At 42.7% G+C, this 210180-nt stretch overlaps 5 protein-coding genes across 6 annotated transcripts; all 5 read right to left on the bottom strand.

Moving 5' to 3' along the window:
• Positions 1-28712: 28712 nt before the first annotated feature.
• LOC115646520 (OX-2 membrane glycoprotein-like) lies at positions 28713-46612 on the bottom strand. Of its 2 annotated transcripts, XR_003999050.1 has the most exons (5): positions 46499-46612; positions 41871-42209; positions 36729-37028; positions 33264-33387; positions 28713-29524 (listed from the first exon to the last, which is right to left on the bottom strand). XR_003999050.1 is itself a non-coding variant. In XM_030552445.1 (4 exons), the coding sequence occupies exons 1-4, from the start codon at positions 46578-46580 to the stop codon at positions 29409-29411; spliced, it is 837 nt and encodes a 278-aa protein (XP_030408305.1). In that variant the 5' UTR covers positions 46581-46612; the 3' UTR covers positions 28713-29408. The 2 variants fall into 2 exon arrangements, 1 of the variants encoding a protein (XP_030408305.1); XM_030552445.1 differs by lacking the exon at positions 33264-33387.
• A 10809-nt stretch (positions 46613-57421) lies between these two features.
• On the bottom strand, positions 57422-71175 carry LOC115646528 (OX-2 membrane glycoprotein-like). The gene is made up of 5 exons (XM_030552463.1): positions 71106-71175; positions 69238-69573; positions 61399-61704; positions 60712-60857; positions 57422-57761 (listed from the first exon to the last, which is right to left on the bottom strand). The coding sequence occupies exons 1-5, from the start codon at positions 71152-71154 to the stop codon at positions 57657-57659; spliced, it is 942 nt and encodes a 313-aa protein (XP_030408323.1). The 5' UTR covers positions 71155-71175; the 3' UTR covers positions 57422-57656.
• A 25408-nt stretch (positions 71176-96583) lies between these two features.
• C1H3orf52 (chromosome 1 C3orf52 homolog) lies at positions 96584-118105 on the bottom strand. Its single transcript, XM_030582027.1, has 8 exons — positions 116755-118105; positions 116200-116247; positions 114608-114949; positions 106549-106675; positions 105385-105515; positions 101498-101568; positions 99290-99489; positions 96584-97949 (listed from the first exon to the last, which is right to left on the bottom strand). Coding segments are annotated over exons 3-8 (657 nt in total). The 5' UTR covers positions 114734-114949; positions 116200-116247; positions 116755-118105; the 3' UTR covers positions 96584-97947.
• A 142-nt stretch (positions 118106-118247) lies between these two features.
• On the bottom strand, positions 118248-209943 carry TMPRSS7 (transmembrane serine protease 7). Its single transcript, XM_030548553.1, has 33 exons — positions 209867-209943; positions 201457-201524; positions 199214-199407; positions 198018-198056; positions 195401-195629; positions 191424-191554; positions 189080-189192; positions 185164-185270; positions 176449-176585; positions 175385-175492; positions 173480-173590; positions 172283-172399; positions 161315-161492; positions 160139-160407; positions 159348-159484; positions 157019-157180; positions 150936-151104; positions 150181-150305; positions 149091-149158; positions 147748-147944; positions 147612-147650; positions 145202-145421; positions 142326-142468; positions 139711-139808; positions 137330-137442; positions 136201-136334; positions 134525-134629; positions 134053-134160; positions 130133-130252; positions 125640-125823; positions 123918-124090; positions 121104-121240; positions 118248-119726 (listed from the first exon to the last, which is right to left on the bottom strand). The coding sequence occupies exons 2-33, from the start codon at positions 201522-201524 to the stop codon at positions 119568-119570; spliced, it is 4392 nt and encodes a 1463-aa protein (XP_030404413.1). The 5' UTR covers positions 209867-209943; the 3' UTR covers positions 118248-119567.
• On the bottom strand, positions 119641-151449 carry LOC115660476 (suppressor of tumorigenicity 14 protein-like). Its single transcript, XM_030581950.1, has 17 exons — positions 151295-151449; positions 150936-151104; positions 150181-150305; positions 149091-149158; positions 147748-147944; positions 147612-147650; positions 145202-145421; positions 142326-142468; positions 139711-139808; positions 137330-137442; positions 136201-136334; positions 134525-134629; positions 134053-134160; positions 130133-130252; positions 125640-125823; positions 123983-124090; positions 119641-121240 (listed from the first exon to the last, which is right to left on the bottom strand). The coding sequence occupies exons 1-17, from the start codon at positions 151376-151378 to the stop codon at positions 121210-121212; spliced, it is 2046 nt and encodes a 681-aa protein (XP_030437810.1). The 5' UTR covers positions 151379-151449; the 3' UTR covers positions 119641-121209.
• Positions 209944-210180: the final 237 nt, after the last annotated feature.

Here is a 210180-nt window from a genome sequence, read left to right on the forward strand (position 1 = left end):
ATACAGTAGTTAAGTGTATATATACACAGTACATGAAAAGATGGGAGTTGCCTTACCAAGCTGGGGGTCAGTGCTAATGAGACAATTCAATTAAAGTGGAAGTTGGCTATTCTCAACAGTAGAATACCAAGGGAGGAAAAAATCACTTTTGTAGTGGTAACGAGGCCAATGTAATCAGGGTGGCCCATTTCAAACAGTTGACAAGAAGGTGTGAGTAACAGTAGGGGAGAAATTAGTATTTGCAGTAACTCAACACATTTTTCCTCCCTTGGTATTCTACTGTTGAGAATAGCCCACTTCCACTTTAATTGAATTGAAGAGGAGGGGAACGCAGATGAGGAGATCAACAAGAAGTGGGACAAAGTAACAGCAATTTATAAACAGAGCAGTGAAGCCTATTTAAACTACAGGCAGAAGAAAAGGAAGGAGTGGATTACACCCAGCACATGGAACGCCATAGAAACCAGACAAGTCCAGAAGAAAAACATTTTAGACACAAAATCCCAGGAGCTAAAGGACAAATATCACAAGAAGTTACAACAGGAGGTCAAACACATTGTGAGAGTAGACAAACAGCATTATATTGATAATCTAGCAACATAAGCAGAGGATGCAGCTTCTCGTGGTGAACAAGGAATGGTCTACAAAATGACGCGGCTTATCAGTGGTAAATGGCAGACACCAATAAACAAGAACACTAGGACCAAAGAAGGCCATCTACTAACAACCAAAGAACAACAAGAAATGTGCTGGACAGAGCATTTCAAAGAATTGCTGAACAGGGAGCCACCTAAAGAGGAAGCAAATATCCAGGAGATGATCTTGATATCAACACAGATACCCCAACTAAGGAAGAGATTATTCAAACCATCAAATTAGTAAAAAATGGGAAAGCTCCTGGCAAGGATAACTTGAATGCAGAATTGTTCAAGGTAATTCCCAAATTAGCAGCATCTGTTCTGGCCCCTCTATTTACATCAGTCTGGGAAAGGGAAAAAGTGCCAGATGAGTGGACCAATGGGGTCATAAGCACCAACTCTGTGGGTGCTCTGGGGTTGGAGCACTCACGGGGAAAAATTAGTGGGTGCTCTGCACCCTCTGGCAGCCAAGCTCCCTGCCCCACCCTCACCTCACCTCCTCCCCTGAGTGCGCCGCGTCCCAGCTCCTCTATCTACCTCGCAGCACTTGCCGCCAAACAAGCTCTGGGAGAGTGGAGAGGAGCAGGAATGTGGCATGCTCAGGGGAGGAGGCGGGGAAGAGGCGGGGCCAGGGCAGGGATTTGGGAAAGGAGTCGAATAGGGTCAGAGAGGGAGGTAAATAGGGTCAGGAAGGGAATGGAGACTTTGGGGAAGGGGTTGGAATGGGGGCTGGAGGAGGTGAGGCAGGGAGGGATAGGCAGTAGAAACAAAAATGAAACCGTTCAAGCAGCATTTTCCAGAAGTCTTGAGGTCTTTCTGAGTGTAGCCTTCATTGATTTGAGATCTATCTCACCATTCTCTCACTAGAAGGGAAAACCTATAATGGCAGCAGGCCGTAAAAGAGACCCAGTTTGGGAATAAGAACCACTCAACAAATATATGTTTGCTGATGATGTTTTAAAGAAAGTCACATCAGTGAACTGATAGAAGTCACTTAAGCACTTGGATTAGAGACTGCTAAAGTGATAATCTCACTTTTAATAGCCATAGTTTCTTCTGCCAATGTGGAAAGCATATTTTCTTCCTTTGGACTAATTCATTCCAAATTGAGAAACAGTTTGGAACCTGAAAAAGATGGAAAGCTTGTTTTTCTTTTCCAGATTATGTACAAACAGGAAAATGAAGGTGAAGATGACTGAGTTAGCTGCAGAAGCCAATATTTTAAATTTCTTGTGTTGACCTGGCTGACATAACTTAATTTAAAGAAAATTGACTATTTTATTTAAAAACAATGTTAACAAAAACAAACCTGATTTTAAAAAACTTAAATGTTTAACTAAATTAAAAAAAAATATGCTTGTTTTGTTAAAATATTTTTGTTTGCTGTTGAAGAAAAAATCCAGAATACATAGCATTGTTGTTTTAGTTAAATAAAACAATTTAAATGTCTGCCTTGTGATGTTATCCTCCTAAAACAGCATGGCAAGAAAATCCTCCAAATATTAATGATTAACCTGGTGAATTGAAGATAGTTCACCTTCCACTGACTTCATAAATATCTGCTTCAATTACCTTTGGTAAATGAAATAACCAAACAAACATTCATTTTCTGATATAGCTGTAAAACTAATCTGAAAAGTTTTCAAAATAAATCACTTTACAAATGTATAGTGTGTACCTTCTAAAATGAAACCTATATCTAGCTCTGAATTGTGAAGAATATGTTTTAAGGTTATAACAACCAAACAAGAATGCACTTTAATGTAGAAATCAATGATTAAATTGAGTATTCCTGACTAGTGATTTAAATCAAATCCATTCTTCCAGAAAACTACAGGAGCAGTTTTTGGCAAAGGGGACCCTGTCAGCAAGGCTGCACTAGAACCATTTCAACAAGTAGCAGAGGGCCTGAAGGCAGCAGGAAGGCACAGGGTCTCCATGGGTGGGCAAACCCTGTTTCCCCAGAAAATTAATTTGTGGGAACTCCAATAAGGGAAACGGCACCAACCTTTGTTCCCCATCATGGCCTCTTACAATTTTTTCCACATGAGAGGGTAGAATATGTCATTAACATCAGCATAGCTAAATTTTGTACCTAGCATAATTGTAAGTCACACCTACTTTAAGAACCTTGCCAAGTGAAGGTTGATTGGATTGGGTGGACGAAAGGAAAGACGCAACAAGCAGACATGTATCTTGATCAAATTTCTATTTTATTTCCTTGCTGGCCCCAGATATATTCTTCATACATACTCAATATTTTCAAGTTTCTTTACATATTCTCAATGTTCTATATTTTGACAAAATGGGATGGGTTTCTTAATAGGCACCACTGTCAACTATTTCGGTGACAGCCCACATCTAAAGTGAGTATTTGTCTAAAAGATTGTTTCAAATATTCATTTCTTAGCTTACAAGCTCTTTGGGGCTTTTATACAATTCCTAGCACAACACAGATCTAGGCCTCATTGGAACCTCTGAGGCATTACCACAATGTGAATTAATAGCAGTAATTTCCCCTATATGCTATTCACAGTAATGAAACTCTCAAGTGTCTGGTTTCTTCTACCAGAAGACACTGTACCATATGTTGGTATACTCCTTGGGGCACAATGAAGTCCTGGTCCATGACTAGGGTTTCTAGGCACTTCAGTAATACAAATAAATAAAATAAAATAATAATAATAATAATAATTAATAATACAAGGAAGGTTTAAAACTTACTTTGTACAGAAATGCATATTTCTTTTTCCATCGTATTATGAAGAAAGGAATGGATGAGGCCCTGTTGTACTGCCTCATTTTCCCATATCATCCCACGGAGAGCAATGGATGATGCATTCAACCTTGTGTACCTGAAATGCACTTTCTCCTGTGGGGTTCCAGGATTTTGATTCCATATAACTTGCTGTAGGTGGCTATGCTGTGTATTAAAAGATCCTTTGACCTTCTGACAGGTTACCTGTAAAACTTCAAAAGGAAGCATATAGTTACATTTCAGGGTCACATCTTCACCTAGGTGTGACATTACACCCCATATTCTTCACAGAAATATGGCTATGATATCAATATGGCCTAAGATACATTTTATGCAGGATGGGTCTTGTAAGGTATCATTGGAAAGGTTATGATTTACTGAATGAGATTATCCAATTTGTATGCATGTATTATTGCTGTATCTAAAGTTAGGAATACAGACAATTACAACTGTGTGTGAGACACACACCAGACAACTGGCCATCACAGCCTTGATGGGCCAGTAGGAAGAAACAATAAGACTGTGAAGATACTAATCTCTCTCCTTCCTCAGGTAGCTGTGACACTACTAAGTCAGGCGATAAAATCATCTGATACAAAATACCACTTTGGACACTGATGGTACTTTTCCTCTGTAGGGGGATGGGGAATCAAATAAATGTTTCTCACTTTAGGTAAATTCTTTTCAAGTCTGGGGAGGGGATTAATCTGGGCTCTCCTCCATTGCCTACCCAAGAAGAAAGACTGCTGAAAGTACCTGAAGGGACAAAGGAACCAACCTGAGGGGAAAGGCAGGGTTGAGTCCAGACTGAGACAGAGGTCCAGTCTGTAAGAAAAAATAACTGGAACTCTAAGCTACAGAAACTCTGCAACTTGCCTGAAATAACATGTAGGGTGAGAAATTACTTCTTGAAACCAGTCTCTTAAAGATCTTAAGCTTAGTATAAGTGTTTTGTTTTATTTGGTCAGCAATCTGCTTTGTTCTGTTTGCTATCCTTTATGATCACTTAAAATCTGCCTCTTTAGTCAATAACATTTATTTTGTTTATTATTAAACCCAGTTTGTGCAATTTTTAACGTGGGGGGGGGCAAGAAGTTGTGCATCCCTCTCTTCACATTGAGGAGAAGGCAAATTTTTACGAGCTTGCACTGGGCAAATCTTTCTATACAGTGCAAGACAGTATAATTTTGGGTTTATTCTCCAAAGGGGGTGTGCACACCAGTGCTGGGTGAATCCTCTCACACAGAGCTGACTTCAATCTGTGTCTGCAGCTGGGTGTGGCCCTACCTGTTTGTGTGTGCTTCAAGAGGCCGGAAAGCCTAATTCAGCAAAACAGGGAGAGGGAATCCAGGCTTGTGGAACAGGAGGGGCTCAGTGAAACCCCAGTACATCAGGTGGCATCCAAAAAGCAGGGTCCAACCCATCACACTAGGAGCGCTGAAACCTGGAACCAAACCCAGGAGAAGGATCACATTGAGAGAGAATGAAATGTCCAGGCAGGAAACCTCTACAAAAGCTCTGGAATGCCAGGCCATAATTGTGTGTTTTTTACACAATCCCAGGACCAAGAACTCCATAGTGTGAATGTGTTGCACAGCATAGACATCTCTAGGTGCCTAGGCCATGCATGTGTTACACCATGAACTGTCTTACACAGTTCCTGGTGGTGTGATGAATGGGTAATGGGGGGAGGAGGGGAAGAGAAATATTAATACAGCCCAAGGTCATAAGGTTGCACCCATAGGTTCCTGACAATGCTATGTCAGATCCTTGATTTATGCAAGTAATAGATGGAGATGAAGCTGGTAAATAGTCTTCTAGAACTCACAGCTTTTCAGTATATTCCTTGTCTTGTTTTCTGTCAGTGTTCCAGACATCCGCACTTGCCAATGAGAAAGGAGTAAGCTGCAAAAACTCTATATAGACACTGGGTGGTAACAGATATCACAGAGAAGTTCACAGAGGAGCACTCTAGCTAGAAATAAGCCCAGTGGCTTATGAAATGAAAATTCTTATCTGAAATCCCCTCTTGCATGAAATAATTACATAGAGGCAAGGTCAGGCCAACTTCTTTGCCAAATGGAAGCAGCCTCATGAACTTTTGCCTCCGAATTAAAGTTATTGGGGGCCCTAAGTGCACCCATGACATAAGGTCAATGGTGGTTCCCCTATAGCCTTGCCCCACGCGCGTAGCCACAGTATGAGGGGCCCCTCTCCTCCCACAGAGGTAGCGACAGCAGCATAGGGCACCAAGTTCCACATCAAGAAGCAGCAGCAGAAACCCCCTCTCCACAGAGAGAATCAGGGGTGGCAGCAGGGGAGTCCCAGTCTTTACCCCCGCATCTGGGGTGCATCTGCTTGGCTGAGCCACGCCTGCTGTACAGAGTCCATGACTGGCATGGTGTTAAGGAAGTGTCCCAGTGCAGTGTGTCTTGGAGTTGACACCTCATAGGGAATTATGGGTCAGTTCACAGGTCTTGGAGTTCTCATTTCCAGTTTTCTGTAAACTCAGATTTATATCCCTGATTCTTCTTTGGCTAAACAGTAGTGATCCATGTGACAGTTTGCGGAATATGGCCACAGCCAGTTATGAAATCCATTTGGTTTTATGAACTGTTTGTACTGATAACCATCAGCATGGATTAGAACCCCATTTTGTAGTAGGAATGACTGTGTCTGGGCAACTGAAACAGGGCCATCAAAAGTGCACTGTTTTATCCCCATTGCAACTGACAGACTCATTGACTTTTAATGACTCTTTTCCCACTAATCCCACAGGGGGGTTGGAGCATGGAAAACCCTCAGTGGAAGCAAAGACACAGAAAAAGTGTCAGAGGGAGCCTGCTTTTAAAAATAAACTGTGAGCAAGCAAGACTGCTAGTCCATCATAAGAAACAGAAGACACATCTGAAGGAATGGAGAGGCTCTGCTTCCCCCCCTAAAGACACTGACCAACCCTCCCAATGACTGTTGGAAATGTCAAGAGGGCAGGGAAAGTGTAAAATCACGTGCAGGCATTTATTGTTTTGCCTTGATCTACAACTCTGTGCTGTTGACGAGTATAGTTCCTTTTCAGAGCTTATGTTCCTTATTTTACCTGCCATGTATTCCAGTCACTACTTCTTGGTTGGTCTCTGGAGGGGGCTCAGCTGCTCCTGACTGACCCTCCTTAGTTTGTTCTCAGTCAGCCCAGTTCCTGAACTTTCCTCTACAATTAAACCAGTTAGTCCTTCACTTTATGGGCTTGCAATCTCCTGTCTGGTTTCTTGGAGGCAGCCTGGTGCAGAGCTGCCATACCCCTTTGCTATCTCCAGCTTTTCTGCCTCCCTTTCCTTCTCTGTACTCTCCCCTTTCTAGCAGGCCTTGTTTCCTCTATTGGCTGCAGCTGTGGGTGCCTGCCTCCATAACTGGCAGCTGCATGGGGCTGTGATCAAGCTGCTTGCTTGTAAACAGGAGAAACTCTCCTCTCCCTCTGTCTATGCTCAGTATAGCATTTGTAAGCCCCATTACTGTCCCCAAAGAATTAAACTGTAAATCAGAGCACCCAGAGGGGTGGAGTGTGGGAGAGTGAACAAAATGACTAAGGAGATTTGGGAGGATCATCACTGGTTTCAGGGATTAAGGCCACATCCCAAGGAAGGGGGCCAGGTAGCGAGTTCTGCACCCAGGAGCAGACTTTGGAAATGCAGAGGTAGAACCACTGACTGGATGCTGCCCAGAGTCAGCTGGCTTGATAGCACATGGGATCCAGAGGATGGTGACAACTAATGCAGTCTAGTGGCCTCCCAGCAGTAGACTCAGTCAGGGCTGTGAAACTACCTAATGGAGAAACTATGCTGACTGTTCCTTGTTTCCTTTTGCTTGCATGTGGCCAAGATTACCTTCTCTTTAAAAGAAGAACAACAAATGACCCTAGTTACTTTTAAAAACAGATAAAACAAGAAAGAGACAGCAGCATGTCACAACACCAATGGCCAGGGATGCGTGGATCAGAGAGTGAGAACCGCTGGGTTAGAACGTTCAGACCGTGATACAACAGCGATGGTTCTGCAGCCAAACAAGCTGTAGGGAGACTGGTGTGTGGCTGTTCCCAGTGCAGAATTGATGTCTGCAGCTCCTCGAAGCTCCCTCCTTCTGTCAATCTCTCTCTCACTTCCCTTCCTCCAAAGGAAGGAATGCTGCTAATGAAAGAAGCTGAGAGAGGCACAGAGCAGTGAAGGAAGCAGAGAGAGGAACTGAATGATCATGTGTGTCCATTCACTCAGACCACAGTTATGAAAGAAATCTCAGATGTCAACTTTCTTCCTTACCCTACCTTAGTTAATGTTATTTTAAACAAAACCTCAAAGAAGTCACAGACCCAAAGAACAATTCAAGTAAGTTCAGTTTCCCAAAAGAGCACTTAGACTAGGGGTCAGTAACCTATGGCACATGAGCCAATTTAATGGCATGCTGCTGCCTGCTGGAGCAGCGTGCCATTCAAAATCCTGCCCAGCCTGGCCCAGCCCAGCCCAGCCCACTCTTCCCCTCCCCCGCAGGGGCCAGGGGCCAAAAGCATAGGTGTGTGCACGGGGTGTGCCCAGGCACACCCTGCCAAATGGCCCCATTCTTCCAGCATGGGGTCTGCGCTCCTGGAGTGTCTGGCCACGTGCAGCAAGCTGCTGGCCACTCCCCTGCCTGCCGCCACATGCGCAGCGCTCTGAAGGCTGGAGCTGCCTGCTCCTGCAGGGCAGCATGTCTGGCTCTGAACGAATCAGAACATGCTGCTAGGAGCCTAATGGTAAGAAGTCCAGGGCTAGGGGGGGTTGGATAAAGGTTGGGCGCAGTCAGAGGACAGGGAGAAGGGTGGGTTGGATGGGGGATGGGATCCCGGGCTGGGTGGTTAGGGGTGGGGGTCTCTGTAGGGTGCAGTCAGGGAGCAGGGGAGATTGGATGGGGCGTGGGAGTCTGCAGAGAAGCAGCAGGGGCAGGGCCTTGGGGAAGATGGAATAGGGGCACACACCCCCAGTCCTCTGCCCTGAGCCCCACACACCCCCAGGCCCTTGCCCTGAGCCCTGTACCCCCCCATACACACCCAGCCATCTGCTTGACTCCTTCACCCCACCACATGACCCCAGCCCTGGCTCTGGCACCCCCACACATACCCAGTCCCCCTCGCCCTGACATCTGAACCCCCCTCACATGCCTCCAGTGCTCTGCCTTGACTCTTGCACCCCCTACATGCCCAGTCCCCACCCCCCGCCACATGGCCAGCTCCACAAATGGGAGCTCCTGCACCACATCCCCCCCCACATTCCCACCTGCATGCCTCACACCAAATGGGAGCTGCCCAGGTAAGTGCCCCCACCCAAACCTTCTGCCCTAACCCTGAGCCCCCTCCCTCATTCTAGCTCCTGGCCAGACCCTTCACCCCCTGCCCTGTGCTCAGTGCACTCCCACCCTCAGCTCCACTGCCGGTCTGGAGTTCCATCTGCCAGCTCCTGCCAGCCGGGATCCCGGCTACTGGACATGCTCACCCCACTGCCAGTCTGGGGTCCTGGCCCTGCCCACAGACAGTGGGTACCTACCTTCTCCTTGGTTCTGGCCCATTCTCTCCCTCTCTCTTCACTGAGCTGAGGGTGGCAGGACTCCAGGGGAGGGTGGAAGGTGAGGGAGGGTCTGGCAGCTTTGAAAAAGATTAAATGTCATATTTTGGCTCAAGTAATCATTCAATCCCAGAATCTGCTGAGGAAGAGGAAGAGAATGGGCCAGAACCAGGGAGAAGGTAGGTACCCACTGTATGTGGGCAGGGCTGGGACCCCAGACCGGCAGCAGGCTGAGCATGTCCAGCAGCTGGGATCCTGGTTGGCAGGAGCCGGTGGATGGAACCCCTGAGTGGCTGTGGGCTGAGCCGCTCAGCCCACTGCCAGTCAGGGGTTATGGCTGTCGGCCTTGCACAGCCCGCTGCCAGTCTGGGGTCCCAGCCGCCGGCCCTGCACAGCCTTCTGCCCGTCTGGGGTTCTGGCTGCTGGACCCTTGCCAGCCGGGGTCCCAGCCGCAGGCCCTGTTCAGCTCGGTGCCGGCCTAGGTGAACAGAATCCCAGACCAGCAGTGGGCTGACCAGGCCGATGGCATAAGTTCAACATTTTAACTTAATTTTAAATGAAGCTTCTTAAACATTTTGAAAATACATTTTACAATACAACACTAGTGTAACCCTTCTGCCCCTCTGAGTTGGCAGCAACAAGGGCCGGGTTCAGTATCCAGGGGTTCCGTTTCAATAACCCAATGCCAAACCAGCTCAAACCCCCACCCAGTGACCTGGGAAAATCTTACACACACTCCTAGGCGCCTCAAAGAGGCAATGCTTCCCCTCTCGCAAGCACAGAGTCTCGGTGTAGCAGAAAAGGTTTAATACATGAGATAAACAACAAACACTAAATTGGGAAAAACACCTCAACTAGAGTTCATAGACCAAACCGTGAGCAAAGACCCACCCCAGGAAATTGGGCTGTGTCCTCTTTCCTGGGCTCTTGAGTCCAGCAACCCCCAAATCACCCACAGTCCCAAAAGTCCCACAATCCCCAAAGTCTCTGTCCTGGGTCAGTGCAGCCCCAAAGTTCGAGAGTCTATCTGCAGAGGTCCCCCCCCCACACCCTGGGTAGAAAGGGGCACCTTACATGGTCCAGGGCCAACTGCCCTGCCTCTCCGTGGGTTCTGCTCCCACCTTTTCCACAAACTGCTGCGCTTTACCAGCCGCTCCACTCTGCTCCTCCAGCCGTCCTTACAAACTGCTCCGCTCCACCAGCTGCTCTGCTCCACCAGCTGTCCTGTGAGCTGCTCCAGTTGTCCCTGCAAACTTCTCGGCTGTGCTCGCTCTGTGGGCTGCTCCACCTGTCTCACAGCTACTCTGCTCTGCCAGCCGCTCTGCTCCACCAGCCATCCCCACAAACTGCTCCACTCCGCCAGCGGCTCTGTTCCACAGTATAGCTTTGGGCTCCCCACTAGTTAGCACAGTACTCAGTGCTCTCAGCTCAGTAATTTCAGCTCATAGTAGGGGAGCCCCAGTGCTAGTGCACCATTAGCCCAAAGTGAGTTCAGCTCAGTAACCTGTATTTAGATTCTTAAGGGAATAAAAAATCAACTCTAACATTCCACAGTGTAGAGAGAAAGGGCCAGAACTGGTGCATCTGGCTCCACACAGCAACTGCACCACCAGGCACAGATACCTGTCCCCAGCCTCTCTCAATTCTCTGGGTTTTGGAACCCATGTCCCTTGTCTAGCAAGTACCACCCAACTGAGGGTGAGTCATTTGTCACCAAGCAGTCCCACAGCTCGGCAGTCTGGGATAGGGTAGGCGTGCCTATGCAAATACACTCTCTGAAATTCTTTCCACCAGATGTCAGTGTAGAGCTTATCCTGAATCTGCTTACACTAGTTTAGTTATATAATATATAGACTTGTAGAGAGAGACCTTCTAAAAACATTAAAATTGTATTACCGCCACGTGAAACCTTAAATTAAAGTGAAATAATGAAGACTTGGCACACCACTTCTGAAAAGTTGCTGACCCCTGGTTTAGACCCAGCTGGGTCTGAATCACTCAGCAAAATGGATCCTGCATCTGGACTACTGCATAGGAGGAAAAGGGCATCTCCAGTCTCCTATCAATGGAGCCTGGAAATGGAGTCGAGAGGAGAAGCCAGCAAAGTCCAGAGCAGACCTGCTTTAGGCTCCAAAATTAAGTCAAGTGTCTTGAAGGAGATCTCTTTGGATTGAGTCCCTATGAACCCAATATTGATCCCTTGGTGCCTATTTTCCCAGACAACTAGCCATTAACCAGGGAGGAGAGCAGGGCCACCCAGAAGATTCAGGGGGCCTGGGGTCTTTGACGGCAGGGGTCACCCGCCGCCGAATTGCTGCCGAAGACCCGGCACTTCTGCGGTGGGTCCTGGGGCGGAAGGACCCCCCACCGCCGAATTGCCGTTGAAGACCCGGCACTTCTGCAGTGGGTCCTGGGGTGGAAGGACCCCTCGCCACCGAATTGCCGCCAAAGTCCTGGCACTTTGTGGGTCCCAGGGTGGAAGGACCGCCCGACGCGGGTCTTCAGGGCACTTCGGCAGTGGGTCCTGCAGCAGAAGGACTCTCTGCTGTCGAATTGCAGCTGAAGACTTGGAGCTGAAGAAGCTCCTGGGGCCCGGGTCCCACGAGAGCTTTCCGGGGCCCCCGGAGTGAGTGAAGGACCCCGCTCCAGAGCCTCCGAAAAACTCTCGTGGGGGCCCCTGTGGGGCCTGGGGCAAATTGCCCCACTTGCCCCCCTCCTTTGGGCAGCCCTGGAGGACAGTAGATTTTATTTTTTCCACTATTACCAGCCCTTTGCTCTCTGTGACAATCTCACTGCATCTACCCTAGAGCTACACAGTACATGGCCCTGTCATCCCTAATGAGGGACTGGAATGAGATCCTGAGTCATTAGTTAAAAGTTTTTTTAAAAAAACAAAACAACACTATAAAGTGGAGCAGTTTTCAATAATCAAGATCATTTTCCTTATTTTTTGCCATTTGTTTTTTGTATTTCACTCAGCTTGGACATGAGAATAGACTGGTCTGTTTCACATCTAATTATTTTGACTTTCTGGAGCTCATCCCCTAACCAAAGGCTACAATATTTGAGTTAATATGTTGGGGCTGCAAACACAGCAGGGAACTGTTCATGTATTGAAAAAACATATAATTAGGTACATAGAGATTTCCAGATTGGATCAGACCTGAGGGTCCATGTATACCATCTCTGACAGTGACTAGCAGGGCTGACTTTAGGAAGTGCGGGGCCCAATTCAAACAGTTTCGATGGGGCCCCGGCAAGGATGACTAAAACAAAAAAACACTTAAAAAAAACCCTTTCATTTCTTCCATGTATTATTTACTTTCTATGACTATATAAATAATAACAAAATTATATATTACATACATTGCATCATATATTAATTAGCTGATTTGCACTTTCATATTAGGAAAATAATTTGTTTTGATAGTTGTACAACTGATTTTCTTCACTAAAGATTATTTTATTAAAATTTATAAAATATTTCCTTATTAATATAAAATTGACCCCTCCTTCCCACCCCAGCGCCGCCCGGCCCCGTTGGAAACAAACTCTCCTTCCCCAGCTCCGCCGCGTCGAAACAAGGTTGGGGGGGGGTGGCGTGAAGAAACTGCACACATGGGGTGACTAGATCACAGCAGTAAAATAGGACCTACCCCCTCCCTGCTCAGCCCCAACATCACACCCCTCTTCACCCCTTAGCCCCCTGCTGGCTTGCTGCATCCCTCCTAGTTAGTCCCCCACCCACCACTCGCCTCCTTTCACCTTCTCCCTCCCCTGCCAGAAACCCCCATGCCCGCCCCTAGAACTTCTGCTAGCTCACTGCTTGCCTCTTTGCCCACCCACCACTTGCCCCCTCACCTTCCCCCCCCCAAGTATAAAGCCTCATTCAAAGACCCAGGGGTCACTATATTACTGCACACAGCAGTCAGTCTGCAGTTGTAGATAAATCTCTGCATTATGCATTTTTGTATAACTTTTATATGACTTTGTATTGAACCTTGGTAATATGTTATAGCAGGCCTCAAAGGTAGCGTAATTAAGGTAAAAGAAAAATGTCTTTTTGCTAGGAGTAGAATAAGATCTTCCCCCCACTTTGTAATCAATTGCTCTGTTGAATGAATGAGGTGTGAATTAGGAAGGTGTGGAAGGCAGCACCTCCAGACAACTGCAACCCTTGAAGAGGGTCTGGGAGCCAAACCAAGGAGAGCTTTGCCCAGACTGAGTGGGACAGAGTTTGGGTGCTGGGTGCAGGCTTCGGGCTGGGGCACGGGGTGGGGTGCAGGAAGGGTGGAGGGGTGCAGGCTCTGGGAGGGAGTGCGGAGGGGTGGGTGCAGGCTCTGGGACAGAGTTTGGAGGCCGGACAGGGGGTGGTGGGTGCTTCGGAGGGGAGGGGACTGCCATCACATGTGGCTTCCTTCCTCCTCTGCTGTCCCTCACCATAGCCTCAGTGGGGAATGGGGCTGCCCCTTGCCTAGTGTTTGCAGGAGTGGTGGCTGGGGGGAAACCCAGTCAAACTCTGGTTTTACTCTTTCATTGATGGGTCACTTTAACCCCTTACACACCCTTTCCCGCCTCTCTCACCCCCCTTTTCTACTGGGCTTGTTTGATCTTTTCGGCGGAGCCAGATGAAAACCACAAACCCCAGTGAGAGCAACAGGCTGGAGGACTAGACTGAACCCACCACCCAGCCTAGTCCATCCCAGAGCCCAGGACTGAGGGCAAATGTTCCCACACCCCCAGGCTACCTGTTTCCACTCCTGGTCACACAATAGCAGGTGTACTCCTACCTCTCTGGCCACACAATAGCAGATCTTAAGGTGGCTATACTGCAGCAAAAAAAAACCCAACAACTTCAGGACCAGACTGCAAAGAGAAACTGCTGAGCTTCAGTTCATCTGCAAATTTGACACCATCAGCTCAGGATTAAACAAAGACTGTGAATGGCTTGCCAACTGCAAACCAGTTTCTCCTCCCTTGGTTTTCACACCTCAACTGCTAGTACAAGGCCTCATCCTCCCTGATTGAACTAACCTCGTTATCTCTAGCTTGCTTCTTGCTTGCATATATATACCTGCCCCTGGAAATTTCCACTACACACATCCGACAAAGTGGGTATTCACCCACGAAAGCTCATGCTCCAAAATGTCTGTTAGTCCATAAGGTGCCACAGGACTCTTTGCTGCTTTTACAGATCCAGACTAACACGGCTACCCCTCTGATATTTGTAACCTCAGTTAGAGTTGGCTTATGCCTGGAAGCAGGAGAGTTTATATCCATTTCACACTTTACAAAGGTACCAAACTGAAGTGTCTAACGATTTTCTCATTATCGATATAAATGTCCTGCTCTTCTGTAACCCCACCAAACACTTGAACTCAGTGACATTTTGTGACACTGTATCCCACAAGTTGATTTTGCACTGTGTGAAAAACGGTTTCCTTTTATCAGTGTTCAAACTGCAGCGTTTCATTTTTATTGGCTGTCTCTTTGTTTTTGAATTAGGAGGGGACAAAAAAATAGCACTGGATTGCTGTACTATTCACTATTCCCTACACCACTGATCATCTCTTGTATTTGTCTCATCTCCAAGTGAAAAGTCCCAGTCTTTTCACTCTCCAGATATGGAAGGTTTTTCCATTTTCTCATTAATCATTTTCTTTGTATCTAAACCTCCTCTCTTTCTGCAGTAAATATTTTTTAAAAATAATGGAAATATTTGTATTTCTCTTCAACTGTGCAAAAGCTGCCTCCCCTCACCCTTTTTAAAGTGAGTGAGTAATGGCAAGGCTTTTTTCTTACAGTTACTCAGGCAGAACATGCAGAGTTCAAGGACACAAATGTTTGGGAAGGCGTTAACTATTGACTCCAGTTGTATTTGTATCTCAGAGGACACATATTTCCTGCCAGAACTCTCTAGTATCATCTCATTAGCTAAACACATCAGGAAATCTGAACTGTAAGTGCTGGGAAATTTAAAATGCATTTACTTTTTCTTATTAAAAAGTGAGAATATAGACAATTAGCAGCAGCTAAGATGAAAAATCAAGAATTCTGAACTGTGAGCCCTCTATCTCCACCTCATTACCCCTTCCTCTCTTCTTGTCTGACAGGACTCTCCATGTCCATTCTCTCCTCCCCACTCCCCTTGTTTTATGTCCCTTATTCTCAGCTCTTGCTTGGGCTGAATCACCCTCATGCATCTGGTAACAAGTGTGAGGATACCAAGAAAATCCTACTCATCTGTGACTAGAGCTCCAAGGAAGGAGAATCCCCAGAGCTGACATAGTCAAAATTCAGGCCACCAAACTCTCTGCAAACACATCATGGAGAAGGTTTATTCCTTTCTTAACCTGTAGGCAAAGTTTCTCTTTTCATGAGAAAAATTTGAGCTTTAGCATCTTTTTCACATTCCTTAGTGACCAATCAGAAGACATTTAACACTAACACTGACCTCCAGTTCCACTCCTACAAGATTACCAGTGTTTATCCAGTCAGAGACATACTCCCACCCCCCCTCATCATCGCCTGCTTTGATCTGCTGTAATTGTAGCCAATAGCTGTTAGCAGGCTCTGTCACTAAAGAAGGAATGGAATGGAATTATCAATCATTAATCAGCTGCACCAGCCTGGGACCTTCACTAGAAAAAACTATCTACAAAATGTCAGTCACCCCGCTCACCACCACCTGTTTCCAAACACATCTATAGACACTTGTTCTGCCAACACCCCTCTGGCCCTCCCACGAGTAGATTCAGCCCTTCCCTACTCTTCTTTGAGGTGATTTGATCCCCAGATGGCCCAGTACAATGCAATCTATTATTTACTGGGATTTCACACTTGTTTATAGTGTGAATCACTTCATGAAATGATTGTCTTTTGGATACCTTCTCCCAACCAACATGAATGCCTTCACCATTGCAGACATTCCTGTGGCAACTATGCCTAATGGCCAAATTTTGCACTGTTTCAGCTGTGGCATTTAGTGTAAAATGGTTCGAGCTGTCCAGAAATTTTCCAGCAAAATGACTTTAATGGAAAATGCAGTTTCTGTAAAATTAGAATTTTTTCCATGGGAAAATGTAAGTGTTCTCATAAATACTGATTTTCCATCAGGAAAAACAAAATATTTCAGTTTCATGCACTTACCTGAAACATTTTCTTCCAAATCAGTTCAGTATTAAACAGTCTCCTGTTGTTTCTCCTCTGCTCACCTGCTCCTTCCCCACTGTAATCTAATAGTGAGGCAGTAAGAAGGGCAGCAGAGAAGAAACATAATTGCTTAGCTAAGCATAGAGCTGTCTCCAAAGAGACCTCTTGCAGTTAGTCAGCTGTCTGTTACAGCTATCCCCCTATTCCATTTTGTTTCTTACAGCTGTCCCTATACTCCATTTTGTTTTTGTTCTCCTTCTGTGGCCGCTCCTCCCTGGCTGTTAAGTTGTTTACCAGGGACACTGCCCTTCTCAAAGGGAGGGCCCCTTAAGTTGTTAACAAGAGCCATTGCCCTTCTCAAAGGGATGGCCACTTGTGCTGCATGCTAAGTGGGATCACTGCCCTGTTCAAAGGGTTGGTCCTGTTATCACCTTGTTAAACCTGGGCTTGGTGTAGGGTAGGCAATGTCCAGAGCTGCAAGACCTAATGTGTTTTTAAGATCCTGGGCATGAGTCATAGGCCTCATGTGCTTTTGAGTCCTGAGGTGTGAACTCACACCTATTGTTCAGGACTCTGCCCAGGCACGTCTCTGTGCTCATCTGCAGTTTTCCCCATGTCTCCTCCCCTGTGACAGAGGGAGCCTATCAGGATTACTGGCGGGAAACTGCCTGAGTCTGCCTTTAAAAACAGGCATTTTTAAACCCCCCACCCGAATGAATTGCTGCCTGAGAGATCTCCTGATTATCGAGACCGTACCAAGCCCTCCTTGCTTCTTCTGATGTTGTTGCTGCTTCTGCCTTTGCTGCTACCTTGGGGACTGGTAAGAATCCCTCTGTGAAACTTTCTATACATTTATTTTATTATTTTAGCTTCTGGCTCTGTTTCCCCAGTACACAGACTCAAGCTAAACCTTGGTCTGTGTCTTAAAACCTCTCTTAAACTCAACGGCGCTTTGCCGCTAAAAATAAGTTTGTGCCGCTGCTAAGCTCTGCTCCTGTGGGCTTTGCTTTGGGGCTCACTGCTTTCAGCCATATCCACTGCTGCAGCCACCATCTCTTGGCTTCCTTGGGGGGCTGCCTTGGGAGCTGTATCCTGGGCACATACTACTCTGCGCTCTATGACTTCCCCATAGCATAAGGTGCACCATAGGTTTTGCTTTTTAGTTTAATAAGTCATAGTTTGTTAAGATTGTAGCGCTTGTAAGTTTCACCTGCCTTGCTATAGTTGCTGTTTTGTTGCTCGGTATAGTTGCTTGTTATAGTTTGCTTAGAATTGTGATATTTGTTGTTTTGCCTATTCGTTGGTTAAGATAGATTTAAAAAAGCCATTGCCTGGTCATATTCTGTACCTGTTTTGTTACTTTGTATAAGCTGCTTGTCATTTTATATAAATTTGATTAAGTTAGACTATAGATAAGGTTTTTGCTGTTTGAATTCGTCTTCCCGCTGTCCCAATATCTCCCTGAACTTTCCCGTGTCTGTTTTTCCCCGCTCCAATCTCGCCCTCTGTGTACTTCCCCGTGTCTCCCTGTTGTAACCCCTTGCTGCTTCTCCCCCTGTGTAACCTCCCAAACCCTTTGCCGCTTCTCTCCCTTTTTTTTGGGGTGTCCCTCCAGCCCTTCCTTACACCTCTCTACTGCCTCTCCCTGTATTCCCTGTGTTCTTGCTCCCGCTTCTCCACTGCCCCTTCCCTACTGAAGATTGCCATCACACTGCTCCGTTTGTCTTCACCCCGCTGCTCCGCAACTTCCCTGAAGTGCTCTCCGCTGCTGCAACCTGTTTCTTCCCTCAGCCGTCTCCCCCATTCTCCACGTGCCTTCCCATCGCTTGCACGTTCAGCGCCCTCCCCTCTTGCTGCTCCCAGACTCCCCTTAAGTGCGCTCCAGCTGCTCTTGTCTCCCGTACGTCCATCCTGCAGGCTCCTGAAGACTGCTGCTCTGGGCTTCACCCTGCAGGGCTTCAGAGTCTCTCGCTGCTTGCAGCTGCACTCTCCTCTCATCAGTTGCCACTGATCATTCACTCCCCTCCCCACTCCTGTTTCTTGACTCAGCCTTTAGGTACTCTTTTGGAGATTATCTGCTATTACAACCTCACAAATTAAGTCATTAATTTTCTTCTATGCTGTTACATTGCATAATTTCACTTATCACCCATATTGTATCATTGCACTGTGATTCACATCTTACTTCTGGTTATAACACCCCATTGGTCGCCTACACTTTTCTGATATACTTTGTATTTGCATTGATGCCACTTTGTTACATTGTGTATATATAGCTATTAACCTCTTAAGACATTCTGTCTGAGATTGTTGACCATTTCATATAGAAGCTACCATTTTACTTTGCATTTCTTTTTGGTACATTTTGCATTCCACACTGTATCTAGAGTTGTTCCTATATAAAGTTGAGTTGCTTATTGACTGTACTGTATCCCATTGTGCTGAACCCCACTTACTGTGCCCCACTGTTAGAACTCCCTACACTGTTCAATAAGACCCCCCCATCATTGTCTGTTGTAAACACCATATACACCCCATCCCATCGTATTTCATTGTTAAATTCCCACCACTTCCCTTTTCCTTTAATAAAGAAATTAATTGGCACCCCACCTGTGTGGTAATTGCTCCCCAAGATCCCATATACCTGCGGGCAGGGACATCAGCGTCAGCAGCAGCAGCAGCTCATTCCTTCAGTCCAGATTGAGTGCACGAGCATTGCAGGACTGTGTGAGCAGGTGCATGCCATTTGGCAGCCCTAAATGCACGAACCCTTGTTCTACAAATCCAACTGTCAGCTTTCTCCGCTCTAGCTCAGAAAACATGCAGTGCTGGAAATCCAGCCCTTCTATGAGGTTCCTGGAGCCTCCCTTCCGTGCTTTTCCTCCATCCAGGGCTGGCGCTTCCATTGAGGCAAACTAGGCAATCACCTAGAGCGCCAGGATTTTCGGGGGGCAGTATTTTGCTGGGTGGGGGCAGCAGGCGGCTTCGGTGGACCTGCCACAGTCGTGCCTGCGGAGGGTCCGTTGGTCCCATGCGGTTCGGTGCATCTCCCGCAGTCACGGCTGCGGCAGCTCCACCGGAGCTGTGGACGAACGGACCATCCGCTGAAACGGCTGCAGCAGCTCCACCGGAACCGCGGGAGCGGCGCGCGGGGCGGTGAAATGGCCGTGCGCCTAGGGCGCGAAAAACTCTAGTGCCGGTCCTGCCACCATCCCATCTCTTAGGCCTTGTCTACACTACTGGGGTGAGTTGACCTAAGTTATGCAACTCCAGTTATGTGAATAATGTAGCTGGCATTGAAGTAGCTTAGGTCGACTTACTGCAGTGTCTACACTGCGCTGTATCGAAGGGAGACACTCCTCCATAGATTTACCTTACACTTTCTCGATCCGGTGGAGTACCAGAGTTGATGGGAGAGCGATCTGCGGTCGATTTAGCGAGTATTCACTAGACCTGCTAAAATCAACCTCCGGTATATTGATTGCTGCAGCGTCGAGCTCTGGTAAGTGTAGACATGGCCTTAGTATGGGCCTTACCTGGTGTTATCTAACACTTAGGGCACGTTTACACTGGCAAAGTTACAGTGGCGGCAGTTATAGTGCCGCTCAGAAAGCGCTGAAGGGAAACCGCTGTTGTGTGTTTATACTGTCAGCTGCCTGCGCAATAGCGTGTTCACACTTGCGGCACTTGCAGCTGTATTTGGAGTGGTGCATTCTGAGCAGCTGTTCCACAGAGCATCTCTTTCTCTTCTGCTGCTAAGACTTGTGGGAAGGCAGAGTGGGTGGTGGGGCATCCTGGGTCCTGTCCCAATGACCCATGATGCATTGCACCCCAGCAATTCCTGTGTTTCTGTCTGCATTTGACGCCATCTTTCAATGGTTTATGTACTGAGCACCTTACGTCTTTGGGCTGCAGGAATGGATCCCAAACTGTAGACCAGTATGCTGCTCGTTCTGACCAACACATCATGAGTGGCAGCGGAGTTATTCCTTAAACTCCAAAGGCAAAAGGACTGTGATATTGATCTTGCCATGTGTAATAGCTGCGACATGAGATTGCTTGTAGCATTCACGGAGGTGTTGACCAAGTGGAACACTACTTTTGGGTTCAGGAAACAAAGCACTGAATGGTGGGATCACATCGTCATGCCTGTATGAGATGACGAGCCGCAGGGCTGACGGGTGACGGGGAAGCTGGTACAAATTACCGGGGCCCGCCAGTCCAGAAGGGGGCCCGGGGCCCGGCTTCCCTGGCTTTCCCCCACCCCTTGTCAGCCCTGTTTAGCTGGTCTGCCCTTGCTGGGGGCCCGAAAAAAAATTTTCACTGGGGCCCGAACCCGCTCTTGGCTGATGAGCCGCGGCTACAGAACTTTCAGAAGAGGAAAGCCACATTCATGGGACTATGTGATGAGCTTGCCCCAGCCCTACAGCGCAAGGACACGTGAATGTGAGCTGCCCTTTCATTGGAGAAGCGTGTGGTGATTGCACTGTGGAAGCTGACTACTCCAGACTGCTACTGATCGGTCGCTAACCAGTTCGGAGTGGGAAAGTTGACCATTGGACTCATGTTGATGGAAGTGTGCAGGGCCATTAATCACATCCTGCTCTGAAAGACCATGACTCTGGGCAACGTGTGACATTGTGGATGGCTTTGCACAAATAGGCTTCTCTAACTGCGGAGGGGCGATAGATGGCACGCATATTCCAATTCTGGCACCAGACCACGTAGCCACTGAGTACATTAATCGCAAGGGGTATTTCTCAATGGATCACCATGGACATGTCACAGACATTAACACAGGCTGGTCCGGAAAGGTGCATGACACATGCATCTTTCGGAACACTGGCCTGTTCAAGAAGCTGCAAGCAGGGACTTTCTTCCCAGACCAGAAGATCACCATAGGGGAAGCTGAAATGCCCATTGTGCTCCTGGGAGACCCCCGCCTACCCGTTAATGTTGTGCTTATGAAGCCATACAACCGGCAACTTGACAGCAGCAAGGAGTGGTTCAACAACAGGCTGAGCAAGTGCAGAATGACTGTTAAGTGTGCTTTTGGCCCCTTAAAAGCCTGCTAGCGATGCCTCTATGGGAAGCTGGACCTGGCTGATGACAATATTCCTATGCTTATAGCCATGTGCTGTATGCTCCATAATATTTGTGAAGGGAAGGGTGAAAGCTTCACTCAGCGCTGGACCGCAGAGGCTCAGTGCCTGGAGGATGAGTTTGAACAGCCAGAGACCAGGGCAATTAGAGGGGCACAGTGTGGGGCCATAAGGGTCAGGGATGCCTTGAGGCAGCAATTTGAAGCTGAAAGCCACTAGTATTTGTTGTTATGCTCAGGACTGCAGTGCTTGTAATGCTAGGAGGTGATTGGTGCAAATAATGTAATAAGAGGATTTAACATAACTGTATGTTGCTTTGCAGGGCTCTTTTTGCTTTCAATTAATAGAATAAAGATTGCTTTCACACCAATACAATTCTCGTATTAAAAGACAACAACTGGAGGAGAGAGTCAAATACATCAGCAGGGAGGGGGCTGGGGGAAGGGAAGGTCCCAGGAGGAGGAGGGGTCCCGGCATGGTTAAAGATTTGTGTATGTCCTGGGATCATATCCAGCCTTCTCCTTTGGAGTACAATGCAGCAGATGCTGTACTTCAGCAGGGCCGAACTGCAGAGGGATGGATGTTGAGTGCAATAGGAGTCAGCAGTGCTGGACTGTGAGGCGGGAGGAGTGGAATGCTGCAGGTAGAGACTGACGCCAGGAGGTTGATAAGAGTGGAGGGGAGGGCAGGAGTGGAGCTGCTCTGTTTGAAGAGTTAGTATCACCTGGATCATGTCTGCTTGGTGCTCCATAACGTTTAAAAGCCGCTCCCTGGTTTCATTCTGGCGTGCCGCATTCTCCTTTCAGTCCCTCTTCTTGCTGTTCCGCCACTCCTTCAGTTCCTGTTTCTTGGTGACGAAGTGCATCATAACATCATGCAGAAAGTCCCCCTTAGTTCTTCTTGGCCACTTCCTAATTTTGTGCAGCCGTTCAGCTGCCGATAACAAAAGGGGAGGCTGGGCTCCCAGGATCATCTCCGTGAAGTTTAAATGCAACATTTTACAGAAGCAGTATTGTTTGCAACACAGAGAACACTGATTTAGTGATTTAAAACACAGCCAGTACTCTCACACCTGTCACTAACTGGCTGACGCCAGGCAAGCACATAAGAGCGGAAAGACCCCCAAAATGGTGAGTAGCCACAGGGGCAGGGGAAATCACTCTTCCCAGACCCTGCTGCACTTGGCTCTTGGGGAGATCCAGCACTGTAGGAAGGGGACCTGATAATCATTCCTGTCCCAGCACTTTCCACAGGATGGGATCATTATGGAAGATATCTTGCTGCTGAGGGTGAGCAAGGAATCAAGGGAGGGTCTTCTCCAAGCCTGCAGCTTCTTCCCTGGCCACTATACAGCTCGCCTGTGTGCAGCAATGGTCCCCCCCCGTGTTGGCACAGTGGCGTGGGTAAGTTACCATTAATGGGGCAGAAACAAAGCAGCTCTGCTGAAGAACCTGTGGCAGCGGATTGCCCAGTATCTCCACGAGAATTTCCTGGAGACCTCGGAGGGAGATTCCTGCAAAGTGAGGGAGTCAATCCACTCAGACGAGCATGCAGTGGGAGACGAGCCTGCTTTCTGCAACCCTCCTGCTCCCAACAACTCACTTCAGCAATTCCAAAAATCAGATCCACTTACCAGGGGCCTCCTCTCCTGTTTGTGTTTCGCCAATCTCCGACAGCTGTGACTGCCTAGGCTCCTCTGGGATAGGAAAGAGCAGCTGGCTACATGCATCTCTGGCCTCTGAGTCATTCTCTGCCTCTGGGTCCCGGTCCCCCTCCCCCTCCACATCCTCGTCCAAGATTTCCTTCTCCTGGCTCGCTCCACTCTCGATTGGCACGTGAGCCAAAAAAGTAGCCACGGGGGCCTTCGCAGTGGAGGTGGGCTAGCCGCCAATTATTGTGTCCAGCTCTTTGTAGAACTAGCAGCACGTGGGCGCAGCACTGGAGTGGCAGTTTGCCTCTCACGCCTTGTGGTAGATGTTCCGCAGCTCCTTCACTTTGACCCTGCACTAAAGGATGTCCCGGTCATAGCCTCTTTCTGTCATGCATTGTGAAATCTGTTCGTAGGTCTCATAATTCCTATACTGGAGCGCAGCTGGGACTGACAGCCTCCTCTCCCCCAATGCTGTTGAGGTCCAGCAGCTCAGCATTGCTCCAAGCGGGGGATCACCCGGTGTATGGAGCAGGCATGGCCACCTGGAAAAATGCACTGAGACCACTGCACGCGTCACCGAGCAAACAGGAAGGGGACTTCCAAATTTCCAAAGTCACCTGAGGGCAGGGCAGTAGAGTTCAAATCGATGACCAGAGAGGCAAGAACAGGCATTGTGGGACACCCTCCCAGAGGCCAATCGCAGTGCTGTAATCGCCATGATCTCTATGCTGGCACCACAGCACTGTAGCCCTGGCACAGAAAGCGCTATGCCTCTAGTCGGGGTGTTTTTGTGTTATTTTAAAGTGCTACAACTGCACAGTTTCTGCGCACTAAGTGGCTTGTCAGCGTGTACACCTCGAGAGTTACATTGAAAAGCTGCTTTACTGCACAGAACCTTGCCAGTGTAGACAGTGCCTAACATGAGGCAAATTCAGGGCCAATTCCAAGTGCCCCAGAGGGAGTAAACCTAACAGGTAATGATCAAGTGATCTCTCCCCTGCCATCCTTCTCCACCCTCTGATAAACAGAGGCTAAGGACACCATTTGTTACCAGGAGTTCTCAAACTGGGGATCGGGACCCCTCAGGAGGGTCACAAGGTTATTACTGGGGGTTGCGAACTGTCAACCTCCATCTCAAATCCCACTTTGCCTCCAGCATTTATAATAGTGTTAAATATATAAAAAAGTGTTTTCAATGTATGGTGGGGGTCGCACTCAGAGGTTTGCTATGTGAAAGGGGTCATCAGGACAAAAATGTTTGAGAACCACTGAATTAACCCCTCTGAAGCCTCAGGGAATGCAGGAGGTGGGAGGGGTCTCCCTTGGTAGGGTCGGGAAGGAGGTAGGTGGTGTCGGATATTGCTCTTCTCATGTGATTCCTCCCCCAGTGGCTAATTTTAAATGAATTTACTCTCCCCTGACATGAATCTCCCTATGGCACTGAAATTAAATATAGACTATAATTTGGCATTTGAGAAGTGAAATGGATGGCAGCCCTAATGGAAAAGCTAACAGCTTGGCTCTTCAGCAAGCCTCAAACTGCTGAATGAGCTTTAGGGTAGGGAAGGCTGTGTCTCCCAAACAGCCTGGCCCTGCCCCCTATCTGACCCCCCCCACTTCCTGCACCCCAACTGCCTGCCCCCCCCCACTTCCTGCCCCCCAACTGCTGCCCCCCTCAGAATCCCCAACCTATCCTGCTCCTTGTCCCTTCACCATCCCCAGGAACCCCACCTCCCACCACCACCCCAGGACCCCAGCCCTGTTCCCTGTCTCCTGACTGCCCCAACCTCTATTGTCCCCCACTGAGTCCTGACAGACCCCAGAACACCCACAATCCAACCCCCTATTCCCTGTCTCCTGGCCCCCCACCCACCTCTGCCCCCTCCCTATCCCCTGACTGTTCCCAGGACTTCCTGATCCTTATCTAACCCATCTCCCCCAGCGCCCCGGTCACCCAGAGCCTCAGCGTGTCGTATCCAGCAGTGTCCCTGAACAGCTGCAGCGTGGCTCCAGCGGGCCTCTGAGCTCCGCCCCGCTCAGAGCCACGTGGTAAAGGGTGGGGCTAGGAGCTCAGGCCCCGCCGGAGCCACGCTGCAGCTGTTCAGGGACACTGCTGGATCCGCTGAGGCTCCAGGAGATGGGTGGAGGTGGGGTTTGGCTGGGGCGGGAGCCTCACCCATTCTCTTGGGGGCTCTTGCAGAGCCCGGGGTAAATTGCCCCACTTGCCCCCCTCTAGGCGGCCCTGTCAGCAGTCCATTATGCCACAACAATTGCCACAACAATTTTGCTCCTGCCTCTCACTGAAAATAGTTCCAGTCAGACCTTTTCTGCTGGTTGGTAGGGAGAGTGTCTGGGTCTCCTCAGGTGCCTGCGAAAGCCACCTCTATTCCTTTCAAGTTTCTCTACCCTTTTACCTTGTATCAGGGACACCATGCCCCTGCTCTCACTCATTTCCCAGATCTCTCTGAGCAGGGGAGATCAGCTGGGCCCACTCCAAACTGTAGGCTTCTTTAGAAAATCTCCTCAAAGATTTTCATTGCCTCTAGTTTTCCCCTCTCTAATGGTGCAGGCTCCCTCTTAGAGGAAGTTCCACCCAATGCTACCATCAGATGCCTGCTCACTAGCCCAAACCAATAAGCTAGGCGGCAGATAACTAGTCACACCGTAGGCAGATTGAACCCAGCTCCTATGCTGTGCTGCATTTCCCTGTCAGCAGTTCACTCCTGTTCTTGTTAAGATGTTTTCCCTTCAGCTAGTAAGTGCTTTTGCACATTTTCTTTTTAAGACAGACACTACCATACATTTCTTACATTATCTCTGCCTTCCTGAAGAGTGATTTGGAGTGTGTTCTTACTGGGTATGGAGCATGTTCAGCAACAGAATTCTCTCAGCCTCTGAGAAGATATGATTTTGCTTTTTAAGTACAGATAGTTTATCTCCAGTTTATTTTTATACTGATTATATTCCATTTCTGGTTAAATATTATATTGGTGGCATTTGTGAAATTGTCCTTGTTTTTTCTATATAAACTTGACACTGTTCCAAATAAGACCAATCTAGATAGTGAAATATATAATCAGACTGTTCCATACTTAAGAATGAAGCAGATTTTTCTCTTTTCTTTTTTCCTATTTTTTCCCCATGTACACCTTGAATCGGTTACTTTTAAATGATGAATGAATGAATACTTTGCCATGGATACGTTGAGTGAATACTTTTACATGATGTCTCTGCTCAAAATGGCAGAATGTGAGTGGTGTTAACAATCATATGAACAGACAAAATAATTTCTTATTTGCCAAGCAAGAGTGTTGCTCTGACATGGTTACAAGAGACATCTCTCTGGTTAAAGGCACAGGGAACTGAAACACAGTTGGATCAGAGAAATTGATACTTCCTTTTCCTACTGACAGAACAATAGCAATACCAAATTTTAGTGCACAAATTATTAACGGTAAATTGTAAAAGGAACCACAAGATAAGGAGGGAAGGTACATAATTCCAGAGGGGTGAACTCAGCACCCACATAATACTGAACGTGTTTCCCCCAAATAAGGGCGCATTTCCCTTTGCAGAAAGAAATATTTGTTTTCTGCACCTATTTTGTGTTTTCATGTATAGTTGGAAAGTTTAATGCCACTAGACAGAATCTGCTAAAGAATATCCTTTGACAAGGAGAATGAGGAAATCCCAAAGCTTAGGATGCTAGCTTGGGACTTTAGACACATGGGTTCAATAACCCACCCCTCCACAGACTTCCTGTGTGACCTCAGTCAAGGGCCTCTGTGTCTCAGTTCCCCATCAGTACAATGAGGATAACAGCACTTCCCTACCTCATAGGGAGGATACATACACTGAAAATTGTGAGCTGAACAGTTACAACTGTAATGGGGTCCTATCAGGGGCCAAGGCACACCCTCTTTTGGCCCGGGTATGGACCCACTGCCCCCATCTGGGGTTATGCCCTTTGCTCATTTCTTAATAATTACTTCATAGACTGCTTTCACCATTCAACCAATTCTGTGGTTGGGTATTTATTTATTTTATCAAGCCCATTCCACTGCACCATGATCTTCAGGCCTTTGATCATCTTTTCCTGAGTGCACATCTCAGTCCCTCCCTCTCACTTCCCAGTCTGCCCAAATTAATATCCTCCCCTTCTGGGATAATTATGGTCATTTAAAGTTCAGATAACTGCCCTGCCTGGGCCCACCTTCTTTTCTGAAGGGATTTTAGGTAATCATCAATGTTCTTTACCCCGCCATTTCTTGGGGCTCACAACTAGTTTGAGTTCCTGTCTCTGCCCAGGCCGTCTTTTCCCAGAAAGGTTTTGCACAGCAATGCTGCATAGAAGCCCTTCTCCAACTTCCCTTTCCATCCTACTCTGAGCTGCATTGCTGTCACATCTCCCTCCTCTTTCTAAAAGTCCCTCCTTAGTTTCAAAGTCAAGTGAACCCAGCCTCTCACCAGGCCCCCAGCTGGGAGCCCCTGCTTGTTCATTAAGAAGGCTGGACTCCCTTTCTTTGAAGGGGCCAGCCACCCTGTGACAGGGCCATATAAGTACCTAAGATATACAGATGCATACGATATTATGGATTAGGGGCTACTTGATGTCTAGAGAGAAAACAATACTACTAGCAATGGGTTCCCTTTTTCTCAGCCAAGCACTTCATATTCTAGGCTGGATTATTCCTTGATGCCTTTAGAGAGACAGCTACGTTAACTAGTGTTTCTCCCTTAAATCTCGCCCTGATAGATGTTGGTATCCAGCTGTAATACCTACAGAACACCATAGATTAAATCTCTCAGTGCATAAATGATTTGCTTATTCAGCAGTTGTTGTGACAACAAACCATTCTGGATTCTTAGGAAGAAAGACTTTCTACTGAATAACAATACTGGTGAAATGAAACATCAGACCAATTTTTATGGGATGCTGCTAAAGCCCTATTGCGTGTGAAGTTATTTTAAATTGCTTCTTAAGACAAAAAATGCTTAGATTGTAGAATTGGAAAGATGAGTAAGATCTTCACAGTTAAACCATATGAACTCTGGTGTTAGTAAAACATTATTGATATTGACTAATCTAAGCAAGACACTCAATGTGATCCAAAATGAAAGAACACTATCACTTCAAACTCTGTAAGAGCAAATTTTTTATTCTCTGGTAGTAAAATGGATGCTGTTATCTAAGTAGCCCTGTAAACATGTACAAAGAAACATCACTGAAATTAAAGCAGAGGACAAAATTTACAAGGATTTGGGGAGAATTAAAAAACTGCATTTTACAATTTCTCTACATTGTATTCATCTGACATAATAAGTACTAAAATGGTATCTCTGCTTTTCTATCCAATGTTAGTCCAATCTATCTAGAACTCCCGCTATTTGCTCCAAATGAAATCTTCTCTGCATTCCTCTCCACTCATCTAACAAGGGCTATCTCTTTTTCTTTTCTCTTAATCTGGCCACAGCTTCTCTACTTTGGGAAATAAAGAGGACAGGCTGGGAGAGGTGTTCCAGTTGTGTCTGAACTCATTGAGACAGGATTTTTTTTTTAAATGACGTCAATATAGCAATAATGAAACCACATTAAATTTTTCATTCTGCCTGAGGTAGCAGGAACCAAGTAAACTGAAGATTAAAGAGTGTAAAAGAGGAGATAATTAATTTTAAATGTAAATTTCCATGAGACGAGCATCACAGCTAGAGATGGGTTAAACTTTTCAACTGAAACTTTTTTTTTTCTTTTTTTTGTCAAAAATAAAGATTCAGTGACACCAAAAGTTTTGGTGAATTTGCATCAATTTTGTTGAATTGTTTTCACTGGAGAAAAAAAGTTAAAAAATGGTTTCTGAAAACTGAAATATTCTGATGTCTCCATTTGAAAAAACTTCTTGTTTCAAAATTTACTTTAAATGTGATTTAAAAAATTAAATGTTGAAGTGCTCAGCCAAAATATTTCGTTAGAACCAAAAATGAAACATAACTTAGCTTTGCTGAAAAATTGTCAGTTCAGCTCAAATAATTGTTTTTTCAATTTTTTGGAATTGCTAGCAAACCGAGAAATCCATTATTCACACAGCTCTAGCTGCAGCTATTCCTTGGGTGGGGAAGGGGGTGGTTGGTGAGAAGTAAAGGCATGTGACCTTGTTTTGTTCACCTGCACATTTTCTGTCTCAAAGTCTCACGTCAAATGGACTCTCTGAAAGAGACACATACCTTTTACATACCATAAATGGAGGGGAGGGGGAAATTAAGCCACCATCTCTTTCCCCTCCCACCTTTTTAAGCTCTTTTTGTGTCAAAGTCATGTTATAAATCGCTCCTCTCTCCAAGCTACTGCAAAATGCTTTGAAAAAATTCTTCTTTGGGACTGGTTTGAATGCTGAGTTAGTGATGTTGGTTTCTCTGCTTTTTTTCATTTGCAGCAGTGAAAGTTTACCTTCTCTCTAATTTTTAAAAACTGAGTCATCAATCTCTTCAATCCCTTCCACAAATGAATGATTCAGATTGCCTTCCTCATTCTCTTCTTTTTCTTCTGGAAACATTGCTCTGGGTACCAGTGTTTTTCTTTGACTCTCCTTTGATTTTGAAAATGGGGTTCTCTTGCGCTGAAAACTTCCAGGGGTTTGCCACTGTAAGAGCAAGTAATACAGTTATGTGGTACTCAAGGTAAAGGTTTAAATTATCAGGGAGGGAAAAGCAATAGGGGAAAACACTAGCATAAGGATCAACTGAATAAAACTCCTAGAAGCCAGTACCAGAAGTTAGAACTAACATATTAAAAAGGCAATGGGTATAAACAAGTCAGATTAACGAACAAATCAGTAGACTGGTGGTGCTTAAAAGACGAGAGTTTTATAACTGCATGACTGGATGCCACTAATGAGATTATTCTCCTTCACATCCATGTGACCAAAAGGGCAGAACAGACAGTTTTGGGGGAAAGCATCTGTTGATGCTGCTTTTTGAAGAATCTAAACTCTGCACTGACTCAATCCATCACTTTCCTCTACTCCTGGTTCCTTTCCCCAGCTCAGTCCATTTTTAAAGTAAAATATTGGAAAGCAACTTACTTCAAGTGTCAGAAAATTCTTTCAGGAATCACTACTTCTCAAACAACTGATTTCCTGGCTACTGATTCATAGATTCCAAGGTGAGAAGGAACCACTGTGATCAGCTAATCTCACCTCCTGTAGAACACAGGCCATAGAATTCCTCCAAAGTAATTCCTAGATCATATCTTTTAGAAAAACATTTCATCTTGATCAGAAAATTGTCAGTGAAGGAGTTTCCATCATATCTCTTGGTAAATTGTTCCATTGGTTATTTATCCTCTCTATTAAAAATGCACGTTATTTCCAGCCAGAATTTGTCTAGCTTCAACTTTCAGCAATTGGAACTTGTTACAACTTTCTCTGCTAGACTGAAAAGTCCATTATCAAATATTTGGTCCCCATGTAGGGACTTGGATTGTGATCAAGTCATCCTTTACCTTTCTCTTTGTTAAACTAAATAGATTGAATTTCTCAAATTTATCACTGTAGCCCATGTTTTCCAATCCTTTAATCATTTTTGTGGCTCTTCTCTGAATCCTCAATAATTTTTCAACATCCTTCTTCAGCTGTGGGGACCTAGAACTGGACATACTATTCCAGCAGGGGTCGCACCAGTGCTAAATACAGAGGTGATATAACCTCCCTCCTCTTACTCAACATAGGAGCAACATGGGCCAATGAACTAGGAGTTGTGAGACTGGGCCTCTATCAGCAGCACTGCCACTGACTCACTCTGAGACCATGAGCAAGTCAATTCAATGCACTCTACCTCAGTTTTTCATACTTCCAAAGAGGGGTAATAATGTGTCCCTTTGGCAGTGTACAGAGAGCACCCTGAGAATACTCCCAGCAGGTTTCCCTGAGAGGGCAGGCTAGGGTGGGATGAACGATAATCAGAGCTCACCGTACTACATCTAGTCACTGACTTCCAGGATAGACTCCATGTTTCCCAAAATGTAGGAAATGAAAAAGTGACTTGAAGCCACTTCTCCCACTATTTCTGACACAAATACAGAAGCAGAGTAACTGAGAATGGGGCTTCATTCTGTCTCTGCCATTCTCTCTCCCTCCACCTCTGCCCCTTCCTTGCACACATTTTCCTGAAAAAAACCCCCTCAATTATTCTTCTTTTGAAGTAAATTGAGACAGACCCATGATTCTGGGGTTGCAGGAACAGAATTTCCAGCAGCCCATGTACTAGATAGCCACTGCACTAGGAGTCAGCAGATCAGGATTCTACTGCCAGCAAGGCCAACACCTTGTCAGCTGACTCTGAGCAAGGCATTTAACATCCCTCTGCCTCAGTAGTCCCAAGTGTAAAATGGAGGCAATGTTTACTCACCTATATATAACACTTGGAGAGCTATGGGTGAGAAGCACTATGTACACGGTAAATGGTTATTAAGGCAGGTTCTGGGACTACAAAGGTGATAAAAGCAGTGCTTCATTTGTGCCAGGGCTGAATCCTGGCACCTCATGGCTTGTGACTTCAGAGCCTCGGCACCGGTGGGTTTGCCACATCAGTTATGAAATAAATTTGCTTGAGCTCTGGCACCTCTTTCATTGCAAATTAAGCACTGGATAAAAGGGAAGAGCAAAGCCAAACCAGAAGCACTTTATGGTTTTGTGCTGTACCATCCCTTTTTGACCTGGTCCATGGATTGACCACCTTTGGCATACAGCTCACCAGGGTAAGCCTCCTGGCAGGCTGGGCTGGTTTGTTTACCTGCGGTGTCTGCAGGTTTGGCTGATCGTGGCTCCCCCGTCCTCATTTCGCCGCTCCAGGCCAACGGGGGCTGCAGGAAGCGGCGCGGGCCGAGGGATGTGCTGGCCGCCCTTCCTGCATCCCCCATTGGCTTGGAGCGGCAAACTGTGGCCAGTGGGAGCCATGATGGGCCAAACCTGTGGATAAACAAACCAGCCTGGCCTGGCCCGCCAGGGTAAGCACCCTGGCGAGTCACATGCCAAAGTTTGCCAATCCCAACCTAGCGTGAACTTTCATTGTCTTTAAAAGAAAGGCTTCCTTTCCTGTTCATTTTCACACTGAAATCTCATCACTATCCTGCCTTCCCTCTTCCATATTGTTGCTGGAGGTGCTCAGCGAGTTCTTTGAGGGGCCTGAATGCTGATGTCACCTTAGGTGTCAGCATGAGCTTTGATTCTCCTTCCTCTCAACTGAGCTGGAGAGGGCTGATTCTTAAGGAAGCACAGAGGAATAGGAGAGAGAGCTGAACATCAGGTTAGAGCTTCTTAGAGCACCAATATTCAGATCCTCCAAATATCTTGCCAGAGTCCTGCACAAAAGATGGGAAGTGAAGGCTTGAGAGTCTCTAAAGCAGGGGTCGGCAACCTATGGCACACGTACCAAAGACGGCCTGCAAGCCAATTTTTAATGGCATGCTGCTGCCTGCTGGTCTGGGGTCCCAGCTGCCGGTCCTGCTCAGCCTGTTGCCAGTCTGGGATTCTGGCTGCTGGACTCTTGCCAGCTGGGGTCCCAGCTGCAGGCCCCCCTCAGCCTGCTGCCAGTCTGGGGTTCTGCCTGACAGCCCCACACAGGCCGCTGCCAGCCTAGGTGAATGGAACCCCAGACCAGCAGTAGGCTGAGCAGGCCGGCAGTGTAAGATGAACATTTTAATTTATTTTCAAATTAAGCTTCTTAAACATTTTGAAAACCTTGTTCATTTTACTATACAACAATAGTTTAGCTTTATAATACATAGACTTATAAAGAGAGACCTTCTAAAAAACATTAAAATGTATGACCGCCACGCAAAACCTTAAATTAAAGTGAATAAATGAAGACTCAGCACACCACTTCTGAAAGGTTGCTGTCCCTGCTCTAAAGTGAAGAGCACGTGGAACATGTTTCTAAACACTCTGAGGCTATCTTTATATTTCATAAAGGAGCAGTACTTTATTTTTGTTTTGTCTTGTCTCTTTCAAAGTCTTTAGTGTCTATCTGGACAGATAAGGAAGTCAATTAGCCTGCAAAAGAGAGTCAATGTAATGTTTAAGTGTCTCTTTTAAAGGGGATATCCAATGTCTGTATTGTAGCTGTGTCAGCAGTGCTTAATTTGTAATGGAAGAGGTGCTGGGGCTCAAGCAATTTTTTCACTTTCATAACTGATGTAGCAACCCCAGAGGTACTGGGGCTGTGAACTGCTGAGCCTAGAGGTGCCGGTGCTCAGCCCTGGCAAGCTCTGGCACAAATTAAGCACTGTGTGGCAGACCTCAACTCCCTAGCATTGGACATTGCTAGGTTGTTTGCCTCATATAAGACATGAATGTGAACTGCCTGTATACGATTTTCTGTTACCTCATTTTGATAGGAAACACTCTGGTGGCTCTCAGGTGTTGACTGGTGCTGGTGTCTGTCTCCTCCATCTTGGTTCAAATTCTTTTTCTCTGCACGAGTGCAGGGTGTACTGCTACTCATTGGTCTGTGATGTAAATATTGAATATTTATACAGTGCCCAACAGTGTGCTAGAAATTTTACAGAAATATGGTCCCTGCACTAAAAGAATTCAATGTCTATTTAGATAAGAGGAGACAAGCAACAGTGACTATAATGGGCTAAGACCATGGGAGGGGAGACAGACTGCAAAAGAAAGGTCCTGAGCTGATTAACATTTATGTTGTTCTGCTAGATAGGAGAGTTCTCCTTTCATTTCAAGTGCTATGATGAACTGGAATGGGCTTGCATAAGTCCCCTTGTAACAGATCTGGCCTTCGGGCCCTGTAAGGGGGAATCTCAGTTTCATTTTTTAATAAGTAAGTTTCTTTTCCTGTGTAGCTAGATATGACACAGAAATCAATGTGAGCCAATGATGAGGCTGAAATGGAAGAAGCAGCTGGACTCCTCTTCTGCAATGAGAGACCGGGGAGCAGTAAATTTTTGAGAGCGGTGAAAACAAAACCTGCTCTGTCTGAAAGGACTAAGGCCGGGTCCGCTTGTTAAAAATGTTCAGACACCTCTGAGGCTGGTACTGAGCTGAATGTTGCTCACTCAGGAAGTAGCAATGGTGCAGGGTGCCTCCATTGTTGTGTGGTGAAACTGGGTGGTCAGAGAGGAAGTGTCAATAGCAATTCTGAAGCCATTGCAGCCCACCATTCTCCCCACTGGTACCCACTTGCTCATGCTCAGCCTGGAACTGGAAGAACTTTGAAACCTATCTCCCCATCCCCACCAGCAAGGGAAAGTGTGTGGAACTGATACAGAGGGACGGAGGTGGAGAGTATTTTACCTGGGGAATATTTAATGCATCACTAACTGAGACGAACATTTTGGAAGCAGACCCTTGTTAACATTAGGGCAGCACATTACTAGGTAGAGGTGTTTTTAAAGATGAAGGACAAGATTTATATTCCCAGCTTGCCACGTGTAAGATTTATACAGTAATCAGTCTGCTGCACATGGAGTCATGATTGCATTCCATGGAGTTCTGAATGTTCATCCAGAAATATAATAATTCCCCCACCTATGCAAAAATCCTAGAAAATAGATGTCCCTCACAGCATATCCCAAAGATCAATAGAAAGCCCTTACAGGAATCCAGGGAAAGGGATATTGTATATGCAGGTCTCAAAACTTGTCAACACTTTGGATACCTACTACAGATTTCCTGCCAGCCCCCAAAACTGACATAGCACTGTCTATGTAGGGAGTTAGGTCTTTATAATTAGATCACTCACAGGGTGTGGGTATAGGTCTGTTGTGTAGACCTGGCCTAAGTCTCATTTAAAAGGCACCTAGAAGCCTAAACTCATTGACTGTTAATGGGATATTGGCTCCGAAGTGCCTAAAGCTCCTCAATCAGTTAGGCTTTGCAATATTGAGTGTAATAACATGTAAATACTTTTAAAAATCTGGGACAGACGTCAAGGGTTTTTTTCAAGATCTGAAGAAATTCAAGTGACACATGCTTCTTTTTAGGCTGCATTATAGATTGAGAATATCATCTCTGAAAGAAAATCAGAAAGGAAAGGATGTGTCTCTGTGTGTGCACTGAAGTTTGTTAAGTATAAATTTTATGTGGAAGCTTTACACTGTAACATGGTGTTAAGCTATGGAGCAGGAAAGAGGAATATAATAGAGTTCTGTAAAATAATTTACTAGAAATAAGTAAGTTGAATTATCATTTCCCTGTGATTTTCTTGATGATGATGGTGACACTTATGGCATTCAGAGTAAAAGAAATTATGAAAAGCACTTGCCAGATATATATTTCACTCTCCTCATCAGATGCTGAAATGCAAATTAGCAAACACCAAATGTCATACAGAACCTAAATGGATGTCAAAGCCTTTCTTATGTTTCCTGTCTAGATACTGGGAACCAGGATTCAGTGAGTTCTAAACTCAGTTCTAAACTAAGTGTAGAAACTGGACATGTTGGTTAACCTCTCTTGGTATGTGTTTTTTTAACTATAAAATGGGGATATTCATTAGAGCAGGTCAATTATTCATGATGAATAAATAATCTGATCATAAAACTTTTCTTCTGTTTCTGAATTGTTCACAAACCATTGCTGATCTCTGGTCATGTCTTCCTTATTCACAGAACAGTGTACCAGAGTTTATTTGAAGAGATGGGGTATATGTGAGCCATTGACTTCCATTATCAGCTCTTCTGAAATGTGATTGGTCATCTGGGTTACACAGTTCTGTTTCTGCTCTCTGATTGGATGGAAGATTTTGTGAACAGAAGAATAAGGATTGATGAATAGCCAATAAAGAATAGTGAGTAACCTTGTGCCATACAAATACAGATCTTTGTTCATTCTTAAAATAGGTATGAATAATGTTTTTGCATTATTCAGCTAATTCTGGTAATACATATTTCACAGATGTATTTTGAGGATTAGTTAGCTGTGAAATGCTTTGAAAGTGCTAAGTAGCAATTCATTATTAAAAATTACTATTAGTCAAGAGAGAGTCCCATGAAAACTCATTTATACTGCTATTGCCTGTTAGACCTACTTGAAAAACAGAAAAAAACAGGTTGCAAGATTAAAAATTTCAAAGGTTTCTCATTTCAGAGCTTAGAATGCAGCCTCTTACATCAAAGATTCAACAATGTGGGTTTTCAATATATACTTTTAATTTTATCAAAACCATTATTAATTTTTTTAGAAGTTGTCAATAAATGAAAAATAATGAAAATGAATATTCAAAAAATCAATTATGTTGAAACTGATAACAAATGAAAGATTTTGATGTTTACAATACTTTTTGTAAAAAAAAGTTCATTTCTAAAAAATGGCCACTTTGGTGATCTTTTCTATAAGAAATAAGGTAATTTGTGAGAAGAAATCCAAAGAAATCCTCAGTACAGGACATCCTTTAATCTAAAGCTCCAGAAACAGCTCTAGGATTGAAATACCAGGAAAAGCTTGGTCTTCTGAATATCTAAGCGTATGTCTACATAGCAAGGGAAGGCCTGATTTTAGCATGGGTAACAATAGCAACTAATCAAATCACTGTGCTTATCAAAGCACTAGGTGGAGCTGCGTCTAGTAACTCAAGTGCACTAACTTGAGCCCACTGTTGCAGTGAAGAGAAGTCCTCATATGAAGCCACTGAAGAAAAGCAGCGTCCACAGGGCAAATCTATGGCCAGGCAAGATTTAACCACAAACTTTATTTACTGTGATTATACATTAAGATTTTCTTTTCATTCACTGGAAGAGAACCAACCTTCTTTGGACAACTATTCTTTTGTTTGGTACAGCTTTTCTCCGCTCCCTAGACAATAATATACCAACACCAAGATCTAACCTACCTTCATATTCTTCTAGTGGGTCAATTATCTCCTCTTTCCTTCCCATAGGGTGATTTATTACACAAGTCAAAGCCTGGAAGTTCTTCGATCTCAGGAGCCTCACAGAGACGATGCATGTGCTTGTCACGGTTACTGTGCCATTTGCATTCTTAACTCCATGTATCTGAGGCTGGCCAATCAGGATGCCCTCAGGCTTCCATGTGATTTCTGGGGCAGGTTTTGCTGTAGCTGAGCAGACTGCAGTCAGGACCCCTGGGGTGCTAGTGTTTGAATGGAGTTCAGTTCTTACTGGAGAAATTGCTAGGAGAAAAAGTAGAGTGCAACGGAAATTACAATATTCCTTACACAGTGACCAAAAAGCTAAGACATGTTCAAAGTTTTTAATGGAGAAAACTAGACTATTCCTGATATGTTCAATATGTTCCTTCATAATAATAGATTTTAATGTTTTATTATTATATTTTAACTGTTTTCTAGGAGGTTTACGCAGAAGGCATAGGGTTGGAAATTAAAGAAAACTGGGCCAGGTGGTTCCTTCTTCACAGCTCCACAGGAAACTCCCTGCACATTCGTGTGTCCTGTTCTTCTGATGGAAAAAATGTGCTGATAAACACTTATGAGGCACCATCTTCCTGTCCCTAAATCCAAGGAGATCCCTTCATTGAATTGAGGATCCACACATGGGGAAGGAACAAGTCAAGAGTAGGCCTGGAGACACATTCTTTTACATCAGTCTAGGAGAAAATCTACTCAGAAATTGCTGTATTAACTTTTAAGTGGAAATTCTCCATATCATGGGAGCCCTCTTTGGGAGTTGCATACAAGAACCATGGCCAGAAGGAAAAGTCCTGTCAATTCAGCTCCATAAAGCAGATCAGTGGTATACCTGGTACATTCACAGGGCCTCTACTCTGATAGCCCATGGACCCAGCAGAACCCATAGTATCCACATGGTTTTAGGGCATCAGCAATACTTGAGGAAGAACTAACTTGTTCTATAGGAATATGTGGCAATAGCACCTCCTCAGCTGAAAACTGCTGAGGAAACATCACAAGAGAAACCTTGTAAAGCTTTCCTTCACCTAAGACCTCCTGTGGATTTGATCACAAGGCTTGGGGGAGGGGCTTGTTCTGCTATATAACCATGAGCATAGCTAAGCTTTGACTCTACAATGGCTGAAACGAACATCATCTTTGAGAACCTTGTGTTACACAAGGAGGAGGGGGATGTTAGGGGACAAACTGACTCAGATTTGGACTGGCTTCTTCTACCGATCTAACAGCTGAATATTGCTGTATGTTAGAACATCTTACACTGTTTCATCTCATGTCTCTGCTGATCCTGTGTCTGTGTATTTATACATTCACAGACTTTTGTATTAGCAGGTTAACTGCTAGCAATCCCTATATTTAGGTTGTGTAATTTTGTTCTTTATAAAAGAATGAAATGTTTTTAGATGCTCTAAAACCTTCCTGGTTTGCAGCAACCCTTTGAAATCCAGCAGGGGAGAAGTCCTCAGGTTGGAGAGTGTCTTTTCTTTGTCCCATGAAATTCCATTCAGGTTTAGCTGAGTTCTCAATGGTTAAATATCACCATTCCCTTTCTCTTGCTTGCCAAATTAATAATCAAATACATGAACACTGAACACCAGGCTCATACCACTACCAAAGTAGCACCAAGCTAGAAATGGCTGTGAGAACAGCTATAGCCAGAAGTGTCTTTGAACATCGGGACTGGACAGACCCCCTCAAACATGGCCAGAATCTCATCTCTCCCAGACTTGCTGCCCCAGCATGGAAGAAAAGTGCCTGTCTCCTGGGGAGAGGGAAGAAAGAAACCTGGGCAGGGCCAGTTTCCACCCTTTGGACCTAGCACATAGTACCAATGGTCCATTCCCCCTCTGGAACACCAGCCTTCTCCTGCTGCCAATTAATGAAGTTAGTGCTGTGGTGGTAGCAGTCCGGTGCAACAGCAAAGGCTCATTGATCCAACCTTATTGATGATACGTAATAGGTACTTGTTAAAGGTAAACCCAAGATAATTTGTTTTAACCTTGTCCTTTATTAAACAGTAAAATACACTAAAAGACTACATTGTAAGAAAGTTATATAACTGTATTAGTATCCTCTTGGCATTATACATGAAACAGCTTTTAATTACATGATCACATACTGTTCCTAGACTACCCTGGCCTCCTTCAGTTCAGTGCATAAAGGAGAAAAAGAGGGTAGAATTAAGGTTGTTTGATGATCTTAAACATGGAATTTTCTAACTTTTGAGTGCTTGACTTAATAACATTCTTTTAACACAGAACAAGTACAACTCCCCCCTAACTAAACCTCTACCAACTAGTTATAGGTACCACAAAGACCATTTCCATGTTTAGAAATAGTTCTTGTGGAAGAGTTTGTATACTCAACTTTATGTTAATGAATTCAAAATGATGAAATTTATACTATGCAGTATTGTTGTAGTCATGTCAGTCCCATGATAATAGAGACAAGGTGGGTAAATATCTTTTATTGGGCCAATTTCTGTTGATGAGAGAGACAAACTTTTGAGCTCACACAGAGCTCTTGTTCAGGTCTGGGAAAAGTACTCAGTGTCACAGCTAAATACAAGTGTGACATACTATTTCTTGGGGAAGCATTTGGTAATCTCCATATTTCTCATCTGTATATAATTGTGATCTTGCATATAAATCAGGCCTTGTGAGGTATCGGGGGAAACTTTATGATCTACTGAAAGTAATTTTTCTATCCATATATGTATATCATTAATCCATATGAAGTTATGAGAATTGTGTTGTATGGTTGTCACTAAAACATGCTATAAATGGGGGGAATCAGCCAGATATTGGCTCCCCAGAGGCAACAGCAAGGAAAGTAATCAATTCTCGGGCAGGGTGTGAAACAACCCATCAACAGCCATTGTCCAGCAAGGGAGCTACAATTCAATGACTCATCTACATGAGGCCGCACCAGGGGAATTGCTCAACCTTGCCTGCAGACTCAGCAATGCCCACCAGACATGCCTGGACTTCTGTTCTACAAGCACATGGGACTGAGGTATAAAACAGAACACAGGGGAACACACTTGTCCTTTCTCCTGCCCTCACCTATGCTGAAAGCAACAAGGACATTGAGAAGGCTTAGAGTATGGCTACATTTGGAATTTCAAAGCGCTGCCCCGTCAGCGCTTTGAAGTATGAGTGTAGTCGGAGCGGCAGTGCTGGGAGAGAGCTCTCCCAGCGCTGCATGTAAACCACATCCCTTATGGGTGTAGTGTGCAGCGCTGGGAGTGCCTTATGGGTGTAGTGTGCCGCCCTGATTACACTGACGCTTTACAGCGCTGTAACTTGCAGCGCTCGGGGGGGTGTTTTTCACACCCCTGAGCGCGAAAGTTGCAGCGCTGTAAAGTGTGAGTGTAGCCATGGCCTTAGTTAAGACTCCAACAGAGAAGACTGCCCCAGGTTTCAAGGATGAAAGCGGTGTACTATAAACTGCAATATCCTGTGGGGTGAGAAAAACTGCTCAAGCTAGATCAGTGGTTCTCAAGCTTTTTTTTTTTTTTTTGCAAACCACTTGAAAATTGTTGATGATCTTTCAAAATGTTGTTTGTACCATTAGATAGCCATTGTAAAGCACTTTGGATAAAAGTGCTATATAAAAAAAACTTAATAATAAACTTTTTTGTTCTACAAATAATAGCAAACAACACATATTTTAATATCAGTAGTCTTACCTTTCAAATGCGATGGATGTGCCCTCTGTCCCCTGCTATGGCAGCCCCCAAGCTGGAACTGGCATGCAGAGGGGGGTCTCTTTCTCTCTCCCCCACCTGCATGGCTTTACTAATTAGGTGGGTGGCCCTTCATTTTCTTGTGTGCGGCTGCCCAGATGTGCACCTTAGGGGGAACTATCTACAGAACACTTGAATGGAGCTCGTGACCACTGGTGATCAACGGACCACAGTTTGAGAACCTGAGGTAGATGATGTCCAGTCTAATAGGGTTGACAGTTTAGGCTGAGTGCTAGCGTTTTAATTTATATTGGTAACTAATTCTGACTTTTTGCCTATCATTTATAATCACTTAAACTCTTTATGGTCAAAAAATTTGTTTTCCTGTTTATCTTTACCAGTGAGTATGTATAAACTGTTTGGTAATCTACTCAGGTTTGCAAAGGCTGGTGTATATCTACTTTCCATTGATGAAGTGTTGAACCAATTAATACATTTGCACTTCCCATCTTGAGCAGTTCAAAATGGTATATTCCTGAGGTACAGTGCTGGGAGCTGGGGGGATTTGGCTGGTGCCTTTCTTTGTGTGTGAGTTATGAGTGGCTCTGGGAGCATTCATGCAATCTAGCTGGCTTTGGGGCTCCTCATGTGATAGTGCTGAGTGATAACAGCACCTGGAGGGGCTTGCTGCTTGTCACTAGCAAGGCATTGTGAGATACAGCCCAGGCTGGAGAGAGTTAAGGGAGACAGCGATTTCACAGTCTAAGGCTGCACCTCGGAGAACCCATCAAGACAAGGTTGAATAGATAGTTTAACATAATTTTGCTAGATACTGAAAACCACGGTCTTAATAAAGCGTTTATGGCTTATTTCTAAGGCCCTACTTAATTGCTGATATTGTGGAAATTGCAGATCCCGATATTATGCTTTTACCATAATTATGACAGTAGGAGCCTCTGCTGTCTGTGCAGGGCACAGCACAGCTCCTGCTGTTAGCTTTTCTAAATTACTGTAAATAATATGGGTGCAGTATTACTATTCTGTGATTTTTCATGTCTTATCTGAAACTCAGTTGCAATTATTTGACAAGCATCCTGTGACTTAAGTATGGCCTTAATTAATATAATCTGTAACCCACTGTGACTACAAGGATGTTAATGGGATACTGCACCTTGAATGCTCCCTTAGACTTAGAATAGGTGCTAACTACTTATGCTAAACAATCTGTTCAACCTTCTATTTAGCTGTGATACTCCCACACCTGAAGATGAGCCCTGTGGAGCTCCAAAGCTTGTCTCTTTCACCAACAGAAATTGGTCCAATAGAAAATTACAGGGACATTCTGGATCCAATCCACTAGAGGATGCTGCATCATTAGAGAAAAAGGGTTTAAAACTCACAATGTACAATGAGGCAAGTTTCTCTGCTGAAGGAGCCATGTGGAAATGCGTTGAAGATGCACTTATAACAGGTTTCAACCTCCAATATCACACCACGAAAAGTGATGGATGATGCTTTCAGACTTGTATCATTGAAAGAAACTCTCTTATTGAAAGGCCCTATGGATTTAGTTCCATGTGCCTTGCTGTAGGTAGCTATGTTTTTGAATGAAGAGCCTTCCAACTTCTGCCAGGTGACTTGTAAAACATCGAAAGAGGGTATAAAGTTACATTTCAGGGTCACATCTTCACCTAAGGCTGCTGCAGGAACTCTCTCACATCTCACTGCTTCACTGGCACCTGGAAACAGAGCCACATCAAGGATCACATTAAACAAGAGACTGCAATGTCCACGGAGGAAATCTCTGTGACAGCCCTGGGACACCACATTGTACGTGTGTGTATTTTACATAGTCCCCAGACCACACTGTGGATGTGATATGGAGCTCAGATGCTAACAGCTTCCTAGGTCTTCTGTGCGAGAGACACACTACAAGTGTTACACACTGTCCTTGTCAGTAATAATTAACACAGCATGGGGTTTTTCAGACTAAGTTGAAAGCTGATTATAGGCAGCCTAGAAAAGGAAATTCTATATATGATCCTTGTTTTGCCCAAGAAATACATGGAGAAATAGGTCCTGTGAACAGCCTGCGGAAATGTCCCACTCCTCTGCCTCTTTTCGGTCTGGAGAATCAGTCACAAAACAGCAAGTTGCAATGACTTCACACAGCCGCAAGATGGCAGCAGGTATCGCAGAACTGAGAGGAAGTTCACCAAGTAGCCCTTATTTAGCCAGCTATAAGCCCAGAGGATACAAAATGAAAATTCTTCACTGAAATCCCCCCCTGGATGTGAAGTGATAAAATAAAACACAGATTTAGGCAGTGATCTTTGCCCAGCGAGAGCAGCCTCATGCACTTGTTGAGCTCTGTTTTAGCATCATAGTAGTAGTCCCAGATTTAAGGGGTCTAAAACCTTTTCCTACTGTGGGCCAGATCTTACAGACATCGACTCACAGACACCTCCCCTTCCATTCCTTAGCATGTAGGGTGACCAGATGTCCCGATTTTACAGGGACAGTCCCGATATTTGGGGCTTTGTCTTTTGTAGGCATCTATTTCCCCTTCCCCCCCCTCCCGTCCGAATTTTTCACGCTTGCTGTCCGGTCACCCTGTTAGCATGTGAATTAGCCTCCATCAAATTTGTCATTACACCATTGGCCTGCATCAGCTACAGTAATTCCTGGAGAAGGAAGAGCAGGGGATGATTAGGGAGAGTTTTTGACTGTCTAAGGAGAAGCTTATCACCCAGTCTCTTTTCTCTTCACTCCCTCTCCCCATTGGTCTGATCCCAGTTTCCCTTCTACTTGTCTATCACCTAGTCCTCGCTTTATCCCATCCAGTCCCTTTCTCCTCGGGGACATTGCTCTCCCACTAGCAGCGCCTGCCTCTTCCCCTCCCAGCTGAGAAACTTATGTTGACTCATTTGTTTCCTCCAGGTTTTAGAGGTGTGAAGCCCCCCCACTTTTTTATTATTGTTTAAATAAAGATGATGCTTCTAGAAGCAGCTGGAAACAAGACAGACAACACAGAACCATGTGCCAGACCAAGGCTCTACTGTGGTGTAGCCAGGTTCTACCAGCAGGGGGAGCAAACACATTAAGAAAAGGCAGAGGAGCAGCGAAGGAAAAGAGAGAGAGAAAAACCCAAGTCTTGCCGTGGAAGACCCGGAGCAGCTGGAGTGAGTGTATAAATTAAAAACGTGCCGCTTTTGGGAATGTGCTCAATGGGGATCAGCTGCTCCCCCTGCTCCCCCCTACATACACTTTTGTCTGCGGAGTATGAGAGCTGCTGGGTTAGTGTGTTCAAACAGGAGTGTGACACTTCTGCCGCCTAAAGAGACCTAAACCATTCTTGGTGTGTGGCTGCTCTGGGGGCTGAGGGAGAATAATTGTTCCCTGGAGCTGTCTCCTTCTCTCAGCTTTCCTCAATTGTACACAACTACCGGAAAAATAGGTGAAAGGGGAGAGAGAGCAGTTAGGGAAGCATAAAGAGAGGAACTGAATGGCCAAAAAAATACTACATGCTGAAACACCCAGGGCATAGATAAAAACAACAAGGAGTCCTTGTGGCACCTTAGAGACTAACAAATTTATTTGGGCATAAGCTTTCATGGGCTAGAACCCACTTAATCAGATGCATGGTATTGATGAGACTGATCCAACCGGCATGTTAGCAATACTTCCTCCACTCACATCATCAGAAGAGGCTTGTGACATGTATCTCAACTGTCCACCTTTCTTCCCTCTCCTCTCTTGGTTGATTAATATCATCTAAAACAAAACCCCAAAGGTGTCACAGACCCAAGGAGCAACTTGGGTGAGCTGAGTTTTCCAAAAGAGCACTTAGACCTGACTTGCATTTAATTTGCCACCAAAACTGGAGGTAGAACATGGGAGAAAAGGGCATCTCCTGTCACTTATTACTGGAGCCTGGAAAGATGAAGACAGGATAGTGCAGAGAAGCGAGCTGCCAGCTCACAAGCATCTTAGGGCCCAGGTCGGGGTGGTGGTATCTCTCTGGATTTATTCTTCTATTTCTCTCTTTTACTGCAGGGACCATCTGTCAGGTGATCTCAGATTCTTCCTCTGGCACCTCCCCCACTCTCTCATTAACCAAGGAGGAGAGTGGACTTTGATTTTTGCTGTGAATGCGAAGGCACTCTGCTCTCTCTGTGAATATCACTGCTCCTAGTCCTCATTCAGGTGATGTGTTTAGTAGCTGCTGTAATCCTAAGAATGAGGGACTGGTATAGGATCTTGAGTCACTGAAGGAATACTTGGTTAATAAAATGATTTTTAAGACCAAATTTCTAACACCACTTTAGATTAACAACATGGACCACAGTTTAAAAGAAATCAAATACACTTGCTCCTGTTTGCTTTTTGACTTTCATTCACCTTGGACACGAAAATAGAATAGTCTGTCCATTTCTGTTCTAATCAGTTTAACTTTCTGGCTTTCAAGCACAAACCAAAGGCTGCAATGTTTGGATTATTATGTAGGGTTGCAAATGCAGAACGGGACTATCCATTTTGGTAACATCTAAATTCCATTGGGAACATAGGGATCAGGGCCGGCGCTTCCATTTAGGTGACCTAGGCGGTCACCTAGGGCACCAGGATTTGGGAGGGCAGCAGACTGCTCCGGTGGACCTCCCACAGGAGTGTCTGCGGAGGGTCGGCTGGTCCCGCGGCTCCGGTGGAGCATCCACAGGCATGCCTGCGGCAGGTCCACCGGAGCTGCGGGACCGCGGACTGTCTGCAGGCACACCTGCGGGAGGTCCACCGGAGCCACAGGACCGGCGAGCTGGCCCTGCACCTAGGGCGCCAAAAACCCTGGTGCCGCTCCTGATAGGGATTGCTATACCAGAACAGATCAATGGCCCACCTTGACCAGTATCCCATCTCTGACTGTGATGAGTAGCAGGGGCCGGAACCCCCCTGGTGAGAATTTATAGAATAACCTCTCTATAGTAGCATTTCTTTGTAACTTCTGTTGGAAGTTAGCTAATGCCTTAAAGTGGGAAAACTTATATCCATTTCACATTTAAATATATCCTAAGCAAATAACTGTGGATGTTCTCATTATCAAGCTAACTGTCCAATTCTGGTTGGATCCTGCCAAGCTCATGACCTCATTATGCTGTAGCAATGAGTTCTACAATCTTATTGTGCATTCTGGGGAAAAGTGTATCCTTTTGTCAGCTTTCAGTTTGGTGCTTTTCCCTTTTATTTAATGTCCCCCTTTTGTATAATGAGAAAAAAAAGGAGGAGTACTTGATTTCTGTAGTATTCATTATTCTCCAAACCATTATTGTGGCCACTCTTAACTGTCTGCCCCAATCTTTTTATTCTCTCTAAATATTGAAGTTTTTTCCAGCTTTTCCTGTAAATATTTTTATTGGCCATTTCTGAACTGCCTCCTTTTTCTGTAAAATATATATATCACATAAATAATGTGCATTAGTCTTGAGTTTTGTTAAAAAGTTGGGGGCAAGATGAACTGATAGTGTCTTTAATCACCTTCACCGCTAATTTCTCATGGCTTTCTCAGGTAGAACTCATGTGAGTAAGCATATGGGGATCTGGGAGACCCTAGTTTGGGAGGGAATTTGATATTGACTGTTGCATTGTTTGTGGAGAGGGGCATGCTTCTTCCCTCCCAGAACTCTCTGAGTCTATCCTATTAGTTAAAGTGATCAGGACATTTTTCTCTAATTGCTGGGAAATTTAATTTTTTTAAAAATATTTATTATAAGTGAGAATATATAAAATTATTAGATACAGTAAAAAGGAAAAATTTCCTCTCACCACCCTGCCAAAACATTCTATTACTAACGCTTGCTAATATTATTAGTAACAATTTAGAATTGTCTGACAAGACAGTCCATCTGTCCATTCTCCCACTACCACTCCCTATTCTTTATGTTGTATGTTGTCAGCCCTATTTAGGACTGAATCGTCCAGCGATTGCTGCCATGCAACTGGTATACAAAACAGGAGGATAAAGGGAAACTCCACTCACCTGTAAATGGAGCTCTAAGCGGGCAGAGTATCCAGAGCACAATGAGCCAAAGTTCAGCCCACCAAACCCTCTGCAAACACATCTTGGAAAAGGTTTATTTTATTCTCATGGAATTTTTTTTCCTTTTCCCTCTTCATCTGCAAGAAGAGCTTCTTTTTCAACGAGATGACTTGAATGTGGCGCCTTTTTCTTGCATATGACTCATCATCTCGCTTGATTGGCCACAGCTCAAAACGGCTCACATTCCACTGTGAGATTACCTGTTTGGATCCATTTGCATGCGCTCTCTCTCTTCCCACTCCTCATCTCCTATTTGCAGCTGCTGTAATTGTGCTGACACCAGAGTGCTGGTCTGGCACCAGCCAGTGGAATGGGAATGTCAATCATTAACCAACTGCCCCAGCTCTGGGCTTTCACTAGAGCAAATACACCGTCTACAGAATAGAGTGCTCACTTCCTTTCCCCTCTCTTCACTTCCCTAAATCACCTACAGAAACCCCTTTTGCAGACACACCCTAAACCAATCAGCCTTTACCTACACATCCTCAGCGGGCGATTTGCTCCTCAGGTTACACAGGCTGATGCAATTGCTTACTTACCTAGTGCTCAAAGTGATACAGCACTGGGAGAGTCTGTGGATCCCCCTCTTAATGCAACTTCTTATGCCAGGGGTTCTCAAACTGGGGGGGTCTCGACTCCTCAGGGGGTCACGGGGTTATTACGGAGGGTCATGAGCTGTCAGCCTCCACCCTAAACCCTGCTTTGCCTCCAGCATTTATAATGGTGTTAAATATATAAAAAAGTGTTTTTAATTTATATGGGGGAGGGGTCGCACTCAGTGGCTTGCTGTGTGAAAGGGATCACCAGTACAAAAGTTTGAGAACCACTGTCTTATGCATACAACTCTTCACATCCCTGTGTGATCCACTTCACTACTGTCCAGCATCCCTCTGAGCACTACAGTCATATTTGCTTCACAGAAATGCCTGAGGAGGTAGGCTAGGTTAAAAATCCAGCTCTTCACAATTCATGAGGTTCCTGGATCCACTTTCTCTGGCTTTCCCATTACCTCAGTCCTCAAAACCTTCTCCATAGCACAGACTTCCCCTCTTCAGCTGCTTCCCCTTACACACCTCAGAAACTTCCCCAAATAGTCCCTACTTCTCTCTTGCAATGCTAAAAACATGTACACACAAAGCTCCCCGTTTCGGTCTCTGCTCTGAAATCTCCCCTCTGCTCTCTATACTTTTCCTTTCCACTGTCCAGAGCCTCCAAAACAGATAGCCCCTGCTCCTGCTCCTCCTGATTCTCTGCCTCCCACAGGTAAGAACCCTTCCCTCCCCCACCTTCGTCTGCCCAGAGATGTGAACCGTTTTATGACTGCACGACTGAGTGCCTCTACTTAGATAAATTCTCCTTCAGATGCACACAACACAAAGACAGGAATCATCATGGGGACTCAGGGGGATATGTTCTATTTTCTGCTGAACTTTGTAGAATCTAAACTCTACATTGATTCAAGTCAGACCCTTTTTCTGCTTGTCCTGCTGCCTTCCTATCCCAGCCCCCGTTCCTTCCACATTAAGATTATTCTAAAACAAACTCACTTCTCCTTGAGCCACACCTGCTTCATAGTGTCACCATAAATCACAACTGCTCCAACCTGGATGCAGCTATGGGAGAGTGCTGAACTAGGAAACTAAAGACATTGTTGCTTTTGCCAGCTCTGTCACTGAATCAGCATGTGTCCTTAGCCAGGCCACTTCACCGCTCTGTGGCTCAGTTTTCCCAGCTGTAAAATGGGGGAGATAATGCTTACCTATCTATGTAAAATGCTTCGAGCTGCACAGATGGAAAGTACTATGTCAGTCCTAAGATTATTTTAACAGGTTCTGGGTATATACAAGCTTAGCAAGGAGAGCAGTAGAGACAACAGGAGCTTTGGGGTTTTGCTGTTTCTCAAGTATCAATGATAGGTTCAAATTTTATTCAGCTTATTTGGGGTGGGGGGAGTGTGAGAACTAGCGTATTTCCCACCCTTGCTTTTTGCAGGTAAATTCTTTGAAAGACCAGTTCAGTGATGGCAGGTGAGGCTGTAACCTGAACTTCATTTCTCCCTCCCCACAATGAGGGATGGGCAAACCTGGGTGATTTTTAAGGCTCAGGGAGGGGAGAACTGAGGAATTGTGGTAGACTCTCAATTTGGAGGCAGGAGGCGGAAGAAAGATTCCAATCTAGTGACAGCTTCACATAGCATCATGCTTCAGGTCCTCCTAAGGTCCTGCCCAATTCTTCAGCAGAGACAAAGTGAGGACTGATATTTTGAATTGTAAAAAAGCAAAATGAGGAGGAAATACTTTAAGCATGTGAGGCTGTCATGTCAGATAGGAGCCTTTTTTCTTTTCTTTGCTGTTCATTTTTAAAGCTGTTTGTGAATTTATTCTCAGATAAGAAAAGGAAATTTAAAAATTAAATGGCAAGTAGCTAACTGAAGAAAGGCATGCAGTGTCTGTATCACAGCTGGGATCAGACATTAACAGGTCAAGCACCACCATTTTGAGACATCAACAAGTCAAGCACCGGGTCTGGCAATGCTTCACTCACTGAAACCATCAATGTAAATCATATCTGTCATTACCTTCTTTTCAGAGGAAACATTGGGTCACTGGTGAATCCCACTGCTCTTTCCTTCTTCCTCATTCTTGGTTCAGATGCTTTTTCTCTGCAGGACAGGGCCGGCTCCAGGCACCAGCAGAGGAAGCACATATCTGGGGCAGCACATGCTAAGGGGCGGCACTCCGTCCATCCTTGCGGCCCTGCTGCAGGATTACTGGGCACGTTGCTACCCTGCGGCTCGATGACATTATTTACTTATGCAGCCCTACAAGGGTAGCAGGTGCTTCACAGACAAAGACCCAGTCCCTGCCCAAAGTGTTGCAAACTAAGTTTTAGACATAGTGAGACAAGTGGGAATAAGGGAGAGGGAGACAGGTTATAAAAGAAAAGTCATGCAACCAGTAAGATTTGTTATGTTCACATGGTGATTCTGACATACAACAGAGCTTTGTGCCTATATGAATAAATCTCAACCTTCATTTTTTTTAAATTAAATTTCTAATCATTTGTAGGATCTGGGCTTGTTAGGAGACTGTAAGTGGGGTCTGTTCTGTTTCTGTACCTTAAAAGGAAAGTCCATCTGAGTTCTGATTCCTACTGGAAGCTGGTTTAAAATACATTTAAGGAAGTACTTCTGACAACACAGCATCAACCTGTGGTACTCATGGACATGGGTTGTTGTGAAAGCTGTAACTGGGTTCTAAAAGAATTAGATAAGTTCATGGAGGATAGGTCTATCAGTGGCTATGAGCCAAGATGGTCAGGGACAGAACCCCGTGCTCCAGGTATCCCTAAGCCTCCACCTACCAGAGTCTAGAACTGGATGGCAGGGGATGGATTGATCAAAATTGCCTTCTTCTGTTCATTTCCTCCAAAGCATCTGGTACTGGCCACTGTCAGAGCCAGGCTAGATGCACCCATTGGTTTGAACCAGGATGGCTGTTCTTATGTAATGAAACATAAGTTTAGATGAGACTACATATGCATGTAGGCTATTTGTTATTTTGAAATAGTTTTTTCTAATTATTTTTTCCAGACACTATATAAAAATACTTTGTTTTAAGGGGGCTGTTGGTGACCATCATTGGTCACAGGTTCCCCAAAGGAAGAAAAGCAGGTCCTCAAAACCCAGTTGAATGTGCTGGGTGAGAAGCACTTGGTTTATATGAGAGTAGCTTGACCTAGACCTTTGTCTAAGACATGGACAACAGCAAGATCATACCCCAAGACAGGTGAGGGCGAAAGACCCAAGACCTGAGCCGGGTGCACTCAGAGAGACAAGAGATGAGCAACTAGTCCTATAAGCACGACAGAAAATGAGAATCAGCACAACATGAGGGAAAACTCTATTGCCAAAGTAACAGGCCCAGTGGAGAACCTTCTGGAATTTACATCTAAACTGCCTGTTCCTAAACCCTAATTCACTCTTTGGAATTGTGACAGACACCTCAGTCTGTGCAGTGAGAAGTAAGCAAGTTGTAATGACTCTATGGAGACACGAGATGGCAGCACATATGACAGTGCTCAGTGCTGTGGAAGAGGCTCACAAAGAGGTGCTCAGAAGCTGCAATAAGCCTAGAGGCCACAAAATGAAAATTCTTCCCAAAAAGCCCATCCTGGACATCAAGCAGTGAATTAAGAGGTAAAGTTAGAAAGGGATCTTCAGACAATGGGAGCTATCTCAAGCACCTTTGAGCTCTACGTTGGGTTTGCAAAAGCAGATCAAGACTACTTGGTTCTACAACTTTTTCCTAACAGTATTGCCAACCTCAAGTATTTAAGAAGTCAGTCACAAGAATGGCTAAAAATCAGATTTTTAATTTGCTTTCTTGGGTTTGAGCTGTCCGGGTGCATTCAAGTTAAATTTTTGAAACTTTTCTCCACAACAGCAAAGGCTGCAAAATAATAATAAAAAGACTTTCATGCAATCACATGGATCTGGGAACCGGGGCTTTAAGAAACACACCAGATATAGCAAGACTCAAGGTAAAATTTGAGCTGGAGTTCTTCGTAGAGGGACTGTCACCTCGTTTCCTATTCCTGATCACAAGAATCACCTTCTGTCCCATATATCACTCCCCACCCCCATTTTCCATGTGACAGCTTCTTATTTGGTAAAGGAATAAGGTGTGGGAGGAAGGGGAGTATTTAGGTAACTTTAGCTGTCTAAGTTCTGAAAAGTGCTTTGCATCTCCTCCTCCCCCTGGCCTGGTCCCTTCCCCCCTTCTGATCATGTGAATTCACCGCCTTGCCAGTTAGTGTCTTTTCCTACTTTCCCTTGCACCAGCTGCACAGTCCTGTTCTCCCTACAGCATTTCCTTCCCTGCCAAGGCATTCCCTTTCAAATGGCAGTGCCCTTCTATGTATCAGTGATCTCTACTGGAGAAAGTTGTGCTAACTTATCCATGTTTCCTTCCATCTTTAACAGAGGCCCAAATCCCCACCCTTCTACCCCTCTTAATCTTTTGTTAAAAACTGCCTAGATGCTGTGAGAACAAACCAGAGTATGAGAACCACTCATAGAACTCTCAGATTCTCAGACTGTGACCGGAAAGTTAGAACTCTCAGACAGACAGTCATGCATCTGCAGCCTAAAAGAGACTCTTCCTTTGGCACCTTTCCCTTGTTAAGGAGGACTCATTAACCAGGTTGAAGCTGTCCGCAGTATATCCAAGAATCTCTTTCTTAATCCTTGCTCTGGTCAGATCAGCAGTTATTGGAACCACAGGTAATGCTGGATTACACTGCCTCTTCCCATCATCCCCAATGAGGGACTGGGATTTTAATTCATTGAAGGGACACTGGTTAAAAATCATATTTTTAAATACAGTTCTTTAAAGGTGCTGGCATCTAGGGGTATGACTACATGGGGATACAAAAACAAACAAACAAAAAAAAACAAAAAAAACCCCAACACTTGCATCTGGCCTGGCTCAGCTGTCGTCTGGGCTGCCTGATGAAAAATTGCTGTATTGATGTTTGGTCTCAGGCTAGAGCCAGAGCTCTGGGACCCTGCAGGGGTGGAGCGTACCAGAGCTAGGGCTCCAGCCTGAGACCAAATGTCTACACAGCAATTTTTAGCCCTGCAGCCTGAGCCCGAGTCAGCTAACCTCGCCTAGCTGTGGCTGTGTGTAGATGTACCCTTAGATTATTACAATGGAATGGATTTTGAAAAATCTCTTGCTTTCCACCATTTATGTAATTTGCTTTTTGCATGTCACTTACCTCAAATCACAAAAATAGTTTGGACTGTATCACTTCTGTTTCCAGTGAGTTTTACTTTCCAGCACTCATGCACTAGCCAAAAGTTGCAAAATTTGCAAGGGACTGTTCCTTAAAACCAAAAACTCCTTAGGAATATAAGTAATGCAATTCCAGCTCAGTCATTAATCATTGTCATCAGTAGAATGACAGAGGCCAGCATCAGATACTTACATGTTAGATTCAAGAAACCCCAAGTGGTTACTTATTTAATTATCTGCCTATAATGGAGGTTTCTTCCTTATGCCCTCCGTTAGATATTGGCTTGTACCCTGACAGAGGAAGGTTTGTATCCATTTCAGTGCTATGTGCAGGAATTTGAATGTAACCACTTTTGGAGGGGCATGTTAGAGCAGTGACCAGGGCAGAAATAATATATTTTTTTTAAGATTAATATTGCTTCCTGCCCACCCTTGGCCACACCCCTGCATTTCACACATTTAAAAAAATATTATATAACTACAGACATTCTAGTTATTCTCATAGACACCCCATCCTTTGAATTCTGCCAAAGTCTTGGTCTTCCTGAAATCTCACGCCAGTAAAATTCTGCCAGCACATTGTGTGTGGTTCTTTTTATCAGTTTTAAATTAGCTGCCTTTCAATTTTATTGCATGGCCTCTTGCTCTTGAATTATGAGAGAGTAAACTGGAACACCTGCTTTACCCTCTCTGTACCAATTTATGGGAGCACCTGATTTGCCTTTTGTTCCATTAAATATTTTATCTATCAACTTGTCTTATTTGTCTCCTCTCTCACCTGTCCCATTCATTGCCAAGTCCAAACCTTCTCTACTTCTGAAAAAGAATAAAAACGGGAAATATTTCCAGTCATCTTAACTTTTATAGAAGCTTTTATGATAAAGAATACTAATTTATGAGTCAAAGAAACCAGTCCTGACTCTCTAGTGGACTGCACAGTTCAGTTCTCAGTCCTTATTCAAGCAGAGCTCTAATGGAGAGCAGGGACTTCAGGATAGGACTCTATCCTCTCCAGCCCATCCAACTTTTTCTGCCCATCAGAACTTGGACTTTTTTTCTTATTATCTCAACTCTGCAGAAAATATGAGCTGTAAGTGCTGGGAAGTTTTGGATAAATTAGTTTTCTTTTCTCAAATTCTTTAGAATTATGACTGGTGAAAAATGAAAAATTCCCCAATTGTGAGAGTTTTCCAGCTGTGTCTGTTTGGTTTCCTTTCCCAAGCAACTGCCAAGCTGCGATATTACTAACCCTAAATGATACTAAGAAAGGATTGTGTGACAACACTATATTTATTCATTCTCTCCTCCCCACGCTTTCATTTCAAATTATTTGTTTGCAGCTCTAGTGTGGACTGAATCATTCAGAACATGTATCCGAGAAACAAAATTGAGGCGAAACAAAGATTACACTCACCTGTTACTGGTGCCCAAAGCAAGGGGAGATTCCAGAGCCCACAGAGCCCAGTTTCAGTCCCCACACCAACATCTTGGTGGCTTTTTCTCACTTACTATTTTTTTGTTTCCCTTCTGGATATGCATTTTCAATAAGCAGCACATAGAATTTGGTGCTTTTTACAAAAGTTTCACTAATTACCAATCTGAAGTGACTTCTTGTACAAATTGACTTTAGAACCACTTGCAGAACTGATTTTTCAATTCGGTGGCTAAACCAAAATTAATAATAAAAATTCAGATCCACTCAAAAATGAAAAAAACCCAAAAATCTATTTTCTGGCCAAAAAAAAAAAAAGAGGGTGGGAACAATTATTTTGGGATTTTGGGTTGAACAAAACATTTTGTTTGAGGTGTTTTTCAAAAATTTAAGTGAAATTTTAAAAAGTCAAAATGTTTCCTTTAGAAAAATGTCAAAATGAAATGTTTCATTTTTTTTCACTTTTCTTTTCCAATCCCAGATTTTGTAAATTTGGCATGAATTCACAAAATGCTTCAGTTATCCTCAAGATACATTTTTTGGCAAGAAAAAAAAGTTTACTCAGGAAAATTTTGTCCAATTCTAGTTGACTTGAACAGTGGATAATAAATGCTGCCTGTACCCTGTATTCTATCTGTCTTCTTACTCCGCTCTCCCTCACTTAAATTCTGCTTTGCAATAGTTGTAATTTTAGGCTTTACCAGAACACTGGGCATCATTAAGGATTGAGAGGAATGTGGCTCCAAATCTTTAATTAAATACACTGGTCATTGGTTTTACCACAGCAAATTGACAGTCCACACAGCATTGCACTTGCCCCTCCCACCAATCCAAAAACCCATCCAAACCCAGCTCGACATGGCCTTGTCCAGAATCTCCTCTTCCAACCATCAGCCCTGCATATCATCTCCCAAAGAGTGTCACAAAATTGTAAACAAAAGACTGCATCAGGTTGGGCTAAGTGCCACCAGATGTGCTACTCTAGGAAGTCTCAACTTTGTTCATAGTGTAGATCCCCTTCATAAAAGAGCAATTGCCTCTTGGACACCTCCCATGCCAGCCTCTCATGATCCCCTTTTCAATGTTAAATACCACTCTGGCAGCTGTAGAAACACTTGCTCCATAGACCCAACTGACAGTTTTCTCCTCCTTTGCTCAGAAGATGTGCTCAGTATTCATAAAGTTCCTTGAGCTCCAACCTTCCTGCCTCCCTCAATTTAACCATCTTCCCTCTCAGCCCCAGCTTTTCCATCTTCCTCTTTCCATCTGCCTCCCAGAAACCTGCTGCCCCATACTGACCTTACTCCCCTGTACCCTTGTTCAGGGGGAGGGATAGCTCAGTGGTTTGAGCATTGGCCTGTGTCATAGTATCTTTCCCCAATCTGAACCTTAGAGTCCAAAAGTTGGGGTACCAGCATGAATTCCTCTAAGCTCAATTACCAGCTTAGAACCTGTAGCGCTGCCACCAATCAGGAATTCCAGTGCCTGATACACTCTGGTCCCCCCAAAACCTTCCCTGGGGAACCCCAAGACCCAGACCTTCTGGATCTTAACACAAGGAAAGTAAACTCTTTCCCTCTCCAGTGCCTTTCCTAGGCTTCCCTCCCTGGGTTACCCTGGAAGATCACTGTGATTCAAACCCCTTGAATCTTAAAACAGGGAGGAATGTTCCTTCTCTCCTCCCTCATCCAGAGGCAATACAGATTCAAGCTCCGTGAACCTAAAACAAAGGGATTCCACTCCTCTCCTCTCCCCTCCCTTCCCTTTCTTCCCTGTTAAGTACAAACTCAATTCCCTTGAGCCTTAACAAGGGGAAAAAAATCAGACAGGTCTTAAAAGCAAAACTTTTAATAAAAAAGAAAGAAAAAAGGTAAAAAAGTTCTCTGTAATTTAGATGATAAAAGTTACAGGGTCTGTCAGCTTATAGAAATTGGAGAAAAAAAGCCTCCTCCAGCAGAAATACAATTTAAAATACTTCCAGCCAAATACCCATTAAAACTCTACCAGCCAGATACACATTTGCAAATAAAGAAAACCAATTAAAAAGACTATAAACGCCTGTTCCTTACTAGATACTCACTATTCTGAATATATAAGAGACTGTAGCAGGGAGATTGGCAAGAAACCTGGTAGCAGGTCTAGTCTCTTCCAGGACCCAGAGAGAACAAAACCAAACCCCAAAAATACAAACAAAGGCTTCCCTCCACCTAGGTTTGAAAGTATCTTGTTTCCTGATTGGTCCTCTGGTCAGGTGTTGGGTTCCCTGTTTTTTAACCCTTTACAGGTAAAAGAGACATTAACCCTTAATGATCTGTTTATGACAGCCTGCTAAACCCAGGGTTGTGAGTTCAGTCCTTAAGGGGGCCATTTGGGTATTGGTCCTGCTTTGAGCTGGGGGTTGTACTAGATGATCTCTTGAGGTCCCTTCCAACCCTAATGATCTATGATTCTATGAACCCTCCATACCCAGAAGGGGGCCTCAGCCCCTCCACCACACAAAAATGCTCTCTAAGTTATTCCCTTCTGCTACCCACAACTGCCACAACAGACACCCTTCAGCCTCTGCCTCCTGAGCTCCCCGTTCCTCTCCCTCCCAATAGTCATGACTCCCACACAGAGCACCTGCAGCTGCTGCCCAGAGTGATCTCTTTACATCCTCTTTTGACTTCCCTCCTCTGTGTTCTGCTGACATGCTGGCTAGCATTAAGCACCAGACCTTTCTTTTCCCGTGTTCCCTTGCTTCAAGATAAATGTCTATGAGGGATGGTCTAGACAGTATTTGGACCTGTCATGAGGGCAGGGGACTGGACTTGATGACCTCTCGAGGTCCTTTCCAGTCCTAGAATCTATGAATCTATGGGGAAAATAGGCCCAGCCATGGCTTTGTTCCTTCCCCACTCTCCGGTCCCCCCCACCTTTGTCCTGTCCCCATAGTGAACACTGGGTGAATGGCCTCCTCTCCCTGCTGGGCTAAGTATCCTTTTATCGCCTATCCCGAATGCCCTACTCCAAATTCCTTCCTGTAACTGTGATGCAAGGGAGTCAGGGCATGTAGAGAAACCAATTGTGGTCAGAGCAGAACACTGCAAAAAGAAGGGAAGTTAGTTGCAGGGAATGGAGAAGGGATGAGGGGAGGAAAAGCCCCAATATCCTGTTAGTGCCAGTTAATAGATTTCCCGTGACGGACGGTTCATGGCTTAAGGCCTGCTCCTGGCTCCAGTCCTTTAAGGTGGCTACTGGCCCTTTTGCAGCCTCTGGGTTTCTCTCTTTAGGTTCAAGTCCCCATGTCTTACAGAAGCTTATTATAGGGGTCATTCTAGTGGTTGCTGCTCTGCTGGCTCCTCTCAGTGTTCTTTCTCTATCACTGTATTTGCAGCACCTCTCAGAGGATAACCCACTGCAAAGTTAATTCATGCTTTATCTATTCCCTCTTGCAGATAATTCACAACTCCCAGCATCATAAAATCCAGCACCGCCCTCCATGCCTCGAAGAAACAGCCTTGGGGCTCGTGGTATTAGAAGCAACAACAAAAAGACCCATAATACATAGACGTCAGAAAATACAAAACGGCATTTTATTGTGCAAATCTACAAAACTATAATTTAACAATCTCACATAAATACCTACTGCATTCTATATACAACTACCCTTATTGGCTCATTTATTCAAACATAAATAGATGTTACAAAATATTTTGTGGGGTTTTGGTTGTTTTTTTTTGTATAAAACATGGCAAGTTGCACGTAATGTGATTCATGCGGCAGTCTGAGATGTTACAAGTACAGCTAGACATCAGTTTCACACATCCAAATCCAGCACTGTTTTCATTTCACCATTGTTAGGCAAAGTTCTTCCAACACTAGGTGTTCATCTGTCCAAGAGGGCTTTTAAGGGAGGAAGCTTGTCAGGGCCTTGTTTATCATTTTTTGTGCACTGTCCATGCCTCATGTCCTTGGTGCATATGGGAAGAACCTGGAAGAAGAGAAAAACATGGCTTTTTAAAAAAAATGTGAATGATTTTAGTGCTGGAGCAAGGCGCAAGGCTGACTGTCTTGTGTGCTGATGGACTGCTTCTGCCTGTACCAGAGACGGAGGACAAGGTTCTCTTGCATGGCTCCACCAATGGGACTCCAGAGATTAGAGCAGTTCAGCCTCCACAAATGATCTTTAATCTTAGCCTCTTTGCACAGTGCTGCTTTCTCTACAATGTTGTGCTGTTGCTAAAAGTATTTTCCAGCAGTGGTTCCCCTGATCTTGTACTGAAAACTGTTTAAGGACCATACTGTAAATCAAACTAAACCATTTCCATTTTTGTTTCTCAAAACACTACTTCCACCAAGATCGGCATCATAGACGGGTGGAAACGGATGGAGTCAGATCTGGATGATCTCTGGAAAGTCACTTAACTTTTTCTGTGCCTCAATTTCCCTACCTGAAATTGGAATTAATGATATTCATCCCTCTTTTCAAAATGCTTAGATATAAAAATGAATGGTAATAGGCAAGAACTAAGTAACAGTGTAAGGCATGCACAAAAGGAAGTGCTATGATTTTCCATTGATAGTGAAATTTGCACAGTGGTTGAATTTTTGGACCTCCCTTCCCATACCTCTCTCTGCCACATGCACACAAATAGATAGGGTAATTTCTAGGTCTTCCCTACCCTGGCTTCTGTAGAGGGGCAGCTATTTTAATCTGAGCCCTATTTCCTGCAGATCTCTGAGTCATCTTCTGCTCTGCATTACAGGTGTATGTGGGAAGTTTATGGTTTCAAGAGTTCTAAAACATTTATTGCCTGAATATAAAATGGTTCAAAGTATTAGAAATATGTGGCCATAGAAACACAGTTTCAGTTGTTGTTTTACTCCATGTTAGGACAAGCCATGGACACAGAGCCCTGTAAAGGAGCAGAAAGGCTTAAGCCACGTGGCTTACTGTTATTAGGCTATTTAATCAAGTTGTTCAGCCATGTTAAACTGTTTTTGAGTCATTTTAGTTTAAGCCCTGTTCCCTACAGACCCCCGAGTCTCCCTCTGCTCTGTATTACAGGTGCCTGTACTATCAGGATCAGAAGAACCCTGTGCCTTTGAAGAATGAAGCTTGAGTCTGGCTGTGTTAAAGCAGCATTCAGGGCCGTCCTTAGGATTTATGGGGCCCTACGCAGTATTATTAAACTGGTGCCCCTATGCCGGATGGCAGCCCAAGCTCACAGCCTGGTGGGGAAGGGGGAGGAGGGACTTGACAGCAAAGGATAATGAGATGCCCGGCCTGCCTCATGGTGGCAGAGAGTCACAGTTCCCCGCAGAGAATTCCATGCCCTCTCCCTCATGCAGAATGACATGAAGAAAGTACCTAATTAAAAGCACTAAAATTTGGGAATAAAAAATGTCAGTCACAGGTTTTTTGATATGCCCTGAAGTTTGTCAGAGATTTATTTGCAAAAACTTCATAGTAAGGGTGAGTCAGCTGTCCTGCTGAATACAACATTACATATAATGGAATACATGATGCAGCTCTTCTCTGTTTTACATTTTCTTAATCAGTATTTGTAAACTGAATTTATATTTTAAATGTATTCAAATCTTAAGCCAGCATTCCAGATTACTACATATTTAACTCACTGAAACAAAGACATTCTTTTAAATTAATCAAAGAGGTTTAGTGTGTTCATAACAATGTTCATTGCTTTTAGAAAAAGGGAACAGTAATTTACTTTGTGTGATCTCCATAACAAGAGACATGGTTATGAAATTTCACCAACTTTAAAAAAATATGTTTCCAAAGATTTTAGGTATAACAAGGATTTTGTCTTACTAAGGTACTGATTTTGCTGGAGAGTTCTTTTAAAACTAGTTCGTCGGATAGTCAGAAGTAAAGAAAGGGAAACTCTTTGTCCAGCTATCTGGAAGGGAAGGACTGTTGTCCCTTTAAGGGCTCTCTTTAGTGGGGAGTGAGGGGAGAGGTGGTGAAGGGATGGACAGAAAGGACACAGGAAGTCTTGGAAGCACTTTTTTTTTTTAACTATAGTAATTAAAATGTGTATTTTAGATAAGGGAGGTCTTTTGAAGGATTTATTTAAAAAACTGTATGTCTGAAGATCCACACCTTTAAGGCTAAAGATGATTGTGCATCTAAAACTCTATGCAAGCATTTTTTAGAAATGTGATTTTATAATCTTCACCAGCTCACTAATGAAATATTTTTAAAGCAAATTTTAAACTAAGGTCCTGTAGACTGACATGTCTGTGTAATATTACATTAATGCACAACTGTTTTTGTCAGTAAAGTCAGAAACTGACAGTATAAAAATTTATTTGGGCATAAGCTTTCGTGGACATCTGATGAAATGGGTTCTAGTCCACAAAAGCTTATGCCCAAATAATTTGTTAGTCTTTGAGGTGACACAAGGACTCCCTTGTTTTTGCTGATACATACTAACAGGACTACCACTCTGAAACCTGTCAGTATATACCTTGGGGTTGGCAAATGCCTGTTAAATGGCTTTATTACCCCTTGAATGTCTCTTTAACAGTTTCAATGTTGTGCTAATAGGTCTGGCAGGCTGGAGGTTTTTTCACTTTTAACTACTAGATTCCCTCCCAAGGAAGACTCACCAGGCTAGAGCAGCCATCTGTGGGAGCCTGCAGGAAGGGTCAGAACAGGGATAGGAAAACAAGAGGGTGGACACTAAGACCCAGTGGTGCCCCACATTTTCAGGTGCCCTACGCAGCTGCCTATGTTGCCTATGCCTAAGGACGGCCCTGGCAGCATTGTCATATTCTCAAACAAGATTAAACAGGAATCACAAAACACTAAGAAGCCAGTTTGACAATTGTTTAAAGTCTGGGTCCAGTGTGTAGCAGCTATGGATGTATTTATGAGCACAGACTAGCCCCTGGAGAGGTATTTTGGGAAGACTCACCCAACATAGGTCAGCTTTGTTTCTATCCATTTGGTGGTGTCGCTTCCAGCAGATGAACAAGATACAGAAGCAGATGCACAAGAGCCCCAAGGGAATCAAAGCAACCAATACGTAGATTGTTACAGTGTCGACTGCTGCTGATTGGCCTGTAGGGAAATCAGCAAGCCTTTAATATGGGCTGCCTCTGAATAACTATCTATCTGTCAGATACTCTTTCACCAGTCTCCAAGGCAAAGAAGGAAAAGGAAAGGCTATGGGTACAGGGGTCTGACAGAGAAGGGAGAGGGGCCATATGCAGCAGCATATATGAGGGGCATTTCCTAACAAAATTCCTTTCACCTGGGCCTCATGCACTGTTTATATACACAACAGTTTGTGCCTAAGGTTTTTGTGGGGGCCATTTTATTTCTGTGGCCTGGTGTTAGGTAAGCATCAGCACCAATCACTCTTCTCTCTCTCCCAGGTGTACCAGACCCACCTCCCAACTTCTCTCAGCTGACTCAAAGGTCCTTGTCCTCTCTCCGTCCTGCACCAAGAGCTCCATCCGTCTCTTCCACCTTTTCTGGGGGCACTTCCCTTTCCTCTGCCCTGGGCTCCCCTCTTTTGAACTGCCTCTTTCTCTTCTCCCTCCTGTATCAGAGGACACAGCTTCCTTTTTCCTCTTCCCCACACCAAGCTCACACTCACCCTGGACCTGCCCATCCTTGGACAGAGTCAGCGTCACGTTTAGGAGTGGATGTTGGATCACACAGCCAGCTAGGTTCTCCCAGTGAATTCTGGAGGGGACGTGTGTGAAATTGCTGATAACAGTCACAGTCTGGTCTGAGTGATTGATGAGATACTGTCCTGGCTCCTCCTGAAGGTGATGGGACAAGTTCCAGCTGATCATTGGAGCTGGTTTCCCTGTTACTGAGCAGCTTATTTCCAGCACCTTCTCCTCACCATTTTCTGGACTGGACACAAGCTTGGCCTCCAGGCTGGGCTCCGATATTGCTGTTAAGCACAAGAAGGAAAACCCATTATTAACACTTGCAGCTCTCTCGCTATGGTAGCTTAGTGAGCATGCTTGGGCAAAGAGGAACTTGGTGCCTGTGTCTGCTGTTGACTGAAGAGAACAAGCACGGCATTTGGTTTTACTGCTCAGTGCTGTCTATCGTCTCAACCTGACAGAGCCCAGCATGAGACACATGGACTTTCAAAATGTCAGATAACAATGCCAAAATGAAGTAGCCTTGAAGGCACAGGGTCTGCGCTATGCCATAGCTTTTAAACAATCCCTTAGAGAAACCCCTTCAGTGCCCCAGACTCCCTGGGAGATCCCACTCTTTCTTAAGGGTATCCCACACAGTCTCAATGGCTCCAAGACTGAGGGTTGGTCCACACAAGGAAAGTTAGGTCAGTCCAACTCCATTGCTCCAGTGTGTGAAAAATTCACACCTCTGAGAGACATAATTAAACTAAGCTAAGCCCCAGTGTAGATAGCCTTTCAGAGTGGCGGATTTACTACAGAAAGGAAAACCCCTTTCCGTCACTGTATTCTGTGTACACTACAGCTCTATAGCTGCGTTGCTCCAGCTGTGCCACTGTGTGGTTTCTAGTGTAGACATAGCCTGAGCCTCTGGGCTCCAGCACGCCTGTTTCACACTGTGAGCTCTGCTTCACAAGTCCAATTGAGATAGTCTCTGAAGAGGAGTCTTTTTGCCCTCTTCTGAGATCAATGCACCTCAGCTTGTATTTGCAGTGATCTCAGGCAGCCTTTCCAAAACAGAGTAGGGTTTGTTAGCCAGCTGGAACACAGCGTTACCAGGTCTGTCTCTGTCTCTCTGTCTCACAGGTAAGAGTTTCTATCCACATTTTTTCCTGTATCCTCAACTAATATGGGCTGGTTTCAGCCTGTCCTTTAATGACCCATTCAGACCACCCCAGACAGTTAGGTGTTAGAGTTAGAGTTGATAAAAAGCAGCAGGTGCTGTCCAGGGGAAGAAAGAAATCAAATGTAGCTCTAAAACTAGTGACCATCTCCACTCAGTCAGATTTCTATTTATTTTCTGTTTAATTTTTTAAGGGGAATTACTGCTAGATGAAAGATTCTGAAGCTCTCAGCCCTGCAGCTGAAGTTCTCTGTTTATACAGAAGTAGTGCAAGCTTCCCTACACAGATAACTTCCAATCAATGTATGATAACATTTACTGCATATTTATGTGGTCGTGTATGTGGAGCTGATCAGTGTATGTTATTAATGTGCACGTACATTTTTTTCCCCATTTCTTTTACATGACATTTAGGGTGTGTTTATATTTAGAGATTATTATTATTAAGGACAAGATTTACAAAAATGGGTTCCTGAAGTTAGGTGGCTAAATATGGATTTAGAAACCTAAGTGGCTTGGTTTTCACCAGCACTGAGTGAGCATGCAGCAGCTCCCACTAACTTCAACAGGAGCTGATGAGTGCTCAGCACTTGGAAAAACCAATTCACTTATTCCGATTCCCCCGTCCTGCCAAGACTTATGCGGGCACATAACTTCACACGTGAATAGTGCCACAACGTTCAGTGTGACCACTCATGTAAGTGATGCATCTGTGCAGGGTTAGAGCCTAAATATGGGATTAGGAGCCCAAATGTAGGCACTTATTTTTGAAAATCTTGACCAGAGTATTATGTAATTGCAGCTACAGCAGCTCTAATTTAATTTGAATCAGAGCTAAGAGTTTTGCTGTGATGAATGAGTATATTATGTGGGCAATGCAACTTTTTTGCTGTGATGAACTATTCATTACCTAACTTCGAAGTGCTGTGCTTGAGAGTGACGTGATCAATAACTTCATTGGTACAGTTGCTAATGATGACAATTTTTAAACAAACATTTTTATTTTTGGAAATTCCCAGGTTCATGAGTGCTTTATAAACCATTGCTTTCTCTTGCACAGGTAAATGACGATATTATTCTTAAAAAATCATATCCATGGAACAGACAAGAAATTAACTTAAAGGAAAAAGTGTGGGATCAGCCAAGATTATACTGGCTCCTGCCAATACCCGTCCCATTCAATATGCACCTGATAAGACTGGATGAATTTTCCAAGCCATAGTGGTAGGAGGGCAAAACTAGGACATCATGTGGCAATCTTAATAATGGAAAGGCTACAGCCACTCCATATTGAGTTAGAGACAGAGACATTCTGGAACGGAACACTAAGCTGATCCTATTTTTTAATCTTATGTCTCTATCCCTACAATGAATTTCACGTAAATTAGATTCTATGACATGAGTAGTTTTTCCAAGTCGTACTTAATTTATTTACTGTGGTTGTGCTTGCTCATGAGACTTCACCATCAGCTTCTCACTTCCCCGCATCACTGATCAAGAGAGGGACCGTCACATTACCCAACTGATAGTGCTGATAAATTACAATAGCGTTTTTCTTAAAACTGCAGTGTCAGAGCCAATGGGGATTTCAGCTGGAACTTCTCAAAGTCTCCCATGTAAGTCTGGAAATCGAAGGGCTCAGTCTCACAAAGAGCATTCTGTTTCGGTTCACAAATAACTCTTTGAACTTCTTCTTTTTTTCACAGGGTACATAAAAATAACAGCTTTCAACTACCTCCGCCCACTGCATCGGCTTCAAATACTGGATTGTGACATCCAGAAACAGTGAAGCAAAACCTACACAGATCACATGGGCCAATGTTTCCTGCAGTGTTCCACTGGGAGGGCTTTAGTGGAGCATCAGCAAAGACTCATTTACAAGAATGTATAATAATACACAGCACTTATATGGCACCTCCCATTTCAAATCATTTTGCCAAGTCAGGTAGGTGTGACTGTCTTCAGCTCACAGAGCAGTCACTGAGGCACAGAGCTTGCCTAAAGTCACATACATCTACACAGCAGCAAAATAAGGTTGCAGCAAGTTTCAGAGCCTCAGGTTGTGGACTCAGACTCGCGTTACGGCGCTACAAATAGCTGCCTAGACATTATGGCTCAGGCTGGAGCTCAAGCTCTGGTGCCCCAGGAAGGGGAAGAGAAGTCTGCATGGTCAGTTTTAGTGCCGTAGCGCGAACTTGAGTCTGTAGAGCCAGGCTCGGAGACTTGCCGGCACAGATATGAGTAAATGGTAGGTAAATAGAACTATTATCCCAAATCTCATTTCCTTCCAATTCTGACTAGACCATCCTCTGTCTACCCATATTAGACCAAAGAGCGATCATCACAGAAGACCTATACAGCTGATCTCACCAAGTCCCTGCCTAATTACCTCTCCAACTCCAATATACAGAGGATGAAAAATGTTTCATTCATCTTTACTAACACTTGATAACTTTGGTTCTATTTAACTTTTGTGTCTGTTATTAAATAATAAATAGGACACTTAGATATAAAGAATACGATCTACTCTAAGGGCTTGTCCCTGATCCCACTGAAGTCCCTGAAAGTTTTGCAACTGACTTCAAATGAGAGGAGGACTGGGTCTTATTTAAGGCCTTACAATTGTATGTAGCAGCTGTAGACATGAATTGGGAGTGCCTCTGCCATTGACTCACTGCATGGCCTTTAGCAAGTAACTCAATTTCTTTGCGCCTCACTTTCTCCATCTATGAAATAGGGATAGTACTTATCTGCCGTTCTTTGAGATCTTAATTTATGTGTAAGCTATTTATAGCATATCTAAATACATGTGAACAAATTCCTAAACGATTCTGTAAACTGGCCAATCTTGATTCTCCCTAAACTAGCCACTAGTTAACAATTGTTTCTCTCCCTCAGATTTAATCTTCAGCAACTTCTATTTACTCTTCTTTAGTACTATTTTGTAGATCTTTAATTCTGAAGGAGTTTATGTAATAAAAAACATGTTGGAGAGGATGCTCAGAGGTTTTCTAAACTAAACTGGTGTCTCCTACACACTACCTTTTCCACAAGGTTTCTCCCTTCTGTTTTAGCATCGCAGCTTTGAAATTCCCACCTGAAAACCTATCCATTCCCCCGTATCTATGCTTCCTGCATGTATGGTATACACCACCTGATTTGACTTCACTTCCCTTAAACAGGTAGAAAGAAATTACGGTGGCAACACGGGAAATAATGCATATATGAAATATAGAGGTAATCACTAGAAGGTAAACTCCCTTGTAATCTCCACCAACCCCTCCAGGGCAAGTAAACTGACAATTTCAGTGCAAGCTGGGATCCATAAATTGATTTGCACCTTGCTGTGAGTGACTGAGGGTTTCAGAAAGCCTTTGGGTCTATTCTCATATCATGTCTCTAGAGAGTAGGAATACTCTGCCTGCCCCCCCACAGACCTTATAAAACATGTTAACCTCCAAAATACTTGCAATGAAAATAAATACATAAATCAGGGCTTTAAGTAGTTTTGAGACAGAGGCAAATGAATTATGCAAAATGAGGTGCCAGTGCTGGGGACACTCAGCACAGACTAAAGATTTGTAATCTATTTGGACAGAGAGCGCAAAATAATTTTTGAGCATAGCGCTGGATATGAAACAAGGGGAAAAGATCTTAGGATATGATTTGGAATCCATCCAAGTGCTAAATCTTATTTTATATATTTCAGAAAAGGTATGTTTGCCTTATGTATTAAACAGTGATAAGATTCTTGTGTGTATGATCCATCAATAACTAACATCCCTGATAAGGAGACGACTTACAGTCCTAGTCAAGCACCTAGAAAGTTTAAACATTTAAAACAAACCATTTCCTGGCCTGTTCCTGGCTGGAATTATTAAATGTTCTTGTAAACCGCCCGGACAATAGCCAGTATTTGCCAGCCCTAGTTCAGTGGCCCTATGAACATAACTAGAGTCTTTTCCAACATCTTTTTTAATGCAGTCACCTTCTGGTTTAGCCTCAAACCCGTCTTCCTTCACAGGGTGGGCAAGTGAGTGATATAGAATAAGATTTACTCTGTGAGGGTGAATTCCCACCAACCAGGATAACACAATCTCTACTTCTATTTTTTAAATTAGAAGTTGTTATCTCACCCTACAGGGAGGGATAGCTCAGTGGTTTGAGCATTGGCTTGCTAAACCCAGGGTTGGAGTCCAGTCCTTGAGGGGACCATCATAGGGATCTGGGGCAAAAATCTGTCTTGGGATTGGTCCTGCTTTGAGCAGGGGGTTGGACTAGATGACTTCCTGAGGTCCCTTCCAACCCTGCTATTCTAGGATTCGATATCTAAGTAGTTTATAAACTCTATTGGATACTAAAAGCTCCTCAGAAATGCAGCTCTCTCTGTAGCAGATGATGGTAACCATAAGGTTTACATACAGGAGTGAGAGAAGAGAAAGAATTTTGGCCACTGGTATCAGGACAAATCCCTGCTCTTATCAAGAACGCCTTGGGATCTTAACACCCACATAGATCAGTCAGGACCTGGGCTTGTACAGTTTCATCTGAAAGACCCACATGCAGTAAACCATACAGAATTCAGTCCATTCACTGGAGAACAAAGAGTCAAGTTAATGTATTTCGGATCTGATTCAGCAGTTCCACCCATCAAAGCCATCATTTACATGGGAGCAGAATTCCCCTTTTCTGTACTTGAATGCAACCTCTGGCCCTCAGACTGTGTCTCTCAGGGCCGGCTCCAGGCACCAGCTAAAGAAGCAGGTGCTCGGGGCGGCCAGTATAAAGGGGCAGAACTCTGCCCACTATTGTGGCGGCACGTCCAGGTCTTCAGCGGCAAGTCCCTCAGTCCTTCTCTTCCTCGAAGTGCCAAAGTGCCGCCAAAGAGGAAGTGAGGGAGTGAAGGACCCACCACTGAACTGCTGCTGAAGAGTGGAGCAGTGCGATTGTGCTGCCCCGGCCTTTTTTTTTTTGGCTGCGTGGGGCAGCAGAAAACCTGGAGCCGGCCCTAGTGTCTCTCCCACATTTGCTGGAATGTATCCTCTGACTAAGTTCTCAGTACAAAAACCTTAGCTTTTAGTTAATGTGGGGAAAAGGAAATGTGGGATTCCAGTAAGAATGAGACATGTGATTATCCCCAAACTATAATTAACATTTGGCACCCACGTAATGAAGAGATCTCTAGTCACTTCCTGATATAAAAGTTTTCTCAGTTACACAATCATAAAATTAAGATTTTAAAGGGATATTAACTCTCATGGTTCACAAACCAACCACTAAGTGCTTGTGGGGAGGTTTCTCCTAACCCAAACTCATATTATGATGTAATTGTTACATATATGGATTTTATACCTTCTTCTGAAGCATCTGCTCCCAGCTACCATGGAAGGGCTATTGGTCTCATTCCATATGGCAGGACTTACCATTATCCATTTTAACTAGCATTGTTTAATTTATTTATAACAACCCTTCACCATTTATATAAAAGTAGTAGTATAATGTTAAAAATAAAGACATCTTGCTCATATGAGACCAAACAACAACATTCAGCCAGTAGATTTTTGTTCAAAAGTAGAACATAACCACCAGATAATGCTCAGAAACTGCAAACACTAATGCTTGCCAATTAGAGAAGTGAACAATGGTGAGGTTTCACTATATACATTATGACCTAAACCACAGAAACAAATGCTCCCGAGAACACGTGCATTAACAGAAAATAAATACTTTTCAAAAGGAGAAGTTTGCTAACTGGCAGATCAGAGCAACATAGAATATAGGGTTGAGTGTTCTGGAGACTTTGGAGAAAATCTCCCCTAGTTTGAATGGTAAGAGAAAAGACTTGCATGGGCAGGGTCTCCATTCCTGAGTTTACAGGATAAATAGAAAAGATATTTGTGCACAATTAATGGTATCCTGTTGCAAACAATCCAGTAATTTTTAAAAGCACATCTCCCTCCCTACTACCTAAAACATTAAAATTGGTTCCTTCCCATAATTTGTCTCTTTGGGTTCAGGAATTAATCATGGGTCCACTTGTTTCCTTCCCACCAGAAAGATGAAAGCCTTTCTTCCCAGCCCCTTCTACTCCTCCACACTTTTTCTTCCTTTAGTTTTCCAGAGAGTTTCAGTAAAAAAAAAAAAAAAAACCTTTACAAATCTATATCTTTTGTTTTGACTGTCTAAACAAAACCTGTTTTTTCAGTTCAAAATGACTGTGTCAAAATTTCCTTTTGTTTTAGTAAAAGCAATCAAATACATTTTAAAATGGTCAAATTTTAAACAAAACATTTACATGTTGTCAAAACTAAACCTTTTGTTTGACCCCAAATGAACTGTTGTTTTTACTTTACAATTTGCTAAAATAAATAAATAAATAAATATTTTTTGGTTTAACTCCAAATGTTTTGGTTTGGGGTTTGTTTGTTTTTTTAATTGCCAGTGAATTGAAAAAAATCCACTATTCACACAGCTCTGCTCACCACTGCTTCCCTATCAGAGGTAAAAACCAATGAGGAAGGGAAAATTAGGTCACTTTCCCACCGAGAAAGAAAGAGATTAACCAACCAGTGCTGCCACTAAAGACAATCACAAACAATGAACAGCTGGAGTTTCTGAAAGGTCAAAGCCCAGCCTTATGATGATGAAGTCTTACCGTAAACCTTGAGGCATGTCCTGCCTGTAATGGATCCCATGGGAAATGTGTTGAAAATACATCTGTAACAGCCTTCGTCCTGCAGAGTGACTGCATGAACAGTAATGGCAGAGACCGTCAGCTCGCTCTGGGTGAAGTTCACACGGCTGCTATAGTTACCCAGGATTCTGTGGCCATTAATCCTGCTGTAGGTTGCTATGTTGCCTTTGCCTTCTCCATTCTCCTTCTGCCAGGTGACTTGCAGCACTTCATGATCCATGACAAGCTGGCAGTGGAAAGTAACCTTTTCTCCAGTCTTGGATGATTGGACCTTCCTATGAACTACCTGCAGTGAGCCTGTGGGCAGACCGGACACATAATTTTGAGATTCCCTTCCATCCACTCATGGCACATACTAAACAGAGATTTCATTATTTACTAAGGCAACACCCCTCTGCAACTTCTGAGTGAGAATACTTAGCATGCTTTGCCTTCAGACCTTCCATAAAGACAGTCTCTGTGAATCACACTGGGACATTAAACTTCACCATGACGCATAAAGCAACTCTCCCAGCCCATTCAATCCTTGGCCTGTCTGCTAAAGTTTCCAGCAAGAAAGCCAGTTCAGATCAAAAGAACAAGGGCAATTACATTGTTTGTGATGAGGACATTTGTCTGCTTGATCTGTACCAAAGACTCACACAACACTTACTCTTAAGCTAATGAGCAGCTCCACTATATTAATGATTTCTGGACCCTATGGACATCTGTCCAATTGGAAGGTTATTAATGAAGTCCAAGCCCCACGCCTTGCCCTTAACACATACTTTGACATCCCCCACATACACATCTATCAGAGACCAGAAAGGTTAGGTCAAGTCAGACTGATGTTTAGAGTGAATGCTTCAATTATAACTTATTTTCCAACCACAGTACATGGACCACTAGCCACTTGCAGAGCCCTTTCTGATGGCTCATAGAATAAAATGTTCTGAGAATCAATATTGGTGACTTATCAGCTAGAAGGGAACATGCCCATGAAAACCTCTCTCTCTAAGCCAGAGAATCATGAGATTGAAGCTCTCCATGAAAATTATTGTCCTTCTTCTCTTTAAATGAAATGCCATTAAGGCGACAAGTGAGAGATTTCCAGTCTTAATCTTTCACTCAACATCAATTTTCTCACACAGCCAACGTTAACATTACTTGGTTGGTTTACAACAGTATGTGGACTGTACACCAACATGTGAAGAAAGATGCCAGCAATGACAGGCACAGCATTGAAAATAGTGTTTTATACATTAACTGTGGCTTCAGCATGAGATACTACGTATAGCGTTCTTGAAGAGGTAGAAGGTTGTCCCACAATACGATGTGGCTATATTTCCTTCACACAGGGTGGTATGGCAAGGATCGAGTAGCCTGTATGTCAGTCATTACAGATGACCCCATCCTGACCAGAAGGAATCCATTTACACTCCATAACCAAAAATCTCTGTCATAATGTAAGCTGAAAGCAAGTCACAGCTTAGGCAGCTCATTTGCTTTATTGTAGTTTGTAAATAAATATGTACACAAGCCTATGGATACATTCCTTTTAAATCAAACTAGAGACGCTATCCATAAATTAGAAACATGAATAATACAGTGGCAGTAGAGAAAGCATTATCAAGCTCATTTCAGCTTCTATCAAGGTCACGTCACCAAGCACAATACAAATGTGTCTGGCCAGAAGTGTTATATCATTGATGGTGTTAATCAAGGGGTGGCAAATGAGGAGCAAGGGCTTCTGCAAAGATCTTATAAGAGCTGCACATCACCAGGTTAGCAGGATGTTTGGTCAACAAAGTTTCACATACAATTTTAGGCAAAGAATAGAAAAAATTTACCTGCTGCCATTGCCCAGATCCAAGAAAAGAAAATGCATGTGAACATCATCTCAGCTGTGAGATCAACCAGATGAGCAGGCAACAGAAGGCATTCAGTTCTGAACTTCCCTTTTTATACTCCCTTTAGGGACATGCCAGACGTCATCTACTGTAAGTTATATAATTAGGCTCTGCCCCTCCATGATACCAATACATTGCCTTCTGCAGAGAGCTGTGAGAAATTCCCACTGAAACCTGGATATATTGATGACTACTGCTGCTTTGTAATTCAGAAAAACAAGTATTGGCAGCTAATATGGATGATCTTTCATCTGCACTCATGGAAATTTAAAGGTAAATGCAGTTGTATATCTGTGTTCATCTGGCTACAAATAAAGGAGAACCAAAAGATGGGATGTTGAGAAAGGGAAAGGTTAGATGTCACATGAGCAGATGCATGTTGGGGGGATCTAATTTTCAATCTGCCGGTTGATAACAAGGAATATTATTCTGAAAGTCTCCAACACAGTCCCAACACTCCATAATTCTACATGAGTGTCTACAGGTGAGAAACATGGGCTGGAACAGCCGAGCGTAGTGTCTATCTTGAAGGATAGATATGGACAGAGCAGAGTGAGAGTTAAAAAGACAAAAGAGAGGGTTTGTTGGAAATCAGGATTAAGGTGAATGGGAATAGCAGGGGTGTTGCAGGAAGTATTTATTGGGTTAAGATGATTTAGGCCCCCCACTGCAGAAGCTCTCACCCCCACATCTGTCCATTTTCTGCCCAGCAAACAATCCTGTCTCTGCAGCCTCTGGTTCGGGTTTGTCCCCCAGCCTCACCTCTGCTCCTCCCAGGCTCTTCAGCTCCCCAGCCCCAACCTACCAGGCCTGGGTGATGCAGCAGGGTCCCTCACTCCCCTTTAAAGGCTGGGTGTTACAAGGTGGGAGGAGCGGAGGCGCCATCCCATCCCTGTTGCTCATGGGGGAGGGAGGCAGAGGAGCTGTTCTGCTCCCCTCACCCCATGAGAATGGTGTCAGGTTGCTGAGGAGAGGAAGAGAGCTCTGCCTGTAGCTGCTGATTGGTTACTTTGGCCCAGGAAGCTGGGAAGTAGGGCAAGCAGCCATTCAGAGGGGGCTTGCTCCCTAGCATGGCTCAAATTCTCATAGGGTCTGGAGTGTCTCATGGCATTGTCAGATGGCCTCTAGCCCCCGCCAAAATCCAGTCACTCAAAATCATCATGAGAGTTGGCAACACTATCTAAGAGAACTGGTGAATACTGAACACTGGTGTAATATTCCAAATACTGTTTATAACATTTTCTGTGTACATTATATTTGTTTACTACATAATTGTATGGTACTGCTACTGCTTCTTTGCATTTGTCAACTACTGGCACCTATTTATCAGGGTTTTATATACAATAGCCCTGAAGTTTAATTCTGTGTAATACTTTCTGAAAAGTCCTGAAGACAGAATACTAGACTTTCAGAAAAGCTCAGGGTCAGATTTTCAAAAGAGCTCTGCTCCCAGCAAGGAACCTAAAGAAAAAGGCCAGAATTTCCTAAGTACTCATATAACAGCTTTCAACATAACGTGATGGACGCCAAACTCTTGACAATGTGATATAGATTGTGGGCAGAGCTAGGTGAATTTTTTTGTCCAAAACATTTTCTTGGTTGAAAAATGCAATTTTGGGTCAACCAAAATATTTTGCAAATTTGTGTCAAATTGATTGATTAATTTTGGTTGAAAAATAAAATTAAATTTAAAAAATCAGAAAAAAATCAAAATGTTTCATTTTCACATTTTCAAAAAGAAAATGCCACTTTTTGTTCAGGATTTTTATTGCAATTTTGTAAAAATATTAAAAACTCAAAAGCCAAACAAAGTTATCAGTTTCAAGTCATACAAAAATATTACATTTTTTGGTTCACACGGCTATAATTGTGGGTACCAAGCCCTTTTGACAATTCTGGCCATAGTTCTTATTCTAATTTTTAATGGTTCAGTACACACATAAAAGATAGTTAAAACTTAGAGAGGCAGCATGGTCTAGTAGACTAACCACATGGCTGGAAGCTAGGTACTTCCAAATTTTAATTCAAGGCCTGCCACTGATTTTTCTGATGGTGTTAAACAAACATGTCTCTTATTCTTTCTGTGCCTCAATTTCCTCATCTGTGCAACAAGAGTAATACAAACCCATATATTAGAGTTCTCTTCATATGGTTAGTTTCCTCCATTATTCTCACTGTCAATTGTCTTTAAACAGATAATTATTTGTATTAATTTGTTGATAATGCAAATTCTTCAGTAGCTTAAGTCAGCAAATCTCAGCCTGTAGATTGCAAACAAACAGCCTGAAGTGAAGGTTCACTCAGTTACTCTTTATTCAGAATTTTTGCTTCTTAAACGTCAATTGATTACCTGAATCCCATAGTGTTGTTTTGGTTTCCTGACTAGATGACCTTTTATGAAGCGTTATGGCACACACACAAAAATGTTTTTTTTTTATTAAGCAAATCTTAGATGCAGGCCTGAAATTTATGGTCCTTGTATGAATATTCAAAACAATCCTTGAGTTGCACAAATATTTGTGAAAGGCAAACAAACACAGCAGTCCTGAATCAAAATATTATTCCAAATTCTTAAAAAGGTTCATTAAAACAACTTTTCCTGTTGTTCTCTCAGCTCTCTGAGGATTAATTCATTAATGCTCTAAGAATGTAAAGGGTTAAGTATTAGTATTACTATATGATTAAAAAAAACATTTTTATTGTGGGTTTGAATAGACTGCTTGTTTTATGAATACCTGAACATGCTCTCTAGGGTGCCTTTGTAAGACAAACGTTATCACACTGCTCAAGTAATCTGGCCTAGATTTAAGAAGAAACCTTATTCTCAATATTTCATTGCCATTTTAAATAAAACCTGAATCACTTCACGCCTTCATACTTCTTTTTAAATAAAGAGATCCTAACAGTGTGGGCTTTTTTTTTTTTTTTTTTTTTTTAAAAACACATTTTCAGTGTCCCACTCTGCTGCTTGATTCCTGTAGGAAGCTGTTCTTCCTGTGCAGTGTTTCTGGCCCAACCAAAAATATTAAGTACTTGAAATTTAAGAAAGACTGTGCTGGAAATCTCACAATGACAATTTTCCAGATGCTAGGAATTCAGATAGCTTTAGCTGCAGAATGAAACATTGGGTACTGATCCCAAGTGACAGGAAAAACTTGTAGTTCTGAACAGGAGAATTCTGTAGTTTACAAAATATCAAACTTGTAATTTTTCAAGGAGTCAGAATTTCTCATACCTGCATTAAGCCAGCACAGCTCCACTGAAGTCAAAGAATCTGCATGCACTTATATCAGGTCTGGCCTTAGCTCCCACATTTTTCACTAATGGGATACAGCTCTGTAGAGAGAAAAGCCCAGATTCATTTCAGGCTTAGCTAACACACTTTCTTCAGTTAATAGTGTTAAACAATTATAATATTTAACTGACACTTCTCCAGCTGAATTGCACCATCCAGTGTTCAAAACAGGAACTTCATTTTATTATGTGTTAAAACTCTGCCGAGGTCATCGTTAAGAAATTGAATTGCTATTTGAAGGAAGCAGAGGTGCTAGAACCTGGCTTGAAGTAGTAATAACAACCCAAATACATAGCTTCCGCCTTCAGCACCTCACAACATTTTATTCACCCAGAGTAAAACTTTTATGGGAGAATAAAAATAACCACTGTGGCAGACCCAAACCAGTGGGGTACAGGTGTCTGGTCCTCCCTGCAGCCTAAGGGGGGGTCCACAGGTCTGTAATACCAAATGAAGCTGCACTTGCAGGCGGAACAAGAGGATGTGATGGAGGACGGGGTCCTTGCAGCCCAATGGGAGAGGGCTGATGACAGAGATAGGCCGCCCCAGGGCAGAAAGGGCAGGTAGCAGGGTGGCATTGGGCAGGAAGGGAGGGACGGAGGTCAGGATCAAGTGGACTCCCAGGTCTTCCAACGGCTCCAGAGGGACAAACATGCCCACCACTGCCAGGGCCGTCTCTACCACCTCCTGGGCGGCGGCCTCCAATGCCAGGAAGAAGACCACTCTCCCGTACATTTTGGAGGCCACCATGATGGCCCTGGGCCCCCACCACCCTCGCCAATGCCCGCACGTAGGTCTCCACGTGGGGCGAGGCGGACACCAGGAGGCAACAGACGCCATGCTTCATGGTCAAGGGGGGGAAGGGGCCCCGGCCGCTATAGATGGTAGCGGAAGCTGTGGTCGGAGGAGCAGCAGTAGGCAGGGGGGGCTCGGGGAGAGACACACGCAGAGCTGGTGGAGGGAGCAGCGGGGAGGGATGCCGTGGCGGGTAGCGGGGCTGCGGCAGTGGGGGTAGTCCCCGCCATGGAGGGCTTAGTCTTTTTAGCGGGGCCCTTACCCTTCTTCCCATCCTGACCTTTCCCACCAGCTGGGAGGGGCTCCCCTGGAATCGGAAGGGGCGAGGGACGTGGCAGAAGCAGAGGTCTCCCCGGTACTCGCCTCTGCTGGTGCCTCAGTGGGGGCTGTGGCAGGTGGACCAGCAGCGGCTGTCGAGGTAGAGGCTCAGGGAATGGACTGGTGGGCAGGTGGAGGAGGGGCGGTGGGAGCATCACGAAGGGTCTCCCCCTGCGTCCCCTGCCATAATGAGAGCGGGGAGGGGGACAAACAAACAGTGAGGGAAGGAGAGGGGAGGGAGAGGAGGCGACCACCCCTCCCTGCGAGGCTGCAGGCAGGGGAGGAGAGCGCCAGAAGGGGAGGGCTAAAGGGGCATGGGGAGCAACTCAAAGGCCTAGGGGCGGGAGGGTGTCAGGTCACCGACTCAGAGGGCAATTCTGGCTCCTCTAGCTGCACTAGGGTATCAGGGGGGATAATCGCATAGGGAGGTGCAGTGAACAAGGGCAAACACAAATGGGGGAAGGGCACAAGCACATAGGAGGGGGCATGGGCGCACGAGGGGAGGGGCCAATCAGGGCTATGAGATCGTAGGGTGTGGGGGGGGGGGAAGGTCGAGCTAGGAACGGGGCAGAGAGACCACGGGGCTAGATGCAGGGCTAGGGCAGGACAATCAGGGCCGCAGAGGGAAATGGGTGGGGCGGATAAATGTGGCAAAGGAAAGGGGATCAGTCCAGGGGGCGAGGGTGCGCTCATGGGCACTTGTGCAAAAAGTCAATGGTTGGCAGCTGCTGCTGCAGGCCCAAATGGTGGAAGTGGGCGTGGTGAGCCAGGCAAGCAGCTCAGTTCCTGAGGCAGGAGGTCAAAGCAGAAGGAAAACAGCCAGTGAGGGTGGTGGAGGCGAAGGGGAACATGGATGGACTGGGGGGCAGGCTCCACGCCACACCTCCAGTGTCCCAACAGACACAGTCCAAACCCCCACCACAAGAGCACAGTTCAAAAAATACTCAGTCCAGAAAAGCCTACTCCACAGTGGTCTTCACGCAGTCTCCCAGCAGCAGACAGTCCTCTTCTCCTTCTTCTCTGTCTTCTCCTTGGGGCACCAAAAGCTCCTCAGCAACAGCCACAGTTGCCCCAGCAGCCCCAGGTGGTGGTGGTCTGGTGTCCAGGCAGGAGGGACCCTGCTCAGAAGATGGTGGTGGAGATGGTGGTGTCCTCAGTAACAAGGGCTGGAGCTGGGGTCCTCATTCCCCTCCTCTGAGGAGCAGGTCAACAGCCCCCCACCTCAAGGGGCTGTAGGTGGAGTAACAGCAGCAACCGAGGGAGGGGGGCAGTCTACTACCCAGCCATCAATCAGATAGCGGAGAAAGGAGGTGGATGGTGGTGTCTAGCCCAGCCGGGGGAGCAGCTGGAGCAGTAGCAGCAGCGAGGGCCCAGGGAACAGCAGCAAGGGCCCAGGGAACAGCAGGAACAGGAACAGGAACAGCAGCAGCCCTCTCCCTCCTTTCCTCTACAGCAGAGGAATAGAAGGGGGATACACTACTGGCCACTAAAGAAGCAAGTGTCTGTTCCCTGAGTGACCAGAGCAGGGGCTGCACTAGAGTAATCAGGAACCTGCTAGGACCAATTAAGGCAGACAGGCTGATTAGAACACCTGCAGCCAATCAAGGCAGGCTAATCAGGGCACCTGGGTTTAAAAAGGAGCTCACTCTAGTCAGGGTGGGAGGAGCCAGAGGAGAGGAAGTGTGTTAGGAGTTGGGAGCAAGAGGCACAAGGAGCTGAGAGTGAGATCTGCTGGAGGACTAAGTAGTACAAGCATTATCAGACACCAGGAGGAAGATCCTGTGGTGAGGATAAAGAAGGTGTTTGGAGGAGGCCATGGGGAAGTAACCCAGAGAGTTGTAGCTGTCATGCAGCTGTTACAAGAGGCACTATAAACAGCTGCAGTCCACAGGGCCCTGGGCTGAAACCTGTAGTAGAGGGTGGGCCCAGGTTCCCACCCAAACCTCCCAATTCCTGATCAGACACAGGAGAAGTTGACCCAGACTGTGGGGAAGATCACTGAAGTGAGCAAATCTGCCAAATAAGTGCAGGACCCACCAAGGTAGAGGAGGAACTTTGTCACACCACTCAACGTCATGGTAAAGGATAGATATTGTAGCTGGACTGTTTTTGTGTTTTTTATTACAAAACTGATTTACTGTATTCCTTATACTGGTACAAAAGAGCCTATATTCCTGAATTCACTGAAATACTGTGGTAATAACTAGGCAAAGGCAAAGCTGTAAGAGTTTGACAGGGGCCACTATGTGAGAAACAACATGTTGACTCTTATTGGTATCCTAATTTACTATGCAGTTTAAACATTCTAATCCTTTTAATAATGACCTAGATTCTCTCTCCAGTTCAAGGAAACTCCACAGAAGACTTCTGACTTACTCTCACCCAGTCATGGAACAGTAACCATGCTGGGGGATTCATGTGAACCATCCCATCTAAGCAATCCAGGCCATGAATGAAACTGCTGAAAAATATTGCCGAATGAATACCTTCAAGGGAAAAATCACAATCTGTTCTCCAAACAAATAGCCACATTCAAATACATTATAGGCTCAGTTCTTGCACCCGAATAGCATAGACATGTTTCATGAAGCAAGGAGTTATGTAATGCATTACTGGGTTTTCATTGCCTTGTTTCAAACAAGGATTGTTTAATTGCAAGGATCTGGAGGGAATGGAGGGGTGGGTGCCTGTAGAACCATGTCATGTTACCAGGGGGTGTGAACTGTGACAACCCTCTGTCACAGTAGGCTACAATTTACAGCCTTAATTAACAGGTGTTAACACACAGTTAGTTTTTATTTACATTACACTTGCTAAGAGAAGTTGCTTAGCATCTCTCACAGCGCAACATGTCCACCTGTAAAGCCACAAGCGTGCACCCTGCAGCTTGTGCTGTGAAATCATCTCTAGACAAAGTCAGTTCTTTGGTTAACCACTGCCTGCTAGTAAGACCTGCATTTCAGCTGACCTTGCTGCAGTGCTTCGTGCCTATTGCATCACCACTGGTGTCTTATCAGCATCCCATCCCCCTATCAATATATCTATATTATAATGGCTTATCTAAGAAGCACCGGATCCCTGAATTCTCCCCTCTAACAGATTTTTCTTTCAGGTTCCTCCATTCTTTAGAGGTCTCATTCTAACTCCATTGGCTCTGAGCAGACAAAGAAAAGCAACAAGAGTTTTTGTGCTGCTGTCCTAATGGAATCATAAAGAGAAAGCAAAAATGAAATCTATCTGAGATTCAGTATTGATGTTGGGGGGGTTTGTTCTTTTTTTTTTTAATTTAAATTAACTTTTGTTGCTCTGTTTCTAAGAAAAACTGAGTAACCAGAGACTGTGGTTTCTGTCTGTTTGGTAAGGAAACCCAGCAGTGATGTTTTACTTTCACATCCCTGTAACAACTCAGCTTCTCCTCCTTTGAGGTAGAGGCCATGAGCAACAAACTGGCTTCTCTTTCACTCCTGTATCTCAGGAAGTGACAGCAGTCATCCCTCCCTTCTGTCTTCCTGTCCACAGCTTCACTTGTCAAGAGAGATTATCTGCAGTGGAGATTTGGTATGTTGAATTTGCGTGCACATGCAGAGGGTGTCAGATAGCGATTTCACCTGCCTGTTAGGTTTTTGATTTACAAAACTCCAGGTAAAAAATACAACTAAAACTGGAATCAAAAAGAAGAAACTACTTGCTTTCCAGAGCTGCTGAGATTCTTGGAAAGGATGGGGAACTGCTTACCAAAAATGAGGTAGGTTCAATATCCATTTATGTTCAAAGATTGGCATAGGAAACTGAGGAAAAGAGTTAAAACTGATAGATATTTTGTGAAACTTAGGAACTAAAGAGGGACAAATGGTATCCAAGACCGAACCTGTAGATCACTTAAAGGGGCCATCAGAAATCTGTTGGTTAACTGAGGTGAACTGCTAATCAAGACCAAGTAAAATTGTATTCAATATCTTTAAAGACAGGAAATTACCTTATTATAATAATAATATTTAGCTCTTATATAAAGCTCTTCATCCATAGCTCTCAAAGCATTTACTGACTTGGTAAGTATCACCCTCATTTTACAGATGGGGGGAAAATGAGGCACAGTTCAAGTGACTGGCCTGGGGTCATACAGGTCAGTTGCAGAGCCAGGAAAAGAAGTCAGACTAGATGATCACAATGGTCCCTTCAAACCTGAAAAATCTATGAAAACCCAGATCGAGTCTCAGTCCTGTCTCCTATCCCTAGCATGCATTCCTTAAGGACAGTGTCTTATGCAGTTATACTGCATAGTAAAGGATGAGCTCTGCAAACAGAAGAAAATGTTACACTGGCTGTTTAAGATTCTTGGGATCCCCTGAGTTTATCAAGTCAGAGAAGTAACCTATTTAAAATCACCTTGTTTCTCATAGTAGATGTATGACTAGCACCAACAAGCTGCAGGGCCAGTTCTGCCAGGGAGGGAATGGGGAATAATGGGTTCTAAAAAGTTTGATGCCAGTTTAGAGCCAAAATTCTCAGCTGATGTCACAAAGAGGTGGGGGAGGGTCTTAGATGTTCCTCTTCTAGCTCTGGCAGATGAACTCGTGGGATATTTCTAGAGTTTATTACATCCCAATGTGCCACTGTTCCATAGTATATCTGTAGCTATGGTACCAAGAAAACTGTGAGGCTATTCCTCACAGTACTTATAGAGATACAGATTCCATTCAATAAAAGTAGAAATAGTCACCTATGACATTCTGGGGTGCAATCCAGACCAGTGAGGGACTATTTCAACCCTGCCCACAACCTGCAGTGCTTCATAATCCAGTAGCTGCCACCTGGGCTGCTGATAGACAGCCAAGTGGCATGTAGGCCACACGCTATATACCGCCACCACCCTGGTTCAGCAACTCTGACCCCAGCAGCCAGTTACCAAACACCAGCCATTATCTGGCTTCCAATAGTCTTGGTTACTACTTGCAGGGTGACCCCAACACACTCCCTGTCCCAATTTTCCTCTTGGAATGCGTGTTCTGCAATGTCCGACCCTCTCCAGGGCAGTTCAGATACATTAGGTTCATTGCCCCTCTAAGGGGATCAACATACAACAGTCTGCTACTCACACCATTTGGTTTAAAGACAACACTTGATTCGCTTTAATTAAAGAATAAAACAAAATCTCTCTTTATAATGATCTTAAGTGAGTACAAGTGTTAAAGTCAGAAATGGTTACAAGAGACGAAACCCACCTTCTAAAGTGTTAAAGATAAAACACTTCTTAACCTTCACAAACTCAACTTGGTTCAAGGTAACATTCTTTCCATTGCTGAGCAAGTTTCAGGGCAGGATTTGCTCCCATAGTCTGTGTCTTTTGTCTTCTTAGGTGGAAAAGAGAGAGATGGACAGGGAGATATAACATGGAGTGGTTTTGCCCCCTCACTTTTATAGTTCTGTCACCCTTTAAAATGCATTTTCCTGAGGGTTACCCCTTAGCTAAAGGTCTTTCCAGCATAGAGACGTGGTGGGGGGGGGTCTCATCATGAATGAGGTTTCATGCTGTTTGGTAAAATGCAGTTTTGCCTTGTCTCCCTCTTGCTGTTTCAAGGACCTTGTTTGCCACTTGTATGTAAATTGAGGTACACACATTCCTTTTCTTAAGACCTGCTTGACCAGTCCTACCTAACTGGGGCTTCATAGATTTGAACATGTGCTACCAACATTACTCAAAGGGAATTCATAACATTACATATAATGTTGCTACACACATTTCATCAGATTATTGATCAGTGAGGTATTAGTTTTCAAATGATGCTTCACAAGACATTATTACAATGGTGTGTACAGTGTCAATCTAGCAGTGCAGTTGATCACCCAAAAACACTGGGATTATAACTTTTGGAGACAGTGGAATCTTCTTTATGGAAGTAATTTTTTTTAACTCAGCAAAGAGAGGTTTGCCCTATGAGAACTGCGCTCTGCAGACTATACTGGATTGAGGGCAGTTTAGGACTTCCATTGTACTTGGCAATAAACTGCATTACACTAATCTGGTCTTGCTAGCCACTGTCCACAATTTGCGTTACCTGAATTTAGCCATTTACCAGGGTCACAGGCTGGGATATGCCAGTTTCTAAATGTTAGAAGTCGTTTCTCAGACATGAACTTCCTCAAAGCCATTCCCATTTACTACAATGGCTATTATCTTTGTAGCCAGGCTTCTTGTTCTTTCTTTTTATACACCGCACATAAGGTGGCAGTTGCTGTCAGAAAACAAGATGTAGGGGGCAGATGTGCGGTTTCCTCTGTGATGCATATATGGGCATGAACTGACAGAAGCAGTTTTTAAGAGGAAAAAGGCTTTGCATGGTGGTTTTTTACCTGTGGTTTTAGAAGATCAAAAATAGATTACTTCAGAATGCTCTGATGGCCCAGGGTCAGCTTATGCCTTAGGAAAGCCAAATGAGCCCCTTTGTTGTTGCTATCAAAATCTACAAGCCAAAATTCAACCTTTTGGACAAAGCACTTGGTTACTACTCTGACTAATGAGAGGACTGGAACAAACGATAACCTTACTACACCTGTCTAACTCCAGTATTAAAAACAAGATAAAATTTCTAAAAGCACAGTTTTCAAAAATGACCGAGGCACTTAAACTGAAACCCTACTGACTTTCAATGCTTACTTAGGTGCACAAGCAGCAAAGAATCCTGTGACACCTTATAGACTAACAGACGTTTTGGAGCATGAGCATCTGACGAAGTGGGTATTCACCCACGAAAGCTCATGCTCCAAAACGTCTGTTAGTCTATAAGGTGCCACAGGATTCTTTGCTGCTTTTACAGATCCAGACTAACATGGCTACCCCTCTGATACTTAGGTGCATAAGTGCTTAAATCACTTTTGAAAATGGACCTTAGGCCCTCAAATATTTTACACACATGCTTTCAAACAGCATTCAATTAGAAAAATGTGGGCAAACCTAATGCCAATGCAGACATTTGCACTGTCTAATGATACAGACAATGAATCTATCCATTTAAGTCAGTCCCTCGTGAGGTGTGAAGAAGAGGATCCAGCAGAGAAGCAGTTAAATCCCAAATGCAGCTCTGCATCTCAGTTCACGCCTTCTTCGTTCACTGTACCAGTCACCTCTTCTTGTGCAGAAGTGCTGGATGAAGGAAATATAGGAAGGACATTAGATCTATGTGCTCTCTGTTGCCCATTACAGATTGTATTGATTGATTTCATAGCACAATTTACAACAGTTATTACCACCTGACCTGACTCAGCTTGACTGTCAAGGCTGGTCAGGTTGTTTTCACATGGCAGGAAGAATCCTGATTCTGATCATTTTTGTCTGTCTTAACCTCCTGCATGCTGACAAATCCACATCTATTTGATCCATCACAACTTCCCTCATCACCATAAGGGACTAGAGTGACAACTCGCAACCATGAGAAGGTCTGATCACAGGTTACACAAGTCTTGAATAAGCATGTTAATACTCCTTATTATGGGAAAGATCTAGAGCTTTGCTGGAATTCATCCTACTTGGCAGGAGGTTGCCTGGTTGCATGTATTTCATGGTCATCAAAAGGAATCAAAGCAGAACAAAAGCTCCTCTGTTCTGAGAGCACAAATAGGTGCCATTTGGGCTAGAGAATTATCTCAATAACTGTATTAGGATTAGGGTTTGTGTGTCTTTACAGGTTGTCAGCCTGTGGACATGAACAGTCATGCACTCCTGGCAAGGTCTGATACTCCTTCCAGTACATCATCAAGTCTATACTGACCTCACTAAACACCTAGTGTGCTTCTATACAGCAAAGAAAAACCCACAGCTGGCCTGTGCCAGCCAACTCTGGTTTGTGGACTTGAGCTGAGGGACTGTTTCATTGCTGTATAGACCCTGCAGGGTCCTAGAGTCTGAGCTCCAGCCCAAGCCCTGTAGCCTACACAGCAATGAAGCAGCCCATGCCAGAGGCAGTTAACACTGACCAGCTATGGGCGCCTAGTTGCTGTGCAGACATACCTTTGTGTCCTGTCCCAATATTCATTAAGCATTGTGTAATTTTCTGGAAGGAGTCTGTGGAGCTGCCTCTATGTTTCCTGTTCCAAAGTGCTGGCCAGGAGCAAAGAGAATACATTTTCAAGACCTTGGGAAAGTTGATCTCAGAGAAAATGAAAAATGCTAGGTGGGTAACTCCATAATGAACTCCACTATCCTGAAACTTTTAATCATCATTAACCAGAAGAGCAGCTGACACACCAAGGCCTTTTTAAAAAATTATGGTCAATAGGTCTGTACCATGCAGCAGCAGGCTAAATGTCCCACACAGCTGCATCCCTACCCATCAATGTGCTGTCACCCTGAACAAGGAAGCCTCCATTTAGGAATGAAAGGGGCATTTATTCAAGACCATTCAGTCCTTGGCATCACTGCTGTGATGACTGAAGCGGGTGTCAATCAGTACCAAGTGTAGCAGTGGTTTTTGAGATGTACGTCGGCTAAGAACTACAATGAGATCAAGAACTCATTTCACCCAAGCCACACAAGTTAGCAGAGTAACATTCTCTTCGGTACCAACAAATGCTGGAAGCAGGGAAATGGTAACCTAGAGCTTGAAGATTTCACATCCTGTTATTAATCCACTGGCCCATCTCAGCTCTCCACTATTATGCTTCTTGACCCTATTTTTCCGCTTTTCATTCTCCCTTCACCCCATATTTGGCCTTTTGTCCTCATCAGGATGATTTTTAAGCTGTACATTTCTATTTTTGACTCAGCCACTTCCTGCATCTGTAACAGTCTCTGGGAGGCTTGTAGGACAGAGCACTAGTCCTACAAGCAGCTTCTTTACACCAAATTTAAAACAGCTTTGGGGGAAGATTTCAAAGATGTTTAGGTGCCTAAAAATGCAGGTCTCTGTTGTAATGCTATTAATTAGGACTAATAATAATTAGCACTTGGATTTATACAGTGCTTGAGAATGATATCAAGAGGGATGGTACACTTCCCTTTACACCTCTCCAGCCTCCTCCCATTTCAGGGCTACAACCAGCCCTTATAGCACCTTTTGCATTTCTCCCGCATCCTCAGTTTAAATGCTTGCTGCCGCCACCAACTTTCTAGAGCTATTTCTCACTAGTCAGAACTTGGAGAAGATTACCTGCAGGAGCCCAGAGCTGTATGTCCTTGCTGCAAATCTCCAGGGAGTTCTGGACTTAACTAACACAGAGTTGCTACCAGGTTGGGGATAAGCCCCCAGGTTTCAGCAACCATGAAATGTGATTGGAATCTGCCATCTCCTAATTTCTTTCTCTGTCCACTTGCCGCTATAGGCAGGCATGATTGGCTCTCAGCTCCTTCTGTTGTGGCCATTCAACACTACCACCATGGGGGCCAGGATTAGTGCCCGTTTCCTTCTTGTCAGGCCCACCATAGACAAGGAGCCATGGCTTGTGCCTTCTCTCCTCTCTTCCTATCAGTTCCATGTGTCAGGAGGTATGCTCATGGAGCAAGGGCAAGACAGGAAAAAAAAAAGCACGAGAGGGGAGAAGATAGGTTGAAGTGGGTTATCTTGGGGAGAAGAGAACAGGTCCTCCCCACAGGTTGCATGTATCTGGCTGGAGAAAGTAAATGCTGTGGGGAACCATCAGCTAGAACTGCATGAAAAAAGGGAATCTATTTCTGGGAGAAGTCCTATGTCTCTCTCTCACCAGAACCAGGCCTCTGTGTTCTGCCTCATTTCCTCAGAACTTATGTGTGGGGATGGGCGGGGGCAGTGTGCCCCAACACTCTCCCTTAGCATCCTTCAAGAAAAGCTTTTGTCACCTTCTGTGGCAAAGCGAAATTGTCAACAACCTTCCAAGCAGGCAGCCAGAGAGACATTTTAATTTTCCCCACTGGAAAATGTATTTTTTTTTAAGCAAGACAAATTCTCACAGAAGTTGTCAAAAGTCTATCCAACAACATTTTTGACCACCTCTCTCATCACTAAAAAGCAGGACCATCCCTACCCATACGCAAGGTACGCAGCTGTGTAGGGAACCAGGAAATTTGGGGCACCACATTTCCTGGTGCCCAGCGCAGCTGCGTAATGCTCCAGCCCTTGCCCTGCCTCTTCCCCATGGCCCTCACTCCTGCTCCACCCCAGCTCCACTTCTTTCCATCCCTGCCCCATCCCAGCCCCACCCTCACTCCACCCCTTCCCCAAAGCCCCCCGCCCCTGCTCTGCCCCCACTCCCCTGAGGGCTGCTGCAGGGATGGGGCCTGCACTCAGCGCAGTAAATAGAGCAACCTGGCCCAACCTGCTCTGCTCTGCCAGTGAGTGCTGGGGGGCAGTTCTCCCCCTGCCCCTCAAGGCTGGGAGCAGATCAGAGTGGGCTGGGGAGGTATAGGGCACCAAAATGTCTAGGGAAGGCCCTGCTACCAAGCTTAACATGCCTCCCTTTATTTCTATTTTCCAGCCGAGAATCATGTGCCTACCTCAGGAGGAGGAGACGCCCACGCCAGCACGGTAAGCAAAATGTGGCTGTGGCTCCAGTCGATTTCCCTTCTCAGGCAGGGCCAACCATTCCTAATGGTACTGACACTGGAAGAAGCATTTAGCCATTTGCAATGTAGCGCCTTTGTCAACATGGTATCCCAGAAGTCTCATAATTAACAATGACACATAGGAGAAACCTCTCAGGCATTTAAAATCCCAGTCAAGCTAGAGGTCCATTCACAAGCACTCAACACAGATGGGGAATATATTCCCCCTTTGCCACATCCTATAGACCAATTGTCAGACTCACACTAAGGAAACAGTAACAACATGCAGGATATTCAGGGCTGTTTTCATGTTGACTTTTGTTGTAGAATTTGTTCTTGTCTTGAAACACCTCATATCAAATGCTGAATAGTGCTCACAGCCTACAACTGCCAGCTTCACACCAGGCCCACAGTTTAACTGGCAGTTATGCTCTCATCCTAGTTCTGAGAGATAAAGTAGCATAGCCTGAATTTATCTGGAATTGCACGGGTATGCAAAATGAGTCTAATTTATGAAGCACATGTAGCACAAACAGTTAGCAACAGAGGATAACATGAAGCTGGAAGAGTGCCGGCTCTATCATAAATCCTCCCCAGTCACCTTGATTTTTCAGTTACCCTTGGTGTGGTATGCTCGTGGAATGCAAGTTAAATTACTTTGTTCCTGTTCAGAGTATCTGCCATTTACAACAATGGTGGCTTCGGCCCATTTGCACTAACAGTTACACTCTAGCCTTGAAATGCCATTGCAGGAAGGGAGCATCAATTTTATGGGAATTTACTGTGAACTTAGGGAAGTCACCTTATAGGAGAGGTGGAATTTTAAGGCCTCCAAGACCACACACAATAATCAAGGAAAAATTTCAGATTGCCAGGTATCATGAAAGAGAGGGTGTTTACTGCATTAGGTCATGTATGTAGTAGTGTTCTTGTGCACCTATATGGGCATGCCCACTTACACTGTCTATACCAACAAGTACAGCACCATGCTTGTGCTTTTGGAAATGCGGTCAGGCCCTTTTATCAGCTCACGAATGTAAATGATATTAATATTACTGTAAATACAGATGAATGTTTTGGCACTTTAAGTACATGCCTGAGCATATGCATGTCAGCGTGTGAACACATTTAGAACTGTGCAAGTATTTTAGAACAACAGGACAAAGTTCACAGTGTTGATGACTTGTGGTGTTATGAAAACTTCATATTTAAGTTGGGTTAACTTTTAAGGGCTCTATGACAAAGTTCCTCCTCTACCTTGACGGGTCCTGTGCTTACTGGTGGATTTGCTCACCTCATAGATTTACCCTGTGGGTCGCGAAACAGCCCAGAGACCTTCCCTTCTGGTAGAAGCCACAGTCCAGGTCAATTCCTCCTGTGTCTGATCAGGAGTTGGGAGGTTTGCGGGGAACCCAGGCCCGCCCTCTACACCGGGTTCCAGCCCAGGGCCCTGTGGACTGCAGCTGTCTAGAGTGCCTCCTGGTACAGTTGCACGACAGCTACAACTCCCTGGGGTACTTCCCCATGACCTCCCCCCAACACCTCACCACCAGACCTTCCTCCTGATGTCTGAATGTTTCTACTTCTCAGTCCTCCAGCAGTATGCCTACTCACTCTCAGCTTCTGAACAAGAGGCATGCAAGTTCCTCACACACTTCCTCTCCTCTGGCTCCCCTTTGGCCTGATTGGAGTGAGCCCTTGTATAGCATCAGAGGGGCCTTAGAGTCAGGTGCTTCACAGCCTCACCTGACTCTTAACAGGTTAATTAGAGTCAGGTGTTCTCATTAGCCTGGAGCAGCCCCTGCTCTGGTCACTCAGGGAACAGAAAACTGCTTATCCAGGGGCCAGTATATCTCCTTTTGACAATTCTGCTGTTCCCAACTGGCCTGGGTCTATCACAGCACCTAAGTTAAATTTCAGATCCTGAAAAGAAATACATGGTTAAAGATGCAATTAAAAAAAGAGCTTTGGATGAGATTCCCTGAATTTTAGGTTTGGACAAAAGTCTCATGGTCAAAACTTCTAAGAAGCAAAATCACTTGAGGATTCATGGACTATCAGGTCTCTGAGTAACATTTTTCATAACTGAAATGCAGAAAAGGGGAAGAACTGTCTAGTGGCAACAGGGCCGGTGCAAGGATGTTTCGCTCCCTAGGTGAAACTTCCACCTTGCTCCCCCGTTCCCCTGCCCTGAAGCACCACCCCACTCCCCCATGGCAGCTCCCCCCCTCCACCCTGAGATGCCCCCTCCCACCCCAGCTCACTCCTGCGCCAGGCATGAGCACGAGCATGAGCACCCCATCACTGCTTCACTTCTCTCACCTCCCAGACTTTTGGCACTGCAAGCCTGGGAGGCGGGAGAAGTGAAGCAGCTCACCCTGCCCCATCTCCTCCCCGAGCATGCCGTCACCGCTTCACTTCTCCTGCCTCCCAGGCTTGTGGTACCAATCAGCTTAGGCACCACAAGCTTGGGAGGTGGCAGAAATGAAGCAGCCACGGTGTGCTTGGGGAGGAGGTGGCACAGGGGTGATCTGAGGAAGGGAGTTCCCCTGCGTGCTGCCCCCACCCCCTTACTTGCTGCAGGCTGCCCTCCCCGCGCTTCCCTGCCCCAGCTCCCTCCGTCTAAATGCCGGCGGTGACCGGGGCAGCCGAAGATCTGGCTACTGTGATCACTGCCGAAAAAAATGGTGCCCCCCAAATCCCAGCGCCCTAGGCAACCGCCTAGGTCACCTAAATGGTTGCACCGACCCTGAGTGGCTAGAACGTGAGTCAGATCATCTGAGTTGCAGCTCAGACTATGCTACCATTTCCCTCTGACACATAGTGAGGTTACATGACTTACCTGAAATCTATTACATTTTCTTTTAAAGAGGCATGATCTTTCCCCACCAAAAATGCACTGGAATACTTACTGCTTTTCTTAGACTAGTTGCTGAGGGCAGAAATTATGTCTTCACTTAATTCTGTGCAGTGGCAATCCCAATTTGGTGCTCAGCAAGTAAGTACTAATAGTAATATCACTGAAGTGTTTGAGAACTTTTGATGGAAGGTGCTGCTAAAGTGCAAAATATTAGTATTGATAAAACACCGTGAAACCAAATTTCAAAGGGAGAAGATATCCACATTTAGGCTCCAAAGTGAGTACAGTATTAGGAGATCAGAGAGAAAACATTAGCCTGTCCTACCAAAGATTTAGCAAGCCATTCAAAGATGCGCGCTAGAGCCTAACTACCTCCTTTCAGTGCCTTAATACTATATTGACTTATACTAGACTTGATGTATATTTTAGGTGCCCAAAACTGAAAGTTTGGCTTTCCAAGTTTACAGAAAGAGCAAATAGTTCTAGCAAGCCTAAGAACAAGAAACAAACCACATGTACTGAAGTATAAGTCAGTTGATAAGGACGATGTTGACAATTCTCCATTTCTACATTAACAATTTGAACCGAAACAGTCAACAAGATGAACTCTGCATGCAGTCCATCAAGCCACTGTGCAGAACAGCTAACATACTCACTGCCATGTAGAACATCCCATACACCACCATGTTTAGATCCATATTTACTACACAAACACAGGCAGGATAAAACTATATAGTCAAAAGGAACAATCTTGTGTTACTGAGGATGACAAGATTCTGCAGTTGATATTGCATAGAGTCACTGAGTTAGGAAAGGACAGAGGATACTCATCTCTACCACGGGCAGCCTCTGAGCCTGCCCAGTCAAAACAAAAGGAAAAGTATCAAAAGGCACAGAGCTGTGTTTTATAATGCAGTGAGAGGAGTCTGAAGTCCACACTAAGCTCAGAAAAAGGTAACTAAAACTGCTTATACATGTGGATTTTATTCAGCCATCTGTGACGAGTTCCTATTCTCTTTTCACGGTCAGTTTCACACTGATTGGTAGTTTTCCAGGGATTGTGTTGATGAAGCAAGGTCTGTATCTGTGAGAGTCTTGGTATAGAACAGAGTTCTCCTTGTCCCTTTGATAGCCAGTCTCTCACACTTTTGTCTCTCCAGCCTCCATGATGTGTCTGTGCCAAAGGCTTGAAATTTACATGTTTTGCTTTTCTCTCTCCAGCACAGGCCCACAGAGGTGCCCCAGCTGCTGCCAAGGTAATGAAAGCTTTTCTGCAGTTTTAAGACAATGCTTTGGAGCTGGAAAGCTTTTGATTAAACCTTCAAGTATCAGAATAAAGTATGAATCTTTGAGTGGCTCGCTAAATCCTTCCCTAATACCCAAAGTGAGAGAAAAGAGGAGTAAATAGACCAGATCTGGGGGGTCTTTAGATTCTGGTCATGGGGAAGGATGAGTTGAAGTTGGACCCTTCAGTCGGTAAGGACCTGCAGATGAGAAGAAAACAGCTGGATTAAAGCACACAGGTCCATCTCACATTATTGTGCATTTTACAGACCAGAATTTAGGGAATCATCTTTACTGAGCATGTCCAATCCGGTCAGACAGTGACATTACAAAAAAAGTAGTTTTAAGTCTTAACCCAATATGTACTACTAATTATTTGCATTGCAGTCTTATATGGGAGCCCCCATCGTGGACCAAAACTCTGCTATGGTAAGTATTGTACAAACACAAAGATGGTCCGCTGCTGTGTCCAATATTGTATAAAACCTAGGAAAGTTTTCAGGGATTGTGTTCTATTCATCAGTTCATACCTGTTGATAGAGAACATGGAGGATGACCCCTTGAAGACATTAGCGTACTGGAGAACAGACTACCATTCTATCTCTATAATATAGAGGGTGGTTACAGAAAGCACCTAACTGAGTAAGACCTACTTAAGTACAGTTCTAGTCATACAAATGACTAGAAATGGCACAACAGAGGTCCATGTTTAGTGCTGCTTAATGATTTCAGATTTTGTTTGCAACTAAATACTTTAACGCGGAATTCCCAGCCCTAAATACTTTTACCCCCTCACATATCCCCCCGGGATAAGTTAAATCTCTTTCAGCTATTATCTATTTACACGCACACAGAATAGACAGAAGAGGAGCAAGTGATACTTCTACCTACACCTTTTGTTCTCCTATTAGTGGCTTTTCCTGCTTCTGTTCACTCTTCTGGTCCTTTAGCCTCGTTATGTTAATTTTGATAGAATTAATGGGCCCAAAGAGTCAACAGTACTAACGTGACCCTGTTGCTGTACATCACTAAACAGTTAAACAGGTTTGGGGTTCCAAGCACAGAGACCTCTGCCTGCTTACTCCCATGACCACCATACTATTAAAAACCTTAATCTTTTATTTAAGATACAAACTGTTTTTCTGCAATACGAAGTATTAAATAAGGCTTTCATGTTAATAGCCCTTGTTCCCTTTCCCTTTACGTGTATAGAGCTTTTAGAAGGAAAAATCCCCTGCCTGACAGGCTCTTAGATGGAATTAAAGTGGGAAAACAACTCCTTTTGGGGAGAAAAGAGAGGAAGTTAATTGAGATGGGCTGAAGCTGTTGCTGTTAAAGTCCGATACTTTAAGGCACACAAGATGAATGCACCAAAAAATAAAAGGGAGAAAAAAGAGCAGCAAAGAGAAAAATGCTGCTTTTGTCTTGCGTGCTGACTCTTACTTTCATTCTCACTACTCGAGCAAACATAGGCCCCATAGGCCGACTCCAAGATCTGGAAAACTCATACCAGCAATGGTCTGTTTAGAGCATTACTTTTAGCTCTCTGTCATAGGCTTACAGAAATGTTCCACAGTATGCAGTCATGGCCAGCTCATCCAGACTTATCAAACAGACGGCAAAAGGAGAGAGTAGAAAAGAGAAGAAACAAGGTGGGGAAGGAAAAGGACACATGAGGGAAGGGAGGACAGCAGAAACCAAAGTCTCACATTCCAGGTAGTGTCTAGGATTTAGCCAGAGCCAATTCATGTGGCAGTGTCATCTGGGTCCCTGCCTCAATCTGGTCAGGACAACAAAGATCTGGGGGTCTCAGGAAATGGTGGGGATTGTAGTCGTTATGGTGAAGTTTGCTCCTTCCTGTCCTCCCAGTCCACCAACTTGATTCTTCCCCTGAAATCCTTTTATTAAGAATCCTGAAGGGAGTGATGGAAGGAATACCCATCTCTTCATTATTTTGTCTACTAGCTAGGTCCAATTTCTGATACACCAACATGGTTTCCAGTCCGACGCTCCTCTTGTTTACCAGATTTGATCTCTCTCCAGTCCTTGGGTGGCATCAAGAGACCTTTTGGCTTGGATTAAGTCAGTCTTAATCCTTGACTTTTGCTGAATTGTACAGGCAGTTCTGTGTTACAGGCACAGCTAGACTCTTGTTATCTTGAATAACTTCTAGCACAGGCCTCTGCACAGCAGCCTGCAAGCTGCACCAATTTTGGCTTCCCTGTACTCAGAAGGTCAAACCCAGAGGTGATGTGTAAAGGAGTCAAGTATATGATAAATGCTAGTAAATGGGTGCATCTCTCTTGAATTATTCTAAATGGCTCCTAGACTAAGCATAAGTTATGCTAATGTATATATTGATTGTGGGGAAGACAGAGATGGTGTAAGTAACACCAGTTTAGACTGTGTTCACCTCTGAATTTATTCCTGCATATGCATAAGCAGTATTTGAATAGTCTTCCAAGCACAACTGAAGCACAATTTAGATCTTTACCAATGCACAGCAACACTGCACAACTACTTAGGGCAGGAATGAAAAAATAACACTATATCCAGTTAAAAATGGAGGAACAACTACAAGGGTAAGAACTTAAATGCCTGAGTTGGAATTTGGACACGGCGTATGGGGATGTGTGGGTAACTGTCCTACTGTCCCCCAAAACAAGGCAGGAAACTTTAATGACCCTGAATATCAGATCTGCAATTTTATATTCCATTAGATAACAGCAACATATAATTATGCATGCTTATGCATGATAAACTGCAGTTTACACAATACTAAAGTGATTGCAGATATGTCCACAACGGTGAATATTGTCGTCAGCCACGTGGTACTGGTCTAGCAACAGTGCTATCACATGAGTCTCACTCACTGTATAGTCTTCAGTTTCAGTGCAGGGCAGGGCAAGAGATTTTTAATACTGCTCTCTCTTCTCATTATCAGGATAATCTTGAAGAAACAGACTTGACTCATCCTAATGAGATATGCTACGCCACCATTAATCATAGCCTTAAAGAAAAACCCGCCATGATAAACAGCAACCATGAAACTGAATATGCCTTCATCAGCATGCCTGCCAAGAAAGTGACTTTCACCAGTCACCAGGACAATGAATACGATTATGTCCTGATACGTTAGAAAACCTGCACCTTTCTTTACTACACCAAAGGACCCCGCATATTCTAAGCAACTAGGATGCTATCTTCCAAACCATTTTCCCAGTAACATCAACACTTACAATCAACCCAGGGGCATCCCTTTAACATGTACAGCCTATACTTTAGGGTAGGTCTGCCATCTATGGTTCAAGTGACTCATTTTACCATAAAAGATTTAACACAATTAAATTTACACAACTTGATGCTGGGACTAGTTGGGTAACAAAGCAACACGAATCAACAGTATCTGCAAGATGGTATAGTAGTTTAGGAGCTTCATTATTCGAAGCTGCTAAGGCTTTCAGTTCTCTCTGCAGAGTTTTAAATAAGTGCACAAATTATTTTAGAATGGGACTAGTGAAATTTTCCAGTGACCCATGTGTAGGTGAAAATTTCAGTGACTCTGGTAAAATCTCACTGGAATGCTTGTTTACTTAAATTATAAATCAAAGACTTAGAGTGCCCTTGCACTGGCTGATCTTGATGTAGAATGGTGTGGGGACAGAGCCATGGTGGTTAATCTGACCATTTGTACAGTGGTTTTACAACCTGTGACCCAGATCTCAGAGAAGTCTTAATGAAGTTGCATTTGAATGAAGAAATAAAATTGCATTGCTGAGGATTCATGTGCAAATAATGCTATAGCTGTTCATGCTCTTTGCCATCACCTAAAAGTGGATGAAGCCTACCAGGGAACCTAATGTTGCCTTGAAATGCACATGTGCTATTCCCGTTATTTCCCATAGGAGCTCTGCTGGCACACAGCTCTTGCAATTCACTGCACCCCTGGCTTGCAGCACCTTATTGCAAATTTGGGCTGTTTGTGACAAGGGGACTGACAGCACAGCCTTCAGATGGAGTCAGAACTTCTGTTTGCAGTTTTGAAAATGTCACCAGTCCTGGCCAGCAGGAGCCTTACCTCCCTACTATTCCAGTCCTGGGATTTTTCAGAGACAGACAAATGTGACATTTTTGAGATGGATAAAGATCTACAGTCTACTAGATGAGACAGCTGAACTCATTTTCTCTTGCAACTTCAGCTAGACTGAAAACAGAGTATTAAACAGATTAGAAAGGTTAATGCTATGACACTAAGCCCCCTGTATCCTTGCCTGGACATTTGAATGTCTCCGAATTCTGTATTAGAGCACATCTGGAAAAACACATCGTGTCTTTTTTCTGGTTTTGAACTTCCCATGTACATAATTGCTGACAATACCTTCAGCATTTCTGTTCCTAACTCCTCCTTCGCTTGCAGCTCATTCATCTTGATACTGTCACATCTCTGCGGTATTCCTTTGGAAAGACAGCTAGGACTTATGGAAACTCAGCCAGCCTTGCACAGAGAAAGATAAGGCAAGGCAAGGCAGTCTTATCTGCATCTGGAGTCTCTGCACACCAGCAGAGAGGAGAGCTGCATTTAGAGCACTGTAGAAAACATGCGACCATTGATTGTTGTACAGAGGACACTAGAGAGAGTTATCAGGACTAAATTTTCTCATCCCCTTTCATTTTGGTTCCAGGATCTTGGACATTACATTCAAATTAGTAAAGCATTTTAAAAATATACTAGCCAAATTATATTTTCATGTTGGTTAACATTAAAACCCATTCATCTGCCATAGTATTGTCTTGTATGGTTTAAATTTAAACTCAAAGAAAAAGGTAAAAAGCAATTTAAAAAAATCTTTTACTCATGTAAATGAAGTGCACGGTGAGGGGGATTTATTTTATAATGGAGGCCTGACTGCGTGGAGACTGTTGGCAGCCACCTTTGTGCACAGCCCTTCAGGTTTACTATATATAATCCTTACTCCATGATAGCATCCTGCTGCATTTCCCTCACAGCACTCTTACTGACCCAACTCCCCCTCTCTGTACTACAACAGTTGGGAGCTACTCCCTTCTCCAAGTATGGCAAAGCTGGCTGGGATAAGGGGAGGACTGGAGAGTGGTGAGTCTCCCACTAATTCTCACTCCAACACTGCTCTTGCTCCTGTCACCAAACCCATGTGGAAAACAGGCAAAGAAAGATGATCAATTGTGCTGCTTCCCTTGCAGGACTCAAGGGCAGGTACAGTCACCATAGACAATGTGCCACAAGACCAAGCCGTGCAAAGGCCAGGGGACTGTGCATGACTCCCACTGCTTCTGGAAGATCTTCATGGTCTGTTGCTTTGGGGGAAAGACTACCTGTTACTTCCGTGAGGGTGGGAGTGAACTTTATCTTCCCCAAGCTGAGGATCAGGAAGACCATATCACCTAGGTGTAGAACATGGCTCTGAAAGCACCTATATCACATTAGTGCATTAAAATCAGTCACATTAAAAATAAGAACTGACACGAAGCAAGGAAACATGAAGTCCTCGCCACATTGTACATACCAATGTGGTACTAGTGGCAATAGCTGCGTTACAAACTGGAGAGTCAGGTGATTCACTCATTTATCCTGCACCACGGACCAGGCTCACTCATCTAAATTGATCTAGCCCAAGTTTTGAGTCATTGCAGATTTGGTTACACAAGTTTTGCACAGCTCTACCTTTATGGCCATCTTTCAGCCCAAAGTCACTGGTCAAGGCCTAGAACTGATAAAGCAACAATTCAAACAAACTTTAAATCGTATCACAAAAATATATATATTTAATATATCAGGTACAGTTTAGTCATTTTCTGAAAATAGATTACATTTAAAAAAAAAAAGGGATTATTTCCCATATACTTGTCTCCTACTGTAATGCCATAAAGTTTCATAAGATAAATCTTCCTGTAAAAATATATTAAAATTCACATTTTGGTATAAACTTTTGAACTTCAAAACTAAGAATAATTCACTGCAGGAAGTTGCACTTCCATAGTATAATGCTGAAATCTCTCTTCAGCCTACGAGTCACAAAATTAATAATTCAGTTTCACCTTAATTTTTCTGCCATGTGCAAATGCAGTATTACTGTCATTACATGATCACATGTTGACTTTCTGATGTGACATGGGGCAGCTCCAGGCACCAGCATGCCAAGCGCGTGCTTGGGGCGGCAAGCCGCGGGAGGCGCTCCGCTGGTCGTCGCAAGGGCGGCAGGCAGGTTGCCTTCGGCAGCATGCTTGCGGAGGGTCCGCTGGTCCCGTGGCTTCGGCGGACCTCCCGCAGGCATGCCACTGAATCTGCGGGACTGGGGACCTCCCGCAGGCAAACCCCGGAAGGCAGCCTGCCTGCCGTGCCTGAGGCAGCAAAATACCTAGAGCCGCCTCTGGAAGTGACATGCTTAGAAACAAAGGATTTGCCTGATGTTACCACTGACCAATTTAGTCAAGTGTTTTGCCTACAACTGTGACCAGTATTTGATCATTCAAAAGGCCAAAAAAAAAGAACCATCTCTGATCATATATCCTATCTGTATATGTAGTGTTGGTGAGTATTTCTTGAGCCCTGTAGACAATCATGATATGGACTCAAAGAAGGGCTTTTAAAAAAACAAGTTATAGTTGTGTCAAATATTTGCCATTTGACACACATATTATGGACTAATTCTATTAAGTTAGCAAGCTATATTGACCCATGAACAATTCCTAGAACACTGCGTACTGGAACATGTCACTGAGGAGCACATTTATCCTACATACCTCTGCGGTACAGCCATCCTAAATTCACTTTACTCATCCCACTGAATGGAATGGAAATACTTGTGACAAAGTGTTTGCAGGGCCAGGCCATGAGACAATAGTAGAGCATCATAAATGTACATGACACTTCACTGTACCAATAAAGATGAAGTCACTGCTCCATAAGAGCTTACAATCAATCTAATTAAGGCAAGAAACAGGAGCAGACATCTCCACAGGGAGGGAGAGAAAAGGGAAGGATGAGAAAGAGAGCAACATGACAGAGGTCTCTGGAAGAGACTAATGCAAGAGTTTGAAAGTCATTTAAAAAAAATCAGGAAAACAAGGAAGTATTTAAGCATGTACAGTTTACAAGAAATGGGTTTAAAGCGAGATTTCAGGTTGAGGGATGAAGTATGGTGGACGCAATCAGCATGAACAAAGCTGGGAGGTGAGTGTGGGAAACAAAGTTCAAGGGGCAACTGCATGGACAACTTGGCATGTGCAAAGAGAAAAATGTGACTGACAGTAGAGTGGGAAGAGTGGAGTGTTAGAAAGGAGCTAGACTATGGAGGGGTTTGAAGGGAAGAACAAGTTCTGGATTCTATTAAAAAGGCAACGTAAAATCAGTGAAGATGCTGCAAAAGTGGATGAAGATGCTCAGCATCAGGCAAGTTACATGATTTTTGGCAACAAAGCTTCAAGTGGATTGGAGAAGGGTGGAGTGAGTGTCAGGACAGCAGTGAAGGAGATGGCTGTATTCAAAGCATAATTAGCGGTGATAAAAATATTGCATTCGCTACATACACTCTTGCATTGTGTAAAGTGTTCACAATACAGCCATATTCTTCAGAAATGTTTCAAAATAATGAAATTAATTCTCATTCCTCAGGATGTTAATAGATACAGGAAGCACATGTCCTTAAGTGGCTGTGATGAACTAGGAATCTTTCCGCTGTTACTCTGAAACAGAAACAATACATCGAAAAAATTAAAATTAAATGTTAAAACAATCTCAATATGTATGTTTCTTAACTACTTTGTATTTTTTTCCCATTCACCCCATTATTACTTAAAAAATAAAGTACGTAGCGAGATATCTAAAATGACAGCACATGAGTTGTTGGCTTTTTGTCCCATGCTTAGACAGCTGGGATTATTTTTCTTGCAACTAATATGTGAGCTTTTTTTACACACCTTATGTGGCATGATTAGGCTGGGATTTTTGAAAACATGCAAGGTTACCTAACTGCCATTGCCTTTCAATGAGATTTGGGCATTGAACTTCCTCCTTGAAGACACCCAGACCAAAGAAACTAAAAATCGCTGAAATGAGGCTGTACAGACTGGTTGGGAAAATGTAAGAAGAGGGTCTAGAGCTCTGAATAAACTATAACCTAACTAACGAAAACATTTTCAGAGTTTGTTTTGATTTTCCTTCCTGAAAAAGTACTTCTACAGTCTTTTTACAACATAGTACTTTTTACAGTGCTTACATTCAGCAGTAAGGAAGAAAAACCCGACCCTGAGCCTTCAGTCAAATTTTAAGGCAATAGGATTTTTAGCTGGTACATATACACTGACTTTTAAAAATGGGATAGTATCTCATGCGTTCCAATAAGTTACAATATAATGAGAGGGGAAAGAGGGAGGAAAGTCAGTACTCAAGGTCTTTATAAAAACCTGATCATAACAGACAATTTCCCCTATCTCTATCTTTGTACATACGAAGCAATACTATTCCTGCACATTACTTGGTTATGGGGTTAGGGGACTTGATTTATTTCTTTGTAATGAGTTACTCCCCCCTTGACTCTGAAGTGAAAAGCACTGAATGTTACCTAGCAGCTATTCTTGACTTTTCCATTAAGGATTTGACAGTTTTTTACAAGCATCCAAAAGAAGGGCCTATATTAGGACATTTAATGAAGTCTTCATTACTGAGACCTTTTGTAACCAGTTTTCAAAGCTTATTGTTCTTTGCCTGGGACTGTGGCTGGAACTGAAGCAGTATGAAAAGCTAGAGAGATAGGAAAGGCTGGTGGAGCTCAGTGATCTTTTCACAACTTTCTCTCATCTACTCCATCCAGCACTAAATAAATCTCTTTCTGAATGCACGCATGCATTAAAGTAAGAGAAGGACAATGTTACAAACAGGGATTGTTGATATTTTAGAACATTACTCATACGTCTACGTGCACGGACAAGTCTCATTATCTTTCCGTAAATACTTCCTTCATTTTAAAGAACTGTGAGTACTTATTCTCTTTCTAGAGAGAAATTCTGTTATATATGGCACTTACAAGTTACTGTGAGAGAAGCTGGATCAAGCCTTATCTTGGTACATTCAGGTGCTTCCTGATCATAAGTATCTTCCTGATCATAAATATTTTGTCGCAAGACATTCAACACAAACTCTTCACTCATCGTGTACTTCATAATCTCATCAGCCACTGGTGGCAAGGAGAATACCAGCTGGTAGAATGCAGTGGCATTTTCATAACTGAAAAAGAAACAGACCTCAGCGGGCATAAGCACTAAATGCTTTTAGAATTGCCTTTACTTTTAACATTAGCATTTATTTAAAAAACAAAACAAAACAAAAAACAAAACACAAAACCATGACCTAAGGAGAAAACATTAAAAACAATGGCATACTTAAACTAACATGTGCCTTTGCCCCTCAAGAGCAACTACTATTGATGCTAATGGGATTTGTACATGTAATACAGATATAGCATGGGGAAGACTTTTAAAGGGTACAAAAAGGCAGATGTCAAAAATCTCCCCAATATGGCCATTATTGTGAGCAGAGTCCTTGTGCAATCCAAATATGGTGACACCAGGAGATCTGCAGCAACAGGACACTTTTATTTTATATAAGAGCTCACAGAAGTGACTGCTTTCCTGATAACATTATCCATTCTGCTCTCTAACAATATCTGACAACAAGCCAATGTTTCTAATCTAAATTCTGGAGTAGATTATGTAAACCACTGTATTGGAGTCCAATTCTGGAGTGAATTGTGAATTCATTGAACTGGAATCACTACATTATATTCTATATATATGGGGTTTTTTTTGTTTGCTTGCTGTTATATGGACTCTTTTTCTCCAAAGGATCACAAGATAGAGCATGTAGAGCAAATTGCCTCAAACACATGCCTATCTCTGCAGTATCCTTACCCAGTGTGACCCTAAGAAAGCATCACACCAAGATCAATAATTACCACTCCCTAGGTGAATCTGAGGGGCTTTGTCTCTGTCCCCTGGTTTTCGGCTGTGTGCTGCCTTTCGTGCTGTTCATCATAGTCTTTGCAAATCTATGTTTTCCTAGTTTCTCCCCATTTTTGAGCCTTTTATTTCATCTTATGTCCTCTCTGAGCATCCCCTGTACCAGATCTCCTTCACTTCTCCCCCTATACCTCCTCTCAGTAAGTGACTTCATATGTTTCCACAATTTTCACTACTGCCGATACCTGGACAATTCTAGAATCTACCTCTCAATCCTCTCTCTAACCTCCTCTTCTGTGTTAAAACACTGCCATCAAACTCAGTCTAAGCCCTTAATCTCCCTCCAGCACCATACTGACACTGACAGATCCGTTGTCATCCCCCATCTCCCATGACTGCAGCTTTCTCCTACCATTTCCAGAAAGCCCTGTTACTTCTTACTCTGTACCACCACCAAAATCTGTTCCATCCCTTCCTTTCAGTCTTCTGTTGCCATCCTTTACCTTCATTACTGTAACCTGAACCTCCAGTGATCCCTCCTCTCATTTCAACCTCTCCAATCTATCCAAAATACTGCTACATTACTCATCATCTGCTCCTGCTACTCTGAGCAAGTCATGTAGAAAATGGAAATCAAGTGTGATTTTCTTGTTGCTTTTGTGCTTCTATGTTGTCTTTAAGTTCTTTAGAGAACATACCTCTCATTTACGAAAACACCTTCCATGCTTTTGGGCTTTGTGACCCGATTTTTAAAAAGGTATTTAGGCAATGTTTCAGACATTGCAATGCGTAACTGATTTAGGAGCCTAAAGACCAAAATCCCATTGCCTAAAATCTTAAGTGCCAAATTGCTTCAGTAAATGACATTTAGACTCCTAAATCAGTTAGGTGTTGCAACACCGAGCACTGCAATATCTAAATACCTTTGAAATATCTGGGCCTAAAAATATATATATTTAAGCAAGGTTGCTCTGAAGCAATTCCAGTTTTCTCACTTCAACAAGCGTGATAAAACCAGCAGTTGAGACCATCAAGGACTGAGAATATGGACAATATTTAAAGATTTCCTACAATTTAACAACATGTTCTATTGGTAGGCAATTTATCCTTTACAAATGTAATTGGTTAATTTTGATGGAAACATAACTTCACTGATTGTACTGGTATTTCTCCTGAGAAAGGTTCTTTCAGAGTTTTAGAATGTTTTGTATGTCTATGTGACAGATTCAATTCTGCTAAACAAACACTTAAAGAAAATTCTTACATTAATTTCCTACCTGAAGGAATCCACTTGAGCAGTAATAAAATAGCGCCCCAGGGCTGGAGATGAACTGTAGACATCTATTAGCTTGAAAAGAGAATCAAATATTTCTTTCATGGCATACCTTCCAACACAAGTAGAAGAAAAAAGGGTAATTTAAGTTTTCAGAATGGGGGAGTGTACAGAACCTTCAGGTCAAGTCCTGACAGATATCTGTACAAGTAATTCATTTTATTTTAAAATATAATGGTAAAAATCAGTTTCTGCTCTCATTGGGATTTCAATTTCAGTTTATTTTCTCTGTGCCAATTAAGGTTTGTTTTTGTAAAAATACAGCAACCAGCTAAGCTAAGCTAAGCTAAGGAGACTCAAAGTTCATGGTTCAGGATGTAAACCAGCCAGTTTACAGTTTAAAAAAAAAAAAAAAGTTTCATCTGGGTGAAACTTAATTTTACATTATTTTGATGCAAAACTGTACACCATTCGTGGCTGGCCCTAAAGCTTTTCTAACCTTTCAATAACCCTGGTAAGAGTTTCTGACTTGTAACAAAATTCAAAACTAGTTGAACTAGGTGATGAGATTGAGAGTGTTTTGTATGACTAGCAAGGAAATAGTTACTGGACAGCATTCAACCAGTGTTATTCAACCATGACACCAAGCACTGGGTCATCTTGGCAGAGTGCTGGCAGATAACCAGAGCTGTATGTCATCTTCATATGTCAGGCCCTCAAAATTCATGTTTTCTTACAAGTACATGTACTGGCTTCATGTAGATGTTGAATAGAGCTAGAAATAGAATTTATTGTTTGAGACTCCACATAATGAGGGGTCTAGAGGCAGAGATCCAGGTTCCCATCACTACTTTTTGGGTGTTTCCTTCCAGGAACCATTTTAGATCCTTCTCCAAGCCTCCTACTACTTCTGTTAGGCGGGAGAGCAATATCTTGTGGTAAAAAATTCCTTCCCTGAATGCAGCATTGATCATTTCAGTCAGGAGTGGCACTACTTGCTTATGACTCCTTTTCACTAGTCAGGAAGGTCATGGGCAGATTCCTGAGTCTTATGTCAAGACTCCTTTAGGGTGGGTGTCTACTATTTCTTCAGGAATGAAGGTAATATGTTCCAGGAATGCAGGTGGGCTGTTTGTTGGCCAGCATAAAGGGAGCAGAGGCATGTTTTAAAAGCCTTCCCGAATATGCACAGTCTCTTCAGTGGTTTCTGTTATGTTCTTACAGCCTCAACAGAACCCGGATGAAACATTTAACCATGCTGCATAGCTCTTTCAGGCATGATTTGGCCCAAAAGAGCTATGGGGACTGCTTAGAATGTACTTTTGGCCTGTAAAACAACCTCAGTATAAGCTTGGAGGAATTCTTTTTTATGTTTCAAGTTGTTTACTGCAGCATTTGTTTTCCATCATTAGTGCTTGCATGCCAGCCCTTTTTCAAATTGATCAGAGTGTCAGGAAACCAAGATGATCCAGGTGGACAACGGATTGCTTGGGGCGAGCATGTCAATAGTTGAGGCTATCATACAATGACCATGATTCAGCATGTGCTAGACTCCTTATCCTATAGGCAGAGTCACAGAGCTGTTGTCTTTTAACAGGCTTTGGAATTTGATGGACTCAGAGCTTTCGTTTGTCTTCCTTGGAGCATGAGCTTTCATGGGTGAATACCCACTTCCTCAGATGCATGTAATGGAAATTTCCAGGGGCAGGTATATATATGCTAGCAAGCAAGCTAGAGATAACAAGGTCAGTTCAAATCAGGGAGGATGAGGCCCTGTTCTAGCAGTTGAGGTGTGAAAACCAAGAGAGGAGAAACTGGTTCTGTAATTGGCAAGCCATTCACAGTCTTTCAGCTCAGGATTGAACAAAGGTACCTGTAGCAGAGTGGTTACCCTGCTCCTACCCTAAGGGACTTAAAACAGCCCTGAGGGAAGGTTGTGGCTTGGAGCTGCTAAGCTGGGCTGATGGGGAAGTGGCTGCAGCTGGGCCATGCCCCAATCAGGCCACAGCTGGCCAATGTAAAGAGGCTGTGAGCCAGAAGCCCACACAGTCTCCTTCTGCCTGTAGAGGGAGAAGGGCCTGGCTGCAAGGAGCTAGAGACAGGGTACCTGAGTGGAGAAGGGCTGGGAAAAGGCAGAGGAACTGGGGAGCTCCAACCTGGAAAGCCTCAGGCTGTGACCTAGCATTGGGCTAACAGGTACTGGGGGTTGCAGAGGGCAGCCCAGGGGTAGGCCAAAACAGCAGGTCTAAACCCGCCCTTGCCAGTGATGAGTAGGCTGATACTGCAGTCTGCCCCAGGGAGCGGGGGCTAGACAATGACTGGCAGTAGCCTGATACTGAGGTGAGGTGGGGATAGTGGCTGGGGATTTCCTGGGGAGGGGAGACCCTGAGAAAAAGGGGTTACTGCCAGGGGGCAGAACCCCAGCTAACAGGGCACCAGGTGCTGGGAGGGACATAGGAACCAGAGGACAGGTAGAGCACTGGTTTGCAGAGAGTGCTCCAGGCTGGATATCAAGCTAATTCCCAGAAGACACCAGCAGGAGGTGCTGCAGGGGTGAGTCCACACATCTCCTGTACCTGAAGTGGAGCAGGGCTAGGGAAAGGCTAGAGGAGCTGGGGATCTCTGGCCTGGAAAACTCCCAGGCTGCAGACCTTGTTAAAGGCCAAGAAAGGTACTGGGGTTGCAGAGGGGCAGCCCAAGGGTAGGCAGAGGCAGCAGGTCCAAACTCTCCTTGCCAATGATGAGTGGCAATTATACTACAGTCTGCCTCAGTGAGCAGGGGCTAGATGGTGACTGGCAGGAGGCAAGACTGAGGCGAGGTGGGGATAGGGGTGTTGGGAGTTCCCCGGGAGAACCAGCGAGACTGTGGGGTACTGCACAGAGCAGAACCCCAAGATCTAGAAGGGACACTGGGACCAGCAGCAAGCAGGACGCCGGCCTGCAGAGGGTGCTCCAGAGGCTGGAGAGCTAATTCCCTGGCCAACCATCAGGAAGTGCCACAGCCGTGAGTTGTCGCACCGTTACAATGTCCCTGTTAAACATATGCCTTATTTCCAGTCTGAATTTGTCTAGCTTCACCTTCCAGACACTGGATCATGTTACACTTTTCTCTGCTAGCTTGAAAAGCCCATGATTAAATATTTGTCACCCATTATAATCTAGAAGTATTGACATCAAGTCACCTCTGAAGTTTCTCTTTCTTAGGCTAAATAGATTGAGCTCCTTAGGTCTATCACTGGCTTTGCTGATTTAAAAATGTCTAATTTTAGTAGCTGCCATTTACCATTTTCCTAGATACTAGTGGAATGGAAAGATCATCATCATATTGTAAGTATATTCATTTGGTTTCCCTCCAAATAAACTTCTATCTTTTCTGCATTATTACTGATAATTCTACCATTTCCATCTAGTAAAGGATCGATACCAATGTTTGGGTTCTTTTGCTCCTAATATTCTTTTTTAAAAAAAGTCTTTCTTGTGCTTAACTATGTGAGCCATAGATATCTTCTTGCATCCCTTTGCTTCCTTTATGATTTTTCTATAATTCACAGTTTGATTCATTAATATAAACTTCCTCTTTATTCCATGTTATACATTTTTTAAAGCTGCTTTCAATTCCCTGCTAAACCAAGTCAGTTTTGTAACCAGTATGTCTTCTTCCTCAGTCATAGGATTGTGGCTTTTTGAGCACGTAGTAAAGTGTTCTTAAACAATTGCCAACTATCACTCACACTTTTCTGAACCAATTCTTCCTCTCAGAGATAAAATTGAGAACCCTTTGACCCAAGTAAATAGCATGACTGAAAGTGTAATGGCAACATACTCAAAGGAACACCAAATAGGTGTTGTTGTGGTCAGAATCAGCTGTGGTGAAAGCTTTGTCATAATTACCCTCTTAGTAAGATCTTCTGAATAATTTGATTGAGCAACACACTTTACTTGTAGTCTTCCAGAAAAATTGCGATAGTTTCCACTTGATACTGATTCAGGATCCCAATATTCATCTTCATCGACGTAAACCTCTGTAATACCAAAAAATGAAAGTATGTGTTCCCAATTGGTTGTTACAGATAGAAAAAGTTCAGTATCATCCAACAATGAGCAGTTCAACAGAACATGCTAGGGGGGCCATCAGACTGACACTGTCAGAGGAGAGATATATTTGTTAATGCTCAGATAAAATACTTCCTGCCATATGTAACCCAGACCTATTTCCAGGGACATTTTGACTAGCTGAACTCAAAGAAACTTGTGCCTCAAAGCAGCCCCTATGTTTTGTCAGGTGTTTCTTAAACGTAAATTTAGCCACAGTGAAAACTGGAGGGTTACAGGCTGACAGGTGCAACACGTAACTTAGCCGAAGAAATTCTAGCAGTTGTGGGTGCATGCACCACTCTGACTATTTTTAGGAAGTCTGACCCACAGGTAAAGCTAATGAATTGCACCAATACAAAATATTAGGATAACACCGATCTGACTGCAATTCATTGTATTGACGCAAGTATGATTTTCCTCTTGTTTCTTTGACTTCGTCCTAGTATTTTCTCATGTAACCATGCTCTGCAATTGCAATAGGGAAGATATTGGATCAGGCTGGGGAGCTGGCCGTCAGAGGATTTTAGCTTAAGAAAAGGCCCAGAGTGTAATAGTTTGAAAACTTTTTTCTAGACTTATTTATATTAACAACCTTGGCATACCCCTATTCAAATCAATTGGCATGTTGTCATTGGATTCAAGCAACAATTATCTTGAAGGCAAGCTACCAAGCAGATATAGTTTAACAGAAAGAAGAGGTAATAGATTTAAACGTACAAGCGTCAGCCCCTTAAGATCTCTAGATGCCTTAACTGAACGTCAGTACTAGTTAAAACAAGTCCGATAAGAAAATTCCTAAAATCCACCAAATACCCAACTGCTCAACCCAGCACATATTATAAACCACCTCCATGACAAAACTCAACAGCCAAACTCCAGACAGGCTGCAGCATGCATCTAAAAGAAAACAGAGTTCATTTAGTTTGAGAGAGAGAGAGAGAGAGAATCAAAAGTACGTACCTGAATAAAGAATTAAGCTGATAATAATCACTAGAAGGAGCCCTAGGAAAACTGAAGATATAACCATCCATAGTTTACATTTCCAAAAAATTGTGTCTCCACAAGACTTCCAGTAGTAGGCTCTCCCCTAGTCATACAAACAATAAAAAGTTGTCTGTTAAGAAACTAGGATGGAAAAGGGGAGATGAAGAGCTTTTGGTTATCTTTAGGATAAATCTAAAAAAAAAATCTATACAGAGACAGATAAAATATTGCATTTTTACTGTGCTTTTAATTCCAGGGTATCAAAATATTTTCAGAAGTATTAGGATCACATATCACTTTAAGTAAACCAACATTAGTTATAATTAATATCAGTAGGTAAATTGACTTGCCTGATGTCACAAAGTGGTAGAATTAGTAGTAAAACCTTGTCTACTTTTGAATCAATTTGCTCTGATAAATGAAGACTGTAGAAATGATGAAATTTTAACTCAGTGATGAAACCAAGTGGTTGTGTATAATTTGATTGACTATCAAATGAGTTTCTCCTTGGAGATGAGTGTCTATATTATTTGCAAGGGCTTGATTCCAGGAACAATTGCACCTCTTCAGTTTAAGGTATAATTTTAAACTGATTCTTTTAAAATGGTGCCAAAAAAATGTGTGAACACACTTATCGAGGTTTCAATCAGACGTACTTTCACTAAACTGAAATCAGTTAGGAATAGGTTTAAGATTAACCAAAATAAGCCATGTCTTAAACCAAAGTCTCTACACACAAGGGATTTTCAACACTTTAATTAAGCCAGTTTAATTAACCTGGTGCAAATTTAGTAGCTAGACAAGAACAAAGTTTCTTGAACCAGTGCAAAAAAGCTTAAGCATCTAGAGTCTCATGAGTGGTTCTCAGAAGTCAACATGGAGCTTAGATCTTGCAGGTCTTGTAACCTGCATAATGGAGCTTACAATATCTGCAGGATGGGTCTCTGTTCTCAGTGAGAAGAACTGGAAAGATACTATTTCTAAATATTATGTGTGATTCCATTTCCCTGTTCAGTTACATATTGGTGCCTGACTGAATGCACAGAGCTCAGGCAAAGGAGGCTGTCAAGAGGCTGTTACAGAACTCAGTAAGAAAGGTAAAACAATGACACATGTAAGAGTGCAGCAGAATATGGACCCTGGACTTCTGAAAAGCAGACTCCCTCAGGGAACTTATGGGCAGGATCCCCTGAGAGGCTAAAATGAGGGGGAAGGAATCCAGGAGAGCTGGCTGTATTTTAAAGAAGCCTTATTGAGAGCGCAGGAATGAGCCATCCCGATGTGCAGAAAAAATAGCAAATATGGCAGGCGACAGCTTGGCTTAACAGAAAAATCTTCGGTGAAGCTTAAAAGAAGCGGAAACTTGGATGGATGACTAGGGAGGAATACAAAAACATTGCTCAAGCATGCAAGAGTGTAATCAGGAAGGCCAAAGCACAACTATAGTTGCAGCTAGCAAGGGATGTGAAGGGTAACAAGAAGGGTTTCTACAGGTATGTTAGCAACAAGAAGGTGGTTGGGGAAAGTGTGGGACCCTTACTGAATGGGGGAGGAAACCTAGTGACAGATGATGTGGAAAAAGCTGAAGTACTCAATGCTTTTTTTGCCTTTGCCTTCACAGACAAGGTCAGCTCCCAGACTACTGCACTGGGCAGCACAGTATGGGGAGGAGATGAACAGTCTTCAGTGATGAAAGAACAGGTTAAGGATTATTTTAAATAGCTGGAAATGCCTAAGTCCATGGACCCAGAATCTCATGCATCTGAGGGAGTTGGCTGATGTGATTTGCAGAGACATTGGCCATTATCTTTGAAAACTCGTGGTGATTGGGGGAGGTCCTAAACAACTGAAAAAAGGCAAATGTAGTGCCCACCTTTAAAAGAGGGAAGAAGGAGAATCTGGGGAACTACAGACTGGTCAGCCTCACCTCAGTCCCTGGAAAAATCATGGAGCAGGTCCTCAAGAAAACCATTTTGAAGCACTTGGAGGAGAGGAAGGCGATCAGGAACAGTCAACATGGATTTTCCAAGAGCAAGTCATGCCTGACCAACCTGATTGCCTTCTATGATGAGATAACTGGCTCTGGGGATGAGAGGAAAGCAGTGGACATGATATATCTTGACTGTAGCAAAGCTTTTGGTACGATATTCTTGCCAGCAAGTTAAAGTATGGATTGGATGAATGGACTATAAGGTGGACAGAAAGCTGGTTAAATCATCAGGCTCAATGGGCAATGATCAATGACTCAGTGTCTAGTTGGCAGCTGGTATCAACCAGAGTGCCTCAAGGGTCAGTCCTGAGGTCAGTTTTGTTCAACATCATTAGTGATCGGGATGATGGGATGGACTGCACCCTCAGCAAGTTTGCGGATGACACTAAGCTGCAGGGAGAGGTAGATACGCTGGAGGGTAGGGATAGGGTCCAGAGTGACCTAGACAAATTGGAGGATTGGGCCAAAAGAAATCTAATGAGGTTCAACAAGGACAAGTGCAGAGTCCTGCACTTAGGATGGAAGAATCCCATGCAATGCTATAGGCTGGGGACCGATTGACTAAGAGGCAGTTCTGCAGAAAAGGAACTTGGGGTGGACGAGAAGCTGCATATGAGTTAACAGTGTGCCCTTGTTGCCAAGAATGCTAAAGGCATATTGGACTGCATTAGTAGGAGCACTGCCAGCAGATTGAGGGAAGTGATTATTCCCCTCTATTTGGCACTGGTGAGGCCACATCTGGAGTACTGCATCCAGTTTTTGGGCTTCCACTACAGAAAGGATGTGGACAAATTAGAGAGTCCAGTGGAGGGCAACAAAAATGATTAGGGAGCTGGGGCACGTGACTTACAAGGAGAGGCTGAGGGAACTGGGCTTATTTAGTTTGCAGAAGAGAAGAGTGAGGGGGCATTTGATAGCTGCTTTCAACTACCTGAAGTGGGGTTCCAAAGAGGATGGAGCTTGGCTGTTCAGTGATGTCAGATGACAGAACAAGGAACAGTGGTCTCAAGTTGCAGTGGTGAAGGTTTAGGTCGGGTATTAGGAACAGCTATTTCACTAGGGGGGTGGTGAAACACTGCAATGGGTTACCTAGGGAGGTGGTGGAATCTCCATCCTTGGAAGTTTTTAAGGCCCTGCTTGACAAAGCCCTGGCTGGGATGATTTATGTAAGGGAACTGTTGCTCCCTTACTAACTTTCAGTGAGGGTGTTTTGGTTGGCTAGCTCCCAGCACTAAAAGAGGAAGGGTCGATGGGAAATTGACAGTCCCCAGGAACAATGGGCAGAGGCCAATGCTCCAGATCAGCCTGATTGACAGGGTGGGCAGGCTAATCAGGGAGTCAGGAGGCCAGGGGGGTCCCATCCTCTGTGTGAACTGGAATTGCCTGAGTCAGAGGGAGTGGGACCCAAGCTAAGCTGCTGGAAGCAGAGCTGCAGCAAGCAGAGCCAGAGCATAGCCCAGAGAGAGCAGACCTGCCCTGGGAGGAGAGCTGCAGCAACCAGAGTCAGAGGGGCCAGACAAGCAGCCCAGGAAGCAGAGCTGGGAGCAGAGTCACAGAAGCAGCCTGCAGAGCAGACCTGCCGTGGGAGCAGAGCTGCAGCAACCAGAGTCAGAGGGGCCAGACAAGCAGCCCAGGAAGCAGAGCTGGGAGCAGAGTCACAGAAGCAGCCTGCAGAGCAGACCTGCCGTGGGAGCAGAGCTGCAGCAACCAGAGCCAGAGGGGCCAGAGAAGCTGCCCTGGGAGATGAAGGCAGAGCAGCAGCAGCCATGCTGAGGTGGAGTGGAACTGGAGCTGGAGCTGGGGCTGGAGCAGTCTGGAGCTCGGTGCGGTGAGCAGCTGGGGAGAGCGAGGGGGACCGTGGGCAGTGGGCCTAGCACAGGGAGACTCCTCAGCCAAGAGGCCCTGCAAGCCAGATTTGGAGGGGGATCATAACCCAGATGGGGCAGGGGCAACACTGGGAAGAAGGGTCCCGCCACCTAGAGCCTGAGAGCGTGTGGTCACCGCCAGAGCAAGTGTCCAACCTGCAGCATCCCTGCAGCACAGCCAGGGCCTGAGAAGTAGACCTGGGACCTACAAGAAACAGACTGAACTGCCCTGACATTCCAGAGACCCTGTTTGACATGTTCCCTCCCACAGAGCAGGGTGATGTGTTTTTCCTTTAACCTTTCCTATTTTTCCTTATTTAATTAACAATTAATTAAAAAAAATAACTTGTTTGCTTTAAATTGTATGAAATGATCAGTGGGTCAGGGAGGTGCCTAGTGCAGAAAGAGTACCCAAGAGTGGGGACACCCTAGCCCCTGTCCTGGGTGACCACAGCAGGCTTGGGGATTGAGCCCCCCCAGGAATCCTGGGCCCAGCCTTGCTGGGGTTACAAGGTCTCTGCCAGATAGGAGAGTGGAAGGGGAGGTCTTGAGCAAAGAGGCCTCTGGGTAAAGGAAGTGGTAGCAAGGACTCAGATCCTTTTGCTAGCCCACTTCACCAGCCCACTTCACCAGGGTGGTACAGAAGCCAGGAAAAGTTCCCCACAATAGCGGGACCATTTCCCCACTTACATTTAGTTGGGATTAGTCCTGCTTTGAGCAGGGGGTTGGACTAGATGACTTCCTGAGGTCTCTTCCAACCCTAATCTTCTATGATTCTAAGACCACCCCTCAGTATCCAGCTTTAAACAAGTTAAGATAATAATGGATGGGCCATCAATTGAACAGAGAAGTTACTTAGCTGGCTCCATCCAGGCCAAAATATTTTACTTCTCTCAAGGCTAAGTCTAGAATCAAAGATTCAAACAGCTCATGGACTATATAGAAGGGGTGAGCTGAGAAAACAGCCAGGACATATGAAAACAGCTTGCAGTTCTGGTTGTCTCATCTCAAAAAAGATATTAGAATTGGAAAAAATACAGAGAAGGGCAATAGAAATGTTTATGGACATGGAACAGCTTCCACATGTGCTGAGATGAAAAATAAAAAAGACTGGGACTATTCAGCTTAGAAAAAGAGATGTAAAGGGTAATATGCTAAAGGTCTATACAATCATGAATGGTGTGGAGAAAGAAAAGGAAGTTTTATTTACATCAACACAAGAACCAGAGGTCACCTTATGAAATTAATACACAGCAGATTTAAATCAAACAGAAGGGAGTACACATACACAGACAAAGGGAGAGGGCTGCAAGCAGTCAGCTGGTTCTCCCAACTCAGAGATGGGGAATAAGAACTGCCTAAACTATGAATCAAGTGGTTAAGTGTAGGTGAGGGAATAGGCGTGCACATCTCTTGTTTTAATTCCACCTCCCTATGTGCTATGTATCTTCTGAACAAAATAAATTGTGCCTTTTGTGCAAGGCGTTGTTTCTGTAGCACTGCCAGTGCATGCTGTGTCAGACTCCCAAGAAAAACTGGCAGGTCAGGTTTTCCCTCAGGTCAGGTTTGCAGTGACCTTCAGATTTTTTCACCTTCCTTTGCAGTGCATGGGTGAGGGTTAGTCATCAGGATTATCATTTCCCTGCCACTGAAGGGGCGTTGGGCACTTGTGCACATTAGGTCCCTCCTATTCTCTGCCTCTGGCACATAATAGTCTAGTCTTCTGTGGGCTGACACAAATTGGTCTAGTTTTGATTGTCACATTTAATGCGGGGGATCCTGGGTGGTGTTTGTGGCCTGGATGATGATGATATATAGGCAGCCAGACTAGATGATCTGGTGGTCCCTTCTGGCCTTCTATGACTATGACCTGTTGAATTAGTTAGGGGTTATAACCTAAAGACCCAGTGAGGAATACACAAAGAGAAGTAGAGGGATAGGCCTACTCCTTGAAAGAGGTTCAATTGGGTTACTGAAAAGGATCTCAGCAGGGGAAGGCTACCCAGGAACATGTGACACAGTAAGGAACAGGCTGCATCTCCAGACCTTGCAACCTACCTGTGTATAACAGTACCTGGGTAACAGGACATCTTCCTAATGGTACACAGCTCTTCAAGGGGATTACATTTATGTATGGAGTTTTATTCAGTGCATAATGTGGAACTTTTAAACCCAAACTGTCAGACTGCACTTACAAACTTCCTATTCTCTAATCAAAACTAAAACATTATACTGTAATACCAAGTGTAGTTTCAAAGTTTCTTGGACCAGACCATTTGGTTTATGAATTTTATAGATTCCTCAGGATGTTAAAAATATTCATGGAGAAGTTTACAAAAACATCCACACTTGTGAAGTTAATAATATCAGTCCACATAGCCCTTCTATGCAAACACTCATAGCAAATGGCAGAAAGAAGTTTTGAGGGCGTTATTTTTGTTTTTTGGATTGGGGAGTGAAGTAGAAATCACTTACATTGTTAACTAGGGCATTGCTAATGTTAAGGTGTTGATGTCTATGTTTTAAAAAAATGAAAATATGAAGAGACAGAAGAACCATTTGATTATTGTACATTTAGGTTTTCACTTTTGGGGGCAGGTTGCAGGAGGTGGACACAGGAGACAGTGAGTAAAGCACATGTGTAAGATGTACTATTTTTGTTTGGATATTTAAACACATGAGGTTGATAGTGCAATTAATAGGAACATTGTTTGTAAAAAAAAAAAAAAAAAAAAAAGATTTTCTGGCTTTTAATTTAATGCTTGACACTATTGCATCACATTATTTCTCACAACACTCCTGTCTAGTCAGAAGGCACAATACCCATTTCATAGGTAAGGAAACTGAGGCAGACACTTGCCCAAGACTACGGACGTGAAGGCCTGGATTTCAGCTTAGGTTTCCAGCCTTGTGCTCAGACCATTACAGAATGCTATCTCTATTAAAGAGGTGTCAATTGACTTGATATAAAGTACACATTCAAATCTGTGATTCCTCCCTAGAACTGAACCAACACCCTCTTTACTTAGATAAGAAAAATCAATATGTCACAGAGCTCGGGGGGAAAGGTAGCTACTGAAAACAATGAATAGTTTTACAGACACGTTGGCAGTGCTGGGCAATAGGAGTGAGGCAGAAGAAGAAATGGGTGTAACTGCGTTCACGATAATTTTCAAGCACGCTTTAGATCACTTCGATAGCTAAATGCCTGATTTGCCAGTGCAGACAGACACACATATCTAAACAAAAACTAACCACAAGAGTCTGGTGGGTAAATCCCTAGACTGGGTTTTAGGAAACTGGATTAAATTTTTGGCTCTGCCACAGACTCTCTTTGTGGTCTTGGGCAAACCACTGAATGTTACTGCATCTGAATTCTCCATCAGTAGACTGGTGATACTAGTACTTTTCATGTATTTGGGGCAGGAATCATCTTACTATGTGTAACATGCTCATCCTACAAATTAATAATCGTTAACACAAGTTATGAGCACTGTTATTAACAAGCCTATTCTCGTTTTAGTAAAGTTAAAGAAGTTTACAATACCAGCAGAGGGATATTGTCGGCTGATGTTAATGATTTAGGATACAGAATTTATATCTGCTGTTGCTTCCTTTGATCACACTACATACTTACTTGTATATTAAAGGAGAAGTGCTAAATAGTTTTGGCCCAAAGGTTAGATTGTGGGAAGGGACAAACTTTTCAAAAAGGAAACAAATCCTAATATTAGCAGTAGTGTTTTCCTGGCATTTTAATTCTTTTCCAAATGAAAACCTTTGTAATTTAGATTTTAACATCTCCCTTTAGTGACTGCAATTCACCCATTGCAATACTGATATTGGGACAAACTGAAAGCGAAACTCCTAAAATTACAAAGCGTGATTTCATTTTGGAATGAAATGCTAATGAACAAACAGTATTAAAAATGGCTAATGAGTTAATTTTAAATATTCTGTTTCAGTCAGATGTCATTAACAGCCGAGGAAAAGAAATCCGTGTTTAACCTTAGTATTTCTGACTTTAAACTATAAGTCAACAACAACTACAAAAACGATGTGAAGTAAATTTTACAATAAAGCAACTTATTCCACCAGAATGCTCCTTAGTTATTTCAATCACTGTACAATGTTTACGTAACAAGCTTGTAAGTAGAAAGTGAATGAATGTGAGTCCTACCTTATTTGTTATGGATGCTTCAGGATTAAGAGGTTTATTATGGTCCACCTCATTTTCCTCTTCAAGTTCTCTCCCACCTTGTAATTCAATAGCCTGACATTCAGGTTCAGGAACACTACCATTCATTGCTTCCACTTCTGAGAGAAATTTTGACTTTAAGGCAAATACCAACAAGACTCCCTTCCTTCCTGTTTCTGCTGTGATAATGTTGGTGTCAGTTCAGGGTCAAGATCTGAGACGTCAGCAGCCAGGATCAGCATAAATTTACAAGCAAGTGATCTCAGCGAGTTGGGTAAACAAGGAAAATTGCATGGAGCAAGGAGTGGACTGGGACTGTATCCTCTGAAAAAGAAATGGGATGAGGCGGAAGTATTGATTTGCCTGCACTTTTGAAACACAAAAATGTTCATTCTCAAGTTGTGTCATACTAGATTTTCCAGTTTGGTTACCTTACTACACCAGCCCTTAGCCAGCACAAGCAGCTAAGTGAACCTGAGGCAACATGGTGCTTGCTAAAGCAACAAACTCAGCAGATGAAGCAATCTATCTTCGCCTCAGAAGAGAAGACGGTGTTTTCCGACAGGGCAAGCAAGCAATCCCCCTGTCACATGTCTGAATACCACTATACCTGTACAATACAAAGGAACTAAAGCTCAGTAGACAAAGCACGTCTGAGCTGTCAAGTTCAGTTCTGAAGTACCCTGGGTTCATGGCTTCATTTCATTTCATGTAGTGATCGTCTGACCCAGGGGCTCCTGGAGAGGTCTCAGAATATTCCTGGTGGATACGAGCTCCCTTCGCTCTTAAGCCACCAGTTCCTAGAAAAGCAGGAAAAGTCAGCAACACACTTTCAGATGTTAAGATCTGCAATCATTAACCTTGTGTAAGCTTTTTGAAAATTGTATTCCTATGTCACTTACCTATCAAGGCCAACATTAGTTCATTCATAACTAAAAAGTGAGGCCTGCACACTAACTCTAGATGTGTACTTCGTGGTTTACCTCTCTCTCTCTCTCTCTCAGAGACACACACACACACACACACACCCCTGAACTAAAACCCCGGTGTTGAGACCACACACCCGTAGCGTAAGGTAATTTGAGAGCTGGATCTGAACTTTGTGGCCAAGGCTCACATCTAATCTAAAACTCTAGGAATGCAACGTCCTTCTCTGGTGACGATATTCACAGTCTTATCAATACATGGAGTAGAAACAAACTCAAACCTTGGCAGGTTTCAGCGCCTCATGGTTCAGCTTTATTTAAATAAAGAGAAATGTTAGTTTCAGCTTACAAGCTGTGACTGCAATTCTAAGCATACTAAGAGTTCAGAGTGAATTACTTTATTTCAGTAGTGCCGCCAAGCTAGTAAATACTTAGTCAACACTATTCAAGAAACACCATTACGTTAGTAAAATACTTTTAGAGTTTTAATATCTTTAGAGTTTAGAATAGACAGTGCTTTTACATTCCATTAAAACAACCTGGAGACAGTACCACACATTTTAATGAGAGAATTATATTTAAAAAAATGAGTCTTAAATACATGAATTATGACATGCAGACAACAATAAAATTCATTCCTGTACCTACGTGTAATTTACAGAAAGTCTTCCCCGATGTACTGTACAATGAGTCAGCCTACGAAAGTGAGATAAAAATAAGTGAAGGTAGCATTGCCAACCTCGAGAGAGATTACTAATCGTGAGTTAGACTCAAAACATGAGGGTTAAAGAAAGAGAAAAGAAAGGAAAGAAAAAAGATTACATAGTGGTTTCAGTCTTGATTTTTGAATGCTCCCCCACACCCACGAGAGCCACAATTACTGGGGCCCACTCTCCCAAATTTATTAGATAAAGTAGATTTTGGCCATTGCTGCAGCTCTCATCCCCACATCAGCCCATCCACTGCCCAGCAATTCATTCTGCCCCCAGCCTCTGAATCACTCCTGTCCCTTCAATCCCTGTATCAGTTCAGCCACTGGTAGCCCCTGCCCCCAACTCTCACATCAGTGCAACCCGGCCTCCTCTCTGCTCTTCCAGGGTTCTTCATCCCTCTCTCCCAGGTGTGTGGGAGGGGGCTGAAAAGGGGTCCCCTTTCCCACTTCCAGGCTGGAGGGGCAGCTCCAAGGCCCTTCAGCCGCCTCACCTCTGCTGCTCCTTTCCATGCCCCAAGGCCAAGTGCTGCAGAGGGGAGGAGGGCAGAGCAGTGGAGTTGCCCTGAGCTGCTGGGCTCTTTCTGCTATCCCCTCCACATGCCCTTCTTATGAGGACGGCTTTGGGTTGTTGCAGAGGGGAGGAAGAGGAGGAGACAGCGCTCTTCCTGTGGCAGCTCTTGTTGGCTGCCTGCCCCATTTGGCCACCTCCTGGGGAAAAATAACCAGAGGGCTCAAATACACTAAAGGGCTTGGGCTACTTACATCATGATGAGACTGGCTCCAGACCAGCCAAAATCCCATCACTCGTGACAAAGGAAAAAAACAAAAGATCACAACAGCTGGCCACATTGTGAGGGGCATGTTCATGTAACATAAGCAAGCTGTGCATGTGTGAGTGTAGCAGGGAGTGGCATCCAAGTCACCAACAGCCATCATCATGTTACCTCAGGTCTGAAACCCTAAAACTACAAGCTGTTGAAGGGGAGACCGTTAAAGCTGTCTGGCAGGGTTAGACAAATCTTCCATTAATTTTAATGATACAGGTTTTTTAAATCCCCTAGACAGCTTTGGAAATCTCACTCTGGCTCACTGATACCAAGCAAGGAGAAAGACTCTTGTGATCAGTCTGCCAAGCAGGAACCCCTTCTCCTCTGATCTATGACCCTCTGGGATGGACATTCAGGCTCATCCCTTTCCGCTGGCAAGTAAGGAAAAGGGGCAGAAACTATGAGAAACCCTGACCCACGAAGTAACCTGGCACTTGGGGAAGTGGAGCAGCAGAGAAGCTGATTGCATAGGGGAACTTCCAAGTAACTGTGTTCAGAGCAGGCTGCAGTAGGAGCTGGGCAACTGCATACGGTGACTGATGGACATTGCAGCCAGGTTCAGGTATGTGTGGATGCAGCAGAGACTGGGCAGTGATCCAGCATAAAGAAGTTCTAATGAGCCACACCACTAACTGATCCAGGCCTGGAAATCTGCACAGTCTTATTAGCTTTTAATAGAAAACTGGACTGGAGAAAGCACCCTAGGCACTAGGTCTGAAAAGCTGTTTAGTGGGCCCAAATAGGAACCACTCTTGTTTCACTTTGAGCTCTGTTTAAGCCACTATACCTAGGGTATTTGCAACCTTTACCTCTCCTGCCAGCCCTAGTAAAATGCCCCTTTCCTTTCTCCCAGTGTCTAGGGGGTTATTGGGACACACCAGGGCTAGCACAAGGCCTAGCAACTGAAGCACCTCCTGCCTTACTTCCCAGTTACAGTATCTCTAACACACTACTAGTAGTACCTTAGAGTGTACTACAACCCTGAGCAGATAGAATAATTACAGCCTAATGACTACTGTAGATCCAGGTGAACCTCAAGCTGTTCTGACTACAAGATCATCTAAAATAGATAATAGATTACTATTAAAATGTACTCCAATCTTTTTGGTTTGGAATATCATACGGACAAGTTTCTGTCTTTCTTTGTGTAGGAGATAATTCAAGATGACACTCTTATTGCAGTCTGAGACCCACAAAAGAATTAATTTGAATGTCTATTACCATAAGTAGCTAGCAACAGGTTTGTTCTCACAAAGTATAATCAGCTCATGAGAATGTGTTGTGATTATATAGTTTAACATTTGATAGCAGCTAGGGAGCTTGTGTGTGTGAAGTTTTGTTTGTACCAGACTGAAAAAGAATTCTCTCTCCATCTAATAGGTGCAGTTTCCTTTAGATTAACTGAACTGAGCTCCTCTTAATAAACTCAGCATTTTCTCCTGTTCTAGAATACCATCACTCTAAAGCCACCAATAATGGCATTTCAGTCTTTGCAAGTTTAGAGCCAGATCTTCAGGTTTAACGTGACTGATTTGTGCTACACTACTGATGATATTTGATCACATGTTTGCATAGGTGCTGGTACTAGGGATACTGGGGGTGCTGCCACAACCCCCGGCTTGAAGTGGTTTCCTTTATATACAGGGTCTATAGTTTGGTTCAAGAACTCTCAGCATCCCCACTATAAAAATTGTTCCAGCACCCCTGTATGCTTGTCTTAACCAGCCCAGGGAAGATCATGAGAAGCAAGCATTGGCGCATAGCTTAGTGTTATCTTTGGTCTTGAACGCCAAACACCCTTCCTACTGCTAACTTAACAAGGAGAGGGATCATGGCTACCCAAGTGGGAGAGAGTTTGGGGTACCCCTATATCACAACAAACCTGAGCTATGTTTTTGGCCTCTTCCAGCTATTAAAAACCATATTAAAAGGTAGAGCAGCCTGAGAGTTCCTCTAAACACAGCACAGGTGGGAGCAGTCCTGCGTAGCAGCACTATGAATGAAGGAGAGCTTTAACCCACCTTTGCACACCACCCTGACTTGCAGTTTGTGTATTTTGACCAGATGTGAGAAGTAGGCCCTTGATCCTGGCTGAAACCCCAACACATTGCATATGGAGAGTGTATGTATTTATATGTGTTGAGGCTGCAGAGGAGGAAAGAGGAGAGGAAATGAATTATCCAAACATCCAATAAGGTTTGATTGGAATTTGGCCCAAGGTTATAATCCATTCTTATTTCATTCAACCCTGTTTGTCCGTTTCTGGTGATGAAGACATTGAAGATGGAGAAAGTTACTTTCAGTTCAGACTGTTCCTGAAATGCGCAGAGAAGTTAACAACAATTTTAGGTCTTAAAAATATACATATATGAACTTCAGCACAAACATCTACAGTGTTTCCTTATGATATCATCATAAAAACATATTTCATGGTTTACTCCGGTAAAAACGGTGACTTTTTCCTTCTTCTAAGCGCATCAGTTTGTGTACTGACGAATCCAGTCATAAAGCTCTGTCACTTTTGTATATACACCAGGGCGGTTACGCCGAGCACATCCTTCACCCCAGCTGACAATGCCAGCAAGATACCATCTATTTCCCTTTCCGATGCAGGCCAATGGACCTCCAGAATCACCCTAAAGCAAAGGATACAATTCAGTCATTGCACACATTGCACTGTAAGAAGAAGATTATTGTCCATATGGACAATAGACACTTTCTCCCTCACATTATTATATTTTCTATTTCTGGACAGTGGCTGTACATTTGTTTATGCATCCAATTCATGTTGTAACATTTCATTACAACCAAGACGACTGAAGAATGCAAATTAATAGAACTAGGCTAGGAAGGATTAGATTTTTATTACTGAATGCTGGTAAATGTCAGTTTTACCATTACACCACAAACTGAAAAAAAAAATTTCCAGCAATAATAATTAAAATTTACAGATAAGCAGCATTTTTCTTTCTTTGCCTAAGAATTTATTAGCGTTTGATTTAAGGATCTTTACTTTGTGTGTTTTGATGTGTGATGTTGACAATTTGTTTAACTATTAGAAAGTTGTAACTTTTTGAATCTCAGTATCTACTGTTATTGCACAATTATTGTCCGACACTCTCCCCCCATAATGTCCCTAAGTGTATAAAAAATAAAAAATGCTTAAAACAAACATCAATATAATCCATCAAAATTATTTTAAAAAATGAAAATTTAATTCTGCCAGACCCAAATAGAACACAATGGCAGCAACAAGGGGATGCAAAGGAGAAGAGAAGAAGATGAATGGTGACTTACTTCTCTTCTGCCAATCATCCCATTGAACAAGCAGTTGGTTATAGAGCAGTACAAAGAGATGAAAAGAGGGAATTCCACCTTGACTAGCCCATGAGTTCAAGAATAAGAAATTCATCATTGAGATTCCACAAACAACCCTAACTCAAACTCCTTCATCCCTATATCCCTGTTCATCCAAAACCAGTGGCAGAACAATCTCAACACACTGGATCTTACCTATTGTTTTGAAAGGCAGCATGGGCAGTAGGTATCAAAGGCAGGAGAAGGCTGAGCCTCCTCAGCCTTGCATGGCCCCATCCATGCTCCACCCCAGGCCCCTTTCTGCTTCTCCATGCTCTTCTCCTCATAGCTAGTTCCCCAGAGTAGGACTGGGGCTAATGAGGGCCAGCCTGCACTGCCTGCCCAGCACACTGGGGGAAGGGAACATGCTTGCGTGGCCTGGAGCTGGGGAGGGCTCTGGGCTTCAGCAGGAGGGGCAGAGCCTTGGGCAGAAGGGGCAGGCCAGGCCAGGAGCTAGCCTTCCTGAGCCCATGATTCACCTGCCACCCATGTTTCAAAGGATGCAAGTATTGCCTGTCCAACTTACCTCCCTGATGTCATGTTACTAGTTAACCACATTTCCAAAACACTGTGCTCCATCACTGCATTAAAACCAAACATTCCTGATATACAAAGGAAATAAATAATGGTAGTTTTCCTACAGTTTTCACTTTTACCTGGCATGCATCAATGCCACCGTTAAGATTTCCAGCACACAGCATTCGAGATGTAATGAGATCATCATATAGCTTGTTGCAAATACTTTGATTAATTATTTTCACTTTAGCTTCTTGCAGTGTTTTGGCAAGGTAACCTAGAACAATATAAAATGTAACTTATGCCAGTTTTACAGTTCTGAGGAAAAAGCAGATACATCAAAAGGGAAGAATGTGTTTAGACTCTACCGAGCCTAAGGATTACTATGTACTGTAGCTTAAATTGCCCTTCCCCACAGCTTTTGAATGTTTGTTACTAATGCTGCTTTCGTATAAGGAGGGCAGGAAAGTTTACAACCCTCTGCCATTGTGCCTTCTTGCATTTCCTTAGCCCTTCCTTTGATAATGATCAGCTAAACTTTGAAGCAGAGGATGGCATGGAGATCTGCAGGAATTGTCAGTACAACATGCGACACTCACGCCAAAATTTAACAAGTTTTTTGTTTTGTTACATGCTTTGCCCTCAGTTGAGCTTTTTAATATTTCTGTATTATTTGCACTGACATTGTACCCAAAGACCCCTTCAGGTCCTATTGTTTGGTATCCTGCTGCTGCTTCTAGTAGAGAGGGAATTGGGGTGGAAGATGTGGATAAAAATAAACCTGCTTTGACTAGTTATAACTCCCAATGATAGTAGCTATTGCTAAATTGCACCATGGGCCAAATTTGGCACCCTACGGAACAACAAACTGGTGTAAGCTACAACTGTTTCACCGTCAATATCTTTCCTCTGTACCACAATTTGTACCACCAACCTGGACCTTTTTAGGGCTTTTGGAGGAATAGGGGGGTGTTAAGTGAAATTATGGGAGGGAAAGCTGTTCAAATATTTTAATTTTACAGTGTTATATACAAGTTTTATTGAAAAATTGACACTGTATAAATGGATTTTTTTAATATTATAACTTCACTTAAATTATATTTAGGTATAAATAATCATAGTCTTGGGGTCAGATGTTAGATGAAAAGTATGTTAAGAAAGCCAAAGATACCCTGGTAGATAAATTTGTGTCAAATGTAAAACCTTAGATTAGTGGTGGGCAACCTGCAGCCCATCAGGGTAATCCACTGGTGGGCTGCGAGACAGTTTTTTTACATTGACAGTCCACTGGCACAGCAGCCCACAGCTCACAGTGGCTGCATGTCACAATTCCCGGCCAATGAGAGCTGTGGGAAGCAGTGACCAGCATGTCCCTACGGCCTGTGCCGCTTCTTGCAGCTCCCATTGGCCGGGAACAGCTAACCGTGACCACTGGGAGCTGCAGGCAGTTGTGCCCATGGACGGTCAATGGAAACAAACTGTCTCGCAGCCCACTAGCAGATTACACTGACAGGCTGCAGGTTTCCCACCACTGCCTTAGATCATAATGCAATTTAAGAGATTAACTAAAAAACTGCCAGCTGGAAGTGCTTGAGTTCCAGTTCTGGATCAGACACAGACATCCTAGTTTGTGCTAGTCTCAACTTCTTTCCTATTTTTCTATTGTGACAAAGTTTCTCCTCTACCTTGGTGGGTCCTGCGCTTATTGGCTGATTTGCTTACCTCAGTGATCTTCCCCTCTGGTGGAACACACAGTCCAGGTCAACTCCTCCTGTGTCTGATCAGGAGTTGGGAGGTTTGGGGAGAACTCAGGCCCACCCTCTACTCCGGGTTCCAGCCCAGGGCCCTGTGGATTGCAGCTGTCTATAGTGCCTCCTGTAACAGCTGCATGACAGCTACAAATCCCTGGGCTACTTCCCCATGGCCTCCTCCAAACACCTTCTTTATCCTCACCACAGGACCTTCCTCCTGGTGTCTGATAATGCTTGTACTCCTTAGTCCTCCAGCAGCACACCCTCTCACTCTCAGCTCCTTGTGCCTCTTGCTCCCAGCTCCTCACACGCACACCACAAACTGAAGTGAGCTCCCTTTTAACCCAGGTGCCCTGATTGGCCTGCCTTAATTGATTATAGCAGCTTCTTGATTGGCTGCATGTGTTCTAATCAGCCTCTCTGCCTTAACTGTTTCCAGAAAGTTCCTGATTGTTCTGGAACCTTCCCTATTACCTTTATATCTGCCTTCTATCACTCTCCTGTAGCCATCTGGCCTGATCTTATCACACTATCTATAAATTCTTTGTACTGTATTGTATCGTACTGAAGTACTGTAGAAATTAAGTGAGCTGTATATGTGAGAAACAAGTGCTAATCCAGGGTAATTATCTTTCTAATGGCCTATGATAGTCTTCATTGCCTAGTGGCAGGACTCCTAATTGACCTAAACTATTTCAGCATGCCAGCATTAAGAAACTCCACAGATGTTCAGCTGCACCTGAGCCAAAACACTGAATTTGCTTTGACAAAGAAGAAATATTCTAGCTTTTAAAAAGACCTATGAAGTCAGGGGTTCTGAGAGGGTCACAAGGTGGTTCCATGGAGGTCATGAGCTGTCAGCTCACTGGGGTTGATAGCCCTGACCCCCCACACACATTCAATTAGACACACCCCTGCTTTTAATTTATAAGGAGCTTCAGAGTCAGAGGCTTGCTGTATGAAAAGGGTCACCAATACAAAAAGTTTGAAAACCATTGTGCTAAGTAAACCATGATAATATTAGTTTTTAGCATAATCACCTCACTCTTACAGTTTAAAATTAGAGTCAAACTTGCAAGAAACATATCCAGGAAATGAACATACTATTTTCTCTTAGGGCTCCCCAGCCAGTTACATAGCAGACAGTTCCATAAAAAAATACTCTAGGACTGCTGGGTAAACAAATGGGCTGTACCAGCTCACTGAAGAATACTGGTGTCTCCATTTCCAACAGGGCAATGTCATAGTCTGAGATATATTGGTCATACCGTGGATGGACAATAATCCTTTTGATTGATCTCATAGCTACATGATTGCTGTTTTTACTAATGATCCTTATGCCCATATACGCTTTCCAGCCAGAAGGCACAGAGTATCTGCAAAACAGACAACATTTATAAAATGATAATCATCATGATGCCAGGTTACTTAAGAGTTATTTACAATATTTTTATGAGAAATAGCAAAGTCAGTGGAGGAGCACAACATGAAATCAGTAGGACAGATACATCTCATTTTTATTTTAAGTAGCATATTGGTTTTGTGTTTTTGTTCATGGTTTCCAAAGGGATGCTTTCTGGGAGTAACATGACTAATACTTTGCACTTTTCATCCAAGGATCTTGAAGGACTTTGCATCAGTCACATGGGGATAACTTGCCTATCCTGTAGAGGACTGAAGCACAGATATGTTAAGCGACTTACCCAGGTCTCCCGAGTTAATGGCAGGGTTGGGACTCCCGGTCAGATTGAGCCCGTAATGATTGCTACAGTTCCAATTACATGGTGACCCCAATCATTTAAGCTTTCTTAAGAAAAAGTTTCTGCTCCTTCTGGTTGAGAACTAACACCACCATGGTCACTGCTGCACCAGCCAGCAAACCAACAGGAACAATAACTCCAACACATAAGCATATCCATTTCAATGCGGTACTGACTCTGAAACCTAATAATACTTTAAAGGCACATTATTCATAATTGCATCTGATAATCTATGCCTATTTTGTCCAATTTTTTGTATGCAAAGTGGGTAATTGTGCTTCCAAGTGGCCAATTAGATGTATAGCTACCCTTTTTCTGCACCTAATTGCAGTAATTACCTTGTACAAATCTGAAAAATCAAGGTTCCTAAATGTCAACATTGGCAATTTCTTTCATTACTTATTTTGGCAGAATTTTCAGCTGCTCAGATCATGTGGATGTAGTCTGAATGGAATATTGCCATTTTTATTCCCCATTATGACTCTTCTTGTGAACAGAACTCACCACTATGACTCTTGTTGTGAACAGAACCCAGAAGTTCTGAGTCCTGACTTCAGGTATTAGGCTTCAGGTATTTCATCTAGTCATCCAATTAAAATCAGGATGGACCACAGCTTGCTCCTAACTCCCATCTATGCACTCATTAGCTCGATAGGAGGATGGCATTTTAAACATAGAATGTGTACTTGGGATCCATCTACAGTTCAGGATTCCAGCTTTCCAAATCCCTCAGTGATGCTGCACATGAGTAATCTTGATGACACCTTTGCAGAATATTATGTGTCACCATGCCTGTCTTCACTACACCACTAGCCCCTATCCACCAGCCAGTTTCCATACTTTTCCACTGTTAGAGGTGCTCTAATCTTAATGGTTAGGAGTATTATTTTGGAAACATTTTTTTAAGCTGTGTTCACAACTAACTCCATGGTTCAACAGCAGGATATACTTTCTGGTTACAGTAGTGGTATAATTATTCTGGATACTTTATACTTTTGATTATTGGATGAAATGTACTTTGGGTCTACAAAACATACCAATTAGACCATGTGCACAGAACTATTCATTCAAAGCCACTATGCCAGCATCATGGATACATAAACTAAAGAAACTAAAACTGTGAAACTAAACAGTGTGTATACAGGTTGTATAATCCAGTGCTTACCTTATAGAATCAGAGTCCAGAAAACAATGGGCAGCAGATAACAGCCACCTATTTGAAACAACAGATGCACCACAGATATGGCCATACATTCCCATCTGCAAGCTTGCTTGCCAAGGCCACTTTCCAGATCTTGCATCTTCACCTCCAACAATTCTAGGTTTTTTTAACTGTATTCTTCCACAAGCTAATAAAGAAAGTATTGAACAGGAGGATTAAGATTTATATACACATAAGGCATTGGGCCATTTTACTTAGGTTTATGAATACTTGGCTCTTACACTGTGTTCTTCCAGCTGCAGATCACAAAGTGCTTCACAAAGAAATGTTAAATATCATCATTCCCATGTTACAAATGAGATGCAGTGACTGCAAGGCAGGGACAGGACCTCAAGGAATCTATTTTGAAGCACATGGAAGAGAGGAAGGTGATCAGGAAGAGTCAACATGGATTCACCAAGGGTAAGTCATGCCTGACCAAGCTGATTGCCTTCTATGATGAGATAACTGGCTCTGTGGATATGGGGAAAGTGGTGGGATGTGGTATACCTTGACTTTAGTGAAGCTTTTGATATGGTATCCCACTGTATTCTTGCCAGCAAGTTAAAAAAAGTATGGATTGGATGAATGGACAATAAGGTGGACAGAAAGCTGGTTAAATCATCAGGCTCAACGGATAGCAATCAACAACTCAGTGTCTAGTTGGCAGTCGGTATCAACTGGAGTGCCTCAAGGATCAGTCCTGGGGCCAGTTTTGTTCAACATCTTCATTAATGATCTAGATGATGGGATGGACTGCACCCTCAGCAAGTCTGTGGATGACACTAAGCTGCAGGGAGAGGTAGATATGCTGGAGGGTAGGGACAGGGTCCAGAGTGATGTAGACAAATTGGAGGATTGGGCCAAAAGAAATCTGATGAGGTTCAACAAGGACAAGTGCAGAGTCCTGTACATAGGACCAAAGAATGCTGTGCACTGCTACAGGCTGGGGGACCAACTGGCTAAGATGCAGCTCTGCAGAAAAGGACCTAGGGATTACAGTGGATGAGAAGCTGGATATGAGTCTGCAGTGTGTCCTTGTTGCCAAGAAGGCAAATGGCATATTGGGCTGCATTAGCAGGAGCACTGCCAGCAGATCGAGGGAAGTGATTTTTCCTCTCTATTCGGCACTGGTGAGGCCACATCTGGAGTACTGCCTCCAGTTTTTGGGCCCTCACCACAGAAAGGATGTGGACAAATTGGAGAGAGTCCAGAAGAGGGCAAAGAAAATGATTGGGGAGCTGGAGCACATGACTTACGAGGAAAGGCTGAGGGACCTGGGTTTCTTTAGTCTGCAGAAGAGAAGAGTGAGGGGGTATTTGATAGCAGCCTTCAACTACCTGAAGGGGGTTCCAAAGAAGATGGAGCTCGGCTGTTCTCAGTGGTGGCATATGACAGAACAAGGAACAATGGTCTCAAGTTGCAGTGGGGGAGGTCTAGGTTGCATATTAGGAAAAAGTATTTCACTAGGAGGGTGGTGAAGCACTAGAATGGGTTACCCTAGGGAGGTGGTGGAATCTCTATCCTTAATGGTTTTTACGGCCTGTCTTGACAAAGCCCTGGCTGGGATGATTTAGTTGGGGATTGGTCCTGCTTTGAGCAGGGGATTGGACTAGATGACCTCCTGAGGTCCCTTCCAACCCTGATAGTCTATGATTCTATGACAGAGCCAGAAATTGAACTCGTGTCTACTGATCCTACCCCAGTGTTCTATCCAAGCTAAGGTACAAAGTCAATGCTCTTGATAATACTAAAACCACTATTTTTACAGAAATTACAGGTAAGATCTTACTTAAAAGGAAGTTTTAATATCATATTTACTTTTCACCACATGTGACTTCTTTACTTTTTTTTTTTTAACTTCACTCAGCATGAACAGTGATCCCAGACACGTCAGTTTCACTCAGTGCAGTATTTTAATAAGTGTCACTTTCTGGGCATCCACAACTGGACCAAGATTATTGTATGTGGAGAGATTGTATGTAAAGCAGAGAAAGATGTAAAGGAAATGTTTTCATATAAATATTATCAAGGAATTATTTTTATTCATATGAGGTTTTAGAAATCCTATCAGTGACTAAAGTGAAATCCCTGCAAGTTGCATGGGCCCTTTTTAAAGACACCATAATAGAGGCCCAACTTCAATGCATACCCCAAATTAAGAAACACAGTAAAAGAACTAAAAAGAGCCACCGTGGCTTAACAACCATGTAAAAGAAGCAGTGAGAGATAAAAAGACTTCCTTTAAAAAGTGGAAGTCAAATCCTAGTGAGGCAAATAGAAAGGAGCACAAACACTGCCAGCTTAAGTGCAAGAGTGTAATAAGAAAAGCCAAAGAGGAGTTTGAAGAACGGCTAGCCAAAAACTCCAAAGGTAATAACAAAATGTTTTTTAAGTACATCAGAAGCATGAAGACTGCTAAACAACCAGTGGGGCCCCTTGACAATCGAAATATGAAAGGTGCGCTTAAAGTCATTGCGGAGAAACTAAATGGATTCTTTGCTTCAGTCTTCACGGCTGAGGATGTTAGGGAGATTCCCAAACCTGAACTGGCTTTTGTAGGTGACAAATCTGAGGAACTGTCACAGATTGAAGTGTCACTAGAGAAGGTTTTGGAATTAATTGATAAACTCAACATTAACAAGTCACCGGGACCAGATGGCATTCACCCAAGAGTTCTGAAAGAACTCAAATGTGAAGTTGCGGAACTATTAACTAAGGTTCGTAACCTGTCCTTTAAATCAGCTTCGGTACCCAATGACTGGAAGTTAGCTAATGTAACGCCAATATTTAAAAAGGGCTCTAGAGGTGATCCCGGCAATTACAGACCGGTAAGTCTAACATCGGTACTGGGCAAATTAGTTGAAACAATAGTTAAGAATAAAATTGTCAGACACATAGAAAAACAAACTGTTGAGCAATAGTCAACATGGTTTCTGTAAAGGGAAATTGTGTCTTACTAATCTGTTAGAGTTCTTTGAAGGGGTCAACAAACATATGGACAAGGGGGATCCAGTGGACATAGTGTACTTAGATTTCCAGAAAGCCTTTGACAAGGTCCCTCACCAAAGGCTTTTTCATAAATTAAGCTGTCATGGGATAAAAGGGAAGGTCCTTTCATGGACTGAGAACTGGCTAAAAGATAGGGAACAAAGGGTAGGAATTAATGGTAAATTCTCAGAATGGAGAGGGGTAACTAGTGGTGTTCCCCAAGGGTCAGTCCTAGGACCAATCCTATTCAATTTATTCATAAATGATCAGGAGAAAGGCGTAAACAGTGAGGTGGCAAAGTTTGCAGATGACACTAAACTACTCAAGATAGTTAAGACCAAAGCAGGTTGTGAAGAACTTCAAAAAGATCTCACAAAACTAAGTGATTGGGCAACAAAATGGCAAATGAAATTTAATGTGGATAAATGTAAAGTAATTCACATTGGAAAAAATAACCCCAACTATACATACAATATGATGGGGTCTAATTTAGCTACAATGAGTCAGGGAAAAGATCTTGGCATCATCGTGGATAGTTCTCTGAAGATGTCCACACAGTGTGCAGTGGTGGTCAAAAAAGCAAACAAGATGTTAGGAATCATTAAAAAGGGGATAGAGAATAAGACTGAGAATATATTATTGCCCTTATATAAATCCATGGTACACCCACACCTCGAATACTGTGTACAGATGTGGTCTCCTCACCTCAAAAAAGATATTCTAGCACTAGAAAAGGTGCAGAAAAGGGCAACTAAAATGATTAGGAGTTTGGAGAGGGTCCCATACCAGAAAAGATTAAAGAGGCTAGGCCTCTTTAGCTTGGAAAAGAGGAGACTAAGGGGGGATATGATAGAGGTATATAAAATCATGAGTGATAGAGAAAGTGGATAAGGAAAAGTTATTTAATTATTCCCATAATACAAGAACTAGAGGTCACCAAATGAAATTAATAGGTAGTAGGTTTAAAACAAATAAAAGGAAGTTCTTCTTCACACAGCGCACAGTCAACTTGTGGAACTCCTTACCTGAGGAGGTTGTGAAGGCTGGGACTATAACATTGTTTAAAAGGAAACTGGATAAATTCATGGTGGCTAAGTCCATAAATGGCTATTAGCCAGGAAGGGTAAAGAATGGTGGGACTATTGAAGGAAGGTTCAACTAAAGCCCTGGGTTGGGCTAAGTTCATCAGAGGATGGAGATGGATGGCAGGAGAGAGATCACTTGATCATTGCCTGTTAGTTTCACTCCCTCTGGGGCACGTGGCATTGGCCACTGTCGGTAGACAGATACTGGGCTAGATGGACCTTTGGTCTGACCCGGTACGGCCGTTCTTATGTTCTTATTAAATACTGTATATACTAAATTTGACCCAAATACATAAATATATATTTAAGTTTACTGCAATAATTCACTCATGAATTAACTTTCATTTAAAATGTATTTCAAATGAATTAAACTTCACATACCACAATTCATTTCATCAGAGCCATCTCCACAGTCTCTTATTCCATCACATTCTGGGTTTGGTTTTGTGGGGCATTTTCCATTCAGGCATTTATATGCATATGAAGAACAACTTTTATAGGCTGAAAGAAAACATGGCCGAGGTAAAAAAAATGGAGTATAGGGCAAACCAAGTTCGATATAACGTAGTCTCACCTATAACTCGGTGAGATTTTTATCTCCTGAGGACAGCGTTATATTAGGGTAGAGGTGTAATGAATATACATTTTTTTGTGCAAGTCTAGCAATTTGGATGGATATAGAGAGAGAGAGTAAAGTAATAAGTTTTACATCAATGAAACAGTGAGTTGTCTGGAGACTTGTGATTTCATTTGGTTATACTGTGGAATCCCATTCCAGAAAGCACTACTTTCATCTAAGATGTTACTCTCACACATTCTTATAAGCCAAAAAGGTATACTGTTAACACACTCATTTTGTATTCTAAAGCTTCCTCCACATTACTGAAGGACACAGGAGACATGTTTGGATTCTGAGACTAGGGCTTACTTTGGTATGTTAAAAAAAAACACCCTATATTTTATAGCCAATTTCTCACAAGGCAGTTTTAAATGAACAATTTACTTCAGATTAATAGTCATACAGAGATTGCAACTCAGATACCTAAAAAAAAAAACAACAACAAAAAGAAATTTACCCAACCATAATTAAGGACTCTAGCATTTCCCTCAGCCTGCAGAGAGTCTGTGATCTTTCATTTATGGCAGAAACAAGTGACTCTCTTCTAACGATCTGTATCTCTTTATGGTGGCTCCTGTTATGGGATACACCCCTAACCACTGGTAGAAAGGCTAGAGCCAGTTAGACATGCCTGAAGGACATGCTCCACCTGGGGAAGGGGAGTTTAAAATGGTGAAATTGACCATAGAATGGGGGGGGAGGAGTGGGGAGGAGTTTGCTCACACTGCTAGGGACTTCCAGTATCAAGGGGAACCCAGCCCATGGCTTTGGCTAGCCTTTCCTCCTTCCCTTTGCCCCTTTTGGCTGGTGCAGACTGACAATATGAGCCTGATGCAAGCAAGGAGCCCTAAAAGGCTGCTTCCCACCTGTTACCTGTGGTAGGACCCAGGGTCCTGGGTAAGTGAACTGTAATTAGACTCTGAGAATACCCCTGGAGTGAGATAAACTCCCAGTGGGAGGAGTGAGATTCCCCAGGAGGGAGGCTCCCACAGGAGACCCAAGGGCAAGAGACCCAATGACACTAAGGCTAAGCCCAGGCTGAGGGTCGGCTGACCACAACTGAGGGAGAAGGCAGGCATGAAGCCTTCACCTGATACAAGACCCTGAGACAGAAACAGATTCCATACCAGCCCTTTCAGTGAGGGCTTCAACTGCGATAGAGCTGGTGTAAATGGATAGCGAATGGATAGCGAAATGGCAATAGCAGCAAGCCAACTACCAACAGCAATTCCAGCAGCCAATGTTGCAGCACTGGATGTCCCAGCAGCAGCTGTTGCAGGAGGTTGTATCCAGCAGCCCGAGTTCCAGAGGGACTTTCTGTAACAGTCAAGACACCCCCACCCCAAACTCCTGCACAGGGAAGCCCCGAAGCGTCCAATCCCAGAGCTCTGCCAACTGCAACATTAAGTAAGCTGGGCCCTAACAACAATCCTGAGGCATTCCGAACCACAGCTGAGAGGGTGGTGCTGTTCTCTCAATGGTCTCTGGAACTTTGGGACTTAGTTTTAGCTCCATGCAATGATGAGAGAGGCACAGTTGGCCTTCTGCAACCTTGACCCAGAACAGCAGCACTTTAATGCAGAGATGTACCACAAAGGGGCAGGTGCCTGATGGTGGTGCACTGAATACAGAGCATTGCTGGTGGTAGCTGCACCCAGGAAAGTGCTCTGAGACAGTCCAGGATGCAGAGTTTGTATCCATACTTCCAGCAAGGGGCCGGGAGTGGGTGCTCCAGCATCACCCCAAGTAATTTTCAGACATGGTGCAGCTGACGGGTCACCATATATGGGACTGTGCAGCCTCTGCCCACTAGCCTACTAGGGCCACTCATGGTGCTATATGCCTGCCAGCAGTTACTGAATCCGAGGCATGACAGAAAACCTGTACAAATACCAGCCCAGTGACCCAAGCTACCCACACGGAGAGGGCAAGACCCCAACATTACACGGAGGCAAGCTTTTGTATGGTCAATTCCATCACAAAGATTTACACTTACCCAATGACAAAGGTGGCTGAGCTGTTAGAGTGGTTGGGCCTAGCGTGATACCTCAGCATGGATGACCTTACAAACCGCTATTGGCAGATCCCCTGGTCTCCATCCTCCCAGGAAGAGAACGTGTTCAACCCCCTTTGGCCATTTCCATTTTAAAACCATGCCATTTGGCCTCCAAAGGGGGTGCCAGAAACTTTCCAACACCTTTTGAATCGTATCCTCGGACACCACCACCACCACCACCACCACGCTGGGGCTTACCTTGACAATATTGGAGCCATAGCCGTATGTGGGATGACCACTTATATCAGCTAAGAGGGGTTCTGGTTCCAGACAGGAGGCCAGCCTCAGAGCTAATCCTGCCAAATGTAAGTTGGCCATGACAGAAGTGTCTTATTTAGGGTATCAGTTGGGAGGAGGCCTTGAGACGCTGGTGCTAGATAAAGTCCACGTGTTAAATTTGTGCCCCACATATTGGCTTAGAAGACAGATATGCTGCTTCCTCAGTCTGGAAGGATATTATTACTGGTTCCTCTCCACCTCTGCCTTGATTGCAGCTCCCCTGAATGATCTACTAAAAGGCAGACACACCCAAAAGGTCTGGTGAGACTACTGATGAGATGAAGCTTTCAATGGTCTGAAGGCATGGCTGGGCTAGGTGCCTATCGTTGCCAATGCAGACTTCTCCCAGTAGTAGTTCATTCACTGGAGGCCAGCGTGGGAGTGACGCTCTCCCAGGTCTTTGAAAGAGCACCCAATCCAATATTTAAGCAGAAAGGTGTTCTCCAGGATGAGAACATATTCTGACTATCAAGTGAACTGTTGATTCCCTGAGGTATTACCTGACCTGCTGGTAGTTCATTTTCCCTAGTCACAGAGCATGCATCCTTGTGATGGCTACATTCTATAAAGGACTCAACCTCCCAGATTATGCAAATACACCTCTACTTCGATATAACGCTGTCCTCGGGAGCCAAAAAATCTTACCGTGTTATAGGTGAAACCGCGTTATATCGAACTCGCTTTGATCCGCCAGAGTGTGCAGCCTCGCCCTTCACCCCAAGCACTGCTTTACCATGTTATATCTGAATTCACATTATATCAGGGTAGAGATGAACTATTTTTACCCCTGTAGCTTGGGACAGGGGACAACACTCAAGCAAGAATTTTTTTTTTTTTTGACAGCAAAGATATTAACTTAGTTTCAGTATCCTCTTCAGAACCTCAAACTCTCCTGCACTTTTGCAAGGAACATTCTGGCACTGAGAGCCATGCATATGATGGTAAATCACTCTTTTCCAATCGCTGACACATTTGATTCTCCAACAGTCTTTATTCCCACATGCATAAAATACGATCACTCTTTCCTGTTCCTTCATCAAGTTCATTTTACCCTCATTGGTATCCAAAAACCATTCAGTTCACCCAGTCAATCTAAGGTTCAGTTGTTATGTAACATAATGGAGAGCATGAAGTGTGATCAACACATGCTAATATTTTCAACAGCATAACATGATGCATGCGTATGAAAGTTCTAATTATCCTCACACCACACATATATACAATGCAGGCTATTCCAAATATTTATCAGATAATCAAAAAAAAAACACTTTAGACAGTAAGGAAATTAATATACCCCTATCCCCTGACTCCTCACCACTATCCTACACTACCTTTCAACACACTTACGGCAATCATTTTCATCACTATCCTCTCCGCAACTGTCGTCCCCTTTGCATGTCTTTGAATGGTGTTTACACTTTCCATCGCCACAGTTAGACTCCTCTGGACTACAGCCTGAAGAAGAGAGATCTATAAATATCATGGCACTTCCCAGTCACAGCGTCAGTCATCCAAGGATCTGAAAACACTCAAGAACACAATACTCTGAAGTAGGCTAAGATTATCTGCTCCATGATTTTAGTCCTTTTACAGGAAGCTCTGGAATAAATATGTAAAACATTATTAACTGTTTCTTGGAAGGTCTGGTTCTTATGCAATATGTATTTTATTTTTGGTAGGTTCAGGGTTATATGGCATTATTGAAGAGTATTATTTCAAGTATTATTCTGATTGCACTTTTTAGAAAAAGAAGTGTTTTACAGCCCTCCAAGTGCCTTTCTGAAGGACTGTTTATCAACCAGAAATTGAATAAACTTACCACAGTCTAATTCATCACTGCCATCTGAGCAGTCTTTCCATCCATCACATTGGTTGTTTAAAGGAATGCATGTTCTGTCTGTACATTTAAATTGTCTAGGACATGCTAGAAGAAAAAAAAGATAGAAGTAATGAAAGTGGTGTCATAGACCAAATATGCTAGTAACACTAGTGACCTTGCATAATAGCTGGAGCACATCAGCCTCTAAATTCTTAGGGACAAGTTTTAATACTGTTTACCTGCAAATTTGCTGTCTGAGTCTGGTCAAGTCAGCAGAGACCCTTTTCCCCTCACCCCTGGACCAGACAGGCAGTATCAGCAATCAATCAGGTTGAAGGACAACTCCCTATTCATGCCACAATTACTATGAGTTAGAGTGTGAAACTGTAGCCTGATTTAGGGTGTACTAATAATATTAATTTGGATAATATGGGAATTTCAATTTACTTATTGTATTTAATTAATATTTTTAATATCATTAATATTAAGTAGTATGGGTTTTAGGCTCACCAATATGTTTGATCAGAAGATAAAAGTTCTTGTCCAGAATCAGGCTCCACAGAATTTACAAAAGACCCTTGGGGGTATGACAGAAAGCTCACACTGAGAAAAATATAGCCTTAAAGACTTATTAAAATCAATAATAGTAAGTAAATGGTAAAATAATCAGAGTTACAAAGTTACAATTGCATTACTGCTATTCCAAAGATACATATGATCATATAGTATTATATGCAACAAAGCCTTGGTTAATATACTCACACCCTTCCTTGATAACCTGATGGTAAGAGACACAGGAACAGCCTTGCGCTTCAGATTTCTCAATTCTTGAGTGAGGGATGCAGTGCTTAAAGAATGTAATGCTAAGAACTAACTTAGAGTTTACTTGACTAACTAAAACTTAAAATCAAAACCTAATAAACAAAGAATAAAATTTAGGGAAACTGAGCTTAGCCTAGTTCCCCTGAAACTTAAAGTTTAAGAAGAACAAATATAGCCTACTAATAGTAGTAGTCATCGTAGACAGAATAGATAGAGAGAGTGGAGGAAGTAAGTGAGAATAGAGTAAAGTGAGAATGGAGCATTCTACTGAGGTATGTCACCTCTTCTATAAGGCAAGTGCTGGAAATCCTTCCTCTTATGCCCAAATTTCATTCCTCACCCACAGACATGTTAGGTTACACTTACCTCATAGGCTAGTACGTATGTGCGTATTGATGACAGGTATGTACACACATCAGTCTCTTGTGGTGTACTTGTTAAGTCTGTGGGTACAACACTGAGAAAAACCCTATGCCATTCTCCATAGTCTACTGGTCTAGGTAAAGTTCTTAGACATAGGTGTGGGTACTTACCTATTTAGGCATAGGATAAACAAGATAAAGGTCCACTTTACTTTCTGGGTAAAAGGGCCCAATATAGATATGCTAACTTTGCTTTAGCTTAACATACAGGTTTTTGGCCTGTAGGTCTCTTGCATTACAGTCAAACTTACTTTAATATAAATTTATAAACCTCTTACAATAAACCAAATACTTAAACTTATAAGAAAAGTTATATCACACACACACACACACACACACACAAGCAAGCAGATTAGTCCTATAGGCTACAAAACATAGGTCTATGAAGCAAGGTTTCCCCCAAAGTTGTAACATGCACTTGTATCCACTTACGGTCCGTGTGACTGAAAGCTTTATATTCAATATAAAACCCTCTGTGTGTGACCAGTTCATCTGAATGGAAATTAATTGCAACTGAATAGCCATATTCCTTGTTTCTTCTGCTTTCAGCAATAGTTTTACAATATCTGTCAAGTATAGAACAGAATAATTATAGCTCCAATCTACGTTCACCAGGTCTTAACAGTTTTTATATGTATTACTTTACTGTATCTTGCCAACTCATTGGCCATCTTGCCAACTAATACCCTATTATTACATATACAAAACAACTAACATTTAAAGATGATATGGTTTGGATACGCCTTTACATTAAACAAAGCTTATCTTTGGAGGTTTAAAACACAGTGTAGGTAATTTATTTTTTTCCAAACTATTTTGCATGTAATGAATGCCCTGGTTCTCACTGAGACTAGAAGCCTACAGTTCTAAAAATATAGCCAGAAGGTCAATATTGCAACCACATCCTCTCCCTTTGGAAACGTAAGAAAGCTTGTTTAAAGATTTTCTGTTCAGTTTGCAAACCTAGCATTTTCACTTCCTAGACATGGATCCTCACAATCCAACATTGCAGTTGCCACCTTGGATTTTCTCCTTCTGAAGGACGAGTGACTGGCGACCTCTAATTTTGTTTTCAATAACCAAGGCAAAGAGCAGTCATTAAAGAGAAATTGGAAACAGAAAACAAAGTTTTAAAATGGCAAAGGATCTCACTCCCTAGAAAAGCTAGTTCACGATGGTAGCAAGGAATTCACACCTCCAGCAAAACAGTGCAAGATCCTGCATTAAACATCTCTTGGACCACCAACCTTTGTAATGAAATGAACAGATTAAGTATTTTTTATTTATGTGAAATAGGCATGAGGCTTTTATGACCATTGGTGACTACTATTTGACCTGTTTGCTGCTTAGCCATAATTAGGAAGAATACGACCATTGAAAGCCTGAATAAAGATGTCACAATGTCTGCATACACAAAGTTTTATGTTTCTGCACTGGAAGTAGCTAGAGAAATCCAAGATTTTGATACAGAATGTTTTATAGAATGGCAAGTTGTGTCCTCTCTGAATATCACTTATTAATGTCCATGTCAAATAAAATAGTGAGTGGTGTTTTAACTCACCTAACTCCATCAATTTCTAACCAGTCCTTATCACATTTATTGGACCCTGGAGACTTCTCTTGAATTTGTATGACAAGGATTTTTAGCGACAATTTATATCCAGGTAGGGGTGCCTACAATCAAAGTGTTAAAAAAAAAATAAAAACCAAACCAAACCAAGGAGTTGATACATTGTTATATTACCTCAAAATCAAGTGAACAGGCATTAATAAATCACATTCCCATCATCAGATTATAAAAGAGAATGCCACTTCGACCTACTCCCAGCAATAGGTAAGAAAGATATGTAATAAAAAGGAGATTTCCTAAGGCACAAATTGCAGTTAAGCACCCAACTCCTTGCGCTTCTAGCTCCCTGATAGACCAAACTGCCATTTGTGTCTTTGAAATCTTCCTCCTAAACCCTTACGGTTAACAGTACTGATGCATAAATAGGGCCCTATTAAATTAAGGGCCCATTTTGGTCAATTTCACAGCCATAGGTTTTTTTTAAAAAGTCAATTTCACAGTTTCAGATATTTACATCTGAAATTTCACAGTGTAATAACCATGGGAGTCCCAACCCAAGAGAGGGTTGTGAGGTATCACAAGGCTATTGTAGGAGGACTGTGCTATTGCCACCCTTATTCTGTGCTGCTGCTGACAGAGGCGCTGCCTTCAGAGCTGGGCAGCATGCAATGCAGAACGAGGGTCACCTGGTATTGTGGGGGAGGTCATCACTTTTGGGGGGGGGCAGAGCCAGCATTTTTGTGGGGCGACAGTCCAGGGCCCTGTTGTCAGGGTGTGTGTGCGCGTATGTGTGCCCGCGTGCTGTGGTTCCCCCAACAAACACTGCCAGCCCAAGGCTCCTTTAACCACGAAGCCCTGGATCTGGAGCTGGGGAGGAGCAAGGATGGGGCAAGGGTGCAGGAACCTTTGTAGAAGTGGGGAGTCACCAGTGTTGGAACCAAGGAGGGCCAGGAGCCACGCCTCTCCCTCCTCCACCAAACTGCAAGCCTTGCATAGGCTCAGAGAGGCACTGGCAGGGGCTGCGTGCCTGACTGAGACTTGCAGTTTGGGGAGGCAATATTGCCCCATCTCCCCCAAACTATGTCCATGTTAAAAGGGGGGGGCATGTCCCTGAGTTCTGGCACTGTTGGCTAGGGACACTCCAGCCAGGGGCTCCTACCATGTGCTGGACTCCAGCTGCTAATCCAGCCAGGTCAGACCCACCTCTCCCGGCTGCAAGCAGCTCTGCAGTTGCCCCCTGTAATGATCCCTGGGGAATGACCTGTACAGTGACCTGGTTGGACAGCGAAGGGGGCAGGAAGTGGGATGGAGGTGTGGAGCATCTCACAGCTGGGGCAGGTTTCTGGAGATGGGTCTGATCCTGCCCCAGGAGCAGCCTCTGAGTACAAAAGGAAGCCCCATCTCTCCCCAGCCCTGCCAGGACTAGCAGCCAGAGCCTGGAGCATGGTAAGATCCCCAGCTGAGGCACCCCCAGCCCTTCCCCTCCCTGGCATATTTCACAGGGGAGACCAGATTTCATGGTCCATGATTATAGTGTTATACTGTCAAGTGTTAATGGCTGCCAGCAAGCAGAAGTCTGATCTACAGACAGTTGCAGGCCTTTATGTAATGATAGCCAGAAATAATAGTAAGCCACTGCCCAAGGCAAGGGGTTGCATGGCAAAGCCTATTAGAAGCTAAGGCCAGTGAACTGAAAAGTTTCCCTGAGACTGATTGCAAACATAGGGGCAAAGGCATTGATTGACATAGATAGCCACACATTGCTGTAACCACAGGCAGAAAGCTACGAGAAAGCCATCAGGTGGTGGGAGAAGCAGTAGTTTACCTAGTCCTGAGAGGGAGACAAGAGGCAGCGCTTCGTTTACGAACATCTTTTGGAAAAGCAGACTTAGATTTCTGAACAAGAAAGCTACCTCCTGTTTGTACCTACTGTGTTCAAGTAAACAGGACTGTGTGCATCCTTTGTGAAGGAAACAGGATTGCACCAAATACATGACTTGCATCATCCATTTCTCTTCCTAGTGGAAATGATCCAGCAAGGCCTCAATTAGCTACTAACCGCTTATGCCAAGAGGGTAATAATAGGATCTGCTAAGTTAGAACAGACTAATAGGCTCACTAGTCCAGTATTTTGTAGCTAGCACAGGCTAATTTGTCATCTCCTGTCCCACTTGTAGAGGTACCTAAAGCATAGTTTACAGCACAGATGAAAACATGCAATCAGCCACCATATTTATGCACAATGATTGCTAGCAGGGTTCTTAGCCTGGATTCACTTATTCCATCCACAACGGAAGGCATGTTCTCCCATTTTTACTTCTGATACATAAAATGAAAACTTAATGAAATCACTACTATTTGCACAGACTTACTCTGAGTAGCCAGCTGCAGTCAATATTCGGTGGATAGTAGCTTGGATAATAAGGGGAGCTCACTGTCCCATTCCAAGAGATGTAATGCCCACCACAGACTGGAAGAGAAAAATACCAATAAATCTACATAGTTACATAAATGGCACTTCAGAGGAGTATTTAATTCACTCTCTGTTCCTTCTCTAGATACAGACTAGAGATAGGAGAATGGACCATGACACTTGCCATCTCACTTTGTCCTATGTTCCCAGAGAATAACTACTATACGTTGCCATCATTCTAGGATTTCCGATCACATCTCCTATTCCTAGACATAATTACAACAATTAACTTTCAAATGAGAGCAATAGATGAATCCAAGTGCTGTCCTCCAGTATTAGCTAAGTACGGTATATTAGATATCCATGATAAGTGTAACCAAATATACTTTGCTTCGTATTACCAAGTACTTGCTGAATATTCATTTTATTGTTTCATATTAGATACGATAGTCTTGTATCTTCAAGTGTTGTGTATATGCATCTACCCCAGCAGCAGAAGCCTTTCAGTGGCAGATGAAGTGAACATTTCCTCCCTCTCATACCTACCACACTGCCTCATCCCTTCCCTTCTCCTGCTATGTACAGTGGTTCAAAGTTTTGCTCTCTTGTCTTCAGCAGGTTTACACAAGTACTGAACAGAAGTCAGAATAGTATACAAACTTGCATGCTTTGGGAGGCCCTTAGAACCAGAGGTGCAACACAAATGAGAGATTATACTAATGTATTATTAAAACAAGGCAAAATTCCTCACTCTGTACCACAAATGTAAGTCTGCAATAATGCTACTGAATTCAATGACTGACACTGGTGTCAAACTGGTTTAAGTAAAAGTAGACTCAGACCCCTGGCTTCGCTAAGTTCCAATATGGTTGAATACTCGTGCATAGCAAATATTGCTACTGCTTCATCCTTCTTTCCAAGAATAATATTTCTGTAGTTATACCCCAAGACATGCTTTTCTCATTTCAGTAGGGAGGCCACCCATTGATTTACTTCGTGAAGATAATAGAGCTTTTTTGACAAATTAAACAGAAGGTATATTTTAATAGTAATGAGAAAGACTCTTACATGAAATTTTTTGCTACTACTATAGCAGACGACATTCAAAGGTTTTATTCCTTTCTAGTTCCATCTGTAGGCTATATGATCTCTCCGCCTCTCCCCCACACCGCATAGAAGGAGTAACAAGGAAAGATCAATCCACCCATCAGCAAAGACAAATTGTATTCAAATAAAAAAAAGAGATGCTGTTCAACATAACATTCATTTGCAACTGCACTATGGAGGAAAGAGCAAACATTCTATACGAAGAGGATACAAGAATGGAAAATCTCGCATTGCACTCTTTGTAAATGCAGTGGCCTGAAAGGAGGCATTCACATAAACACACCACACCTGTGAATGTACCTCAACATTGATCTGCAGAAACAACCTCTCTGAATGGTCGTTGACCTCTCTGAGGAGCTTGCCATAGAATGAAGATGGCATTTTCATGATGTTAACACTGAACCATTAAAAAGTGGATGGAGATCTTCAATTAATTTCATGTAAGCCAGTTTGTGTATCTTTAAGAGTTGTACTGCATTTGAACTGGTGACTGAAAAGCGCCACTTTCTGCTGGCAATACTTGTAATCATACAGTCCCTGCCCCCTAATTCTTATTGATTGTTTTCTTGAAGAAATATAGCAGTGTGTGAATTAAGAAATCAAGAGTAATTGCATTTATCTGTTATATTTAAAATTGCATTCATTTTCATGGCAAAATTTGAGTGTCTAGTAATTTTGGGTGCCCAACTTGGGCAATCTTGAAGGGGTCTGATTTTTCAAAAGGCAGGTGCTGCTGAGCATTTACTTAAAGTAAGACTACTGCGGGTATTAAGTTGGGCATGCAAAAACCAATGTACTCAAAATTACCTGTCACCTTTGAAAATGTAGCTTTTTAGGGGCTATTCCCTATAATTTATTCCATAGGGACAAAACGCGTTGGCCATTAATTCTGTCCATTAATATTTATGAACCCTTATTTATCAGAAAAAGGGGGAAAGATTCTGTAATGGCAAGCCAGTAAATAATTATTGGTATTAGTTTCATTTCAGAAGTGTCTGCAGCAAAATGCAGGTGACTCAAATCATGGCAACTCAAAGTATTCCACTGTAGCCAGACAGAATTGCAAGCTTAACCCAACCACTCTCTACCAGTGTGCCTCATACTGGAGCTGGCAGGAGCTCCAAGATTGTATAGCAGCCTTGTGCTTTACTGAGATTGCCAACGTGCTCTCTTGGGAGTAGTATATGTGAAGAGTAAACATGAAATTTAGTGAGTTAGAGCTGGGGGCAAATGCAACGATTAGGAGAGATGGTCTAATAGTAACCAGAGAGGAAGATTAATCCTACCAGATGGAAGGATCTCAATCCCCATCCTCTGTTCAGCTACCTGAAATCATATTCAGGGAGATCAGAATGGAAACTAGTTCTTCCCAGAAACAATAACCTCCAAGAAGTAATATCCTAAATTAGTAGTGGCTAAAAGTCTCAAGTTGCCTACATCAAATACATCATTGATTTGAGTACATACCAACTTTAGGAACAGCTTGGAAGTATGCTTTTAGCATGTTACTCTCTTTTCTTCTGTCCAGCGAGAAGGTGACCAGCATAACATTACTTGATGAAGTTAACCGTATGATAGGAGGACTCCAGGCCCCTGGTACTCCACACCACCTGAAATATAACCAAACTGAATGAGAGAACGTTCTGTATTACCCATCCTTCTCTGAAATCAACTGAATGTACTGGAAGAATGGCAGTCTAAACTTTGACACAACTCCCCTGGACACTTGCTTTTCTTTTATCCCATCAATGAACTGTTTGCCATTTGAGCGCTCAATACATTGACCTGTAGTTTCCCAATCTCAGAGTTCATTTACTCAAACGGAGGGTCTGAGGTAGTTTTAAGATACCTGGTCTCACTGCCAAAAGGATGTTACTAATAGGTACATAGATATTTGTAGTTTTACAAAGCTATCTGATTTGCAATATCATATATCAGACCAGTTAAGCCTGTACATAGTGATAGTACCTAGAAGCCAACTAGGCTGAGACTCCATTGTGTTAGGTGCTGTACAAACAGAGTAAGTGACACTCCTTGCCCCAAAAATCTTGGCATCTGAAAAGTACCATTTAGCCTGGTTTCACATCTCAGAATGACCAATCACCAGAGGTTTTTCAGCAAGACGGAAGAAGCCACTCAACGGGCAATAAGGTAAAAACCTGCCCGTGAGGGAAATTTCTTCTCAACTCCAAGCAATAAATGGTTGGCTGATACCTTGAAGCACCAGGGTCTAATATCCCTCCTAATTTATGCCACCTTCAATAACTGGATAGTCTTAGCCATATGAACATCTGTACTACTTTTAAACCCACAATACATTGGACGTTTTCTTTTACCTGTTTATTAGTAGGTAAGTTATCACTGATTCTAATGGTGTTCCCCATTCTAAGTATAGCAGTTACATGTGCAAACCAATAAGAGATTACCTAATGGTAACAGAAAATATCCACTGCACTAAGCTCTTTGATTCCATGTTATCTTGCGCCTTTGAGTTCCAAAGGTTATTTATTATGTAAGAGAATATTTTTCCCCTTTACATTTTATTGGCTAGTCCCTGGCCCTGTATTATGATACAGGGTAAACAGACGATCCCAACTGACGTTCTATGTACCCTTCATTATTTTATGTACCTCTGGCTACCCAGTGCCCTCTTACTCAACTCTTCTCTGAACTAACAATCCAAATATTTTCCCTCTCATATGTAAGTTTTTCCATGCATCTAGAGTTTGGTCACCTGTTTCTGAGCCTGTTTTATTTGTGCTGTATCTTTCTTTAGATGGGGTCATGAAATTGCATAGTGAGGACATACAACAAAGTCTTCAAATATTTATATGCAATGTGCATTTTTATGGTGTTGCACAGCATCACTTGTACTTTCATGATTAGGTATTTGCAACTGTGTACAGTTCACCATTGTCCTTTATGGGAACTACTCAGAATCATTTATGGCCTCCCAGTTGAATCACCCTCTAGAACTGGATACCTACAAACAGAGAATAGCATGAATAAGCTGAATACTAAGGACAGTTAATGGAGATTGCCCTTTAGCTCATGGGATAGAACCAGTGGGTTTTGGAGTTCAAAGTGGGGAGGTCTATTCGCCATCCTGCATGTGTACATCTGCATTTGTTTCTAATATGACCTAAGGCATCAAGTACACAGAAAGGGATGGTCACCTGAAGCATCTCAAACTTCTCTTCCTCTGGGATTCCGGATCATACACAAGTTGAAGTCTTGGAAGACTGCAAGGCATCAAAGTCAAAGGGAACTCTGGGTACAGCACTCATAATAAATGATTATCTATTCTCAACCATGGACAGTGGACATGGGTCCATAGATTCCACTGGACCTGTCCACAGCATTGGACAGAGTTATCCACTAGTTGTGTTTGACCACTCTAAAGAACTTTGGAGGGCACGCGGAAATACACATTCAGTCAGAGAACAAATGTGACAGATGACTAGTACCCAATAGAGACAGCAAAACAAGCACACACACAAAAAAAGTATTTCCTGCACTTGATTTGTACATTGCAGATAAACTCTCTCCAGTCCCACTATCTTTCCTGTGTATGTATTTAATTCTCTCAGTGCATCAGCTCCTATTTTTGAGACTCCTGTTGGCAAAGATGAGTGCACAGGTGAGTTCAGTGTACTTTGTACGAGATAGATATATGTAATTGAAATAAAAATGTCCTATCTGACATGAAACTTTCACTGATAACATCACAAGCCTCTTGATACGAACATGAATTGAATCCAAGCCAACACATTTCTTCTTTGCTTTCTAAATAGTTGAATTACTGCTTGTAAATCACGATGGGTTGACAGCCCTTGAAATTGATCTCTACCCATAGAACGCATACAGCATGGACAGTAGCAACACTGAGTTCTCCGCAGTGCTCTCCCTGTGTGTCTCAGTGCTCATTTGGAGGGAATGAGGGACGACTACTAGGCAATGAATCAGCCAGTGTCTGCCCTTTTCAGTCCCTGGCCTCCTTGCAGAGTGCATAGACAGAGGTGAATATGAGAGCTAAATATTGGCAGATTACTTATGAATCCAGATACCTCTTTGATAGGAACTGCAACAAGACTACCTACTTATTTCAGGTAGGTTACCAAAGAGACATCACATGATATTGAGTTCTGGTCACTGCTAAACCAGGCTGGATCTTGAACTAGCCTTCGAAAGGTTGTATGTTTCATTACCAAATCTCTTGAGCCATGCAAGTCTTCTTTTTAACAAAAATAAAAATATGTTCATGAGTGTTCTGGTAGGTGATACATATAAGATTTGATGTGTGTTTTGCCAGAGAAAAAAGTAGCTTTCCTTTATGATCATACCTTGTAATGATCTTGTTCTGAAGAGGAAGAAGAAAATCATATGCAGATAATCTGTGTGATGCACAGCTCCCTGGAGTGACACCATGCAGAGTAAGGACTACAAGTTTCACAATATAGTTAGAAGGAACACGCAGCCTCCACTGATAAAAAGATTTCTTGGGATTCATCAAAGTTAAAGTCCTGTTGTTACCTGGCTTTGCATACAGGTCGAAGGATACTGCTATACAAAAGACAAACTAGATCAGTGTCTGAAAAATATAGACAAAAGGGTAAATAAGAAATTAATTGGGGAAATCTTTGTCCAGATCCTAGTGAGCAGTTGCCCACATCTCTAAAAGACCACCCCAGCTGGCATTCTTGTCAGTCAGTCTCAGCAGAGAGGACAAGGACTGAATATACACTGAAGCCATGCTGTGATACATTCTCATACCTAGAGCGGCCCACTTTGGGACAAAGCTGATGCGCTGTGGTATGGTAAGGGGAGCTCTGTGTATCCGAACTGTGAATCCAGCATCTTTCACAAATGCTAATTGCAATGCTAGAGTTAATTCAGATCAAAGCTGCACTCATTGCTTTTACCATTAGCAAGTGCAAATTAGGCCACAATCAGTTCTAACCAACTAAACAATTATAATGGCAACCAAAGTGCACCCAAAAGATGAAACCCTCAAAATCAGGGCTTTTTTCAGAACTCAAATCACTTTGTATGTGACCCCCCCCCAAAAAAAAAAAACAACTCACCACACAAAACCTAACACAGCAAAACTGATCTCACTGTAAGGCTGAAAGCACATGCGCCTTAGTTTTAGCCCCAAGTGAATTGTTTTAGTCATTTCCTTCAGTCAACTGGGGCTTATGTTTCAGCATGGGGTTAATTGGTTCAGAAGAGATACTCTGCCATCATCTAAATCTCTTTCAGGTATGAGTTTCCAGACACAGAAGTGCTTCTCAGACAAGAGACCCATCAGTTACAGATCTGTGTCCCATTGCTCCCTCTTGTCTCATACCTTTTCTTTGACTTTGCCTGCACTCTTCTCTTTCTTTGAAAACCTTCAGATTACTGCTGGTGCATTGTTAATTTATGGCTGTACCTTGACTCCACCAAGAAGGAAACTCTAGCCACACCGACATCTGCAATGTTTGATTAATGCAAGTCTATGTCCCCCCATCCCTGTCATCAACCCAACATATACAGAGGCTGCTGCAACCTGCCTTCTCACATATACTGGCTCCCCATTCATTTCACATTCTTCCCAGAACTCCACCGGCTTCCCATTCATCTCACATTCCATTAGCCCGACAAGCCACTCTCTTCAACTCTTGCCATATCATTTGAAATCTCAGCTGAAAAAACATACCTCCTCCCTTGCCTATGCCTCTTCATTTCTCTCCCTCTACTATTCCGGACACTATAAAACACTTGGGGATACCATTGGTATAGAAAACAACATACAAAAGGATCACTAACTATAACTGCCAAAATTTTCTAAACTGGCTGTCTAGAGTCGAGTTCTTCATTATATAGTTAGGCAACTATAGAAGTGGTTTGATTTTTAGGTACTGAGCAGCTCCAACTCCCAGTACAAGTCATTGGGAGCTGCTGGTTCCCTTTGACATTTACACCTTTGTATTTGGGTTGCTAAATATGGCTATAAAAGCTGAACATGCAACAAAGTTCTGACCAGCAATTATAAAGAATTCTCTTTCACTCAGTCTATTACAGTGTACTCCTGTTTATCCAAAACCCTATTATCTGTACCTCTGCATTATCCGAATCCCTTCTATGGCCCACAGCATGAGATACTTGTCCTCTGTAGCCTGCATCTTATGCTGGGGTGCAAGGAAGGGATTTGGATAACACAAAGATTCAGATAATAAGGCAGAGCCATCCCTCCCATTTCCCCTCCCCTGGCTAGGGCTGTGAGAAAAATCCACCCCTAGTTGTTGGGGAGGCCACCCTGCTGCTGAACAGCTCCTGCCACAGTGCAGGAAGTCCTCTGTAGCCCTGCTGTCACAGGAGTGAATAAAGCAGACAGAGCAGAGACCCCGGCCAGGACTGCAATAAGGAGGAGGAAGAGGAAGACCCCTCATGTGGGGGAGGCCACTCTGCTGCTGAATGGCTCCTGCACTCTCGATTATCTGAACTCTCATCTGTCCAAATAAAATCCACGTCTCCCATGCTATTCGGACTATCAGGAATATACTGTATTTAATGTATAAATTCTTCAGTTCTACTTCTTTCTTAGTACAGAGCTTACTGTAATGGGACCCGATTCTCACTCGGCCCTTAGACATTACCAGAATAAATATAATTAATAATTATTATTATTGTGGTGCTGCCACCATTCTATTGTTAAAGAAAACCTAGTCTTGCAAGTAGTAAAGTTGTGTATTTAAGAATAGTAATTACCTGACTTCAGTGTCACATCATAGTCTGAAGAATCTGAAACTTAAATTAAAAAAAGGAACATCTGTCAGCTATGTGAGCAAAACACAACCTGAAGGAGTTTTTAAGACTTTTTTTTTTAAATGATATAGGTTGTTACCAAAAAGCTCCATTGTTAAGAGATCAAAATCCTCTTCCACGGGAAAGGATTCAGCAGAAGAATTAGTAGTCTGAAGTGTATGTTTACGGATTATTTTCTTATGTTTTAGTGAGGTTAGTTTTTTGAAAGAGTGCACTATCTCTTGCGGTGCCCAGAATTTATTCCAGTAGTAAGCTCGGAGACTATCTTCTCCTTCGCTGTTGGGGGAAACACTATATTATAAATGAATTTCAGTTGTCATTTTCAGTTTGATTTTGATTAGTTCTGTAGTCTCAGCTAGCATCCGTCAATATTAACTTTCTGCACAACTGTTTTACTACTGCTGTATATAGAGGTACAAAGCCCTCTTCTTGCAAAGTTACACTTTTCCTATAGACTAGATGGACAGAAGTTGGATACAGGCAGATCCATCACTAAAACAGTTAAGCATGAATGCTGAAAACAATTCTCCTGAGGAGAAATACTTTTAAACTTTTCTATAGAATCCTAATCACTTTTTTATTTTATTTACCATCACATATTAAAGCTCCAGAGCAATTTTTCCTAAGGGCCACCTACCTGGCTTTTTGAAAAACTTTCAGTTGTCTTGTCTGCTACCACTGAAGTCAATGGTAATACTCCTGTAACACTATGAAGTCAAGTTGCATTTTCCTTTTGAAAAATGCCACCACAAAAGTATACCCATATTCTGCCCTGACAGAGAACCACACGGTCCCTTGTTCAAACTATTCGTGTGAAGAGGAAAAAATAGTCTGCATGGGTACATACATGAAGAAACCATGGCTGGATCAACTGATTTATGTGCATATCATGTCTCTTGATCCCTAGACTCCATTCCCAAATGGCCAGTAGCCCAGTCTTTAAAAAAATTACAGATAGAAATGACTGTAGGACCATTCTACTCCATGTGCTGGCTTTCCTGGTAGGTGCTTCTATAGAGTGCCCCAACAGAATGTACACCTGTATATTTTGTTTTAGGATGTCAGAAAAGGTGTTGCATTGGTAGGCATCTTACATAAACAGGTTATTCAAAAAAGAGTGGAAGAGAAAGAAAAATACCTGTTGTAAACTGCTTTGCAAGATCTTAAGTAAGTGGACAGACTTGAAAGCAATCCACAACCAACCAACTTGGATTTTGTCTAATAGTTTTCCTCAGTAACAAAGTATTGAAAGCAAAAACCTTAAGTATTTATCTCATAGCATTTACCCCTTGGTTTTAAGTATGCTACTGTACTTGCCTTTATTTCCTGTATTATAAAATTATACATATCCCTCCGAGGAAAGCCATTAAAAACACAACACAACACACACACTTCATTTAGTACATCTAGAAAAGGACTTACCTAAATGCAGCAACAACAGATTTCAAGTAATATTTCCCTAATGTAGAAGACTCATATAGTTCTGCAAACTGACAGTTAAATAATTAGAAAGCTAAATATAAGAGCAAAAGAAATTGTTAAATTTAATTGTCAGCTTATCAAACTTTTTGAAGTATCATGCCATAAACTCTTCACCAGTAAATTGCATTTTAAAGTGACTACAGAGTATAAAGAGTTTCTTGTCAGGTAGGAATGGTAAGCAATGTACACGTTTCAACTTCCATTTCAGTTTGAACAAAGTTGAAATGAACTCTTCTTTAGCCAAGAAAAAAAGTGGGTGTAAAGAAATATAAAAAATTTCAAAACTAGATGATGTGTTTTAATTATTTAAACTCCGTGACATTTCTGGTTTACAATCCAGTCACGGACAACTCATGTCGGCCATGCACAAAGCAGTTTTGAGACACAAGATTAACTCTGTTGGGAAATACAGGCTAACAGAGGGCGGCTTTGTGCTTAAAGACCTCCGTTAGCATGGACCCAGGAAACAGTATTGATCTCACAAATACAAACTTGTATGAGAAGCGCAAGAAAGCAAGCATTGTTGAGCTGGTGAGGAAAAGGGAACCAAAAAAAAGAGTTTGTGCAACAATTTAAAGTGTAATTCAAAAACCCACACCCAAGCAGCAACAAATGAATACAGTGTATCTAGGCTGAACAAAAAATAAATTCACTTATAGTTCTTTTACAAAAGCTGAATGTTTTCAGCTTTGAACTACCCTTTAAAAAACCCCCACAAATATTGTAACCTTGTTATCTTACACTAAATAGCATTTGGCTAGTTATATTCCTAATACACTATGGTAGTGTAACAGGCTTAATTGCCTCCCATCCACTTGCCCTGTCTTAAAGAGGGCACCTGTCTTAAGTTTTGTAACTTGACACTCTCCCAGACTAATCCTAGATTTTATTACTTGGAAAGAAGTGAACAAGTACCCATGACTCGAACCTCAGCTTTCTACTATACCTTTGTTTAGTTGAAATCCTCTCTTCAAAATTCAAGTGATAAAACGTTTTCAAGTTATAGGCTATGTCACCTGTGAGTACTTACATAGCTCTGGATTGCTTCTGCTTCCATTATAAATTTCTGTGACTTTGGATCAGTGAGGTCACTGGTATAGGTCAAGTTAGGTATTTCTACACTTCCACCAATATAGATAAAGGAGAACGCTGGAGCTACAGAAACAGGATTGTGCATTAGCAAGATTAATAGCCTAGCCTTGCTCCAAACATTCAAAAACCAGATGCTTGTGAAAGAACTGATTTAACCTTGATGTTACTCAACAGAATTATGTGAAAGTAGGGCATGTTAATGAATCAAACTACTGCTATTCAGTGGCTGAGGATAATACTCAATAGAGAATAATACTGTATTTGTAGGGGAGTACAGCACAAGTGTTGGCAGTGTTGGATTTCTACCTATACATTCCATTTGCTAAAAATCTAAGTTTCCAACATTACTGGCTCACAAAGAGAGATTTTTTTATGATTTTAGTCTGGGTTTTTAAATGGGCAAGTTTCTATATGATCCAAATCCCATTGAAAAGATAACTGAATTGCAACGGCATGCAGACGCTAACTCCCTTAACTGCAGCCCTACTGATTATGGAATCTACCAAGTGTCTAAGCACAATCCACACCTTCATGATTCTCTAACTACTGTATAACCACACATAGTTACTGCCTTTGAATTAACATTAACTCATCAGCCTACTTTTTTAAGTTGAACCTGTCCAAATAGGGAATGGATTCAGCGCTTAAATGGGTATTGAAAGATCAGTGGTGTTATTGAGGAATGGCACTTACATAATGAATAGTACAGGACCAACATGAGTACAGTGACTGTTAAGGAAATCAGAGGTAACATTCCTAGAAGCCATCTTCTCCAGAAATGCAAATTCATCTGTTTGAAGAAAGAATGCTGCACATATGAGATTTCTTCTTGAGGAGACTGGAGATGGTGAAGATTAGGACTCTGTTAAAGAAAAACAAGTGGAAAATATCAATAACTCAGACAACAAATCAGGTGTGTTTTCCTTGCCCAATTTATAACTATTGCTTCATTTATGAGCTATTTTCCAAATGTGAACACAGTCAACTACATCCCCAAGAGCAAAACATGTTTATTGTCCTTTGTACAATAAAGCTTAGTTGCAATCTCTTACCTGTCCAGATCCATATTCAGGATCATTGGGAGCTGGTATGCTGTATACCACAGGGATCCGTTTGGAGGGGAAAGTCTGCATCATTATGCTTCAAAGACTTGCTTCTGACAATTCTAAACAACAAAATCCTGAAAGGAACTTGAATAAGGTGCACTTTTTCCTATTGCCTCTCTCATTTCACCTTCAGCATACTGCTTAAAGAGAGAGCCAGTCTGCATTCAGGGTAGGTGGGAAGAAAAAGAGTCATCACTGCTGTAACTCTTTGTTTTCCACACAGGCTCAATAGATCCCTCCAAAGGAAGGAAAGATCAGTTATTCGTCTCCCTTAGAATTACATGAGCTAGAGAAACTTTTAGTTACTTTTCCAAACAGTGTGTACAATAACAAAATTAAATCCAAGCTGATCTAAATGCAGCAGCTTCTACTGAAGAACTGATAGAAAGCCTGGAGATAGTCACAGGAATCTGAGGTGCATCATTTCTGAGGAAACAGACTTCTACAATTCTAAAAAAACAGTAATGTAGTTCCTATGTCACAGAACAGAAATACTAACAATATTTTTCTTAGTGTTCAAGTTTACCTTCTTGGAGTAAATTGCTTTACTACAACTGAAGTGAAATTCTGCACTTCAATAAAGAAAACGTAGGCATAGATGCTGGAACAAGGAGGTGCTGGGGGTGTGACAGCACCCCCTTGCTTAAAGTGGTTTCCATCACATATAGTTGAGTTACAGTTTGTTTCAATGGCTCATGGCACCCTCACTATACAAACTGTTCCAGCACCCCTGAGCGTAGTGGGCTTAAAATATTAAAGGTCCTAGTACTAAAGTCAATTAAGAGAAAAAGTAATGTAGTGATATAGAATGCAGAAAAAATATTCTTGAAAGCAATCTAGTCCCTCTCATGACTCAGAAATGCAAAAAAGAACCACACACCAATGTTTCTCTTTCAAGTCCTCCTCTTCTTTCATACATGGCTCGCTGACTGACTGGTATTTGTCTGATTTAAGTTAGAAAAAACTTAAAGACAGAAGAAATGCATTAGTGAAGAAAGCCTCTTAGATTTCCTTTTTTTTAAATAGTGTCAGCCCTGAAAAAACCTAAACAATACACCTGAAGAAAAATGAATGAGAAGCCTCGTATCTAGTTTATAGTACACAATTTGCTGCAGTCATTACTTAGCCAAAATTTACATGGATTTTAATGACTTTTGCATAAGTATGGTCTATAGGATCAGGCATATAGCTGGTTGAAAGCAAAACAATACTTAACCACCCTACTAAGATCCTTGCATAAAAACTAGTGTATGTGCAAACTAATAAACATGATACTCAATTTAGGGAAACCAAGGCTGGGTAGTACAGTGACTTTCTCAATTCACATAGGGAGCTGGAATAGAAAATGGAGAAGTTTGAATTGTAATCCTTTGTTCCAGCCACTTAAACTTATCCCATTTTAGGTATTTGTAAACTATGAAGATTTGGGTTCTATAGATTAGAGAGGAGTAAATTATAATCCCCTACACTGTAATTTATTAGTTGAATGGAGATTTAAGATTCAGATTTCAAACATGCAAAGGGCAACTAAGTGCCCAAATCCCATTTGGTCCTCTCATAATCTCCCTTTTAGTGCACATGTTTCAGGGAAGTAAGACAAGTTTGACCCTGCAGAAATTGTATTATATCTGCTGGAGTTAATGCATCAGGTAAGAGTTAAATCACAAAGGTATGTGGACATACTATTGTAGCGGGGGCTTCATCAAATAAAGGAGTTCAAATATAGGGTTTGGAGAAGACGAGCAATAATATGCAGGCAATACAGTGCCTTAGAGCTAGCATACCATTTAGTGAGAAAACAAACCTCAAAGCTGCTTGTAATTTAGATATAACCACCATGTCTCAGAGGAGGTATTGCTATTCCACTACACATTTTAAAACGTTGTTTATGAATTGCTTGCTTCTTCAGAGTATATTTAAGAATGATAGGAAAATGTATTGAATTAAGGCTCCTCTTTTGAAAAGCAGCATAGATTTTAACAGCAGTGCACACATTTAAATATGTATTTATTAGAGTTGTTGATTAATCACAGTTAACTCACATGATTAACTCAAAAAAAGTAATTGCGATTAAAAAAATCAATCAATCACAGCTTTAATTGCTCTGTTAAATAATAGAATACCAATTGAAATTTATTACTTATTTTGGATAGTTTTCTACATTTTCATATATATTGTAGTCTGTGTTTGAACTGAAATCAAAGTGTATAAATATTTGCAATGTAAAAATGAGAAAAGAAATAGTATTTTTCAATTCACCTCATACAAGTACTGTAGTGCAATTTTTGTTGTGAAAGTGCAATTTACAAATGTAGGGTTTTTTTACATAACTGCACTCAAAAACAAAACAATGTAAAATTTCAGAGCCTACAAGTCTACTCAGTCCTACTTCTGGTTCTGCCAATCACTAAGACAAACAAGTTTGTTTACATTTACAGGAGATAATGCTACCTGCTTTATTATTTACAATGTCACCTGAAAGTGAGAACAGGTATTTGCATGGCTCTTTTGTAGCGGGCATTTATGTGCCAGATATGCTAAACATGCAAATGTCCTCTCATGCTTCAGCCACTAGTCCAGAGGACATGCTTCCATGCAGATGATGCTCATTAAAAAAATAACGAGTTTATTAAATTTGTAACTAAACTCCTTGGGGGAAAATAGTATGTCCCCTGCTCTGTTTTACCTGCATTCTGCCATATATTTCATGTTATAGCAGTTTTCAGATGATGACCCAGCACATGTTGTTCATATTAATAACACTTTCACTGCAGATTTCACAAAATGTGAAGAAGTTACCAATGTGAGATTTCTAAAGATAGCTACAGCACTTGATCCAAGGTTTAAGAATCTGAAGTGCCTTCCAAAATCTCAGAGGGATGAGGTGTGGAGCATGCTTTCAGAAGTCTTAAAAGAGCAACATTCCGATGCATAAACTACAGAACCTGAACCACAAAAAAGGAAAATGAACCTTCTGCCACTGGCATCTGACTCAGATAATGAAAATGAACATGCATCAGTCCTCACTGCTTTGGATCGTTATCAAGCAGAACCCGTCATCAGCATGGACGCATGTCCCCTAAAATGGTGGTTAAAGCATGAAAGGACATATGAATTTTTAGCGCATCTGGCATGTAAAGATCTTGTGACACTGGCTACAAAAGTGCCATGAGAATGCCTGTTCTCACTTTCAGGTGACATTGTAAACAAGAAGCAGGCACTATTATCTCCTGCAAATGTAAACAAACTTGTTTGTCTGAGCGATTGACCGAACAAGAAGTAGGACTGAGTGAACACTGGAAGGCTGTAAGATTATGCGTTGTTTTATTTTTGAATGCAGTTATTTTTTGTAAATAATTCTATATTTGTAAGTTCAACTTTCATGATAAGAGACTGCACTATAGTACTTGTATTAGGGGGACTGAAAAAAAAACTATATATATATATTTTTTACAGTGCAAATACTTGTAATCAAAAATAAATATAAAGTAAGCACTGTACACTTTGTATTCCATGTTGTAATTGAAATCAATATATTTGAAAATATAGAAAACATCCAAAAATATGTAAATAAATGGTGTTCCATTATTAACAGTGCGATTAATCACAATTAATTTTTTTAATCACTTGACAGCCCTAGTATTTATGTCTTTGCAGGACTAGAACCTTAGATTTCAAGTTGAATGCTGGAATGTTGCAGTTTATCCTCAATGAAATTGCTCAAAATTCAGCCTTTTCAAAAATGGACTCAAATGTTTAACTTTTTTTTTAAATTATTTATTTTACAGTTTTTCCAACAAACTTTAAGTGAAATGTTTTTTTCTGGCAGCTGTCCCAAAAATGTTTCTCCCTCCCCCCATTTTTTCAAGTTTGTGTATTTTCCTTCTATTTTTATATTGCCTGTTTTGATCCATCAGCTTAGTGAAATTTTCCTTTCCCCAACCCAAAGCTAACAAATTTGATTTTAGAAAGTTTCCCCACTTATCAGCTCTTTCCTTCACCCCCCCACTTCAGTCATTTAAAAATATTTTGTGAGAAATTTGGACCATTATGGGAAACAGAATAAACATAGTTTCACATTTGCCACAACATTTATTTTTCATTCTGCAACCAGGTCTAGTAACTATGCCCCATATCAGAACATACAAAATTTGTTTTGCCAAAAACAATAATTATTATTAATAAATAATATACAATTATTATTAAGCACTACAATAGTGTCTAGAGGCCAGGGCTCATTAGTGCTAAGCACTGCACAAATACATAATTCATCACTGATGAAAATATTGGCCTATAGATTAGTATCAAATGTAACCAATCCATATATATATATATATTGGTACAGGCATATTTTGAGATCTAAACCTTCAAACTGTCTTAATTGGTAATATTCACAGTAGTAATCTTTATTTCTTATGATGGTAGTATCATTCTCTAAATAGACAATCTACAAATTAAGTACTGGTGTCAGAATCCAACCTAAAATCAAAATGATGAGCAGTAGATTTTAGCATGTCTAAAATAGTTCTAGGATTTGAGACTTCACCCTCAATATTTTAAACAATTTTTTATTACATGCTACAGCAGCAGTGAAGAGCAGTATCCACTCCTCTGCCCTCCCTGGTGGCAGACGGTACAATATGACAGCTACCCGTCACCATCAGCCCGCGAGTGCTCCTGGCTGGCTGGGGGCACCTGGGGAAAAATAGGAATGATTCCTGGTCATTCCCAGTAGATGGGACAGAACAGCTGGTAACCGTCCTCATCACAGCAACTGGGGGCTGAGCTCCATCAGCCCCCTCCCTTTCCTGTGTGAAGAAAAGATTCTGTACTGCCTGGACTATCATAGCAGTGGGATGCTGGGCTCCTCTCACCTACACCGCTTAATGTCCTGCCTGGACTATCATAGCAGCTGGAGGCTGCCTCCCTCTCATTTTATCTCACTAACAAGTCAGTGTTTCTTATTCCTGCATTCTTTATTACTTCATCACACAAATGGGGGGGGGACACTGCCACAGTAGCCCAGGCAGGTTGGGGGAGGAGGGAAGCAACGGGTGGGGTTGTTGCAGGGGCACCCCCCGTGAAGGGCAAGCAGCTCATCATTTCTGCGGGATCTGACACGGAGCGGCTGCACACTGGTTCTCTGCCTGTGGCACATAATAGTCTAGTCTCCTGTGGGCTGTAATACTTCTGTCTCATTTTGGTTGTTGAGTTAGCGTCTGGGTGGCTGTTGGTGATACACAGGAAGTCAGAGTAGATGATCTGGTGGTCCCTTCTGGCCTTCAACTCTATGACTCTTTTGCCGAAGCTGCACAATTGTTGTGACTTGCATGGTCATTTCCCATTGCAGTCATTGTCAATTTTTCAGAACTATTATGGACAGAGCAGTTATTTGTCCTAGCATACCTGTGGTCTACCTTAAACATCCCTTGCACTAGGCTTTTCAGACATGCAAAATACAATCTCACCCTCCATCTGAACAGATGCCCTGCATTTTCTATTTCAACAAGTAGAATGTTTGGACATTTTGAAGCTAAGGCATTTGTGTGATCTGTGATGCATGCAAAAAAATTGAACATCCACCAACTGTTTATTAATATGATTTTAATGGAGATAATCCAGATACAATATACTTTTTGTTGCCATTTGACCATTTCCAGATTACAAAACCAAAGGCACATATCTGTGAATCCACGGAGAAAACTTTGACACCCTGGTGTATACACCAGGGAAATTTGGTCTTCCACAGCCATAACCCCAGCTAACAATGCCAGTCAAAAACCACTTTCCATCACCATTGCTTCGACATGAGAGAGGTCCTCCAGAATCACCCTAGGAAAAGAATATTTTAGTTTAGATATTCTATGGTAAAGAGTAATAAACCTTGGGCAAAAATCCACAGTATACACTTGGGCAACACTCCATGGATCTCAGTGTAAGTTTTGCTTAATGACAAAAAAAACTTGGCCCATTAGGTCTGATTAGGAATAAAATAAATAAATTCAGTTAAATACAATGTAGATCATACTAATCCATTTGTATCACCTATACTATTGTGTGTTTAATATTGCTGTCATCAAACATGCTTTGGATATGATCTTAGAGTTCTATAGAGGCTTATTTTTTCGCCCAAACTAGGGGTACCTACATTTGCTATTGAAAAGTATTATCTTTATTAAGGGATTTAATGCAACACATTTTAGGATTCAGTATCATCCTTGCTACTTAGAACAAAGATCAAATTCTGCCCTCTAATATATGCACATGTCCCATTATCTTCTATCATACCAGCAGCTGCATACATGCATTTGAAGAGCAAAAAATTAGGCCCTAAACGAACAGTTCAGCAATAACATTCCACAAATAGCTTGTTTAACTCCCGAATAAAACATGAACAAACATTTAAGTGGAAACAGGACTGGACCTTTAAGTCAAATACAAATAGAAAAAATGTGGAGCTCCTGAGTGAGAGATAGCCAAGCATATTTGGTTTAAATTGTGTTTCTCCCTTTCTATGACACTGTACAGTTTAACAGGCTTCAGAATGAAGAAAATGTATATGGACAAATAATACAGCATTTGAACATAGGGGAGTATAATAAAGAAATCTGCTGTGAATTATAGTAACCCTTGTAAAGCACCAGACAACTACAATGCTATAAGAGACAACCCAGTGGCAGTATTCTCTTCATCACTAGGATACTGGTAACAGTACTATTTGCAAAATTTCATAGAAATAGATGATCCACGGTATAGTTCCTCCACATTCGTGATACAAATCTAAAGTCAACATTATGATCCGAGTCTACTCTGCTTTGAGAATTTACCCCATGTCTGACAACTGGGAGCCAACCACCAAAGCGCCATTAGGGTAATTACTAGAGCTGGTCAAAAATTGTCTAAGAGAAAAGCTGCTTTGGCTAAATCAATGCATTTTACAGACGTGTACTGATTTCATCCAGTATTTTGAAGGAAACAATTTAAATATTTTTCAACTTCACTGTTTTGAATTTCAGAAATTTCAACTTTTTTGTCCCCATTTGGAAATTCCAAGTTTTGACTAGATCTAAGAATCACAAAAACCAGACAGCTACAATTTGCACCAATGGTGCTTACACCAGTTTTCAATAGGACAAGGCATCAGTGCTGCAACTTGTGGCTTTCCTTGAGTATGTTTGATCACCCACCCACTCACATAGCTACAGTAGCGTTAACTCCTGATTGGTGGATTGGGGCAAATTCCTTATGTAGGCAAAGCCTTAATTTCTTTTACTATCACTTTCCAACACTAGCAAAAGGACAGGACACGATTACGGCTCAGTCCCACTTCCATCCAGGCCAGGCCAGGATTTAAAAACTCTCAGATTCTGGCCCTCAAGTTTTAAAAGAGCAGATATACTCATCTTAGTGACTGAGCAAAGTGATTGTACTAATGGCATTACTGATTTCTATGTTTATTGCCTCTCAGTGATGCCACATCAAGTATGCTATTCACTGGTAAAATTTTGCTTGCTAGCACTTCAGATGTCAACCTAGCAATCTCAACATGGCATTCAAGAGTCAGGCCAGGTTCACGCTTACTTTTAAGTCTTCATTTGTTTGAAGGCAGTATTTATCCTGAGAATCTGTGATCCTGACTTGCATTTGTGTGGCCCATTGGCCCTGTAACTGAAACTTAGTAAACAGTGCTATTGATACACACAAAGAAGTAGGTCTCGGCTTCTTCTTTGCTGTGTTGGTTTTGTAGTACTAACCAGAGTAATAATATTTCCTTTCCCACCACTGCCAACACATTTAATGCTAGTGAAGTCAGCACACAGATGGCAGATCTGCCGATAAAGAGGTCTTTTGCACAGCTGTTTTTCAGAGCAGAACTATACTTACATCAAGACAGTTAACCATTGATAAAATGTTAGCCAATAGTTCTTTACCACTTATAATGCAACAACGGAAGATCAAAAATAATGATTTAATTTGAACTTTATAAAAAAAAACCTACTTTACATCCATCTTTCGTCCCAGACATCACCCCCGCACATAGCATCCGGGCTGTGATAATTCCATATGTGGAATGACACAATGTTTGGTCAACAATTTCTACCTCGGCTTTCTGCAGAATTGCTGAACCCTGGTCATCTGGAAAACATTGACAGAAAGCCAACCTGATTTAACAGGCTTGAAAAATACTGCTCATGTATTTGACAGTTAGCGTGTTTGCTCCCTGCCTAACCGTGTAACTTCTGTTGCTCCGGATCTATACAATTATCTCAATGCAACCCATGAAGATAATGTGTTGTTCAATACAAATGTAAGTTCAATACAACTTGTGTTAAACAATTAAGTTCCTTTCTTTTAAAATGTACATCCACCTAACACCATACAAAGATTGGATTAAACTCACATGGAACTCAACTACATGAGCACATGAGATTTTTAGCTCTCTATAGAAACTCTAGCCTGTTGAGTTCTCCAGGCAGGATGTCAAGTTACCATTAGAACTAACTAACTGTCTTAGGGTCTGGAGTTAACCTCCCTAAAACACTGTTTCTAGCATCTTAACCCCTTTAGACAGGAAGAACAGAACAAACACACTATAGGGCAGTAGGCAATAAGGAATCCTGCCCCATCCCCCCATTTGAGTGTAGTCCTGCTTAATGCAGCAAAGAATGAAAACTAACTAGACACAAGTCAAATTCAGCTTTGGAGTGAGCCAGTACAACGTCACTCGAGTCAATGGAGATACTACAGAACTCAGGTTGGCCCTATGAGTGAATGAAAGTAGGAGCTCACTTGCTTCTTGCCTTTGACCCCAGCCTGTTATCCAGCACTTCTTGCCACTGTGTGTTTTATGTGAAAGTGGAGGTATGCAGATCGGCTGAATGACGTGTTTCATTGTGTCAGGCCATGGCATGCTTAGCTGTAGCAGTGCAACATCATAGTCATAGTTTCTGCTGTTATAGTATTCGTGAACAATGATTCTTCTCACCGCAGACACAAACTTGGCATTCCCTTGAGTGCGCATGCCTAAGTGCGCAGTCCAAGTTCGAGGATCGGATAGCCTAACAATGGATTAATGTACAATCAATCTTCAAGACAAACTGTTGGAAACATCTTCAAGACACAATGCCCAGGAAAACCCTGATGTTGAATGGGTTTAAAAATGGCAATTTTTAAACCCAAAAGAAGAAAACCCAAACCACAAAATATGGAACTAACAGAATATATGCTGGTATCACGTTTTACGCAAAATGCTTTTGCTGCAGCTTCCAATTCCCTTTTTAAGTTTCCTTGTTGTCTTACCTACATTGTAATTCTTTGGGACAAGGACCTTGTCCTCACACCTCCCTGTAAAAGTGTCTAACTTGCTTTTAGCAGCACACTGTTAGTAATACCACCTTGTAGATACCTGCATCTGAGGCCTTTTCTACACTGGTGGCAGCATATAGGGTATATGTAGCTACACACTACAGTGAAAAGCAGGCTGTGTCCACACTGTGATGTGTAGGTAGCTATACGTGGCTCTGATAGTGGGGAGGCAGCAAGACACTAGACTGCTAAAGGTTGGACAGTAGATCTGTGAGGCACTGCTTGGGAATGTAGAAAGCTGCATAGGGTATATCTCGTAAGGTTCTGGTATGGCTTTTCCCACCTAAGCAGAGCCTCACAGTCTACGCTGTTATTTATATCCATGCTGTGAAGGCATGCAGTGTACGTACACAAAACACGCCACCAAAACTTAATTTAGACTATGTAAAATGAAAGGTAAATTTGAAAACTGGACCCCCCCAACCGCATCATTAGGAATTCTGTATATATGAAGTGCAGAGGTACTAATTCATAGTATTAAATTAACTGAAATCAAGTGACAGTGTTTAGTTAACTCACCCTGTGCCATATCTACCAGAAACCACCACATTCAGAGATACTGAAATGCGTCAAGTGCATTAAGTGGATGTCATTGTTTACCTGTTTCCTTGAAAACAATGAGCTGCCGACAGAATCCATTCCCTTGAGATCACTGATGCCCCACAATAAGCAACTCCAACAAAATGGAGGCTGACTTGCCAGGGCCATTCACCTTCTTGTGCATCAGAGCCTCCTATGATTCGATGGTAGATATTGCTGATTTTACTGCTGCCACAGCCTTTAAAAGAAGATAGAAATAATGATGTAAGCAGAGTCAGGATAAGCTCTACCCTGACATCTGGTGGAAAGAATTTCAGAGAGTGTATTTGCATAGGCACGCCTACCCCATCGCAGACTGCCAAGTTGTGGGACTGCTTTGTGACAAATGACTCAACCTCAGTTGGGTGGTACTTGCTAGACAAGGGACATGGGTTCCAAAACCCAGTGAATTGAGAAAGGCTGGGGACAGGTATCTGTGGCCAGGTCCACACTAGAGCGTTAAATCGATTTAACGCTGTAACCATCCACACTACAAGGCACTTAAAATTGATTTTAAGGGGTCTTAAAATCGATTTTTGTACTCCAGCTAAACGAAAGGAGTAACCCTAAAATCGATTTTACAAAATCGATTTTGGGCTAGTGTGGACGGAAATAGAAGTTAATGGCCTCCGGGAGGTATCCCACAGTGCACCAGTGGCCGCTCTGGACTGGTAAAGGAACTCTACTGCTGGCCAGATACACAGGAAAAGCCCCGGGAACTTTTGAATTGCATTTCCTGTTTGGCCAGCGTGGAGCTCTCAGCAGCACAGGTAACAATGCAGTCTCCTGGGAATAGGAAAAGAGCTCCAGCGTGGAACACGCAGGAGTTATTGGATCTGATAGCTGTATGGGGAGAAGATTCTGTGCTATCAGAACTGCATTCCAGTAGACAAAATGAGAAAACTTTTGAAAAGATTTCTAATGCCATGAGACAGAGAGGCCATAGCAGAGACTCGGTGCAGTGCAGAGTTAAAGTGAAGGAGCTCAGACAAGCGTACCAAAAGACCAAAGCAGCAAATGGCAGATCCGGATCTGAGCCAAAAACATGCCGCTTCTACGCGGAGCTTCACGCAATTTTAGGTAACTGCGCCACGACAAGCCCCCCCTTGTCTGTGGATTCAGAGGTGGGGGTAGTAATCTCAGCCACTGCTGATGATTCTGCAGACGGCGAAGATGTGGAGGACGAACAGGAGGACGACGAGATGGCAGAGACCACACAGCACTCCATTCTCCCCAACAGCCAGGAGCTTTTCCTCAGCCTGACAGAAGTACCCTCCCAGCCCTCTCAAGTCACTAGCACAGACAATGAAGCCATGGAAGCGACCTCTGGTGAGTGTACTTTTTTAAATAAAAACCATAGTTTAAAAGCAACCGTTTTTTAATGATTGATTTGCGATGAGGGCTTGCATGCAGTAGCTGGCATTAAAGTTACTGGAAAAGTCTGTTAACATGTCTGGGGATGGAGCGGAAATCCTCCAGGGACATCTCTATGAACCACTCCTGGAGGTACCCCAATAGCCTTTGCAGAAGATTTCTGGGCAGGGCAACCTTATTCCATCCACCATGGTATGAAACTTTACCACGCCATGCCTGGAGCACGTAATCGGGTATCATTGCATGACAAAGCCTAGCTGCGTATGGCCCCGGGGATTGCTGGCATTCAAGAAGCATAATTTCTTTTTCTCTTTCTGTTATCCTCAGGAGAGTGATATCGTTCATGGTCACCTGTTAAAAAGTAATGTACTTTATTAAGGGGACAGAGATGACCATTCCTTCGTTTCTGCTTTCCTGCTCCTTTAATAAAAAACCTTTCCTAGCAGTTAGCCATGTGGGGGATGGTAAAAACCTGCACATTCCTACGGGGAGGTGTCTCTAATGGCGCTGACCATTTTAGCATTTGGGCAGCAGGAATTATCGCTGCTTAATTGCCAAGGCATAGAGGGTTGAGGGGGGAGGCAGTAAAGTGACCTGCCATTACAGCAGACATGCAGAGTAGGGGGGGGAACCATTCACAATTTTCCTCTAGTGCTTAACCTTTCTGATGGCATAAGAAAAAAAGCAAAAGATTAGCTTTTTAGCAGTTTGGCTGCCAAGCATGAATGTTACCTGTTAATAGCCAGGGGTACAGGGTAATAAAAGAGGTTGCACGGTTCACTGCCATTAGCCTTACCATCTCCGCCAGCAAGCTGATTTGTAATCCCCGGACCTGCATCTGTGTTGATCTCTGACACCACAGCCGCAAGCACTAAATACTAAAAGAATCCAAAGGCGACCTTGTAGTGAAGTGACATGTGCTACGTACGGTGAATAGTGTAGTTCACTGTGAAAGAGTATAACCATTGTTCTGTGAAATGTATCTCTTATGATCCTTCTATCACTCTTTTCCCCCACTCATGCAGCTGCACATTTTTCAATCCTCCCTACCACACCGACGGATAGGTCAGATAAGGAGAATAAGGAAGAAGAGGACACAGGAGGAGATGTTCACAGAAATAATGGCAGTAACCCCCAGTGAAAGAGCTCATCTGGGGGAGTGGAAACACGTGGTCGCAAAGTACAGGGACGCTGCCAGTGAACGTGAGGACAGGAGGGACGCTCGAGATGAGATGTGGCGGCAGGAAGATCAGAGGTGTAGGCAGGAAGATCAGCGGTGGCGGGCTGCAACGCTGGAGCTGCTGCGCGATCAAACTGACATCCTCCGAAGTCTGGTGGAAGAGCTGCGGGGTCACAGAGTGCCACTCCAGCCCATGTTTAACCTCCCTCAGTACTCACCATGTCCCATATCTTCCACACCCAGACGTATAAGAACGCATGGGGGAAGGCTTTCTGCACCTGCCCACTCCACCCCTGTGGACAGTCCAACCAAAAGGCTGTCATTACATTGAAATGCCCTTAATGGCATTTTTCTTCCCTCCTATACTCCTCCCAAACCACTCCCGGGGTACCTTTTCATTTCTTTTACTCTTCTTATAAGGACATGCTATTCAAAGGCAGTGGGAGGGTGGGTTGGTTACAGATAGTAACTTTATTTCAATAAGCAAGCTGTTATGGAAGGGTGGAGGGAAGCTTGCTTGCAGCAGCAGGAGTCAATACATGGTGGGGGGGAGGTTCATGAAGGGAAAAGAAACACAGCAGTCACACCGTACCCTGGCCCATGATGAAACTCGTTTTCAAGGCTTCCTTAATTGCCTTTGTCTTCCCTCCCTCCCATCCTCCTCCAAAAACCCCTACTTATGTATTTTTAAGCACATGCTTTTAAAAGCAAGAGGGAGGGTGGGTTGCTTACAGGGACTGACTTTTAATAAAAAATACAATGTTTTCTACAGATAGTAACTTTATTTCAATAAGCAAGCTGTTATGGGAGGGTGGAGGGAAGCTTGCTTGCAGAAGCAGGAGTCAATACATGGCAGGGGAGGAGGTTCATGAAGGGGAAACAAACAAGCAGTCACACCGTACCCTGGCCCATGATGAAACTCGTTTTCAAGGCTTCTCTGATGCGCACCGCTTCCTGGTGTGATCTTCTAATTGCCCTGGTGTCTGGCTGCGCGTAATCAGCAGCCAGGTGATTTGCCTCAGACTCCCACCCCGCCATAAAGGTCTCCCCCTTACTCTCACAGAGATTGTGGAGCACACAGCAAGCAGCAATAACAAAGGGGACATTGGTTTGGCTGAGGTCTGAGCGAGTAAGTAAGCTTCTCCAGCGCACGCTTAAGACGGCCAAATGCACATTCTACCACCATTCTGCATTTGCTCAGCCTGTAGTTAAACAACTCCTGACCACTGTCCAGGCTGCCTGTATATGGCTTCATGAGCCATGGCATCAAGGGAAGGGTCCCCCAGGATAACTACAGGCATTTCAACATCTCCAACTGTAATTTTCTGATCTGGGAAGTAAGTCCCTTGCTGCAGCCGTTTAAACAGAGCAGTGCTTCTGAAGACACAAGCGTCATGAACCCTTCCTGGCCATCCCACGTGGATGTTGGTGAAACGTCCCTTGTGATCCACCAATGCTTGCAGCACCATTGAAAAGTACCCCTTGTGGTTTATGTACTGGGTGCCCTGGTGCTCCGGTGCCAAGATAGGGATATGGGTTCCATCTATGGCCCCCCCACAGTTAGGGAATCCCATTGCAGCAAAGCCATCCACTATGACCTGCACGTTTCCCAGAGTCACAACCTTTCATAGCAGCAGCTTAATGATTGCTTTGGCTACTTCCGCACAGCTGCCCCCACAGTAGATTTTCCCACTCCAAATTGATTCCCGACTGACCGGTAGCTGTCTGGCGTTGCAAGCTTCCAGAGGGCTATTGCCACTCGCTTCTCCACTGTGAGGGCTGCTCTCATCCTGGTATTATGGCGTTTTAGGACAGGGGAAAGCAAGTCACAAAGTTCAAAGAAAGTGCTCTTACACGTGCGAAAGTTCTGCAGCCACTGCGAATCGTCCCACACCTGCAAAACTATGCGGTCCCACCAGTCTGTGCTTGTTTCCCGGGCCCAAAATTGGCGAGGAATGGTTAGAACCTCCCCCATTACCATCAGGCGCTCCAAAGCGCGGGGGCCCGCGATTTCGGAGAACTCAGTCTCCAAGTCCTCATCAGTCTCGTCGCCACGCTGCCGTCGCTGCAGCATCCTCTCCTGCATTTGCTGCTCATGGTTCAGCATAGACAGCACGAGAATGCGTGAACTGTTTACAATGTCCACGATCAAGGTACTGATCAGACCAGGATCCATGCTTGCTGTAAAATGGCGTTTGCTCACTTCAACCAGTAAAAAACGCGCGAAATGGCTGTCTGCTGCTTTCAGGAAGGGAGGGGGTGAGGCTGTACCCAGAACCACTCACGACAGTGATTTTTGCCCCATCAGGCACTTTGACCATGTGTCAAAGGTGGCAGGTGAGCTGATTTTTGATGGTATGCAGCAGCAGGCTGAGCGGCTCAGCCCATCACTGCTCTGGGGTTCCGGCTGCTGCCCTATTGCCAGCTGGGATACCAGCCATCGGCCCCACTCAGCACCTGCTGCTGGCCTGGGGACCCCCAAGGAACCCCAGGCTGGTAGTGGGCTGAGCAGGGCAGCTGAACCACTCAACCTGCTGTCAGCCTGGGGTTCCATTCACTCAGCCAGCAGCGGGCTGAGTGGGCTGGTGGCGGGCTGAGCAGGGCCGGTGGGGGGTTGAGTGGCTCAGTCTGCTGCCAGTCTGGGGTGCCAGCAGCACTCAGCCTACTGCTACTCCGGGGTTCCGGCTGCCGGCCCCTTGCCAGTCAGGAGCTCAGCTGCCAGCCCCACTCTGCCTCCTGCCAGCCTGGGTGAGCAGAATCCCAGGCTGGTAGCGGGCTGAGGGGGGATTGGTGGCCAGGATCCTGGCTGGCAGGAGTTGGTGGTCAGAACCCCAGACCAGCAGCGGGCTGAGCAGGGCCTGGGATCCTTGTCTAGGGTTCCAGCCACCAGCCCGCTGCCGGTTTGGGGTTTCATTTACTCAGCTGGCAGTGGCCTGAGCAGGACCGGTGGCCAAGACCTCAGATAATAACAATAGTTTATTTATATAATATAGACAGAGAGAGAAACCTTCTACAAACATTAAAATGTATTACTGGCACGAGAAACCTTAAATTACAGTGAACTTGGCACACCACTTCTGAAAGGTTGCCGACCCGACCCCTGGTATAGAGTGACCATATGTTGTACTAAGATTCTCCTGCTTTTTTTTTTCCCCTGTGAGTCAGTATAACTTTTGCCAGCCCAGAAATTGGGCAGCCAATGTTTTACGTTTTCACAATGTTTTCTCCAACTTTCATAAAGTAAATACATAGTTAATATGAGTTAAAAAGGCCAGGGACACTTCTTTGTGAAGAATCTGTACAGCAGATCATGCCCATAGATGATCCAGAAAAGAAATTTGAAGTTGAATTTTTTAATGTTGTGATGGATAAAGCAGTATCTGCTGTTGATGAAAGGTTTAATACCTTGCAAGTACACCATGAACAGTTTGGATTTTTGTATGACATAACTAAATTCAATGAAATAGGAAAACAAGAGCAACTAATGACAAAGTGCAAGAACCTAGAGAGCCTCCTGAAGCACGGTGATAGTTTTGATTTAAATGGACTTGAACTGTACGAAGAATTGAGTACACTGTCATCAATGTTGCCACATGCAAAATCTGTGATGGACATTGTACAGTTTATTCATACCCGCAAACTTGTTGACATATATCCTAATGTGTACATTGCCACTCATATTCTACTGATAATTCCTTTAACAGTAGTGTCAGGAGAACGGAGTTTCTCAAAACTAAAGCTCATTAAAAACTATCTCCGCTCTACAATGAGTCAGGAACACTTAACTGGTCTTGCTATTCTTGCAATCGAACAAGACACGACTTTGTCTTTATCATACGATGACATTATTACTGATTTTGCAGCCAAAAAAGCCAGAAAGATTGCTTTTAATTAAAAACAAATCTTTGTTTCAATACCTCTTCACATAAATTTCCAATAAAATTTTGATAAATAAAAAAAAATTTGCATCATTCTGTCATCAGAATTTTTTCTATAGTGCTGCTTCTTTAGTGCTAGTCCATCAGCATTACAGTGTGCTTAATTAAGTTAAACTGGTTTTAATAACGTTAATGTGGCAAGTTTTCCAATACTGTAAGCTTATGTTTGTGTTGCTAAGAGCAGATCAGGCACAGGGGCACCAGTTTAATAATCTCGCCTAGGGCACCATAAATCCTAAGGCCGGCCCTGCTAGCACCCATCATGTGCAAAGATGCTTCCCAAATGGAGGAAGAAAGAATCCTTCTCCCCACTATCTTCTTCAGCAAAGGCATTTTGAAATGCATTTCACTGAAAAGCTCTGAACTGAAAACCCTGGAGACAGGGGGTCCTAGATTTATCTTACCTATTCATGGAAAGAAAAGATGGTCTTGTGGTTACTGCACCAGACTGGGGAGTTCTGGGTTCTCTTCCTAGCTTTGCCACAGACTTCCAGAGCAATTGTGAGCCAGTCACTCACTCTCTGTGCCTCAATTCACCATCTGCAAAGCAGAGATAACCCTTCCCTACCTCGCAGAGATGTTGGGAGAATAAATTTACTGTGGGTGGCTTTCAATATATAAACTAGACAGGGGAAAAAAAAATAGATACTATTCCTACCCCCACTCTCATGTGCCTGAACTTGAGCTGAAGGCATCCCTTCTGGAGGAGCTACATGGCATTACTGAACTACTCTAATTGTTGCCCTTCTCTTGAAACTGTAAAGAAAGCGGCAGTTGAGTGGCAGCCACAATGGGGGGGTTTATGACTTGAATACCTCTCCACTCGGGAATGGATTGGGGCCGAAAAAGTTTGTTTATTTCACACAGACTACACATAGAGTGGTCAATAACCTGGAGTCTGAAATCACTGTTGCCAGCTCTTGCAAATGTATGAATACATCAATTTTGGCCCTGCTTCTGGCTGTCTCACAATGACATGAAAAGCTCCACTCACCACGTGACTTAGGATACAAGGGAGAAAGCTCTCCCCACAAGGCCCTGTTACCTAGGAGACAATGCACTAAACTATAAATCCATATACCATGAAGTCTTGTCCCAGCTCTTCCACTGATGACTGTTAACGTTTCTAGGCATTTCACCACCTCTATTATGAGCCACTCTTTTTAGGAGTTTCATACTCCTCGGGGGTTAACTATCATTCATCCATCTCACAGTTGAGGTAATTAAGAGTTTGCACGAGGTCACTTCAGAAAGAATGGGGGACTAGAACCCAGGTCTCCATTATAAGAGACCTTAGTCGCAGCCATATTGCCACAGGTCATTCAGAAGGAAAATGGCATATTAGGTGCCTCAATTAGCTACATTAACCATGTGGCTCTGTTTCACTCACTAGCAGTTAGACCACTCATAGACCTTTATGGCACTGCCACTACTTCCATGCTAAGAGTTCTGGGTGGGAGGTTAAACTCAAGTGCTAGAGGCTCATGCTTTTAGATCCATCAGACCTTGGTTCAGCTCCCAAGGATGACTCAACAGGAGGCTTGTTACATTTGATTGTGTTAAATTACAACCACTAAATCACAATCTGTTCCCAGAGCCAGGAAATTAAACCAAGAAGCGTAACCACCAATAATGGCTCTCAGATATGCTATCAAAGGAATACACAATTATGTGTTTTGTCTCCCTCGATAGACTTGTCTACAGCAAAGATAATAGCATGCCTTCCCTCTCACCAGTTATTCCTATAGTTTAACTGAAAGAGGTCTGTGGGAGGGATCTGAAGGTTGTGCACTTATGGTGCACGCAGGGGTAAAAAATGTACTTCTGTATTCAATTTAATATAAGGAGACCAGGATATTTTATGTAGCAGAACACTGGATTTAGAAATGAATTTGTTGCGCTAATAGTAATTTTCCTTTTTATAGCCTGCATTTTCACTGTGTGTGTTTTGGTTAATGGAAACCACCACTTTAAGAACAGGATATGTCCGATAGCATATCTGAGATGCAGCAACGTGTGGAACATTCTGCCTGAAGTCCCCCAAGAGGAGTGGAGGACCGTACCTGCCTCCAAAAAAGGTCATAAGTGAGTTAGCAAACTTACCCTTTCCACAAAGCAAGGCCTCCTTTTCAAAGGTTGTTTGGTGGGCAGCCCTATACAAAAGGAGCTTGGCTAGTCCTGTTCCTAGCTCCCATATCACAAACTCATTGCCATGTTTTGCATAAGAAGGTAAGCTCTTCAGGTGAGAGATGCTTTTGTGTTTGTACAGTGCATAACAATGAGGTTAGACTTTAGGGTCAGAAGGGACCAATATGATCATCTAGTCTGACCTCCTGCACAAAGCAGGCCACAGAACCTACTCATCCACTTCTATAACAAACCCCTAACCTATGTCTGAGTTATTGAAGTCTTCAATTTGTGGTTTGAAGACCTCAAGCTGCAGAAAATCCACCAGCAAGTGACCCATGCCCCACGCTGCAGAGGAAGGCGAAAAACCTCCAGGGCCTCTGCCAATCTGCCCCAGAGGAAAATTCCTTCCCAACCCCAAATATGGCGATCAGCTAAACCCTGAGCATGTGGGCAAGACTCACCAGCCAGCACTCAGGAAAGAATTCTCTGCAGTAACTCAGATCCCATCCCATCTAACATCTCATCACAGATCACTGGGCATACTTACCTGCTGATAATCAAAGATCAATTGCCAAAATTAAGCTATCCCATCATACCATCCCTTCCTTATCTGGTTTTAAGACTAAGCTTGATAAGATATGTCTTTTGCCCCCACTACTCCCCTTGGAAGGCTGTTCCAGAACTTCACTCCTCTAATGGTTAGAAACCTTCGTCTAATTTCAAGTCTAAACTTCCTAGTGTCCAGTTTTTACCCATTTGTTCTTGTGTCTATATTGGTACTAATTCCTCTCCCTCCCTAATATTAATCCCTCTGATATATTTATAAAGAGCAAGCTTTTCCCCCCCTCAGCCTTCTTTTGGTTGCGCTAAACAAGCCAAGCTCTTTCAATCTCCTTTCGTAAGACAGGTTTTCCATTCCTCAGATCATTCTAGTAGCCCGTCTCTGAACCTGTTCCAGTTTGAAGGTTCTGACCTTATTTGAGTTCTCTGGCTAACTCATTTAAAAAGGGGACAAAAAATAGTGTCAGTATAAATTAGAAGGAGCTGGCAACACTAATTTGGCATGTGCATTGGAGTGGGCAAGTGGAGTTCAAAAATCAGATGACAAACAAACAAAAAACAAACAAACATGATTTAAATTTTAAGTGTCATGATTTTTTTTTGGTGTCCAGATTATGTTTTGGGATTGGCAATACTGTGATGTGTATGTGAACAATTTGCTGGTATAAAGAGATATAAGTATTCACAGTGAGACTTATATTTGTAGCTAACAGATTGGAAAACAAACCAAGATTCTACCTTCTCATCATGCCAACATAAGATATTTATTATTATTGATTACATGGATTGCAGTAGCACCTCGGATCCCAATCACAGCACCACTGTAGGCACAGTACTAACCTAACATGAAACGTTCCCTGCTAAAGAGCAGGAGCCTACATTAAGTAATGGAAGAGCAATACAAGAGCAATACAATAAATGAAATAAACAGATGTCACTTGGATGGCACAGATCTTCATTATAGAGAATCTCTTTTTTCATGCTTTGATCCGCATTAAAATAATTCATGTTACCACTTAAGTTCCGAATGGTGTTGATTAACACTTGACCTTGAAAGAGGCAGGTTACACTTCTCAGAGCGATTTGTCTAATACCACCTGCAAATTCAGGCAGATATTATTCCATTGGTTTAATCACTATATTCCATGCTGTACTTTTTCCTGTGCACAGAAGACTGTTATCCTGTGATGTCAGCCATGCATCTTTCATTAGCACACAGCTCATAGTAAAAAAGTTAGATTTTAAGTTATCTTGAAAAGTTATAGTTTATCCTTGGCGTCTATTCCTTCTTCCAAATCTACCATGATCCTCAGAAAATTCAAATCACCGATGATTTGCTGAAGCATCCATCCTCTTAATAGGATTTGATCATCATGTATCAGGTACAATATCCTCTAAAATAAGTGACTGGGGAAGCTGGGGCACCAATTAAAAAACTGTGCAGTGTTGGCAAAATTTTAACTAGAATACATCTGATTCTTTGACTGGCTACCCAACTTCACTCTGCAGCTCGTCCTGCTCTCTAGCTCCCCAGACAAGAATCTATTTTCAACCTGAACATTAAAAGCACACACACAAAAAAGTTTGTGTTGTGAGGAGCCTTAACTCTAACACTAAAAAACCAAGAAAATTCCATAACAACACAAATCAGACCCAATATCACCTGATTTCCAAGCTTCAACTTATTAAACACACTCTGAACACACTTACCACTGAGTAGAAAGTGTGTGTACTTTAAATTGGAAACAAAAATGTAATTTAAATATAAAAAGCTAAAATTTGAAGATTAATATTTGAGAGACTTACTGCAATTACTTTCATCACTTCCATCAAGACAATCCGCTGTCCCATCACACTTTGCATTTTGCTTTCTAATGCAGATATTATCTCTGCATTTGAAAGTATGGTTGGTGCAAGGAATACCTGAAACAGGAAAAAAAAAGGAACCATATACTTCTGGACTGTCAATCCAACAGCTTGGACTAAGAATTGTCTCTACTTAAAGGGTCGGCCGAACCCCCACTACCAGGGCCGGCTCTAGGCACCAGCATCCCAAGCATGTGCTTCGGGCGACACTTTTCAAGGGGAGGCATTCCACCCCACCTCCCCTTCTTTTTTTCCCCTTGGGGCAGCAAAAAACCTGGAGCCAGCCCTGCCCACTACAACCCCCTCCTGTTAGATATTCAGCTTATACTGGCAGAAAAACTGAACGGAGTAAGCTATACTAGCAAAAGAAATTTTTTCTGATATAAGCAGCATCTCCAATAAAGCTTTTGGAGACATAGCTACATTGGGAGGTCTGGGGTTTTTTTCCCCCCCATGCACCTAACCAGCAGTTATTCTGTAAAAATTTAAGAGTAGGCAGGGCCTAAGTGTTGACTGGAAAAAAATGGAAGTCATAGCAAATATGTCAATGCTTCTATTACAACAGCATAAGTTAACCACAGCAACTCAATGAGGGAAGCTTTAATCATCATATTTTAGGTAAGGAGTATTCCAACCTCTGTGTCCTTCGTATCTTTTCCTATTCCTTCTTGGGTCACATAAAATAAATGAAATACTCCTCATTTTTTGCCAGCTCAGAAATATCCTGTGAAATTTCACATGCCTAGAATAAAAGTTAAATAGGCCTAAAACATGGCTAGCCTGAAAAAAATATTTTTGTAGCATTTCCTCAATTTTGGTCTTTTGGTGTCTTGCTGTTATGAGAAATATCTGTGCTTCAAACAAAAACTATGCATGTCTGATTCCTAATAAGACTTATCTCTTACATAGCTCTTTATAGGCATTTAGTCCTAAGAGCAGCCTCAGAGGTTTGTTGGGCTTTTTTACAAGCATTTCAAGAAGCTAAGCATCATCATTTCATGCCTACATAAGAACAATTGTCCAAGGATATTCATGTTAGAGATTGACTATGCCCTTTAGAGTATTTGAGCCAGATATTCCAACTAGAGTTGGGTAAGTGATGGAGAGGAAACATACTTGACCAAAAAGTAACCATACTTTTGGTGCAGTTCTGCTCATCTCTGCCATCCTCACAGTCACGTATTCCATTGCAGGCAAGTGAAGTATACTGCATCAAGAAGCTGGCATTACAGTTCTCTTTGGACACAGCTAGAGCAGGAAGAAAGCAGGAGGTCAGCAATGCAAATATCATGGCTAAATTTGGACGGCTGAGTAGAGTTCTATTAATGCCACCCTGCCACCATCTAAAATATTTATACATCTTCCTCTATTACCAGGTACTTTACAAAGGTAAGTATTATTACTGTCTTATGCATGAGCAAACCATGAGAGAGAACACCACTAAGTAAATTACCCAAGGTCACAAAACTAGTCAGTGACAGATTCAAAAATTAAACCCACTGCTGTTGTAATTCTTGAGCCTACAAATGTATCCCAATTTTTACAGCTGAGATCACAATTAAGTGTAAGTTCATAAGATGTCACAATAACCTCTAACAAAAAATAGTGATACGAAAAGATACAAATGGAAACAGAAAGACTGAATTAGTCCAACCAAAAAGGCCTCCTGAGATAACTCAAAGACTGTGTTATGATCATGCCTGGTAAACAAGGAAAGTGTGGAACAGGATATTAGTGAACCAATATTAGTGTGTTGGAAACTAAGCCTAGTTGGTGGCCAAAACAACAAGAGGATGGTCTATTCTATCCATTGCTGCTTTTGGGCTCCTTAAAGAAGGAGACTTTGGAGAAAAGTCATCATGGTTGCCACCCCACCATCTCCTGGGACACCTTTGTAGCATCCTAATCTGAAAAATGTCCTGGCCAGACTGGGCCAGAGAGAGGAACCCAGATAACATTGCCACATCCCCTGGCTCCACCTGAATCCCAGTCACCACTTGAGATGAAATGGGATTGGATTTTAACAAGAACAAACAGCTCCAGCCAACCACAACTAATTTCTTCTCTTTTCCCCCAAAAGAACAAATATTAACATTGTTAATGCCATCTAAGAGACTCATTTTCCTACTAAAACCTCTCTAGCTAAAGAGAAAGGGAACAAGCAATATTATTAAAATTAAAGTCTTAATACTTTACATTTCAAATGCTGTAACTATTTTTCCTTCTTCTCTTTCTCTTTAATAAAAAAGTTAAAAGGATTTTTAATCATGTGTTATCATGGGGGAGGGATAGTGCAGTGGTTTGAGCATTGGCCTACGAAACCCAGGGTTGTAAGTTCAGTCCTCAAGGGGGGGGGATTTGGGGATTGGCCCTGCTTTGAGCAAGGGATTGAACTAGATGATCTCCTGAAGTCCCTTCCAACCCTGATATTCTATGGTACTAAGCAGGCTGAGGTCTCAATATACCCTAACCATTTAAAGCTGCACAGGGTCAGGAGTGTGGTCAACTCCTTGAGCCTGTATATTCCATCTCAATTAATACAGTACACACTATTGATTTTAATTGTAACTGGTTATTTCCAGTCTGATGTTCAGCCATCCCTTCCACAATAGTCTTCAGATAATGGATCCTTAATGCCTGAAGGCTAGCGCACTAACCCGCTATACAATCTGTCCCCATCAGCACCCATTAATATGCATTTAGAATAAAGTTGCATTGCTAAGATGAAGAGGATGGGAAGTGGGTAGGACATAGAATGTTTTAATTTAACAGCATCACCCTCCAGAGGAAAATAAACATGACTTGTTTCAGTTATTTTTGGATAACCTTTATCCCCTGACTCTTTAGTATCAGCATCTTACCTGTAGCAAATAAACAAGGCTCACAAATTTTTCATATTTGTTTAAGCAATCAAATCTGAATTTATCTTAAGCCTACAAAAACAGGCTGGAAGTCTCAAGTTTTCTAGTACTCTCTTCTTCAAATTCCAACAGAAAACACATTCTTTGGGTTTCCATTTGCAAATGATAAGCAAATACTAACCACAAAAGAGTTCATCACTTTCATCAAAGCAGTCATTGATGCCATCACAGCGCCGAGCCTGCTCAATGCATAGGCCAGTGGAACATCTGAAGTACTCGGCTGGACATGCTGAAGGCAAAATGGATAATCTATAAATTCTCTGCTTCCGAATATTTGTAATTCACAACATGAAAGTAACACCATTAAAATATTGTAAGGAAACAAAGTAAAATATGTTTAAAAATATTGTTAGCTGTCATATTACTGCCACCTTAACTTATTGGAAAGCAGTTAATGTTAGCCATACTGTTACTCTTCACTCAACTTTCACCACAAAATCAAGCACGGCCTGATTCTATTTTTAATATTCAGATTCCTTTCTGATGCCCATTTCTGTTTATGCATTTCAAATGCAAATGTCACTGCTGTATGGACCAGTCCAGTTCTTGTGTAGAAGATGGGCATAAGAAAGTGTAGAGTATAAGATTTATACACACAGTCCCCCTCAATTAAACATCTCAGTCGGGATTTTTTCCTATTATATCTCATGCATTTCCCCCACCCTCAAATACATCTTTTCTTGTTATGCTGCCCAATAAATATTCCCTATATTTTCACACCAACTACCTACAACTTCTGCTGTTCATAGCTAGCTCTTTAGTTATGATTGCTGCATGACAGAGTATGTAAACTCAGAGAAAAAACTGTATTGGCAGAGTTTGTTAATTGGTGCACTGTTTGATTGGAGCAGCAGCAGCAAAGTAACATAGCAGAGACATGCATTAACAATGGCTTTGGGTGCGGGTGGGGACTGACAGAATGGCAAATTTAGCTGATATTTTAGATCACTGAACCAGTTAAATTTCAGAACAGGTACTGACTTATTTTAGGTTTAAAGTCTTTTCCTTAAGATTAGTGAAGAAAACAGGATTTCCTTGGAATATTTATTCTCAAGCTAATTCACAGGTTCTCAGGAAATCCAAAACTCATTTCTCATGAATCTTAAAACTAAACTTGTGATAAATATTTTAATTCAAAAAGGGATTTTATAAACATGCACGGGAAAAAATTGAAAACCATCTTACGCTGGCTGATGTTGTAGCTGCCATATTCTACCAGAAGCGGCTGCTCTGAAAGCTTGGAACTACACTGAAGCTCAATGTTAACTATAGAGCTTGCCACACGGAAAATTGTTTGGTGATCAATGTAGTAACCACAGTACCTAAAAATGAGTGATAACATTAGTTAAAAAGCTGCTTTTGCCCTAAAGTGCTTCACATACTATTTAAGTACAACCTCATCAAAGTGCAGCCACCTGGTACACAGTGTAGTTGCTGAACATATTTTAGCCTAGGAGACAAGTGCAAATGAGAAGTGTGATGTTAGCCCTCAGATCAGATGAGGCTTTTTTTTTTTTTTTTAAGGGGAGGGGGGAGAATAGGTCTCATCTGAAAAACACATGCACATTAAACTACATTAAACAATTTACTTCCCACTAAACTACAAAGGGGGAAATCGAACCTACTGCACTATTGCCAACCTCAACCATTCCAAAAAATATTGGGACTGACTTAAAAATTATGACACTTTATTTAAACAACACATTCAGGATTTTTGCATTATAGGTTCTGAGCCCTTAGGCTCTCACTGTATGCATTCAAGCTGTTCCCTGCAGAAGTGAGAGCTAGAAACTTAATTTTCTTTAATGAATACTGATATTTTTGCATGTAGTCTCTTGACTCCAGGAGCTGAGGCTTGAACATATACACCAAAAATCCCAAGACTCGTGATAAAATCATGAGAGTTGGCAAAACTGCTACTGGGATTTGAACCTGTGATTTCAGACAGGGTACGGTGATTTGCTGTGCAGCCAAAGTGCTCAGGCACCATGGGGATGATGGTGGGAAAGGGAAATCATCATAAACCATCTACACAAAATTCCTGTCACTGCAGGAACAGGCTTTAATGGATAAAGTGAACTAAAAATGTTAACACTCCAGATTTAAGGTAGAAATGAGGAAACGATGACAACTGTGTTAAACTGCTGACCCAGAAGATACATGGAAGCATTCATCTTCACTGGAACATAATTCTTAACTTGTAATACAGCACTCTCACTGCATTTGTTGCTATGTCCAGAAGCACCATCACCTGGCAATTAGGTTTTTAAGTTCCAGAATTTTTTTTTCCCGTATTGAATCTGTGCTGGGGGAAAAGGAGAAGCTCAGCATCGTGGGTTGACTGGGGCAGGGAGAGAGTGTTTCTTTCTCAAATCTTAGTATAATTTTACTATAGCTAGCCTTCTCCTTGTCAGTTTGACTAGTGCCATTTGCAAAAGAAGACTTAATAGCAACAGGCAGCTCCCTAAGTCCCCAATGTATTGATCATAGAATCATAGGACTGGAAGGGACCTCGAGAGGTCATCTACTCCAGTCCCCTGTACTCATGGCAGGACTAAGTATTATCTAGATCAGGGGTAGGCAACTTATAGCATGCGTGCCAAAGGCAGCACGCGAGCTGATTTTCAGTGGTACTCACACTATCCAGGTCCTGGCCACCAGTCCGGGGGGCTCTGCATTCTAATTTAATTTTAAATGAAGCTTCTTAAACATTTTAAAAGCCTTATTTACTTTACATACAACAATATTTTAGTTATATATTATAGACTTATAGAAAGAGACCTTCCAAAAGATGTTAAAATGTATTACTGGCACATGAAACCTTAAATTAGAGTGAATAAATGAAGACTCGGCACACTACTTCTCAAAGGTTGCCAACCCCTGATCTAGACCATGCCTGACAGGTGTTTGTCCAACCTGCTCTTAAAAATCTCCAATGACAGAAATTCCAGAACCTCCCTAGACAACTTATTAAAGTGCTTAAACAACCTGACAGTTAGGAAGTTTTTCCTAATGTCCAGCCTAAACCTCCCTTGCTGCCCATTGCTTGCTGTCCTATCCTCAGAGGTTAAGAACAACAATTCTTCCTCGTGGTAGTATCTGAAACATTCCACTGCATGTACAGTAGAAGGGTTTGGAAAATATAACAGGACCAAAATCTGAAACAGAATCTAACAACTTAGGGAGATTTTTTTTATGAGCTGGGTGTACTGAATGTAGCTATGAGAGGTGACTTGTTTGAATTGCACCTTTAACTTTCTAGCAGTCTTTCTGCCAACAAGGGCAGATGCCATTCTGAGAGGTAGAGCTGATGCAGTCTGTTACACATGCTGTCTCATGGAGACTTATTCTGTTTTGCTCTTTCAGTTAGTGCAAAATAATTCAAAATGGAACTAGATTATAGTTCTGTTTATAGCAAAATAAATACTGGACCCAAAAGCTTCACCATGAAAAGTTTTTGAAAACATTAAGGAAATGTTACATTGAAAGTATGTTTGGTATAGACATGACAAGTGAACTGGTGGAAAGATGCTCCCCAAATGGTCTTCTGGTGACCAGCCTAAATGGTCCCCACGTCCTCATAAAAATGTAGCATTCCAGGAGAGGGCAGGAAACAGTCAGAAGGATAAAGGAGGAACTGGATGGTTTTGAGAGAAAGGATACCAGGGAAAAAATAAGTTACCTGGCAAGCAAACACCAAGCCCACATCAACTATTAATATTCAAGGGCTTTTCCCTTTGAAAGCAAAGTCTTTAAACAAGTGGACTGAATGAAAGATGGAGAACTGCCTTGGGTGCACATCTAGTTTAAGCTGCCATCTTGGCAAACAGCTTCTCTGGATTTCTGCCTAGATGCCACTTACTGAATCTGAGAAAGCTAAATTGCCCAAAGATGCCAAGAACACTTAAGCCAGCCTGTCTAGCTGCATTTCTATGGCATCTTTCATCAAAAGATGCCACAGAGACTGCACATGATCTGTAGACACTGCCATAAAACAATATTTATATTTGGTGTGTATATTTAAAAATATATAAATAATAAAAGAATGCCATCCATCAACCTTTTAGACTCATTTTAAAAATAGAGTAAGCTTTTGAAAGTGGAAAAAAATTCTGATCAACATTTAAGCACTGAGGCTGGTCTAGAATTTGACACTAATAAAGGAAAAGTTCCCCAAACTAACTAACATTTCATCATTTCATAATCTGTCAGTTTTAAGGCCTTATCTACACTAGCAAAATATCCATCATTATTAAGAGGTGATAGCAATGGAAACAGTTGAATTGATGCTGAACACTTTGATTTGCAAGCATAGCCAAGAGCAGAACTGTTTCAAAAACAACTTTGGTTAACACCTACTAAACTCAAGGAAGGATCAGATGAATTATTGGATTTGAGGCACTGTCTGATAAGGACTGATTTGTAGGCTGGAACTAGAAGTTGCTTTTTATTCATTCTGTTTATTCTGGTAGTTCTGTTGTATTAATTAAGGTTCAATATCTGGGCCACAGGTGTTAAATGTTGGACAGTAACTGGGTTTTAAACAAGGTTTGATATAGAGACCTCAGCCAGCTTAATACGATGTCATACACACCGTTAATAATTTTAACCTTTTATTAAAGATACAGAAGAAAGGAAGACTGTGTTAACATTCACTTGCAACCTCACTGCTTGAAAAATGCCAGGACAGCACATGGTTTTACTCTGAGACCTGGCAAACTTCTAACAGCATTGGGCCTTTGAGGGCACTGCTTTTAGTTGTCAGTTTCTAATCACAGGCTTACAGCAGTGTTACAGAATACACAATTTGGCCAGCTAAGCCAGACACTTATTAGACAGAAGGAAAAGGGAGCGAGATAGTCAACAGAAGAAAGTAAATAGGGAAGGAAAATGACATATTTAGGTGGGAAGGTGGAGAAAAGGGGGCAAAGTCTCACATCTCAGGTGGTGTTTGGGATTTAGCTAAAGCCAGTATTGATGGGGATGTCATGGGGGTCCCCCTCTGGCCAGTATATTTCTCAAGATGATGAAGATCTGGGGGGTGTCAAGAGATGGTGGGATGGCAGCCATAATGGTGCTCTGGAAGCCAATTATCCCCCCAAAGTCTCTTTAGGAACCTCAAAAAGGTAGTGATGGGTAGAATTCCCCATCCTCATTATTCTGTCCACCAATTAGGTCTAGTTTCTAACACACCAATTTTTATTCACTGATCTCCAGTCCTCAACTCCTCTTGTTTACCAGGTATGATCTTAACACTGTCCTTGAGTTATATCAGTCAGCCTTTTTGTTTGGCAAAATTCAGTCAGTCTCTGTTTTGTACCTTTTCCCCTGCATCACCATTTATCATTACAAGTTGCTGTGACATCTTATGAACTTACACCTCACTTTTTATATTTGAACTTACAATTCGGGTAAATTTCTAGGCCCCGTTATCACAACAGGACCTGAACCCCATTCAGGGCCGGCTGTAGGCACCAGCGCGCCAAGCGCGTGCTTGAGGCGGCATGCCACGGGGGTGCACTCTGCCGCTTGCCAGGAGGGTGGCAGGTGGCTCCCCCGCAGGCGTGCCTGCAGAGGGTCCACTGGTTCCGCGGCTCCGGTGAAGCATCCGCAGGCACGCCTGCAGGAGGTCCACAGGAGCTGCGGGACCAGCGGACCCTCCACAGGGATGCCTGTGGGAGGTCCACCAGAGCCACAGGACCGGCGAGCTGCAGAGCCTCCCCTGTGGCATGCCGCCGTGCTTGGGGTGGCAAAATGGCTACAGCCAGCCCTGACCCCATTGTTCTAGATGCTGTACAAACAGATAAGAGCATATTCAATACAGAAGGTAGCAGAGAAGTTAATCAGTCCACTTCTCATGAGAATTCAAGGAACTAATGGACATTAACCGGTGTCTGTGTGCACCCCAAGCATCTGCTGTAAAGAATGGGAAAACTTGTTTCTTGTGAGGGACTTTGGTGCAATAAAGCTACCATGCAAAGCAAAATTAAGTATTTCTGACAGATGGAGGAGATTCTGCTCCAGCAGCAAATGGAGAGAGGTGTATGGCTTTTTAAATGGCATGAGAATGCAAAGTGTTTGTTGTAAAACCCCAAACCACATTCACAAGGGTAAGCAGAAGGGAGCTTGAGCAAATGCATTGTTGACCAAGCTCCCCCGTTCTGTTCCCATACTACTAGGATCAGGGACTTCCTGCACTTTGTCAAGGCCAATAGGAGTGCATGTGGTTCATTTGCCACATGCTTGCTAACACTCCCACAGCAAGAAGGGCCTGCCAGAGTGCGCACACAGCAGGAGGTTTATTAGACATCTGATTTCCCGCTACTAGCTAGCAGAGACCTGCCCAGCTTCCTTCCATACAAGGGACTCCACTCCGCACCCAACACACCTCTGTCGCAAAGAAACCAGCTAACATACTTGACCACTTGCTCCCAAAGCCAGGAGAGTCTGTCTCCTCTCACCCATACAAGATGACCTGCCAGCGACTACTTCTGATGGGACACACAATGAGGCGATGAAGCAGAGGATTTTTTTAAAACAGTTCCTTGTGGAAATTTTTACAGCTTATCACAGTATGTAGAATTCTTCTGATGGTGTTTTCACAACACAAACATTAACAAGAAGACATCTATTTCTGGAAGTCTGTAAAAATTTTAGCAAAATCAATTCTCAGAATGTGCACGCCCTCTGGGTAGGCAGAAGCTTTTTGGACTCACTGAATAGACAGCGGAAGTCATACAGTAGGACTTGTGGGTCCCTGACTGGCTAAACCTGTTCCCATGTAATCAGAACGGACAACTGTAGTAATTTAGGGTGGGGAGTCCCAGTTATCACAGCTACAGTATATTCCAAGGCCTTACTCCAATCCTCAAAACCATGCAAGTCTCCAGCAGTTTTTTTAAAATCAGGTTCACCCAACATAGCTAGCACTGTCATTAGAACAGGTCAGAACTGGACTATTTTGACCCCCCAAAAAACCTTGCATTGAGAAACTGAAAGAACTGAATTTTTTTTTTGGCAAAACACCCAAATTTTCCTATGCAAGCAGAAACTTGATGCAAAAGTTTGTTTAAATACCTGGTTTTCCTTTGAAAAGCAGTTTCAATGGAAAATTTGACCCAGCCCTAGCTGTAATATCACCGGGTTACCAATATCAGGAATATGGTCCCAGTCCTCACATTTGAAAATTAAGCCACTACAATAAAATTACCATGGGCCATACATTTTAAAAAAAATCCTATGAATCAGAAGGCAAACAGCTGGACCATAATTATTTTAAAAGAGGTTCTTCATGGAGAGATTCCCACTAATAAAGCCCCACCTCAGCTTCATTTTCAGATATCACACTGGATATGAAATCATCCAAGAAATCTTCTAACATCCTAAATCCTTCAAGGTTCTGTGACAATCAGTATCCCTATGTTCACCCTTTTTACAATGTTGCACAAAGTATGCCTTGCCAAGTATCATTTGAAAACTCCTATTTTGCTGATCATTACTGGCCTGTAAAATATGTGTGACAACATTCTATGTAAAGTTATAAGATTCTACTCTATGACATTGCTGAGACATGTTCCAAGTTTACAAAAGCAGGCACAAACTGGTTCCTCAGAGATAAAAGGCAAACTGATGCCTCAGACAGGTGTCAACAAAATCAAATGGATTATCACCTGTTTAAGAGACCATTCTTTGGCAGGAAAAAAAGGATGTGGGTAAGAAATCTACACTTTGGCAACAAAGTAGCTAGAGGTTCTTGTCCCTGCAGACTGTCTCCTGAATCTCAGCTGGAGGTGATTTTCAAAGAAAAAGAATTATAAGAAAGAGGAACAGATGCCCCAAAATATTCCCCACTTTCTCTTTGCTTATAGCACCAGCACCTCCTGAAGGACAAAGCAAGTAACACTGAACTGGGGGAGGAATCCTGATCGAAAGGAATCCAGCCAGTAAGACTGCTGAAGCATGTGGTGAGAGTGGCCTTTGCTTTGAATTAATTTAGCTTAACTTAGATACTAGTTTGTGGATTATTTTTTTATTTTCTTGTACCCAATTCTGACTTTTGCACCTCATTACTTGTAATCATTTAAAAATCTATCTTTCTGTAGTTAATAAACTTGATTTACTTTTTTTTCTAAACCAGTGTGCTCAGACTGAAGTGTTTGGGAAACTGCATTTGAGATAACAGGATTTGTGCATATACCATTTTCTATTAATAAAAACAACAGACTTTCTAGGAGCTTGTGTTGTCCGGGAGAGGAATGGGCAGTACAAGACACACACTTCTGGGGAAAAGTCTGGGACTGGGAATTTGCTAGTGTTGCCCTGCAGTGTAATTCAAGAGTGGCTGGCCATAGCCCTCATACTGAATAGCTGGGAGTGATTTACATGTTTGAGTCTGTGTGAGAGCAGACCCTGAGTGGTTACTCTCACAGCAAAGCAATGTAAAAGGCACCTCAGTCTGGAGAATTGAGGGAACATAGCTATTCAACAGTCCAGGTTGTACACTGGGGAATTTCACAGGTATCCTATAACTATTTCAGGAAAAAATGAAGTCCTCTGGATATCTATTTGATATGGGAAATACTTAGTGTCCATGTAGTCCAGTAACCAGCTTCCATCAAACATCAATGCCAGAAGCTTCAGAAGGAGGTTGAGCCTCTCATTTAAATACTTAACTGTATAGGATTATAACAATGGGAAGGCATTTTTCCCTTGTTCTAGCTAATGAGCTTTTCATATCCTCAGGTAGACCCAAACTTGGACTAGTTTCCAAAGTAGGTTCAGAAGTTAAAGTTTGAGTTAACAGCTAATTAGATTCGATGTTCCAGTAAAGCAAGATTGGGGGGGGGGAACCCAACAAGTAAAGGGTGAAGGGAAGTGGAGGGGAAGGACTACAACAGAGTGAAAAAAGGATGCAAAGAGCCTGTGGGGGGGGGGGTACTAGAGAATCAGCAATAGTCTAATGACAGGTACATGATAAATGTACCACACACAGTGCACCCAACTATGCCAGCTTAGCACTTTGGGTGGGGGGCCTGGTCCACACTATGCTGTTAAACCGATTTTAACAGCGTTAAATCAATTTAATGCTGCACCCATCCACACTACACTGCTCTTTATATCGATTTAAAGGGCTCTTTAAATCGATTTCTGTACTCCTACAAAACGAGAGGAGTAACGCTAAAATCGATATTACTATATCGATTTAGGGTTAGTGTGGACGCAAATCGACATTATTGGCCTCATTCTTTTACAGTAGCTACCCACAGTGCACCGCTCCAGAAATCGACACTAGCCTCAGACCACGGATGCACACCACCGAATTAATGTGCCTAGTGTGGACGCGCACAATCGACTTTATAATATCTGTTTTATAAAATCGGTTTAAGCTATTTCAAATTTATCTTGTAGTGTAGACGTAGCCGGGGAATGAAGATAGGGAAAGAAGAACCATGTCTTCCCTAATAAAGTCCCTATGATACCTGATATGCTTTCACTAGACTCCAATTAGACTCAATATCTTTTGTGAGCAATCATGAAATTAAGTTACAGGTTAAGAAGTTGTACAAAAAATTCAGTTTGATTAACCCGGTGAACCCAAAGCTATTTTGCATGGTTCACAGGACATCCATCTTCATCACGTTCTCCCATTCCTCTCTCTTACATGAGGAGAGAGAGAGCGCGTGCCTTCTCTTCAGCCTAGCTGTTCTTTTAATAGAAAAATATCTGATTTTAGGTTTATAGTTATACAAATCATCCAAATAAAGGGACATGTTACAAATGCTGTGCTTGTTTACAAATCCCTCTTCTTCCCCCTTTTTCTAAGAATTACTAACCCAGATGCCTCAGGTGAATAAGTTTACTGACCATTCTTAGTTTAATAACCCATGTGGAAATACTTACATGCGTTCATTAATTCTCCACCATCCCCGCTCACAGCCCTTGATGCTCTTCTCACTGATAGTGTAGTTATGAAACTTCAGTGCTATACCCAGGCTCTTCTGAGGAGTCTGTAGCGAACAAGCAGGAAGGCTGGTAAAAACATTTCGTGCACACAGAGAATTAAACTCTTTAGATTTGTCTTAATTATTATGCTCTCAGGATACCAAGCTACAGGAGAGCACTGGCTTGCACAGCTCAACAAAGAGCACCTGAGCAGGCCTGATGGTTTTTCAGCTGCCAGCAAAAGCTTAGGCTGGCAGAGGCCAAGTGCAGCTGCAGGCTTTCCATCCCTCGTAAGCAAACAATCCTTTCATCTCCTGACTATATATGGAATGCGGCTTTCAAACTGAGATCAAAGGCCTCTGGCTATTCCAACTTCATTAGCGCAGGGGCAGACAGCCATGGCTGACTGACAGCTAAGACAAAGGTACATCTGTGCCAGTTCACCAAGGTTATGGTTTATTTTATTCCATATCATGCTTTTTGGTAGCACATTGCATCCAGAGGATTCCAAAGCATTTTAAAACTCAGATTAAGTCTAAGGATATCACAGACACAGGTAATCAAGAGAGGTTCTATTTTACAGGAACAGAAGACAAGTGACTAGAAGCTAGTAGTCATGATCTCATCCCGATCTTTTACTGATGAGAGAAGTGTAATTTGGCCACACACACAGCATTTGCACAATACGCACTGACCGTGCTAGAATTAGTTCCTACATACAAAAAGCAATTCCTGTGTATTTTGTGAAAGGCCTTTTGAGTTAAGAATAGCAGGGGACAAGGTAAAAGCTTTTTAGAAGGTCCTCTCTGCAGTCTGGAGCCAGTTCACTATAGCCCCTGTTCTTCTCCCTTTGTACTCGGTCATTCAAATTTTCTTCTGTCTAGTCTCCAACAATACAACAGTCACTCAATCTGCTTCCTTTATCTCTTATTCCTTGCCTGGTTCTCTAGCTCCCTTACTCATCCCCTCCTAGTTATGTATGCATGCAGTTCTTTTTCATTATTTACCATTCAGTACTTCATTTTATTTGCTTTCTCACTTTTTGCTGAAAGAATTATCTGTAGTAACTCAGATCCCACCCCATCTAACATCCCATCACAGGCCTTTGGGCATATTTACCACTAATAGTCAAAGACCAATTAATTGCCAAAATTAGACTATCCCATTATACTATCCCCTCCATAAACTTATCAAGTGTAGTCTTGAAGTCAGATATCTCTTTTTTCCCCCACTGCTCCCCTTGGAAGGTTAATCCAGAACTTCACTCCTCTGATGGTTAGAAACCTTCATCTAATTTCAAGGCTAAAAACTTCCTGATGGGCAGTTTACATCTATTTGTTCTTGTGTCCACATTGGTACTGAGCTTAAATAATTCCTCCTCCTCCCTGGTATCTATCCCTCTGATATATTTATAGAGAGCAATCATATCTCCCCTCAGCCTTCTTTTGGTTAGGCTAAACAAGCCAAGCTCTTTGAGTCTCCTTTCAAACAACAGGTTTTCCATTCCTTGGCTCATCCTAGTAGCCCTTCTCTGTACCTGTTCCAATTGGAATTCATCCTTCTCAAACATGGAAGACCAGACCTGAAATATTGTGTGCAGTTCTGAGGAGGTCTCACCAGTGCCTTGTATAAGACCTCCTTATCTCTACTGGAAATACCTCGCCTGTTGCATCCCAAGACCACATTAGCTTTTTTCACGGCCATATCACACTGCCGGCTCATAGTCATCCTGTGATCAACCAATACTCTAACATCCGTCTCCTCCTCGGTTACTTCCAACTGATGCATCCCCAGTTTAGAAAAATAATTCTTGTTATTAATCCCTAAATGCATGACCTTGCACTTCACTATTAAATTTCATCCTATTACTATTATTCCAGTTTACAAGGTCATCCAGATCTTCCTACATGATATCCCAGTCCTTCTCTGTATTGGCAATACCTCCCAACTTTGTGTCATCCACAGACTTTATTAGCACATTCCCACTTTTTGTGCCAAGGTCAGTAATAAAAAGATTAAATAAGATTGGTCCCAAAACCGATCCCCAAGGAACTCCACTAGTAACCTCCCTCCAGCCTGACAGTTCATCTTTCAGTACGACCTGTTGTAGTCTCCTCTTTAACCAGTTCCTTATCCACCTTTCAATTTTCATATTGATCCCCATCTTTTCCAGTTTAGCTAATAATTCCCCATGCGGAACTGTATCAAATGCCTTACTGAAATTCAGGTAAATTAGATCCATGGCATTTCCTTTGTCTAGAAAATCTATTACCTTCTCAAAGAAGGAGATCAGGTTGGTTTGGTACCATACACACCTTTAGTAAAACCATGTTGCATTTTGTCCCAATTACCATTGACCTCAATGTCCTTAACTACTTTCTCCTTCAATTTTTTTTCCAAGACCTTGCATACTACAACAAGCTCCTGATGGTAGTATTTAAGCACCTTCCAATTGTAAGTTAAACAAGGAGACTGCACATCTATTATGTGGTGTTCATTCCCTCAGGCTATGTCTATACTTTGAGCTATGGGCATAATTCCCAGCTTGAGGAAAAATATCAAAGCTAGTTCTGACAGAACTAATGCACTACAAATAGAGTGCAGCCATGGTGCTCTGAGTATGTGTCAGACAGCAAATACTCAGGGTGGCTGGCCCCTCATACTGCCACAGCTACACTCTTTTTAGCACACTAGCTCTGATGGAACTAGTGCAGGTACATCTCCTCAAGCTGGGAATTACACCCAGCGTAGATATTCCGATGCTCTCCTGTTAAAGCAATTCCACTTTGTATAAGTGATTGGAGCAGGGACTTGAATATGGGTCTCCCCCATCCCAGATGACTGCTGTAACCCCCAGGCTACAGACTCAGTCTCTTTTCCTAGTGCAGTGACTATTCACTGACATCACAAATAAGTAGGACTTGTCACTGTGAATCCTGAGAAGTATAATGCACAAAGAGTGCCTGCAGATCCATGGATATGAGAGGAGAACACAGAGGCGTTCAAAGTAATATTACTACAGTTCAATGTGTACATAAGACCCCACATGTTCTTAAATGACCATCCAAAAAGGTACCAAGTATTTTACATTAGTTATCTGCATTTATCAGCCACCTCTTCAACAAAAGTAGACTGTGCAGAATCAGTCTGAGATGTTTTAGAAGACTGGCTGAACTGTTTGGAGTGGAGATGCTCAGAAGGCAAACACCGTCTACACACAGCCCGTGGACCAGTGTCACTGCACTTCATGCTGTTTTGTGTAGCTTTACATTTGCATACATTAGCACCAGGGGCCAGATTTTCCAAAAGAGCTGAACTTCCCTTTAAGCAGCAAAGTGAGTGTTGGGTGCCAGGGTGTTGAAAAATCTTGCCTTGAGCTTTAAAATGAGAGGTGCTGAACTCTGGTGGAAAATGTGATACCAGCTCCGTGAATGCTGAGCTCCTACAATCCAGCCCCACATCTCAGATGAATGGCGGCGGACAGAATACACTCTCTCTGTTACACAAGGGACTTCATACATGCACATTTTAAATTATTTACATCAAAGCATTTTATGAATAATTCTTGTTAACAAATAAATCTAATCTAACCTTTCATGGGACGCCTCCTGGCTTTTCAAGTAAAATTCACAGCCACTGTTATTGCAAACCCGTTTGTCTGTTTCAAGATGCTACTTTCTGTTAGGCGTTTCAGTGGTTACTTTCTACAGGTCTCAGTGCATTACATGTATTTAACAATAACCATTCTATAAGATGACTACCTCGTTTCTCAGAAAGCACGTCACTACCTAGCAAAAACCTTCCTTTAGCCTTCTCTAAGGATTCTGTTGCCTAAATTATGCAAAATGCCTAAAGAAGAAGAAAAAGACATTACCTGAAAGTTCCACGTACAAATACATTTTGGAGGATAGTAGCTTGGATAATATGGACTCCCAATTCGCCCCTCAAAGCCAGTTTTCTCTTTTGCCAATATCATTTTTCCACATTCTAAAAAAAGAAATTTTGGTGAGGTTTCACATTATTTTAAATATCCCATGTTTGGAGCCTGTTAGATAAGTGTCTAAGTTAGTTGCTGTTCTTTGGCTACACAACAGGACAACTTAAGTGTTGTTTTCTGGCCCACCCACAAAAGATCAGAGGCCAGAGCTGTACAAAAATAGCAGCAGCAGAGTGGCACTGAAAATGCAGACACTGAACTGGCAAGCTCCAAGAATGCTGCCTCAGAAAATCCACTCCATGTCTCTCCCAAAACAGGGAAGTCACCAGATCACATTAACTGTTCGGTCCTCCACAGCTGCCAGCTAACAACCTCAAGCCAACATACTGCAGCTCAAAAGTAGAGGTGGCTCACAGACGCCATTTCTTCCATTTTACAAGACCTTGTCAGACTCATGAGCAGTATTTTTTTTAAACAAACCCAAAAAAGTGCCTTTATATTTGAAAGTTTAATCACCTCAGTTATATGGATCTAAAATATTACCAAGTAATGTATTTGCAACCAAAAAACATCAGCATTGTAGTAGTGTGTGAGAATCTCTGTTTTATAAAGCCAGAAAGAATATTTCAATTATATTGTCTGACCGCCTATGTAACACAGGTGTTAGGCACTTCTCATAATTTCTCTTTGTAAATTTTTAAGTTGTGCCAATGGTTAAATGTCTTCAGTATTAAAAATTTGCACTTATTTCCACTCTAAGTTTGTCTACCTTCAGTTTCCAGCCATTGGACTAAGTTATACCTTCATCTGCTAGATTGTAGAGCCCTTTTTCATCAAATTTCTGTTCCCCAAGCAAGTACTTTTAACCTGAAGTCACCTCTTAATCTCAAAGAGAAATTGAAAAGAAATGGACTAATCACAAAGGTCAAAAACCTGCTTGTCTATATTCATTGCCCAAACAGAGAAATTTAAAATGTAAACAAGATATGAAGAGTTAAACAACAAAATTCAGCTTTAATACTTGAGTACTCAACACCTTTAGCCTCAGTACTGCCAGTCAGGCTCCAGCCTGTAGGAGCAGTTGTATAAGTAGCTAAAGCTGGGACCCAGGAATGCTAATAATCTCAGACTGGACTTCCTCTGCCCTGTGCTGATTGGCTGTTTGCTTCAAACCCTCCCTCACCATCTCTTCAGCTCAGCCTCACTCCACACCTACCTCTGCAACATCCCCTCTCCTTTCAGTTTCCTTTCCATGTAACTTATCCCCTCCTTACTCCCCCAAGCCCATACCCCACAAGTCAAGAATAAAATTGTGGCACCAACATGTTTGCCCCCATCATATTCACTCTACTTGTCCATTATACCCTTTCCCCTACCCTGTGTCTGTCTCATTTAGATTATGAGCTCTTTGGAGACACAGACTGTCTAATGCACTGTATTTGTGCAGCACCCAGCAAAAAGGGGCCCCATTCCTGGTTGCCTCTTAAGGACTCCTCTTATAAATATGATTCATTAAAACAACATGCCCAAACACAGGATTTGTTTATGTTTATAAATGGACAGTGGCCCTTCAGTTGGTCAAAAATCTGCAGCAACTTCTTGTCCTGCCCATAGTAGCACACTGTGATCACGAAAAGCTGCCTGCAGTAAATTATGACAGGTTTCAGAGTAGCAGCCGTGTTAGTCTGTATCCGCAAAAAGAACAGGAATACTTGTTGCGCCTTAGAGACTAACAAATTTATCTGAGCATAAGCTTTGCACCCAAAGAAGCTCATGAAAGCTCATGCTGAAATAAATTTGTTAGTCTCTAAGGTGCTACAAGTACTCCTGTTCTTTTTGCAGTAAATAACATCTTAACATGAAACTGTGGGAGGAATATTTGTTAACTGAGTGATTGTCTATAAATAAGGTGCACAACACCTCCATCTACTGACATACTGGAGTATAGGACTGGTGATTAGTTTGAAATACAAGTTCAGTCAAGTTGTTTTTAAATGTACTTACATGACTGTATCACTTAATGCTGACCAAACATGACAGGAAGGGGAGAAGAAAAATAGGGAAATTGTATCATGCTAGGAGTCACTATGATAAAAACAATTCAGAAGAGACAAGTGGGTACTGAAAAACATGAAAGAGCTCGAGATGATATAGGAGGTAGAAGCGAAAGAAGGACTAGAAGAAGCTGACCAGGAGTTATCCAAATTCATTAAGTCAGTCTATGGTGTCTGAGTGGCATCTCCATGAAAAATAAAAAATTCATTTAAATGATAAAACTTACTTTCTTGTTTAATGACCTCGAAGTACCCATGAACTTCCTTTGGTTGCTGTATTTGTGTTGACTTAAACATTACCAGCATCAAGTTATTTGTGGAAACAAATGACATTAATGAGATGGTTGGTTCACAAATTCTAAGGGGGAAAAAAAGTGACAGTACACACATGAATAGTATTGTATTAAAAGCACATTCATCTTGTTATTAAATGTGCAAAGTTTCCATGGGACAACCAAGTTTGTAAAGCCATCTTCTGTCCAAACTCTACTTTAAAATCACTGACCTTCCCTTCTAGAAGGACATGTGCTTCCATACTATTTTCAGGTCAGCAAACAGTGAAGCTAAGCTTATGGTTTGCTACTATTGCTTTTGGGTGAGGGAGGGGAGCTGTTTTGAGGTTTTCCATTTTAATACTGAAAATAAACCACACAATAAGTACATCTGATCAGCTGCACCATATTATTTTTTAGTTATAAAAGGACACTCCTCAGAGAGAGAAATCCAGCCCTGTCAGATCTGGTGGCATTTCCAAGAGCAACACACGTTTGGTTCCCACAACTCCTAGTGACGCACATGCCCTTCCATATGCTAGTCTTACTCATTTCCAGACCTCAGAACTTGCTTCCACAATAAAATGTAATTGCCCAAGTCTGCTGTTCTGTGGAACTCAAAGCTGAATGAGTCATTCAGAGACTTAACAGGACTCATCTCAGCTGCAGCCTTAAATAAAGGCGACGGTGGTAGTGGTGGGAAAGTTTCCTAAATGCCTTTTTCTTTTCTTATTCCTTAAACATCTCAGCTTTCCTTCCTCTCTCATCATCGTTTGGCTCAGCTCCCCACCTCTCCTGTTCAATGGTTTCTTCAGCGGTTTGACCATTTTGCCACCAAATGTCTCAGTCATTTACGCCATCACCAGACATTCTCCACAACAGTTCCTCCCACTTCTTCCTCACCCCCTGCCTGACTGAGAGGGTGGGGACATGTAACTTAATCCTAAAGTCTCTTCCTTTTCCTCCATCAGGCATGGTCGACATTTTTTATTCCCTCTGGATTTTTAAAGACACAAAGAGCAGAATGGCTCAAATTAAGTTCTGATCTATCCAGGTAGGTTAGATATTTTGCCACAGAAATAGGATTTTTTTTTATTCATAGTGAAACTATTGAAATGTTTGCCAAGATAATAATATTTTAAGAACTGGGTATGAAAGAAGCCAGTATCCTGGACTTGCCTTATGAAACAAAGATAAAATTTGTTGAATTAAGTTAAACCTCACTGATCTGAAGCCTAGAGTGGGCGCCCTTGCAGGCCCATGAGCAGGGGGGGAGAATACAGGTACCATTTGTGATGCTGGCAGGCCAAATGCCAACTCCTGCCCAGGCTACAGGCATTAGCTCAGAAATGACAACCTCGTAGCTGGAGACCAGGCCAGGGCACCTGTATGAGTTTTGCTCAAAATAGGTATTAGTCTCTAAAGAATGTATTTAGTGTTTAGACTCTATGAAATGCTTGTATGTTGCTGCATGTATCAATCTCACTTATAATGTAGATATTATAAGGTAATATTTAAGTGTTTGCTCTGAAACTGTAAATCCCCACAATCAGGAGAGAAGCATTACCAAAGTGTGAAATACTAGTTTGCCACAGGAGCTGTTATCTCCTGCCCAACTAAAGGCGGCCCTTAGACACCAGACAAACCATTGTGGAACATCAGCAAATCTGTCTATTCAAATTCCATTTGTCTGTCTATTCTATTGATTGCTCCCTGCTCCCCCGCAACCTAGAAAGAGGAGACATGCACATGAGCTCAACCCATCATCATAAACTCTGGGGGAAGAGAAAAAAAATCTCTGACAAGAGGAAACTGCATCTTTTTGGTTGTTGGCTGAAGGGCCAGAGATTCTAAAATGAACTCAAAGATCCCCAGGGGCTGCTTCCTGGGTCTGCCGTGAAAGACACTTTGAACAGACAGATAGTTACAATTCTGTCAATGTTAGGATTTAGATGGTGACGTGTGTGCACACACACACCCACACACACCCCAGGGATCAGCAACCTTTGGCATGCAGCTTGCCAGGGTAAGTCCCCTGGCGGGCCAGGCCGATTTGTTTACCTGCTGTGTTTGCAGGTTTGGCCGATTGCGGTTCCCACTGGCCAATGGGGACTGCAGAAAGCAGCGGTCAGCACATCCCTCGGCCCATGCCGCTTTCCGCAGCCCCGATTGGCCAGGAGTGGCGAACCATGGCCAGTGGGGACCACGATCGGCCAAACCTGTGGACGTGGCAGGTAAACAAAATCGGCCTGGCCCACCAGGGGACTTACCCTGGTGGGCTGCATGCCAAAACGTTGCCGATCCCTGCATTAACCTGTAAATAAGTCAGTCCTTTATTCTAGTTAATAAACCTTTAGATAATTTATTAGAGGACTGGCTACAGTTATTGTCTTAGGTGTAGAATCATCTAGAGTACCAATTGATCTGGGTTAAGTATTGATCTCTTGAGACTGGAAGCAATCTGAATGTGGTGTGATCTTTTGTTTAAGTGGCCATTTATCACTAAGTCCAGTTTGTCAGAGTGGCAAGATAGACTAGAGAAGTCTAAGGGGACTGTCTGTGATTCCATGGTAAGACTGCTATAATGATCCAGATGTTCACATTTGTTAATGGTTTGGTGAAATCTAATTATAGAACACATCAAGTTTGGAGGGTCCGCCCTGTTTTCTGACAGTACGCCCTGAAGTAAGCACTCTCAGTCATGAGCCACTCCAGACAGGGTACCGGCTGTAGGGGTGAATGCTGGGGGGTTCCGATGCGTCGCGCCCTCCTCCCCACACATGCTTTTAGGAAGCTTTCGCCACTCCTGACTCAAGGCAACTTGACACCATTGCCCTGAACTTTGACATTGGTTAGTGTGAGATAAAAAAAAGAGTACAGATGACATAACCAAACGGTCTCATCACCTTTCTGAAAACCAAAACATTAATATTCTAAAGTCATTCAGAGTCTGGCTGGCTCAGGGAAGTTGTACTGGCCTTTCACAGTTCACTTACAGAAAAAGTGTAACAAGGATGTTGCCACTAATAGTGGTCTGGCAGCCCGTATGAACTGAGCCCGTGATCTCAGTAAAGTTTCCAGTGGATGGGTGTCCAGAATACAAAATCCACCTCCCTTGTTCACCCTCTTGCTGGACAGGAAAAGAGATTTAAAGGGCTACAAAACTAAGCTTTCCATCTGTACATGGTGTTCCCTTCAGGTCAGAGTTGAATCACTTGAGCAGAGTGAGAGAAGCTGTCACTGCCCATATAATTTCTGTACTCTATATTAATTATTATTATTATTATTATTCCAATAATATCCAGTGGACCCAATCAGGGCATAAGAACCATTGTGCTAGGCACGATACAAACACATAACAAAAATATTTGTCTGTCCCTCCAAAAAAGACCCCAGATCCTTCATTCACCAACTCTCTCCAGCTATAAAAATTCACAGTACTCAAACTTTTAAATAAGTTATAAACTGGACAATCCTTAAAATACAAATATTACTTGCAATTGAAAGCCATGGGACAGCTGAGATAAAGCACCATGTAATGGAGCTGGAGTAGTGTCAGCAGAACCAGGCTAGCGGTTGTTAAAGCAGTGCAAGGCTATCAGTTTTCACACATGAAAAGAGGAGTTTCTTGATGTCTCCTAATTTGTTCAAAGGATAAATTTTGAAATTCCTGAAAGGAAATGGGAAATTCTGCCCAACAACAAGCTGCATATTTTCACACTTTTGCATCTAAGTTTAATATTTATCATTTTCCAAATGCCTTTTATTTAGCAAGACCACTCATTCTTCATGTAAGATAATTAAGTTCTTGATTATCATTTGTACAAAAAACAAAAAATTTAGTGAGGACTTAAACTAAAAAGTAAAAATCACAAAAACACCTCATGAAAAGTTTGCAGAACCAAAGAATTCTCATTTAAATATATACATACCGGTAGAGTATCTTACTTTTGATTGGCATCAAAGAGTCATAAATGGTCAGTGAGTCAGTGATGCAGTTATCTGCTTCAATGTGAATAGATGCTACTGAGAGACGAATTAGATGGCCCACTAATGCATTCAGTTTGAAATAACAAATCATCCTCCCAGAGGTAGCAGTAATGTCCAGTGGAAAGTGCTGATGCAGACGATCTGCATATAGATCGTATATGCAATTTGTTCCTGTAGAAATATCACATTTTCAAGGTTAATATTGACTCACTGCACCTGATCAAGAAGAGTGAAACAAGGTGGGCAAATGTAACAACTGTATTCATAAAGGTTCTTGTGAACAGAATATGCCAATATATCCCATGGGCTTTTACCGCCTCATTTATTCACAAGTCTATGATTAAAGACAGTTATAGTGACAAGAAAATTGAGAGAGAATAAAAGCATGGTGCATGCCAGTATGAATAAATATTTGACGGAGCATTTGTACTGGAAGTACTGTCATTTTGAAAAGCTGCTATTTGCACAATATATTTGACATACACAAGGATTCACGGGTCAACAGAAAGAAGAGGTAAATTCTAATTGTTCATTATGAAAAGTTTGCCCAGCCACATGGCAGAAACCCAGGTGATTTCTGGTCTCCACTATACACCATTCATTTCTAAGCTTCAGAGCATCCAAAGTGCACTGTTGTATTGCTGTCATTAAGGTTTCTGAACTGAAGTGTCCATCTGGTTAGTTATTGCTCTTCTACTTGTTAAAAGAAACAAGCTAACAATTCTGCTGGCAATTCTACAGTGCAAATAATTAGGGTTTAGTGCAACATTCCCAGGAAAGCCCCAAACCACATACAACTGGTCTGGTTTCAGTTTATGACAAAGATCGAAATTTGAACAAAGCTCATTGGAAAGTACCACTGAAGTTTGCAAACCTTAAATTAAGTTAATATGAGCCAGTTTATGTTACTGTCAAGTCCTTGGTTTCAGTTCAAAAAGCTTTGGGATTTTCAAACTCTTAGCACAATTCTTTGTAAGGAAAGAGGGGGGGAAGGTGTGAATGCAAGAGAATTAGACCCACATAAGGTAATTACCTCAAATTTTACAAATTAAAAGGATGTATTTGTAAATGCGTCTGTGAGTGAACCCAAAAGCAGCTGTATTAGTATGTTGCAACTGATAAAGCAAATTAAATATTTCTCTTAACATGATGAGTAGCAGCAAGCTCCTAACAAAGTTGCCAACAAGTCTTCTTTGCAGAAGTGTAAGTTATTAGAGCTAAGAGACTAATCAGTGGTGAGTTAATGCAGGAGAAAGCAGATATTTCTAAGGCTTTCAAATGTACGTGAATATTCTTGAAATATTTATTCACATCAGTGATTGAATGGCATAAGTAAGTGTCACATACCTTCAACATAAACTCAGTTTCTCTCACATTGTTGAACTCCCCCCCCCCAGAATTAGTGCAGTTATTAGTCACCAAAAATCAATTTTTGATTCAGAACAGGTGTTCATTCCACCCCCTCTCCCCAGTGCAAGATCAGCTTTACTGACAACTAATTTTTATTAATTTAATTTGACTACAGTAATTTTGTGGGTTATTTTAGTAATTGTGAAAGTAAATCATTTCGATAACTAACTGAAGTCAGGCATGAAACAAGATAGCTCCAGTGCAAGTTTTCCTAGATCACTCTGGCAAATTAATCTCAATGTTCACCTGCAGCACCATTGTATTCTAGTATCAAGGTTCTTTTAAATACCACTTACCAACTGCTCTCACATATACAGTGAGTGTATCATGTGGACAAAGGAAGACTAGAACATGATGTCATCTTTTTCATTCATGGGGTTTAGGAGAGAGAATCTCAAACATCTGTTTGTACCAAATGGTCCTTTTTCCTTCTCCCCTTCCCCTTTCCCCATCTAGAGGAGCCACATACAGGACTAAATTAAGATCTGATCTTCATGTTATTGCCACTACCATGGAGTTGAAACACACAACTTATACTATTTCAGTTCCATAAATGGCTCCTTTAAATACTTTAAAAAGCCTGTAGAAAGAACCACTGTAGACCCCGTGCCAACTGCTGCTATAGCCTAGAATGAATCCAAGAAACAATCACGTACAGGAACATTTTAGCAAATAAGACCTGAGTTTCAAGCAATTCTGATTTATGGCAAGAGAGTCTGAAACCAAGTGGGAATCTGCCTGGTATCAACCCATAAGGTCAGGAAAAATAAGCAGTTTTGAGCAACTTTTGCTTTAAGTTATGGGATTCATTCAGATACTAAAAATTCATTATGTAATTTCAGAGGGAACAAAGTGGAGGAAGATAAAACACCCCAAAAACCTAAGCCTCTGGAGTGTCACACAGATGTAGTTACAATCATATATTGATACTGGTTTGTGATAGCTATCCAAATACTATCAAACAAACAATATTTTCAGAGACAGATTCTGAGCTTGGGCACAAGCAGGACTCCCCATTGACTGCAATGGCAGCTCCACACATACATGCCATAGCCTAATTTTACCTTGTAGAACAAAACTGAGCAAATGCACATCTCATTACAAGTGAAAAACAGTGAATATTGAAACAAAACAAAACACCAGAATTACCTGTTCCAGTTGTTGATGAATAATCTGATCGTAGCCCAGCTGCACTGGAAAAGAAACTAAAAGTGAACTTGCTCATATTTTACATGGAATTCAAAAATCCAGCATTTAAATCTAGCCAAATCCATATAAAAACTTTGTAATGGATACACTTTACATATTTCAGCTATCAGTTTCATAATACTCTGCTGAGAGTGTCTGACCCCTGAATAGTCTGAGCAGAGAAAAAAAAAAGCAGTGAGAATTCTGTGGAATAAATTCATAAAAGCTTAGTAATTCCAGCTCTCATACACTTTTAAGGGAGATTCAACACTGAGAAAATCCCATCCATCCTATAACCTGCCCAATTGCTGATCATCAGAAACCCTATCTGCATCTCAGGCTACATACCTGCAGAGTGTGCTATCTGGCTACTATGGAAGTAGAACACAGAGTTTTGTATTAGATCTTAGGGGCCACACCACTCAGCTAGCACATGTTGTAATCTGATTTGGGGCATCATGATCAACAAATGCACTGAATCATGCATCACTTGTGTCCTCGACCTCACCAAAATCTTAAGGCCCCTAACAGCACGAGCTGCTGAACATTCAACTGCCGCTGAAGGCAATAGGAATTGAATGTGCACAGCACCCTCAAGATTAGGCCCTTAATACAGGATAGGACCTTTCTGGTCATCAGTCATGTACGTTTTTTTTCAGTAAGCCACAGAGCAACCAGGGAGGAGTGCATGGTGAGGATAAGACTCTTCTAGGTTAGAAGTCTCACCACCTCCCACAATCAGGGCAGGAGCCGTGCACAGTTCCCTTTCTAGGCAAACATAGATGAGAAAGGTCCTCATCTACAATAGCATGGTCCTTTGCCTTTGTTCTTTAAAAAAATACAACACTTAGATTAAAGGCAAACAGATTGAACTAATGTTAGTGTGAGGACTGGGATTTGTGTGACACAAAATCAGGAAGTTCAGTGTTATGGTGCCAACAACATTAAACTGAATTCAAACCTTCTCAAACTTTAGGAGCCTTTGGATTCAGTGCCTCAGTTCAACTTCCACCTGAAATGGGAATTCGATGTAGCTTTTGGCTTTTATCATAAATTATGAGTGGGGTTGGGGATAGGAGAGCTGGTAGTTTTATAACAGTTGCTATTCTAATACATAAAGTAATTTATTAAGGATGCAGACATGTACAAATACTGACCACTCAACACGATGGAGTCCATGTCGACTGCAAGCCCTTGAAGGCTCCCCACTGAGGTCCGGTTGATGATACTTGTCTGAACAGAGTCCTTTAAAATGGCAGCCACACAGTCCTCACAGAACACTTGGCCTTTAGCCTGTGGTACCACAAATACGATCCAGAAATGAATAAGAAGGCCTCCATTGTTGTTGTTACTGAAATTAAATGTACATATATAGAGTCTGTCATATTGCAGTGTTCCTCTGATTGGACATTTATATGGGCTTCTGGATAGTGATTTAGAAGAGTACGATTCCCATTTTACTTCTGGGTACATTGTTTTGACACACTGGGCCTTCTCGCTCTCTTCAGAAGAGTCGATTTAAGATTATAAAAAATTAGAGTAACTTTCAGAGGGCCCCCACTTTCTATTGAGGCAAATAGAAATCTTTTCACCTGATTTGGAGTTGACTTGGTTCCCTAAGGAATGAAGGAAAGACCATCTCTCCAACAACCACTTCGCAGTATCCTAAAACAGTTTCTACTACTATTTAATCCTATCTTTAGGTTTCATAAGAGCACTGAGCTTCTATCTATCTTCTGCCTGCTCCCCTGGCTAAAGCCTGGTCTACATTTTAAAGTTATATCAGTATAACTATGACTGTGGTGTGGTTTTACCACCAATTTAGTTAAACTGATACAAGCCCAAGTATAGACAGAGTTACAGTGGTAGAAAGGTACCTTACCTGTATAGTTAAACCCTGGTCTATATATTAAAAAGTTTTGCTGACACAGCTGTGTCAGTTAAAAATAAATAAATAAAAAATTAATACACTCTTATCACACCTCCAACAGCTAAAGCTATTCCAGCAAAAGCCCTAGTGTAGATGGAGATATTCTGGCAAAGAGAGTCATTTTGTCAGCATAAAATGTTTTTTTTCCCTCTGGAAACTGATATAATTCTATGTTGGTAAAACAACTCTTTTGCTGGAATAAGCTGAACATGCACTAGAGAGAGTTTCCTTGTACAGCTATACTAGCAGACTCTTTTCCGTGTAGGCAAGGTCTCATTCTCCTTCCAGTACAGGAATAGTTACACCTATATAAAACTTCTTTATATCAGTGTAACCGCATCTACACTAAGGGTATGTCCACACTACAAAATTATGTCGACCTAAATTACATCAACGTACAATGACCACAGTAATTAAATGGCTTTTGCGTGTCCATACTATGCTCCTGGTGTCAGCAGGAGTGATTTACCAAAGCATGGGGCATTGTGGGAAGGCTTCTGAAAGCCATCAAGTTGATGCAAGCAACTCAGTGTCTACACTGGAAAAACAGCAAAGAGTCCTGTGGCACCTTATAGACTAACAGACATATTGGAGCATGAGCTTTCATGGGTGAATACCCACTTTGTCGTATGTCTACACTGGCACTGCATTGACCTAACCAGGTCAACCCAAGCACTACGCCTCTTGCAGAGCTGGAGTTAAGTTTACGTAGCAGGGCACGATGTTTTAGTGCAGACACTTACAGTTTTAGGTCAACGTAAGCTGCCTTGCATTGGTTTAACTCTGTAGCACAGACCAGAGCTAATGGGTTGTTTTGCTTTAAACTACACCAATAGACAAACTATTAGTTTATTTCGTTCAACTGGTGCAAATCCCCAGGTGGACACCAGTTCAGTTTAACAGACGCTTATTTCAAGTTAGCTTAAACCAATTTCTAACAGTCAAACTAAACTAAAGTAAGCTTAGTTCAAATGGATATAAAACAGTGTATACACACTCTTTTGCATCAGTTAACTAAATCAGTAGGATAAATTCACCTCTTTAGTTTCAAGGGCAACCAAGATTTTAGTTCATGATTGTTTCACCTCCCTCCAAGCCCACCCTCAAGTTCCAAACCCTCAATCTTTGTCTACATAGAAATTTGCACTGGTGTAATTAAACCTGTTTAGACACCTTTATGTGCTTAAGACTGGTTGTAATGCATTAGCTAACCCCTAGCCAGGTTTAAATCAATTTAAGTGTAACCACACACGAAGCAGTGCTGGTTTAACTAAGGGCTGACTTTAAACAGATTTAGTTTCATCAGTGCAACTGTGTGCATGGACCAGGCAGAGCCAAAATAACTCCGAGTGAGAGTTTCACACAAAATTAAGTTTGTATGGTGAGCTACACTCCCCAGGATTATGGCGTTCAAGCATCATCATCATCACACCTGACAAAGACATGCACACACACTGTATTGAATTTTACCTGACATCAGAAACAATGGACTGTTTATAAAATTTGGAGAAGGCAGAGGTTGTGTAAACCAAGTTCATCTGGAAGAGAAAAAAAATGTTAGGTGGATGAAAAAGTTAGTGTTTCTACAAGTCAACCACAGCTTGTAACTTCCAGACAGATCTTAAGAAGAATGGGTACATGCTCAGTATTCTAAACATGTATTTAACTAAGTAGCCATGACTTAACTTCCATGGACTTTAGGAGCACTAGGTTATTTTCTCATAATAAATTTTTCATATAAAAATATCTTATTAACATGTTTCCTTTCTACTCCAGTGAAAAAGACTTAAACCCATTATTTAATGTTGTTAGGGCCAAATTCTACCCCTCAGATAAGTGTGGGCTTTCCATTGAACAAAGTGTGGTTTGGCTTAGAACAATGGTTCTCAACCAGGAGTACATACATACTTCTAGATGAGTGAGTGCACCAACTCACCTAGGTATTTGCCTGGTTTTACAACAGGCTACCTAAAAAGCACTAGCGAGGTCAGTACAAACTACAATTTTGTACAATGGACTTGTTTATATTGTACTTACATTTCAGTGTATAGTATATACAGCAATATTTATATTCCAATCAATATATTTTATAATTATATGGTAAAAATGAGAAAGTAAGCTGTTTTTCAGTAACAGTGTGCTGTGACACGTGTGTATTTTTATGTCTGATTTTGTAAGCAAGAAGATTAAGTGAGGTGAAACTTGCGGGTACACAAGACAAATCAGGCTCCTGAAAGGGGTACAGTAGCCTGCAAAGGTTAAGAACCACTGTCTTCGAATGTTCCAAAAATAGAGTTAAAAGTTGGTTGTGCTACTATATTGTTGGAAGAAGCATACTACACTTTGCCACTAGGTGGCATATACCTCAAGTAGTTTTTAGCCACTTTTGATTCCTGCAGACAGCATTTAATTCAGCATGGACATGAGTGGCTAGACACTGTGGCCATTTCTTTTGGAGGAAGACATAAGCTACAAAATCAAGGAGGAGCTGATATTTTGTTTGTGCCCAATTTGTAACGTTAAATGTAAGGAACTAAATAATAATGTCAGGAAACACTAATTAAAAACCTGTAAATCAAAGGGAATTGTGAATGTTCAATACTTCTCCAGATTAGGCTTGAAGTGATTTATTAACAATTAGGTCTTTTCATTTAGGAGGAGGAAGGTAACTTGACGAGTTTCCCCTATTTCACTGCCTCTCTTATGAAAGCCATATATTGCAGTGACCTTTGAGCCAGAATGGAAGGTCAAAGGGGCATCATTTAAAAAAAACATTACACAGAATACAGGGGCAAAAGAACTTCCCCTCCCTACTCAGTGTATCACAGACTATTCCATTTTATTTTCTCTATGCTTACATGAATGATTCCCTTCTTAAGCAGATGAAAAAGGTGAAGGTGAAAAAGCAGCAGTCACCACATGGCCTCTAAAAATCACATTCTTTTCCTTTTTAAAAAGTCCTATTTCTCCTGCCCTCCCCAAAATTAAATTCTGTGGAATAATAAAGATCATAACCTCATGTGACTAGGGGATGAAGGCCATTTATGAGAGTGAGACACAAACAGAGCTCACATCTGGACTTAGAACCTCCAATCATCAAGCGGAGTTTGTAACATTTTTTTCCCCAGGCATGTCTACACTCAAACACCTAGGGTGATCAGATGTCCCGATTTTATAGCGACAGTCCTAATTTTGGGGTCTTTTTCTTATATAGGCTCCTATTACCCCCCACTCCATCCCAATTTTTCACATTTGCTGTCTGGTCACCCTACAAATACCCACCAAAAACATGTAAAACAGAACAAAAACATGTGAAACAGAACAAGGAAGTTTAACTTACCCACTTGCAAGTATTTTGTGAGCCAGATCCTATAGTTACCCTACCCTCTTCCCCATCATGCTGTTACTTATTACAGATGTCCAGTACATCTGTATGTATATATATATATATATATATATATATATATATATATATGGAAATAAGTTGCCAGAGCATGTAACAGTTACTGGGTTTTGCAGGAACAAGGCTACTACTGATGCACTGCAAATGGCTTCCAATAACTACTCTTTTCAGTTTTGCCAACTGTCAACATTTTATCATTAGTCTCTTGCTATATTTAGTTGACAATTCATAGCTCTTATATGAACACATAGCCGTTTCATTTTTTAAAAGTTTCTGGTCCTCCTGGTTGCAGGAAAAACTGCAATATGTTAACAAAAAGACTGAAACATAAGAAAGCAAATAAAAAAGACCTAGCAGATACTCTTCAAAAACCTCCTGATTTGTTGCAGCCTGATTCATGATTGCTGAATGCTTGTGGCTGACAATACTGCCATCTCTGAACACTAGACTTCTCCCTCTCTAAATCTTCAATATTTTCCTAAAACAACTGCCTTCATGTCTCCATTTTCATTTGAGTCATAAATTCTTGTGTTTGACCATTTTCCCTGAGTTCAGCAGTTCTACTGTACTATGGAATGCTCTGCATGCTGCTCCTGTCTGACTGGAGCAAAGCATTTTGGGAAGAATAATGCTTCTTCAAAACCAGCAAGCATTAGGAGGAAATTAAATGCATTCAAGAGCTCTAAGGACATTACTGATGCTGCAGGCCAGGAAACAGGCAACAGATATCAAGTCTTCACATTCAATATCTTAAGCTTAATATTAAATGGCAGTTCATTTCTGAAGAGTGACTCTAAAAAAGGGGTTTATGGGGTTCCATGTTGGTTTTTTCAGTGTCTCCCATATCAATGCATCCGTTAATGGATGCAGGACTGCATGAAAGGTTTGTAAACTTAAATAGACCCATCCTGAGTTTAATTTGTAACAAACAAGACTCAAAAGCAACCAGGTCTTTCCTTCCTTCCACATGGCTGGTGAGACAAAGGCAGATAGGAGACCAAGGGAGTTCGCCAGCTCATATTCTACACAGAAGCACTCACTATGGGAGGAAAATGGCATGTCACCAACACCACTGCTAGCCCTTCCTCTGACTGTGGGATCCCGCACCAGATATCTTGATCTTGGAGGCTTCCATCTAGGCCCTGATTTTGACTTGCTGGGCATGAGGCCTGCACGTCCCCACTGACGAAAGCTAGGCAGAGGGAACCATCAGGTGTGGGAGGGGTCTGTCGGTGCCATCCCTCAGGAAGCAAGTAATCCAGCTGCAGGAAGAGGTGGCTCATCTTTGTAACATCCAGGAGCACGAGGACTACAGCAACAGGATGTGTGTGGAAGCATCTGGGATGGAACATGATAGCTGACTACAGATGACAACAGTGACACCGGAGGAAGAGGAAGAAGAATTGGCTACTCTATAGGATGGAGACTGGCTGCTGGCCACTTCGGGCAGTGGACAGTGCTCCACCCACTACCCAGGCCCCCTGTCCATCAAGGTAAAGAACTGGTAAGTTGTGCTGGCAAGGGGGAGAGGAACAGACCCCAGTGGTTGAGGAGAAGCCACCTGCCCCCAAGGCTGGGAGGCCCTTGGCCACTAAACCCAAAAGGATGAGATGTAGGGCTGCAGGTGGTCAGAGACTCTCTTCTGAGGGGAATGAAAACATTCATCTGCCAACCAGACACAGTGTCCCAGGATTTGTGTTGTTATCTGCAGAGCTGGCTCTGGCTTTTTTGCCGCCCCAAACAAACAAAAAAAAAGCCTGCGGGGCGGCCGGAGCAGCTCACCACTTCGCCTGCCAGGAGGGCTCCATGCCACTGCCCTGCTGGGCTTGCTACAGACCTGGCACCGCTCCCAGCAGGATGCTCCCCTCCTCCGCACTGCCACCCCCTACAGGACGGCTGGAGCAGTGAACCAAAAAGAAAAAACCTCTAGGGGAAGCAGAAGCAAAAAAAAAAAAAAAAAAAAAAAAAAAAAAAAAGGATTGGCCAGAATGCCGCCCTTAGAATCTGCCATCCCAAGCACACGCTTGCTCTGCTGGTGCCTGGAGCCAGCCCTGGTTATCTGCCCGGGGGCCATGTCAGAGATGTCACAGAGAAGTTACTGAAACTCATCCATCCTTCTGATCATACATCATGCTAGTTCCACATGGAACTACTGAGACTGCCAGGTATGACCCCAAGCAGATCAGAAGTGGCTATGGGGTTCTGGGAACAAGGGTGAAAGGCACAGGTTGTGTTCTCGTCCATCCTTCCAGTTGAGGGTAAGGGACCAGGCAGGGACAGGTACATCCTGGAGATGAATGCATGGCTGCACAGATGTCAATGGGAGGGCTTTGGCTTCCTTGACCATGGGATGCTGTTCCCAGAAGGTGGTCTACTGGAAAGTGATGCGGTCCACCTGACCAAGAAGGGGCAGAACATCACCGCTCACCAACTCACTAACCTAAGGAGGAAATCGTTAAACTAGGTTCAAAAGAAGCAGGCTACAAAACACCACAGGTAAGTGTGTGTATATTTTATATTATATAAATATAAATAAAAAGATATTAGCTACCTGTATGCAAATACAATAAGTATGGAGAACAAAATGGAAGAACTGGAAGTTAGTACACAAGCTAAATTAAGACTTAATTGGCATCAGACTTGGTGGGATAAGTTTCATTATTGGAATATTGGTATAGAGGGGTATAGCTTGTTCAGATAGGACAGGCACAGTAGAAAGGGAGGAGATGTTGCATTGTACATTAATATATACACTTGTTCTGAAGTCCAGAAGAAGGTGAGAGGCAGACCAGTAGAGAGTCAATGGATAAAGATGAAAAGACAAAAAAGGGGTGATGTTTGTGACACTGGCAGACAGGGGCCAGCTCATGCCAAAGTCTCACCGAATACTGACAAATGCATAGCTAGAAATCAGTCTGGCTCACCTATTCTAACAATACTAAACACATAGGTATTAGATTTATAAAATGTGTTTAGACCTGATGAAAAGCTTGAGTTACTGAATGCATTAATTTCACTTCTAATAAATATTGCTTTGTAACATGAGATATAGACAAGTGTTTTGCTCTGTAACTACAAAAGAGTTTGTGATGAAATCCAAAACTCACACTGTCAGGAGAGAAGCATTACCAACTGTGAAATACTAGTTTATTATGAGAGTTGTCATCTCCTGAAGGCCTGTAGACATCAGAAAAGCCATTGTGGAACATCAATGGACAAAAGACATTGTGGTTTGCTCCCCCCATACCATGAAGAGGAGATGTGCACAAACACCAGCCTGACCTCTGGGAAAAGGGGATAAAAATCCCTGTCAAGAAGAAATTGTATTGTTGTGCTTCTTGGAATTTGGAGAGAGCAATATTTCTAAGCATAAGCAAGGGATCCCCAACCTGCATATGTCCTTTAAGACTAAGGAGTTTGCATATTACAGCAGCTTCTATCACTTTTTGGAACCTAAGACTATAACTCATTTGTGTGTGACTATTTACCTGCTTTAACTAGGAAAAAGAAATAAAAACTATATTTACAAGATTAATAAACCTTTAGTTAGTTTATCATAGGAATGTCTATCAGCAATGTCTTTGAGAGATCTAGAGTGCACTTGACCTGGGTTAAGTGACTGGTCCCTTGGGACTAGGAGTAAGCTGAATATTGTTGTGATTTTTGGTACAAGGGTCCATCCCATCACAAAGGCAGACTTGCCTGAGTGGCAAGACAGACTGGAGCGTGCAATGGGATTGTCTGTGACTCCATTTTAAGGCTGTTGCAATGCTTGAGGCATTCACAGTTGATACTTGGCTAGTGAAATCTAAGTATAGAACTTAGAGACAGTTTGGGTCTGGTTTGTAACAGTCTCCCCTGAGATTGATACTCATGTTCGTAAGCCACTCCAGACACGGTCACAATAAGGGTCTACTATAGAGCATCAAATTAGGAAGGAGTGAGGATGTGGGCTTTCTAGAACAAACAACAAAAACCTTCAAAATACAAGACCTGGCAGTAACGGGGTGGAGGACTAAATACCCAGACATCTGTTAGAAAAAGTAATATGGGGGAAGGGAGGAGAACACACAAAATTTAAATAAGTTCTTAGAATGTATGGGGACAGCTTGTTTCAGAAAGTAGGAGGGAGTAACCATGGGAACTGCCATTTTAGACCTGATTTTGCAGATTCTGGAAGGCAATTTGGGTAAAAGTGATAATGAAATGATGATTTCATGAGTTCAAGGAAACAGAAGAATGAGAGCAGCAAAATAAGAACAATGCACATCAAAAACGCAGACAGACAGACACAGAACTGGTAAATAAGTTTCTATGGGAACAAAATGTGAGGGAAAAAGGAGTTCAGGTGAGATGGCAGTTTCTCAGAGAGACACAATTACAGGCACAACTGCAAGCTATACTGATACGAAGAAAAGATAGGAAGAATAAGAACAGACCAATATGGCTCCATCAGGAGCTTTTTAACAATAGGAAAAAGTCAAAAAGGAATCCTACAAAAAGTGGAAACATAGATAAATTGCAAAGGAGCAATACAAAAGAATAGCTCAAGCGAATAGGGATAAAATCAGAAAGATTAAGGCACACAACAAATTAAACCTGGCAAGGGACATAAAAGGCAATAAGAAGGGTTTCTTTAAATACATTCAGAGCAAGAGAGATGCAGGAAAGAGTAGATCCTCTACTTACTGGGGAAGAAGAGCTAATAACTGATGACATCAAGAAGGCAAAGATGTTTAATGCTTATTTTGCCTCAGTTTTCCGCCCTCCCCCCACCCAAAAAAAAGGGTAAATGTTGAATCAGATGCTAATATTAGTCGTACTGAGTAACAAGGAAGGAAGGAATTCAAGCCAAAACAGGGAAAGAACAAGTTAAAGTTAGATGCATTCAGTCAGCAGGGCCTGAAGAAATTCATCCTAGAGTACTTAAGGAACTAGCTGCATCAATCTTGAAACTGATAGCAATTATCTTTGGGAACTCTCAGAGGATGGGTGAGACGAGACCCCGGAGTACCTATCTTTAAAAGGGAAACAAAGAGGACCTGGAAATGTATAGACTAGTCAGCTTAACTTCAATACCCAGAAAGATACTGGAACGCAAATTATTAAACAATAATATGTAAGCAACTGAAGGATAATAAGATTTTAATGAATAGACATCATGGATTTGTCAAGAACAAACTAACCTTATTGCTTTCGTTGAGAGGCTTACTGGCCTAGTGGATGGGTGAAGCAGTAGATATATTTTGATTTTAGTAAGGCTTTTGACACAGTCTCACATCTCATAAGCTACCAAAATATGGTCTAGATGAAACTACTATAAAAGGTGGGTACAGTTGAAAGACTGTACTAAAAGAGTTTTTATCAGTGGTTTGATATCAAACTGTGAGGACATCTGTAGTACTGTCCTACAGGGGTCAGTCCTGGGTCTGGTACTATTCATTAATTTCATTAAAATGACTTGGATATCGGAATGGAGAGTATGCTTATAAAACTTGCAGATGCCACCAAGCTGGAAGGGTTGCAAGTACGTGAGAGCACAGAATAAGTGATCTTCACAAATTGGAGAATTGGTCTGAATTCAACAAGATGAAATTTAATAAAAACCAAGGAAAGAAATCAAATGCCACAACTACATAAGGAGAAATAACTGGCTAGTGAGCAGTACTGCTGAAGATTACCTGGTGGTAATGGTGATCACAAATTCAATGAGTCAACAATATGATGCAATTGCAAAAAAGGCTAATATTTGTACTGTAAGGTGTATTAACAGGAATGTTGGATGTAAGACATGGGGGACAGGGTGTAATTATCCCGCTATACTCAGGATTGGGGAGACCTCAGCTGGAATACTGTGCGCAATTCTGAGTGAGAAGATGTGGCCAAATTGCAGAGTCAAGGACAGTAACGACAATGAGAACAACTAACAAAGCTAAAAGGTTTAAAAAACCTGACCTGTGAGGAATGGTTAAAAAATTGGGCTTTTTTCTCTTGTTTGAGAAAAAGAAGACTGCAGGTGGGGGTGAGGGGTGGACATTTGATAACAGTGTTCAAATATGTTAAAGGGCTGTTGTAAAGAAGACAGTGATCAATTGTTTTCCATGTCCACTGAAGGTAGGACACATAGTAATGGGCGCAATCTTCAGTTTGGGAGATTTAGGTTAGGTATTAGAAGAGAGTTAAGCACTGGAATAGGCTTCCAAGGGAGGTTGTGGAATCCTGGTCATCTGAGGTTTTTTAAAAAACAGATTAGATAAACATCTGTCGGGAATGTTCTAGATTTACTTGGTCCTGCCTCAGAGCAGCAGGTTGGACACAATGACTTCTGAAGATCCTTTCCAGCCCTACATTTCTAGGATTCCTCCAGGCGGAAAACCCTTTAGACAGCCAGTGTCACTGCCAAAACTGAAGCTTTTTCTAATATCGTTCATGGCTCTGAACTGTTTGCGAACACTGTAACATGATCTATGTTCTTACCACTTGCTGCACATTGTGTGCCACTGAGAGGAATTCTCTTGACTCCTTCTGCCTATATTCCGGGAGAAATTCTATGTTGGCTACACGAAATAATCCAACGAAATACAAGGCATCTTTGTTTTCTGCTTCAACTGCAAAACAGATAGAAGAAGGTTATTTTTTTTTTAAATCCCTTTTTGATAGCAACTCAGCTAGGGGAAGTATGTAACCCACACACTTTCTGGGTGTGGTGTTCTGTCCCATCTAGTGGCACCAAGACCACTTAAAGAGAAATAAAATGAGTCTGCCTACAGCCTTAGCTAACAGACAGTTGG

Source organism: Gopherus evgoodei, chromosome 1, assembly GCF_007399415.2.
Source record: "Gopherus evgoodei ecotype Sinaloan lineage chromosome 1, rGopEvg1_v1.p, whole genome shotgun sequence".
NCBI classification, from domain to species: Eukaryota; Metazoa; Chordata; order Testudines; family Testudinidae; genus Gopherus; species Gopherus evgoodei.

Excerpts from the sequence above, each read along its gene's own strand:
- LOC115646520 (XM_030552445.1), bottom strand. The coding sequence starts at position 46,580 with ATGTGTTTGCAGAGGGTTTGGTGGGCTGAACTTTGGCTCATTGTGCTC. Across the intron at positions 37,029-41,870 it reads AACTTGCCTCATTGTACATT|CAATTTCTCCAGTAAGAACT; the intron begins GTGAGTTTTAAA and ends TTTTTCTCCTAG. Across the intron at positions 29,525-36,728 it reads CCCACTAGAAGAATATGAAG|TGGCAAACCCCTGGAAGTTT; the intron begins GTAGGTTAGATC and ends TTGCTCTTACAG.
- LOC115646528 (XM_030552463.1), bottom strand. The coding sequence starts at position 71,154 with ATGATGTTCACATGCATTTTCTTTTCTTGGATCTGGGCAATGGCAGCA. Across the intron at positions 69,574-71,105 it reads GATCTGGGCAATGGCAGCAG|GCTCACTGCAGGTAGTTCAT; the intron begins GTAAATTTTTTC and ends GTCTGCCCACAG. Across the intron at positions 57,762-60,711 it reads ACAAAGCTGACCTATGTTGG|GTTCTTCCCATATGCACCAA; the intron begins GTGAGTCTTCCC and ends CTCTTCTTCCAG.
- C1H3orf52 (XM_030582027.1), bottom strand. The coding sequence starts at position 114,733 with ATGAATGGTAGTGTTCCTGAACCTGAATGTCAGGCTATTGAATTACAA. Across the intron at positions 106,676-114,607 it reads AAGCATCCATAACAAATAAG|GGGAGAGCCTACTACTGGAA; the intron begins GTAGGACTCACA and ends TTGTATGACTAG. Across the intron at positions 101,569-105,384 it reads CAGAAGATCTTACTAAGAGG|CTAATAGATGTCTACAGTTC; the intron begins GTAATTATGACA and ends TCTCTTTTCAAG.
- LOC115660476 (XM_030581950.1), bottom strand. The coding sequence starts at position 151,378 with ATGATGCAGACTTTCCCCTCCAAACGGATCCCTGTGGTATACAGCATA. Across the intron at positions 147,945-149,090 it reads TCTGTTGTTGCTGCATTTAG|CGAAGGAGAAGATAGTCTCC; the intron begins GTAAGTCCTTTT and ends TTCCCCCAACAG. Across the intron at positions 134,630-136,200 it reads AGCTTTCAGTCACACGGACC|CATGTCCTAGACAATTTAAA; the intron begins GTAAGTGGATAC and ends TTTTTCTTCTAG.
- TMPRSS7 (XM_030548553.1), bottom strand. The coding sequence starts at position 201,524 with ATGAACTTGGTTTACACAACCTCTGCCTTCTCCAAATTTTATAAACAG. Across the intron at positions 195,630-198,017 it reads TTCATCAACAACTGGAACAG|GAACAAATTGCATATACGAT; the intron begins GTAATTCTGGTG and ends ATATTTCTACAG. Across the intron at positions 189,193-191,423 it reads CGAGGTCATTAAACAAGAAA|AATGTGGAAAAATGATATTG; the intron begins GTAAGTTTTATC and ends TTCTTTTTTTAG.